Source organism: Stigmatopora argus, chromosome 19 (assembly GCF_051989625.1).
Source record: "Stigmatopora argus isolate UIUO_Sarg chromosome 19, RoL_Sarg_1.0, whole genome shotgun sequence".
In the NCBI taxonomy this organism is placed as follows: Eukaryota; Metazoa; Chordata; class Actinopteri; order Syngnathiformes; family Syngnathidae; genus Stigmatopora; species Stigmatopora argus.
The window spans coordinates 8,021,658-8,293,784 of record NC_135405.1 but is presented as its reverse complement, the minus strand read 5'-3'; the positions used below and the strand labels follow the sequence as shown (position 1 = coordinate 8,293,784).

General features: G+C 38.8%; 21 protein-coding genes and 1 long non-coding RNA gene across 32 annotated transcripts; 9 read left to right on the top strand and 13 right to left on the bottom strand.

The window, feature by feature from the left end:
- Positions 1–4,825: 4,825 nt before the first annotated feature.
- Positions 4,826–12,696, top strand: dusp10 (dual specificity phosphatase 10). The gene is made up of 4 exons (XM_077587823.1): positions 4,826–5,029; positions 5,851–6,686; positions 10,787–11,155; positions 12,122–12,696. The coding sequence occupies exons 2-4, from the start codon at positions 5,903–5,905 to the stop codon at positions 12,385–12,387; spliced, it is 1,419 nt and encodes a 472-aa protein (XP_077443949.1). The 5' UTR covers positions 4,826–5,029; positions 5,851–5,902; the 3' UTR covers positions 12,388–12,696.
- A 52,654-nt stretch (positions 12,697–65,350) lies between these two features.
- On the bottom strand, positions 65,351–68,985 carry hlx1 (H2.0-like homeo box 1 (Drosophila)). 3 transcript variants are annotated; one of them, XM_077587441.1, is made up of 4 exons: positions 68,439–68,985; positions 67,651–67,830; positions 67,374–67,564; positions 65,351–65,958 (listed from the first exon to the last, which is right to left on the bottom strand). In XM_077587441.1, the coding sequence occupies exons 1-4, from the start codon at positions 68,872–68,874 to the stop codon at positions 65,635–65,637; spliced, it is 1,131 nt and encodes a 376-aa protein (XP_077443567.1). In that variant the 5' UTR covers positions 68,875–68,985; the 3' UTR covers positions 65,351–65,634. The 3 variants fall into 3 exon arrangements, with proteins under 3 accessions (XP_077443567.1, XP_077443569.1, XP_077443570.1); XM_077587443.1 differs by having other exon boundaries at positions 67,380–67,564; XM_077587444.1 differs by lacking the exon at positions 67,651–67,830 and having other exon boundaries at positions 67,380–67,564.
- Positions 68,986–75,641: 6,656 nt separating this feature from the next.
- On the bottom strand, positions 75,642–86,440 carry slc35f6 (solute carrier family 35 member F6). 2 transcript variants are annotated; one of them, XM_077587315.1, is made up of 6 exons: positions 86,171–86,440; positions 78,877–78,911; positions 78,544–78,715; positions 77,602–77,817; positions 77,279–77,389; positions 75,642–76,668 (listed from the first exon to the last, which is right to left on the bottom strand). In XM_077587315.1, the coding sequence occupies exons 2-6, from the start codon at positions 78,877–78,879 to the stop codon at positions 76,178–76,180; spliced, it is 993 nt and encodes a 330-aa protein (XP_077443441.1). In that variant the 5' UTR covers positions 78,880–78,911; positions 86,171–86,440; the 3' UTR covers positions 75,642–76,177. The 2 variants fall into 2 exon arrangements, with proteins under 2 accessions (XP_077443441.1, XP_077443440.1); XM_077587314.1 differs by having other exon boundaries at positions 78,839–78,911; positions 86,171–86,439.
- Positions 86,441–91,589: 5,149 nt separating this feature from the next.
- kcnk3a (potassium channel, subfamily K, member 3a) lies at positions 91,590–104,520 on the bottom strand. The gene is made up of 2 exons (XM_077587924.1): positions 104,114–104,520; positions 91,590–94,170 (listed from the first exon to the last, which is right to left on the bottom strand). The coding sequence occupies exons 1-2, from the start codon at positions 104,394–104,396 to the stop codon at positions 93,257–93,259; spliced, it is 1,197 nt and encodes a 398-aa protein (XP_077444050.1). The 5' UTR covers positions 104,397–104,520; the 3' UTR covers positions 91,590–93,256.
- Positions 104,521–109,476: 4,956 nt separating this feature from the next.
- On the top strand, positions 109,477–126,210 carry enpp1 (ectonucleotide pyrophosphatase/phosphodiesterase 1). The gene is made up of 23 exons (XM_077587181.1): positions 109,477–109,802; positions 113,274–113,340; positions 114,586–114,652; positions 115,760–115,857; positions 115,925–116,004; positions 116,143–116,262; positions 116,640–116,749; positions 116,844–116,909; positions 116,987–117,059; positions 118,151–118,259; positions 119,126–119,257; positions 119,363–119,394; positions 119,520–119,647; positions 120,227–120,296; positions 120,546–120,633; positions 121,265–121,437; positions 121,553–121,592; positions 122,269–122,429; positions 123,488–123,608; positions 124,027–124,101; positions 124,681–124,813; positions 125,313–125,457; positions 125,523–126,210. Exons 1-23 carry the CDS (start codon positions 109,689–109,691, stop codon positions 125,673–125,675), a joined length of 2,355 nt encoding a protein of 784 aa, XP_077443307.1. The 5' UTR covers positions 109,477–109,688; the 3' UTR covers positions 125,676–126,210.
- Positions 126,211–126,331: 121 nt separating this feature from the next.
- Positions 126,332–132,316, top strand: sytl3 (synaptotagmin-like 3). 5 transcript variants are annotated; one of them, XM_077587188.1, is made up of 13 exons: positions 126,332–126,632; positions 127,997–128,094; positions 128,503–128,718; positions 128,988–129,055; positions 129,142–129,193; positions 129,279–129,345; positions 129,421–129,481; positions 129,708–129,826; positions 130,403–130,525; positions 130,615–130,784; positions 130,864–130,960; positions 131,078–131,248; positions 131,319–132,316. In XM_077587188.1, exons 2-13 carry the CDS (start codon positions 127,997–127,999, stop codon positions 131,352–131,354), a joined length of 1,278 nt encoding a protein of 425 aa, XP_077443314.1. In that variant the 5' UTR covers positions 126,332–126,632; the 3' UTR covers positions 131,355–132,316. The 5 variants fall into 5 exon arrangements, with proteins under 5 accessions (XP_077443314.1, XP_077443309.1, XP_077443310.1 ...); XM_077587183.1 differs by lacking the exon at positions 126,332–126,632 and adding an exon at positions 127,563–127,671 and having other exon boundaries at positions 127,922–128,094; XM_077587184.1 differs by lacking the exon at positions 126,332–126,632 and adding an exon at positions 127,581–127,671.
- ezrb (ezrin b) lies at positions 131,657–143,795 on the bottom strand. The gene is made up of 13 exons (XM_077587182.1): positions 143,609–143,795; positions 140,666–140,749; positions 139,132–139,227; positions 137,963–138,237; positions 136,965–137,048; positions 136,743–136,889; positions 135,589–135,685; positions 135,137–135,300; positions 134,140–134,270; positions 133,584–133,744; positions 133,275–133,367; positions 132,832–133,179; positions 131,657–132,636 (listed from the first exon to the last, which is right to left on the bottom strand). Exons 1-13 carry the CDS (start codon positions 143,618–143,620, stop codon positions 132,472–132,474), a joined length of 1,857 nt encoding a protein of 618 aa, XP_077443308.1. The 5' UTR covers positions 143,621–143,795; the 3' UTR covers positions 131,657–132,471.
- A 902-nt stretch (positions 143,796–144,697) lies between these two features.
- rsph3 (radial spoke head 3) lies at positions 144,698–147,909 on the bottom strand. Its single transcript, XM_077587725.1, has 8 exons — positions 147,745–147,909; positions 147,209–147,290; positions 146,991–147,135; positions 146,759–146,904; positions 145,345–145,548; positions 145,102–145,264; positions 144,938–145,024; positions 144,698–144,831 (listed from the first exon to the last, which is right to left on the bottom strand). Exons 1-8 carry the CDS (start codon positions 147,861–147,863, stop codon positions 144,761–144,763), a joined length of 1,017 nt encoding a protein of 338 aa, XP_077443851.1. The 5' UTR covers positions 147,864–147,909; the 3' UTR covers positions 144,698–144,760.
- Positions 147,910–149,572: 1,663 nt separating this feature from the next.
- Positions 149,573–160,259, bottom strand: tagapb (T cell activation RhoGTPase activating protein b). The gene is made up of 14 exons (XM_077587998.1): positions 160,072–160,259; positions 159,899–159,984; positions 158,089–158,259; positions 156,332–156,496; positions 155,091–155,132; positions 154,240–154,324; positions 154,116–154,166; positions 153,867–153,930; positions 153,463–153,608; positions 153,007–153,168; positions 152,244–152,353; positions 151,915–152,101; positions 151,751–151,832; positions 149,573–151,479 (listed from the first exon to the last, which is right to left on the bottom strand). The coding sequence occupies exons 1-14, from the start codon at positions 160,222–160,224 to the stop codon at positions 150,380–150,382; spliced, it is 2,604 nt and encodes an 867-aa protein (XP_077444124.1). The 5' UTR covers positions 160,225–160,259; the 3' UTR covers positions 149,573–150,379.
- Positions 160,260–161,308: 1,049 nt separating this feature from the next.
- Positions 161,309–164,984, bottom strand: opn8c (opsin 8, group member c). Its single transcript, XM_077587001.1, has 4 exons — positions 164,584–164,984; positions 163,339–163,632; positions 162,154–162,485; positions 161,309–162,033 (listed from the first exon to the last, which is right to left on the bottom strand). Exons 1-4 carry the CDS (start codon positions 164,696–164,698, stop codon positions 161,518–161,520), a joined length of 1,257 nt encoding a protein of 418 aa, XP_077443127.1. The 5' UTR covers positions 164,699–164,984; the 3' UTR covers positions 161,309–161,517.
- Positions 164,985–165,120: 136 nt separating this feature from the next.
- ppp2r5a (protein phosphatase 2, regulatory subunit B', alpha isoform) lies at positions 165,121–178,829 on the bottom strand. The gene is made up of 13 exons (XM_077587000.1): positions 177,703–178,829; positions 172,247–172,443; positions 171,627–171,728; positions 171,316–171,408; positions 170,544–170,674; positions 169,854–169,913; positions 169,535–169,643; positions 169,361–169,414; positions 169,136–169,186; positions 168,925–169,044; positions 168,670–168,797; positions 168,297–168,398; positions 165,121–167,505 (listed from the first exon to the last, which is right to left on the bottom strand). The coding sequence occupies exons 1-13, from the start codon at positions 177,848–177,850 to the stop codon at positions 167,361–167,363; spliced, it is 1,440 nt and encodes a 479-aa protein (XP_077443126.1). The 5' UTR covers positions 177,851–178,829; the 3' UTR covers positions 165,121–167,360.
- Positions 178,830–179,875: 1,046 nt separating this feature from the next.
- dtl (denticleless E3 ubiquitin protein ligase adapter) lies at positions 179,876–185,043 on the bottom strand. The gene is made up of 15 exons (XM_077587577.1): positions 184,795–185,043; positions 184,243–184,377; positions 184,086–184,178; positions 183,949–184,010; positions 183,710–183,830; positions 183,404–183,469; positions 183,196–183,311; positions 183,043–183,116; positions 182,854–182,960; positions 182,643–182,747; positions 182,382–182,494; positions 182,219–182,308; positions 182,009–182,126; positions 181,188–181,822; positions 179,876–180,440 (listed from the first exon to the last, which is right to left on the bottom strand). The coding sequence occupies exons 1-15, from the start codon at positions 184,844–184,846 to the stop codon at positions 180,375–180,377; spliced, it is 1,953 nt and encodes a 650-aa protein (XP_077443703.1). The 5' UTR covers positions 184,847–185,043; the 3' UTR covers positions 179,876–180,374.
- Positions 185,044–185,241: 198 nt separating this feature from the next.
- ints7 (integrator complex subunit 7) lies at positions 185,242–193,121 on the top strand. The gene is made up of 20 exons (XM_077587576.1): positions 185,242–185,441; positions 185,585–185,714; positions 185,800–185,946; positions 186,349–186,486; positions 186,786–186,832; positions 186,971–187,170; positions 187,248–187,370; positions 187,619–187,736; positions 187,831–187,959; positions 188,076–188,173; positions 188,314–188,553; positions 189,106–189,243; positions 189,503–189,709; positions 189,942–190,136; positions 190,594–190,697; positions 190,827–190,895; positions 191,238–191,370; positions 191,440–191,538; positions 191,875–192,063; positions 192,276–193,121. Exons 1-20 carry the CDS (start codon positions 185,348–185,350, stop codon positions 192,555–192,557), a joined length of 2,880 nt encoding a protein of 959 aa, XP_077443702.1. The 5' UTR covers positions 185,242–185,347; the 3' UTR covers positions 192,558–193,121.
- On the bottom strand, positions 186,733–193,162 carry LOC144064778 (uncharacterized). The gene is made up of 3 exons (XR_013296891.1): positions 193,023–193,162; positions 188,325–188,530; positions 186,733–187,412 (listed from the first exon to the last, which is right to left on the bottom strand). It is a non-coding gene; the product is annotated as an uncharacterized LOC144064778 (long non-coding RNA).
- Positions 193,163–193,400: 238 nt separating this feature from the next.
- On the top strand, positions 193,401–212,414 carry lpgat1 (lysophosphatidylglycerol acyltransferase 1). The gene is made up of 8 exons (XM_077586431.1): positions 193,401–193,970; positions 195,002–195,254; positions 200,021–200,139; positions 200,329–200,424; positions 202,648–202,927; positions 205,570–205,696; positions 209,846–209,952; positions 210,395–212,414. The coding sequence occupies exons 1-8, from the start codon at positions 193,938–193,940 to the stop codon at positions 210,544–210,546; spliced, it is 1,167 nt and encodes a 388-aa protein (XP_077442557.1). The 5' UTR covers positions 193,401–193,937; the 3' UTR covers positions 210,547–212,414.
- A 1,768-nt stretch (positions 212,415–214,182) lies between these two features.
- On the top strand, positions 214,183–217,558 carry nek2 (NIMA-related kinase 2). The gene is made up of 9 exons (XM_077587253.1): positions 214,183–214,491; positions 214,730–214,947; positions 215,041–215,281; positions 215,352–215,434; positions 215,507–215,633; positions 215,737–215,965; positions 216,206–216,260; positions 216,352–216,425; positions 216,607–217,558. Exons 1-9 carry the CDS (start codon positions 214,396–214,398, stop codon positions 216,771–216,773), a joined length of 1,290 nt encoding a protein of 429 aa, XP_077443379.1. The 5' UTR covers positions 214,183–214,395; the 3' UTR covers positions 216,774–217,558.
- Positions 217,559–217,771: 213 nt separating this feature from the next.
- slc30a1a (solute carrier family 30 member 1a) lies at positions 217,772–222,660 on the top strand. Of its 2 annotated transcripts, XM_077587587.1 has the most exons (3): positions 217,772–218,624; positions 220,041–220,112; positions 220,246–222,660. In XM_077587587.1, exons 1-3 carry the CDS (start codon positions 218,075–218,077, stop codon positions 221,106–221,108), a joined length of 1,485 nt encoding a protein of 494 aa, XP_077443713.1. In that variant the 5' UTR covers positions 217,772–218,074; the 3' UTR covers positions 221,109–222,660. The 2 variants fall into 2 exon arrangements, with proteins under 2 accessions (XP_077443713.1, XP_077443714.1); XM_077587588.1 differs by lacking the exon at positions 220,041–220,112.
- Positions 222,661–229,120: 6,460 nt separating this feature from the next.
- Positions 229,121–232,265, top strand: rd3 (retinal degeneration 3, GUCY2D regulator). 2 transcript variants are annotated; one of them, XM_077586433.1, is made up of 3 exons: positions 229,121–229,407; positions 231,014–231,320; positions 231,701–232,265. In XM_077586433.1, the coding sequence occupies exons 2-3, from the start codon at positions 231,031–231,033 to the stop codon at positions 232,050–232,052; spliced, it is 642 nt and encodes a 213-aa protein (XP_077442559.1). In that variant the 5' UTR covers positions 229,121–229,407; positions 231,014–231,030; the 3' UTR covers positions 232,053–232,265. The 2 variants fall into 2 exon arrangements, with proteins under 2 accessions (XP_077442559.1, XP_077442558.1); XM_077586432.1 differs by having other exon boundaries at positions 229,127–229,407; positions 231,010–231,320.
- Positions 232,266–233,233: 968 nt separating this feature from the next.
- Positions 233,234–235,973, bottom strand: LOC144064169 (uncharacterized). Its single transcript, XM_077586434.1, has 7 exons — positions 235,804–235,973; positions 235,107–235,167; positions 234,742–234,918; positions 234,606–234,664; positions 234,443–234,535; positions 234,129–234,221; positions 233,234–234,044 (listed from the first exon to the last, which is right to left on the bottom strand). Exons 1-7 carry the CDS (start codon positions 235,804–235,806, stop codon positions 233,994–233,996), a joined length of 537 nt encoding a protein of 178 aa, XP_077442560.1. The 5' UTR covers positions 235,807–235,973; the 3' UTR covers positions 233,234–233,993.
- Positions 235,974–238,013: 2,040 nt separating this feature from the next.
- rhag (Rh associated glycoprotein) lies at positions 238,014–244,847 on the bottom strand. The gene is made up of 10 exons (XM_077586430.1): positions 244,569–244,847; positions 241,800–241,983; positions 241,566–241,716; positions 241,294–241,441; positions 240,632–240,798; positions 240,403–240,540; positions 240,197–240,315; positions 240,044–240,117; positions 239,402–239,475; positions 238,014–239,208 (listed from the first exon to the last, which is right to left on the bottom strand). The coding sequence occupies exons 1-10, from the start codon at positions 244,744–244,746 to the stop codon at positions 239,134–239,136; spliced, it is 1,308 nt and encodes a 435-aa protein (XP_077442556.1). The 5' UTR covers positions 244,747–244,847; the 3' UTR covers positions 238,014–239,133.
- Positions 244,848–257,233: 12,386 nt separating this feature from the next.
- Positions 257,234–259,677, bottom strand: LOC144064171 (cysteine-rich venom protein). Its single transcript, XM_077586435.1, has 7 exons — positions 259,578–259,677; positions 259,311–259,411; positions 259,126–259,216; positions 258,354–258,496; positions 257,866–257,960; positions 257,653–257,735; positions 257,234–257,394 (listed from the first exon to the last, which is right to left on the bottom strand). Exons 1-7 carry the CDS (start codon positions 259,675–259,677, stop codon positions 257,267–257,269), a joined length of 741 nt encoding a protein of 246 aa, XP_077442561.1. The 3' UTR covers positions 257,234–257,266.
- On the top strand, positions 259,098–269,459 carry LOC144064165 (macoilin-1). Of its 2 annotated transcripts, none has more exons than XM_077586429.1 (12): positions 259,098–259,239; positions 261,952–262,202; positions 263,400–263,541; positions 263,720–263,846; positions 263,941–264,064; positions 264,133–264,308; positions 264,548–265,016; positions 265,720–265,878; positions 266,726–266,896; positions 267,394–267,520; positions 267,810–267,984; positions 269,103–269,459. In XM_077586429.1, exons 2-12 carry the CDS (start codon positions 262,126–262,128, stop codon positions 269,291–269,293), a joined length of 1,938 nt encoding a protein of 645 aa, XP_077442555.1. In that variant the 5' UTR covers positions 259,098–259,239; positions 261,952–262,125; the 3' UTR covers positions 269,294–269,459. The 2 variants fall into 2 exon arrangements, with proteins under 2 accessions (XP_077442555.1, XP_077442554.1); XM_077586428.1 differs by having other exon boundaries at positions 267,391–267,520.
- Positions 269,460–272,127: the final 2,668 nt, after the last annotated feature.

The following is a 272,127-nucleotide window of genomic DNA, read 5'->3' as shown; positions in this document are numbered from 1 at the left end:
GGAATTTTAGACGAGAAAGATGAATTTATCATGCACGTATCCATTTAAAAAAATAATTATCCTGCTTATTTAGTTTGGTTAAAAGGTGACTAATATACACAGCATGCACACTCAGCCTCTTTTTGGAGAACTAACTGCCAATGACCAATTTGAAAATAAGTCATATAGTTTCATTTTTCACTCTGAGGTATCTTGAGTCCATTTCTAGTGCACTGCAACCCTAACGTGCTTACTGTGAGAGTATAAATATCATGAGACATTATCCGCTCAAATTCATTTGTGTGAGATTTGCTTCCATTCTAGGGGAAGGTCACAATTAAATTGGTCTCCCCACCCCAGGCAGAATGACAATATTTGCTATTCTTGAGATTATTATCTCACATTTCACTGAAGATGCGGAGACGCATTAAATATAAAATATCGAATGCCAGATCAATGGAGGTCGCCTAATGCATAGCAATTGTACATGTGCACATTTAAATGCTATGATCGTTAACTATATAATATTTACTAGTTGCTAGGTTACCACATGGATGATTCAGCCCTCTGCTTCGGGGAAGGGACATGCCAACGTGATTGAATAATACTGAGCAGGCCAGCTGAGCTCAGGGCAAATATGTTTGTTATTAATTCGAAGATGGAGATGTTATGCTAAGATGTCTTAGCGGATGTGTCACCTTTCCTGTACGGGCCAGGCTGAAAGTTTATATTTAAAAACTCAACAATATATGGCATGCTTCTAGTCCAGAATGCTCGTCTGCCTCACATATTTTAACCACCGTCAAGGGGATTGCCAAAGGAACAGTGTTGAGACATGGAAGGTTTGAGGTTGAAGACAAACAGATAAATGCACTCAGGTTGTTATGTAACAAATGAAAGCCAGTTAATAATGAAGCAAGAAAAATGTGAATCTGTTCGGTGTAACTACTTGAAACAATTAATAAATGTTGAGAAAGTTTGAGGTCGTTATGGGAAAAAGCTGAAATGTTATGCAATTATTTTGACACATTTTTTCAAATGGGTGGTTACAATTGCTTTTTAACTACAGTGGAATACAATTTTGCTTAGTTTGGATTTGGAGGAGTGGGTCAAACTACCACTTTTAATCTTTGTATTAAAATATTTTTGGGGAAAAACAAGTTAACCAATTTTGATAAAGCAGTAACATTTGGAGACTTGCTTCATTTTCATGTTTAAAAAGGCTGTTAAAGATGTATGATGTATGGGTAAGTGGAGAAAGAAGTTAGCTGCCAAGATGAGTTATCATTACCCATGTTATTTTCACCAATATGTATTGTTGTTACACTGCCACCTTTTTTGTCTTGATTGCCACCAATGTTGCGGTCACTTTCAAATCATAATCTCACCCCCCAAAAAGTAAAAAAAAAAGAAAAACAAACTAGAGGAGCTAATTCTTTATTCAGTGAGCTGAAAAAATTGTTCCATTTACATGCTCATTACCCTTTTCTTCGTCATCTAACAGATGCGGTTGCATCGCGCGTGTAGATATATATGTCAATGTTCCTTGGTTCAGATTAACAATAATTGTGCAACCAGTTAGATGTTTTGGCCTGGCTCATCAGGAATTTCCTATTCAAAACAAAGTTTTTCCCACTATAGAAAAACTTGCGAGGCGTCTAGTTTCCAAATGTCAATTGACTTTCAAGTCCAAAGACCAGTTTCACAGGCTCAACAACCTGTGATGGCAAATTGAGACAATCTACGACAGAATACATTGACAGCCTGTCGAAATTTTGGCAGTGTCTCGGCCTTGATTTTTGGTGAACATGTTGCTTTTCAGGCTGTTGCAATTTCACTAAGCCCATCTGTGCCTCATATGTCTCACATAATCTCATGCATTGAAGCAGGGGCCCGTTGATATCGTCAAATACATTTTTAAGGCTAAAAAACAAATTAGTCATCGTATTCTTCCGTAATTCAAGCCGATTTCATATGGCATTGTTCTCAATGGCATTTCCTGAAATCTATCTATAATTAGTCTCCCATGCCTATTATATGTCACATAATACAGCTTTAAATGTGACAGTTAGTCTGCACCTTGTCAAAGACAGGAAGTGGTTTGTGTCTTCTGGGCCAGCATATAACACATCGCATTGGTCACATTTTCCACGCCTAGAAAAAACTAACCACTTGACAGTATTTTACTTTATTTGTCATGATCTCATAATGGTGTGAAGTCAAAACTGATATAGAACGATACATTCACTCATGGTTTCCACTGGATGACATTTTTGTGAGCTCAATGTGGTTTTAAGTTTTTCCAAAAGGAAGAAGAAAATAACTGTGACACAAAATCTCACTGAAAATGAATCATGAATGAATTGCAACCGCTCACTTTTTAACCATCATTCATTGTCAAGTTGTAGTTCCAAATTGAATTAAGTTGAACTATAATCTACATTCCAGTTTTTATCAATAGATCTTGTCAGTGTAGTATACAATTATGGAATACGAGATTGGCAGGACTTTTGTTCATCTGTTATGTTAGATAAAATGACTTCATTGCAATTAGAAATAAAAAAAAAACAGTTTGCACTAGAAGGCAATTATTGCACTACCTGAACGCGATCAACCTTCACGAAACAATATTTTTGCATGTTGAATCATAAATGCCTCCACGAACTAGTGGCAGTTCCAGGAAACTGATTAAATGGAGAATGACACTATTGTTGTAGTTTTCCTAGCTATAAACACATCTTCTGTAACCCAGCACCATTAAAAGTTTTTCACCTCTACTTCCGTAGCTGGATACCATAATAACAACAAATTCAGTGTTATCATTCGGGTTACCGTAAGCCTAACAAAACCAGTTGTACAAGCAGGTAAAATTAACATAACTGCTTGGCCCTCGAATGTACACACCCAGACATTTTGTTAAGACAACATCCGATATATAGTAATCAATAAATGATCTGTTTAAGAAAGGCATTGTTGTTTGATAATCAATATCAGTGCGTAAAGCATTTCACTTTTGGGAAAAGGTCGTCTTACATAATTGAAGTGGTCTGTTGGAAAATAAAGCAATCAGGGAGAGCCTTGCTACTATGTAGACATTCAATCATACATTTGGATTCATTCCAGACAAGTCAAATTAGAATTGGATTCAAATAAGAAAATTTAATCCAATTTACTTACTTTCATTGTCATTTATATTCACTGATAAAATAAAAGAGTGCCTAATAACCTGAAGACTAAAAATATGTTTTTTTGGGGGTAATATACTGTATATTTTCTGACAGCTCATTTTTACAGTATATTATCATACACCTGGCCTTGTTTAAAAGCAATGCCAAACAAGTGTTGCCCCAGACACACACACATACACACACCCCATCACAAAGTGAAACAAGAGGAGCGGGCAATCCAATCCAAATAGTCTTGCATCCATTTATAAATAAGTTCACTAATAATAGCAGCAATCATAAATGCCCTGCATTTTTTTCAGGTTGCAGCTGAGGATAAAAAGAGAACTCTGTTTATATTTAGTGTAAAAAGTCAGAAAGACCCACGTGGCCTTTTGTATCCAACAATAAACAATTGCAAGTGGGCTTTTGCTTGCATTTCTTGCTAACACAAACAAAAGAACTCTCCATTTAATCAGTAACATCGTTACTCTAATTATCACTTCCAATTCTGTTTGGTCCTTTAAGTCACATATTATAAATTCACTCTAACCATAAAGAGATTTTTGAATGGGGTTGACATACAACCTAGTATTCTTTCCACTATTCTTGTGATGTAAAACATGGAAAAGGAAAATTTGTTTGAAAAAAGTAGGACATTTCATATATCTGAAATGACAGATATGAGACATGAAAAGTGGAATAAACAATACTGGTCTTTCTTAAAATAGAAGCATATCATGTTTATTCCTTCAATCCACATTCCTTTCACATGACTATAGGTTTTAAAAGTACAAGGGGAAAACCATGAAGGAATCAGATGTTAATGAAAACCATGAATTAATAATATTTCATATTACCTCCTGTGAGACTATAGTTGGACTGATTTTTTTTTATGTAGTTTGATGTTTTATCGGATATTACAATTTGATGCGATTGTATCTTACTAGGCAGAGGGGTTATTGCTTCGGCCTCACCGTTCTGGGGTCGAGGGTTCGATTCCAGATCGGTACCCACTGTGTGGAGTTTGCATGTTCTTCCTTGGCATGCATGGGTTTTCTCTGGGTACTCCAGTTGCCTCCCACATCCCCAAAACACACTTGCCTAGGTATGAGTGTGAGCGTGACCATCTGTCTTCTTGTGCCCTGCAAATGTCTGGCCACTGATTCAGGGTGTAGTTAGATAGGCTCCAGCACCCCCACGACCTTTGTGATATAAATTAATGTATCTTACCAAAGGCACCTACAGTAATGGTGCCTATTTTGTACTTTTTATATTAAATGCGATTTTTTTGCCTGCCTCCTGCCTATTGTTACTGGGATATACACCAGTACCCTAGCGATCCTACTGATGATAAGCGGTTCAGAAGATTCGAATGAATATTATACGTTTTGGCATATCGGGTTGACCTAATGTCCAATTTGGTGAGGAGTACCTGAACGCACCGCGCCTTTTTTCCTGGAGTCTCACATGATCGTTGATTGGCTGGGCGTGACATCATCGCTTTTCTACATGCGGCTGAAGGCAGTTTGAAGCTGCGGTTTTAAAGAGACAGTCTCCTAACCGCGTTTCTCCCTCCTCCCTTGTGGCACCGAACCAGACGTCCCGGCTAAAAATCCCTCCCACTGCAGGGCGGGACCTAACTGTACCCAAAAGACACATTTAATATTAATGATGTCGAGAATTGGCTCCGACTCGCGTCAGTCCCGCTGCGCGACTTGAGGAGGCTGGCGGACTTCCTTTCAACATTATTTCTGGGTAACTGGGTACAAGTCGCCCCAAAAATGTTGCCCAGTTTCTGCGCGGGGACTGGATGAATGGAGGCAGCCCTGTCATTGTGCAGAGATCGTGAATTACTGGCCCATAAGACAGCAACACACACACCGGTAAGCAAAAAAATCCAATGCAAGTTTGACAATTATGCAAGTTGATGGTATTATTACACTATGATGATGATTTCATGTCTCTTTTGTAAGTCATGAAACACCCCCTTGCATGTTGCTTGAAATATTTTTATGATCTTAACATGCTGATTTTTAATGGGATGAAGTTTCCAATGCATTCATTGCGGACATTGCTTGAATTAATTTGATTTAATACTATATTGGATGATGCTTACGTGCTTGGCTCTTGTGTGCACTCGGGTTATATTCACAGCACGTCCTTATGGCGAGTTTCTTGAATGAAATTGCCCATGAATGATTTCTCTTTGCTGTGTTAGAGGATGACCACGGCAGGCAGAGTGCATCAGTGCAAGCATGAATGCATGCAAGCAAGCAAGCATGCATGCATGCATGCATGCATGCATGGCGGTGGTCCTTACATAACATCCTGGGAGGACATGCTTTTAAAACGCTTGCATTTGCCGTCCATCTTCACATCTCTTCACTTGTGTGAGAGATTAAACTGCAGTGTTGCAGTCTTTCCTGGTGTTATCTCTCCAAGTCAAAGCTTGGGATAAGACAACATAATTGGTTACATTCAAAAGCGAGTGTAATTCAAATAGAATTAACCTTGAAGTGACTCACTTTTAAGACTCCCTGTTGTTTGTTATTGTGATTAGTGTGGGTGTTGCCATGTCTAATATTTGGCTTCAGCGCATGCGACTAATTAAACAGACGTGCGTTGATCCAGTCTACATAGATCTCCCACTGCGATTGTACGATTCTTTGAAGAGAGCGAGGTCTTGAAAATCTTTCCCTTCCAGTGTCAGAGCGGCGTGTTGAGTTCTCCGTAGACGTCCAGCCCTCGGCCTCCCCATGCCTCCATCTCCCCTCGACGACAGAATTGTGGTGGCGCTGCCAAGGCCGATCCGACCTCAGGAACTCCAATTGCGACTGGACACCAGCTACCTGGACTCCATCGCCTCCACCACCAGCGACGAGACGGTCCTCAGCGCCACCGTGGTGAAGATTCGGGCGACGGCCAATCTTGTGACGTATATGCCCTCATCCAAGGGTTCCACGCGCACCTTGTCGTGTGGATGTAGCAGTGCCAGCTGCTGCTCGGTCACCACCTATGAGAAGGACAGCCCTAGCCTGAACCAGAGTCAGGTGAGCGCCAGCAGTCCCAACCTCAGCTATGCCGGACCCTCTATGTTCAGCAACCACGATACGTTAAGCGCCCCCAGCCTCGCCCAGGCCGCAGCCAAGGGGCACCCGTCCACCACTGTGAGAGTCATCCACCCCAATGAGCTGGCAAAGCGGATGACCTGCTGCCCCATGGGTCACCCCATCGGGCCCACGCCGGTCATCATCGACTGCCGGGCCTTCACGGAGTACAATAAAAGCCACATCCGGGGGGCTGTGCACATCAACTGCTCTGACAAGATCAGCCGGCGAAGGCTTCAGCAGGGAAAGATCACTGTGCTGGACCTCATCTCTTGCCGGGAGGGCAAGGACTCATATAAGGGCATCTTCTCCAAAGAAATTGTGGTCTACGACGATACCACGGCCGATCCCCACAGGCTGGCGCCCTCGCAGCCTCTCAACGTGGTCCTGGACTCCCTGAGGAGGGAGGGCAAAGACCCCATCATTCTCAAAGGTGAGTGAATTTGTCAAGGCGCGGCAAATACAAACGCATGATGGGCTGGAAATGGAAAGAGGGGCTTTCCAGCATATTAAGGGATAGAAAGTGCAATTTCATGGGCTTTAGTTTGACTCTGGAGGCACTAAATCATTCTAGACGTCTGAGAGCAATGAGCGGTTTAGCAGCTCTAGGGGCTTTAGCACCAATATAAACTGATATGAAGCGGTGACTGGTTGCATAATAGTGTGCAGTGTTTGTGTAAAGCCCGTTAAACTTTGACCTTTATTGTTGTGATCAGCTGACCTGGCCTGTCGGCAAATTGCTTGTTCAATCGCTTGAAACTGCCCATCGCGAAACGACCTTGTTAATGTACCACCGCACGTATTGTATGATATTACCTTTTATCTTGTGTTGACGTAAATGCATAGTACTACGCAGGATGGGACAAGCAGCTGTTAGTCAAGGCAGTATTTTCAGTGGCTGCCATGTTTTTCACCATCGGTGCATGTGTGTGTTTGTGTGTTTGTGTGTTGGGGGCCAGGCTTGTAAATGTTGCATGCTGACTCGATACTCACTGACTAGATGGATACAGTACAATCTGTGAATTCTAAGCCGTGAGCATTTTTACTGAGTTTGTGGATGGTAACCATAATTATTTTTTCATATACAGTCGCCAGATCACAAACATAGATCATTTAAAAAATGTAAACATTTACAGAGATTGAGTGTTGCATATGATATCTGTTTCCTTATGTGTGAAATCATGGCTTATTATTATTGTGCAAACGCTTTAATTACCTGTGTCTTCACTATGTATATATGCCTGGATGTACATATATAAATACCCAAATACAGCTTTCTTGTGAAATGTTATTGACCTTATAAGCCCAAAAATTACGACAGTTGTGTCACATTGCTGGAAGTTTCACCAAATGGTTTTTGGGTGGATGCATCAACAGCATAGTCTCTATTTAATGATGGTCAAATGTTCTCTATCACTGGCGACCAGTGAAGGGTGATGCTTGTCTTTTTATGGGTTTATGGAGTGCTCCCATCATTAAAAAGCATAAAACGAATCAAATTGACTTTTGTAAAGATCAATGACAAAGACATAATACAATGTTCATTTTGCTATAAATGTCCCGTCTTAACATCTAGTCATACTTTATCAATATACAATACTGTCACGAGTTTGCTGACACCTTTCCTAGCGCGTTTTTTTTATGAGAGATGGGCGTTAGATTGGTCGCCAGCCAAATCTGGGTCACATTAAGGAAAACCATTAGCACTACCATTCAAGTCTCATGGATAATTTAGTCCTCAATTAACTTTGGCATGCATGTTCTTCAAATGTGGAAAAAAAACGTGAGTACCCAAAGAATTGTGAGACAGGTTTTCTAACCAGTTATCCACCATACTGCCTATGCTATTAACATTCTTGTTAAAATTCTCACACAATTGAAAAGAAATGGATGCCACACTTGTGCCTTACTGCTTAATAAATATGAGTGTATGTGTCTTTTAATGTACATGTTCTTCATTTAACAGCAAAACATAAAGCCAACAGCTGATTGTGTTACATAAATATAATATATGCTTTGAATTATGTTTTATTGTCATGAACTATTTGCACATGCCTCTATGTCATTATATTTCACGGAAATGCAAATATCTTGTTTAGCTACACTGACTGCTTTCACTGGCTATACTTGAGGCAACGAAATTACATCCTGGTTGACCGATTTTGAACCTAGCCTTCAACTAATCAACTATTCTCTATCAAAGACCCAACCGACATGGAGCATAGAACACTTGGCTGCCTCCGTTTTGGATTTTTCTCTCAGGCAAAAGAGCTTCATCCATCATTGGTTGTCCAAATTTCAGCAATGAAGTTCACACGAAGCTAAAATTAAACATGAACGCTTAGTTTTTTAAACATGCCCTTAAAATATTTGTTGGAGATTGATGCATTGCCCACCCTTCAAAAATAAAATACATCGACTGTGTTCTCCCAATCCAGCGATAAAAGGGGATTTGGATTTGACCTTCAGTAAAATGCTAATCTGTTGTCTAAAGAAAGCAAACAACAGTTGACTTAAGTCTACAAAAAACGTGACAAGATGGGAAGGGACGCAAACCTGTGTGTTAAGAAAGATGTTGTTGCAGTTAAAGCACCGTTCAAAAACACACCATTTCCCCCTATTTAGCCTATTGGTATCCATTTAACATATTAAATAATCATTATGATTTAATTTTTAGTGTAGAGTTGCTTTGAATTATTTATTACGCTCGAGAAAATACATCCATACAGCAACGTATCGTATGGCTTTCTTCTATACACGATCGTCAAAAATCCATACTTTGGACACTCACTGTACAAAAACCTAATAACGATTTGATGACACTTTATGTTTTACTACAATGGATGTATCAGTATTTTCCTCCACATTCTGTCATTACTAAACAATCAAGGGATAAATGGAAAGTTCTGTATTTTAACATCTTACATTTTATCTTGTATGTTATAAGTAGTGTTGAGTGACAGCGACTTTTGTAAGAAACTGAATTTTTGTACTCGTGTGTGGCTTTTTGAGTGGTGAGTGAATGAGTGACTTGTATGACAACCATAAAACAACTCCCCACCTGCCCAGGCACCAAAAGGGGAAGCTGCAAGGCTGTGCAATGACCTCACATTGAATCATGCATCAACTTCTGCACTGTGAACAATATGTGCTCTAACAATGTATGTGTGTGTGTTTCCATCCTACTCAACAGTGTTTCGACTGACAGGTGCAAACCGGTTTTATGGGGGGCAAAAGTTCAGTGAGAAACCTAATAACAAATGAGTCCGGGTACTGTTTCATAGCTATTGTGTTACATTTTTTCGCAACGCAAAGTATTCATATTCATGCTAAAATGTGTTTTGACGAACAATAATTCAGATAGTGATCAATTTTTTTGACTCACTTCTTAATTTGAAGTCATACAACAAAAATACAAACAAGATTACTGAAAGTACACTAAAATGCAAAAATCTCAAGTCACACACAGACATTAAAATGCTATGTAATACATATTCATCTGTAGTTATTTGTTTAACTTGATATTCTCATTCAAGAATCTATTTTTGAGATACACTGAGTCTCTGGTTATTTTTAAAGTGCTATATAAATAGAATTGAGTTTATCTTAGTTGCAATATTGTTCTGTGTTATATCATGTAAACCATGTCTAGTATGTCTGCATCTTTAAAACTGACTGGTTGTGAGCACAAAGCCTGAACTTCCACTTGGTGGGGTGTTACAATTCATTGAATTAATGGTTGGATTTGTAAGGAAGAAATTGAAAATAAGTTTTGTCATAATAGTGGATGTCTGCTATTTGAGAGGGCAGTGCAATAATTGATTATCCCCTATAATTATAATTGCTCATTATAATGGTTTTAAACTGAAATTCCACACTATTTGATCTCATGTTTGACCAAGAGGTCAACTTCTTCAAAAATTCTTTCCACAAGCAGACGGATTCTGGGAAATTATACCGATACTTGTCTGTATTTTTAAAAAACAGGATAAATTTTATTGTTTTATGGGAAGCTTTACCAGTATTACACTTAATTTCCATGAAGAAAACAGATTTTATTGAGTTTATCCAGGCTCTTCCGTCCGGGGGGCTTGGATCAGGGAATTTTGTCTTTTTTTTCTTCCAAATGTGAGCCTGTGAAGCCTTTGAGACTGTTGTGATAAAGGAGTATACAAATAGATGTTACTTGACTTGACATTTATTTATTTAAAATAAAATAACATGTAATACAAAAACGATAACTATATTTTCACTAATACATTCTGGTTTTAATCATTGTTGTCATTATGTATTATGTAATATCCATATCACTAACGTTGACTGTCCTGGCAGTGTTTAAATCCAAATCCGTGATGGTTTAAATCTGCATGTAAATGGTTGTCTGTCTCTTTATATATGCTCATGGGCAGGTCGTAGCGACCTTGAACCTTGAACAGAATAAAAAATATAGAAGATGTCAACAGAAAAGATGTATGTCCAGCATTGAGAAGTTTAGCGCTGAATGTTTATTTTTATTTTTTATTTTTTAAACAGGTGGCCTTAGCTGTTTCAGGCACAGCCACGAGAACCTGTGCGAACACTCGCTGCACCTTCACGAAGGTCTGGAATCGGGCGCAGCTGCCGGCCTCTCGGGGGCGCTACCTCACACCCTGCCCTCCACTCCGGACATCGAGAATGCAGACGTGGCGCCCGTTCTGCCCTTCCTTTACCTGGGCAACGAGCGCGACGCTCAGGACATCAACTTGCTGCAACACTTGAACATCGGCTACATCCTAAATGTGACCACCCACTTGCCACTTTTTCATTACGACACAGGCCTGTTCATCTACAAGCGTCTGCCCGCCACCGACAGCAACAAGCAGAACCTTCGCCAGTACTTTGAGGAAGCATTTGAATTTATTGGTAAGAAAACTGTTTTTTTAATGTTTTTTTGTTGTGTTAATATCCATCTGTAGTGATTGTCCTAATTGGGGGCAACAATTGGGCTGCACTGTCAGTCTTTAGTTATAAAAATGGTCATGATTTTGCTTTGCAGAACAACGATCAAAGTTATTGTATTTTCTTCACTAGAAATTGCATTTTTTTTCATAGTGTGACCCCTCATCTAATAAGTTACATTAGATGCTCAGTTTGCATGATGTGGTCTCCATTTTATTATTATACTGAAATATATGTTTATTTAGGTTTCTAATAATATAAACTTCCCATAAAAATGTGACTTATTCTCCAGTGGGACCGATATTTTATTTTTTATTCTCCAATTTTGGGGCTGGTATATGCTCAGGTGCGATTTATAGTCCAGAAAATACAGTACTTTGTCCGCTATGGCATCACGGCAGATTAGTGGTGAGCATATCTCCCCCATAATCACTGGGGGTCCTTCAAGGTGCCAGTACTCTCCCTATTTATGAGTATAATATACAACATGGAAAATTGATCCCCAAGTTTGCTGGCAACTAAGACGATGCAATGGAAGCTTTGAGCTAAGTCACATCATTGGCTCAGAAAGACTGGCCAACCTCCATTTCACATTCTGTTCCATATTGAAAAGTCAAAATTTGAACGTTGTTATCATAAGGCTAACCTAAGTCACTGGCGGTGTTGTATACTTGCTTGACTTTGGTTTGCCACTGGGAGTCTGGTTACAGTTTTCATTCAGAGAGTAATGTGAATGTCACTGGTTGTCTATCTTTTCCATATGAGTGATTGATGATCAATCTATGGCGTAGCCTGCCTTTCACCCTAAGTCAACTGGAAGAGGCCCCAGTTTTCTGCAAGCGTGAACTGGAAAATTGCAATAAAACAGGATGTGATGGAAAACAGGCTGTTTTCTGTGCTGACATTGAAGTTCATTGCGCTTTATTACAGAGGAAGCACACCAAGCTGGTATGGGCCTTCTGATCCACTGCCAGGCCGGCGTGTCTCGCTCCGCCACCATCGTCATCGCTTACTTGATGAAGCACACCTGGATGACCATGACGGATGCCTACAAGTTTGTCAAAACCAGGAGGCCCATCATCTCCCCAAACCTCAACTTCATGGGCCAGCTGCTGGAGTTTGAGGAAGACCTCAACAATGGAATCACGCCACGGATCCTCACGCCAAAGCTCATGGGTGTGGAGACCATTGTCTAAACCGCTCGCGTAACCCACTCGATATTGAGTTTGGAATGCGAGTAAGCCACTCTTTTTATTTTTTGAATCTCCCCGCTTGTGGTCCTCCTTGACTTTGCGGAGTGCCGAAGCTGTGTGGGTCAGCAAAGCTGTGGGTCAGAACTGATGAGAAATGCCAAAATATCCCCGCTGTTTGGACCTGGCCGACATCCCGGAGGAGAGCACGAGTTGAGATGTTGAGACAGAGGGAGAGAGAATGTGCTCACTTGGAAGAGTTCCATGTGGGACTGCAGAGGAGCAAGCGTGAGACAGAAGTTCATACTTCACATTGTGACACACAATGATGGGGGTGGTGGATGGTGGTACCAGTTAGAAAAAAAAACAAGAAAATAAACAGTTGAAGACATGTCTGGTGTGTTAATGTTCTATTTTTATACAGGCGTGTCAATTACAAGCCCAATATGGCTTACTGTGCAATAATTTCTGAATGGAATGCAACATTGAGCTTATGTGTATATATAGAAAATATTTCCAGCTCTCTGCTGAATATTGGTGTAATATAATTCATTCTGTGTGCAGTGCATTTATGCTCCACTATGGGGAAATCATCGTCATAATAAATGTTTTTAGTTGGATGGTAGAATTCCTGAGAGCTCATTCAATGCCAAAATTGCTTGTATTGCTAGTATCATACTTTTGTTATCAAATGATTTAAAACGGCTTCATTATTATGGCTGTCCCTAATAGTTCAGGAACATGCGGTATGTATGTACAGTTTAAGAGCGGTGGGTTTCAACTTTTGTCATCCTGGTTTCTGCATTGTTCCAAAGTGGGAACTATCATTTTGAGAAATTAATAATATGTTTAGAAAAAGCCTCTAAAACCCTTCTTTGCTTTGTATATTTGGAGAATTTGAAATGGACCTGGAAGTGTTTGAGCTACCACCAAAGCATAACATTGGTCATATATTGTTATTTTTGAAATTCTGGAAGGATATATGCAAATGAAGTTGACAACTTGGTCCTGGAACATTGTAAGCTTTTAAGTCAAGATACCACTTAGTATACAGTATTTGTGGTATTTAATGTACCCACCGAATTCTTGGGTTCCGATTCACGTTAATATTTTTGCCAAAATCCCCCATACTTAAGATAAAACACTGAGCAGCAACAACACAAAACAGAGCTGCCGGTGATATTTTTGACGTATTTATCCCTTTTTTTGCCCCTCTTCATCTTTGTGCATGCTGAATTTTAATAAATCCGAAGAAGCGTGTGGCAACATATAAGGCTATTAAATGTCGAGTAATCCTTGTCATGTTGAGCTTTGGTCATACATGGTAGCAAAGTCGCACACCTCAAATGAAGGCACTCTTCCCCATCGAGTGTTGTGTGACCTTTCAACTATTGACACTAAGTACAGCCAAGTGAGCATTTCTGCTTCGTGTAGGCAAAGTGTCGCTTTCACGTGCTGTTTCTAGTGCCTCGTTCAATGCCTTAACTCTCACGTCACCAACCAGGCCTGCACACGGCATCGTTACCCGCAGACAAATGCAACGCTGTGAAGTCGTACCAGGGCCTCGGTTAAAAGCACCCGCTGGCTTGCTCTCCGTGACACGGGAAATGATATGTATACGCATAAATCATGTATTCCTATTATGCAGGTTATGAAAACAGCATTTAAACAGAGCCTGATGAGAATTTGATTTCATAAAAAAAGGAGTGCTGTACAATTGGTAGGGTAGGGTTACTTGAATACACTTTATTTTTAAAGTATGAAAATGAAACTGAACCACTTTCACCACAAATTATAGGGAGAGGTTTTGTTGGAATTATGACCATTTTGGCAGCTGTCTGCCTTTGCGAGGGCACTTTTGCTGTTCTTGTGGTCATTTTATTTTGGAATTCTATTTGTAAATATGTTGGGAATTAAGAAAAAAAATGACAGGAATTAAAAGCAAGTTAGTTATACGACTGGATTTAACAAAACTACTCCTCAGTCTTTTGTCATTAATAGTCAGAAGAATAATTACCCATTTTCTAACTTACAAGTCACCAGGGCATGAATCATCTATTGTGAGTCACTGTAAGATTAAAAAAAGATGCCCTATAAATGTAATGCTATGCTAAATAGTTAAAAAAAGAATACTGTAAAAATGCCCACATACAAAGTTTACCCTCTGCCTAGGTTTATATTTTCACAGCCGTTGACTCATTGTGCATAATCTTTTACTTACTTCCTGTTTGGTTAGATAATTACTGGAAATGATGCTAAAATTGAGTTTTAAAGTTCAGACTGCTAAAGTAAAAATACTGAATCCTCACAAGGGTTGATTTTTTTGTGTTCTGTTCCCATCCTTCTCCATTCTGTGTAATGTCATTTGCATGAAAACTGATGCATAAATAAAGCACCGTGCAGTACAGTGCTTTAAGAAATGGATTAGACCAGCTGTCACATAAAATAGATATCTTTGCTTTTTAGTGCTTTAATGGGGATTCTTTCTATTTCACTTTACTATTTCAAAATTGAATGAGGACGTTCAAACAGAATTCCCCTTGTTATACCAAAAACTGTTCTCTCCTAGTGGTCAGTCATAATTTATTAGAAATGTTACATAATGATAAAAAATACAGACTAGCTTTAAAACCTATTGCGGTTTCTTTTAGTTTTCGTAGCATAAAAGAAAAGTAACTTAATTTTGGGCTAAAACAGGAATCAGTTGCAAAAAATCAGTCAGATGATGTTGAAGAAGAGTCACAGTAAGTTTCATATTTCCCCAGTAAAAACAAAAAAATCATGCTATGCAAATGAAAGTGTTGCAGGTTGTTTCTACAAACCCGTCATTGTTTTCGGGGGATGTTTCTGCAACTCTTTGCAGCATGAATGGGAGTTTGCAACGTGTGGGTGTATTATTATATTTTTTTTATTATTATTATTGAAGTGTGCTGACGTCCACACGTGTACCAATGTGTCTGTGTCAACTGGTGCTGTGTAACTTGTAACCATTTAGCACGTTTGTAGCTATGCATTTATATTCAGCAATTAGCCTTGGGTAAAAAAAAAACAACAGAAAACAAAATCAGGGCTTTGCCACCTGAGTCAATGTTATTATTATTATTATAATTTCTTTTGCTACACATGCTTTTTCTGTATGCACTGATCTACAGTTGAAGATAATGTAAACAGTGTAGTGTAGTGTATTGCTCTTTGCTTGAGGAAATGAAGCATGCCATTCGCTCCTGGTGCGTGAAGGACTCTTGCAGTCCATCTGGTGCTGTCTTTTTCCCACAATGCTTTTTATTTGTTGTTGTTGTTTTTTTTATATATATTTTTTTAGTGTCCTTAGGTTGAGCTGTTTCTTCTTCCTGAATTCTAACACCATAAACAGACTCTGCTTTGGGCTCAGAGGCTTTGTTAGAATGATATATAATTCTATACAGTTTATTTTTTGTCTTATATCCATTGTCAAGTATATACAGTACCTTGTTAATATTATATATTTTTTCTTTGTATGCATACATTATATTACGACTATTTTTGCACTGACCTATGGACAGATGGATTTATTTTTCTCCACAAAGGGTGCTATTATAATGGAGGCCTTCTCCCTCACCTTTTCGCATGACTTGCTCTAAATTCTTTACCTAGTCAGACATCCCTCTACTTCAACTACCGCTACCCCTTGAACGGTTACCACTGAAGCACTGTAATTTTGTAATCTCTACGTGTGTGCTTTCAAAATAAACAGGGAGGCTTCGATTCTGGTTTCTGTTTCTTATTTTTTTTCAAATGGTTAAAAAATGTAGAACACTCAGTGGTCTATACATTGTTTAGTATCATGTATGAAAGCTTAGTAACATTCGTTTGTGGACTTTTTATGCTGTAGAAAAAGACAATGGCAAAGGCAAAATAATTGAAAGAATGAATGTTGTCAGGATTCAACCCCTAATCTAATGTAAATCATTAGCTGAGAAGTGCTATGTAGGCTAAATTTAAGCTTCTTGTGTGGGCCTTATTCAGTGATATTTTCATCATTTGCTGCAAGCCCCCCAAAAAACTAAGCAATGGCTCAGTTTGGACACCCTTGTTCTATTCTATACAGGCTCTTTTACTTATTAGTACTGTAATTATATACATAACTTGCATTTAAATCTGAAATACCTCGTCTTAGGTTTTGTAAAATTCAATTTTTATTTATTTAAATTTGACTCCACAGCTGCTATAGTACGAAAAATACAGTACTACTTCACTGAGATCCTACTCATAGTTTCCACTCTTTATTCACTAGGCTACCCGAGACTATTTAACCCACATTGTACTTATTTAGCCATAACACATTTTTCTCCCTTCCTTTAAGCTCCCCTGACATGAATCTATCATCTATGTGTACTTGCCTGTTCCAAGATGCGAACCATTCCCAAATGTTGTAAGCCTCAATAACAACAAACAAATGTGACAGCATGTATTTTAAGAGAAAGCCATATCATCCTCGTGAAATGTGAGCGTCGAACAGCAAGACGTGACTCTTTTTGGAACATGTGTCACGAAGCTGCAGGGCCTATATTTATTCAGGCGGGAAGGGGGCACGGGGGTCAAGATCCCAGCATAGGAACAGGCACAAAAATAGTGGTTAACGTTGTTTCTAATTACGAGTTGATGAGAGCCCCGCCTCATTAATCCTTCCCTATCAGCACTGCGCAGGCTGGCAGCACCAGAATAGCACTGATCTTTCCAGCGAGCCCCACATGGACGTATTAGGCAAAATGGGTCTGAGAGGAGGGCTCACCTTTTTCTAAACACACACACACGTGCACAGTTTTGGCGTACACATACGCACAAACAACCCACAGCATGTGGATGACCTCACAACAACAGAGGAGGCGGTGAAATGAAACAGAGGAGCTGTGAGAGCCCGAGGACGGCCGCACCGGTTATCATCAAAGCAGACCCCTTGTCACACACGGGAAGGCTCACTCGCACGGCATCGCACACAAAATGCCGCTGCAGCTTCACTTTGCACTTTAATGGGAGGGAAAGTTCAAGATAACTCCCTCAATATACTACTGTAGGTTACAGGTACTGCACTTTTACTACAAATCTACACGGAGGAGGGCATTTTTTAATACTATTTGAATGTGTAGTTTGTATCTCTTTGGTAGCAGCCTCAATGTATTTTTTGAGTATATGGACACAAAAAATAGAAGAAATTGAACATTTCTAACCAACCACTACCAACTAACAAAGATAAAATCCATAAATGCCATGTTATTCAAGTCATTTTCTTTTGTATTCTTCTTCATACTCTTTAGAATGCTACAGATTATGATACGGTATATAAATGAATTGTGTTTCTGCTTTGCTGCCTATAAGACTCTTAAGGCGAGAATAACGAAAACCAAACTGTGTTTTCCGCCCTCACTGTCACATCGCTGGGCTTTTTTGTTTTGTTTTTACCAACACATTTTATTTTATGGACACACATGCATCTAAATAAAGAATTAAGAAGTGCACATGTGTATATGAAGATCAGTGACTCAAATTGACTGCAAGAAGAGAAAGATCATTTCATGTATTCAAGGTCAGATTGTTGAATACGATTCTAGTTACCATGGAAAAAGTATCATATCACAGAATGCAGACTGCAGCTCAATACACCAGCAAAATATGAACTATGAATATATTTCATAGTTTAGTTTTAGATTTGACTTTTTTCCGCTCTTAACTGAGCATGCAGGTCAAAGGTTTGTGATATCATTTCTAAATTTCAAGGGGTATTGTTCTACATTCTTGCGCTCCAAAATGAGGGTTTTAACTGAAATGATGGTATCTTCAATTGCATATCAGAGGAATCAAAACACTTGGTCACTCATCTCATATTCATCTTTTGACATCATACCCAAACGTGTTCAGTCTGCTGCAAAAATAAAAAGAATTGGCCTCACTGCTCCACTTGTTTTGGAAGTGTCCCTAGAAGACAGTTAATGCGCAGCTGTTGTTTATGAGGTCACCAAGGAAACAGAGGTAATTAATGGTCCTATTGAGTTACATGACGCTACATATGAAACCTCCGTGTCTGGGAAAATCCGAGACACTAATATAGGCTTGACTTTGCACTCTAGCTCACTGTCAATACACTATGACACTGTGCCCTACGGTGAATCATTTGGATTTATTTTATGTGGGTTGCATGTATGCATTGATAGTTACATGCTCTGCTAAAAGGTCAGAATCTGTTGAGGAAAAATTATGAGCTGCATTCATCCTAATATGGCCGTAATGGGGGGAAAAAGACACGCAGGAGGTGTTTAGCCAAGGTTAGAGTCAAGAGTATACTTTAAGTGCAGTATTGTCTCCGCAATGTTATGCAGCAAATGTTTTAAGATGAATAAATATGATTTCCCCCGTTCTAGTGAGTAGTGGGGTAAAATGATGCAACATAAGTACTCCTGGTGATTCCCTTCAGGTTTGAGCCTGAACCAACGCTGGTAGCGTGTACAAACGCATTTGAGTGTGATTTGAGGCGTTAAAGCAAAATGAGGTCAGTAGTTAAAAAAATGTATCTGGAGCAGAAGAAGAGAGTAACAATGTGCTGTGTTATTCTTCATAGATTTTTTTCTCTTTATGTTTTTTGTTTTTAGAAATGACATTTTCAGATGATAGATTTTTCTGTCAAATGATGACATCTTGGATTGGATGCCTGTCAATTAAAAGGCACCGCACCCCTACAAAAAATCATGAGATTTCTCCATGTTTGTTTGTGATGTGTACAAATTGGCAAGGCAAATTTATTTGTATATTGCAATTCAACACAAAGCAATTCAGTGTTTTACACAGATATAAAGAAAATGTAAAAATGCATAGAAAAGAGATAAAAAGCAAAAGCCATGCTTTGTGTACATGAACAGAGAGGACATTTAAGAAAATTGTGTATATTGAATGTTAATGTATTTAGCCCTTATTTAAAGGAACTGGTTGAATATCACAGCTCTTCAGGTAATGTGTTGTACAGGTGACGAGCATAATAACAAAATACTGCATTATCTTGCTTGACTCTTGTTCTTGGAACACACAACAAACCAATGATAGGTGCAAGTCATTTTATCTAATCAACACAAAATAAAGACTTAACAAGAAGCTGTGACTGGTTGTTCATGTTCTAGCCTAGTAAGTGGTCAGATTTAGCTCATAACTTCATAAAGTTATTTTACTCATGATTCACGAGGCAAATTAAAGGTCATGTATGAGCCATGTGAAACATTGCGATAAAGTCATTCAAGAAAGCCAGAAGAGCTTTACCTCCTGCCACCTAATCCTAAACATGGCAGCGCGGCGAGTCTATGTGACATATGGTCGGGCGTCACCACACTGAGTTGTCTTCTGCGTGTAGTGCAGTAGTGACTCATATTCAAAACAAAAGCCTCGGCGCACCACAAATGTGCGACAGCGAGCCTTCTTTCTACTCAGCACTTGTGGATTTGATCTAGTGCGGAGCTTGCAGTTTGAAATCATTCCGATCCTGCAATGGTTCGCTCCGTCTCAGTCGTCAGCTTCGCTATATGTCATGTCTACATATTTACAAAGACATCGCCATGGTGTCATGCCATCTGTAATCTTTTTACACAGCGTGAAATAGGCCAGGACCGCCTGTCTCGCTCTCTCTCATCTGCTCGTCTTACTCTTGCCATCTCATGCTGACCTGCTTGTATCACCTGACAGATTTGAATAAAAGGACAGTGATTCATAAAGTTGACTAACACCATGATTCTCAACTGGTGGACCCAAAACGGGGTCACGGACCCATTATCTTGGCACTATGTTAAATTTATTTGAATAATTATAGTATTGAGGAAGCTAACTTGCAGCAACAATTAAGCAACAATTCAAACATGGTAACATTTCTTCATTCAGGCTAAAAACCCATTTTTGTGAACAACGGCTTCCAGATGAAAGACACAAAACTTCATTTCAATGCAACTTTTTGAGACACATTTGATCAGTTTCCTACAATAAAGGGCAAATGGTATCATACCGTCTGTCTATTTTTATAGTCTTACATCATAGTAAGTTTGGAAGGTCGCCCAAATGAAAACGGGTACGGCCTTGTCATCTTTTGTCATCATCTTCGTGCAATTTGTTGTCTTATTGTTAGCGTTAGTGTCATTCCAGACATGACATGATTCTATGTATGCTTCGATCACAGTCTTTTGCCTTTTTGTGTGGCTTCACCATTAAAGCAAATAATTGCATTTATCTATTGCATTCACCTCGTTTGAGTGAACAGTGCAGATTGAGAAAATTGCAGTAGCTACAAAACCGTAAGATAACATTTGTCCTCATTAGACTTATCTGGAGCCAACTCCAGCTGACTTTGGTTCAGTTGAGGTTTTTACTTACATACAACACAACATATATGTTTTTGTAATAAAAAAACAATACTAAAGTGAATAATTTTAAACTTTTTAACACCTTTAATATAATCTTTATACCAAATTTCAAGCATGTCTTGAGTAATGGCCCTGTGTTGCACAATTTTCTTCACTTGATGATGATTGTCCTCAATTTGTTTCATGATGATTTGAATGCCTTTTTATTTTATAGCTGTGACTGACACATTTGAACAATAAGGTCTTCTGTTAGGATGCAGCTCAGTGCTGCAAGATGTGACTTCAAAGGTTTTAAGGGATCCTGTGCTAAAACTGAACTTTACGTGACTCCTATTTAACATTAATTTGAATGTTGCTTATTTTGAACAAAGCTACTTCTTATAGGATTTGCAACCCATTATCTCAATTGTTTATTTTTACTTTCTCTACTGTAAAGAAAAAAAACAAAATGTGTGCAGGTTAACCTTCAATAAGTGGAGAAAATTATTTTATTGTTTTTACATTACAAAGAAAAAACCCTACAAAACAACATTCAATCTATGGCCAGTAGACTTTTTATTTGCTATGGAAAAGATTTACTGAAACTAAAAGCCATACTTTGCTGAATGAGTGTGATAGCTTGAATTTAAAAAAAAATCCAAATTCCACACAGAAAGGCAGTACTGACCTCTGCTACATCAGGCTGCCATATTACATATTCAATGATTAAAATTGTATGCTCTACAGTCATTGCACAATTTAAGCACTGGTGAAAATATGAAAGATACTTGTGTAAAAAAAAAAGGAAATGAAAACCAGAAGAAAACAACACATGCAACTATTATAATTTGGCAAAAGGCAAACACATGTGTACACACGCGATCCAATCCACTACAATATTATATCGATGTATTTTTTATAGTGTCTCAACCCCAATGTGTGTTCCAGAGTAAAAGAAAGTGACAGATAATAAAGAATACATCACAGAAGAGGTCCAAATGGCATTCCACAAGAAATGTTGAGAGGAAATTATGATCCTTTAGTTTGTTTTTTTGGATGGCATGCTTTTTCCTAATTACCAGAGAGTCCTGAGTGGAGCTGATTGAGTTTTTTTTGGAAGACAATAACTCAAACTGGGCGTGATGACACATCAGTGTAGCTCTGTGGTGCAGATGAAACTTCCCCAATACCTCATGTTGGAAGCTGCTGCCCTCTTGTGGACAACATAGTTATATACTGTAATGCACTGTGTTTATCCAAAATCCAGTTGAAAAAAAATCCAGCAACAATGAAACACTATTATAACATTGACTAGTCCTAAAAGATAGTTTTTACTACAATTTTATTTTTATTTTGCGTTCTATAAAATGCAAAGTTACTTCACCATGTTTAGGACTATTTTGACCACATAGAGGCGATGAGTAAACTATCCTTATAAATTAAAATGGTAGAAAGTTAGATGTTTTTTTTCTAGGAAGTTGAGTTTTTCCTCCACAGTTCAAATTCTTATTGGGTTATTGCTACCCGCACACTATTACAATTACAGTACCCAAATTCTTTGTAAAATTGTAATACTGTTGATTAAACAATGCAGTCATGCCTTTCATTTGCTTATTGTCTCCATATTTTATTTATTCATTCATTATCTGCTTATCCTTACAAATTCGTTGTATCAAATCAGGCTCCCAATAATTTTTGGGGGGGATGTGGGAGAAAACCAGAGTACCCAGAGAAAACCCATGCAGGCATTTTATTCATTCATCCAATTTCTATGGGGATTATTCCTTTTTAGACCTTTTAGTAGATGGCTTTGAGAAAAAAGCAGGCACCCTTGACTAGTTGGTAGCCATTTACAGGGGCGTTAGAGACAAACTATAATTCTAGCCCATGTTCAAAAAATACTCTTATACTCAATTGATGACTAGCATATGCTCTCAGCTTGGAATCTTAATAGAAATAGTAACTGTTTTTATTGAAGATGCCTATCGGACACAATAAGGTCGTCGTTGCTATTGCGGAAAAAGTTCTTTAGGCAATCTTTCCACTCCACCTTAATTTCCATGCTGAACAAGTGAAGCTGCGCATGTTTAGTATACATCATCTAGTCACAGTACATTTTAACTAATATGACGGGAAAAGATATGGCAGGGTGCTGGGGCGCAGCAGGACAGAGGGATGCTGCAATGTGCAATAAAAGTGTCATTTTTCACCTCCTCTATAAACAGCTCGTAATGTTGAGATGAGCCATTGCCTATTATGGCCTCCATTCAGCCAGTGACATCAGTAAACAGAGCAGGAGAGCTCTACATGAGCGCTGAGTCTGGATTAGCTCGGGCCTTCGTAACCCAGGTAGACGTGGGGCTTGTTATGGTTGAGCCTGGGAACAACGGCGCTCCAACACTTATCAAGCTGCCTTGTGAGGCACAAATCTGGGAAACTTGGATCATGAATATTACAGAGGTTATGGGACAGCTTTATTACTTTGACGGACACCATTTCTCCGTGGGGGTTGAGGTGGGAGGACAAAACGGCGTTGATTGCTGCACAAAGAGAGGACGCTGAACTCTTAACTCTGCCGCGGGAATTTTGGGTCAACCTTCGGAGTGTACATCTTCACCAAATGAGTGTTCATCTTAGGAGCCCGCGGTTCAGCCGGCAGTCCGAGGCCTTGACTGGTGCAGTGGTGAAAGGAGGCAGGAAGTTGCGTGGAAATATCATGACCAAGCTGACATATTTTAGAGCCTTTTTCAGCCATTCGTTGACATTTATATATTTTGGATGAGTCAGACCAAAATATAAAATGGGACATGAAAAAACAAAACACCAATGACACCAACACATCTAAACTAAAGCTAATTTTTGCACAAATTAAAACACTCTCAGGACAGGCCCAAATAGCAAAAATGCACCTTTGTACTCAAGTGTGGTGAAGGAAATATGATAAATAGACCCAATCGGTTCAGTTAGAAAAAAACATAACCACTCATATATACTTTATTTTAATTTCAAAAGTCACTTTATTGATAAGAAATACCTCTTTTAAAGAGCTTGCCTAATTTTCCATGCAGAGGAAGGGTATGTAATTACTGTACCTTCTTTAGCATGCATGTAGTTGAACTTTGAGACATTTTTATTTACTTTCTCAACCTTGAAGTAAATGCTGACTATTTTGGCTCAAATAGAATCTGCCACACTTATTTATTATAATATTTCTTTTATGATAAAAACCCCCAGAAAAACAATACCTTATAAATTATGAAAACAAACAAGCAAAAGACACCATCTCCACTCTCCATGAAGTTAAATTACTGCAGGTTTATTTCGCTTTAATTCAAAATCAAAATCATTAACAACTAAATTATTTCGGTAGTGTGTGGGGTGGCACTGCAACATGTCTAAGAATGAAACCCACTTTTTTTCAAGTGTTAAAACAACAGACCAACTTTACTGGCTGCAGAAGTGATTGCCACTAATGTCCTCTATCCTGCTGTTAGGGGAGAAGAATGATGGATTCAATTGACCCGGTTGCCAAAATGACAATTCTGTTCCACATTGCCAAGTGCATCAAAGCTGTCATATCATTTTAAATGCCTTTCAACAGATTTTTATTTTCCCCCATTGTGCCTCAAAGTTGGATCCACCTTGTTCCATTCCTTAACCCTGTGCTCATTTGAGACTAAAACTGACATCATGCCCAACGTAATGGATCTGAGGACAATGAAATATTTCTTTTTATTTATTTATTATTTTTAAAAAGGAGCCTTTTGGGAGAAGGATGAATTCAATGACGATGACATCTAATAAAATGCATTCTTCTCTGTTTCTGAGTGTGAGGAAGATTGTTTACTGTAATAATATCCTCTCTGATGATTTTGGGGATTATTCTGTCATGTGTGTATTGTTCCTTCTCTGTCATTTCTATCTCATTGAAGTAAATAGTAATTAAAACTTTAGTTTGAAAGTGTGTACTGTAATTAAATAGTTGGGTAAGAAGTGCCTGCCTTCTCATCAAATGAGTAATGACACAAAGAAATAAATCTTTTATTTCTGCCTTTTTCTGAATATGCATATGTGAGCGAGGCGTTTTGAAATCATGCCCCGCTGTTACGTAACGGCGTCCAAGCCAAATGTATGAAGTGCTGTCTTTTAATCTTTGTACTAACGTTGCCGTTAAGTGAGGGGATAAAAGTGAGCTAAATGGTAATGACACCTATTTAGGTTGTTTATTGCAGATGTTCTTGCGAGCAGATGTTGGGAAACGTTGACCCACCCAGCAGACTTACAGGGGCTCACCCGCATGATCACACTGGGTGGCAAGGCTTTGGCACGCCACTGGAAAGCATTACTTCTTCATAGTGTTAATGGACTTACTTAACTGCCGGGCCTTGACTGCTGTTTTCCACTGAATTAAAGTGTCAGGGACCACAAATCAGCGGGGATGACTGTAGGCTCTTGTTGGTTACATTTTTTTTCTCCACTGGACACGTGAAAGTAGAGCCTTTAAATTGACCTAGTGCTAGAGAGCCACTGTTTGTACCTTCGTTTATTTCGACATGGAAGCCGTCACTGGCTCATACAGAATCTCAACACAGGCATTTTCCAACAAGGCTAGATATTAGTATTTTATGCACATGTTATACTTATTTCCTTTCTCCATATTAGTTATACTCTTGTGTACACTATACAATATCTACTTTGTGGCCACAAGTGAGTATTTTATGGTAATAAATGTATCTACTCTGTGGTCACATTTTTTTTGTGTGTGTTTTCTTTTGTGTTTGTTTTTCAGTTTGAATATGAAATGCCCAATTGTGGAATTTTGTGCTTCTTTAACACAGGACTGAATTCAATGTTTACTTTTGTCTTCTTCCGACACAGATTATTGGTTTACAGTATAAATTTAAGTTTGTGATTGTTAGTGGATGTCAAAGTGTGAGTATGTTTAATTATTCTGATTCTAGTAAGTCTATATTTTACAGTTTAGCAGGTGTCTGCTCATGTCTATTGTGACAACACTTTTTACTTGTATGCTTTTTAGTTGGATGCGAATTGATCACCCTTTTTTGGGGACATTCAATGAGTGAACACACTTGTTGCTGAGGCATAAAAGAAGCAATAGAATGTAAAATTTTAATTCTCCATAAATACAAAACAAAACAACTGACCACATCAAAAGTGTACCTTACTTATCTGAAATATTTTATTGGTCACACAAGTAGAAAAGTACACACCTCCCTCTCATCTATTCAACATTGTACAATTTTGGCAAAACAGCCACATTTATTAAATGAATCGTGCAATTGTAAAATACCTCGGCCTCTGCATTACAGAAGAATTTCCATATTATATTTTGGTGATACTCCCTGTTCACAGCACTCCTACGTAGCAGAGAAAGCCCCGTAACCGGATAGCCGGAGGGATTCGACTGCCGCAGATGCAGCTCAGGGAAGGAAGAGTGCTGGAAGATGTGATCACCGTTGAATGTCTCCGACTAGCTAGCGCTCATTATTGTGGTCATATACATAACTGAATTTCATTGAATCACTGATCTCTTCAAAGAGCAAATATAATATATATACCTGCTAGTATTGCATTTTGCTTGCTTTTTATTAAACTATCAGATGATTTTTTTTCTAGGTCCAAAAAACAAGTGAATTGGTGTCATAAACATACCATGAGTATAAATCAACAATGTTATGGCAATAGGAGATCAATTCTATGGATAATAATTGAATATTTACTGATATTACAATTAGTGCCATGATTTGATTCAAGGGACTATATTTGATATCATATGGACACTAGCATTTATATTTTACCACATTTTAAAGGTGCAAAGTCATTTTGATGTGTTTATAAATTTTGTTACAAAACATTTTAAGACATTTGAGTAAAATATCTAAAAAACATGATATCAATGCTTAGTCATTTGTCCTAGCTAGTTTTTAGTTTTAGTGGATTTTTAGGGTGTTGTCATTTATTTTACTTTTAATCATGCATAGCTATTAAATAAAGAAGTGCATTATATGTTTCTTTTAAGGAATATGTTTCAATGTGTCATGGAAATTACTTTGCCATTAACAAAACCAAATTAAATGAGTATCCCAGTTAACACACTTGAAAGCATTCAGACCCCCCAAAAATAATAATTTTTGGTTGTTAATTCAAACTTTCATTTAATTCCACCCAGCAATTTATAGACATCCTTTTGGGGTTTACTAGAAATGATCATTAAATCAGTAAATATTGCCAGTAAACAACAAGCCAGACAACCGAATAACAAAGTAAATATTAGACATTTCATCATTTTGCATGCGAGTAGTGTATGATGGTGAAGTTTAATGACTGGTTATAAAACATAAAACTTCAATAACTCAACACTTGTGCCAAACATATTGCGTCTGATGAAGGTCCCACAGATGTGGTCAATTTGCTTATTGCTTCAAAAACAATGATGCAAATAAAAGTCTGAAGTTGATTTCGCGGATTCACTTGACATTTGCGTCATTTTTCGTTACACCTACTCATACGAAGGTCAATGATATCGTAATAAAAATGAGATCCTAAGCTGAAAAGACACCCAGAAAAGAGAAAGAATAGTGTACACTGCAATCAAACAATAGGCACATCATATATTATCAGTTATGGCTTAGGTTTAAAAAAAAAATCCAGGTTGTAGTGGGACCTAGTCTGGTTAGGTGAACCAGAACTGGAATAAGGTGGGGAGCATCTTCCTGTCAACATCTAAAAAACAGAAGAGTTGTGAGATCTCAAAGGAGCTGAAGTTGATCCTAACTGTGCAAACCAATGTTTAATGATGGGAAATGTTCCAGAAATTCCAGAGTTTCCATAAATCTACCATCAGGAGATCATCGAACTGCAGTATTGTGGAGGTTTGCACAAAGAAAGCTTTTGTCATTTCTTAAATTGCATACAGTATGTCCCAAGGATGTTACCTTGTTGTTTCCATGCAATTGACTGAGGCCGCCATCCACCCACTAAAAAGTCATTTCCCAGATTTTAGTAGTGGTTTCATTTCCCATTCTTTAGGTTTTCCCCTTATAGCCCATGAGTTTGTGGTGAGTGAGGAATTTTCACAGTTGGAGACATCATTGGCAGAGAATGGCAGATTATCTTGAATTTGACCAACGTGATTGACACCTAGAGTTTGAGATGATGATGATGATGATGATAGGCTTCCTGGTTGCTCCAGTGAGACTTTAAAGAACTGGCCAGGTTTGGGTTTCACTATGCAAGATAGGAAACTTGCTTTAAAATGGAATCAAACCAACAGTTTTGGGCATTTCGTAGGTTTGTGTTTAGCATTTTTTGTTCAATTGAGGGGAGTACAGCTTGTTTGCACATTTCCTGTGCAAATTTCTGTCTCATCTTTCCTTTTTTTCATATAAAGTTTCAAACTGCAAAGGGAGCAGATTGTGTTTGACTATGGTGGTTTCCCTTTAGTTTTCTTTTTTATTAATTTTTCAATTTCAAAAGACTTAGGCCAATACAAAAGTATGTGAAAATAATAATAAAAAACAAAATGTAGGAAATAATGATTTTGTTATTTTACAATTTTGATGGTATTTTTCAATGTACTATTTTTTTAATTAATTGAATTTGTAGTTACAGTACATATGCCTCTAATGTTTTATATACTACGTACATTTGTTCAATATAAATTCAGGCATTGTGGGGTAATTAAAAAAATAAATATTGATAAAAAAATAGAATATATCATCTCATAATATTAAAGTTAAGGGCACAAATGAGTAAAATAGTCACTTGCCTGCTTGGAAATGATAAAAAAGAGTACAATTTATACACCCCAGTTGTGTTATTGTTCACTATGTGTCAGTTAATAGCCATGTGAGAAAATGAGAGGCCTTTCCCAACACAACTACAGGCTATTTTAGTCCACTTGAATGAAAGGGAAGGCAATAGACTACATAAGCACAGGTTGCACGCACATCGAAGCATGAACTCAAACAACACAGACAAAGGCCGCCGGATTATTTTGGCAAACGGTGAGTTTATTATTTCGTTTTATGGGGCTGGGAGGTGGAAGGGGGCTTGTTTTGTGATACGGCGGCTCTGTTTGTGACTTTGTGAGAAAGGAAGCGTGAGCAAGATCAATACATCCTCTTCGTAGATTTCCAGCGGCGTGTGACGTGCGTGCGGGGAAATGAGCCGGGCCGAGGATACTTTGCTTGTTATGGATTTGACATGAACTTGGCCCTCTGCCCCTCACAATGTGATGAATGCATTATTTAATCTTCCTGTCTTTGTTAACCTCCTTTTGGCAAGCAGGCGCAGCGATTCTCTGGCTGTGAGTGGATGAAACAACATCTCCAGTTTGACCTTTGGAGTCTAATGAAGCATAATATTAGCCCTTAGATAAAATAGAACATCTCCGCACGGATCCTTGTCACTACTGGAAATGGTGTTTGTATTTTAGGCGCACGTGGTTCACCTGGACAACGCTGATTTAAATGAACACATGGGGTACGTTCATACTTGGACAGCTGCTATTATAATGGTGGCAGGAAGTATGTGTTCCTGCAGTTCTGCTTTTTATGCAATGTGTTCTCATGAGAAATTAAAATGTTGCAATCAGGTGCAAAAACTCTTTATTCTTAGTAAAAAAAAACAATGTTATTGTGTCACTTGCCAGCCTTGAACAACAACTCAAACAAAATCAAAGACGGCTGGAAATTGCACTACAGAAGGTCAATCAAATTAGACAATGAGTGGGACGAGGCAGAATCAGGAAATAAAATAAAAACACAATAAACAATTTGAGAGATTAACCCTGTCAGAGCAGTCTTCACTACAGTGGGCAGCTATTCAACATTTTCACCATTTATGAGGCAAGTGACTCTTTTTGGTCATTAAAAAAGTTAAATAATAGGAATTATTAACTGATTTGATACATTGTTGTGTATTTTTTGTAATAAAAATACAAGTATAAATTGAGACAATGTTAAAAAAAATTATGACATTAAAATGAATAAAAACAGAAACAGTCTGGTTACAGCTCCAAATAAGACTTTAAAGTTTATTTTTAAAACAAATAGAAATGACCACATTGCATGCCATTGACGGCGATAGCCATCCAATTTAATCTGGGAAGAGTGTCTGTTAATGTTCATCTAAATGTACAAAAAACAACAACATTTTGCATGAAAATGACAAAATCACCGTGCTGTAGACAACATTTCAAAAATTAAAAAAAACATCTTTTCTATGCAGCTGGAGGGCAGACATATTCTTTGGGCAATTTATTCATGAGACCACTTTCATTCTTTAAAATAACCACTAACAAGCAGTGCCGTTTTGTTTAACAATCCAAGAAAAATCTACGGAAAACAGACGTCAAGTGATGTGTTTCTGATTACATTTTCCATTTCAGTCAAGTAAATGCAACATATCATATCATTTGTCTTCATCTCTGTAATTTTCCCTGATTATCTTTTGGTTATTCACTTATATTAATGTACTTCTAAGGAATTCTATTGATTCTGCAACGCCTCAATCCAGTGTGAATAGCTCATCTGTGACGAGAATTCTTTGGTTGATTCATAATTGTAGGTTGAAGCCACAACAAGGCAATGACAAAACCAGTACCAAGTTGAATATATTGCTCATAATTATACTTCTTTAAAAAATATTTATTTTTAATATATGTATTTATTTGTCTTTTTCCCCCACCACCTGATGTTTACATTTTAAAAAATCAAATGACTTAACATAAATGGTTTCCATTGGAAAGCCATATTATGTATAATTTTAAGAATGGAGATGACATTGAGAAACTGTGGGTTAAAGCGTGGTCACTTCAAACTTTGTATATGTTTGTTATAGTGTTGAGGGTGCATGCGGGAAGAAGTCCATCTAAAAATAAATATCTTGCCAGCAGCAGAAGACAATGACAATATTCTGTGCAGTTTAGAGACGTCAGCGTTTTTGGGTAGGTGCCAACTTTACATCCTTTAATGGAAACCATCTCGGTCACCTTTGGGTCAGAGGCATTTTATTGGACATGGAATGGAATTTATAACTTTTCAGTCAACATATGTGCAAATAAATATTTCAGAAACCTAACTCCACCAGACATTAACCCCTCGATCACAGAACTACAAGCCGAACGTGCTAACCACTCTTCTACCATCCTGCAATTGATTGTAAAAATGGAGTAATAAGATTAATCAATGACATTTAAATACAAAAAGAAATATATCCTGACACATTTGGTAAAAGTCATATGATAGATGTTTCCATTTTTTTTCCTCGTCCTCAAGCACCAAAAGCTTTTCTATCTACAATGAATACTTCAAACAAATATGTTGGTTATTTCCATTGCCTGCATAAATAATCTTCCGAGTTGAAACCTCCCTTTTTGTTGGTAAAATGAGAAAGTGAGGTAGTGTCTGTATGTAAGCTATGTAAAACTGATCCAAAGACTTTCCTTTACTAAAAGGGCAACTTATTGGCCTGACATGAGTAAAAGTCTTACTGTAAGAGAAAACTGAAGGTTACTGTTAGCTTTCAAAACATAACAAACTACATCTGCCTGATCATTGCGTATCAAGCTCACAAACTGCTAGTGCTCCCACGTCAGTGCAGACAATGGACTACAAACCGAGCCAGGAAGCGCCGGCCCACCTATGATTTACTGCTTAACCCCCTCGCTTACAGAATAGACCTTTGACAAATCCACTTAACCGACCTAAATCGGAATAATGACACAATTCTTTCTTTCGCGAGGCTGTCTAAATTAAAAAACATTTGGAGGGGAAATTGAGCAATAGGAGCCAAGATGTGTTCTACACATTTCTGGGAAGGATGTGGATGTCAATACATGTGTTTCTGGTTCTTTCTGCCCTTAATGATCCATTATATGACAGTGGATCTGGAAGCTGTAGTTGAGCGGTCTCCAATGTCCCATCACGAGCAGCATGCCCCCATCTGGCTGGGATACCGGAGGTTTGGGGTTATGCTCAGACTCAATGTTGGAGATGACTTAATAAAGAAGCTTTGAATGCCCAATAACTGATCCTGGACCTCCAAAGACTACCCACAATCGAAAAAGTTCCAATTACACTTTGCCTGTATTTAACAACACCAACATTTTCCCTACTTGTGAATATTTTAGGTCGTTTCAGAGTATCCTCTGCTGGGCTGGTGCTTGGAATCTCCCCAGGGGAGTTTGAGATTAGCTAGAATGTGATGAGATGGTGACAAATATCCAACACTCCCTCACAATGACGATCCGGTACGCAAACCACAACGGATAAGAGGAAGACTCCGATTGGGCCGGAAAACCAAACAAAACAAAAAAAAGGAGGCTCCGTCAGGAAGCAAGATATCCATTTCATGGCCCGTCTGTTTAGCTGCCACCTGTTAGACATGATCATTACCACGTTGCAAGGGGCACGGGGGCTCAGCCGGCCACATTTATATCAACAAGCCAGGATAAAACTGTCTAATTATCCCCCACGGCCCCCCTGGTTTGGCCCCCTCAAGTCTTCTGGTGAGCGTGGTACCATTTGGCTGCCGGGCTTGTGGCCAATTTGTGCAGGCCGACATGTTAAAGCCCATCCTAATGACAGCTCTCTTTCAATGTCAGATTGTTGTAAAATGCTTTGGGCAGCTTATTCACATTATGACCAACGAGTCCAACTCAAGGGAAAATCAAGAATTTTCAGTAGCAATCACAAATACAACAAAAGAGCTCTTCACACTGAAGGGCTGAAATAATATAATTAACTTACCGTATTTTTCGGACTATAAATCGCACCTGAGTATAGGTAGCATTAGTCAGAGAATGCAAATTGAAAGAGGAAAAAAATATAGAAGTCGAATTTTGGGGGGACATTTTTTAAAAATTAATCAGAAACCAAGAACAAACATTAAAATGACTATAAAATAGGGAACAACAGAACAATAAGGACCTCTTCATGTAGAATATAAAACATTTTTTGATAACTATAGCTTAAAAAACACAACATAAGCTGTTGGTATAGGGTGAAAAAAAGCCATATAAGTCATAAGAGTTGAAACATACACACCGCAACTTGCAGTAAAAGCATACTTTTGATCAATTAAAACAATCAAATTATAAATAATCACCAAAATGTATTAAATTAGCAACCAAAACTGCTTGAGATTTTTATTACTTTAGTTAAAATGTAACTGATTCTGTGAAATGTGTACTTGTATTAACGGCCCTTGAATCCTATCTTTCGATATCGATGGCACATCCTTACAACGTTGATGACTTAATTAACGTCCACCATTTTGTAAGACCTGATCTTGCGAAAAACTGAATACCAACATTTCAGCAAGGATCAAATTCATTCTCTTGCTGGCAGTTGACATATTTTAGTCGGAAAGGCCGCAATATCATTAAAGCCAAGTGAATGTGACGCTAATGACCAAAAGTCAAGAATCTTTGATGCTCCCTTGCAAATTGAGAGAAGACCAAACATAAACACTTTGCACCTGTGCCAAGCTGACAATGATCATAACAGTTTTGATCGGCACAGATGGAATGTGGCGGGTAGCAGCGGGCAATCCGCATTCTCGTGGGAGGTAGCATTAAGGTCTTAATTAGGACGCAGGGGGGAGACCATTCAGAGTACTCGGGCATGACGAGGGACGCAGCAATGGGAAAGTGGAGCGGATCGTCTTTCCTAGTTCAAGGCTAATTGCTGAAAAGAGATCTGACACAAATGTGAAGGGGAACACAGGCGGTATGTGGGATGATTACGTGAGGTCATCGTCACTGCTCGTTGGACTAAGCTTTGTGTCTTTGTAGATGCTTGTCGTTAAGTCGCCAAAGATAAGCGAGGTCAGATATGTATTTCTAAAGCATTTATTCCAAAGAGAAGTTTGAGCGGATTTCTAATGACAGAATTGTCACTCAGCAAAAGCTGCCGCAGTGGCGTGTTTGCTTGCCGGAATCCAGTCATCTCAGGATCTCTGATGACGCGGCAGCTGTGGCAGATATGATTACGACTGTTAGCAAACTGGACCCGGGTCTCTTGAGTTGCAAGTACCTTAGAATTTGTAGAGCGTCAAAACAAAGCGAAACAAATATGATACGAACGATGCTGGATTTTTGGTTACCATGACAATTTTGTAGAAAATTCTTGCTCAAATGATCTAAAATCTGATCAGAAATATTTGGACGCACTTAAAATGCTTAAAGAACCATTCATGTGAATTAAACAATCACAAATAAAAATAAATTTTCATTACTGTTCATTATTGTGATTATCAACAATTGGGAATCTTTGCCTGCCAATTTGTCTCATGGTCTCCCTACGAATAATATTCGTTGCAACCCCCCCTTCCCTCTGGTTTTTTTTTTATATTATCTCAAACAGCTGAAGCAATTGTTATGGTTATCCAAAAGCCCTCTTGGGGATATTTCTATGAAATGATTTTTACAGATTGTCAGAACCCAAAAAGGCTTTTCCAATTGATCTTTTCATCGACTTCATTTCAAATTTTTTTGCTTCTCATTCCAAATTTACGATGGCAGCTTTAGACGTGCGCAGATAATTCAGTCGGCAAGTCCACTCTAATGAAAACACAAGTGCTCGTCTTTCTCTTTTACTGACCTCACCATTAAATCAAATTATTTCTCTTAATGCCAATGTGTGCGTTATTTATCTTTTTGGCTGATTTGACAGACATTCCTATTACAGTGCAGCTTTCTTTTGCATCTAGAAATAAAAACATTACCTTCTACTTACTGTTTCCCCAGTAGAAATCAAAATATCCCCTACTTTGAAGCAGTGAGTGCATAGAGATAAAAATTTATCTGAAATAGGAAGACAGGAGTCCTCTGAGAGACACTAAATTGAATCTAAGGCTGTGCCCGGCAGACCACAGGATGTGCCTGCAAAACGTCGAAATATCAGAATGGTGAAAAAGTCTGTTAGTGCCCATTCATATAAACTGTCTTGTAATGTTCTTTGGCCCTCGCAGGATTACTCGAGGGGGAAAAAAACTACAGGAAGGGAAGAATGGTTTTAACATAACTTCTTTTTTTTGAACGCGCACTACAGCTTTTCTCTCCTCCCTGCAGTTAAACGTTGTATTCCACCGGGTCCCGGAAGGAAGCAGCCTAGTAAATCCCTGCTGCAAGACTTAAAACGGAAACAGTATCTTAGAACAGGTGAAAAACTTAAAGAGAAGTATGTCCAGGCCTCTTGCCTTTTGTCTCCTGGGGGTAATTTCACCAGCCACACAATGTAAAAAAGCCCAAGCTTTTAGTTTAAATTTAGCCAGGCAGGAAGCTATAATGATGAAATAACACTTGCTGGCTTTAGGAAACGGAAAACGTCCTCATGTAAGAAATTGCTTTTAGTAGTTTAAAAGCTGACAACTGTTTTTTTTTTATTTTAGGGCCAATTTTCAGCCTTTAACAGTATATGTGTAAAAAAATCAACTGGAATTTCTCCTGAGGTGAATTAGGAAGTGTTCACTTATTTAGCTCTAATGGACTAAGCCGATGTGTGCGCTTGTATGGTTTTATTTGGAGGAAGGAGGTTCAAAAGTAAACAATGAGAAGTCCTTCAAAAGGCTAACCATATGGTTTTATGATTTCCATTCAAATATTACTCTTTTAGAAGGGGGGGACTTGTACACTCATTTGTTTTGACCTTAAAGTATCCCGAGGAAGTGGCCCTGGGGGTTCCTCTCAGGACATGGCATTAAAAAAAGATTTGCGAATAAAATGAATGCTCGCTCCATGACAGGCTGAAATGATGTGCCTCGAATTTAAACGATCTCGTGGGTTTTCCCTTCTTCGCCCCGTGTGACTGCCATGCTGTAGTTTAGTCATGACTGGCGGTCCGGGTGTGTCTGTTGAAGGGGATGAAACATCCACCATCTGCTGCTCACTAAGCGCTTGTCATGGCATGAGAAATATGAATGTCATCAATTGTCGGTGGTATTCGACGCTAAGCCAATGGCAAAAGTAGGCGGTAAAACGCGGGTAAAAGTTTCTAATCAACAGTTTCCGCAAAGTGTCAACAAGCAAAATGGGAAAACCTCAATAGCTTTGGCTTCATTATTTTGTAGTTAAAGAAAATCACACGCTCTCCTTGAGCTGATAAACACGTGTTTCACAATATTTACACATCTGCTTTAATCGGAGCAGTCAATTTATTTTAACTTTATTAGAATAAACACACTTGAGTGTTGGCAGCTGGCTAACAGGATGGAAAATAAAATAAAAGCGCGGCATCAACCCCTACAGTCAATTGCTTCAGGATGAGGAATCTCAAAAGCTTGAGGCGCAAAGTAGGAAAATGAAGTTGAGGGCGTACATTTTCTCTCAATTGCATGTTGTTGGTTAAGCAAATAACTGACACTCATTTCATCTGAGATGAATGAAAACAAACACAACTACAATAATGACCAAACAAGCGTTCAACCAAATGTTCTAAAAAAAGATTTGTTCAATGCCATAACATGCTAAGACCATCTGTTATTTCTTCCCTTCTTTGGGGAGGATACAAGAGGTTTGCAGTGATGCACAACCACAATAAAATAGTCCCCATCCAGAGAGACAGCCTTCTATTTGTCCACTTGTAATTCATTTGGGAACTAATAGTGAAAGACAGTGAAAGGGGTCATCTGAAAGACATTTGTAAACATGTCAGTAAATCACCCTCAGCGATGGCAGGGAAATTCCCCCCCCCCACTCCACAAAATCATCTTGTGGCTGTATGACAACTTGGTCAGCGGAGGACATTAAGATTATTCCCAGATTGTTCTCTTACTCCCAATAAATGATGGGAACCTTTTAAAAGTTGCAAGCAAGTTATTTCACAAACAAACTGCTTTATGATTTGCTTTATTTTGGACATTTGCTCTGCTTAAACTTGAGGCTGGACTGGCTTCAGATGTAAGTGACTTGAAAAAAGGGTGTTTTTTATTCTATATAGTCATAAATAATAAACAGATAATCCTGCGCTTTCTGCATTTTTATTCTCCTTCGATGGAATATCCTAACCTTGGGTGTTTAAATTATTTACCGAACATTGGATATCCATTTTAGGGTAACCCAACAAAGGTTTAATTAACAACTCTAATGGATTGGAATGGAAGTCATATCTAACTGCCAAATAGTGTTTTATACTGACAATTTAGCCTTTTACGTAGCCACAAGTTTTTATTATGTGTGATCTTAATAGCATTTTGTTCATCATCTTAAACAATATCTCATTTGATGTCAGATTTGGGCCATTTAATCTGACATAGAGAATTTCTACTACTGGAGCAAATGTTTATTTGTATTCTCCATGTTAACCATTGCTACTTTGGCATTATTTTTTGTATTACATTTCATAATATGTGCACCTTTAAAAGTTGAGCCCTTGCTTTTATTAAGCTGCCAAACAATGACAATTGCTGACATGCCTGGTTAATGTTGAAAAAGCATGACAGACTCCTGAGTTTGTGAAAGCTTTCAACAAATGGTTAGTTTGTATACTCAAACTTCATTCCACAGGTCAGCTAGCAGGTGTTTATCTGTATTTTAATAATATTTCAGTCAATATTTACGCAAATGCTGTCTGTTTTGCTGCTCAGACATGGTGCTTCAGCAGCAGACATAAACACACTTATGAAAAAGACTAAATTATATATCAACATCCAGCTAATCCATATGCACTGACAACTTTATCGACTCATAAAATAATCGCAACTGCCTTCAAGCACATTGTATTTTTAGTTGATTTTAAAAAAAAATTGCACTCCAACGGGAACAGGATGAATTTGTTGGCGGTACTAATGTGAGTCCTTTTTATTTTCTTCTTGTTGAAGAAAGGGAATTTTCCTTTGCGCGTCCGTGCCAAGAGCAGGAGGGGGAAATCAATTCCATTCAACTATTCGTCAACTCCCTTTAGAAACATTTAATCGTGATAAAATTTATGGCGCTAGTTTCCAGAGGATATTGCCAATGAAGTTCATCTGTACCAAAACGCTTGTAAATGCTACCATTGTCTCACATTTTGGGTGATAGTTTAAATCTTGAAACGAGAAAAGAGTCATGATCAGAGTATAAATGCCAAGATAGACGTGCGTGTGTATTTTTCGGCACACGTTATATATAAAGTAAACGCAACGCTCTCCACATGGAAGAGAAGAAAGATTCGCAATGACAGAAACAGATTACTCTTAGGAATCCACTAAAGTAAAGTGTATCCAAAATGGAGTTTCCATATGGCTTTAATGCTTGTTGTCCCTAGTTCGATTAAAGCATCAAAACACTCTTGTATCTTATTCGTTAGCAATTAAGAAATATATCAAACATGAACAATTGAAGACCGAAAAATTCAGTCTTATAACTTTGCAGTTATCAGCCCACTATTTGAATTTCTTCACATTTATCTTTGTTTTTATACCTTGATTCCATGACACTATTTAACACAGATATTACAAAATCTGCGAGTCATCACATGGTTATGAGTGAAAGTATTTTTTTTATTTTTTATTAGAGAGCCTAGAGTCGCCTGTAATAAAGACATTAAAACGTGAAGCAGGATTACAGATCCAAAATGGAAGGGGACCAGGGAGTTCTGGTCGGAGTGAGTTATGGATCATCTCTTGGGCCGTTAAGGCCAGCAATGAATTAACATGTACTTAAGTTTTTTTTTTCCCCCTTTCCTTTTAACGTTCTGACACAAGGAAGGAAATGTTCCTGCTTTTCTTCAGGATGTGCCATTTTCTTCTCTTCATCTCTGTCGAACTCTCCCGCTGATGCGTCAAGCCGTCAAATTGAGCGTTTAAAGGCCTTTACGACTCCCTGCAGAGGCTTTCTCATGATGCCCAGGGCAGCTTTGCGGGGTCAGAGAGGAATACCGATCCATAGGGAAGAGAGAAAAAATTGTAAAAAAAGAAAAAAATGTTGGCAAAGCTACTGAAATTTACTTTCATATGGCTCATCAATCAAGAACGTTGTTCGCTTTTTGCTGTAATTGCTGCGAAGTGGTGTAAATCATGTAGATAATCTAAAATGAGTATTGAAAGGAAGGAGAGAGTGAGTCAAAAAGTAGGATCTAATTCATGTATACACTGTTTTAACTATTATCCAGATTAAATAAGGAACACATCAAAATAAAATGTGACAAGAGCTAATTAAACCTTGCACATCCATTATGGTAACTGCCATTATAATTTATTAGAAATGATTTTATTTAGTTATTTATGACAGAAATATCCATATTCTTTGCTAATACTTCCTTTTTGATACATAGTATTTTCTTACATCTGGTTTTCTTGTTTTCTATTAATTGCAGTGATGAGAATCTAATGTTGGCGGCCCGGTGGATGAGCGGTTAGAGCGTCGGCCTCACATTTTTTAGTTCTGGGGTCGTGGGTTTGATCCAAGGTCGGTCCTCATTGTGTGGAGTTTGCATGTTCTCCTTGGGCTTCCGTGGGTTTTCTCCGGGTACTCCGGTTTCCTCCCATATCCCAAAAACATACATAGTAGGCTGGTTGGACTCTGTAAATTGGTCCCAAAATATAAATGGTTAGTTGTCCGTCTCATTGTTGCCTGCGATTGGCTGGCCACCCATTCAGGGTATCCCATAGTTTGCTGGGTTAGGCTCCAGCACTCCCTGTGACCCTTCTGAGAATAAGCGGCTCAGAAAATGAATCCAATTTCAGCCATACCCTACTAAGAGCACATTTGTAAATTGGGTTTATTGTGGAAGTTCAATGCATTCTAGTGGTGTCAATTGACAACAGATTGTCTCTGAATTCTCAGCCTGTTCTCAGATTGGAAACATGTCTGTGTGGGACAACGTGACCAACATTAAAGCATGCATCTGTCATATCCCAAGTGACTAGGAAGAGCCTCAGCTGACAGGTGGCGACAGGGAGGATGGAAGTGTGGAAAACCAAAAGTAAGCAACAAAAAATGTTTTCTCTTTTGTTTAACCCACTGGGGGCCAGTGGACAGAGATTCAAAAGTGATCGTGATCTTAATATATTCACTGGCAGCTCATGTCACAGAGTTGTTGTGGTAGTCCGTAAAGGAGGGAAATCCATATTGTGTATTGACGGCAATAGGTGTCCAAGCCATTTCACATCTGATATTTGTAGTGATATATTACACAGTAGATGAAGTTAAACATATACGGTGTGCATGTAAATATTTAGATTCTGAGAATGTTCTAAACCAGGTGCATTTCTTCCAGCTGTAAGCAGTTGGCTATATTACATTTGATCCTCCCCTCTGTAGTCTGAGAGGACATTAGGTTAAGTGTCATAAGGTGTGACTGACTGCCTGCAAGCCAAATGGAGAAGGTTGTGCTCCAAATGGGGTTCACTACTGTGAATTATGGGAGGGGAGAGTAATTTTCTATTCCCACACTGCAAGCATTCCAAGAAGGCTCAATAATTATGAGTTTTGCCGTCTTAACGGACTGTATTTCCTGAAATTAAATCATTAAATCAAGTAGAAACGATGAGGTCACACGAGACAGGAAAACCTGAGCTAACGAAAGTTTTGTCAGACACAGAAAATGTTGTGGTGTAAAATGAGTAAAAGTGGACTTGTTACACATTGCACGTTGTTTAACAGTGAATTTCGTGACAGCTTTTCAGTGTGTTCAAAGTGATTTGTTTCATCAACAGTAAGTTGGATATCAGTAAGATTTCCAGAACTACGGCATAAAAATATCGAATGGCCTTGAATCCCTTAAAAATCGAATAAAGAAGAATGGCTCCGTTTAAACATCAAACCTGTGAAGTGAGAGCTTTTTTAGCCACAGAGATTATTGTTTTTTTGGCTCAAAAAGCCGGAGCACTTCTTCAAGCTGGAGACAAGGTCAGAGAAATAATGTCTGATCTGTTATGGCACGCTTGTAATTATTTAGACCCTGGAGGAGGAACTTTTCTTTGGCTTGGCTACTGCTATCTAATATTCTACTTGGAAGTTGTGTAAACCTGCAGTCTCATAGTGGCTGATCATATAAATTTTCTATATCATCAAATGGATTCCTATTTTTTAATTTGGGTAGGGAATATGTATAAAGTACAACATATAAATCCCACTCAGATTCAAATCAAGTAAACTGATCAATAAAATAGAACAAAAAAGTCCAGTAAAATGTTCGCCCGCACTCGTCTTTTGTTTACTTTCAAACAGCTGTTTTGCAGAGGGTGATATTTCTTCAAACTGCTGACTCTAAACAGTTTTTTTCCGTTTCGACAGGGTTGCATGGTGCTAACTTCAAAACAATTTTGGCATCTGGTTCATTTTTGCTATTTAGGCCTGTTATGAGACTGTTTTAATTTTCGCAAAAATGTGCTTTAGGCCAGCGGTCCCCAATCACCGGTCCGCGAGCCACGTGGTGCCCGTCTGTCAGAGAAAAAAATGTTAACGTTTTCAAACTCACCCTCCTACCTGAAATGAGAAAACAATTAGGTTCGGGATTTGTTTTATTGGCTTCTTTTATTACTGCTTTAGGCAGTCAAATGGTTAAAGAGTGAACTTGTACATACTGCGTTGGGTCGTCAGCAAAGTGAGAGCCGAGCAATGACCCTAACATGAGTGTAGAAGAAAACTGCAAAGTACTGTTAAAACAATATACGCTATTTCCTAAAAGCCAGGCTAAGAGTCAAGCCAGTGTTATTTCATTCAATAAATCTCCCATAAGAGGAAGATATGGAGGGAAACGTGCATGTCTCATAATCCACTGAACCCAGAGTATTTCTTTACACGCCATGGCTTATAAGAAAGTTCAGCTGCTCTGTAAAATGTCCCTCACCCATGGGTCCACTTGACTTGGTGGAGAAGTGGGGGTCTACCGCAGGTATTGCGCTCCGAGGTGGGTGACCTCTTCCATTGAGACGGAATTGTTGTGAATGCAGCTGGTGATGACTTATTGCATTCACCAACAGCAGAATGACAGCATGGTAGTTTTATAGGGAGGAAGAAATGATAGTAAAAATATATATGCTTGTCCAAAATGAGAGGGAAAAATGAAATCATTGGCGGGGACGCTGTGAAATGTTTTAAAAAGCTGCCCTGGGTGTCTGTTTTTGCAGCACTTACGAGCTTCGCATGGGATTTGACAACAAAAAAAGGAGAGCGAAGACAACAGACCATTTATCTTTTTATGCGCATTCACAGATGGAAAGTTCATCCTTGGAAATGCTCCCATAAATTTTTTTGTAGTATGAATGAAATTACTAGTTTTAATAATTGACCTTGAAACTGAACCAAACGAGTGTTCATAGTCATATAGTTGTTTTTCGTCAAAGGTAGCTAAATTTGGATACTAATGAAATATTATTAACTGGACAAATTGTAATTTAAAACAGTATATGATGTGAAGTGTCAAAAATTATTACACTTTAATTTTTTGATTCCAAGGCGCACCTTCCAAATTTTAAAGAAAACAATGTACCGTAGAATAACGTATGTTTGCCGACCTTTTTCCCACAATCCTATTAACATTGACGCCATTTGCATTTTTCCTGCCAAGTAGCGTCGAATGTCGTTGCATGGAAGAAATTATCCGTCGACACAAGTGACCCGCGAGAGTCGAACTGCACGTTTCTATCCATCAACTGCAGCTTGGAAAAGTCCAGCAGAGAGATTTAGGAAAAGTTCAAGCGATCGACCGTACAATAAGCAATCACTCATTACAAATGGAGCCCATTTGCTTCTCCCCGTCTCTCTTTCTCTCTCCAATCGGATGCCTCGCATTCTTCATTGTTTGCTCATATTCGCTCCTCCCTGCGGATCGCCGGCCTGACTTTCCCAAAGCCGATATTAATATCACAGGCCATTGTGATGGAGTTATTTTCATGGAAGCCACGGAGGAAGTCACGTGGCTGTGATTAGCCCCGCGAGGCCCCGGAGTCTCCATTAAGCTGGTTGTTTTAACTCCCATAACTATCAATGAAGTGGAAAAGCTGAGGAAGTAGCGATTGCCCCGGCCGGCCTGGGTGTTTTCTAAGCACCTATTTTGTTAATGGGGCCAGAATACACCCCCGCCCCGCTTCTTTCTCCAACTGCGGCTTGCAGAAAGCGCATGCACATGTGTGCGTTTTACGTTGACCCACCTCCATTAAGATTGATAGCAATGGGATCTGGTGGTTAACACACTGTTTAAGCTTAAGGGAGGCGGGGGGAAAAACAACATGAGGAAAAGCACAAGGACTCACACACACTCAGCAACTACACGCAAGGCTGAGCTCCAATGCATCTGCCATCAGGAAGACAACTTGAGTTAAGATGGAAAAAAAGAAAGGCTCTCTGGGATGCGTTTGCTCTGTCAGGTTAACGCTTAAACACACATGAGTGAGAAAAGCAGACACTGCCACATGCACGCTTCCCCTCATAATTCTGTTCACCTTCTTCTTGACCCAAAAGCCACTAGGCCACTTTGGCCCCGAGCCGCTTCCAAGGAAACAGGAAGAACAGGGCGGTTGACAGCTTTCAGATGGACTATTGCTGATATCTGCCATGTACACAGAGGAAGTGAGGCTCGCGCCCACTCTTAGCCTCATAATTGTCGGGACGCCAGCTAATTGTAACAGTCATATGGCATCATAAATTGTGCGTGTATTTGGATAGGGCAAAACTATAAATCAATTATAATGGGAAAAGAATGGGGAAATCGTAAAATGCAAGATGGTGTTAAACATTGTGTTTTATTTTCATTAAAAGAACATTTTTGGTTTTATGTATTTTTTAAAGCTTTGAAGATTTTGTTTAATTATTCATAGCACTTTTAAACAGTCTCTTTCCATTTTCGCTGATTGTAAGTTAACTGTCAAATATTTCTAATATTGGAACAGACATGGTAGTAATGAAAATGACCTTTATGCACTTCATTGTGTCGATGTTGCTTAATGCACGCGCATAAAAGACAGCTCTGTTTAAAAGAGATTAAAAGCAATCCTCCCACATGACGAATAACCAAAAACAAAACAAAAAAAACTGCCTTCATTGTCATGTACGCGTTGATGCATTAGTTATGTTATGATTTCCCTGAGTCACACAGTTCCAGCCTCTCCAAAATACGCTTACTTTGGCAATAAATAAATCTGACAATACGTTCCGCCTACTTTGGCAAAGATGAGCAGCAAAGTCTTCATCAAGCAAATAAAATATGGCTTGGACCTTGCATTCATATTCACGCACATCTGTATGTCATCTTAAATGACATAAGTTCGCATCACTTTTCCTTATTAATGTCAGCTTTGTGTTAGGCTCTGAACTCCATAAACACCCACACACATGTTCATTAGACACGCGCAGCAACAACTTGATGTGGGCCCCATTTGACCTGTGTGTGTCAAACACACACACATGCACAATACACCATTTATACCCTTTGGTTTTCCTGAGGAAAATGGAAGATCCACATGGAGCATGTGACAAGGCGGCTCTTTGCATTTCCCCAGTCGCCAAGACCTGAGGAGGCCTCGCATTAACCGGAGCAGGTGCAGCGAGTGCGGGCTTGTTTTTCTTCATTGGCTCCTCAGGAAATCATAAAGCAAATATATTGCTGGAGGACGGTTTCGGGGTGCCCTGTGAGCAAACTGAGAGGGGAAATGGATCAGAGAGTGGTCACCGGGGACAGTAAATCAACAGACTAAAAGGAGGGCTGAATGTACTGTGGAGGTCCCGGGAGCCTAGCTCAGGGCCAGGGCCCCTGTCAGTCAGATACTGGTGTTAATTTCAAAGCCAGCTGGCCCAGGACGCGCACGCCAATGAGGAAATCATTGTCCTGCCAGGGTCAATTGCTGATGCATCTATTCAAGTCACTGGGTCAATAACCTTCTTTTATACAACTTTTTGGGGGCTACCAGACCTACCCACAGTAGGCGCTCAACCAGCCTACCCTGTATGTTTTTGGAATGTGGGGGGAAACCGGAGAACTCAGAGAAAACCCACGCAAGCTCGGGAGAACATGCAAACTTCATACATGGAAGACGCACCTGAGAATGAACCCTTGACCCCAGAAATGTGAGGCCAATGCGCTAACCACTTTTCCGCCCATATATACAATATACGTATATTTCTATGTCTTACTGGCTGGTTCACTTCCTTCTATTTGCTCAATTCACAGCCAAATTGGATGGAAACTGTTTATTGCACTTTTTTTTCTTAAATGAAAAGGATTATAAATTGTGTCTCGGTCCAATCTATCAATTTCAGGAAAGTACCCCCTGAGGGTATAGGGCTTTGAAATGATTTTATTTAAAAAAAAAAATCAAACAAACACATTTTTCCCGCAAATGTAGCAGGAGCGCAAATGCTGAGGCTTGTTTTACACTGGGAGAACTATTACTTTTAAACGTTCCATTTCAAATCTTTCCATTCGTGGGACGATGCCGTCTTTTCTGACAGTTCAAAGTAAGCCAAAGTAAGCTGTATTTTTCACAAACCGCAAGTACAAACAACACTCAAGGAGATGGTCATGCGTGTTCATTCTAAATGGATTTCCAAGACAGTTTCATTTTCCAAGAGGGCAGTTGAAAATGTGCTCTTTGGTGTAACGAGTCGTCACTAATTGATACGTGCTGACGGTCGGAGCTCCAGTGAGGTTTTCCTCGTCACTGTCAAAGACAGACATTGACTTTTTGCTACTGCATTTAATTCAGTCATCATCAGTTGGGAACATGTGGCCTTCTCTGGCCTTCCTCCCTGCCATTTGCGCTGCCCGCACACTTTATTCTTGGCCAGTTTACAAATTAGAGCAGCTGAGGTTTACAGCTACTTCATGCGGAGGGGGGCTGAAGGGGCTCGGGTTTGGGGCTCAGGCTGGATACCTTCTCAATGGGGCATTCTTATGAGGCGGAGACACGAGTCGGTCCAGCACAATTTTTCTGATTGAGTGTTTCAACACATCATCGAAGGAAACAGCTGTGTTACAAATTAGCATGTCATCGGTGACATTGACTAATGGGCTGCGTTGATGCAGTGAGAAGCTCTTGTGCTTTCCGAAACGTGCTCCAAACCACCATGCTCACGCTTTCATTTACGCACACACACTTCCAAATGATGCACTTGTCAGATGAGTGGGGGTTCCGTGTGGGTCCATTCCAATTAATTATCTGTCATCTGGCCAAGACACTTATTGGGGAAAAACAAATTTTTAATAAAGTGGCGAAATATTATCCTTTAGCTGTACAAATGGTGTTTTTGGACGTTTTTTTTTCAAAATCTATACTTTAGTTTGTCTACAAAATTTTCACAATTGGCCTAAATGTGGTGGAAATACAAAGTTAAACTTTAAATTTAAAAAAATATATATATTATTTTTTTAGATTACATTTTGTGTGTTAAGTCAAATGCATTCAGGAATGCATATACTCCATTTAAAAAATAAAACAATAAAGTAGATTTTGCCATAACTTAAAGACTTTTCTGCATATTCTTCAACTTTTTAATGCTGTGTTTTAAGGCAGTTGTATGGCAATTTTTCTTCTTGTCATGTTTATTATTAATACTCTAAGGTTACTGAGAACAAGTTTTGCAACTGTTTAAGGCCAAATGGGGTTTGCGGCCGTTGAAACTCCAATGTGAGTCATCATTTTAGAGAAGTGTGCAATGCAATAATAAATTTAGTGTAGATATTGTTGCTTAACTCCAAAGTGGGTGTCTTGAAACACTTTTTTAACGAGTCCTTTATATTCATTTTGTAGTTGTTGAAACAGTACAAACACAATCTGGTAAATGATACATTTAGGTTCAAATACTTTCATACAAATTCATTAGTAAGTAAATGCTTGCGCTATATGAGAACGTACACACAAGCGCACACACTCAACATAAGGTTGGGAGTAGGAGTAAATGTACAGAACTCACCAGTTGTTTTGCAACTTAAACAAAAACATGGAGCCTTAGAGAAGTGAAACCATTTTAGCTACTGGAATAGCTAGATGGCACAGGTCCTAAGGTTCATGTAACGGGGAAATAATAAAATGATACTTCCCTTTTGGTCCTGTGCAGTATCTGCAATTATTATTATCACTAAATAAAAATCATTATGTGTTGCAATCATGTAGAGTGGTGGGGTCATTGGAGGGAAACTGCCACGAAAGAAGAAATGCAATGAAACTCTTTGCTATCTGCCTGACTGCCTGTTTGGATCATTTAACTGGTGGTTGGCCGCTCATAATTTCATCAGAAAGCTATAATGATACCGCAGCATCTTTAGTTCCTCATTCGAACAATGACACATTGTGACCATTTCCTGTTTTAATATTACCAGTAGAATAACCCACCAAAGACAAAATAGTCTGTTGCACTGGATTTTTATTGGTGCATTTTGGGACGAATATTAAATATTGGAAATAGATCAATATTGCGGCGGCACAGCTATAGCGTGTTTAGCACGTCAACCTCACGGTTCTTCAGAATGCTTCAATCCCTGTGTGGAGTTTGCTTAAGGATAGAGAGTGAGGAAAGTGAATAAATATTATAATAATAATAATTTGTACATAACAAGTCATCAAAAGAGATTGCACGTACTGTATTTGTACATTTTTGGAAATTCAGAAACCTGTACAAAAAGGATATATATTAGTGCAAAGCTATCACAGTTATAGTATCAATATATACTACCATATGTAGCATTTTGTACTCTATTTCTTCCCACCGGTGCCATGTCAGCATACTTTGCTGCATGTTTCTCCAATAAGAAATGTCAATTCTATGAGCAACCATCCACGGGGTCTGATGTTATTCTTTCTGGTTCTCAGAGGCCCACTGACAGCCTGAGCAGGTAGTAGTCATATATTTGACCCTGTGTGTTTTCAACTTCATCTTATGCTTATTCCTCAACAAAGCCGACGTTATGTAAAGTCACGGCATCCTTAAAATGAACATATGTAGTGTGTTTTCAGGTCGTCAAAACAAAAAAATGCAATTGCAGTGTTGAAAGCATCACATTTCCAAGCAGTTGTGTTATGATACATTGCCCACATTGACTAAAAGCAGACCATGTTGCGTGTGCTCTGGCCAAGCGAAATAAAGCTTTGATGGATTGACTGCAACTTCTGCACAGCAACTGACAGAAATAACCATTATTGACCACAACTCCTGAGCTGTTCAAATCTTAAGAGGGAAAATGGTGATGAATAAAGGTTTATTTATATTCTAACAATTTGATAGTTTAGTCCAGAGTAGGGTTTTTTTTTCAAAACGGAGGTTGCTGAGCCTCCTTTTTAGGGAACCTAACACCACAAGGGCATTTTGCCTTAACTACGTGTTTAGCTTTGAATATAAGTTATTTTCATTATTTTTCACAAGCTGCTTTGTCACCACTGAGTTACTTGCATGTTACAAGATTACATTTTTGTGGATTGACTTTAGTAACACTTACGGTATTATACGTTTACACTATATCACTATATGTATATTTTATTAGTTTTAAGTAATATTATAATATTTTATTGCCAGTGGAGTTTGACGATATGACTATACCTGTGATTATTTTTCAAAATATGAACAGTCATTTCATTAAGTCTGCTCTTTATTGTTTACGTTAATAGAAGTATTAATATAAAGGGTCATTGGGTCCATTTTGTTTTAGCTCTAAACTAAAATATGCTTATTTAGCTTGTTAATTGTGTCTTTTTCTATATACACAATCAACAGGAGAATTGAATTTAGAACATTTTGAGCGTTTTCCCTTCCATCACTTGTCCAACACTTGCAGTCAAGCATGTAAGGGTGCAAAACTCCATCTGGTTAATGTAAAACCACATACAGTATTTCACCCACTCCTCTGCCAAGACTGTAACACAATATCACACTCCACTCCAAAAAACGTATGTTTATATGTGTTTAAATGGACAGCCTCAGTCTAAGTTTAGAATTGTGTCGCTGCTACCAAAAAGATTTGAGCGCCATAAGTGATAGACTGTATGTTATTTTCCACCTGCGCTGTTAGTAAGTCATATAAATTATAGCCCTGATGAATGATTTTCTTTTCTGGTTTTGGGGTTTTTGTTTAGTTTTCTGACTGTGAGACTTCTTGATTTAAGTTAGCAATTTGGAGTTGATTGTCCAGTGATTGATTGGCGATCAGGCTACTGTGCCTCTTGCCCTGAAGTTGGCGAAGAAATGCGTCCATTCAGCTCGGAATGTCAAACAGGATTCTGGAGGTTTTTCCTTCTTTCTATTTTTCTTGCAGCTCCTTTATACTGTATATTAGTTTCACCTGGCCTGGTAAACTCTATAAATCTGTAAAGTCACTTATTCCAGAGTCTGCCTGGAGAAATGAGCGGCATAGTAGCCAGGAACATGATTACACAAGGATGGATGTATGTGAATATGTTCAAAATAGTTTCTCTTGTATGTAAAATCAGTTTTAAAAAGTGAATGTTTGGGAAAGCCAACTGTGATTTGACCAGAGGTAAGGACCACTACATTTTTTACATAATTTTAGAGGTAAAATTGACACTTTAGAGGTAAAATTTGTTCTTGTGAATCTTCATGCTGTCTGTCTATATTGTCACCCAGAATTCAATTGTTATTGTTCTTTTTTAGTAATTTCTAAATGACCAAATACTAAATATTAAATTTGAATGGAGTACATCTGCTATAGTCCAGCCCTGTGAGAGTTCCTAGGAGTACTTTATCACCTTTCTGAGCTGTTGAGCAAAAATAATGCACCCTATGTTATTCTCATCAGCCATGCAATGAGCAAAGTCTGAGGGGATATCCTGTTGGCCACTGAAATACATTCATCCTGCATGCCGTGGTTTTAGTGACACAAGATTTACAAAAGGCCCCGTTTGCCTCCACAATACTCTGTATTTAGAGCAATGGACCTTGAATCTTGTGTTATTAGAGAAAACAAATAACGGAGGATCCACGCTGTCTACTTGAGCGCAAGGAATCGCCTGAACCATCCATTCTGTTCACACCTACTTTAACAGCCTAGGTTTGTTTATCTCTTTTAGCACGTGCCTACACTAAAATTATATGAAATAGTGGCTGCATTTTTATTCTGTTTTTGGACTCTCATCCACAAAGAAATTTGGTATTTATATGCTTATTAAAAAGATAATTACCTATGTGTTTTTGGAATGTTGAGATAACAAATACCAGGCAGTTTTAAATCAAGAAAATTTGACCATGAAACAAACTTGAGTTTAAGGCTTTTCTAGAAAATCTACATTTTTTTGATGCCATTATTAGTCTTTCCCCAAGTGCAGTTCATTCAATGGTCAAAATATACGCAGAAAAGTTTCAGTTTGACTCAGGCTTTGCTGACTTCTCATTTATGAGCTCCCCATCTCTTACACAATGATAGTTAGTCATATTTTGCGTTGGATACATCATGTATTGTATATAAAAAATTGAGAGAAAATTAATTTCCTTTCAATCTTGCCCACACATCATTGGCCCAACTTGCATAAAAGATGGACTTGCAAAGGAAGATTTATCTAATACATTTACAGGATTTTTTTTCAAACCTCGAATGTAATATAATTTTTTTTTCATCTGAGAAATAAACTTAACAATTCACTTAGCGGAGCAAAGTGTTCAAACCACTATGAAACATGTCTGTGGGCTACGTAGAGGAACAATCCTATTCAAGTGGAGCAGCTCACCAAATCCACTAACCATTATTCATAGTGTGGTTTCTAATTTCTGGAAGAGTGAAACAGCCGAATACAAGTGGAGTGTTAAAGTGTACCCAGATTAGTCTTATATTTTGAAATATAAGGCCATATCCTGCGATCACGGTCTGTTTGACCCAAAGCATGCTTGTGGTAAACTCATGTCAAAGCTTCAAAGCAATGCCATTAACATTAGAAACCAGAGGACACCCTGTTCAGGCCACCCAGGTTAAGTTGGATAAAAATACCTTCCTTTTCCCCATTTTGATTTTACACAGGCGGGCTTCCCTGCACTCTAAATCATTCACGTGGTTTTCAAACGGAATGATCAGTCTCATCTATAATGATTTCTGCCTCTTTCTTCCAACTTATGCAAAGATTTCCCGTTTTATCCCCCGCCACATATAACGTAACGGACTCTCATATCGGCCCTGTAGAGATTCTGGCTATGGGCAGCTGTCTCACAATAGAGATTTTTATTTTGACAACCGACCTTCAACGGTAGCTTGGCTCAAATAACTAATCCCTCTTCACTACTAAATATTTTTTTATATCCTCCATTCGAGGCGTCTCCAGGCCGACCACCATTTATAGGAATATGTGGAGCAAGAACCGCACAGGGACTATCTGCTACACATTTTTTTGTTTAGCACAGTAAGCCCATTCATTCCTCTACTTATTATTGTATGTGCCGTGATCCCCATTTTCAAAAATGTGATTTTTATCTCACTTGGATGATGAATCTTACAGGTCAGAGGTCGAGAGAATCTTGCAATATTGTTGATGTGGGTGTGACTCACTTAACTGCAACCTGGTGCAATAGAAGAAGTCTCGATGACATCCCCAAAACACTTTGGGATTGTGTTCTTGGTACTATATGGGAGGCTAACACGGTCAATTGTGCCATAGTACTTTTGGTTTAAAAAAATGATTTGACTTTACTTACAGCTACGTGTTTCTTTCAAGACATTTTTTTGTATAATATGTGAGAACATATTTCTCCCAAGTGTGTTTTTGTTCAACATTGTGTTAAATACTTCAGGGTAAATTGTGCCAACTTCAATTCCAGTCCATATAATCCATCTGTTCCTCTATTATTCGAATTAACTGAAATTTACGGTGTGGGCCAATAGTAGGGTTTCAGGTAACACTTAGACATTTAACATTTCTTACACATTTAGTTCTGTTAATAAAACATAATTTATTACATTTGACATTTTTAAGGCAGGAGCCAATAACATAGGAAAAAGGTTCAGTATCATAATTTATATTTAAAACGTGAAATGGATATAGATACAAATAGATAAAAAACTAACTTTGTTTAATATGACAGCATAACACAGCCACTAAACAATGAAAACTACAAAATGCAGTACCATAGCAATTGTATATTGTTTAAAGGATATTCAATGGTAATTCCTCACAGGAATTAAGTTCAAGGAATCGTTCTCTTTGTCGCCATGACAGTGACTGAATAGGTTAGGTGGAGAATGATGTCAGTGAAACTTATGGGGCCCTTGTCCTTGTGTCTGGAAAAAAAAGATGGAACCTTGACCTTCCTCGTGATCTAAATTGGTAGTTGGCGTCATTGAGTTCGCCAACATATTTTAGAACATGTTTTCCTGCTTTTTTTAATCACTTCTGAAATGTGTAACTCCCAGCCCTTGCAAGTTCAAATTGAATGTCTATTGTTGTCAATATAAGTGAATGAAATCATCAGGAGAACACACATAATTAATAACATTTTACTCTTTCAATAACCTGAATAAAATAAAAAATATAATATATTGTGACATTGTGAGTTCTTTGTGATCCTCGGTCTCCATAGATCTTCATAGCGATCTGTCAAATCTAATAGTTCAACCACTATTTCCCCTTACGTTTTCCATGTATGCCTGGGTGATATTTTGGAATGAGACGATAAAGTGGAGTGGAATGTAACATTTGTGTGAATGTGTTTAGATCCGGGGCCTTGTGAGAGCATTAAGCGCAGGATAAACATGCAGAGCTCAGCAGACATTCAACATAAGCAGTCCAGTTGAATGAAGAATCTAAATGAAGACATTGGAAAACGTGTCCATCCAGAATGATGAGAAGATTACAAAGCTGAAGGGTTAAGAGGACCGACTTTAGTGCTCTGATAATCATTTCTCTCAATGGACAAGTCGAGCAATCTGTAAACAAACTTGAAATCTATCTTATCGGAACCATTTTAGGTTTTATTTGGACCTCTGGTATCTCTCATCTCCTCCGGAACGTGACAGTAATTACGGCCATCGAGGTGCTCGTCTGAGAAAAGAGACTGCTTCTTGTCTGCTATGACATGGACTTCTGACATCATAACACGGTTGTTTGGACAAAACTTGAAGTATGTAATAGCCGTAATCGCCGACAAGGCAGATTTATTTGAGGCTGTCGTCGGCCAGTCCAATTCATACGTTAACTTAACTGTTACGGGGAAGATAATCCTATAAACAAGGTAACACTAGATGGAAGGAATCTGTTGTTAAAGCAAGATGAAGATCCTGCTCTATATTTGTCTTCAATCATCTCCATGATTCAGTGTATGTTAGTTTTATTAAGGAGCAGCAGGAGAATGATTCCTCAATTCATTCTGGGTTCCTAAAAGGAGTTCCAAAAAAACATTAACAAGAAAGTCACGTGCATCCAAGTGGATGTAATCATGTTTAATAAAGGGAAAAACACAGTGTTTGATTTTTCTGAAATGTAATAGTGAAGAAAAATGTCAATCAAAGGCAATATTTCCCCGAGGTAGACAAACTAGCTGGTAAATATTTTTAACCGCAAGTACTATTGTGCATATATTGAGTCTGTGTTCCACCCATTACCTCAAGAAGTGGACTGCTCTCCAATTTCACGGTCGTATAAAAATGTTGTCACTTTTTTAAACTTGCACGTATGAAACACTAAACACGTGCATGAAACCTGCGGTGATTTAATAGCTATCGAATGAAAAGACAAATTATTTTCCCTCATAAAAAAGAGTTGACTGATTTGCAGGGCTCATTACTTGGGTGTTACTCTCTTCGGTTACACCGTGTTATGCCTTATGATGTCATCCTTACCCACGTGTGTAAGTGCTTCGACATTTATTCTTTCAAAAGGAAAATGGGACTGCTAAATCAAATCGAAGCTCTTCATAACGTCCCAATAAAGCCAAGGTGCAATAGAGGGGCGATAGTTCTCTGGAGAGAGAAATGTAATAACGTCAACAACCATGTCTGTGAAATGTAAAATGAAGAAATTGACCTCTTGTACCATTGCTTTTGCCCCACTTCTATCCATCAGCTCGCGGTCTGCACTAAAAGCAGTCGTTACAGCCGCTTGCCTTTTAAAATATGTCTGACTGGATGGACGTAAGTGTCGATGAGGTGGTATTTCTCAGGCCTTGTCTTTGCCTTATCACAGGATATGGGCTTTGGGAAAGAGAGAGAGAGAGAGAGAGAGAGGGAACAGAGAATAGGGAGGGCTGAAGTCCTAAACTATGATTTACTTGACCTTGCTGGTGCTGGAACTCACAGCCAGAGGCTCATTAATTCCCAGGGTCATTCCGTTTGGACATAAATTGGTTGAAAATCGCAATGCGTGGACGACTTCCAGACACACACAAAGAGTTATGAAATCATTGGCCCCACCTTATCCGACACTCCTCATAGCGGCACTTCTCCGCTGATTTCCTGAGAACGGTCGAGTAAATCACTCGCCTCTGCACGAAGGAGTTACTAACTTCTGATCAGAGGGAGGAGGCGTGGTGGAACGTTTTGTGGTTATTAGGCAGCAAATGCACTGCACTGAAGAAGAAAAAAAAAGTCATGTGTCATGAAACTAAAACTGTGAGGCAGACAATCCACTGATCTATTGTGCCAAATAACATTGTAAATGGGAGTTAATACAAAATATTGTACTAAATAAATGTAGTAATGCATAATGCATGTCATTGTTAAGATGAGAAATCTTGAGGAGCTTTTAGAATTGCACTTAAGTTTGATGAAATGTGATATAATATCATTGATCTATGTAATTAATTAATATGTTTGATACTTTATGGTACAAAAATCATTTGGTTTACAAGTTTAATTTATTCTTAGAGCAATTTGGCATGCCAGAAATGCTACTGTTCTCAAACAGTTAAATGAAATGAAGGTTGGAAATTTAAAACCCTACTTTACTGATGGATTTTTCTTTAACTATGACACACGTGATATTGACCATTACTCCCAAATACTCCTTCGTAGTTTTATGAGATAATCAAGAGTGGTTAGTCATTCTCTCCTTAGCTGAAACTTGGCCTGTATTTTGGTGCAACAAGAGGAGAGCAGCAAGAGCCCAATAAATTACACTAATGCACATATTTAAAGACGTTCATATTGCCTCTGGCCTGTTATCAAGACAACTCCACAGAGAATGTAAACTACCACCTCCCTCTGGCCAATATTTAATGTTATCAGCCTTTTAAACAACTCTCATGTTTATGTTACCACAAATAAAGGGCAGATTATTTCAGCCTGTTTCACACAGCTCCCACAAAACCCCTTGCTGAATAGTGCTATTCCCCTCGTTAATTCCAGCAAAGATAGACCTAGATTAGCGTAAACACAGCGAGGTCAGAGACTGGTGTATCACACCTCAGGTTTATAGAAAGCCATCGAGGGGGAGGATGCTCCACACGAGCCCACACAAGTGTAGCCGCCCAAAGGAAAACAAGCCTAATCCTGCTGATAAAAGCCGGGTTGTTGCTGCGTTTATTTGGATACTTGGTGCCTGGCTTCGGCCAGAGTCTAATGAGACAGCAGCTCGTCCCGACTCCCGAGTGGATTCATCACCAGTGAATGGGGGTTATCACCTACTGCCGTGCTTCACTACTTTTAATCAAACTGGGCTCTGGTCACTCCCTATCTGAAATGGTCCATCTCAGGACCTGTCAACATCCATCAGGAGCAGGAGACAACCTTGGAGAGGATGACCAGGGGTGTCAAACTTAGTTTGTTTCGTGGGCCACATTCATGCTAACTAGATCTCATGTCTTTTTGGCTTTAAAAAGGTAACTTCATGGCACTGAAAGATGAGCATCCAAAGCCAGTTTAACGGATTGGACTTCTATCGTTGTCAATGGCAGGCAGTGAGTCAATTTTGTGCCAATTCTTTGTCATTTTTTACTTTACTTACTGTTCACTTCATGTCAATTTTGGATCATTTCCTATTGATTTTGGGAGGAATTTCTGGGCTTTGTATTGTATATTGGTCACTTTCTGCTGATTTTTGGCCATTTCCAGGTTATTTCATTTTAAGGTTCCTTGTTAAGTTATAGGCTGCCATTGACTGCAGGGAATGAACGAATGAATATGACTGCAAATAAGAAATTGAGCAAAGTGCAATAGTGTTCGCAATTAATCACCGAACTAATGAAATTCTAGTTCTATAGCGCTCGTGTCGAAAAAAAAACGAAAGCATTTAATTCTGCTTGTACAATATGAATGCGCTTCAAAGTCAGAAAGAACAGCCCAACGGGCCGGATCGGACCCCTGAGGCCGTATCTTTGACACAACTGGGGTAGACAAATAATTGTCTTGTGTGGTTTTGTTTTCAGACCTTTATGAACGTCAATGTACAAAGGTATTTGACGATGCAGTACATGTTGCCTTGGTAACAGCCAGCTTTGTGTTGTGCACTCACAGCCTTGATATACGTGTGTGTGCATTTAATGTCTGATTGGTTAAACTCCAGAGGTGATTTAGCACTGTTAGTGTTACTCACCAGTGTGAGATGAGTAGACGCGCCCCCACTACTACAAACAATCACATTGAAGTCACAACACTGTTTTGTCCTGTTGTCTCACATGTATGAGAGCATAAATAAGCAGTCGTCTCATAACAGACCAGGTTAAGCTAAATAAGCACACCTGACAGGAGCCTTTAATCACTTGATGTTAACATTGAGAGCAGTTTAGTTGATAAGCGGTGTTGCATAGGGACTCTTTATTGAGCCACCAGACAGAAAGTTCACTTGGGGAAAATAAATGACTTGGTCCCTTGACGGAGACAATGTCAGCATTATCAAATTGAATGAGTGGTCTGCCAGGATTCTCTTGCCAAAATTAAAGCAAAGGAGTTTCAGTATTTCATATTTCTTTATATATATAATTCAGCCCGAGGGAAGGGGCCACAACAGATGAGTTAAAAAGCCACATGTGGCTCTGGAGCCACTAGATTCTGCACTTTGGCTATACTGTACTTACTGCGCAGTTCAGCAGCGAGAGTGCATGCCAGCTTTCACTCAAAGTCAGGTAGGCTCAACGTCAACTCGTGACACTATATTGGAGTTAAGTGTTAGAGAAAATTGATGGATGGATGCCATGCCTCATTGTTTATATTGAGTTTTGTGTCTTTCATTTTTTATTTGCTTCAGACTTTTACCACTGGCAAGAAGTTACCAATAGAATTTAACATTTAGCCAGAGCATGAATGCATTCAAGGCTTAGTGGTATATTGGATGTCTGCTTGGATACAATGTGGTCATCGACAATCCATCATGCATTTTGATACGTTTTCTATTTTAGCATGAAGAACTCCGTCTGGAAGTTATTTGGTGTTCTTCAAATGCCTCTGTTGGAGCTGCAGCTGTTTTTGTTTACCGAGTCGAATAATAAAAGAGCTTCCCTGCCGAATGTTGTCCATCATTTTTCAACTTCTAATCCACCGTGAAACCATTGAAAAGAGAAACGTCATCAGCTTCTCGCAAATAGTTTTTATTGACCCAGGCCAACTCTCTTTAGTGTCGCCTGTAAGCTCGGTGGTAAGGCCCGCAGAAGCAAAAGTTTGTTTGGACTCTAAAGCAGACGACTTGAACCAAGAAGGCGTTGTACAAGTTTGATTCAAATTAAAATATACATGAAACACAAGAAGGAAGTAACAAAAAGTGTCTGTGACAAAATGTCAACAGGGATCTAATAAAAAGCTGAGGGTAATTAATGTAATGAGCAAGGTGTTATGAAAATAGGGTGCAACTACAACAAAAAAACACTAAGTACCTACACAAGGAAACAATCACTAAATAAAAAACAAGAAAAAATAAAAAAATGCAATTAAATAAAGTTTAAAAATAAAAAAATCTCGGCAGGCCTGAGTTTAAATGCTGTTCTGACGAGTTGGAACACAGGTGTGATGCAGGGAGCTCTGCCCACCACCACACACCTGGGCTCTGCAATGGAAAAATACAAGCAGGCCAGCAGCGGAACATGACACTCGGCATGTCTATATGGTGACCTAATGAAGTGGTTGGACAGTTTAAGATGATTTCGTGGACAGTTGACAAATTCAAAATCCACCGAAAAAAATGGTTTCCGTCTTAAAAGGGAAGCAATAACTTTCTTTCGCTCTCCTCTGAGCATCCTCTTGACCGGCTGGATCGCAGGCCGCTTAACGTGTGTCTGCGCATGGCGGCAGCTGTAAAGCGCTGCTTCCCGTCACAGGCCCTAATGGAAGCCAGATGTCTTGCTGTCTGTTTAAGGCTCATAATCAATAGACTCACTCGTGAGTCTCTCTTCCTCTCCTGTCGGACAGCTTGTTAGAGGAGAAGCTGTGAGGGAGTGGTGCGTCTGTGTTGCAAACAATTCAAAGTGTGTCAAGAGTGAGATGAACTAATCAGATGTCCCACGTGGCTTGTTGGAGAAGGAGGAGGTTGGGTGGGGTGAGCTCAACGTGCAGCCTCAACAAGCTAAATGACTCTCCAGGCATGTTCAGGGGGATCAAGGTTTGATGGAGGAAGGGGATTCCCATGAAGAAAAGAAAAATCATCCAAATAATTAACCTGAAGTTGCAATTTAAATGATTGCATTGGCTGTAGTTGTTTCTTACAGTCCGATAGGGTCGCGTTACATCCTAATTCTTAAGCAATGTGAAAATTATGGTTTGAGTGTTAAAGGAATGAAGGAGGTTGGATGCATATTTAAATCAAGGAAAGGTTGGAGTTTGTGGATTGTCAGTTTTTATTCGAAGCCTGTGAGGTCAACTGGGGGTCAGCTGAGAGTTATGAAAGAATGAGGCAGGGTGGCTTGCTAGCTTAGTGGAGAAATTGGTATAACTCTGTTTGAAGTACAGCCCAGTTCAGGGTAGACCCTTTCCCAGTCGAATTTGCATATTCTTCCCATGCCTGTGTTGGTTTCTAGGTTTGAATCAACAGTGCGTATGCCCTCTATTGTGGAGATTATTTGCTTAACAACTTCCTTCTCCATAAGTGTAAGTAATTGTCAGGATTGAGGATATTGCATCTATTTTTACACTGCTTTCACTTTCAGCCAAGCCAAAGACATCCCAGACAAAATACAAAGTTGACACTTTACTCTGAGATCATGAATATTTACGAAAACAGGAAGAGAAATCTAAGACATTTGCCTGTTTTAGTTGATAATAATGTTTAAATTCCACGCAACACTTCCAAATGACAAAACACACACCTGTTGTGAGAATTCTCGAGCAGAAAGTGTTTGACTTAAAAGTGAGATGTCTGCAAAACCTGAAAAGAAATCCAGTTGCCTCCTCCTCACTTTCATTTGCTTGCATGGCCTGGATGACTGAAAAAATATTGTATACCACCCCACCATGCTTCTGTGTTGTTACAGGTGATTTTTACAGGTGTTTACAGTACAGTGAATTAGCGCCTTATTTAAACCAGTACCATAAACAGCTTAGCATGCTGAGATGCTGAGAATACTCTGGGCTTTAAACACTGTCATAAAGTGTAACAGCCTGTATGCATTAAAGCACAAACGGACTAAATATTCTTTGCAGTAGAACAAGTAAAGCAGTTCCCAACACTAGTGGGAATAAGTTCATTTCCATGGCAAAAGCAGCTGGATCTTTGGACGCTCTGTAAAGTTTAATAGTCAAATATGCACGGATGATAGTCCAGCTGTGCAGTGTCATGTATTCCTAAACAAACCCCAGTGAGACCTGAACTCTCACCCTTTGCACATGTCGGTTACAGAGCTCTCAGACATTCTACACAGCAGGCATTTTTACAGACATGGCAAATCCCAAGCGCTACCATTATGGTCTCAGGGTAACCACACTGATGCAAATAAGGACAGTAATTATGATCTTCCATCCGTGTCCGAAACTGTCGGCTATATCAGTTCTAAGGAAGTTGACTTTAAGGATGTGAAACTTTTTAAAATCACCTGCTTACTCTCACTTGGGGACTGTGGCAATGGGCGCAAAGCACGCCGGCGTTCCCGATTGTTTTTGGTGTCGCGCTTGCGTCGCAAGGTCTCCCGGAGTTTCCTGCTCTGTTTATTTTGGAACAAGAACAAGACAAACGCAAGTGACGTCTTATTTATTTTCCAACTCTTGCCCTCTCCTCCCCTAACAAGCAGAGCTGTGAAGAAGAATTTCCTGATAATCTGTCAGTATCAGTTTAAAGTGTGTGTTCTTTAGGGTGTTGACACCATGCACATTCTACAAAATGAAGACTGACCAGGTTGAAGACAATAACACAGAGGCTGATTTAAAAAAAAGTGGGTGGGGGCATCAGATAACAGGGCAGGGGGTATTTGGTGGGGTTCATGAGCGATGAGCCAAGTGACATGCTTGATTGTATTAGTTGTCCTCAGGGTGGTCCAAATACTTCAGGTTGTGAAAAAAAGCATGACTTTAATAATACCTTCAAGGGAAACAAAATGTGCAAAAAACAAGAAAACATCTATTTTTACTCATTCTGACACTACTAGTTCCTAATCAACAACCATTGGTATGAATATAGATTTTTTTTTATTTAAAAGTTTGACTGAGCCTAAGACAACGTCGCTGAAGAAATTATCGGACAAAAAAATATTTCAGTCGTCTGTCACTTTGCACATTTTAGGCTGTTTTCTTTGGTGTTCAGTTTTAGCGAGCATCTGTCAGCCTTGATAAGCCCCAAAAAGGGGAAATATGTAAACCTCAGACTAAGCCTAGCAGTCTTGACCTTTTCTTTTAATGCAGGTGATTGTGGCTTTCATAAAACATCGTTGGTAAAAGAGTGCACTCATTTTAATGTTGATTCTAAACCGCTGCTAATGATTTTCATGGCACAGTTGCATATGTATATATATATATACAAAATATATATATATATATATATATATATATATATATATATATATATATATATATATATATATATATATATATATATATATATATATATATATATATATATATATATATATATATATATATATATATATATATATATACGTTTTTCCATTGCTTTGTCATTATTTTTGTACTTTTTCCAGAAATGACTGCGGTGAAGCATATGGACGGTTGTATGCACTTTCTTCGCTTATAATCACCTTATGATTTGGGGGTTACACTACCCCCTGTTGCTTTGGCATGCCCTTTACAGGCTGCAAATGTGTTTTCATGTGGTCAGAGATGTCTTTAAAAAGTAATTGAGTTGGAAAATATTCATTTATAAAAAATAAAATACGTTGAGCATGTGGACTGCACATCACCCTGCAGGCAGTCCACCAGCTCACAAAGCAGAGTGCAAACATACTTCTGAGTACAGGTCACGTTAAATTAAAGGACTGTTTTACATTCACTCTTTTGCGTTTGCCTTCTGTGGGCAGCCAGAAGGCGACCATAATCCCCATCTAAGTATGCTCATCACCAAGTAAAAGAAAGTGGGTGTTTGGCCCTGATTAATACCAAACCAATCCACAAATGACAACTTTCACCTTGCAGAGTTGGCCTAAGTCAATAGTCTGCAGGCAGCAATAAAATAGTTCCTTCAGGCACGCCACATTAAACCACTGGGCGGTAGGTCAGACGATTTGTAGCATTTCATTGATCGTTGCTGGCCGTCCGCTCTCAGCTCGTGCGTGTGTGTGTGTGTAGGCCGTGGAATATTTGAGAAGTGTGCTGAAAGAGCGCTTAAGTAGCGCTATCCAGGTGGCGGCTTCTCCCAGGGATTCTCCTCCTGTGAGAGCTTTCCAAAGAAAACCAGAAGCATCTGGAGTCGGCCACCCCACAGCGCCCCACTGCGCTTCGCTGGCCGGGCCCGCGCAGCCGGTGCAGCAGCAGTAGGTGAGTCCCCAGCCAAGGTGGAGTGGGGAGAGAGGAAGGGAGGAAACTCGGAGGGAAACCATGAAAAATGTGGAGCATGAAAATGTCTCCCTTGGTTTATAGCTGTGCAGCCGGGGTTCCAAGAGCAACACATCTTTAAATTTAACTTGAGATGCATTTGCTTTTTTTTGGTGTGTGTGTTCCACTCCCGGCTTTTTTCGTTGAGCGTATCGCCAAAATGCTTGGCAACTGCAGCCATGTTAAGAAAGCACTCCATAATGTGGCTTTTTTGCAAATGCGGTCACAGTTTCTGTTCGAGGAGCTCAGCTTTCGGCGTCGCTGAACACGCGTTGTGCGGGTTGTTAATCAAAGTTATATTTAACAAAAGGTAGAGTATAAGAAGAAGGAGTATTTTCGTCTTTCCCATGGGAAGTCGAGAAAAGCCGGAGACCTAAAAGAGGGTTCCTCCGGTGAACTGGATATAAATGTGACTGGGTGACTGGAAACCTCTTGGCCTGATAGCAAATTAAAGGTTCTGACCATGTAATGATATTTTGTGGCTCTCTAGAGGAAGTCATCCCTCGTGCGGATGATTGAGAGCTCATTTTAGACAGTTGAAGTCATAAATCAACGTTTGATGGAACAAACATACTTGAGAAGGAAAAAAAGCGTCGCTTTCCAGAGAGCCCACGTTCAATGGAACTGACGGGGAGGAATAAATAAAATGCTCCGTCGATGACGAAGACATTTCACAATAAAATGTACGCACACTTGATCCTGAAATTGACACACCGGAATGTCGCGCAATCCTTTTGATGTCGTTTTATTTCGGAAATAACAAGATTGGTTAAAGACCTAGAGTTTTGTACTTTAATGTTTATGTGACTGAAAAGTAGCACAATCAAATGGGGCAAAATTTGTTATGGCATATCCTCACTTGACATTACTTAAGCAAAAAAATAACATTTTAAATCTATTAGTTGCATTTTAAACAAATGACTTTATTTTCCATATGAGTATAAAGTTTTGTTGTCCTGATTTCATTTATCGTGAAGGTCTTCCACACATGAAATCCAACTGGGCTGGCTATATATTTATTATATTTTCAGTAAAGGGTTCAATTACACTCGTGGTAATTAAATTCCTTTCTTCATTGGTATATGTGGAAATGTTAAAGTATTCTGTATGACTTGGCTGTACATGTCAGATCTTGGGTATCCACTTTATGTGTTGGCTAATGAAAAATAGAGTAAACTTACCAGAGATTTTGTTTATGGAAGCATTTACCAGAAAGTTGCCATTGAAATTAGGAACATTAGAAACACTAAACATTCAACTAAAAGACCACCAAAGTGCTTCTCCATTACAAGACCTCTATAGTCAAGCATTGTCTACTACTTTGCAAAAGACAATGTCAAGAACAAAAGTCTCTGGTGAACAACACATACTGAAGGAGTTTGTACACTGTTGCCATGCCAACGGGACCCAACTGGCCTCAGAGAGTACAAAAGTGACTCAATTTACGGAACATGCCCCCCAAAAGCGAATATTTCAAATGGATTATGACAAGTGCATGTTAATATGCTGTACACTTTGCATATTTTGACTGGAAAGTCTCAAGGTTTCTTTATTTAGTTGATTAAAAAACACTTTCTATTCATGAACAAAAGCCCAATGTGATTCTTTAAAGGACACAGCAACAAGTAGTGGATATTTAATTGAATATTCTGAATTGTAAATTAAATTTTAAAAAGCAATCTCCTGATTCTATGCTAGTATAAGATTTGGCTGAACACATGGTGCCACAATTGTTGCTCATTTTCTCATATCTTTCACGTTGTTGACCTTTTTTTAAGACAGCTAACAAGTTAGTTATAGTACATGTTCTTCAGTCTTCCATTTCTCACTTGCTGGCTTTAGATGATGTCTTTAACTCTCTGACACTATAGGTCCTCCACGGATACTTGACGGCAATGGAAATGTCTTCATCGGCCCATCCAGCCAGTTCTTCAAAAAGCCTTGAAGTGCTGGAGACGTTTCGGCTTTTAGTCACGTTAATCCCTTCGCCGAGACAGAACCCTGCACCCCCTACTCCATTTGACTCAAGCAAAGGTCATTTGTTTTTACACTTTGTGTCTCTTTCGTGTCAAATATTGGTGGATCTGCAAAGCCGGTTTGCTTTACGGTATGCCGAGTCCTGTTTGCCAAGAGGGACGTATAGGACAGATTTTAGAGGCTGACATTGAATACTCACCAGATGGACTTTCTCCTATCCTGCTCATAAAAGTTCTTAAGACAGTTCACAAATCAAGGCCTCGCGCTATTATGTTAAGCGTTTCGGTTGTTATTGTTATAGTACATTTGCAAATACTCCTGTAATTTATTACTTTTCGAGGAGAGGTATAGCCCCAACCCACCCAGACGTTTTACACATAGATATCTATATATGTTTCGGATAATATTAAACCATTTTTCACCCAGCACAAATGAACCGCAACGATGATGACCCAACTTCACCAGCATCACATGACTCATCACTGATAGCTTCCAGTGCAGAATATCACGAAACAAAAAAGCTGAAAGGCAGGAAAGGAAAAATGAAAAGTGAAATTCAAGATGCGAAAGGAAAAACTGCATCTTTCCTGGGGGTCTATGTCCTCTTTTTTTCCAGAGGGGTGGAACGTGGACCCTGTGGTAGTGAAAGTTTGCGGTGGTCCGGGCTTTGGGGGTCACTCACGATAGATGCCGCTGTTTTTAGCCAGCCTCGTCACGCCACACGCTATCATGTTTTTTTCCATAGCATAGCTTTAACAGAGGCGATGACAAAAAAATAGGGCCTGCTGAAAATTGGTGGGAGGACGGGGATGCTGGATTTCAGTCAAATGTAATTTTCATTTTAGTGTGTAGGATTTTTTTCCATACCATATATAGAATCAAATTTGATTCAAATTAAATATAAACACTTACAATCATTTTATGTTTAATTGCTCTTCTGAAAATGAATGTTTTTGGGAGGATGTTTTTAGTTAGATATGTTCATTTTCAATCTATCTTATAAAAATCACATTCACTTTCTCTCAGACTGCTGAAAATTGTATATTTAAAGATATTCATGTACTTGCACAATGCTATTCTATTGCAGAATCGCACAAGTCCTTATTACTTATTTCTCCCATCAATGATATACAGTCTGTTTGCAAAGTGCAAACAGATAAACTACTACGAACTTTATACTTTCACACAAAAAATGCATTTCCAGAATAGCAGATTTATGAAGACCTTGAAATGGAAATGAGTCTCAAAGGTGATATTAACATGAGGGAAGGATGCTTCACTTTGCACAGGTTTATTGCACTGACAGCAACAGCAAAATGTTTTTTTTTTTTGGCGTTTGTCACTTAAGTACATGTAAGAGGCCGCATATAGTGTGAGAGCAGCACTTTAAATGGACGAGCTGGAATGTAGGCTTGTACGGCTTGGGTCTGGATAAATAAAATATATATACTCATTGAGGTCACTGCTGATATCTGGAGCTGTTTCACATATACAACCTATAAATTCACTCTTTTTTTAAACTCTCTGTGTCTGTCTCTCTTGATTTATGAAGGAGTTAAAGCTTGCACTCACATTTTGCTTCCAAAAGATTGAACCAGATGCCGCGTTTCTATTTGCATTCATATTATCTATTAACATTAGAAGCAATTCAAAAAGTAGTATCTATCCATGTACTCTATACTAAATCTCCTATGAATTTGCATGAATTTGCATGGAAAACAGTCAGTCATTCCTAAAAATCGAGGTGTAAAATGATTGTTTTGCTGTATTTTGAAAGGAAAGAATTTAAACTGAGTATGAATATTAATAATTATCATAAAAACTTGGGCAGAAAGACAAGATCGGGAAAAAACTTTTATTTACAATGTTCTCAGTGCAAATTATATTCACAAAATGACAACACAAAAAAACATGTACACTGTGTGTGTGTATGTGTGTGTGTGTGTGTGTGTGTGTGTGTGTGTGTGTGTGTGTGTGTGTGTGTGTGTGTGTGTGTGTAAAGAACTTTGATTTATACAACGTGAAGGAAAAGAGTGTTTTACCATCACTTTTCTACTTATTTGACTTTTTAACCCTCCGAGGAAAGTAAATGCAAGCTGAAGTCGAATGAAAATAAAAGCAACTTGCTTTCATCGTGTCCGTCAAAAATGGAAATGCGTTCATATTAGTAACTGGGGGGCCGGCGGAGAAGGAGAGTCCGAGTGTGGGGCTTCCACGCCGGCGTTGATGATCACACTGCTTTTGTTGCGTTCGCCGAGGAGGTCCGAGTCGTCGAGCGCGACTTGCGGCTTGTCGTCCTCCGCGACGTCGTCGGAGTCGCACTCGCTTCTCTCCTCGCTTTCGCAATCCGACTCGGCCGTCTCTTTGGGGTCTCTGCCGGATTCGGCCGTTCCGTCCGGCTCTTCTTTGTCTTTGTCCTTTTGCGCCTGGGCCTCCTTGGAATGTCGCCATTTCATCCGCCGGTTTTGGAACCACACTTTGACCTGTGCGCGCACAGGAAAACGCGCAACAACATTGTCACCGTGTTGCTCCTGAGTTTTAATATCAGCTAAATTTAAAAAAAAATACATACAAACATGAATTAACATTCTAATATTGTGGAAACACCAAATTTAAATTACAGATCGAGACTTAAGACTATTCAGACTTAAGACTTTCACGCAGTGAAAATCGTCGTTTTAATATCATGTCATATTATTATTAGTGTTTTAATGCTGTTCTTGTTTTTCTTTCGGTGTGTTTGTACTGTTTTCTTTAAACAGAATACATTGATAACAGATTTTTATGTCATCTCTCCTTTTTTTCGTTGTTTTATCATTATTTGATCATATTTGAATTGTTGTTTCAGAATGTTTTGCTTTTAATATTGCAGAATAACAAATGTCAGTCAAATGTACAGTAGAAAATCTCACATTGAAAGCCCATTATTTATTGTAGTCGTTAGTCCATTGGTTTTATGTATTTATTTCATTTCAGATGCAATATTTAAATCCTTGTTAAGAAAAGGGATATATGCTCGTGAAATGTATTTTAATTTTTGTTGCGTTTGTGGCTTTTTCTAGATCCAAATCTCAAAAAGGAAATGCAAGCGTGTGTACTATGTACATTAAAAACACACATTAAAGAATTAATGCATCATTTTATCCCTTTTCTGTGAAAATGGATTGACTTGTTTATATCTTTGTTTAAGGGACATTTCACTAGGTATGTTTGTCTTTTTGTGCATTATGTTGTGTGTTTGCTGTTTTACACCATTTTAGTTGCTCCTCAGAAATTGAATACTTATGGTGTCCACTTATTCATTATAAATTGTGTTTTTCCATCTTTTAGTTTTCTCCATTTTTGCCATGGAATTTGTTTTATCAAATACATTTTGTACCTGATTCAGAAATTAGATGCACTTCTCAGACAACAGCCATTAACAGGATTCACTACACGTTTTGCACCTCAAGAGAATTTAGCATCCACCATAGTTTGATTATATATCAATACACTATAAGATGGCATCAAAATAAAACATAACAAGGGATTTTTATATATTATATTAGTATGCTAATAATCCCATTTAAGAACCTATGTTATATCCACTAATAATAAAGGCTAATGACAATTATGGGCAAACAAATGTATTGGGTATAAGAAATGTAATGAAATCAATGACACTCGCGGAAGTTTGATTGGAAAAAGAATCATCTATGTATATATATATATATATATATATATATATATATATATATTTGAATGGATGTAAAATGGCATTTGTCGTAAGGAGGAATGCTAGACACATTTCATCTGCAGATTTCCATCAATTAACCCAACCACCAAAGTGTCATTGCCTGTATATATATTTTTTTTTTTGCCAACAGCAAAAAAAGGTAACGTGGTTGCAAGAGCCAACTTTTACCTGCGCATCAGTCAAGCCAAGCATGGCTGCCAGTTGCTTTCTGTCTGGCTTGGTGACGTATTTCTGGATCTCGAACCTTTTCTCCAGGCCTTTCCTCTGCAGGTTGGAGAAGACCGCCCTGGACCATGACCTTTTCCTCTTGTATGTCTGCGGCATCGTGTCTTTAGTGAGGACAGCGTACGGACCTGTTGATGGACCAAACATGAATAGAATCCTCAGAAAAAGCACAGCAGACATTTTTTTCCAATGCATATCCTTTCTTGGTGACTACCTGGGAAGGTGTCCTGAAACTGATGCTGGCCCGATTGTCTGCCACCGCTACCTAGTGAATTCATCATGGCGGCGGCGTCGCTCATCCCGGGCTCGATGGAAGCAAAGTAATGGCTGGCGGCAGGCTGAATGGGCATGTGGACACCTGACTGGCGGTGTGGGCTAATTATGGACACGAAATCTGTTTTGGAGGATGGACAAATGGACTTAAGTTGTGAAAAATATGTGGAAACGACACGTTAATGCTCGGGTGCTTTTGCGATGCTCAAGTATACTTTATGTCAATTGTGTTTCTGCAAACTGTCAGTTTGGAATGTGGCCCTCCCCAGGTGCCAGATTTTCACATCGTGTTTCATCCATAAAAGTTCAAACGAGGCAGGTGGGTCAACTTTTGGATCTGATTTAAAATCAACAACAATGTGGCCGGTTGCCTCGATTCAACTTTTGTGGATTACCTCAACTTGAATAACTGCATGGGAATAGACGTACTGTACATGAATAAAGATCACAACAGCTGTCAAAATTGGGTAAGGCTGGAGTTTGAAGTTTAAATTCTTGACCTATATTTCAAATATAAATAATACACATGTAGTGCTGTCAAAGGTAACGCATTCAAGCTTATCACTGACATCTTATATACCAATAATATATTTATGCAGGTAGTCTAATATTTGCTATAAAATATGGACTAAATATAAACCAGAATTCCTTTAAAGTGTCTCATTTGCATTATTCTGATCTGTTTTGTGTTATGTTTCCGTGAAGTCCAAAACATACATCTGTCCTCACCTCTTAACTTCTCCTTGCCTTTGGTGTCAAAATCCGTCGACAATATCCGATCGATTCCAAATTTGAGATCTTTGCTCGAAGGTGGGGGGCCCTGCGATGAATTCAGAGCCCCCCTGGATACAGAGGTGAGCTGTAGTCCTTGCCTGTGGTACGGAGACGCGGGGCTCAGCCTCGCCCCGTACACCGACGCGTGCGCCTCCCCCGGCCCGACTGGCGAGGGTCGCAACGGAGATCCCCCGGAGGACGCCCGCTGTTGACCCACGTGCACCATGAGGGCAGAGGAACCGGGCAAATTGTCCGCCTCACCGGCCTGGAGGAGTTCCGCGATGCAAAACGACGGTTTCTTGCCAGTGTCCACGGCAAAGCCTCCTGCGCAGTACGCGGACCAAAGGCTGAAATTGGAGGCGTAGAACGGGTTGAGCCCGGCGGTGTACATCCCGGAGGGTCCTAGTGGGTGTCAGGAAGGCTCAATGGAAAGGCATACGAGCGGCGACTAGTTTTTTTTGGACCAGCGGCTGTCAGAACAGAAGGAAGCACTCTTGCGCGACTCCCCAAAGTAAAACTGCAGAGTTGCGCTCTGCAAGTTCCACGCGCACTTTTGATTGGTTCCAGATTTAGCCAATGGGCTTTCGGCAGTTCACAGCATCATTTTTTTCCAGAGATGGATAGATGACTTTTAGGATACTTTAACCCTTTCAGAGACGTTGGAAACCTCATCAAAAGTTGACACCTTAAGAGCAAGTGATTCGTTTTGCTCATTTAGAATAGAAAACTTTTTTTCCTTTGACACATGGATTGAAAGAGTCAGAATTCATGATAATTTGAAGAAACTTAAATAATAGTTGGGATTAGACATTAACCATATAATTATAGTTATAGATAAGTTCATAAATTAATGTGATTAAAACGGACATTCATGAACTCAAAATGAACACAATCAGAAATACGCACCGAAACACACTTGATTTCTTTTCATTTATTTTTGAGTCATTGGATGCCTGATGGCCAAAACAGGAAGACTGAGAAGGAATGCTCACCTTTCAGTATAATTGATGGCAATAGACGTCAAATTAATGTTGACGGGGAGAGGGGGCTAAACGAGCTTCGTCGTCAATGGTAGACCAAGAAATAAAAATTATAATTCGAGCGTGAATGGCTTAAATATTAAACTTTATTTACTATATCTACTTAGTGTATTTTAGCACAACAAAAATTGATTCAATCATGAACAGTCATTTGAATTCCATTTAATGTTTATTGCAGATATAAAAAAGCAAGAAAGTGTTTCTTTATTGCCTTTTTGTAGGTTTGCTTTTTTGTTGATGTTTAAGACTTATTGTAAACAATTGTTTTATTTTTGTCATGCAGTTTGTGTAACTACCATAAGTGGACTTGGAGTATTTATGTCATCTGCATTCATCCTGTTTTGATGAGCTGTGATTGCTGTTAGATGAACGGAAACAACCCCTCAATTCGCTTCCAAAATAGAAGCTACTTTAGTATTTTAGGATACAACAGAAATCCTTATTTCTTCCGGAGCAGTAGAAGGAGGGGGCTGGGTGGTGATCCAAGGAAGAGGGGGTTGTGAGTTCATAATGACTGTTAGAACTTCCCTTTTTCAATATTTGTGCAAGTTTATCTCGACGCGCAAGTTGCACACTGACGCAAATCCGTCCCCATGCTCATAATAAACAGAGGAAATCTATTCCCCGTGAAAACGAAAACACAATTAACTTCAGAGGCCACGCTCCATCCGCAAAGACCCTCAAGATTCACACGCTGTGAGCCGGCCAGGGAAACCTTCAAATAAAATGAAAAAGTAATGGGAATGGGTCATTTTTTTCATTCACGCTCAGCAATTATCCGCAATCTACTTTGGCGACCAAAGTACTATAGGTATAATTGAACAAATTATTATTAATAATATCAGACTCCCCTGGGACATGTTTTGTGAAAACAATGGCTTGTGAAGGCCGCATTCATTAGTCTCATGGTCCATGTTGCCGGAAGCGCAGATGACCCTTGCTGCCTCCTATCATGATGTTTTCGAGTGACACTTTTCCCGGGTTAATTTTAGAAATGACATGTAACGTTTGCCCTCCATCGCGTAGTCAAAACAATCCAGGGAAGAGGATGTAGTTATTTCAGGTACTGATGAGCTTTGCAGTGGGAAGAATATACTAAGAAAACCTCAAGTGTTCCTTCATCAGTCTCACTACATTGGAAACAATAAATAATGATAAAAATAAGTGAGTCAGATTAAGTTCGATTTTCCTGATGATTAAAAGTAGAGTGGCAGCAAAATCCCCAAATTGCATGTTTTTTTTCTCCAATAAGTCAGGTTTTCTCCTCCAGTTTCCCAGTACTATGTTATTCCTTTTTGAAAATTATGACTTTCATACCATTCTTGCATTAGGTAAAAATTGTAGACACATCTGTTTCTTCCATCTTACATTGAATGTCACTATCCATGTTGTAAACCAGGCACATATCAGTCAAGTATAGTATATTTATGACAATTTAAATAAGCTGTGATCAGTTATGAATCCTACACCAAAAGTTAATTAAAACACTGGGAGACCTACAGAAAAAAGAAAAAACAGTGTTCTTTAGTGTTCTTGGTGTTGCTTTTATTATTGTGCTAATGCCAATTTTAAAAAAAGTCTACAGAAAAAAATCCATTATCATGTAAAAATAAAACTACAAAGAAATATGTTATGTTTTATCTCTAATGTAGTATTATTGTGTTGAGTGCAAAATTTGCAGTGAGTTCATAATGTTCTAGCACAATGGACAGTGACTTTAAAAAATATTTTTTTTCTCTCTCCAAATCTACAACCAAATTCAATTAAATTCAACATTTTTACTCACCCTTATACTCAGCTGCCAGTACAGTCACAAATTAACAGTACGATAAAATGCCTGAACTTTGCCATCTCATATCCGCAATATTTCCTTTTCAACATCTGGAAAAACGGCTTTAGACCTTTTATAACGTCATTTTTTTTACCATCGGGGATGCTGGCAGCCTGGTTTCTCATGCACTTTTTATTCATCTTTACATGTCATTGTGCGTACTTTTATACATAAAAATAACATTTTAGTGCATATGTACAAATGATTACAAAAGCCACACTTAAGGGACGGAGACAATGACTCATTTTTTCAGTCGATATGAGGAAAAATGGCTTTTCATGCTGGAGTCCAGCTGGATAGTTCACCTTTATTTCCCTTCCTCTGTGGAACTGTTAGATGAGCTCAGGTTACTGCCAGAATCAAATGCGCCTGCCTGCTTTAATAAGTGTACTTGAGTCTGTCTTGAACAATCAGCATTGAACAATAGGTGATGTTTTTACTTCTTTTTGTGTGGAAATGGATGCAAGATTTTACTTGGCCCTGTAGACTAAGAAACAAAAGATTAACTGAGTGCCAGAAGTTTTAATGGATTTTGACTGATCTTTCAAGACCGACAAAATATTGATATAGGATGTTTTATTTAAAAACATTGACTCTATTAAGTAAAGGAATATAGTCTCCATTTTTCAAAAGGAAAAAAGGGATGGGGTGGGGATAATTTAGTATTATTTGAGAATAGATTTTGAGAAAATGGGCCAGATGATCTTTTAACAAAGAGGCAGAACAGTGATTTATTTAAGGTGTGCGTTTTATTTGTATTTAGTCATAGTGACTGCAACATGTGACAACGTGACATTTTGTGAATACCTAGATGTACTTTGAATATTTATAGTTTTCATAGTTTGGCTCGGCCTGCGATGTATGTTTTTTTTCTCTCTGACACCACCGACAGCCTGTTATATTGTTTCATGGGCTATAGTTTTGTTAACAGATGCCTATTTACATGTTGTTCAACATTTTGCTATTGTTACTTTAACGTATGTTTGTTCTTGGTTTTTGATAAAATTAAAAATTGTGCCCACAAAATTGCAACTCATAGTCCAATGTGATTTAGACCATTTTCCCCTCTTCATTATATATTTTTATAGCTGGGGAAACTTATACTCGGGTGCGACTTATAGTCCGAAAAATTTGTGTTTTCATTCGTCTAAATGCATTTGACGCGTGCAGGACTAGGGTAGAAAAAAACACATTAAAACATTTTACATACTTTCTGTTTTCATCTATAGCAGTTGTTGTGGAAGGTGTGAACCTAAAAAAATGGGAGTTCAGTAAATGAACAACATGTCAATAAACCACACGTGTACCCAGGGCGGCCGCAGTCTCGACTACACTTGACGTCCACATTCGGGGGCCTATTGTTGTGGCCTGATTGTGTGTTTTTCAGGAAGTCTTATATCGGGCATAGGAAAAACTGGATGAGACGCGCCACACCGCAGCTCTTGCAGGATCAGAGGCTGAGCAAAATCAAATGAGTTCCATTATTACTAGGAGAATTATTGCTCCCCTCTGTACAGCTGCTGCTTGAGCCAAGATTACTATTTCTGGCAATGTTTGCCTTAGGAAGGAACTTTCGCAGATTTAATGGGACCTGGGCCATTGTGCAGAGCCTTCTGTATGGCACGCTGCCATTTTTACACACAGGCAGGGAAGAAAGAACTGAAGGGTACTAAAGATCATTCAAGACAAGGCACTCTCTTTTATTTTTGGGACAGTGAGCCTGAATGAACACAAAGCATGTCAAGGTCTCTCAGGTCGACGTGAACTCAAATGTTCTTCATATGATCTTTTCTACAAGGTTAAATGTCAGGCCCGGACTGAACATATGTCATGATGTGGATCGAGAGTGACTGTGTTGCATTTGGCAAGAAAACGGACAAGAAACTACAAAGAATTCTGCTAGGTTATTTCTTTTGAACTTCAATTATTCCGCAAGGGCCGACGCTCCTATAAAGAAGTCATTCCAGCCTGTAAAAATCAAATTAAATGTAATAGCAAGAGAAGTAATATGACAAGTTACATTTTCTATATAATTGTTATAGAGGACTTTTTCAGAAAGAGCTGGTGTAAATTGTCAAAGACGAGATAACCGTTCAATTTTGAGTAAAGGGGACATTTTAAGTACTTTGTCGTTCCTATTGTGCAAAACTAGCTTCTATACAGCATATCCTAGTCTATTGTATTTGGTAAAGTCTCACATACAGTCAACATTAAGTAACTGAAACAACTATATTTGTGTTGAATATACCCTTCAGTCATTTGAGTGAGATATTGGTCAACTGGCATGGTCTTTGTTACACAAGATCTAAAATCCACCACTGTTATTCCGTTACAAGCACATCGTTTTGGTGAATGACTTCATTTTGTGCTCTTTTGACCTTCTGCTGTCCTCATTCAAAGACACAAAGTGGTCATTAGCTTGACATTGGAGTGGTGCAGACTAATCACACTCACATTGACCTGCCCTGTGCTGTAAAGAAGCCAAGATTGCTGTAATGGGTGCTTTTAAGTTAGATGACGATGTGGCGACTTCGAAGGAAGCCATCTGTTTACATTGAAACAGATTTGAAATTATCTCAAAGGGGGCAGTTCATGCTTTTTTCTCATGTGCAAATGCACACGTGGCTAAATCATGCAAAACGGCAAACTAAATAAGAGAAAAGACTTATGGAATAGCTTATGATAACAAAACCACTACTGTTTTCTTCCATGGCAGGAATAACAGCAGCCTCTATATTACAACATTAAAAGTGATCGACTCTGGTTTGTAATATGGAGAATAGCCTCTCTATCATTCCCTTGGCAGTGTTGTATTACTTCAGTTGGTTTACCCAATACTTATTGTGGCCCAAATAAATAGTTGTCAAAGATTTGAAAATTATTCCTTGAATTTTTATGGATTTAAAAAATAAATAAACAGGTGTGTAGACTGTAGCCTTCACACACACAAAACTAGTATATTTATACTACCCATACAAATGAACTTATAATTGTTTTAAATGTAAATCTAGATTGCTCATAAATAGTAACACACTCGTATTTCCTTTCAAGGATGTGAAATGCTCTTTTAAAAAACGGTCTGATAGGATAAAATGTCTACTTTTTCATTTTATTTAGTGCATTGGGAAAAAAGGCTTCTTTTGTATATGTTCAAAAGGGAAATAATTGGATGTAAGGTGTTGATATGTTAATAAATAAAATAAGTTGAACACTAAACACTTTCCACAACTACATAATCACTGAATAAACAGAAGATATTTGTTGCGATGCAACATTTAATCCCAAAATAAATCATGCTATCTATCATCTGCTCAAACCGTTCACATACTTATTTTGTGCTGAGGGTCTGTATGTACAGTATAGAAGGGGAACATGGGCCTCCAAGGGACAATTTGCCCAGAAAACAGCTACTAGAAATTTGTTTGCACAAGGTCTCCAGAGCAGCTTCAGTTTTATTTATTGATTGATTTATTTTTTTAACTGTATTTTAATCCAGCATGTTGCATTCCAACAGGCCACAACATAAATCCCCACATCCAATTGCTTCTCTTGCTCTGTACTTAATCTCAATATCGTATTTATTTGTGATTATATTCACAAACCCTCATTTAGGCGTTGAGCTGACATTGATATAAAAAGGCATCATGTTTTACTGTGTAATATCTTTGAATTATTGTACTTTTCTGACTTCCTTCAAGCTGTGGAGTCATTCTGTTTAATGACCTGGATAAATGTGGACAGCATGTTTTCACCCATAACCAAAAAAGTATGTATCAGAAAGTAGAGTGACTTTAACTTGCTAACGTTGCACTGCTATCTAGAGGCAATACACAGTATTGTTGCGAATTAATACATTTTTAAGACGGAGCAGACATGCTTTTATGGAGTATTACGATTAACTAATTTGCTACAAAAAATGATCCAAAACATAGAGCAACCAAAAAAACCCAACATAAAATACTACTAATTCCAATGCTGGACACATTTGCCTTGTTGTTGTGGTCTACTATCTTAGGTCTATAGTACATATGTCACATAAATCATTGTGTCTATATGGCCGATTAACACATTTTCCTTCATCCTGTTTGAGGGCCATGTGTACAAATCTCAAGGGATCATTTGGTTTAACCTTTGGCCACCATTAAAGCATTACAAGGGTCCTCGGGGAGGATGTTGGGCTGACTCAGGATGTGCAAGCCAGGCAGGTGTCAGCTGCTGCTGGAGTGGTAATTGGCCCCTTTTTTACATTAAATTTAAAATATTAAAACACTATATTCTTCACCCGGGTATGCTTGAAAATATTGTGATTTAATGACAGTCCCTTTTTTCATTTACAGCAAAGTGAAATGATGTGGACGAACGATCTCAGTCATTGAGTCTCATTCCAAAACAAACATTGAGTCGTACCGTTGTATTAGAAGAGTATTTCCATAATAAAAAACATTTCAACATTTAATGCTATGGTGACAACGTTCAACATGTAGTGCCTCAGGCTGATAAAGTTCTGTTTTTTTTTTCTTGTAGGGGAAGGGGCATTTGGCAGTCTATTTAATCAGTCAGCATCATTAAAAAGCAATTGTAAAAAAATAAAATGAACTTAATTATCATATTAAAAAACTCTTTAAGAATTAAGAAACAGCCAGGCTGTAACTCACAAGTACAAACCATAAAACATCCTAGTGATTTTTAAAATGGTTTCTATTTTTCCCCATGTTATTTGCAAAACAACAGAAAGTACCTTGTTTAAAAGTCCATCTCTTACTAAAAAAGGCATAAAAAGGTACAGTGTTTTAACTTGAGGATGTGCAAAGCATATGATTGACTTAGCTTTCGTCAGATGTCGCCACCCTGCCATCTCCCAGGAGTCTTTCCCTTTCTTCTTCCACGCTGCTGTCCTCCTCTACGGCGGCCAGTCCAGCGCAGCACGGTATTCTAGCCAGGAGGGGGCGATGCAGTCCATTGTACAGGGCCGTTCCGACCAGCAGAACCAAAAATCCCAGCACCTGCAGTCCGAGGAACTTCTCCCAGCCCAGTGCCAGGCTCACCGCCCAGATGACCAGCGTTCGCAGGCTGTCCAGCACCATGCGGGTGGTGGCGCTGATCTCCTTGGTGACGCTGATGCCGGCGAAGTTGAAGAAGGCGATGCTCACTGTGTTGCCCAGCAGGGCCATCAAGATAAGAGGACGATATCCGATTTGACAGAAGGCATCCAGTGCGTCCTCTAGAACTTGTCGGGGGGTATTGCTGAGTTGGCCAACGTGGATGAAATACATGGGGATGAGCAGCAGTGACAGAACGAAAAAGCCAAAAAAACCTGGGTGAGAAAAGAGTGGTCAATCCATCATCTGTTTCTGTGTCTGTGTTTTTTTTTATTTTTTTTTTTATTTATTTATTTCATCGCAAGCAATGGAGTACTAAGTACTGAATTTCTCGGACTTGAAATGAAGAGGAAAAAAGGTTATATGCGTCACATTTTGGGGAGGGCAGTTTTTGATTTGATCAAGAACAAACATTAAAGTAAAAATAGTTAAATCAAGAACAACATGCAAAATAGGCCCAAGTTAATGTAAAATCTAGTTGGAAAACAACAACAGACTTTTTGTAACTTGATGTGTTGAAGTATTTAAAATATAAGAGTTATATACAAGTTAACAACTACGTGTAAACATCCACTGGCAATCTAATTATATTTTTTTATAGGTTACTTTTTTTTCTCTAGAATTACAAATGTCCCACATTTAGAAATTTAAAATCTAAACAATGAGACAAAAAGTTAATCTTACACTTTCCTGAGCTTGTATGATGTTTGTACTTTGATTTATAGGCAATGCCAGCATGTACTGTTGTTGTTGCCCTTTGAATTCTGCGTATTTAATTCCTTTTTCTGGTTATCTAACAGTGACACTCTTAAAACATTGCTTTACCCTCAATCCCAACGGCCCGCAGAGGATGGACGTCATGTTTGTAGACAAACTTTTCCTCTAGGACCATCTGCACAGCCACAACCACTTGAGCCATAATGATCAGGAGGTCGCCTGAGGGTCACAACAAAAGAGTTAAATATGAATGTCTGCAAATTTGCCCTCCTTACAACATATACGTTTACTTGATATTTTGTTAGGCAGCCAGCAGATGAAGCTGGTCACTTCTAATATGTACAATTACTACAGTAAAATTAAGATACCATACCATATTACTACTTTCAGTTATTCCAGCCCAAAAAGATAGCAGTGAACTAACTCCTCACCAGTGATGACATCACTGAGTTTGTGGGTATCATCATGATGTCCGCTGGTGAAGTCGGCGAGGCCCACTATGATCAGTCCAAGGATGGTGACGAGGATTCCGATCCACTGACTAAGCTTCAGCCGACGTCCGAGAAACGCCACCGACAGTAGACCCGTAAAGATGATGACGGCTCCTCGCAACATTTGGAAGCTGGACGCACTGGTCATGTTGAGAGCTATACACCAACACAGGGAATATATAAGGTGGTCAATGGGTTCTCTTAAAATAGTTCTAGACAATTTCTTAGGGGGGAAGAATTGACCTTATTTATGATATTTAAAATCATTTTGGTTATCTTTTTATTCCTTACATGTGTTTTTATTTTTGTTTTAGATTAAGTGACAATAATGAAGAAAATTAGAATTTTTCATAGTTCACAAATTTCACATTTTTATACTGATTTTACCTATTGTTATTCTCTTGACTACAAGGCAAAAATAAAAGACTTCAATTTTCTCAAAATCCAGCAGTGGGTCTAATAAACCAATCCCCTACTACTAGTAATTCTACTATCACTACTACTACCGCGACTACTGTGTTTTATAATCCGGTTAGCCTTCTTTTTGAAACACATTTTAAGATAGGTCTTTCATTAAAGGTTCACCTTAAAGTGCAGAAAATATGATGAGGATGCTGTCTCATTTTACTTTGTAGGACTACATTTTATTTGTTCTCGAGGCATTGTTTTCTTAAGTAACATCACTTACTGGAGTAAATTTTTTCTCTCGTTCAACTCGTTCCATCTCGTTACTTGAGTCTTATTTGTACATCCTACTGTGCTGCAACATTTAGTTTTGACAGTTGCCCTTTGTTTAAATGTTAATCATGAAACAAAAAAGAGAACTTAAAGTGGACTCATTAGGGAACCAAAAGAGCTAGTGTTACATCTGGGACAACTTACCGACATACATAGTTGAAGTGGCCAACATGTCACACATGGCGGGGGGGAAGAAGAGAAAAGGGCTGAAACTCTCCCCAGTGCTCATGTTGGGCTCCGGTCTGCGTCGGTCATGGCAAAGGAGGATGTAGAACACACCCAAACAGCTGAATTCTCCCAAAAACATTGCCACTGCCTGGTAAAGAGTCCCACACAAAAACAGGAAAGTAATTGGAATAACATTTTTTTTCTTGTTGTTCATTAACTCAACATGAGTATGTAATAATATTACTTTAAAACTATAAACCAAAGCAGTCACCTGGACAAATGGATGAGAGAAAGCATGTTCAGGCTCACCATTGCAACCTCGTGCACTAAACGTGTCTGCCCATCTGTCAAAAAAATGATCAGTTAAGTATATTTGCTCAATGTTCAAAAAAAATTGCTTTTATTTAATTAATGACACCCAAGGGAATGTTTGGTGCGGCTAAATTGTCAGAACTTAAGGAAATCAGTAACATCCATTCATAAATGGTAAGTCCTGCTTATCATCCAAATAAGGGTTTTAATTAAAGCATAGCCTATTAGTTCAAAAATATTTTGATGTCACTGTGCATAATAGCACAAAGTGTTAATCACACCATAAGCGGAAGTAGGTCTAAGACAAGACAGCAAAAAGGCGGACATAGCACTTCGCTCAAGCTCGCCCATCACGACAGGAATTGCAAAATAGACTTTTGACATCCAATATCTTGTATTTAAAAAGGTACAGTAAAATTACAGCAAAAAAGGCACAACGAAGGTTGCATGCTCTATCCGTCTCATGTGACTGTTGTGAAACTTAAGCTATTAGTAGCTTTAAGCATGTCCCCGCCTGCAATCTGGACCACCTTGTAAAAGCTGCACTAGATAATTTGAACTTTAAACGGCAAGGTTTCTCAGCTGACTCGCTAACAATGAGATCAAGACATCGAGTCAGACAGCAGAATGCTGACACAACACAATTGTCAGGGAAGTCAAGCATTAAGAAATATTACTGACTCGTCAACAGCCAATCATAAATACATTTAAAAAATGTACTTTACTTTAAATGCATTTTAGAATAGTGTGTCAAAATATATTTGGTTGAAGAATCATAACTAAATTGGCTGAAAACCAATTCAGGGTTTATCCCACCTACTGCTTGTTTTTGCCTGGGATAGGCTCACATGATTGAATGGAATTAAATATTTCATATTTCAAGCATGTTTTATCAAGCTTTATTGAGATCATTACAATATTACCATGTCACTACTTTGGATGAAGCTTGGTTTCCTCATGGCAAAGAATGATTATCTTACTTTGCAAACCACAACAATGTCTACTAAATGGGTCAGTGTTGTTTTGAAAATAAAAATTATCAGGCTGCAGTTGTCTACATGAAATAACGATCGTCTACAAAATACATCACATAAATCCACTTTCTTTTCAAGATTAGCTGTAGCGTTAGCTCTATGGTTAGATTTAGCGCGGTAAAGACACCATAAGGTTTAGGGTTGGAGATATGTTTAAACATAACCCTAAACCTAAGCCTATCCCAGCGCAAATTCTAACCATAGAGCTAACCCCGACGCTAATCCCGACGCTAACCCCAACACTAACCTCGACGCTAACCCCAACGCTAACCACGATGCTAACCCCGACGCTAACCCAGACGCTAACCCCGACGCTAACCCTAATTCAAACCATAACCCTAACGCTGACCCTACCGCGAACCCTACCGCGAACCCTAACGCGAACCCCAACGCGAACCCTAACGCTAACCCCAACGCGAACCCTAACGCTAACCCCAACGCTAACCCCAACGCTAACCCCAACGCTAACCCCAACGCTAACCCCAACGCTAACCCCAACGCTAACCCCAACGCTAACCCCAAGGCTAACCCCAACGCTAACCCCAACGCTAACCCCAACGCTAACCCCAACGCTAACACCAACGCTAACACCAACGCTAACACCAACGCTAACACCAACGCTAACACCAACGCTAACCCCAACGCTAACCCCAACGCTAACCCCAACGCTAACCCCAACGCTAACCCCAACGCTAACCCCAACGCTAACCCCAACGCTAACCCCAACGCTAACCCCAACGCTAACCCCAACGCTAACCCCAACGCTAACCCTAACGCAAACCCTAACGCAAACCCTAACCCTAACGCAAACCCAAACCCTAACGCAAACCCTAACGCAAACCCTAACGCAAACCCAAACCCTAACGCAAACCCAAACCCTAACGCAAACCCAAACCCTAACGCAAACCCAAACCCTAACGCAAACCCAAACCCTAACGCAAACCCTAACGCAAACCCTAACGCAAACCCTAACGCAAACCCTAACGCAAACCCGAACGCAAACCCGAACGCAAACCCGAACGCTAACCCTAACGCAAACCCGAACGCTAACCCTAACGCTAACCCTAACGCTAACCCTAACGCTAACCCTAACGCTAACCCTAACGCTAACCCTAACGCTAACCCTAACGCTAACCCTAACGCTAACCCTAACGCTAACCCTAACGCTAACCCTAACGCTAACCCTAACGCTAACCCTAACGCTAACCCTAACGCTAACCCTAACCCTAACCCTAACGCTAACCCTAACGCTAACCCTAACGCAAACCCTAACGCAAACCCTAACGCAAACCCTAACGCAAACCCTAACGCAAACCCCCACGCAAACCCTAACCCTAACCCTAACCCTAACGCTAACCCTAACGCTAACCCTAACGCTAACCCTAACGCTAACCCTAACGCTAACCCTAACGCTAACCCTAACGCTAACCCTAACGCTAACCCTAACGCTAACCCTAACGCTAACCCTAACGCTAACCCTAACGCTAACCCTAACGCTAACCCTAACGCTAACCCTAACGCTAACCCTAACGCTAACCCTAACGCTAACCCTAACGCTAACCCTAACGCTAACCCTAACGCTAACCCTAACGCTAACCCTAACGCTAACCCTAACGCTAACCCTAACGCTAACCCTAACGCTAGCCCTAACGCTAGCCCTAACGCTAACCCTAACGCTAACCCTAACGCTAACCCTAACGCAAACCCTAACGCAAACCCTAACGCTAACCCTAACGCTAACCCTAACGCTAACCCTAACGCTAACGCTAACCCTAACCCTAACGCAAACCCTAACGCAAACCCTAATGCAAACCCTAACCCTAACGCAAACCCTAGCCCTAACGCAAACCCTAGCCCTAACCCTAACGCTAACCCTAACGCTAACCCTAACGCTAACCCTAACGCTAACCCTAACGCAAACCCTAACGCAAACCCTAACGCAAACCCTAACGCTAACCCTAACGCTAACCCTAACGCTAACCCGAACGCTAACCCGAACGCTAACCCGAACGCTAACCCGAACGCTAACCCTAACGCTAACCCTAACGCTAACCCTAACCCTAACGCTAACCCTAACGCTAACCCTAACGCAAACCCTAACGCAAACCCTAACGCTAACCCTAACGCAAACCCTAACGCTAACCCTAAGGCTAACCCTAAGGCTAACCCTAAGGCTAACCCTAAGGCTAACCCTAAGGCTAACCCTAAGGCTAACCCTAAGGCTAACCCTAACGCTAACCCTAAGGCTAACCCTAACGCAAACCCTAACGCAAACCCTAACGCAAACCCTAACGCAAACCCTAACGCAAACCCTAACGCTAACCCTACGCTAACCCTACGCTAACCCTAACGCTAACCCTAACGCAAACCCTAACGCAAACCCTAACGCTAACCCTAACGCAAACCCTAACGCAAACCCTAACGCTAACCCTAACGCTAACCCTAACGCTAACCCTAACGCTAACGCTAACCCTAACGCTAACCCTAACGCTAACCCTAACGCTAACGCTAACCCTAACGCTAACCCTAACGCTAACCCTAACGCTAACCCTAACGCTAACCCTAACGCTAACCCTAACGCTAACCCTAACGCTAACCCTAACGCTAACCCTAACGCTAACCCTAACGCTAACCCTAACGCTAACCCTAACGCTAACCCTAACGCTAACCCTAACGCTAACGCTAACCCTAACGCTAACCCTAACGCTAACCCTAACGCTAACCCTAACGCTAACCCTAACGCTAACCCTAACGCTAACCCTAACGCTAACCCTAACGCTAACCCTAACGCTAACCCTAACGCTAACCCTAACGCTAACCCTAACGCTAACCCTAACGCTAACCCTAACGCAAACCCTAACGCAAACCCTAACGCAAACCCTAACGCAAACCCTAACGCAAACCCTAACGCAAACCCTAACGCAAACCCTAACCCTAACGCAAACCCTAACCCTAACGCAAACCCTAACCCTAACGCAAACCCTAACCCTAACGCAAACCCTAACGCAAACCCTAACGCAAACCCTTACCCTAACCCTAACGCAAACCCTAACGCAAACCCTAACCCTAACCCTAACGCAAACCCTAACCCTAACGCAAACCCTAACGCAAACCCTAACGCAAACCCTTACGCAAACCCTAACGCAAACCCTAACGCAAACCCTAACGCAAACCCTAACGCAAACCCTAACGCTAACCCTAACGCTAACCCTAACGCTAACCCTAACGCTAACCCTAACGCTAACCCTAACGCTTACCCTAACGCTAACCCTAACGCTAACCCTAACGCAAACCCTAACGCTAACCCTAACGCTAACCCTAACGCTAACCCTAACGCTAACCCTAACGCTAACCCTAACGCTAACCCTAACGCTAACCCTAACGCTAACCCTAACGCTAACCCTAACGCTAACCCTAACGCTAACGCTAACCCTAACGCAAACCCTAACGCAAACCCTAACGCAAACCCTAACGCAAACCCTAACGCAAACCCTAACGCAAACCCTAACCCTAACGCAAACCCTAACCCTAACGCAAACCCTAACGCAAACCCTAACGCAAACCCAAACCCTAACCCTAACGCTAACCCTAACGCTAACCCTAACGCTAACCCTAACGCTAACCCTAACGCTAACCCTAACGCTAACCCTAACGCTAACCCTAACGCTAACCCTAACGCTAACCCTAACGCTAACCCTAACGCTAACCCTAACGCTAACCCTAACGCTAACCCTAACGCTAACCCTAACGCTAACCCTAACGCTAACCCTAACGCTAACCCTAACGCTAACCCTAACGCTAACCCTAACGCTAACCCTAACGCTAACCCTAACGCTAACCCTAACGCTAACCCTAACGCTAACCCTAACGCTAACCCTAACGCTAACCCTAACGCTAACCCTAACGCTAACCCTAACGCTAACCCTAACGCTAACCCTAACGCTAACCCTAACGCTAACCCTAACGCAAACCCTAACGCAAACCCTAACGCAAACCCTAACCCTAACGCAAACCCTAACCCTAACGCAAACCCTAACGCAAACCCTAACGCAAACCCAAACCCTAACCCTAACGCTAACCCTAACGCTAACCCTAACGCTAACCCTAACGCTAACCCTAACGCTAACCCTAACGCTAACCCTAACGCTAACCCTAACGCTAACCCTAACGCTAACCCTAACGCTAACCCTAACGCTAACCCTAACGCTAACCCTAACGCTAACCCTAACGCTAACCCTAACGCTAACCCTAACGCTAACCCTAACGCTAACCCTAACGCTAACCCTAACGCTAACCCTAACGCTAACCCTAACGCTAACCCTAACGCTAACCCTAACGCTAACCCTAACGCTAACCCTAACGCTAACCCTAACGCTAACCCTAACGCTAACCCTAACGCTAACCCTAACGCTAACCCTAACGCTAACCCTAACGCTAACCCTAACGCTAACCCTAACGCAAACCCTAACGCAAACCCTAACGCAAACCCTAACGCAAACCCTAACCCTAACGCAAACCCTAACCCTAACGCAAACCCTAACCCTAACGCAAACCCTAACGCAAACCCTAACGCAAACCCTAACGCAAACCCTAACGCAAACCCTAACGCAAACCCTAACGCAAACCCTAACGCAAACCCTAACGCAAACCCTAACGCAAACCCTAACGCAAACCCTAACGCAAACCCTTACCCTAACCCTAACGCAAACCCTAACGCAAACCCTAACCCTAACGCAAACCCTAACCCTAACGCAAACCCTAACCCTAACGCAAACCCTAACGCAAACCCTAACGCAAACCCTTACGCAAACCCTAACGCAAACCCTAACGCAAACCCTAACGCAAACCCTAACGCAAACCCTAACGCTAACCCTAACGCTAACCCTAACGCTAACCCTAACGCTAACCCTAACGCTAACCCTAACGCTTACCCTAACGCTAACCCTAACGCTAACCCTAACGCAAACCCTAACGCTAACCCTAACGCTAACCCTAACGCTAACCCTAACGCTAACCCTAACGCTAACCCTAACGCTAACCCTAACGCTAACCCTAACGCTAACCCTAACGCTAACCCTAACGCTAACCCTAACGCTAACCCTAACGCTAACGCTAACCCTAACGCTAACCCTAACGCAAACCCTAACGCTAACCCTAACGCAAACCCTAACGCAAACCCTAACGCAAACCCTAACGCAAACCCTAACGCAAACCCTAACGCAAACCCTAACGCAAACCCTAACCCTAACGCAAACCCTAACGCAAACCCTAACCCTAACGCAAACCCTAACCCTAACGCAAACCCTAACCCTAACGCAAACCCTAACGCAAACCCTAACCCTAACGCAAACCCTAACCCTAACGCAAACCCTAACGCAAACCCTAACCCTAACGCAAACCCTAACCCTAACGCAAACCCTAACCCTAACGCAAACCCTAACCCTAACGCAAACCCTAACCCTAACGCAAACCCTAACCCTAACGCAAACCCTAACCCTAACGCAAACCCTAACCCTAACGCAAACCCTAACCCTAACCCTAACGCAAACCCTAACCCTAACGCAAACCCTAACCCTAACGCAAACCCTAACCCTAACGCAAACCCTAACCCTAACGCAAACCCTAACGCAAACCCTAACCCTAACGCAAACCCTAACCCTAACGCAAACCCTAACCCTAACGCAAACCCTAACGCATTCCTAACGCAAACCTCATTCTAAACATAACCCTTATTCGAAACGTAACCCTAACCCTATCTCAGCCAGCGCGGTATAGAAACCCTAACTGTTAGGTTTCTATACCGCGCTGGAAAGATAGGGGTAGGGTTACGTTTCGAATAAGGGTTATGTTTAGAATCAGGGTTAGCGTTAAGGTTAGGTTTGCGCAGGAAAGAAACCCTGACCGTTAGGGTTTCTATACCGCGCTGGGATAGGGTTAGGGTTACGTTTAGAATTAGGGTTATGTTTAGAATCAGGGTTAGGCGCAGGGGTTGCCAAGTTGAGTCATCGAGAGACCCTATCCAGTTTTTTCCATATCTCCCACCTCTACCTCTCCTGAATGAAATCATCAACTAATCAGCCATCTGTCCAGAAGCTCCATACCGATTATTTGATTCAGGTGTTTTGGTGGAGGGAGACATGTAAAACAGACTTAATAGGGGCTCTCCAGGAGCGGACTTGGCCACCCCTGCTGTAGACTTAGCCTAGCATCACAACACAAAATGAGGTTAAAAATCAATGAATAAAAAGTGCACTTACTTTGCCGACAGGGTGTTAATAGAGCCTGTTATTAACATGAGTCCCGCGAGGAACAGTTGGTATTTTGTCCACGCCATGCTAAGTATAATGAATGAGACAAATGAAGTGGCGACAAGAGAAACCACCGAGTAGTCTCTTCTCTCCGTGGTATCCTAGCAGACTCTGAACGCCACATGACGAAGCAGTCAGCTGACCACCCCGACCCAACAATATGCTACCATCATCGTCTGTAGGAATTTTAACCACATTTTAAAGTACAGAGTTTGTGTACACAATCCAAGTTATCACATGTCGAGTAATGACAGGGATAAACATGTTCTATCGCGTCAAATAAATGACACATCATCAGGTATTTGGAGAGCACGCCAACTACTATTTTAAAGAATAGCAGTTTTTAACATAAAACTGGGTGGTTACTGCCATATTGAAACACTTAACCCATAACTAATTCATCTCATTCTTTTTAATATCTGAAAAGATATTAATAGAATATTAACAACGCTAGCATGATACAGATTTTTTTTTAAACAGTAATACAAATTTAGCGAGATGTGCCTGCTGTCGAACACTAGAGGGGGACAAATACCAGCAACAGTAGATAGAAAATACTAAATACAAAAAATATTTCTAAAAAAGACTTGTTCAAATGAATAAATGATTGACTATAACATTTGGAATTCAAGTATTTTGACCTTTATATTTGAATGGAGTAAAGTCGTTGTGAACCAGAGTTACAGGTACTGTGTGCGTGTTAACTATGTAGTAAAAATAAATAATATTATATATATATATCATCATTTTTTTTCAAGAAATGTAACGACAACATTGTGTTCTCTGCAGAAGCAGCACGTTTTTACTTCCACTCGAGAATCAACTGCTGACACGGAGGAAGTAAGCATCATAGTCAGACCTCTGAAATGTCACATGACAGCTTCGTGCGACTGCTCCTCAAAACCTTCCCGCACTGTGGCTCAAGCAAACCTGACCTTTGTTTTGCACAAACACTTATGCATTGCTCACTTATGCATACTTTACACACGTCACTGATGAATCTCTGCAATTATTTAAAATGCTTATTCAGCCTCGTCTTCTCATGCATGTCATGCACTCTGTACTTTTCTCATCATCTGTTTTCTTCAGATGCAGTGTATTCTTCAAACCAAATGGAAATATATGACTTGACAATAGGGCGGCCATATGGGTTGAGTGGTTAGCGTGTCGGCCTCACTCACATTCACACGTCCTGGCTTGATAAGATGTATATTTAGCCAGTCAAGGATGTGTTCATCTTTAAGCCCCCTTTCAGAGCTTTGAAAATCAAATTTCACGCATTTAACAAACTTGAATATGAGGTGTTGTTATCACTCTGATCACTGAAATGTGAAAACTTGTGAGACGGTGGAAGTTTCTGTTATTGGATAATGTTCGCCCTGTCAGCATCAGCTAATATTTCTCACATCTGTTTATAGAATTGTATGTTTGATCAGTTAAATTAGTATGTTTAAATGTCCTAGCAATGAGTTTTGATTGTATGTGCTTAAATAAGCATAGCAGAGAGACTAAAGTGAGACCTCTATTCACTTTATATGATTTAATTGCGCAATATTTCTCTTAGGTTTTCCGTATAATGCAACAAAATGTTTATTTGTATTAGTATTACAAAGTACTAAAATGTTAAAATGCACGACAAGCCATTAAAATTTAGTCGCTTTACTACAATGTGTGAACCATTTCTTTATACCTATCATGACTTTATAGTACTGAAAGGCATTTATTAGCCTTGTGTTTTATAATGCACTAAATTGTGGATCTAATCACTGATTAATAACATGATTGTTAATGATGACCATGGGTCTTAAATGACTGTTGAAGCGATAGCGATAAATTAGGGTAACTTTTATTGCGTATCCATAGATACCACTATTTGAAATAAAATCTTGCTTGTGCAAACATAAATACAGATTTTTATCGAAACATTCTCTCTCACCATAGGAACTATGGTTCACTTCTCTTTTGTGAATTTCCTGAGTGGGCATCCTAGAGAGGTCGACCTCAAACTAAAAAAAGCAATGTCAACATCAATACTCAATAATATATACAGTCAAGAAAATATATTCTATTTGTTTTGATGGCATGAGTGTAGGCTGTAGAAGACATTCTATCTAAATTTCTTTGCTTGCTGTTTTATTTTTCAATGTGACTTCTAATCTCACACATCAAGTTCACTTTAAGCAGGAAGTTAACTAAATGCTTCATAACCCTGAGTGTGCATTTTAGGAGATGACCAATTCCCGCAGTGACGCGGCCACGCCTGACCTGTGGCCTGCTGTCCAGTCTGTCCGCGCCTGCTCTGAGATCAGTAGCTACTGTATCAGCAACACGCTAGGGCAGTTGTTGTGACTGCGTGCAAGCCACCGAGGGGCTGTCATTGGTTATGCAAGCCGGAATCCAGCGGGTCTAATAGCCATAACTGGTCTTTGCACGGTCACAAGAGGCCATTAAAACATGTCGCTTTTAGAAAAAGTCTGATTCCTTTGAGAATTTCAAAGGCAGATTGAAATGTAAATGTTTAATTCATCCTGGCACAGTTACTTTATATGGTGCTTTTGCATCAAAACCAAGACCACAAAGAATTTTGAAAAGTCACTTTATGGCTTTGAAAGGATAGTCATTGAATTCAGGGACAGTTTAGTTCCAACTTTTTTAAAAGCATAGATAAATCAGGGTCATTTATCTGCACTTTTTAGACTTTGGTAGACATTTTACTTTGATTATAAAGGTTCTGTTGTGTAGAGTGTAACTGCAGCCTAATGCACAATGTTTACTGGCCAAATTATGAAAATATCACTGAATTAAGTCAGCACAAGAAGCTTAAATTCAACTTACATTACTACCTGTTTCATATCTTGCTTTTAACACTAGGTGGAGGCATTCACTTAAATAGTGCTTCTTCATTAGCTGAGGAGTTAAAGCCTGAGAACATGTTGAAATCATTATAAGATGCTGCATTGAATGTCAGTTGTTTTACATAAATAAACTTCTTTTAAAAAAATATCCCATTCAAGACCTGTTGAATTCAATGTCATTAGAAACCAAAGTACTTATACGTGCAAAACTATTACCTCAATTGTATCATTCTTGCAAACAATATTTGAGTATGGATTACTTCTGTAATCACTACAGCGCCAATCTGGCCTGGCCAAACTGGTAATGATCTTTTCCACAAGGTCTAGCAGATTTTACTGCAAATCTTCTGGAAGGACACTTAATCATAAGTGACACTAGAACAGCAGTGCGTACTATATGACGCTAATCTCAGTGGAAGTCAGAAACATTTCTCAGCCTCTCAGCGTTTTTCAGCTTTCAAGAAATAAACAGTACAGTAAAATCTGCCGGGAAAGCCGAATTTGATACCTGTTACAGTGCCTTGTATATTGATTTAGTAGTACAGATGATATTTCAAAATATGAACAATTCACTGATATTCATTTCTGAAACAAGATTTCCATTAAGTGTTCATATTTACATGCACATAATTAGAGCCTGATCTGTAAAACATATTTTTTTGTCTGTTCAAAGAAGCTTGAGGGCTTAAGGACAGCACTGTGACACATCATTCCTGCAGCACTACAACAAGAGGGTGTTGCCTTTTTTGTTTTTGAACCAAATGTAATGTGACAACAGGGATGGGCATGTTTCAAAAAATTAGATGACAAGATTACATTGAGTGACGTCATAAAATGTAACATTGGTGACATTCAGCCGCCCATTAATGTACACAAAAACTGATATTGCATCTTTGCTAACAGCTTCAGCTGATGGAATGGATGGATTGAGCAAGTGGCAACAGTTTGGCAAAACAACATAGCTGTGAGAAGCTATGTCACTGAAATAATTACAGAGGATATGTATGGGAGATGGGGGGGTCGGTACCCGAGTCAACGGCTGGAGGTCACAGTTATGCAACAGCAGTGATGTCGCAGCATCACATAAAATGATAACCTCTGCAGTATCTGCTTTGCTGCGTGCCCTTTTCTTAGATTTAAAAACATATATCAGCCATTTAATTCACTGCGATTAACTCTATTCTAATTTTTTACCCATGTGCACACATTCAAGTGCATCACACTGAACAAATGATTCTACTTTAAATGTTTTTAATGGTAATAATAATAACCTTTGAGGCATACTCCAAACCTCTTGAAAATAAAAAAGTGTTTTTTTTCTTACCTAAATTACAGAAAGATGGCTTGTATAGCAGGTCAGTTTTGGAAAGGTTTGTAATTTGGTGAATGGTGGATGTACTGTACTGTACATTGTACTGCATCATGTTACATTGTGGGCTTAACGTTACATAGCCAGATTAACAAAAACTAGAACCAATTTGTACAGAATGATGTCACGCTTTTAGTGAATCAATTCATTACTATGTCTATTTTAGTTTTATTAACTCATTGCCTACCATTAACAACAATAGATATCCAATTTGATTAAATTGGAAGGAAGGCTGCTAATGCTTATGTTTCAGTGCGATTGAAGGCACAATCCATTTTAGATGGGGAAGTAGTACAGCCAAGTAAAATTTCAAAATCTTCCATACAATATCTTAGAGTTGAATAATAGAACAACCCTCAATTTGAAATGTAAAGAAATTTTCAAAATGATACAAGCTCTTTTTCATGTATATGCAATGTAATAGAAAATACTGAAACATGAAGCTGAAGTACAATTTGTTATTCTCCCAAATGTGCGCATGAAAAACAAACAACTCAACACATTGCTGCGATACTCAAGAGACTGCTTTCAGCACATGAGGTGACATTTTCTGTCCATGTGATCAAAAGACTGGAGCCGGCCATTAATGGCATTCACCACTTTGATAGATAAAGGTCCCACTAGCCAGGCTTTTCCCTTACGTTTCTTGTCATTTATTGTACAAGCAAATGGAGGAATGCAGAGGTAGAGGAAAGCCATCACACATCAAATCAACTGCTGGTTATTTACTAGTCTGCTGCATCTAACTCTTCATTCTGATACTGCATTTATTGAGGCAAGAATGTCACGTGATTGCCCAGTGTTCATTGCAAGACTGACCCAAAAGTACTTTAAATGCAAGCTTGATTAGTGAGCTCTTTCCCTTTGCATGATTATAAAAATGAGCCGGATGCAGACTTTGCTTTTGTTAAATAACAAAAATACCCGTTGTCTTTTCTCTATAATAATTTGTTGTTTATGAAGTGTTAACCTTTGGAAAATGCAATGCTTATATGGCTGCTACATCATACAGACAATACTAATCCAAAGAAGTATTCAACAGTATTGACTCCTGTCTGATGTCATTTGTGAATGTAAATCATTCTTTCGTCACGACCATTAATTGAAACAAACACAACTGAATAAACCACCTGCACACATTCACTTTTGTTTCAAACCAAATGATGTTTTATTAAGAATAAAGGAAACCCATTATGCCAATAGCCGCACACATTGTTGACTACAGTCCTTCTATTAGGTTCAACAATATTTTACAGTTAATCTGTACCTGCATGTAGAAAATAGATTTGTCAGAAATCAATGTTTCCACAATTTATCTAATGAAACAAAACAAAACTAAAGGAGAAAAAAAACTTCACAGAGCAGATGAGGGAAAGACATGTACGAAAACCTGAATTAGTCTGATGTATGTTATTTGAGCAAAGTGCATTCGATTAAAACTCCGAGGCCATTTATTTGTGAAGTGTACAGTACTGTCAATAATCTCAGTCATCAAAACATCAGTAACACATGTTGCAAATGACAAAAAAAAAAATAGTTTCCATACAATGACAAAAAAGTGCACTGACATCCAGTGTCCTAAATATACAGCAATCATCTAAGGTGCAGTAGTGAATTAGATATGCTTTCTACTATGTACATACAACGTGAGCATACATGCAAGAATGAACAGGCAACAAGGAAACACAAGTCAGATATGGAAGAAGAAATAAACATAGAACCTGTTCATCTGTATAAAACAGCGAGGTCTGATTGGAGTCATAAATGGGCTCAGTGGTTGAAACAATCACTGGTATCCCCCCAAATCCCTCCAGATTGATTCTGAACAATCATTTTTAACTTTAACATAAAGTATCTCAAGGAGAAAAGGCAAAGCTCATTAAAACATTTGGCTTGAACACGACACAAAGGAGAAGACACTCAGATCTGCTTAATATGGATATACTGAAACAAATGTCAGTAAAGTCCAAATATATTCCGTTTTCAATATTTTATTCTTTGTAAAACATATACAACACAGTCGTGTTGGGAAACAATGAAGAATAGTCATAAAAAATATTTTATCAAAAAAATATGAATATGTGATAACTCAGTTCTTTATCCCTTTTTGACCTGTTACAGTATGCATTAAAGCAATACCAGGGAATCACAATATCCCACCTCAGGGGTGTAAAACTTTCCTTTAAAACCTTCATTTCTGAAAATTGTGGATGTAAAGAATACATTTTTTTCAATCAATGTTTAAATCATCCCCGTGACCATTGTGTGGATAAGCGGTTCAGAAAATGAATGAACGTTTAAATCATAGTTGTCAAAATTGTGTAAAAAGACTCATTAAAGATTCACAAACCTTATCGGTTTAGTGGGATACGGGTCAATGACCTCCAATGCAAAAATTTAATGATTTATATGACCCACTTTTCCCTGAGGAAAAATCCTATTGAGAAAAGAGAAAAGCCACCTAAAACTAATTAGAACATGAAAACTTCACAAACACAGATTCAAACCACCAACATCAGAAATGTTGGGCTAAGCTTCTGCCTGTCCATTTTAGTGGATAGTTGGACTCTAATTTTACATGCTTTTGTTTCCCTGCTTGATGAGTGGTCTACTTAAAAAAAAAAAAAACGTCCAAACCTAGTTCGGTACTGCACTCCCGTTTAGTGTTGTGCTTAAAGACCACAACCAACAATTTCCCAAAACCATGAATCACCAAAAAGAAGTCACAATCAAGACTTTAGGGGTTTAAGACCAAGTCTCGAGTGTTCAACACTACCCCGTGGTCTTAAAATTGCACCTTCCTCCGGCTGTCTAGATGGAGCTCCTTCGTTTATTGAATCTCCTGGACATGCTGATGCTGTGTAGACCGGTGGACACTGAACTGATGCCTGAGTGAGGATGCAAACTGCACATACAACCATTGGAATGAAGGGGGTTGAAGAATGCTTCTCCCTGCTCCATGTAGCTGTCAGAGTTAGATAGGTCACGTGGAATTATCATAGGGATGGAGTATTGCAGCTTCTCCCTGCTCTTGTACCAAAGACAAGAGCACATGGACTGGAAATGAAGGACCTCAGCGTAAACATTTCGCAGTCCCCTGCTTGCCGCTCCTCCTCCCACGATGGGGCTTCCGCCACCATACCCTGACGCCGTGGAGGAAGGGGACGCCTGGTCCATGGCGCAATGCGCACGTCTGCCAGCCTGGCCGTTATGGGCGAGCAGAGCCCTCTGCTCCGCGTCCCTTTTCTCGTCCTCGGCGTTCATGGTCATGAAGCGGAGGACGACTAAGTTGAGGAAGGCTCCGATAACAGCCAGGCCGGTCAAGATATAGATGAAGCTGAAGGCCACGTAGTCCGGCTTGGTTTGCAGGGCTTCGTCGTTTTGTAATGCCACGTAGTCGCCGAAGCCGATGGTGGTGAGCGTGATGAAGCAGTAGTAGTAGGCGTGAAAGATGCTCCATCCCTCGAAGTAGGAAAAAGCCAATGCTCCTGCAAAAAGGGTGCTGATGCACGAGACAAAGCCCACCGTCACCATGTTGACCATGGAGACCTCAGTTCGCCTCATGCCGAGGCACTTCTTCAGGCGATGGAGAAGAAATCTCACAAAGGTGTTGATGCGTTCGCCCACACTCTGGAACATGACCAAGGTGAGCGGTATGCCTAGCAGGGCATACATCATGCAGAACACCTTCCCTCCATCTGTGCTGGGGGCTGCATGGCCGTATCCTGTGGGACCAAAGGACAAAAACAGTCGGTTACTAGGGCGGAATTAATCAAATCTACAATCAATGGTGAGGAGTCATGAGAGAAACAGTACATTAAACCTTCAGTTTATATATAAACAAATTTCCACACGTTAAAAAGAGCAAAAATGACAGTAAAAATCAACAAGAATATGCCTATCAAAGCCTCAACGTTTTCCATCCGTTTCAATACAGTAACAAGCAACAATAGTAACTCAGTAATGCACCTGATGCATCATAATTTCATAAATTCATTAAATAATGCTTTTGTAGTTGGTGAAAGGATTCAAGGGAAATGGGACAAATTTAATTGCTGACCACTGCCTCCAATACTCCAACACAATGTTATGTTCAGTGAATTTTCTAAATTGCCATGATTTGTATTTCACAAGATAAAACCTTCAAGCCACACCACCCACATAAAAGAAAAACGTTAAGTTCTAAAGATGCATTTGTCTTCTTTGGTTGTGATTATCGTCTCAAGGCTGATGACATAATTAAGGAGTGAGCTGGGTGGCCGTAGTTCGTTTTGAAGTTGTAGGCAATACAGGTACTGTATCTACTACATGTTAAAAAAAAATGTATAGATGGCTCCCTCGAGCTAAAATACACTATAAATCTGTATATTTTCAAATGCTGGCTCTAACGCTGTGAAAAGAACAGTGTGGTAAAGGTGGATCTCTCCTGTCAGAAGGTATTAGTACCACTGTGTCACCTGATTGACAGTGCTCTTCAACAACAGACGCAAGAGCTAGAGGCGACAAGTCCCACTGCTGTGTGTCAAATTGAAGAGGTCCGAATGGGCCTTTCTCATCTCTTCCTATAGCCTTTCTGTCAACAGTTTGAAATGTGACGAATCTCTTTAAGTCACTAAAATTGCAGTTCTTTATTCGTGGAAGAATGAAAGAAAGTGGATGATTGGATCAATATTTGGCACCTTCTGAATATGCATGCGTATCAACAGTCAAGTTGGATTTCAAACTTCTGATGTTGTGGGCTACCATCAAGCTTTTCCTTTTTCTGTGAAAAATCTGACTGTTGATTTTTTTAAAATTCCAATTTACATATTTAGTCATACATACACAGTTTTACTCAGCACTGTGTCATATAATACCTCACTCAGAGTTCTAATTTAATATATAATCAAGGACACTGAGTTAATCTTTCTTGTTTTGTCATTGTCTATAACACATTAGCATGCGTACTTCAAGACAAAACATCACCCAGCGCAATCCGTTTCTTCATTAAATTGATTAATTCCACGCCTCTGATTGTGTGCTTTCAAAGGACATCAAAAGAATGGCATCAAATCAATTGATGTGGTTTGTCTCAAGTGCGCATATAATTATATTTTTCATCGAGGATCATGGGTCTGCTTTTTGTTGTCGACATAAAATATGGCCTGGAAACTGTGAGGACAATCGGTTTTCCTTAAAAATGATGTTGCAGAAATTGAACTGTCTTAGAGTAATGATACAGTAAAAAAAGACATTAAAAATACTAATTTGACAAACCTAAAGCTAAATATTAATACAGAATGAACATTTTTCATGTAACTTTTGAAAGGGCTTTATTATTTATTTTCTTTAATGCAAAATATATGCTCTAGTTCAATGATAGTTGACCATTAATACACCAGATGAAAAAATGTCAAACCATAAAGTGTGTGTACACCATTTCTAATGTGATTAATTGCAATATGTTGGGGAGCAAAGTTAGCAAATATGATCCTCTTTGGTTTAGCAGTTTTTAATAATGTCTCCAGTTTCCACAGGTAGGCAACAGTGGAAACTGGATCCCCCTGGATATTGTTGTGTGTGTACAATTGCACCTGAGTAATTAAAGGATAAAGTATATCGAATGACTCATTGGGTAAAATGCAGTGTTTACTAGTAAAGAAAGCCTATTTAGCAGGGAGTTTGAAAACGTTGAATCATAAGGATCATTTCAAGTACTGTTTAGAAATCCAGATAATACCAAAAAGTGCATTAGTAACTGAAGTCAGATGGTAACAATCTGGAGCGATCCTAAGCCAAGAAATGCAATAATATTAATAACTATAACACTATACAACAACAACAATCACTACTAATGTTTCTGTTCATCCTCATTTCAACAATTATAGAATGTAAATGTTATTCATGACATGCGGTCATTTGTATTTATGACTGGCTCTTGAACATACAGATGGTCTGAATATGACTCCACTCTTATCTACGTTTACGCCGCTCTTCAAAAGGCCGCACATATCAGGGAATGTTCCGTACAACTGCAAATAAACACGGCTCGTATTCATATCATCGGAACAGACTGTCTTTGAGTGGGGGCTCGCTCTGTTTCCGGGGAAACTTTTTTTTTTCAATGGTTTGGTTTCATCTCCAGCTGCGGCGAGCAAAAGACGTCAGCGTCTGACCCTTCAGAGTGCAACTGTGACCACATAATGACTTGAGTGCAAAAAATATAGACAATGATAGCAGATTTTCCCCACATTTAGATCCACAGACAGACTTAGTCTCTTTAATCACAGACACCTCAAACTCCAAATGACCCCGTCATATGTTTACTCTGGCACTTAAACACAGCATTGGTCTCTTAAATCTCACTCCATTACTTTACTGACTTTTGACCCTGGACCTTTTTGCCGTTCTCTGTGAAAGGAGCATGTGACCAAACAGTGGATTCTAGGAATTTAAGAAAAAGAATAATAACAGCGACTTTATTTTTAGTGAGTTATATCACAAAAAAACAAACTCTATTTAGTTTGGAAAGGCTTAACGTGCTTTCAGCACAGAACCTGATCAGCAGCACTTATGCTGGGCGAGAAAACATGATCCGGTTCCCTCTCAAAAGTTTTCATATAGTTTGTTTTCTCTTTTTATTTATTTTATTATTGCTCTTGACGCATCTTTCTCTAAAAAAGAAAATGTTTAGGAGTCGTAGCATACAAAATTAGTATAACTTATTATTGGGAAGGTTCCAATAAAGAATTTTTCAACGTATTAATATTGTGGTTTTTATACACAAAAAGTCTGATTTAACAACTTGGCAAATCTGCTGCATTCAAGAGTTCATTCTAACTCAGTTATAGTGAAAAGAACAAAACAATAAAATACTGCATGACTAGTTTATGGCAGGATCTTTTCCTTTACCAATATTTACAGGAATATTCATTGATTCATATTCACATTTCACCCATTTGGCTTCTGTTTTGCTTAGCCCGTAAAAATAAAACCAGGTCCCAATTCGCGTGTACTCCTCAGGTTCCTTTTTAGGGGATATGAGAGGAAAACTTGGCAGGCGTGAAGTTTTCCATGAGCTCAGTAAGCAAGCTATTCCAAGTAGAGTGTGAGATCGCGACGAGGCGCTGACTAATTAAATAAATCACGTGATTTACGGCGTGGATGGACGCTGGATGCAAACTTGTTTTAAAAGTCACAACACAGCTGGTCTGAACGGCCGTTTGGATCAACATCGCGGATTGGGGTGAACACGTGGGAGAGTGAAGGTTCATTGAGGACAGGAAAGATCAAGGGAAGTATTTGGAAGGACTAACTTTGGTTTCCACCAAACATGGAAAAGTTGCCAACTTGCTAAATTACGAATGAGTAACGGGGGTTCATTTGTCAATGTCCTCCAATACGCAACTATTTATTGCACACTATCTTGATCGTATTGATGCCATGTTAAAATAAAGATTGTTAACAATAGCACAACAAACTAAAGGCCATTTAGGCAAAAGCAAATATTTAAATCCTGGGCTTTTATAGAACTGGCTGATGTGTTTCAAGTGCCCCATTTGGGCTTTGTAAGTACACCCGTGTGGGCAGGCTTGAGTGGAAAAAGCAAAATGAAATAGGAAGAAAGCATGCTGTGTAATGCCATAGTGGAATTTCAAATAGTCGCACAGCCATTGTTGTGCCTGAGAAAAAAAATAGGGACTCCTTATTTAAAGTCTAAGACCAATATATAAATCAAAGAAAAAATGACTAAAGAGTAAGACTAGACCTAACCATTGCTTCCTTGATATTACCAATGTAAGATAACACTGTTATTTCAAGCTTTTTGGGTTTTATAAATTTAGTAAGCAGATATATTTGCCGCTTTGGTGTCGCTTTTATTCCTATTTATGTTTCTCACCTCCATCATCTTTTCTATGTTACAGTGACCTTCACCTGCAACGGCCACCTGATTCTAACGATAAGTGCTGACACCCTGCCCCGTATTTCAAGTGGTTCGTTCAGTGGCTTTTAGGAAGCAGATGCTGTCCTCAAGTGACATGTAACCCAGCACATAACACAACGATCAGTTTACTCAGTCAAAGCGTTAATGCAATATGGAAAAAGGCTGGATTAAATAGGGACACCGAGAGGCCCTCTGATAAACATCAAAACCCGGTGGCGCAAATGACATGGCGTTCATTAAAGGAGAATTGGACCCACCATATGAGTTTTTATCACAAGCACTCACTGAGTTCATAATTATTGATCTAAATATCCAGAATGAATAAAATCAATAGTAATAATCTGGATCGTTGGCAGGCTTCTGGACAGCTTGCTGATGGTTTATTAATTTAATTCGGGTGTGATAAAGGAGGGAAATATGGAAAATAGACTGGATAGGGGTCCTTGAGGACTGGAGTTGGTGACCCCTGATCCAGATGACAAACCAGATGATATTTAAGGAAATGGAAAACATGACTCCTTATGGGGGAAAAATGGTAACAAGTGAATGAATACATCTAGTTTAAACCGATAGATTTTTGTGGGACGACCACTGCCTTGGGCAGACCAGATGGTGAGTTTTGGCAGGCAGGTTGTGGAACAATTCCACCTTCACCAATTTGAAGTATCATTTTAGTCCTAAAATAGGGTAGTTGTTTTTGGTGTAATTCTGCAAAATATAAAAATAAACATTAATCTAATTTTTAGCATGAGTAATTAACTCACTATCATAAAATCCCTTTGTTTTAAATGCCATGTACAACACTCCATTACCGTTACCCCTTTAGCCAGTGGGCATTAAACCGAGGATCCATTCCTTGTGATGGTTATGCTATTAGCGTTACGGAGGAAAGAAAAGCTCACAGTCTGTTGTTTTAGCCCGAGGTTGTCAAACTGTTAGTATTTGGATTTTACCGCCCACTAAACGAGTTCTCATAAGCTTGCACTAGAAAGGCGGCCCTCAAGGGTAAACACAACTCACCTGTGACTGTTATTGTTATTATCATTGGGTGCCTCTGTGTAGTGGACCGGTTCATTCAGGTTGGCTTGTTGAGATATTAAACAGATGCGGAAAACAAATTGGAAAACAAATTGGAAAACAAATTCCCCTCGGAGACCGTCTTTGAGCAGGCGGGTTGCTGTTGGACCAAATGACTCCTGTGCTGTGGGCAACTTAGAATAGACGTTATGTAGTCTTTTCCAATTCTTATCTATTCGGATGAGTCAGAGAAATTGCCGTTTATCTTAATGCAAGGAAGAGTAACTATATTACTGTATAAATAACAATTTATACCAGTTCTTCAGCACTGTTTAGGAGTTTGTTTCTCTCCGGATTGCACCACATCAACACTTAGAAACCCACTCACTTGATCACAATAGTAATGTTTCAAAAGGCTGTGGGAGTTTCCGTGTACAGTAACTGGAGTCCATTAAGAAGCCAGATGTGAAAGCCAAGAGTTTTTCTGGGCAAGGGGGAGGTCATTAAATGCCATTATCGTTATATCGCAATTTCGAGAACCCTCATCAAGACCTCCCATTTGAGATATGACTAAACGTGGTCCTGACAAAAGGCTAGATGATAAAACAAAAATCAATTTAAAGAATAGTACATGCCTTCTGTTTCACCTTCAACACTACTTTTATGGTTAAGTGTGGAAATATATAGGTCTTATATTTGGAAGGGAACCATAAATTCAACACTCTGTAGTTCCCCCATCATTGAAATGCTTGGGAGACAGAGCTCAGTGCCTCGGGCGACATATCAAAACACACTCAGATGATATGAAAACCCCAAGCTACCCCACTACTCTGTAAGAAATGTGAGTGAGAGCTCCATTTCATGATACTGCGAGATCCCCCGGGAGGAATTCTCTATGGTGGTCGTGGACTGTGTATTTGCTTTTTAGATTACGCAGAGACTAGGTTTATTTGTCCTAAGCTACCAATTGTATAGGAGCCCGTGTACAAAGAGAAGAATGTAATTCTGGTTTTATTGGAAGTTAATATGATAATATTGATTCCATCACAATTTCCATATTTCACGCTTTTGAATGGAAAGATTTGCACATTGCTGCTCATAAAATAGATATTTTTAATGATAGTTTAGCCCATTGAAGCACTGAAAAATGTATTAGTCATGAGAGTTGAAAGCACACTCCTTTGTTAAATGCATTGACTGGTGTGTTTATTTTATGGCATTAATAATACATACAATGTTTCTTATTGTTTTATTAAAGCACCTATTTTGTATGCTATACTTTCAAGGCCGTTTAAAACAGATCCATGAAGACTTCCTATATCGTTTAATGACTCTGGTCCACCTTTCAATTTGCTCCAAATATTCCACCATGTCAAAAGTGTTTCTATGAACCTTGAACTTCTCTTGTAAACATTCTCTTACTGCAACCAGCAACTGCAGCTTCAATCCAATCATTGTTCTGGGAATCATAACCAAAGTGTCTACACACAACTCACGTTCCCAATACCTTTCCTTTTCGGGCCACGAGAGGAGGAACGAGGAGACAGACAGCCGTGTGAACACAGAGAGAGCTTTTTAACCACCAAGCTTCATGTTACATCCCTGGAGTGATGAACTTATCCTTGAAAGTGATGAGGGAAATCGTGAATGCTAATGTTTTTTTTATTTTTCTCGAGGCATATTGAAGAAAGTCCCTCCCCAGCAATATTATTAAGAATAAAGAAATTTGTGAACTGCATCAAACATCAGACGTGTGTATTTTTAGCCTCTAGAAGGTTGGCATTTTCTTAGGGCACAATGACCTGTCTTTGTAATTCATTAAACATTTCCACAGGCGGGATTAAGGACATTAAAGCTAAAAGCCTTTAGTTGTGTGGCAGCACGACTCATATTTCAGGGCATGAGATTTGAGGTACCCTCCCTTTCACATAAAAAAGGGAGTTCAAGAAGACCCAGTTAGTCAGAGTAAAGCTGATTTTTCATGTCCGTCATGAGGTGTATATTTATAACCCAGAACAAGGTCAGAAGGGAGCCACAAGTTCAACACACTCAGCTCTCACTCCCATATACTATTTACTTTGGTTAAACTCCAATCACGACGATCCGGCTAGACTGCACAGTCTAATAAATACAAATGTTTTGTTTAGCAAGTCGTGTAACTTTCCATTGAGGCTGCAGAGCATAAAGCAGACATGCACAGGGTAAACAATGGCCACTCATGTGAGTCACGTGAAGAGAGCAGCGTCAGTAAGAAGCGTCATTGCCGTGAACATTATCGCCTTTGATATACAGCACCTATAATTCACAACACAAGTAAGAATTTCCATTGCGTCACATTTTCCGAGTGAGGTTAAAAATGCACGTGGAAGTTTCATGTGTAGTGATGTTTTTGGAGAAACATTAAAGCAGGACCACAAGTTGAAATCAACTATAGTGAAATGCATCAGATTTATGAACTTCATTGGAGTTGATTTACAAAGTACTATGGGCTGCTACAAAATAACTCAGAAATGGATTTTAGGGGGAAAATAAAGAGTTTTGAGTCTAAAAAAAGCTTTAGATGTTCTGTACTGAAAATGTTTCATTGTACTCTGTTGTAAAATAGAGTCATTTTATTTGATATTTTTAAATGCTACATGACAACAAATATATCCTAATAAATCAAATTTAATCTGCTATTTTATGCCACTATTGTTCATAAATAAATAAAAATCATCTGCGCAAACACAAATCAATGCCATGTGAATCTCATAAACCAATGGACATGTGCACTTTTATTCTCCAAAAGTATTGAAATAAAATGTGTACTTTATTTAATAAAATAAAACATTTTGTTTGCCTGCTGTTTGTATTATCAAAGCATTTATAGCAATTATATATAAGCAGTGGTTAAAAGTACAAATGTTTTGTGTTGTTTTTTCAGGTTCCTTCACGAACTATTTTATTGGTACTAACTGAAGATTCATTTTTACTTTTGTAGTCTTAGCTGGGATAGGCTCCAGCACCCCTGCAACGCTTGTGAAGATAAGCAGTACGAATAATGAATGAATATAACATGTCAGTTTTCATCAGGAAAAAAAGTTTAACTCATTCATTCATTTTCTGAGCTGCTCACCCTCAATAGGATCACATTGCTCAAAGTTTCTGTAGCAAATATGATACATTTGGCCATATCAGGTTAATTCATAATACTAAAAAATCAGACGAACCAGGGGGACAATAAGAAACTGATCCTTTTACACAGTGAAAAGCATATTTGTGAAAAGCTGTTGGTATAAGGCTTTAATGGCTTATCTGTGCAGCTGCCTGTTTAGTTTGCTCTCCTTGCTCGGAAGCTGTTACTTGCTTCAATGGAAATGGTTTTACACATGAGCTAATTGCTATTCCGCCCAATAAATCTCACGGTGCTTCCTTTTCCCACTTCATTTGCCAACAGGTTCCTAAGCTATCACCATAGAAACTTTCCCTATTGACCAACAATCTCAACTCATGCTGCATTTTTGTTGCTGGAAAGAGTTCCATTCCAAAGTCACAAAAAATATTTTTAGATAAATATATTTTTAATACATGCTACAATATATTTCTTGAAACAATTGCAGAATTTTGGCAATTAAGTTGAAGTTCACTCAGCTTTTTATTTTCCTAATGTGGTTCCAGCTGCTTTCCAAAGCTTCCAAATAAATGATAAGCACACCAATAAATCAAAATAAACATTATTCCACTGGTCATTTGAAGACGTCTGCTTTTTGTACTGCATTAAAGGTCAAAGAAAAAGACTGTCAGTCATTTAGTATCTTTAATTGGATCCCCAAGACAAGTCACTCAATAACGCTGATGTTATCTATTCATTAACTGTGCAGTTAAAAAGCAAAACATTGCTTTTTCAAGGTCTGGTGTGTCAGTCCAAGGGTAGATAATCTTTTTTTAAATACTTTATTATTGCAGCTAAACTTGGACAGCCTGTGTATTTTTTCTCAACAATCACAATTACCACTTCTGAGAATCTTTCTTGTAAGCACCAGAGAGCCTGTAGCCAGTTTAATATCTGATATCCATCAAAGCCATCACAAATAACTGACGTGGAAAAATTATAGTCTCCCGGCACTCAACCACTTGCTGCAATAATCAGCAGTGCTGAGTGAATAACTATAATGCTTATGTAAGTAATTACCATTAAAAATGCATAACTGTCCCCACTAAATATGCAAACTCTAGCAGTGTTTTTTTGCGCCTGAATCCCCGCATTTGTGTGTAAAAACATTCGACGACACGACCAAGAAACCCCCAAAAAACCTTACAAACATCGTGTGTTTGTAAGGTTTTTGGGGGGTTTGTAAGGAGAATCATAATCATTTATAAGGGCAGTTATCGGCAGAGGTTGACAGGTATGTATGACTAACAAGTGAAAGAAAAAAATAATTTTATAGAGCCATGCTTCAAAAACACTAACTGGAAGAAATGATATATTCATGTATTCATTTTTCCATTTTAATGTTACATTTATATCAAATTACATGTTGTTTTTCTATTTACAATATTGTATTTACCCTATTCTTTTCTGCTCTCAAGCATCGAATCACTGTGGCCATGGTCACATGATGTACTGCAAGAGGACACCTGTAGTGCATAATAACCATCCTCATAGTTTTCAAGCTTAAAGCTCTCATATTGAGGAATTATCATAATCATATACTTTTCTCCCTCAACAAGTTTCCCCCTGGACTCACCTATAGTGGTGATCACAGTGATGGCGAAATAAAAGGAGCCGGCGAATTCCCACTGCACGCCGGCTTTATGCGGCTTGAGCTGCAGGATCACTCTCTCCAGTTTCTCAAAGTCCCTGGTGGACAAGTTGAAGGTGCGGAGCAACTCGCTCCGGCGTAGGAACAGCTCTAGCCTCTGGCTCGTCTCCTCCTTCGACTCCAGCGCGTCAAAAATCGCCGCACCCACAAATAGGTAGGTGAGGGTGCAGACGATGAGGGCCAAGGTCCTCACGTTTTGCCTCTTCATAGCTGCTGCAGCGTGTCAGGGGGACGGGCAAAGAACGAGCACGGGTCTGGACGCCGGGGAGCTGGGCTGGTTCATGGCTATGCTGGTCTTGTGCGGGAGGGAGCTGCGTGTGTACTTTATGAGGCGGGAGCTGTCCGTTCAGCACCGCTCATTTTCCCCCCCTCCCGCCTCCAAAGACTCCCGATGACCCCACCCTCAATGGCACATGTGACCAGAAAGTGAAATGTGTGGTTTCATCATTTTAGTGTCGCCCCCTTTGTATGTAATGCAGATTTAGAATAGGATAACATAAATAAAGTTTATCATGTGATAGTAATGTTGTGTCAGTTGGAGAAGCCTTATAGTCTGTATTGAACTAATTTTCAACATGTTGTATATTGGTCAGGCAAAAATATGGGAATTGCTGTTTATATTGTGGTATTTGTATTATTATTTTTAAATCCACACTACGAGACATGCCAGAAATAGCTCTTGCTTCAGCAACCAGGTCAGTCAAGTCAACTGTGACTGAGCCTGCCTAAATCCTCCAATCAAATCCTGGACTTCTACAGGCACCCACCCAATCAATACATTGATTAATCCATGACACTTTGATCAGTAAATCCGTTTTAAAAGCACCTCTGCGGCAAACAAAGGTTGAAGGAAGGAAATTACTTCAATATACTCTTACTTTAATCTTGATCTATATAAATCACCCCCCCCAAAAAGCTTTGAATGTATGTAAGGTAGAGAAACAGCCATAATGTAATCACCAATCAATATATATCAGTACAATTGCTTCAAAAACATCTGTTTCTTCCAGGTTACATCCAGAGAAACTACAAAAAAACAGGAGCTGAATGTGCATATCATGCCCACCTGCAGGACATAAGCTGCAGGCCAGCAGTCCCTCTCTATCCTCCACTGCATAATCACCAGTTGACTTTCATGAACCAAAGTACTTTTCCGCAGTCACTGAACCATCAGAAACTGAATTTTCCAGTGGAAGGTTCTGACTACAGGCTGTTTGAGAATCGGGAATAACCCTTATTATGTACTGCGATTTTGGCAAAGTCTCAGCACTTAGATATTCTTTAGAACCTGTTGGTGTTCACAACAGAACGTTAATTAAGATTAAATTAAGGATACTAGATTTTGCATGAGAATAAAAAAAAGCATATTTAAAGCATCTTGAGCACAAGTAACACGAAAACGAATGGAAGAGGTTTGCCATCATGTCGTGCTGATGTCTTGGTGCCTGTCATCTATCATATTTCTGACATAGCATATCAGAGCCAAAATGATGTCACCATGATGAACTGTCTGAAGACCCCAGTGATTGGATTGGGGCAAGGACACAAAGATCTTCTTAATTTAGTATGTGTAAATCAGTTCAAGGCGGTTTTATTCATCATTAAATGAGACGTCTGGGACAAGAAAGGTTCGTTCTAGAGGTGGTTTTCCCAACAGAGTGAGCACCCAAGTGTTATTGATGAGAGAGGTGACCACAAAACTCCAGCTATGAAGAAATTGAATGATTCCGAGAGGCAGATTATTGAAATACGTCACATTCTGCAAAATTGGAATGGGCAGATACACACAGACTTTACAACATTGAACCTATTGGTCTCAATTTTATGTGTTGTGGAGAGTGGTAGGACACAGGTGTCAAACTCAAAAGTCCTTCAAACATTTGCTAATAATAGACTAAAAGTAATTAAAAAGTCTCAAAATGAATCGTCTATCAAAACAGTTTTTAATTACCATTATAGTTTTTGTACCATTGTACAACAGAATTTAGGAGGTCTTTACAGTGGAAAATAACAAACATAGAAAAGAATACTGAAACCTCACTCCTATTTTTTGTACTTTTCTGTATTCCATGTAGAAAAACTAAGAAGATTGCTTTATTTAAACCTACAGTCCACGCTATACTGCTTTTTCCAATCATCATCAAAGCCTGAGGTATATGAGGGTGACTGGAATATGTCTGGAGCGGACATTATATAATGACATAATACGAGGACATCCTTAAGGCAAAGCCACTGAGACAGGAACCATCAAAGTTCCTCGCTCCATCCGTCCATGAGTCCTAACTCCGCCTACTTCAAAGGAGCAAAGCATCCTGGGAGGCGTGCCCTTGAGCTTCTCACATCTCATTATTGTAGCGCCGCCATTGCTCGCAGCATCCATCTGACATTCAATTAAAGTCTCGCATTTGCGCTGCCTGTATGGTTTCGCCGCAGCTGCTGTTGTCAGTTGATAATTCTTTTTTGCATGCATCCAATTCCAATTAGTAATTATAGTTATTAGCCTCGTTTATTGGCACTCCAATGGGCCCGCTACACCTGTGCTTCCAATCTGAATAAAAAGAAGTGGCAGATTAATAACTGATCTCCATTTGAATCTCTGACCCTTAGCCATCCCCCAAAATTAATGATCCAGGAAATGGATTCATTTGTGAATTAATTGCTTTATCTGTGATGTCACTGGGGATTTATTATTCTTAAATGCAGCAATTAAAACCGGATTTCTAATTGACATTCGACATGCAGGCTCCACGGGAAAAGTTGTGAGTTATCTAAGCAGCCGAACAAAAAAAGCTTAACAAAAAATAACAAAAATTTGGTGAAATATGTCTACTTATTTTCCAACAACGCTGTCAAATAAAAGGATCAGGTATATGTGAATAAAATGGAAAAAAAAACAGTGCAATAGATATGTGAACAATAAATATTAAGGAAAAAATATCCCTGCATTGTGTCTGACAATATATAAGACTTTTGATATGATTTTTGCAGGAGAGACAATCTCTTGGGATCACTTTCCAAATGTTTACATTACATTTCCTTGTAAACTATACTGCAGTATTGAATGTGAGCAATCACATATTCAAGAAAACTGCACTAAAAAAACAAATGGTATTGATTGTGACATTTTTACCTACAAATGGAAAGTTGTTTTTCAAAAACTCAGTGGAATGTAACTATAAAATAAACAACCATAAAAATCCACCAGTAAATATTTGATGTTATTCTTTCAAGCAATAAAACATGACTTATTCCCATAACAGGTAGCAATTCTGAATCCAAAACACAGTGCAGCGGTGTCAAACTAAATCTATTTGGTCAAATGGGCCGTAACAGCATATTTGGGGCCCAATAGGCTAAAAAATAACTTTATGATTTTATTAATATAGGTATGTGCGACTTACAGATGTCGGTGAATCGGTTATAATACAAATTTCTCTGTCCATCCATAATTACATCATATTTTTAATAAAGTGAAGGAGAAACAATTTGGAATTGACATGTAAAGTAGTACACTTTTACTTGACTACTTGGCCAATTAGACTGGGAACTTTCACCCCCAAAAAGTGCAATTGTCCCTTTGTTTTGTAATTTTAGGCCGAATTGGACCCCCATGTGTGCCGCTTCTGGCCCACGAGCTGTAAGTTTGATAACCCAGCTCTAGGGTAACAGGAAAGTTGCAACATCTGCCCTGTTTGAATCTCAAGCAGCATGTGTCAGAAAGTGTTTCAATGATTCGGTGACGAGAATCGAAGCAAACAGCAGAACCAAAACATCCAGCATGTCTGTGAATCTGAAGCTGACGGGAGCTTTCAATAGAGCATGCTGAGGATCGTGACAAGTCGACTGAATAATTCATGGCAGATTTACAAGTGACTAGACATAGTTTCAGGGGGAAGATGTGACTATAACTGTCAGCAGATGAATTCTTTAAGCATACCTTTCGCTTTTGCTCTTGGAGCTACATTATTTAAAAGTCCGGGCACAGTCAGGGTCAAAGCACCTTTACGTCGCTCTCTGAAAAAGCTACTAAACAAGTTTACAATTTTAGCTCTCGTTGTTGCTTTCACGTGTTGTGGGGAAGAGTTCAAATATTTTAAGCTTCTGAAACTAAATGTTGAGTCTCACCAAGTGAGACGTTTATTTTATTTCATTTTATTTTTTACCTGTGTGATCAATTTAGGCTTTGCGTTTCAAAATTTACACTGTCCAGGGTGATTTTCTATTTTAAAAGGCTGGTTATAATGAAGTGGAAAGAGCATGTGGTGAGAAGAGTAAGTGCTACATGAAATATCCACATGGAATGTATCCACATATGCTGCTTTGCTACACAGCTGTGAGAAGAACACTGTGTATCTGGTGGGTCACCCACCCACATTGTACAACTATACCCCTGAATATCCTCATACAACCTTACACAGTGTAACACATAACAACACACATTCTGTTGCACAATATGGCCTTTAAAAACACACTGACACACAAAGACAAATACACATTTCCAGCAGGGAAAAGATAAACATCCAGTGAGAGCAGATGACCAGGGGATGTTTGTGTCAAGTCAAAAAAAAGGCAAGGGTCAGAGGTCTGGAGTTCCAGCAAATTATCACGTTATCATGTGACAAGACTGGATGTGAAGGGAACCTGGCTGAAATGTATCTGATAGAGACTTCCTTAAAGATTCTCCTCACTAAGCTGCTTCTATCACACAAGCACAATCATGAATTGAATTCAAATAGACCGCTATTAGCAGTGAGGGAATATTGCCCTCTTGTGGGTGTTTGCATACCTGTTATATATATGCAATGTAACAGTAAGGAATTTTGATAATACATTGTTGTTGTTGTTTATTTTCCCCTCTTTTTATTAAAATTTTCTGCTATTTCACCTTGGTTTTCTCTGTGGCAAGAGGTTCAGCTAAACAAAATGAAATCTGAAAAAAAAATTAAAGAACAAGAAAAAGTTACAAAACTCCAATGCAGGCAAATAAACACTTAAGCATGATGAAGCCAGTTTAGACATCCATTGACAGGTATTAGAAAATTCCCCCCAAAAATATTAAAATCAGGTAAAACTCATCCATTGCTCTTAGCTCCTGAAATATAAAACGGATCATTTCTAAGCACTGACGAGAGGGAGCGCCCTATTCTCATTCCATTTTTACAAGCGTCACTTTGCAATGGAATGCAACACAATTGACTTGACAACTTCCAAAAGTACCTTGGCAAGGGTGTTTCCCATAGAAAAGTCATTGTAAATGACTCTTTCCAATGAAGGAAAGAAACATTTTTGTTTGCAGTCGTAATAGAACTCTGCAAACGTTGAAGACGTCAGTGAAAAAAAGGCGGATCTTTCGAGCAAACTGCCACATCCTGACGACCCCCTCCTTTATTTTTTTTCTTTTTCTTTCCTTTTTTTTTAAACTCAAACAGGGAACACACTGGCTGTCTTTCTGCCTCTCTGTAAGGAGCGTGTGTCTGTGTACCGGGAACATCCGAGTGCCATGGAAGGAGCATCCAAGCAGAGAGAGGAGTATACGGTGACCCCGTTTGGCACGTCGGAACCGGAGAGTCAAATGGCCCAGAAGAAGAGCAATCGTTGTAAAATAATCTCTGCGGTATGTTTTTCTAGCCAACTGCACGAAACTGATTACCACAAACTAGTTGCACATTTCGATTTCCTAACTTTGAGTGCGCGTTTTTTGTACATCGACTGCCATTGACGATTATAGACGTCCAATCCATTTGAACCTATTTATCTATCCACCCAGATCAAATGCATTGGACATTTACTAAATGCACAGCTGGATTAACGGGGGCCACATGATTTAATGTCGTGAATGGTACTGAAAGAGTTAACTGGTTGACTGCCATTGACATTGATGGATGTCCAATCTATTTTAACGGTGTTCCCCCACAGCTCTAATGAATTTGACATCTATGGCCGTCAATGGTACTGAAACACGGCAATTCCCTACCATAACTGCCAGATTAAATGGCAGTCAATGAGTTAAACCGCATGTCCAAGTACAATGGTGGAAAGTTAAACTACTTTGGCCTACTTTTATTTCCTGACAACCTAATGAGATGGAAAAACAGCAACAATGAATATATAGGCCACATTAATGAGCATTAAGTAAAATATAAACGGATGGAATATGATGGCTATTAACATATTTCAAATGCAATTTTTTGGTTGATGTTATACTCTTTTTGGGGAAAAAATCTACCTGTTAAAAACATTTATTTTCCAATTATTGCAAAACTCCAATGGGGGATGAATAATGGACTACTTTATTCTTTAATCTATTGGTGGTGGCTATTGCGAGTGTCTACTCTATTTACTTGTATAGTGTAAACTAGGTTTGATCTATTCTGAAAACCAGATTGGTGTCTTCTTCTGTAACGTTAAAACTAGTGATCCTATCATTTGCTGCTCAATGGTGAGAAGAAGTGAATGTGTCATGATGTGCAGATGTTGAAGAGCTAATGAATTTATTTGGTTTGACAATTATTTAAGCATGTATCCAAAAAGTTTGACGCGCTTAGTTTAAACTTTTGTGTGTGGGTCCAAAGGTTGCATACGTTAGTGTGTGTAAACATGGAAACAAAATGTTTTCACTCCAATGCCAAGACACATAATTCAGCAGACAGGAGTTACCCACCCACCCTCAGTAAAACAGTTCAGAGGGGGTTAGTATGTGGGAGTGTTTAGGGTCCCTTTTCCAGCTGCTTTGAATAGCATGTGACGATAGTAAAGAGTAAAGTTTTAAGTAAAAAGTGTCTTTTAAAAAAAGGACTATTTGTGTGTGTTTGCTTGCCACAAAAATAAATAAATATATAACCATGCAGCATAATTTAGTCACAAGTTCATCCCACCAAAATGGATAAACATGATGTATCTGACCTTTCAGTGCTGCACCTTTGTGCACCTTTACAATGGTTTCAGCACTAAATGCCACCGGACCACTTTGATTGGAGACATATGTGGGCAAACTGGAGGCTCCAATCTATTACTCCCTGGAGTACAAAGCTAGTTTATCTCCGTCTGTTAATAATTGTAACATTGGTCAATGTTAAACTGCACTAAAAGAGCTTGCTTAAACATAGGGTAACCTATTTTCTTCAAACATACACTTTAATGCTCCTCTCACAGTTGTGAAGAGGATATTTTTCTCATTGGAAAACAGGGATTAATACACAATTTTAATTGAGGGATAAGCAAATATCACCATAATAAAGCAAATGTATCTGCAGCAAAGATTGTACAATTGTTGCAGACAATATTCCAAACATATCAAGTTTCTAGGTACATTACATATGTTTGAAAATAACAGCGGTAAGCAAAGACTGTCAAAAATGTAGAACTTAGGTGTTAAGATTGTAACAGTTTTCCACCATACAATTTTCCTGATTGACGCACTGACATGATAGACTAAAATATCATGGACTAAAATGTGCTGATATTGGTAATTGATCAAATCAATTTGTTTTCAAATGTGGTTCCCACTTTGACATATAATTTCCACAAAATGCATGAAAGACCTGAAAAATGTTGTCACTAGTTTAAAGAGTAAATTTTTTTGCAGACAGTTTGTATACTTTCACCAACCACAAAGACAATAAAGGTAATTCCAGAGAAGTCATCTTACTCTCTTCATTATACATCTGTAAAGCTGTAAAACTCAAATCCCAGACAGGCAACGTGACCTCAGCATATTTTCATACCTGTAAAAGAATTCCAGCTGTCTCTCGTGTTAGATTATTCCAAACAACGATCAACTGAACACTATCAGAAGAGCTTATTTGTGTAAGGAAATGGAGGACATAACAGTTTAGAGAGCACTCCAATATCTGCCAAGTCAATGGCATTAACTATGAGATACAATCTTAAATCTATATTTGTTTGAAGTAGTGTAAATATTAATATACAACACAATACTGAGTCCCGATCGGATAGCTCGGAAATGTATTAAGAATTGCAAAATAGTTACTGTAAATATCTTTTTCCCCTCAATTTGGACAAATCTAAAGATGTGCAGCCCAACATAAGGTTGCAAAGAAATTACATTTAAATACATAGTTGGTTTTCATGAATATGACGTGTATAAAAAAGTCCAACGTGATAAATTGAGCTGTCTTGTTTGTGCATGTCTTGACCTATATGCACTTGTTTTGTTTGTTTAACCAGTGTTATTATGATTTTATACGAGTCATTCCAGATGAGTCCAAACTTAACTTAACTGTAACCCGGATATTTTGACTAGAATACTTTTGCTTCTATTTGTTCTTTCTTTTCCACGATAAACAAGCGCTGTAAATCTGATGTGATGTGGTGACGAAACAGACCCTCCCTAAACAATATAAACCGAACCATCAAAAATCCCCTCTAATTATATAGCCCCACTCCCACTCCCAACAAGGCAGCCAAGAAAGATGCAGCTTACCAATTACAGACCATAAGGACCATTGGAAAATCATTTGTGGCAAAAGAGGAGACAGATTACATACTATAGGTTCGGAACGCAAAATTAATGATTGGGTTTTTTTTAGGGTTATTTTATTTGAGTTATTTCCTAACTCGTTTGCTTACTTTGACGGCAATAGACGTGAAATACATTTAAAATGGGAGGGCTGGCAAAATCCGTCTAAAATTCTTAAAGTATTTTAAACCAGTTCTCAAAGAGACAAGAATGAAGGCACAATACTACTGTATTTTTTTGTACTATAAATCAAACTAGCCCAAAAATTATTAGGACTTTTGGGAAGCCCTTCTCAGTTGCTTCTATGAGTTACAGTTTGCCATGACGACCCCTGAGAGGATAAGCCAAAAGTCCGCCCACCGCCAATGTAAAATTATCAACACAAGCCTAGAGCGGTACAATAACAAATAACATGAGAAATTATATAATAATGTGCCAATAATTGCACACATTAGTCGCACTGGAGTGTATAACGCATCGCCAACCAAACCATTTAAAAACTCAGACTTATAGTCCTGAAAAGATATCAAGTGATGTTTTAAGAGTTTACGATTAAATTGATTAATTTCAACTTTGTGATGAAACCCAACATCTTTTCTATTCCAGGTTGTATTTGTCTGCTTACTCATTCTCATCCTTGCACTGGCCTTGTCATACCAACCTCCCAAAAATGGTAGGTTTCCTTCTGAATTGGAACATTATTCTGCATTTGTGACCTCTTTTGACAGATTTTCTCTGCATGTGTGCCAACCAACGTATGGAATTCAAAGCATGTGCTCCAAACGGAGCAAACTCTTTTAGTTTTTTTGTCTTTTCGGTCTTCTAGAAAGTCCCCCTATTCAAGATAAAACCCACTGTGAGTAATTCAAGCGCCGCAAAAGGGAGGGTCAAATTACCATAGCAGACAGTTCGTCGACAGTGTGGTAACACCCACCATTTGTCAGTTGGAGTCACGGCTGGCACAGGGTGCCGTGAATGCATTTTCAAATAAGACGGCGGCAGGTTAGCCATGTCTGGCGCAGGCAGCCGAGGCCTTACTGAGCCCAGTTGTGTGCAGCTGTCGCCTTCCTGGGTGGGGTGTTTTCTCTCCTGCGCCACCGCCCATACATATTTACTTACCGTATATTTCCAATTTAGCATGACATGGGAAAAAATAGACTTGACCGCAGCCTTGTCATGAGAGACATGAGTGCATCGTTCTTTGCTGTTGTACATCGCTCATAAAATATGTTGAAAGATATTGAAAACATTGGAAAGAAAGCTTTCATTGAGTTTGGGGCTTTTCCTTCACCTACTCTTCACCACAGGAACGCGCCTCCACACAGTAGCCTATTTTAAATCCAGGCCGCACTTGGGTTTGGTGAGGCAGAGAATTTCTCAGAGGTTTGGCCATATGTGCAGTCAGAAGTTGACCTGCTGTGAGGTGATTGGCAGGCTCTCCACAGTTGGAGTTATTTTGCCAATGAGAAAAACAGGGAGTACGGTTCAAAGAAAAGATCTGTAAAGACATGACCGGAAATGAGAGAAATTTAGTCCATGACAGTTTTTCTTAACTCAAAATACTTGTATTGTATCTCAAATCATCTTTACCATCAATTTATAACGTAATGTCAGTATCTCTTGAGCGTTCATTGATTGTATTTTTATATAAATGTTGTTGTTGCTAACTATCACAACACGTACTCTTTGAATACCATATCTAGCAAATGTGTTCATCCTTTAAAGCCGCTACTGCAAACTATTAAAAAAAACATTAAACTCTATAAAATTGTACCCCACGAGTAGCACAAATGTTACCAACTAATCAGCTAATAATATAAGGAATATTGCCAAAGGAATAATATATAAACAGTAATAAATTAAGGCTCCAATTTGCTCTGATACTGTACATAAGTGTGACTTAGCCTCATTTCCTCAGATAATGGTGAGAACTGGCTACATCTAGATGAATCAACGGCAAGAAATCTGGCACAGTGTCCACCAAGGTAACACCTTTACTTCTTTGTGATTTGACATTTAGCTTTTCTACTCTAATAGCCAATTCATCTCAATTTACCAGGCCATTCCCTTAATTCTTTATGTAACCAGTTTATCCTGCTGTGCTTCTGTAAATAACACCATTCACTAGTGACACCCACATTGGTGGTAAGTGGAGACCATTGTTCCCAGCAATCTGGTCTCAGCTTGTGGCTGCGGACAACAAAAAGAATTGTTCCTCACTGCCTGGATGTTCCATCTTTTTGCCCCTTTAAAACATATGTATATTTTTTAACAGTTTTTATGTTGGAGTGGGATAAAAACAGTATGTGGTAATCCCATCTAATGACTCAGCTATGAATTTGTATGTGTATAGGGTGTGTCTGTTTTTTGTTATGGAAAAAAGCTGCTCAAACTTCCTGAAAATATTTTGGGTTGTTAATGCACCATCTGACTATTTTCCGTACTTTTTTTAAAGTTGCACATGTTCAACCTTTTGGGTGGTTTTGTGTTTTTGTGTTTTTCTGCAATTACAAGACATAAAGACATAAACATTCTTTGTCACTTCCAGTTCCAATTTGATTAAATTATCAGGACAAATAGATGCTCAATTTGGAAATATCCTTCCTTTTTTATTCTAGTGTCCCAAGGAAGAGGGGGCTGAAAAGGCATTTTAATGATTAAAAGAAACTACTTAAAACTGTTGACATTTTCTTTCAAAAGTTCACTGGCAGTGCTGTCATCGTAGATAATTTAATTAGCAGAAAAATTCCGACCCTGTCGACACAGACACAATTGAGTTCAACATGCTTTATACTCAAACCCTAATCGACATAGCATTGAGCAGAGATTCTAAAATAATATGACAAGAAGAATGTGTGACTGTCTTGGAGAAACAAAGACAACAACTGGGCCTTATAGAAATCTTTCGGTCATGAAGTTCTCATCAGTAGACCCATTTGTCATTCTGATCGTCTCCTTTTGTTCTCGGTATGGCTTTTGCATCTCCTTATAGCGCCTAAGGACCAACTTTTGTTTGCCCCAGTCAGCGGGACTCCCGCTCAGTTTATGTCCATCCTTGTAAGGGTGTCACATATCTTTCCAATTTTACCCAGTTTCTCCCGGTCGCCCCTCATCCTGATTTCCTTGGACGGTTTTCGGGCGGATTATCTGAAAAATCATGGCAGCCACTTACCCGTCATCAACAAGTTACGTAAGTAGCCAAAAGGGGCAGTTCTATGGCAGGAAACATCTTGTGTTGTTAAAACACTGTTTTATAGGAGCTTTGGGGACATCTACTCCACATATGAGACCAATGTATCCTACAAAAACATTCCCCAACCACTACTCTATTGTCACGGTGAGTCATGGCTGCAGAGTTTCATTAAATGTTCCATTTATTTTTGAGTAATTATTGGGTAATTATGAATAGAAAAATCATATTTGGCTTAAATTGGAGATTAGCAGTAATGCTGACCTTTTTTTCACACCGCTACAGGGTCTTTACCCAGAGTCCCATGGGATAGTTGACAACAAGATGTATGACGTAACCCAGGATGCATTTTTCTCCTTAAAAACTCTAGAAAAATTCAACCCGAAATGGTACCAGGGAGAGCCGGTAAGTCAATGTGTGCAGACAACAGGCTTTGTACATTTTAGGGTATGTACAGAAGAAGGTTTCACATTTATTGTATTGTTAATTGTGAGAACCTTTTTAACGTGTGGGAAGTACACTGCATTTTGTAGTTTTGAATAAAGAATTTTGCCCTTGTTTGCAAATGGAGCAAAATAGCCTTGTCAACTGTAAAATGACTGCGATTGGCTGGCCACCAATAGAACATTTCACACAAACTGACTGATGAGATGTTTTATTCCAGGCGACTAAAGATGCAGTCAACATGCGTCAGTCCTTTTGATTTAATAGCCACACTCCCCATTCCTCGCCTTCTTTGTCTTCGATGTCCTCCATTTTCTCATCTCCTCAATTATCTTCAGGTCTGGATCACTGCCATGCGGCACAAATTAAAAACCGGAACCTCCTTCTGGCCTGGCTCGGACGTGGCCATCAATGGTAGCTACCCAGATTTCTACAAAGTTTACGATAGGTAAGAGCGGCATTGATCACACTACTACACACAACCACGTTATCATCCCAGGTCATACTGTAACAAATTTTTTCACGCCGCTGTCTCTGTGTAGGAGCATCAGTTTCGAAAGTAGAGTCTCGACGCTTTTTGAGTGGCTGGATTTGGGACAAGGAGAACGGTATCACGTTCTTCATAGTTTCCAACAAATCCACCTGACTGCAATGTTGTCAAAAAGCTGACTGTGTGATTTTCCAGACCTGACTTTTACACGTTGTACCTGGAGGAGCCCGACGCATCAGGACATCGTTATGGCCCAGAGAGCAGCCAGGTAAGGCAAGGTCTCAACACAAGCATAAAAACAGAGTAGAGTATTTTCCGCACAATAGGGCGCACCTATAAATGGCCTGTTTTAAAATTTCTTTCCTAAAAAAATTAAATCACACAGGATTATATGATGCAGTAGTAGGGATGGTGGTAGTGATAGTAGTAGTAGTAGTAGTACTATGGGATTGTGTTGTATATACAGTAACAGTAGTAGCGGTTAGGAGTTGTGTTATACAAATAGATAGCTGTACTAAAGGGAATTTCACATAAGGTTTAACCAATATATACATATATATATTTTAGTTGTGCCTTATAGTGGGAAAAATGTGGTACTCCGAAAGAGGTTCAGTGCCCCTCCCGAACTCTATCTTTGTCTTTATATTAGATTTTAGAACCTATTGTGTTCATAAATGCACCCTTCCTGCCCAAGACATTTTAACTTTCATGATTTGGTTTTAAAAGGGTGTTGCCAAAATGTTGGAATTTTGTTGTATAGTAATTGCTTAACCGCAATCCCTGAAATTTGAAAGGCTGTGTAAAAAAGTCTAATGTTAAACTTATAAGGACTTGCATACGTGTTAATGGTTTACTTTGTGAAGAATGGCATTTTCTTGAACCAGAATCCATTCACCTACAGAGAGACATAAAGTTCAAACTGCAGTGACCTCCCTGTTAACGTTTTACCCTGGTAAACATCCAATTTATGAAGGAGTGTTACGCCACTGCTAGTTTTGGCAGTTTAATGTTTATTGTTTTCTGAGGGTGTATTGCTGTGCCAATAAACATGCCCACAAAGGCACTACAAATTATTGGCACTTCTTAAATCACATCTGTCCTTTGGTGTCTTGGATATCAAATCAGAGGCCAATCAGACCAATCATGGAGATTGTATTATATTAGTTTTCATTTACTGTGATCAACTTATGAAGACTGTTTGCATCAACTATAGGTAATAATTTTTTCATTGAAAAACGAATATTCTTTCCATTTCACTCATATATAGATTAGGCATCAACCAAGTCAAGTTCATGAGGATCACTGATTACTCTTATTTTTTTATGAATAAATTTCATTCATGTTCACTTGTTTCTCCAGGTCGCCGAGGCCTTAAAAAATGTGGACCACATTATAAGCCTTTTAATGAATGGTCTGATGGACAGGGACTTGCATCGTTGTGTCAACCTACTCATTGTGTCGGATCACGGTGAGTTGCGAAGACTTTGCCCGCCTCTGTGGGAAAACATTACAGCAAAAATGAATAAATGACTAAAATCAACGAACTGCATACGAAAAGTGATCGAAAATGCGATGTTGCAACACTAGCATGGTGTCAATGGAGTTCCTCTGAAGTTTCAGTGGTTTTAGAGTTGAACAACATCCAGCAGGCCCAGATGGCCCTGAGGCTTCCATTTGCCAACCAAATGTTTAACTTGGTTGAGTCACTGTACTCGTCACAGAAGAACTAAAGATACGTGCCAAAGAGAGCTCCGGAAATGCGTGTGTGGACTAAGTGCTAGCAGATGTACGTTTAGTAAGATGATATACAAATTACTAGAGATGGGTATAATAAATATTGGTTGAGCAGCCCTTGCTAAAAGATAGCTTTGTTCTCCAAATTCATTAATGAATTTACAATATTTACAATGGAATGTTATTTGTTACAGAAATAATTGGAGCAATACAAAACATTCTCCATTTGAAATTGATCTTTTTCGTGTTGACTCCCACATCTGTTTCAAATGGGTATAACTAGTTTTGGCTTTTCGCAATGAAGCGCGCTGACACATCTACAATGACAAATGCATATATCAATATATAGGGCAATACTTTTCAAATACTTTTAAATAAAAGAGAACCGAAAACGATGTTACTTTAAACCAACAACTACAACAAAGAAAAAAATCTAGTAGTGGTCATTATTATTAACACACACAAAACGAAAACTAGCAAGTGATAAAAAACATCTATTATCGTCCATGGCAGCAATTCTCCTTTGTAGACCAAACGTGTTCCATTTAGGGTAACTTCCAAGAAAAAAAAAACAATGACATTTGATACATATTTTCACAGGTATGGAAGAAGCAACATGTGAAAGGGCAGAGTTTGTGTCTACGTACCAGAGCAACATTGAGAACTTCACTGTCATCCAAGGCCCGGCCGCTCGTATCAGGCCCAGCCGCTTGCCAGACGACTTCTTTTCCTGTGAGTTAGTTCCCCACACCCAACTTCCTGCCCTCCCAGTCGCCCTCAGAACCAGGCCCCTGACCTTTTCCTCACTGTGAACACCCTTTTGTTTCTCTTCCCTAGTCGACTACGAGGGATTGGTGAAGAACCTGTCGGTATGCAGAGAATTCCCAGCCTGACTCGTTGGATTTATACACATGCATGAAAGATTATGTGCCCGCTCCTCTCTTGTGTCAAACATCTCACCATGTGTTGCTGCCTGCTCTTGTCTGTTCTGAAGTGCAGGACCCCTGAGCAGCCAATGAAGGCGTACCTTAAAGAGAATCTCCCTAAACGCTTTCATTTTGCCAACAATGTAAGGATAGAGAGAGGACACCTCTACATGAAAGAAGGTTGGCAAGCAGCACTGTAAGTCCTTATTTTTCATTTTTTGAAAGTTATTTTTTTTAAATAAAAACAATACTGTCCCAGTTTTCACAAATCCACCATATGTATTCAACAACCATGCATTACCAGCAAGGCAACGTCAGGAATTCACGTAAAAGAGAAAGAAACAACCCCAGATTTTCTGGCGGAAAACCTCACTAAAAATCGAGACAGTAGCTTAAAGAAACAACACGGTTGTCTAGTAGTTAGTACGTCCGGTTTAGAAATTCCACTCATGCCCTCATGTGTTTAGTCTGTGGGGGGAAAAATGTGCATTATTAGATTCATTCAAGGGTTTCAAGTTTTCCGTGAATGCCGAGAAAGACTGCAGATAAGTACGACAGAAAAAGTGGTAAATGAAATTAAGTTTAATAAAACACTGCATGAAATAACCTAAAGTAAAAAAAGTTGTATTTTTTTTTAAAAGAATATATATAGTAATTGGTTAAAAGCTTGACAGTCATTCTAGGCAGATTTAAATGATCGGACTTTGAAAACAATACGGTCTTGAATTAAATATTATATAATAAAAGTGTGTTTTTGTTTTTTTAATGTGTGCAGAGAGCGCAAGGAAGTTAAGTACTGTGCAGGTGGTTTCCATGGCTCCGATAACGTTTTTACCAACATGCAGGTGAGACAATGGCCACATGTTAGTCAGTCTTATTTAAAGGAAGTGAACGACGCTTGTAAAGTTTACAGAAAATGTACTAATGTTGACAAATGAGCAGCCATCACTTAGCTAGGATTTAAGAAAGACATATTTACACATTCCTCATATTTTCCTTTTCTTTATTCTCTAATGAAGTAACGACCACATAGATTACATACAGTACTTATTTGTTATTAAGACTAAATTAGGATCTATGTTTTTTTTTTCCAGGCAATCTTCATCGGTTATGGTCCTGGATTTAAAAGTAACATGACTGTGTCCCCTTTTGAGAACATTGAATTATATAACCTCATGTGTGGTAAGTGATAGCTATGACTTCATCTGCTCATGTATAATAAGTAAGAATTTTTCTACAGTTAAATAGTACAAATGTTTTGGTCATAAATAGTGTTGAAATGCAGTTTTATTTTATATTGCAAAATACATGATACGGAAGATTAGCAAAGCAACAAGGGTCGTGAAAACGCTTAGATGAGGCCCAAAAATAAATATTGGCCTAACCATAATTAGAACCAACCAAGTAAAAAATATGATAATAATGAGAAAACTCTGTCTCAAAACTGTGTATCGGAAGGTGACCTAAATTTCAAACCCATATTTAGGCAATTGAACTACATTTACGTTTACAAAATGGACCAATAGAAGCAATACAGTGACTTTAATTTTCTTACTCTAGAATAAATCTTTGAATTACTAATCAGTTCCTCTTTTGAATTGGAATAATTCACATGTACATTTCAAGGGGAAGGCTTGACATGACCACAAAGAAAGCCTTTTCTCTGCATTATTTTGGATCATCACTGGACGGCATAACACTGTGTTGACTTTGTTTGGATATTTGGCCCAAGGCTCTTTTGACAAGGCTGCATAATAAAAATAAGGCAAACACATGAAGCTTTGTTAAGTCATTTGAAATGTCTTAACTTCAGATCTTCTTGGCATCCCTCCTGCTCCAAACAACGGTACACACGGGAGCCTGAACCACCTCCTGACTCATCCTGTCCACCTCCCTGTTCACCCTGCTCAGCTCTCCCACGACACCCCATGTGAGGCAGGTGACTCCCACGCTACTCTCGACCTAAACTGCACTTGCGGCGCAAAGGTAAACTTTCATTCCCTACGATCAACAGAGAATTGCAACTGTGATATCTATACATACCCCAAGTACAAAATCAATTACAGTATCATTTGCAGTATGCAATATTTCCTCCTTATAGGATAAAGACATGGACACGACAAGCTTGATTTCAAATGCCAGTGAGTGTCTTATTTTTCTGTTTTTACATTCATGCTGCTGTTTGGTGGGAGCCTTAAGGGGAACTCATTTATGTGGTTTCAGCGCTGTGAGTGTATTCGCAATCCGCAGTGCCAGAATGCGTTGTATTTTTAGACTTTTTTCTTCCAGCAGTTCAGCAGTGCGGTAGACGTTTGGTCCTTGTTTATTTTCCACAGGCTAAAGTTCCCTTGTACTCGATGAAGTCAGTATAATATCGCCTTTTTCCAAATGAATGAAAGCCAAACCTTGCTGTGTTTTTCTCTGTTTTGTGTAAATCAAATTCTATTCATTCTTGTATTATACAGTTCAAGATCCATGCGTGCGTGTGCCTGTTCGCTCACGCCTGTTGAATAACGTGTCCGGAAAATTCCACCACAAAATGTCGTAATAGAATTCTTGGAGTAATGTATGACTCCATGATCAAACACAATACAAAGAAATCCAAATTGGCTGCCATTCAAATAAAACTCGAAATTCTGAAAATCCCAATTGGTGGCGACTGACATAATTCTATGACCTGAAAAATAGTGTTATCTCTACTTACAACATGAGTTGGTTTCAGAAATGGTTTACCTAATTTTAATTTTCCGTAATGTGTTTGTACTAGTATAAGTAGAGTAATACAGGTTCCACTGTACATGTTCTTTTCTATTATAGACGTCAAATCTAGTTTACGTCGCCTCCACCATCCTTTCGGCGTTCCCATCGTCGTCCAGCCAGACGCAACCTTTTGCCTACTTCACCAGTCCAACTACATCACAGGTTACAGTCAAGATCGGCACATGGCTCTGTGGGTGTCGTATACCATCCCCAATCCGGTGAGTCTTTCACTCTTAAACATAGCCTTAAACTTGCAGTAAAGGATGGAGAGTCAATGAGGGTTTTACCTTTTAACATCCCTGCTAAAATGCTCTAAGTAATATTAATGATTGTATCTTTTCAACGGACCTGGTTATGGATGAGCCAATGAGATAAGAATGGTGATTTACCATTCATTCACTACATAGAATTTACAAGACCATCATAGTGAGTTAGAAACGTTGTTTTTGCAATTACAAAAGTTGTCTTAGGAACCCCATTGATTGGGACTCTTAATGAATACAGGAATCAGGTTTAAGACTGAGGACATTTTACACATACCGCCCATGTCATAGTAATGACAGTAAACTTTGGCCTCCTTCAATGTGTGTCCTCAGCTATGTTGTCACTCATTCCATGGGTTATTTTGAGCTACCTTCCTCTTGTTTATTTCCAAAGTCCAACGAAATGCCAACTTGCAGTTGATTCTATTCTGAGAGACAGACAATTTGAGTGCTTGGTAATGTTATACCTGCTGCCTAGGTCATGATGAATTGCCTTTTGACACCTCAAAGTCCAGTTGTGCTAAAATAAGATTGGAACCATTTTGAATGCATGCTAGAGCTCAGCAGGAAACAAATTCTGTCACTGTCTTAGTGACACACATTTTAATAGACCTTTTTCCCTCTTTCCAATTATCTGAAAGACACACTTATGTTGTTAAAATTAGTATAAAATCTTATAAGACTGTTTACAATCTTGGATCTGGTTCTTAAATTTCTCAGCTGTAAGAGAATGCACTTATGTGCACCTAGCAAGTAGAACGGGTTCGACCAGGTAAAGTTTTTGTCTACTACTCCCTTTTGAGATATCTATAAGGGACTAAATGTGCAAAACCTTGTTTTACTATGGATTGAAATGAGAAATAAAATAAATCTTAATGGAGCAAACAAAAACAGTGCAATGCCCTCACTGACACGTAGTCAGTGCCAATCCAAGCAACCTCACGCAACACCTGCAGGCTGGAGACTGTTTTCCCAACACTGCACCTTGACCTTTGACCAATGGACTCTTTCAGGCCATACCGGAACCCGTAGATCCATCTACTGGCTCGTGTCTTCGCGCTGATGCCCGCATACCACCGGCCACCAGCCAGATGTGCAGCAATGACAACACCCACGGCCTGCTGCATCCCCTCAGTGAGTGTTCGTGCACAGCTGCTCATCCACTAAATCAAAGCTGACATGCTTGAGAACAGCATTGTCATGCAAAAAAAGAGGAATACAGTAACTTTCAGAGCTGGAATGTCCTTGCTGAATTGCTATGTAGCTCCAAGTACAGTGCAAATTATTTTCTTGTGAACATATAACACTGTATTTACTGGACTATAAGTCACGGTTTTTCATAGTTTGCCTGGGCCCACATGGTATGTATTGTTATTTAACCTGTTGTTACCAAAAAGGTAACTTATACTCCAGTGCGATGTCTATTTTTTTACTCTTCATTGTGTATTCTTTGACTGGTGCGACTTTTTTCCAAGAAATGCAGTGCACAGCTCTCTAAAACTGTAGCATGTATAAGTAATACTAATTTGTTCTTTTTTTTTTCTTCCAAAAGACCTGAGCGGCAAAAAAGAGAGTGCAGACTCACTCATCACAAGCAACACGGTGCCAATGTTCTCTGCATTTAAAGGTGAGAGGGTTTCTACATCTGAAAAATTAGAAAATACGTTGTCGTTATAGTCATAAAAATATTAATTATACCCCAAAGTATACATTTATCCATAATACCACAGTACAACAGGCTAAAGAGTAATGTTATGAACCGATAGCTCTGGAAATACATCTGCATTTTTGTAAAAAAAAAAACCTCATACATTCATTCACTATCTGTCCCTATCCCAGCCAACAGTTGTTTTTTTTCCAATACTCATAGATGCTTTGGTTGAATACAGAAGAAAATGTTTTCACTGGGACCACCCAGAACAATGGAAACCAAACTCCTTTGCAATTGGTGTCTATACTTGGATGCTTATCCTTAAAATAGTTTGCAGATGCTTCTCCCTAGTGGCTAAAACAAAAACAGGCTTCTATGGCATGTCAATTCTGCACAAAGTTCAGCCCAAACAAAAACAAACAAAGAAGTGTTACCAGTCAAATAACTAGTGTTAGGTCCAAAAGTACCATACTTTATCTGCATCATTTTTTTCAGATATTTGGTGTTATGTGAGCATATCAAATGAATAGAAAATGTTTTTCCTCTTCGAAACAGCTTTTTGGCACCATTTCCATGGGTTCATCCTTCCAAAATACTCAGAGGAGCTGAATGGACTCAACGTCATGAGCGGTCCAATATTTGATGAGGATTACAATGGAAAAGTTGATGCCCTCAAGAACCTTGCGCCGTAAGACATTCACACATTATTTTTCATCTACCTGCTAAACTTGGATCACAAATTCTTTCTTGCATCGGGTTTTCTGTTGGTTATAAAATTCCTGTCTGAGTATAAGTTGCATTTTTTTCATAGTGGGCCCACGACTAATACTCAAGTTTGTTAGGGTATAGTTATCTTAAAATCTGCTGTTTTTATATTTAGCCTGTTGTTCTCCATTTTACTATTTCTACTTTTAATTATGTTTGTGCTTGGTTTCTTATCAAATAAAATTGCCCTCCCTAAAATCCGACTTATACTCCAGTGCAACTTATATCTACTTTTTTGTTCTTTGTTGCGCATTATTTGATTGGTGTGATATATAGTCTGAAAAATACGATAATAATCAATGTCCCTTCAAGTGGACATCTCGTTCATTTCAACGTTCTTTCAATTTTTCCAAGGAATAAATGTAGTGGGAAGAGTACACGTTCAAATGTGATGACAAGATTTCAAAAAATTCTCTCCCCAGGAATGAGGCTGCCACACCGACGCATTTTTTCATCATCCTGACCAGTTGTGAAAATCAGACTTTCGGACCGACAAACTGTCAGGGTCCTCTCCGGGTCAAGTCTTTCATTCTTCCACACAGAGCCGAGTACACAGAGCAATGCACGGTGAGTAACGCCACGCTGTACTACGAAACTTCTCTAGCTTCTCTAAATGTCTCTTTCCTCCGTAGAGTGACTCCGATTTCACGTGGACGCAAGACTGGATGAAGCTCCACAAAGCCCGCGTGCGTGACATCGAACTCCTGACCGGATTGAGTTTCTACCACGACAGGTTGTCAGTGGGTGAGACGATACAGCTCAAGACGTTTTTACATCGTGACTGAAAGTTGGAGCTTGAAAAAAAAGGACATTTTGGTAAATAATGGTATAATTGGTGCCTTATCTTTTTTACAATAAGCCGGCAAAGAAATCCCAATGTCCAGGTTTATATATTTTTACCGGGATGAAAAAAAAGGTTGTACATACAAACACCATACATTGGTTGTATATTTTGTTAATTGTGTCATTGAATGATTTAATTTCTTTTGAAGACCAAATGAACACAATGTTAACGAAATTGAGACTCGAAGGCTCAGAGGGAAAATTACCAGTGTATCTCATTGTATTAGAATATCATTAAAATATTCTAGTTATTGAGTTGAGCTGAGGAAAATGACTTACATTGCCTTTTATATCAATGTTTTTATTTTTGTTTTTCCTCCACTTGTGAATCTTTGTATGAGAGTTTGAGTGGGTAGACCTTGGAATGTAAAGCGCATGAGCGTGTACAGTATTTTTGGACTTGGAATTGAAGGATTTAATTTCCCTATTCATGAGACTGAGCATTTGGTCTATACAGTAAAAAACCAATACCATGAATAGTTTCTGGACTTTATTTAAAAATCATATCTCTTTGCAATTTCATGGAGGATCATTATTTTTTAAAACTGAAGAATGATCACCTTCCCTAAAAGGATTAATATTCATTTCTATAGAATATATGGCATATGTTAATTTTCCAGTTTTGGGGCGTGGTGGCGATTGCTACTACAATGAAACTGCACACACACTCATGCACAAATTATGATAACTTAAATCAAGGGTTTTTATAACTATATATATTCACATTCACTTAGCTGTATATTTAGTAACCAGTGTCCCAGAATGGGTTAAATTGGTTCAGAGAAAACACACCCAGGAAGCATCACAGATTGCAGTAGTTTGAGAAAAAAAAGGAAGGGAAACGTCACTTTCTTTATGTGAATGAAAACAGTAATAGTGGAGGTGCATTGAGCCAAAGGGTAAGCAATATTTTATTTTTCTATTCAGAGGGGATTTAAAAAGGATGCTTTGTGGTTTTGACTCGGTTTTTATATTCTTTTTCTGTGTTTGTGGTTGTTTTTCTGGCCTTTCATCCTGATATAATTTTCTTCACTTAGACATTTGGCACGACTGTCACTGTCTCTTTGCATTTATTATATTAAGCAATGTGGTGTTTTAAAGCATTTCATCATAAATCTCATGCTATTCTTCAGTGCAGCTGTACCTGAGAAGAAAACCGTGAGAATATTCTTTTATTTGGTTTGCGGTGGTCAATGTGGTTTCTTTTTAGAGCTGACAGGGGGGGGGGTTCAGGAAACTCAGCTGATACTGAGGAAATACATGTGCTATACCTCATTTCAAAAGTCCCTTTGTATTTTAACGTAAGTCATTTTTCTGTTATATCTGCAGTCGGAGAGTCTAACCGTCCACCACAGATGCAAGGACCCTGATAAGCACGAAGCATCTGATACATTAAAGTCCTTTTAATACAGTGACTGTTTAAATAGAAAAGATTTAATAACCAATTTTTCCCAAGGGAACATACTGTAGGCCTAGTTTAAATTGCATTTGGTATTTGTTATAGACACTAATTTTCCAGAACCATGTATCAAGATTAAAAACTCACAGTACACAACCAAACATAAATGACACAAAGTACCATACCAAAATAAACACTGCCTGTCACAACATTTAGATGACTGGCCTAGATGAAGTTATATTAATTTGTGTAAATAGAAATATCCAGAATGAAGTGGAAAATGTATCATCTCATGGAAATGAAAACTTGTACTCGTACTGTTCAATATGGAGCCTACACCATCATTTATGGTAAAAGATATTTTCCGTTAAAGAGGTGTACTCATTTACAGTAAAAAAAAAAGATGAGTAGGCACCCGCCTCTCTATTGTCATTGAACAAAATCTGAAAGTAGAGCTGGGTTTCAGCCCACACAAGCATGAGCATGCAAAGAACAGAAGTGGAAAACCAAGATAGGTGATCAGCTATCAATAATGCAAGGTTTGGGATTTGCTTTTGTCTGCAGACCTGTTCAATAGATGTCAATGTGAATTAAAGAAAAGTGAGTTTTATATTGAGAGGGGAATATGTTGTTTAATCATTTTAGTGCTCAAAATAGTTGCAGGTGGTGATATCTGTTCAGGAAGCCTGTCAATATAAAGTTCTGATGCCGTGTCTACCACATGAGATAACATTTATAGTTCGTTCGTGTTTTTTTCTTCTTTTTTTTCTCTTTCCGGATGATGAACAGGTTTTAGATGTGGTGAGGATCCAGTGCAGGGCAGTAAACGTAACACCAACAAATGAGCTGTTTCTTTTATTGAAGATGGACTTAGTTTTGCTGGAATCTCTGGAGAGGGAGAGGATCTTGGAAGTCCTTCGGAGAGACAAACAACTGCGTACTGTCGAAGAACACAGGATCAGGTGAATGACTTAAGTAATTGATATTTTTATTCTGTTTTGTCATCTTTTGTAACATAGTTAACCTTAATAACTCACTTACTAATAACTCACTTAATAACCCTCACTCTACCTCATTCATATAATCAGAATAATACATTTTTGTTATCATTTTTACATTTGATTTATATTTTATTACATAACTCAGTTGTTTTGGTCAGCAGTAACAGCTGCTAATCACACATATTTTTCATACTTAATGACCTATTTTTGATGAATCTCTCATAGCAATTCTGAGAAGCCTCAATGAGCCATATTCCTAAAACTGAATAAAAGTGCCAATCCTGTTTTGATCATCATATCGTGTTCCTCCTCACAATGAACAATCAATGCCAGTTCATTTATCCTAACGTATTTACCCTCACATCACAGGAGAATGAAATTCCAGCTCCAGGAACTTCGGAGGAGATGTGTCAAGAGTTGCTCCAAAGAGTATGGCAAGCGGACATGTGCTCGCTGCCAAAGACCACTCGGAAAGTTATGTAACACGGGCGCCGTTTGCCACGGATGCAGTCACCGAATCTGCAGCAAGTGCCGCGTATTTGTGGGAGACGCGGCATGGAAGTGCACGGTCTGCTACGCTTACAGGTAGACTTTCTGATGCATAAGTTGGTCAACTCATACATGAAAAAAATGACTTCAGTCAACAGTGAGGTCACCTGAATGATTTACTTTTCTAAATTTTTATTCCTGAAACCAACTAAAATGATGGATCCATTGGGACCTTGGATTGTAAAGAAATATCTTTATAATCAAGACATTTGTTTCGCAATAGTTCTAGGAACCCTGCATTTTAAATCACCTATTAATTCCTTATTTCTCAAAGTTCATTGTGTGTGCTTGTTCCGTATTCCTAGAGAAGTAAAGATCCAGTCTGGAGATTGGTTTTTAGATGAAAAAATGAAGAAATTCCATGCTCAAACAGGTTTGCAAATCAACATTTGAGTGCCATACATGGTTAAACATACAATAGAGTTAGTTTTTGATTGCCTATTGTTGTTTGCATTACAGATAAATATGAGCCAGTCGGGGAGGAGTTATTAAAGACCTACAATGTACACAGGTATTTTTCAAAATTGTTCTTATGTGAATGTATTCCCAATATTTTAATGTTATAATCTGGTACTATTTCTTTATTAAAATTTCAGTTTCATAGCAATTGTACCACCAACTCCACCTGCCAAATCAGAATTTGACTTTCTGAGCAGATCCGGGGTAACAATATCCTCAATAACTATTAAAATGATAAATATAGCAAGAGTGTCGCTAACTTTGTGTTCTTTTCCACAGGATGCCAAAAAATCCAATGATCTCCTCCAATCAGTGGGGGATCTTCTCTTCTCATTCACTAGTAAGTTATAAATTGACCACATTGATAAGTAGTCAAATCATTATTTCTGCTTGGTGAAAATTCAGTTTCAGATGTGTTACTTCCTCATGATACTAATCAGCTAAACACTTCTAACTGCTAAAAGAAATGTGTACCAGCATAGGATAAGAAGCCAAAATTGCATCAGGTTGTGCAAATTCCTGTGACACCACCGTTATGTTCTGATAGCTGATCTTCTCGTTTGTAGAAATGTCCTCATCTCAGAATGATGTGACAGCAACCTTGCTGGACGTTGACTGCAGTAAACATTTGTACTCCAGGACAGAGAAGAGTCTCTCTGATACAGACATTAGCAAATCTGGTAGAGTAAGTAGCAATGTAAAAATTTATGAGTACCGTATTTTCTGCATAATAAGTCACACTTTTTTCATAGTTTGGGTAGACCTCTGACTTATATATGTATTTTATTTTATTTTGCTCTATCAACATCTTATATTGTTTTTTAGTCTATAATTATCAAACAAACTTTATATGTTACACTAACAGGTGCATATTTTGTCTCTTTTTCTCTATTTTACTATTATACATTCATGTTCGTTCTTGGTTTCTGATAAATAAATAAAAAACTGCCTCCCCAAAAATGCAATTTATATATATTTATGAGAGCGATTTATATTTTTTCCCCTTTTTTTGTGCATTTTTTGGCTTGTGCGAGTATATTCATGCGCAACTATGGCAAGTATGAATGATGATAAACTAGGTAAAAATAGTTTAGTTCGTATCACATAGCTAGGAGAAATAATACAGTTATTATGAAAAACTGAGGGTGGAGTTGTCAATGTTTTAATGAATGTTTAATCTAACAAAGAATGGTCATGTTTGTCTTTCCACCCATTTGGTTTAAATGAACAATACTACATTTAAAATGTTTTTTTTTTTCAGCTCTACCAACGGAGCAGCCTCCCAAACATATTCAGGAAAACCAAAGACAGCGATCACGATGGATACTCCACCGGAGCCGAAGAGGACACCTCCAATAGTTCGGAAAACTCTGATAGAAGACGAGTACGCAATAGCACCTATTATATAACATCACATCTTGACTTGATATTTTGGGGTTTTAATCTTTAGGAGAATTTTTATTCCTCCCTCAGGGTAGTTTTAGCAGCATCAGCACCGAGTCCAGCCTGCTCGAGAGCATCAGTGCGAGTGGAGACATGGAGCTGGCTGTGGGTTACAACACCAAAAAATCCTGTCTGGAGATCACAGTGGGAACGTGTCGAAACCTCCCTCATGGCGACCCCAGGAAAAAGATGTGTCACCCGTGAGGATAAATCACGTGACCTGTGAATTTGTCCATTTTGGTCAAATTTTGAAAAAATTGTTCCAATGTTCACAAACAGGTACGTCACACTCCACATGATGCCACCCAAAAGCCACAAAAGGAAGACCACAGTCAAGAAAAACACCACCAATCCAGTTTATAATGAACTTTTTCAAGTAAGATACTGGCTGTAAATGTAGTTATCATGGTTATACAACCTTAACTTTTTCTTTTTTAAGTGGAAAAATCACAACTTTATTTTTGTTGGATAACCTCATTATGATTTTCAATAGTTTCACATAGTCCGCCACCTCCTGATTGGAAAGAGACTGCAAGCCTCTGTGTGGCATTCAAGATCTTTGCACAAGGAAGTTTTTTTGGGTGAGGTCCTGATCCCTTTGGATGGCTTCCAATATGAAGACAAAGACTTCCAGTGTTTCAACTGGTACCCGCTTTGTCCACAGGTAAATTAGTAATAGCACAATCCATGCATTAAAAACTGTGCGTTGACTTCTGTCTTCCTTTCTCATTAAGCATCCAGAAGGGGACGCTATGGAGCTGCATGGATGATAGCAGCTGATCAGATTTCAGTCTGGTTTCAACAGTCAGAGAAAATACACTGCCAGTATTGTTTTATTGTGTTTGCATACTTTACAAGCTGGTGTGCTTTAAAGTTCCACTCTCACCTTATGGTGTAATGCAATAATTTGATTGGATCTGAGCCACAACCTTAAGTCCTTTTTTAATTAAATTAAGAAATGCCACATGCAGTTTTAATTGACAAGATTCAATCAGTTAATTAATGTGGCGAAAATTGTAACTTTGATAACTTTTAATGAATAAAAAAACAAACAAAAAACACCCAGTATGTGTTCATATTTGTTTTTTTTATTGACATTGTCTGTTAAACATGTTGGTTGTTCATTGGCGACTGCCAAAGTCAAACCCCAAGTTCCTACTACATTCACCTCATTCTCAGAGGTTATGTACAAAATAGGAATTATGCTTTTTAAGAATTACATTCATATTTTCTCTACTATTTTGAGGCTTTATCCTGCTTGGGCATCAGCTTGCAAAGGCACACACACCAAAGATACCTAAAGACACACGAAGTGTCAACGCTGCTCTGAAGACAAAGATATCACGTCCTATTTTCAGCAGTATGGCAATGTAAACCAGAAAAGAACTGATTTAACGGCATGGCGCTGTAAATACATATCACATTAAAAAGACAAGATTTTACAATAATATCTCTGATCGACTGATCCGAAACTAAAAGCAGGGAACATCAGATAATAAAATTATTTTGGTCAATATATAAATGTTTCATTTCTATTGTTAGCAAAAATATACAAACCAAAATAAAACACCCTTTTTAATGTCCCATATACTTATAAATATTAACCTAGCATGAATTTAAACAAGCGTAGAGTCATCTAGTGAGAGAAGACATCACATAAACCTTCAACCCCTTTCTGAATTGTCACTGCAAGTTTTTTTTTACTTTCCATGATAACAAATGCATTTTGGAACAGCAGATGTCTGTTGCATTGATTAATTACAGCGATAGTACAAATACGATTAAAAACTGTGTGGTGCTGCGTATCTGCTGTGCTCACGACTCTCTACTTTGAATATCGAGTGACCACTCAGAAAGGGTTTTTCTCAACTAGCAGAGGCTCCTTCCTTATAAGGCCTCAAACTCGTCAATCCTCTGCTTTGTGTTCCCTTGTCTGATCTGTCGCAGAGTTTTGTATTTGTCTCGGCCTTCCCGCACGTTCGTCGAGTGCAGGATGTCATTCTTGGTGTTCTTGGACTCGTCACGTAAGTGGGCCAGCTCGGCCGTTAGATCCTGACGAAGAGAAACGGTATTAGTTTGGCTATGTTTACGCAAAAGCCCCAAGTGGCCCAATTCAAATCCGATTTATAAAATGAATGAATGCTTTTCTTATTAAGACAAATACAAAAAAATAATGCAACAAACTATCCCATGTCTCATTTTTATCAACAAGTAAAGCTCTTGGGCAGCAAAGTTTGCTGTGCGTACCTTGAGCTGCCTCTGTACTCGTTCGTTCTTCTCTGCCTCTGTCTGGCGATTCTCTTCCAGAGTGATGCCGTTGTACTGGAAGGAATGAAGTTCGGCGCTGTGTTGACTGTTGCTCTCGTCGTTGTCACTGTTGTCCTCGAGGTGATCGTACATGACGAAAGGGGGAGGCGGTGGAAGAGGCATCTCTGTTTGCACCGGCATTGGCCTCATGGTTGGCGGCGTTGGCGGTATGTGTGTCGGCATCCACGTCGGGGTCGACGTCGGCTTTGGGTACACAGGCGGGGCCGCCAGCATCACCATATGCAGTTCCTGCTTGGTCTTGATCAGATCATCCTGAGCCTCCTTAGCCTAGAATGTAACAAATGTTGAACAAAGAGCTTCTTAGAAATATATTGATTCTCTGGCAGTCCGTTAAATCTTTCATCTCAAGTCCAAGTTCTCACCCTGAGCTGCCATGTGTCTGCCTCGTTCTCCTTGGATCTCTTGGCCTCCTCCAGCAGACCGATCCTCGATGTGTGCTCCTTCAGCTCTAAAGCCTGACACAAAAATAACCGAGTAGATTTTAAAAAGGTGAACACAACAGTCTTTTGAAAAATACCAGACACAATTATTTTATCAAATGTAGAAGTGGTTTCAATGTCCAGAATGTGAACAGTAGCCTTCTTAAAAAATGCAATGTAACTTAATTACGTTGAAGTTGGTGGTTTTTCTTTTGAAAAAATAAAAAAATAAAACTTAAATAGAAGACTGACCAGCTGTTCATGACTAATCATTTGAGTCGCTGCTTGGCGAGCAAACGCTTCTTTAGCCAGCAGCGCAGCTTGACGCTCTGCCTCCAGACGAGCGGCTTCCGCCTCTGCTTTATAACGCTCTTGCTCCAAAATCATGGCCCTCTGCGTCTGTTCCTCCAAATCTAAAATATGCGATATGCGGTGAGGGTTAATAGGGATCCCAACCATATTCTTTTAACAAAAGGTTTCTCTTCTGCTTCTTAAATGACTCCAACATGAATTGCTAGATAATATGCAGTGGTAATTTTCATATATCAATGGCATGGCCAATTTTAAAAGAGGCACAAAGGTTTGGCGCGGCGGCCTCTTATTTAAAGTTTTACCGCAATATTATGCTTATCAGATGCTTGGCTACACAGATTGGTACAGATAAAAAGAGTTAGTTTAAGACTGAAACATTTTGTGCTAAAAATGGGTACATTCCCTTTTTGTTTGTTTATATTGTGTCGATTATTTGCTGGTTTCAAGCACCCTAACACCTCAACACATTCATCTAAGTCCTTTTTTTCCATGGCACCTTGTTCTGCCTTCCTGGTCTTCTCTTGGAACTGGTACAGCCGGGACATAATTTCTTTCTTATCCTGCTCCATCTGCTCCTTCTCCCTTTCAATGGTCTCTCTCTTCCTCTTCTCCTTTTCCAGTTGGGCCCTACCGATAAAAAATAGCTATTAGCTGAGATGGACGACAGGTTTCATGTCATGTTTAATGACGCCGAGTGAACACGTGCACAGAGGTGTGTATTCTGCAAAACACTTACAAAGCTGTTGATCACTGTAAATATCGGCAAATGCACACATCTGTCTCTCCATATTCGATTGAAACTAACATATATGTTTTTTAAGATTATGGGAGAAAGATGGTGTTTTCTCAGAATAATTCTTTTAAGGTAAACACAAGCAAAACCATTAAATATGGTCATGCATGGGCTGTGTAGAATAAAAGATTGTATTGACATTGAATAAAAGGCACTTTGGTACAATGCACGTTTGCTTTTGTGGCCTTAAATTGATGTGTTTAAACAGCTGAAATAGAGCGACGACCGCTGAATGACAGCCATACCTAGGAGTACAGTGTTGATTGTACAATGTGTGCATGTTGCTTTGCCTTTTGTACATTATGAAGTGTGCTGAGTTTGACATTAGGATCAGCTTGTGGTAAACCAGCTTAGCGGTCTCATGGCTTTAATCTGCTACATGGAAAGAATGCTTGGGAATTGCTGCTATATAATACCCAAGTACATTAAAAAATACCCCGTTGTTACGTTTGGGGTGATAATGGAAACTTATTCACCGTGCAATTATTATATTCAATAAGTGAGCAGATTCTAATCACCTAGTAGTATTGACTTTTTTTTTTTACAATTTGAAAATACAACAATACACTCATGAATGGATGTTTGCATTGATCTAGCATAATTTGCTATGGATGTTTGCTAAAGTCCCATGATTAAAAAACAACAAAAACTACTGTATAGGTATGCTATAGGGTATGCTTTTTTCCAAATGTCAACATACTTCTCCTTCTGTCTCTGTAGTTTCTCCTCCCTTGCCTGCATCTTCATTTGCTGCACCTCAATGGAATCCGGCCTGCGCCGGTTCATGTAAAGCTCGTGGTTGCCCATGCACAGCTGGAGAATACGCTTATTCAAACGCAGTCTCGGGGAAAAGAAGATAAAGTCCTGAAAGATTTGTGATCGGAAACAAATTCAAATTAGAAAATATTCGATCATCATGCCTTTTTTCCAAGGCGTTACAAATACTATGCAAAGGCAGTCTTGCATGGGTAAATTGGAGGGTAAATTAAAAATTGGGGATGAAATCATTTTGACTTTTTCACTGAATGCATTTCCACATGTGCATTAGTTCTAAAATGACCAGATAATGACCTGATTTTTTATTTATTTATTGATGATTATTTAAAGTGTCAAGTTGTCAAAAATCATTCCAAGAAAAGAGCAACTACTCACTGGTGATTTTTTGTCGATGGGCTTGATGGTGAACTTTTTGTCATTGAAGGAAATGTTTTTAATTTCACTCCAGGGGAAGCCGATTTTTGGGGAGAGTCTAATGGAATAAAACACATGATAAAAGAAAAGCCACTTAGTACCAGCTATCAATTCAGGACATAATGTTCTCTGCATGATTTTTTTTTTTTTTAAATTTGTGAATCATTGATTCACCCTTCAAAGAACCAAAAAATAGCTTATTTCAAGGTGTGACTCCTTCAAATGTTCTCTTGTCTCACTTGGCAGCACACAGAGGGGCCACAACAAACACTGTGATGTAAAAAGACCGCCTTGTGCCTTGTGCTGAAACTCACATTTGAAAGTGCACTGCCTAAACTGGAATTTCACTCAATTATACTGTCACTGACACACGCTTGTGGAATTGCAACAGCAATGTGGATGTTATTTCAGCGCACTGCGGCATATTTTTGAAGGGAATACTTGCAACAGGCAATAAATGAATAGATGTGCACGAACATATTTTCAATTGATTGGCATAATCACACCAAATGAGTGTATTTGCTAGCAATGCCAAGATTCAAGATAAACCCATGTATTTTCATCAACTCTAAACAACCGGTATGGTTAATCCAGCATTTCATTAGACGTGGGCCGTACCAACGCAAAGCTTGGCAAAGACTTCAAATAAGAATCAAATACCCTGCTTTGACTCTGTTTTGTATGGCAGCCCATCTCATTGGTAAGGCACAATCATAGCCTAGCCTCGTATCTCTAAGTGCTGCTCAGCTTGAAAAACCTGTTATCGACACAACCATGTTTATGGTAAAGGTCAGCGCAGAGGAGAAGCATGTCTTGAATATAAAATACATTCATGACTGCTTTGTCAATATTTGTTAGTGTCCATATGCAGATTGACTTATGTGAAGTAAATGAATTTGAAACTAAATGAAAAGAAATGTTTCAACGATACTGTACAAGATTAATATTGAATTGAAGAATGGGAGTGAAGTGTCCCTCCTATAAACAAACATGAGGACAGTTGACACAAAACATCTCTATTTGCCCTAACTTAGTCACCAAGAATACAAAGGAAACTGGTGCAGTGGCTAAACATGCTTACTTTATGGAAGCCCATATTAGAAATTTCTTCTTACTTGTCTTCTAGCTCATAAATGTTAAGTCCCAACGCATCCACTCCGAGCCACAGCAGCGTTCCCTTCTTATTCTTGATGTCAAAATAGTTGACGCCGTACATCTCCAAGTCTTGCGCGATCTTCAGGTACTCCATCATGGCATCCTCTCTGGAACATCCCTCTCGAGTTTAGCACATGTGGCAACGATATGATTGCTCACCAATCACCGTGGCAAGGACTCACTTAAGCATTCCGCGATGCTCCTCATGCCATACCTGGATCCGCTCCTCCCACTGTTCTTCTGATAACTTGTGCTGATCTAAGACTCTGTGAAAAGATAAAAATGAATGAAAGATGGTACTATTAAAACTAAAGGAGACTATTGGGGATAGTCTAATGGAATAAAACAACAAATAAAAAACTAAGGAGCTATATGACCACGACAATTGCATACCTGTCCCAATTGCATACCGATAACTGCCCTTATAAATGATTATTGATTCCCCTTACAAACCCCCAAAAAACCTTACAAACACCGTACGAGTCGTACAGTACATTTGCTACGTAAATTGTCTCCACGCACATAAAGACCGACGGACTCGAACAAGGAACTATGACAGGAATATTTGTTATAGTATACTTGAATTTGATTGTCTAAAATAGCACAAAATGAATTAAATATCTGTCCACACTAAAGCAGGCCAATTCCTGGAAAATCGACTTTTCTCTTGACTATTTTATTTAATATCAATTTCAATGTATTGAAAATTTATGATAACGTTCCATCTCTGTCCCTTTAAGGTCCCCTCACATTTTACCCCATTATCAAACATTAAAGTAATCCATAATGATCAAATTTTTCATGAGCTGAAATGCAGCAAAATGGAAAAATCTATTCATAAGCATGACTACTATCCGAGTGTTAATGTCTTGATGATTCAAACCCATCCAACATCCATATATATCACTCAGAAACCGAGATAACAGCATACCATGATGCATTCCTAACTTTCCTTCTCTTTTGTTATGGTTTGGTGTAATGACTTCCTCAAGGGCAGTTTCAACTCCACTTTTTATCAAGTATACAGTCTATAAATAACTGTCACATCACCTGGCAAAGCGAACGGCAAACCTCATCTCATCTCATTTTCTGAACTACTTTATCCTCATTAAGGTCGCGGGGGTGCTGGAGCCTATCCCAGCTGTGGAAACCTATTAACCGACTTTTTTTTATGACTCACCTGCGGGGCAGCAGGCGTTCAGAAAGGAGGTAACCCGGGTAGTGGGTTTCTTTGTCAAAGTCTCCATACTTGGCTTGAACAGAGTAGGACGCCAGTAGCACTGCGGTTTCTGGCGGGCAGTAAACCTGGTCGTTCAAGATGTTATCTTTCACCTGCAAGAAGAAGAGCTTCTGCGTAATGTCCTGGATGAGCTCCTCGTTTACATCCTCGGGGAAGTACTTGGCTCGAAACTTGAATTGCAGTGGGTTATTTTTCTTTACATCCTGTGATAACACCTGTGGAGAAAAAATAAACACATAAAACTGAACTTTTCCTTTCTAGAGTGAGCCGCTTATTTGTTATTTTTCCTGATTAAGTAAGTACCCTTAATATAGAGGTGGAAAATGTTTGGGAAAGGAACTCCAAAATGCAATATTATCACACAGTAAGATTTGGTGGAAGAAAAACACATGCTCTAATACTGTAAATAAAAATATATGCATAGTTTACAGGTAAAGGCATACAAATAGGTTTTCACACTTCAGATAATAAATCAATAAATAATAATGACTTTGAATTCTGGTACATATATCATTACCACACCCAAAGATATAATTATAGATAACAATATCAATACTTATTCTGCCAATAGCTTTCCAAACAATGACACATTTCCTTTTCCTGATTTTTTTCTCATATTCCAGAAATTGAATATGTTTGATAGAGGATTACTGTATCCTGCGTCAAGTTGTTGACAACTGAAGTATAGAATTAATTAACAAAAATAACTTGGGAGCAATTCTATCATATGCCTGACTTCATTCATCTGATTTACAGATTAGGATGGATTATTAGCATTTCAAGGAATCCAGTGGCATGGAATTTAACACTGTGGAGTTAATAGTCTATCTGACCACATCCTGACTATTACGCAAAACAAGCATACATAGAGGACAAATACATTCTCTAATAGAGCTTTGGACTTTTGTGAACACAGAGTATAAAAGGGAGGGGAGAAGATACAATAACTAAAGGAAACAATACATCATTACTATCATTAAGGAATGTACTGTATTCTTGCTTGACTGAATTTGACCCACTGTATTGCAAAATCATAACTGAGATACAAAGATAAAGTGGTACGTGCGCTAAATGTGTGTTAACATGTCATTGTTTGAAACCCATCTCACCTTTTTTTCCATTTTGAGCCATGTTAAATAGTCTTTCCCGTCGCTATATTGAAGTCCAAAGTACCACACCTCACGTAAACCAGTTGTTTTCACAACCTACGGATAGACAAGAAAAATGACTCAAAATAGGGTTCATATTTTCAACATAGCGATGCCATAATTTATTTTTTTCACATTGTGAAACAAATGCAGTGAAAAACCTCCTTGCTTTGGACCAAATCGAATGTGTTGTTCCTTAATTGCATTCCTTAATCCTCCACCTTTTTGTGGGACAAGCAGGTTAAGGAGTTTTTGCATAATCCTGCTGACAAACAAATAGTACTGACTAAAATCCTCATACCAGACTAATGACCATTGTGGAATTACACAACCTAGGGCAATTGGATAGCCACAAAGAAAATGCTATTTGATAAGATTCACATCAGTTTTAAATCTGATTCAGATTTTACACGGATTTGAAACACATTGGCCCAAAATACTGACAGATAGAAGGGGGGAATAAAGAAAAAAACACTCATTAATGGACTTAAAGGGAATCTTCTGGGAATTCATGTTTTGTTTGTTTCTGCATACTGGGAAATTGGTTCATTTCTGTGTTCGCTTATTTATTCTTAGAAATTTGACTTGATCCCCATCAGGATGTCAATTTGCAAATAATTGCACTGTGTTGTTATCCATGTTTAACTGAATCGTTAACCCAGAATCTGTTTGTCAGCCAATCGCAGGGTTCCTAGGCTTAGTTATTGCTGAATTTTATTTTATCTGCTGGAGTTGCGTACTTTCCCAATACATATTTGGGACACACCCTTCCAACTATTCCCACCCTCAAATGTTATGCCATCTCTATTAACCGCTAATATAAACTAAACAAACAGCATCCTCAAACTAAATTTGAGAATTTCCGCAGCTCGCATTGGACCGAGTATGATTTGATGGGGTTTGATTTAATTGAATCAAGATATTCTAAACTGAGTGGAGATAAAGGGCTGGTCTCCTGACATGAAACCACAACATATATAGAAATGTTCTACCCTAGTAGTAATTGAAAAACAAGTTTAACAGGAAGTGACTAAAACAATGTCTTTCTTCCCTCGATGCTGCCACAAAGCGCCAAACGAGTTCACGTTGATGACATGTCAGCTGGGTTCTAAACTTTAAAATGGCAGTCTTTGGGTGTGACAATTTGCCTTTCATATCTCTTTCAAATTATATTCAAGATGAAAATGAACCAATATTTTACGCCCACACAAGTCATATTTCTATTTAAGGTCCTAGCATATAATTACATACTTTTCCATTTAATACACGTCAATTGCGGCTTTGATTTTTACTTGAATTGGGAGTTCTCATTTGTTTTGTGGTTGACTCCACATATAAAAAGAATATTGCAATATTGTGCACTGCAGATTCATATCTGATGAGTTAATATTGAAAGATAAACAGTGTACAGGTGAAAATTTCTTACATAAATTCAGTATGATCTTTCACAGTAAATTCATTTAACACTAAGTAGAAATAGTAAACAGAACAGCACCTGGTCAAACACAACTTTCCCAGTAGCGTTTGGCATTACAGCAAACTCCAACTCTGAATCCAAGGCGCTGACATTAATATTCACCTGTGGGGACAAAAACATATGATGAGAAATCAGCTTTTTTAAAATTTGTGCTAAAATGGCAGCATATCTTAAATTGGAACCATAATTGACTAAACAAATATATTTCAGTTAATTAGACTTTTTTATAATAACAATTCAAGAAAAAATCCTAATTTGTTGATGAAAGAATGACAACAATGTGATCAGTAGAAATGGGCAAAACCAAAAATTGATTTAGAAAAAAAACAAATGAATAAATTAAGGGTCTCAATGGATTTCTAAATTACCATGGGCTATTATTATTTGTACTTTCTCCCATAGGTCACTTAAGAAAGTTGAATCAAATCCCCATCCTGAATGCCTAATGCAGAAAGAGGATGAAAATATTATTGACAAAGCTTATTACAACCTACTGAAATGGATACAAAAGCACGACAGCTTCTAACAGAACCTTTGGGAGGAACATTTCATCTCCAGTCCATTGTGGGAGGTGAAACTAGACAACTAGGCCAAAGCGATGACCCGCCTGCTGACAATCAACTAACTGGCTTACAGGACAGGCCAATCCAATCGCAGTGTCTCACTCCTCATGGTTTTATCCAGTCGGTTTAAGTGTGATGCCACCCGCGATAATTAGAGGGGACTTCGGATTGCACGATTCAACTCAAAGGAGTAGTAATTCAAACTACTTTCAATGCACACATTCCTTGGAAAACTTAGTGAGCCTGAACTTTTTATACTGGTTTTGAGTCATAGCTCAAAGGCACAAGGGTGGTGAAATACAGCTTTGACTCAACAGACAAAGAAGCCTTTGAGCTCCAGTCTGTTGCTGCAGCAAAGTACCAAAACTGCTCAAATTCGAGAAGCTGTCACGGGGAAAAATGGTTCATAAAGGGAGGCTTCACCTAACTGCTCTATTTTACAGGATTTAATAAGGGGAGCATTCATAAAAATACACCCACTGTGTCTAATTGAACATGTAAATGTGTGTACTACCCGCCAAGAGAGTGCAAACCACAGGGTGATAAGTGCTACCCGAGAAAATTTCTTCAAATGGTGAGGCCAGATGAATTGCGGCCATTCAGAAAAGAAAAGAATGACAGCTCAAAATATGTTTTCAAGTCCACATTTGGGAAAAGTTGGACATTTTAATAATTTGATATTCACTATCAGCCACCGAGGTCAGTAAATACTTTTTAGACTCATAGAATAGTTTGCAATTCAATATTTAAATTATTTAGTTGGACTTTCAAACTTGGCCAACATTCCTCAAAAAATTATAGTAAAAGGTAAATAAATATAGTAATAAATTGATGAATAATTTCCATGTATTTCTTCACCAATCATTATATTGGAAACCATGTTGTCTGCAGTTCTTAAACGTTAAATTGATTTAGTAGTAACAATACTAGTGAAATGCAATTCTTAAAACTCAACTTATAAAACAACGGATCACACAAACAACAAATATTGGATCCATGTCTCCTGTATTGACCAGTAATATAGGGACAGAAAACAATATAATATGTGTATCTATCCATCAAATATACACTGTACATTTGTTAAAATGTCTTTGTTTAATGTTGTGATTTTTCAAATGTAAATAAAATATGAACTTTAACCAAAGTCATTTGTTATTTCTAGTGTTTAGTCAATCACAATGCTTTATCTTGCGGCCCTGTATTGCCTTATTACTTCAGCCCTCAATAAGATTAGCATCACGGTATTGGCATTGCTTCAGCTTCCAAAGTAAACAATGTGAGTATCATAGTTGTGAATTCACTTCCACAGAAACACCCACACAAATCTGCAGGTCATATATATATATATATATATATATATATATATATATATATATATATATATATATATATATATATATATATATATATATATATAACAGTTTCATTGAGAAAGGAAATTGTCAATGTATGTCCTATATACGTAGATTTTCTCATGGAAATGCTACCTATGAATATCCCATTTTCCATGTAGAAATATAAACAAACTATTTGCCAGGAAGTTTCCGTTTCCAAACTGATGTTGGAGTGTGCAGAGCGTAATAGCAAGGCAGGGTGGGGCAAGCTAGTCGGGAGTAAAACCTGATTTGTGACAGAACATGGGAGAACTTTATCTACTTTTGCCTTGACTAGTTGAAAATTATACATTTGAAATGCAGCACTATGTGAGAAACTATGGATGTATGTATGGAAAGCAATACATTTGTACTTGTACAAACTGTCAAATACTTGAGAAAAATATATTTTCAAGCAGCTGCCCTGCATTTAAAAAATGGAGAGAAAAATGTCCTGTCAATTATTTTCTTTAATTGGTAATTGCACACAGATTTTGGTTGGCTAGACTATACCTTCATAGCTGTTAATTACTTTGACATAATTACTATTGAAGAAAACTTTTGTAATTAAAACAGACTGAGTATATGGTGAAAAGTTTTTAACCCTATTTGTCAAGCCTTTTTTCAGTATGCTGAAAATGTTGTGTTCTATATTCAGGTCAAAAGCCTGAGATTCAATAAATTTCTGAACTGCATAAAATCATACACTGCCATTGACGGCAATATGCGTCCAATTGTGCGATTCTTTTCATCATTTTGCTGTGGATTTAAATGCGTATATCACTAGCAGAGCTCGAAACCATTCGAACAACCTTCCCAATTCAAACAGATTGGACGTCCACCAAAGAGTTTATTTGATATTGTAAAAACATATTAAATTAGTTCTCATATATTGATTATATTTCCAAAAGCAGTAAAACTCAAAACTTTTTTTTGTATTCTTTACTCAAGTATAAGGGATGATACCTCAAATAAATGCCAGATCTTTTTCATCCATTATAAATACTATTTAAGTTACTACTTACCGGTTTCGGCATTTTGCGTCCTGTTTCAGCGTTTACACCAGAAGGAAATGCAAATCAGTCAGACCAGGTGTAGACAAAGAACCTTCGTGGGGATCGAACAGGGCAAGGAACAACTTTGAGTCACTTGGGTGTTACTTAAAAAGCTTTCTTGACAACCCACTTGGCACTCCTGCAGGTGACCGTCATCATAAGCGCTCAATAAGTTTCCCGACAGACAAGTTAGCAGGAGTCAAGCAAAAGAAGCGCAGGAAACGACAACCTTTGCCTTTCAAAGTAAAATAAACACGTTCACGTTATCTGGAAATATTGACTAAGTTTTCACAATACTAATTTAGAGAATTTATGTATTTTTAGTGATATCAATGTTGATTATCCAAATTATATGCATATTTTGGTCATCTTCAGGTGATTTTAGAAGGTTTTGAAGGCCCAACTCGAAGGAAAAAGGGTCATTCTTGAGTGTACATAGTTCAAATTGTCGTGAAAGTGCCTGTTGCCTCACCCATTGGGGAGGGTGAAAACAGCCAAGCCTTGGTTCCCTCCTTTCATTCTTCTTTTCACCTTTCTTACGAACAATACTTGGCAAAAGAACTCCCTTTACTCAAATTTCATTTTGTGTCAATTTATATAATCTTATTTCTATTGTTCATCTGCATAAATTGGGTATTGTTCACATCATCGGTATGTATCGAGATGTTTTTTTATATAACAAGGGTATTTAGTGAGATTGCGGTCCTAATTTGGGAATTTTTAGAGTATTCATAATGAAATGGGCACATTGTAAACAATGAATCAAACTATATTTGGAGTTGTTAAGGTGACAAAATATGCTGCGTGTCATCCACTCTTCACAGTTACAGGTTCAAACTTAGTTTCGCCTATCCTTGTCATGGCTTTAGAATTTTAATCATTGTATCTGTAGTATCTGGTAGTACTTACCAGATAAATATTAGCAGCGACGCAAGAATTTGAAATGAAACGAGCCTATGAATGAAAAACACTGAGAGTGAGATTTTGAGATTGAAGTGTCGGTACTGAAATAAGTGCAATGATGAGGGGGGAAATCAATGTATATTTGCATCAAAAACAGCCTGTATCACTGACACAAAATATTGTAAATGTCAAGTTTTTAATTTGTTTTGTTTGTTGTGTCTACTTGTCTGGCTTCAAATCAAAATCTGTGTAGAATGAGAGTTTTTTCTTAGCCACATCGTAGATGAGTCCTGAAAAAGACAAGAAAGGTCCCAATTCATCCCTCACATTTAAAAAAGATCCACTAGAGAGCAGTGTATCTCCTAACAGGTTTAGAGATGCTACTTTCAAATTTACCATCCAAAAGCTGCCTTGCTGCAGTTCTCTTTTCTAATTTGCTGTTCACCTCAGCCATCAGCCACGGGAAGAAGTTTGTTTCAATATCTGAAAGTTAAATGCAGACAGAAACCTTTGAGGAAGCTACCCTAAAGTACAACTTTATCCCAGACGGTGTTCTGCACCTTTTTCCACAGAGTCGAAGAAGAAGCCTTGGATCTTGAGAGATTTAAAGACTTTTGGTGCAAGGTCAGACAAGTACTGCTCGGTGTAGGCCCGTGCTCCTATTTTTTCCAGAGTCTCTTTTTCTTTCATAAGTGCCTCCCTCTGCTGGGCAATACGATGCTCCTGGAAGAAGTTTCACTTATAATACTACCATTCCTGGATTCAGATCCAAAAAATGACCCAAAAAATCTTCTTTCGTGTACTTTTTCCTCTCTGCGACGCCTCTCCTGCTCCTGCAAGCGCTGTAGCTCAGCCAGCTCGGCATTGCGGAGCTCCTGGAAGACCCTCTGCTGGGCTCTTAGGCTGGCCAGCTCTTCCTCCTCCATCACCTCCAGCAAAGACTGCTCGATAGTCTTCCCAACCAGGACCTCCAGCAAGGGCTGTACCTCTCTGTCAAAGTCAAACAACTCCAAAAGACAATTACAGAGAATGTCATTCATACAACATTGACAAATATTCATTCATCTTTCATACTGCATATCCACACAAAAGTGTGCTGGTGCCTATCCCAGGTGGTGTACTCCCTGATTGCCATCTGATTGAAGGGCACTTTAGGGCTGAGGTTTCTCTCCAAACTGGTTATTAAGGTTGGTTGTGGTTTTGTTCCAAACGACCCTTTACACACAATGAGACCCCTGATTTACAGTGTTCAATCAGCCTGATAGCAATGTTTGTGGGATGATGATTTCTGTATTTTCTGCACTATAAGGAGCAGTGGATTCTAAATCGCACACGGCCTATCTAAAAATGTGTTCCCTATATAAGGCGCACTGGATTATAAAACACAGCGATAGTAGTGGTGGTAGTAGTAGTGGTTGGGGATGGTGTTATAATCCACTGGATGGAGCTGTAATAGTAGTAGTAGTTAGAAAGTGTTTTTATACATCAACTAAATGGAGCTGTGTTATAGGGAAGTTCATACAATGATTAACCAATATTGATCCATATATAGTAAAGTGCATTGGGTTATATAGTGCATTGGGTTATATAGTGCACTGGCGGCTTTTGAGAACATTGAAGTCTTTTAGTTGTGCCCTATAGTGTGGAAAATATGGTAAATTGAACCCTCGATCTCAGAACTATGAGGCGGACATGCTCATCACTAAGCTACCTTGCCATCATCGACAAACTCTCACTGGATATCAAGGCTCTGACATCACCTGGCGCAGAATACTTTTAATTTGGAGTACAAGCAAGATGTGAAAAGGGTTATTATCAAAACTCTTAACAGAACTCTTTATATATTTTTGCAGAAACAATTTTCTGGAAAAAGAATATTTGTCCATCTTTATTTTTATCCCCAATTTCTATCTTGTTCATAGTATTAAATATAAGGTTGGAACCTAGAACATCTTTCTCAAATGGGGTGTTAACACCATTGGATGATTTTGGGTTTGTTCATGAGTGCTTTTGAAAATTGTGCAAAGGAGATTTCAGACCTTTAAAAGGTAAAGCAGACATTTGTCATTCCACTTCCCCCATTAAGTACTTTTCATCGCAATTTGAACACCAATGCAGGGTGTCATAAAGTGGTTTATGTACTAATGTTAGGTTATTTTAAGAGTAGAGATAATTGCATCACGTGTACAGAGACATTATAAATGCTAGGAGACATACCTCACCCTCCTCTATTTGTGTTGCAATATCCTTGCCTAACTTGGATGGTATGAAAAGCGGTGTTGCTGGTCTGTCCAAAAGAGGGTCGGTCTGACACTCAATATGTGAAACTTCTACATTGTAGCTCAACTCCTCCAGATAGATCTCTGAAAACAAAATAGAAATGCCTACTCATACAATAAACTGAATACTGACAAAAACATACCTAGAAGTTAAAAGAAAAATAATTTACCGGTTTGGACAACGTTATGTTTTCTGCCTTGTATAGCCTCCGGAGTAGAAGTTCTTGGCATTTCTTTGTTCTTTTTTTTATTAGCCAAGGCCCTTTTATGCATTTCTTGCTGTCTTTGTATTTCAGCAAAGTTTTCCTGCACCATCTGGTCATTTCAACATGTTTACATAAAATAGTAATGAATAAAAACAAAATAACCACATAATTCATATACCTACAGATGATAAAAAGCGTTGGGCATAAGTATTTCCTCTGATGACCCGGCGATCGTACATGATGTTTCCGTAAGTACTGTGTGCTCTGTAGACAAAAGAAAAAGCATGTAAATTAAATAGTGGCAGATGAAATTTTGTAAACTACGTTGATGTAACATCAGAAAATTAAAACATTGAAATATATAAGGCCATTTTTCTATTGATTAGCACAGATCCAAAGCTATATAGTTTTTAGTACTTCCATTAATGAACTACTATTACTATAAAATTATTATTCGAAGCACACAAAATGAAATGTGGAGAATAATAAGCTGTACCATTAAATGTCAGTTAGTCTATAGGGAGCGTGTTAACATAAAATTAACACTATTCATCAAGATTATCATTTATATTATTCTTGAATGAATGTGATGTATTTTTTTACCAGAAAAAAATTAAGAATCGACTTTGATGACAATATCTCTTTTTATACACCCGATATCAAAATGTAAAAGTTTTTTCCATCTTTTTTTTCTTTCTTTTTTTGAGACGAAACATACTTTTCTGTCTTTTCCGTCGGCTGTTCTCTGTATTTAGAGCGGTTTTCAACTGGCCTTGGGCGGCTGGAGAATGTGTACGTTCCGTTTGCGTTTCTCTGGCCGTGCGAAACAAAAGACATGGTTTAATTGTTGAAAAAAACTGGTAAAGTTCAATAAATGCGCTCGTTGTGCTACGTTTTGCTCGTGTGCGGTTTCGGGAGAAAGGCTGTAACGTTACCGTAGCAACCGTAACCAGGAAGTAAAACATAGCAACCGTAACCCTGAAGTAAAACATAGCAACCGTAACCAGAAAGTAATACAAGTGTCGCATTGGTAAATGTGTTAGAAACTATGGAAATCGGGAAGGCTATTCCATCAGAATTATTTTCTGCAAAAAATCTAGTCTGCCAGTCTTTCTACCTTCTCTTGTACATCACATATGTTCAAAATGAAGAAAAAAAAACACACATTCAAAATTTGAGCCTAAAACTAACTAACTTATTTGTTTGGCACCCACCTATTTGACTTTTTTTTTAACTGTATAGATATTTTTTTAAATATAACATATTTTTAATTACTATTTAAAAATAAAAACAATTCAACTCTGATTTTTTTTTAAACTGCCAAAACAATTCTCATTATCAAAAAAAAAAAGACAACCAAATAGGGAGGTCTCTTGGAACCATTGTTCAGGTAGAACCCTTACGAGGATGCCCGGTACGCAATATGAATGAATGATGAATGCTCAGTGCTAGTTTTATTTCTCCTTTGATTGATTGTTGTTTACCTCTTACATAAGTCGTTTCAAAAAGGCCAGTTGTTACACAACACGTCCGGCAAGGCTTGCACGATAATCACACAATTTGGAAAACACAAATAGTCAAACACTGAGGGTAATGTCCTTGTCCTTTCTATGGCCTGTGTTTTGATTAATTCAAAGAAATAATGCATTTCTGCTCAGATGATTGCATTCACTTCTGTCACCATTATTTATGCTTCACTTGTCATTTAGTGTGAGAGGCATTGAAAGCTAAATGGTACCAAGCCTGCTTTGGTCTCATCTCATTCAACTATTGAGGTTATGCAATAGCATTCATACCCACATCCCAAAAACAAGCATGCTAGGCTGGTTGAACACTAAATTTTGTCTTGGTATGAGTGTGAGCGTGCATGGTTGTTCGTCCCCTTGTGCTCTAAGAATTGTGGGTGTCCCCCGCCTAGTTAGCTGGGATAGGCTGCAGCACCCCCCGCGACCCTTGTGAGAATAGACAGTTCGAAAAATGAATGAATTAACACATTTTGATATGTATACATATGCATAAATGCAACATATTTTTGTGATAGAAGACTTCAAACTAAACTTTTAAGTACTTATTCACATAATTTGTTTCATTAGTTCCATTGCTCATTTTTTAAAGTTTGACTTATATCTGTGACTCTAATCTCCAGCCATAAAATCTGTTTTTGCATCAAAACCTAACAACTTCATGCGCTTATCTTGAATGAAAGCAACTTGTTAATATCAAACATGTAAGAAAGACTACTTCCTGTTACGAGAGGGAACAACAATTCAGAGAAAAACCATAACAGTCCATGTGATTGTATCTGGCTTCCGCTTTTTGAGTATGTGTCAGAACGTCACATTCTCTGAATAACGGTCACTTTATTGCATAACAAGCATATCAACTAAGATGATCTTAGCATTTTCTTTTCAGTTCGAAAATTAAGGAGTATTTTGATGTCTTGCTCCACTCATAGGTAACAAGTGAAAAAATCTTACCATCGCCAAAGTGATTTAATGTAGTGAAATAAGGTCACTCATTACAAAAAGCGATCAAAACACACAGTATGAGAATCAAATTACTTTTGTATTTCTATCTGTTGAAGTTGTGTGCAAAAGTCCAAGGCAATATTTATAGTGTTCCTTAGCACTGTGAAAATGATCATACCATTAAGTTCCTATTAGACTTCACTACTACATTCAAGCAGATGATACAAACAATGAAGTGACCCCTGTGTAGTACCCTTATTTGTCAAAAACATGAAAATACTCAGATACCTTCAAAGAAGATGGCCTAACTGACAGCTATTTGCTAAAAGCATGCACATAATAAAGTGCTATAGTATTGCAATATAAAAATACCACTAATTCAAACACCACAGCTTGAGGTAGCCAAAAACCTTTTGTACTATCCTGCATTAAATACAACATACTCATATAGCTTGATTTGACAGTGTACACTAAATTTATCTACACATATACATGTACTCTATAATGGTACTACTCTGGAATGGTATGTAAGTATACATACTATACATACGTGATATACAGCACGGAAATCTGAGGGCAATCAAAATTGTATTATATGAACATCAATTTCTCCAACAGAGCTTAAGCGGAGGCACAATAACTTTTTTCAACATTTCAAAGTTAATTTTTAATGACTGCACCCTAGGAACACAGTCTTTTTGTGATGAGGCTTTCCAAGTTACGTCTCATTGTGAAGTGATTGAACCATGAGAGAATAATTAGGGGCAAATTATCCTTCTCCTGCACAATAATTGGAAGGAAATCGTAGTCCGGCCAAAAGTAGAACACACCGTGAGTGGTGGCCCTAAAACCATGTGGTATGAGGACATAGAATGATACTGTCATTCAAACATAGGATTCTTTAGCATAGGGAAATTCCTCAAATACAGGCTGGCTGCATCTCCGTGATCGCGCCTCCTGATAACCCGCCGTGAACGCGGACTCGGACGTGGCCCTGTGCCGGAAGTTGAGTGCCTCACGTTTGTTTTGCGCCTCTCGTGCCCAACTTTCAAGGCAATTGTCATCGGCGTGGCTCGGCGGTAAGGAGTAAATCAAAGATGAAGGGCGGGATTTTCTCTCGAGAGCTATGGCATCGTATACAGTCATAGAAGTGTAATGTGGGCCAAGAGGCACGGTGTGCACCGCTTGTTGGTACGGAGGCGGATTGCAGGGAAGCCTGCTGTCTACTTCCCGGAACACTTCAATGGCAGACAGCGGCCGTCGCTTGGGTTCAGCAGGAGAGAGCACTTGGCTTCGAGAGTCCTCCCGGAGCGTTTTGCAAGCCGATGAATTGCCATTTCGGCGCTCTTTCTTCAGGCTCGTCCGACCAAAGCCTCCTAAGCTCCGTGTACGCATTAGGACCTTACAAGCTGCCTTTAACGAGTGGGAACGCTTCATCTCATCCAAAATCAACACAAGTGAATCGTCGTGAGCTCTCGGAGGAGCAAAGATGTCATGGCCTGTTTTCTTGGAGCATTGTGGCGAGCCTGCCGGGGAGTTGGTAAAGACCGAGTCCTCGGATGGGTTGGAGGCGGTGCTCTCGATTGAAGAAGTAGAGCAGCCTGTGACTTCATTCGGGGTGTAGCTAAGACGGGGAATGTTAGAGCACAAACCAAAAGGCTGGACTTCCCGTCGCCTGGTCTGCCAGAAGGAATCTTCCGAGATCGGCTTTTTCAATGGTCGCGCTGCAAAGTTCTCAACGGAGCAGTCTTCGTGGCTTCTCGAATAGCCGCGGAGGTGGAACAAATCCACCGAGGGCAGGATGATGGGTTCGGAGCAGCGACGGTTGAAGGCGGGCTTGACGTTGAAGATGGCATCGGAGGAGCCTGTCGAAACGGTGAGGCTGAGATTGAGGGATGGAGACGACCCGCTTCCCCCGGCCTCGCCATCTCCTTCTGGATCGGTGCTGTCGTACGCTGAGTCGTGCAGATGAGAGGACACGGAATCTGTAAAGAGAGACTCCATTAACTTTATGTACAAAGTAACGGGCAAATTGCAGACTTCTCATTATTTTGTCAAAGCTGGCTCCTTAAAATCGGCTCCGCAGACAACAACAGAACGTAAAAAAAGACTGAAATTATTTGTTTGAGCTCTTGGGAACTAGTAAAGTTTGGATATAAACAAATCAAAAAGCAAAAATTGACTAGATTAGCATGTTATTCACAAGTTTACAAAATCTATGCTGGGATCTTCATCCAGAAATGATGATTAACACACCTTCATCTGTATCCAGAAGATGTGGGATATTCTCTCCAAGAATGTCGTAGTGTTCAATCAGGAATTGTGTAAGCTCGGTGACCTGGACCATTCAATATAGTATATTAGAAGATTCAAGGTTTTCAGTAACACGTGGCTCAATGTTACAAACATTATGTACCTACCCTTTTCATCGTTTCCCTCTGCTCGTCAAGTGGCGTGGCCTCCATCTGCAGCAAGGTTGGGGCGGTACACACCGCCAAGTTGTAGGAATCCATCTTGTTTTGGTGGGATTTCTTAAGTACATGATAGAGGACGCAGATAAAGTGTTGCAGGAGGAGTTTGTTGTGCCCAGGGAGCTTGTCCAGAACTCTAACAAGAGGAAAAAACAACAAATGTTTTGCCTTGGTACCTTTTTTGCAGAAAATGGTAAATTGAATTGAATGCTTTTTTTAAACCAGGAAATGTGAACTTAAGTAATACATTCACGGAAAAGAGTATAAGTATTGCGGACCTTCTGAGGTCATGTTCTCTCTGCTGGGTTTCTTCCCTCTTGAGGGCGATTATCCACTCGTTGTAAAGTTCATTAATCAGGAGACTCTCAGGAAGTTCTTTGAGAAAACTCTAAATAATAACAAGCAGAATTTAGACATGGGGGTTCATATGGTGTTCACAGCTAACAACAAGCTACTATGGAAAAGAGATTTCCAGTAAAGAAAAATAACTGTTATGAAGGTGGTGCTGGAGCCCATTGCAGCCAACTAGGGGCACCATTCACACCCACACCCATACCTAGGGGCAATTTAAAGTGTCCAACCCTGCATGTTTTCTGTATGTGAGAAGAAACCGTAGTGCACGGAGAAAAACTACAACCCTTGACCCCTTAAATGTGAGGCCAACGCGCTTACCACTGGGCTGCCAGGCCACTTATAATAGCCCAATTAGATTATTAAAACACATTGATGAGATAAAAACAGTATGAAATCGATTGTAATTGAACAAATAAACTCGTTTCACAGTGCATTACATCCACTTCACACGCACAGCAGCACATTGCCAACATGTCGACGGAATAAATATATTATATAGATGGAAATGCATGCTGCCAATTTCAAATCACCCAAAATTGAATTGACACCTTCTAAGTCTAACAACAAGACACTATCATTTCTCTTCTCTGCAGGTTCTCTAGGTGTTATATCTAGTTAAAGCACATGGGGTGTTTCATTACTTTTACAACATCACATTAATTTAGTGATATCAGAAGAGAGCCATACTTTGAGCAGTCCAACCAATAAAGAGACAGGCTGCGCCTCCAATTCCACTTCTAGGCCGCTGTTAAGCCGCTCCCTGACGTCCCTCATGTTCTTGTTGTTACAGGGCTTCCGAAACACTCCCTCTGTGGACGGCCCCCTTTTCCTCAGCAACACCAATATCTCCTGGCAAAAAGAATCAAAATTAGATTGTGTGAGTCTGTGTCCGAAACAATGTGTGTTCAGATGCTTCCTGTGCAAATCAAGAGACCCAGACAACAGATTAACATGATTAAAGTGATAGTCATCTGCTACTTCTGGCTACCACAAGATATTTGAAACCCTTTTCTGATATTACAATTATCTTAGAAACTGATCATTCTCTCAAGAATCCCACAGACTCAAATACCAAGAAAGTTCAAACCTAGAAACATCAATGTGAACAAAATAAAGCAGGTAATGCTCAAAAGAACAACTTACCATGATGGGTTTAGGGAGCGTTTTGTCATCTGGGCACACTTGGCAAAGGGGCCGTCCAAAAAGCTGAGTTTTTGCGTCGGATGAAGCTGCTTTGCTGATAAAACTCGAGCCCTTCTTCAGCTTCCTCACCAAGTTCCACTTACTTGCTGCCGGGATTGAAAATATTCCATCCATCAAGCGTGATAACATGCATTCAAACTAGTATAGGTAAAAGTCATTCTAAATGGCACCGTCTGCCATCTTATTCTAGTCTTTGCACTTAGTTTATTTCCTCGCTCAGTAAATGCGGTTTTAAACTTTGCTTTCAGGCCACCGCACATTTGGCGCATTTTGAGGGGCCCCTCCCTGATGCAAACTTGCCATTGAGGAACATCTGCAAAAAAGGAAGTTGCTTGTCAACTTACCCTGCATAAGCTTTTCCTCTTGGTTATATGACAAGTGGGACATAGCAGAACCATTCACGTCTCCCTGGTGGCAAAATGAAACGGTTATGAATATTAAAGAGCAATCACATTTTTTTAACTTCTCGCTTTTGTTCAATGTTAACTGTCTACCATTTCAGATAAAAAAGGGAAAAATCAAGATCTTATACAAAAATAGTTTTATCCCCAATAATCACACATCTTATTTACAAAAAGCAATTGCATACTTACATCAAGGTTAACAAAGACCTCCTCCATTCCACCTCCAAGGAGATTTTTAGACTAGAGGATGCAAAGACATGATTGGTTGGGGTCAAAGTGAAGCTTTCCTATTTTATTGCATTAAACTACTTACAGCAGTCATGCCACCTAACATCTTCATGAGGATGTCTGGACAAGAAGAAACACAACCAGCCCTGGCTCTTGCCTCTTGGGTTTTACTGGAAGGATAAAATGTCATTTTAAATGTCAAAATAAATAAAAAATAAAGAAAGAAATAAACATTTGTCAAATTTGGGAGTTGAATTCTGACAAGTAGTGGTTTTCTTGCAGTAAAAGGAAAGGAAAGTCATGTTCATTTTTTAAATGCTACTGCTGGGATATTATAATTTTATTCAAGTCAAGGTCGAATCTTAAAAATAAAAAGGCTATTTTGGAGGATTACAGAGAAGAGAATATTCACGTACCACAGTCCTGCTCTTTTGGTAAAAAATGGAGCTCAATTGGCCTCAAGGGTGTTTAATATTTGTGAAAACAATAACAATAAAGAACTAGGACGAGATATACATCAATGTTTTCACTAAGGACAGCACAACATCTAATAGTGTGACTGACACTTGAGAAAATATCATATATCCTGAAATTACTGTGGCTATGCGTGCATATGTGATAGTGTGAAATTTATGCAGATATATTTGAGAGATACAAATCATTACTATTTCAGTGTCGATGTCGATAATGTAATTTTGTCTAGTGATTTGCATGACCCTTATCTCTTTGAATGGAACTTTTGCACATTTTTCTTAATCTTACCAGCCATAGAGACAATTTAAGTACCATATTTTTTGGACTGACTATAAATACATTCAAGATACAATGCATAAGTCTTCTGATTTGCGACTAGTATATTTTCATTGCGTTACAATACAATTATGTGAATCAGGTTCTGCAGTGAAAGCATTGAAATACCATCAAAAATTCTCCTACCTGTGGAGTATTTCAAACCAGCGTGCCTTGACCTCAGGAGAACTGCAAGGCAAACGACAGCATGAGCTGACCTTCTAGTCCACACCGCAAAAATTGTATGAGGAATGAGACCACGCGAGCTGTCATGGGACTCTTAACTATAGATGGAAAGTGTAACTCAGTCATGGGAGCAGGAAGCTGCGTCACGGCGTCCCCCAACCAACCACAACTTCCCCCATTGTTACTCTTTGCAGTGGAAAGTGAGAGGGGCCTACACATTTGGCCCAAACAGGGCTTGAACCCACCTTGGTTTCAGAGTTAACTTACTTAAGCAGTATCTATAGTTTGAGTATAATGCTGAAAATGATCATAATATTGGTTTCATCATTCAAACGGCTACATTTAAACAGAACTCCAGTGTCAGTATGGATTAGTATGATTAAATTTAAAGTTTAACTACAGTTAGTTTCTGATAATTGGCACATACGTAAATGTTTAGCTGCTGTAAAAATGCATCATATTGGGGGTTGTATTCTTCCAATGCTAAAGCTTAAGCATAGCTTTAGGGTTAGGTGAATCAATTTATCAACATAGGTCTGTTGGTATGAATATTTTGTCAAATAATCCACCGAACATGAGTAGAATTCATTTTCAACGCGTTTTACCATTTCAGTGACGAATTGCCGAAAATGAGAGAAAGATGTGGTATGAGTTTTATGAATTTTACCAATTATGATTCGGAAAGTGTAACATTTAAAAACAGATATTGATCGAATGCTTTCATCTGATGAAATACTGTAATATGTTACAAAAGCCACTATTTTTTGTTTTGACCGACAAACATACTATTGTGCAACATCTTATCTTGTGATGCTGCCGAGTGAACTTTCTCTTTCAATTTCCCTTTTCCATGACATTTACTCTGCTCCTCTGCTTTAGATGCATATATGGCCTTCACGGACGCAGGGAAATGTTGTCAACGGTTTAGATGTCAATAGACGTGGTACTATAAAAGTACTTTATTAATGTCAAGAGATTTCTCCTCAGTACTCCTCAAGCAAGGACATCTATTCAAATAGAAAGAGAACAAATTAGATGCACTTACGTTTACATGTTGGAGGATATCTGCATTTGTATACATCAAAACAATGTGGCTGAATGAATAGATTAGTGGGTTGCTGGATGGAAGAATAGATGGAGCGATATATACTGGTGTGTGTTTTGGGTGGGTGGCAGGATAGTCATGTTGACTGTTGACTTACCAAAAACACACCAAGCAGAAAGTAAAGCCCCAGGCCAAGGCAAGGGTCAGATTAAGATCCTCGTCTATTGTTGTTCCATTGTTGTGCTGGTTCTCATCAGGGAAAACGTGAAGCCAAAGATCCTCCAGTTTCACTCGGTACTTCAGACGGTAGCTGAAAGATGACCTGTCAGAAAGCCGAACCATGAGCTCTTAAACGCAATGACAAACTATCTCAATATTATTATTCTGTTTACAATAATTACTGTACGTCTTGAGTCCCTACTGGAAGAGTGGGCGGGCTGTAGTAGAAAAATGAGTGTGACTTAAGTGCCTGTTATTGAGGAACTTCAAAACCTCCATCCACTCTGAAAAATACATGAAACTAATGTTGCTGAGTATCAGTCTATATTTATTTAGAAGTACAAGTTTTTGTCAAAATATAGAAGGCAGGATGTTTGAAAATTAACTCATGGAAGTCAGAAATCAGAAATTAATTCGAGAATGGATCATAAAACGATTACCATTTTTGGTTTTATAATTGTTACCTTGTTCTTTTAGTTATTATTCTTACTAAAAAGTTCCTCTAATGCAAGGAATTTTGCTTTGGCTGAATTCACGGTGACTAAGTAAAGGCAGTTGGTCTTTGGAGAATCCCCAGTCTGCATGTGGAGTCTAAAAATGTACTTCCCTATTTCGGTCATGAAAATTCCCAAGCCAATATTCTTATGCTATTATATTGTATATTCATTGAATTTGTGGCTACCCTTTTTGAGCGGTTTGCCCCATTTCTGTGGGATACAAATGTCCATAACCTGATTGACATATTACATAATGAAATGTGAGTAGTTTTTTTTTAAATATGAGGGATCTATATTCATTAACAATAATGGCAAATGTATTATTAAGCTTAATATAGCTATATATATATATATATATCATTTTTCTTAGAGATTTTGATGAAAAATATACATTATGATACATACTGATTTTTGTCTTTACTTTTTGAAATGATTGATTCCTGCTGATCCTATGAAATACATTTTGAGGAAATATCATTACAGAGTGGAAACCTCTATATGAATAGCCCACATTTAGTCAAACACAAGTTATGAAATTTTGATGTGAATGCATTCAGATTCAGAGAATGAATCACTTGGGAAAATATGTAGTGAGGATTAGTTTAATTTGGTGGTTTAAGTGGTTTAGTTCTACTTATGTAAGCTCCCCTGTCAGTGCCAAGCAGAATTTCCTTTCCTGGTTTTTGGAGTGTATTTGAGTGAAGGGAACAATAAACATGATGTGAGTTGTTACTAAGGCCCAATTTAGACAACAAATTGACAGCGTTTTGGTTTAAATTATGCATTACTGTACCATAAAGAGACAAAAGAAGCATTGAAACCTCTTGCAAATGTGGATTCAATTGTGATTCATATTGAATTTGAGCCAGCACCATCAAGACACAATTGTGATATATACATCATAGGTATACTACTGAAACCTGATCGGTCATAATTGTATATTGTGTCGCAGTCATAATGATATAGGCATTCAATTTGGACTGTGCTTGCATGTGTTCTGTAGTGGATTCAGGGGGTGGAAAAAAAGGCTCACTTCTGGCCTCGCAGTGTTGAAGGGGAGCCTTGAGAGCCTTTTGAGTTTTAATAGTGCATTGTTGTACTTTGCATTCACTGCTTGTCAAGTAGTTTGTGTAAGCAGAACAACAATGGGAATTTCCCTTTCAGCAGAAAGTATTTTGTTCATATGTGCGCCTCTCACTTGAGTTTAGCAAAGACGACGATGTCCCTGAAGAGAAACAGGTGTCGGTTTTTCGTTTTCGAGCCCTCGATCACATGAACGCTTTCGTCCAGTAGCAGTTGTCCATTTTCGCTGGTGAGTCCATGAACGAATGGACTGTGTTCCACTGAAACCCAGCAGGAAGTCTCCTCCCTGAGAGAGATCACATGTGCAATAATAATACATTATAATCTTCTGTAGGGCTTGTAGTCAAATGCCTTGTTTGCCCTGATACTCCCAAAAAGATTTGGCAAAAATCTTCCATAAGATTCTATGAGTAACTTAAACTGCAGCTGTTCTTTCATGTTTACACACAGTTGACACCAGTTTTTCTCTAAAATGGTCATTTGTAACTTGCGCGAAGGGACATGCCATGGCTGTAAGGTACAATGTTAAAAATTACTGGTATTTTTCACTTAATTCATTTCTAATCAGCCGCAGCATGGTGACAAAATAATTATAACTATGCATTAACCTTGAAAGAATTTATATGTGTAAATAAACAGAGCTGCCTTAACATATACTATTGAATTCCACTAATGAAGTAGAGTAGAGCTCAGCTTGGACACACTTTTAATATCAAAAGGACTATCGTTGTTATCTTTTACATCCTTTGACATTTTATCCAGATTATTTATGGAATAAATGTTTTCCTAACCTTTAGAGAAATGTTGTTATCGAAGACAATAATCAATATGAAAATCCCCCACAAAAAGGAACCCATCTTTAACTATGTCACGATGACGCAGAACTTTGGTTGTCACTTCCTTTGTGTCATATTGGCAGAACTAATGTTTAATAGTGATTGGTTTGATACAAAATTGCCATCTGTTTTCTATCATACTTAATTTTCATGATGGTCCCAAACACTTCTGGTAAGAAAGGTATGATAATAAAAATGCCAATGGTTCTATATGGAATTTAATGAGAACAGCGTCATTAAAAATATTCAAATAGGCTTGTATAAAAATGGTTCCTAATAACTAGTATGCTTTATGTGAATAATTGGCCTCTTTCAATATATTTTTTTTTAACTCTGAGTAACATCACTTGGCATTGCTAATGCATTGTCTGTGTCCATCAAAATGTAATGAACATTTACAATAATCATGCGTTTCCATTGAAGATACATTATCTTGCGTGGTAAGAGCCACTTATGAAATGACATGCTATGTTAACTAATGTCTGGGGAAAAATTTCTTTTCATAAAGAATGGCCTTTTAAATATCAATTCATTCTCCGTCAGAATCGCTTATCCTCACAAGGGCCGCGGGGGTGCTGGTGCCTCTCTCAGTTTATTACAGGCAAAAGGCAGCATACACACCCCGAGTTGGTTCCAGCCAATCGCAAGGCAGATGGAGACTAACAACTCAGAGCTGGAATGGGAAGCTCAAACCACAAAATTTTAGAATAGCGAGAATTCAATCTTTTGAGCCTTTTGAGTGTAGGAGGATTGGAATTGAAAGATGTTTAAAAGGAATAGCAAACCTTTGTGCTCAAGGTCTGCAAGTATTATATTTTTAATGGGCAGGAAAGTTAAAGTGCTGTTTTAGATCATTAAATAATAAAACTATTCCTCTGAATATTGTCCATTCAACATAATTTCACTTTTCTATTTTTTGAAATGATTGAATATAAAATAATTCTTATATCAGTTAAATCATTTCAGGTTGACATGATATATACAGTACATCGCAATATTAGAATATCTTTAGTTGGCAAACTTAAGGAGACTACATACTTACTCTCACATTTAAGTATTATTTCTGGATTTTGATTTTGTTTTCATTACCTGATTGGAGACCAAGGGATGCCTAAAGCCTTCCCCAAAACCAAAGACGGGGCAGAGCGACGTCTTTGGGCCATATTTCGTATGTTCTGCAAGAAAATCAAGAATTTTTAAAACACTATTAGTAGTTTTTGGCACATCTTTGTTCTATAACATCAGCTCTGAACACTACTCACAGGTCGCAGTGAGGCTGCAGCATCATCATAGCTTCCTCTCCTCATTGTGTTTCCTCCAAAAAGTAAAGAGTCCATGTTGGCAATTTGTGAGGGGCTCCCACCTCGTAGTGTGCCGTGTGGTTGCAAGTAAAAGGCAAAAAAGAGTGTTATCATCAAGGTGTGGATTGAAAGTGGGGAATCACAGAACAGATTCCCAAACTACCCCTGAACAGTGCTAATGAGGGTCAGGACAGTAACAATGGAGGTTCGACTGGCACAAAAAAAGAGGGCAGTGGGGGGCTGTGCTTGGCCCGCTGCCATGTTGTCAGTCTGTCTCCCCTCTCACCATCCATTCATTTCTCCCAACTAGTACCCTTCCCCATTGATATACGGATGTACATTTCTGTACTAATAGTGCAACTTCCTCAGAATGAATAAAATCTAACAAGGTCAGGACTGTATATAGATTTTCTAGGCTGTACATTTTATTGAGAGCTTCGTAAATGATGAGGACGATCTTGTAGTGGATGCTGCTTTATTGGGGGGTGAAGTAAAGGTATCGGCGGATAGGTGTAAATTGAGCAACTGATTTTTAAACTTTTTAAATGCCTTCCTTCTTTAAAGACACCTCTCTGCTATTTACCACATGCATACAGACACAGTAGCATTCCGCACGCACACATGAGATTCACAAAATACTTATAGACATAATAAACCTCCAACATGATGTTCAAAAATTAAGTCCGCAGGCAGCTCAAGTCAGGAATTTCTGTCACCTGGGCAACCAAATTAGCAGACTGGCTTCCAAAACCTGGCCAATGACGGCCTGATTGACTGACATGGGGACATAAACTGCAGAACCAATCAATGTGTGTGTGAAGTCCACAAAGGGTTCAGAGTTAGTGGCCGTTTTCCTGTGGTCTTCATACAAAAGAACTGATTCTACACAGTTTCAGAAGAAAAGGGAACGAAAACTATGCTTCATTCTGTCTCTCGTTACATATGTGGTCACGTTGTGGTCAATTGTTTCTCAAGTACAAGAAAATGTGTGTAAACTATCAAACTGTAATAGATATATAAAATATATTGAAATATCTGCACTTTTTCACTCACAGCAAAGCAGTAACACACATGAAGGGAAATCCAAAACTCAACAAAGATACATGCGGGATATTTTCCCTTTCAGGATTGATGTTGAGCAATACGTACATTTATTGAATTCACAGTTAAATGCATCATCCATACAAATAATGGCAGCATATATATTCGGATGAGTAGAAGAAATAATAGCACATTTACCACATCATTACTGCTAGTTATCTTTTAATGCTACAAAGCAGCTATTCAGTTAAATAAATGACTCAAGTATAGATTGCAAAACAGCAGCATTCTTGAGTCCACAATCACAACAGTTGAATCGTGATTTTTATTGGTTTAAATTCAAAACAACAAGGCTGTAGCTTTTGTCTAAACAGACGTGACAGACAGAGGCAAAGAATTATTGACCGCTTTCTTTTCTAAAAAAACTGGGCCTTTTTTTGGCGTGGACCCCCAACAGATTTTTACTGCTCTTTTGCGGCCGTGGTTACTGCTGGTATTTTTAGCATCAGTGTCTGTTGTCTTGCTTTTGCTCCGAGGTTGACTCCTAGTAGATAAAGACTTGTGGTCTCTGGGCCTCTCCTGGAGTTGGATGAAGATGGGGTCGGGAGCCTGCTCCATCAAAGCGTTGTCAGCTCCGACACGATTCCTTCCCATATTTGGACAGAAAATGCCCAACAGGGATCGGAGGTCCTTCTGGAAGGTTTTGTTGAAGTAGAAATAAATAAATGGGTTGTAGACATGGGAACTTTTGGCAAAGAGAGCAGGGAAAACAAAACCCTCGGGGGACATATAATGGTTTTCCTTGTGGAATATGAAGAGAAACGACACAATGGTGTACGGCATCCAGGCGATGACAAAGCCGAGACTAATGCAGAAAAACATCTGAGGGAAGAAATGGCAGACAATTTGACCTTAGGGGGGAAACAACATGTAGCTGTAAATGAGGACTATTATAGAAATACAACATGGCGAATTTCTTTTTAACAATAACCTGCACCTCACCATGGAAAGTCGTTTCTCAGAACATCGCAGGTTGTTGTGGATGCCTCGTGCAGATAGCGAAGAAGAAAAGTGGGAGATCTTGTAGAGTATCTGACAATGTGACATTACGATGAACAGGATGGGGATCAGAATAAAGCACACAAAGGAGCAAATGACGTAGAAGGCATCCTTGGCTGAGGTGTGGTAGCCTCGCCAGGCAATGGTGCAGGACAGTCCGTAGGGCTCGGGGACATATTCGCCCCAGCCAAAGAGGGGGAAGCTGGACCACACTGTAGCCACCAGCCAGATGACACAGCACAGGAGCCTGATGTTGGCCTTGTCCAGCCAAAATTCTGCAGGAGGAAACATGACTCCTGTTAAAAGCATTTTCTAGGGTTGTTAAAAATTAGGGTCTACCTGGACATGGTGGGCCAGGAAAATCACATTAATTATAGCTTCTTCAAATTTCACCTTTGCGTGTTCAGTAGTCTCCGTGATAGGAAGTTAAATAAGCAATAAAGAAGAACTCACACACAGATTGCAATTTCTTTCTAATATTTTAGATTGATATTGAAAGTCCAATAGAGGATTCCGGCTGGTATTACCAGTGTGAAGTGCAGGTACAGTAAAATATCACAACTGTCACTCAGCCAGGCTAAGATATATTGCAAAGGTGTTGCATCTGTGTCAAAGTCCGAAGTCAGCTGGGATAGGCTCCAGCACCCCCCGCAACTCTACTGAGGTTTAGAAAAGGAATGAATGAATGAATGAATGAACAAGCCCTTAATATTTTGCTTATAGTATTTAACTCAACTATTCGTTCATACATTCATTCATTTTCCGCACCATTTATTCTCACAAGTGTCGCAGGGGGTTGCTGGAGCCTATCGGAGGGAAATATGGGGCGATACCCCAGATTGCTGGCCAGCCAATTGCAGGGCACAAGGACACAAACAACCAGTGACTCTCAAACTCATTCCTAGAGGTAATTTAGAAATTTCAACCAGTCTAGCATGCATGTTTATGGGATGTGGGAGGAAGCCAGAGTACCCGAAGAAAACATGAAAACTCCACACAGGAAGGTCCAAACCTGGGATTGAACCCGTGATCTCACATATGTGATATTACCTTTAAAGATTTAAATTACCAGATGAAAGACCGTGTATAACAGTGAAGGTATTTAATTCGACCGTTGCCAAAACTCACCCGAAACCAAGCTGCAGCATACTTTAAGGTAGCGGATGATGCTGATTGCGGCGATGGTGAACATGCCGCACAGGCCAAAGATGTAGCAGCCAAGGCCATAGTAGATGCAGGTGACCTTTTCCCCTAGCCACGCATGGTGGAAGGATGAAATGATGGAGAGTGGGTAGAAACAGATGCAGGACAGGAAATCAACCACAGCCAGGTTGACGCACAGTAGCTCAGATCCCACCATCTTTTTGCGGCGGTGGTAACATATGACCAGAACAATTCCATTGCCCATGACTGAAAGAAGCACTAGGAAAAAGAAAAGAAAAAAGACAATAACGTTTTTTTTATTTTACAGGAACAATCTGTCCCCCCATTTTCTTAACAGCAGGATTAAAATATCCCAAGATTTGACAATAGAAAAATGAAACTGTCATTGAGTTACTCAGTGGGAGCACTGCACCTGCTTCTTTTCAATAAAGCAACTTCTGTTTAGCATTCCATTCATGTTTGTTTTTTAACTGTACTGGAACATTGAATTTCGCAGAAAATAAAACAGCCACCTGATGGTGTAGTGGTTCATTCTCCTGAATTTGGTGCATACAAGTGATTACCGAGTATGATGAATACCCAATGGAATTAAGACAGAGTGCTGAAATTAATTATTGTCTTTGTCACATTCAATCAAATATTCATTAATTCATTTTCACGAACCACTTGTCGCGGGGATCATAGGATATCCTTAGCCTTACAACAAAAATGTGTATAGTTATTACGAAAGGTTTAATTTAAAGGTGTAAAATTGCTTGGGGACTGTGGTTGCAATAATCTCTCCTAGAAGGCGAATGATGGATATTTATGTCCAACCAATTTATTGTGTTTAGTTGTCATTTTTAGGAGCTGTGGTTGTGGGAAAAAATATATGTCAGAATGTGAATTGTACAATTTGAGCATGCCATTTGAGAAAAAAAAGAAAGTAATTAGGTAACATTTGTTCTGTATAATTACTGTCAGATGAGACATTTAAGTCTCTCATTATAGAAAGGACTAACTTTATTTAGCAATAATAATACAAGTAATATACCATTGTTAGTAAGATGATAAAAAACAACTTTTAAAATGTTGGGTTTAGTCATATTTGAGATCATAATTAGCTTAAAAAAGTAACTTTTTAGGTGTGATTGCATTCAGGAACATTTAATTTGAAATAGTACTACTAGTAATATTGAAAACAACCAAATAAAGAAGTGGTGCACATACCCACTAAAAGGATGGCAAGTCCCACACAAATGTCAGCAGAAAAGCTCAGCTTGGAGATGAACAAAGACCTTGTCTGGTTATCCTTTGTGGAATTCTGGCCAATGTGCTCCAACATCGCTTATCAGTAGATGAATGGCAAGAGAAGAAAAAAATCCATATGTCACCTTTTTTTTCCCCTCATTGCAGTAACACTATATTTCGTCTGGAGCGCAAGATTTATTACTATGGCAACGAGACTGCTAAGTAATTGACAATTGTAAAGGTAACAACCCATGTGATACTTCTGAAGGTAAACATCTGTGAACAATGCAAAAATAAACAAATTGTACACTGCACTCTAACGGAAGGAAATATGCACACAGATAGAAAGCACAAATTATTTTTTTCAAATAAAATTGTAGAAAAATAATAAAGTAGGGACAAATACTGCAAAGTAGAAGCTGTTATCATATCACCATCGTGTGGCCACCAACGTGTACTGCTTGGGGGTAGGGGGGTATAGTATTGGTTTATAAAAAAAACAAGTTTTCTCTATGCTTGGAGTACAAAGAGAGAGTGGACTTTATTTAATGAAACTATATGAGATAGTGAGATTACAAATCAGGTTTCATCCGTTCCCCCCATGAAAGTTACTTTAAACATGACTGATGTTGGAATGCTGTGATGACAGAAAGGCATCTGAGAACCCAGAAATATGTGAGGTTTAAAAGAAACACCAGGTGAAGAAAATCCATTAAAAACAACAACAACAAAAAAGAGCATCCCGGGTGTGGTTCCTATGTTGTAGGTGTGTACGCTTAATGATTATTGCCCAACATCAAAAAAATCTACTTAAGGAGATAGGCATGAGCAAAACCTGGTGGTAAAATTGGCTTCTCAAAACAACAAAGTGTTTATTTTCTTGCTTGACTACTTCATAACATCTCAATGCGAGGAGATCTGGATAACTTTTTTTTTTGTTTCAGGGGACCCTTTCATGTTCCTCTGCACAATGACAGCACGACAGTGAAGATTTCACAATGCCAGCAGTTTGGTACTATTGAAATCGTACAGCTTGATTTTATAGCTCATCTGGACGTGACAGTAGAAAGGCAAGCCCAATATTTTGTTATGCTACTGTACAATTACATCAATACTTTGAAACTACATTTAGAACTGAATTAACAATGTCATAATCTGTAGGTCCCCTTTCAACAGAGTGGCGTTTTCCTTTATATCCTCTATACGATATCATACAAATTAGGGATGCACCATTACAGGACTAATGAACTTAAAACAGGTAAAAATGTTCTGATACCAAGAAATCCATAGCTCTTAACCAGCCCGAAAAACCTTCAAGGTAGGTAAAGCAAGGCCCATTACAGGTGCACTAATGCTAATAATAATAATTTTAAAAAAACCGTACATTTCCTGAAAGTACAGAATACCTGGAGCCCGACTTTCACACCATATTGCTCGGGTCCGGCCGAGCTCGCCGGGCTCCCGCCACAGAATTTCTTGCATTTGGCATGCAATATGTCAGCCCTTCTTAAAATATAAACCACTGAGAATACACAGTAAGGGTTACTAAAATGTTTTGTTTCAAATCTACCTGTATGTATTTGCATTGGTGCATCCCTAAAACAAATATAATCACTTGACAAATATATTGTACAATCAAGCCTGCCTGGCATCCAAGCTTAGTCCATTTGTAAAACAGCCAAAACAAAAACTTTGGAAAAATATAGTACTATATGTCTTATATTTGCTTCTCTTATTTTTACAGACAAAATTCAAAATGAAAACAAAAAAAAATACTTTGCTTACCTGCCCAGAGTTAGACATGACAGATATACATCCCATTACTATGCTGTCTTTACATAAAGACTGGAAACATGGAAAAACATCTACTAGGGCACAGACAATAGGGTTCCAAACAAAACCGATGCATTGTGGATTTTGTATTGGTTTCCAGGCTTTAGACAAAAGACGGCAGCTATTTGAAGAATATTATATTTAACTGAAATACATGACAGCAGCATGACGCTATTTCCTAGCAAAATCAAGCAAATATCACTTGAATTCTTAACCCAGGCTACAACGTGTAAATTGAAATCCCTGTGTCAATACTTCAGTGTTAATACTCAAAAGCTGCTGTGCTGCTCGGTTTTCTCCCAGATTAAAAAACAAAAACAAAAAAATAAAACATTTGCCGGAAATGTAAAACAGTGAAGAGCAATATTTAACTCGAAACACCCCCACTAAACCAAGTCACAGACATACCAGATTGGCAAATGGATCAGGAGTATTCCATTTACTACTAATAGAGGCTCTTTAGTATAGATTTCAGCATGTCTCAGAGTCGGTGCGGTCCCATCTGCCTCCATTTTCCCATAATACACTTCCCTGTACCACTAAGGTAATCACAAGTGTTGGCAGCGAAGACAGTACAAAATAGACATCTTTGTTGAGCGATTCAGTTGGTCGTGGAAACAATTCGATTTGCTGAGTTCAAGTCAGCATTTTTTCTTTCCCTCCCCAACCAAAGAACATGTACACCAAATACATACGACAAGAGCAGACAAGTCAACAAGATACTGCCGTGAACATCAACTCTTCTGCGAGGCGTTTTTAGTCTCTCAAGCAGTTTTATCAAACACTGAGGTGTTGTTTGTCCTTTTTCCGTCTTTGTTTAGCCTTTCTCGACGGATGCAGAGATGACGCCAATCCATTTGAGCCGAGTGTAATTTGGCACGTGGGTCGCTCTCGCTGGATGCCATGGCCCAGTCTGCGGCACGCTAATTATTATTATTGCTATTCTTGTTGTTGTTTTGGACACTTATGAGCTTGTGGCTATTGTTGTGTTCTAGCATGCTGTTGCTGATTTTCAGCTCATCCAACTTCTTCCAAAGCTCATCACGCTCCTGCTCCTTTTTCTTCTCCCTGAAAACAACATTTATCAAAATTACATCTCTAGAACTTGACACAGTCCATTTTGGGGTTAAGGTTAATAAAAAAAAAATTCTTCACTTTCAAAAATTGTAATATGTTTTCATACGAAAGCATATAGGGTTACTCCTGGATTCACGGTAAGTGTAATCAGCCCAGATAAAATGATGCAAATTGTCATTTCCGTGTGTGGTGGAGTATAACAGTCCACTGCTTTTGCCATCATTACATACAAACTACTACAACCCCATTTCAATTAAAGTTGGAACATTGTGTTCAACATAAAAAGAGAATGTAATCGGGAATGATTTGCAAATGATGTTCAAATTATATTTATTAGAGTACATGACAAAGACAAATATATTGAATGGTCAAACTGATATACACTGTACTTTGTTTTTAGCACATAATCATGTTGTGTTCACTGACAATAGTTTCTGGAAATAATGCTGAGTTTATTCTGTGATTTTCTTTGCTGTAGCATTCCTGTTTTAGTGCGGCACCATTTAAGGATGCAAAGATCACGAGAATCCAGTCTGTTCTGCCTTGCATCTTACATGCAACGGTTTCTTCAGATTCTCTGAACCACACGCACGTGTTCACAAAGAAGTAAACCTTATGCTTTAGTTGTATGTCACTGACTGAGCAATTCATCTTTTTGTTCCCAATCATGGCAACCCCTGTTCCCTATTATCCTGTTCACAGGTAGGAAGTTCCTAACAGGTGTTTGATGAGCAATTTTAATTTCAATAGACCAAAATTCCTTAGTTTCAGCTTTAGCTCACCTTTGCCGGTCTGATTTATAGGAAGAGGTCAACTCGTCAAAGAGTGTACAGTTCATCTCCATAAGTGTCTTCAGCACATTGTAGACCAGAGCTACGATGGTCCTAAAACATGACAATTGTCAGTTCAGTCAAGGCCAGAATCCCATCTTGACTGTAGTTATATTCAGAAGGATTTGTACATAAGAGCAAAAATCACATGCATTGTGAAACCAAATTTCCAAAGGTAGGAAGTAGGAAGGATTCAATATCAAGAATTTTACAGACACTGCAGGCATTGTTTGCATGCTTCATTTCAAGATAATGCCTCACATTGCCTCATTGTAGAGGCTGATTTTGAAATTTCCTTAGCACATATATGTTACGAGATACGTACGGATTCCAGTGCTCTTTGGAGATTTTATAGAGGCTACAGAACATGATGGGCAGGACCTTGTCGATGTTCTCTTCAATGAGACTGAGAATGTACTCGTTATTCCAAAAGTACAGTGCTCGCTCTGCTACCTATCAAGGTCAACAACAAAAAACATCAGCAACTAGTCACATAGACATAATAGAATCTATTAATTATCGTCTATATTTTTTTTTTAAAATGACCACCCAAAAAGTAATTCATTGGATCAAAATGCACCTGAAAGTGAGGATTGGCCACACATTTGGAGATCTGCTTAAACAACGGCTCCTGGATTTTCTTGAACTGGGTAGGTTCAATGACATCCAAAATCTCCTCAATTTCACCCAGGAACATCACCTAGTAAGAAACAAAATGACCAAACAAAAGTGTCAAAGGGAAACCAAGCAGATGGACAGTAATTGGGCACCATGTTTTTTTTTTGTTTTACCTCTTTCTGGCTGCAGGTCTTGGGCCAAAACTTCAGCAAACCTCGGATTACCTAAATATGAAAACCAAACAATTGACTAGTGCCTCCTTTAATGTGAATAATGTATCACTCTCTCTGTTAAGTGGGTGGTTTGCAGCAACAGATTTTTATGCAGCTTGACTAATTTTAAGACCCCAGGATAGTGTGTAGAGTGGGAGGAATGTCTTATTTTAATTATTTTCTTACCGGTTCAGTTAGTGTTGGATCCTTTTCTAGAAACTGGACCACACAATACGCCAGCTGAAAAACAAGATAAGTGGCTCAGCATGATGCCTTATTCTCTAATTTATCTGGGATTTATTTGTTTTTTTCTGAACGCGTTTTGATAACCACCAGATGGCGCGGTAGAAATATTCCTACCTGTGCGTGAAAGAGGGCCAGTCCCTTTGCTGTATGTAATGGGATTAGCACCTTCATCAGGAACTGTTTGTGTTCCGACTTTAAAGGCAGTGCAAAGCCGTTTATGATACTGAAACACATACAGTACAGTCCTCATCATAATGACTGAATACAGGTCAGGAGCATGATAAATTAGTACACTGTAAAGGAAATATTACTTAGCTGAGAACACTTGCATAACTATAAGTAAAATTCAAACCAAAATAAATGTGTGAAATTAATTTCTAAAAAAAAAACGACTTGAAGGATAATATATAGATTGTTCCTATCTTTCACTGACCTTCCCAAAATTTCTAGGAGCTCAGCAACTCCATTGAAATGCTCAGTCTCATAGATGAACCTAGAAATGCAAAAAGAAAAATTACCTACACAGCTAATAACACACAAACATGATAATTTTACTCAAATTTGTGGGTAAAATAAAGGTGCATGGCCTTTGGTTGAAACAAAACGGCGTTTAACAAATATAGCCACTTCCAGAAGGGCACACAGAATAAAATGTTTCGCCTCATGTGTTCAGTAACCCACGTCAATGCACTTTTGGTATGTACATACAGCACCTTACAACGACGGCACTATTTTTATCCTCCATGGCAGATGGTCAAAGTGGGTGCATCCCTTTTCCCACCCTTGCCTGTTGGAAATGACATCAAGGGCCCCCTGTTTCAATCGTCTAAATCCCACTGTCACTCGGCAACAAGAGCTGTAAAGAATCAACACTTTGTCGGGAATGTTTGTTGCCACCATGTGCACTTTGTACTCCTCAGTGTTGGAAAAGCAAGATTACTGGATTCAGATGCTATGTTGCAAAGACAGTGACAAAAACATGTATTTTGTCCTTTACACAAAACGCTACTGTCACGACATACTTTGAACTTGCTCGCTTTCCCACGTTTCAGCGTTATTTTTACAGTTTGAGTTTCTTTTAGAGTCGCCAATAGGAAACCCATAACAAAATAAGGTTCGTCACCGCAAAAAGATGTTGTTAATCTGCTTCCTGATGAAGGCTCGTAACCCAAGGAACTTTCCATAAATGCGATGCAGGATGGTCTTGAGGAAGTCTCTTTCTCTTGGATCTTCACTGTCAAACAGTTCCAGAAGCTTAGAAAAAAAATAGACATATTCAGTGTTTTAATTTTGTAAGGCTGCACGTTTGTATGTTTTCAGCGTAAGTGACATTCTCCTAGTTGGACAGAAGTAATTTTTTTTTTTTTTTTAAGAACCGAAGTTCAATTGACCAAACTGCTGGACGGGTGCATTTTTCTAAATTCCACTTGCCACCCAAAACCTCCATGTATCCATTCTGTCAAATCACTCCCAACCACAGCCCTCTCATCTCATCCTAAAGAGCAAAACAACAGGCAGCTATTTAAAGCTCCCCACGACACGCTCACATCATGGAAAATCAGTCTCGGCACCTCTGATGCATCCAAGCCAACATTCCAGGCCTTTTGGTTCTTCTGGAGTGAGGGACTCCTGTGCAATAACTAAAAGTTCAGATAGGGTGGGACACTATTTATGTGTACTTTGCCCTCTACTCAGAACACAATTGCTTCATTCCAAATTGTTTCACGCTAAATATAATACACAAAATCGTGATTAGTACAAATCCAATCATAGAGAATTAAAAAAAAATGTATAGATATAAAAAAGGACACAGAATTTACCACATTCTTAATGATGAAAAAAATATATATTATGAATGTTTTCTAAATTAACTGATGGAAGAAAAAAAAGCTTACCTGCAGTACAAATTTCTGATCGATGTATCGTTTCGCAATACTGGGTTGGAAGTCTGGATTCTCAAGAAAACGCAGCAGAAACTCATAGACAAGCTACAAGACACACAAGAGAGAACGAATGAAGACAATATTATATTTTGGCTGATTTCTGCAGCTGTTCCACTTATTACAACACAATGTCAGGGAAGAGAAATGGCATGCTAAAGATTTTTTGGTGAATGCCAGAATGTCTCTCTCTAACTCCAGCTCAGCCTCTCTCAACAGGATTGAACTCTATAAGGAACATGCAAGCAGCAAAATCACATCCTTACTTGGATATGAGGCCATGCAGCTTCGAGTGTGGGTTCATCCTCCTCTGGGTCAAAATCTGGGTTGTCACTTGGTGCAAGTGTACGGAATATGTTTGTGCAAATCTGTGGGGAAAAAAATGAATGTTACTTTAACATACTACACTATCTAGCACCTTGAACGTCAATGTATCACTTGGATTTTTTTGTAGCTGTAGTAACTTATTTGGGTGACTGCCTGCAATTTGCAAACTTTACCAAATATGGCTAATATATGCTTTTCTTGATGCCCGTGTTGAGGGAGTTTTCTTTTTAGAGTCACGGCAATGTACAGTAACCCATATACAGCTGACACAGCAGAATCTGTCTAGACAGTAGCGATGATCAGCCTCTATTTTGTAATCTTCTTGAGTGCATAGGATGTTTCACGGAGCATATGGAGAGGATATCTCTCTGCTAGATCAAAATGCATACATACCTGAAACATAAATGTAAATCTTGGGGCATAAATTAGTTTGACTTATTTTTTTACTATTGCTATTTCAAAGTGGACAATGCATGATGCAATTGGCATGAATTACTCTCTGACCAACTATTGTGCCACATCGATTTGTTTTATATTTTAAATGTACATCTCTACTGACCATTGTGGTGATCTCGGGGTATGCCGATTCAACCAGTACGCCTCTGTTAGTGGAGACATAGTCAACCAACTCATTCAGTGTGGCCCTTTTTATCTCCTTGCTCTTCAGATCAGTCACAGAATCAAGGAAGTCAAAGAGCATGCAGCACTGCTGGAGTTTCTGGGTGAAAAGTTCTTGCTGCTCTGTGGAGGGGGCATCTGGAATCAGACAAGGGGAAAATACAGAAATTGAGAGCGTGCATGCCACCACCAAAACTCAAGTATATATTGGTGGAATGCTGTTCTACAGACAAAGCCAATATATGAATGCATAAAAGTATAACAGCAAAGTACTGATTTTGCCTGGAATGTTCACATCCATGGCAAAACATATATACCAAGCATAGTAATGTTAAGACATTAAGCTACAAAGAGGGCAGTCTAGTCATTCCCAGCTTTGACTGTAAAGCCTTTTGTGGATTAGACTGTAAGGATGTCCATGGTTATTAAAGCTGTCCCACCCAGTCATTCTATCAACAGCATTTGGAAGCTACCCAGGCTGGCGCACTGATGTTATGTTTGAGCACAGAATAGGTAATCACTGTGGCCACAAAACAGCATCCTTGCTGAGACCAGCAGGGTTCAGTCACTTTGTGCTGGGTCAAAGTCAAACACTTGTAAGATGTATTTTGTCACAATTATTGTGCATGCAGGCTACAACAGCTGGAAACAATGGTCAATATTCAAGAATGCGTCCTATAACAGGTCTTATTTAAGAACAAGATAAAATGGGCAAAGGTGAATATTCACATTCTGCAGTTTTCCCCAAAAGAGAAATGCTATTCCTCTTTGGGGCGAGTATAGTTTGTTTCCACAACAACATGCTAGAACTATTCCATCTAGCCCAAGTCTATGCCCTGAAAATCAATAGTTCAAGTTGGAAAAACCTAATTAGCCCTTGGGCAAAAATCATGGGTTAAGTTATTTTGGTAAATAATGGAAATAATGCAAACTAGTGCAGAAGATATTCAACTTTGGATGGCAAAAAATACATTTAAAAATACTATCTTATGTATCAAGCTACAACATGTATTCTGGTACAGAGTGATGCAACTAAACAAGCATTACATAGTGTTTCAGGCCACAAAGCAGTAAGAGACTTGCTTAAATTTAAAAAAAACATCAGCGGATGGTTTTGACATCCGACAAAGCACTTACGAAACTGTAAGGGTCACAGTGTTGATGACACCTTGACATGAAGTCAATGCGAGAAGTAGAGCTAACATGGGGGAAAAGACAAGTTGGCATTCAGTAAATATAAAAATTTCATTTGATGAACATGTCCTCTATAATCTTAGGTCAATGTCACCATTTATTTCTAGTTTTAATATAATTTGCTGTTTACTATGCTCTCAAATACGCAGCATGATCATTTACAATTATTAGATGACATGGTTATGAATGAGATGACATTTTCAGCCTGCTGTTTTTCTGCACACAATTGCCACATCCTATCTTGGATTAGACATACTGTAGACCACCAGTGTTTGAAATCCATGTGTTTGAAATGCATGTGATGCTATTTTTGCCTTTCTGATAAAGATACATAGGTAAAAAAAACTCAGTGGTGGACCAGAAAGAAAAGCGATTTCCATTGAAATTATATAGCTGTACGTGTAATGAGAAAAGCCAAAATAGCCGAATTAATCCAGCTGGAATGTGTCTGGAAGTTATTTACACAGACAATAAACCAAGGATACAATATAATAAAATCACATGGCCTTTAACCTAAAATAATCCAGTCACACAAACAAAATAAGGCAGTGGTATGTCCTAACCATTTGGTTGCACATCTAAATTGCAAAACCGAGTCTTTAAAACACAGACAACTTTACACTATATCATAGGCACAAAGTTTACTGTCTAGATGTTAAAAATATATATTTATATTGTATAGGGCAAACATCAGTCATGTACAATGTAAAAGTTGAAAATGTATAGTATACTCTAAGGTGAGTTATAAGAATATTGCAAAAAAAAATTCAGTCAAGTTGTCAAGATCCCACAGGCCCAATGATGTGTTGTGTGACGCCCCACTGTCACCCTCTTACCAGTGTATCACTGTTTTGTGTACAATGGTGAATTCTCTGAATATGTATGCAATTTACAAGAGAAAAAAAATCTTGCAAAAAAGTTTTACCACTTACCTGTGACAATATTACTGTAGAAACACATTGCATGTTAGCAGAAGTACTGCATTAGACTACAGCTGTGTTATGCAACAATTTTCCATTTTAGCACCCCATGTTTCAGTTACCCGGTGCAGCAGAGGTCAACAACCCCCACGGAAACAGATATTCAATACTCAGATGGTGGGTGCATTTGTATGCTGCTGCAGTTACAACATCTATAGTGCAAAAGCTAAATGGCAATTTTTCAATTGAGTATTATTTTATGGCGGCAAAAGTTATCTATCCTCTTACGTCAGTGATTCTAAATGTGTGATACATAGGGTCTCTCTTGTAGTACGAGAAGACTGTATTAAATGTTCAAACTGTTAATATTAAAGTGGTGTTCAACTTTTTCAGTGCTTTGTGGGAACATTGTATAAAGGCTTTTCTGGGATGTATTTGAAACTATAATAACCATAGTTTGTACTGAGGACACAGAATAAGTAGTCAGCATTTTTGGAAAAACAGTATTCACAGTTAACATACAACAAACATCCGTTATCTTCATGAGGGTCTTGGACGAGCTGGAGCCTGTATGAGGCAAGGTCCACCCTTAAATGGTTGCCAGCCAACATATTTACCAGTGCATCACACAAAATAAAAATGCTATAAAAATTATTTGACAGTAATGGCTTCCCCATTATTTATCTGAGTAAAACCAAAACAAAGTGAATATGCTGGTGACCGCTGAACTAACAGTTTTGGTCTTGCACTAAGACTGTAATGCCACAATATGATGTTCCGTGTTTTTGGTATGTAACTTGCTCTACGGTTACAAACTACTGAATGCATGTCAGTCCACAATCAGCTTTCACACGTGAATTTGGAAAGCTATACGATACTGGTAGACATCAAAGCGTTGCCATAAAAGTCCAGCAAGATGTTTGCAGTTGATAACTTTTTTTTCACGTGCACATTATACACCTTGTAAGTAAGACCACTCAGTGAATACAAAATTGTTAACAACTGAGTGAGACAAAAAGCATGAAAAAATGAATAGCTTTCTCGATAGAATATGCAATTTCAGATGCTTTCACATCATCTACCAAGGAAATCCAAAATACAATAATCACTGGCAATGCTGTCAGGCTGTTTGTAGGTCAATAAAATATATTAAAGTATGCATATCTTAAAATATTGTAATCCTACAAGTATAGCATGACCCCCCCCCCCCCCCCCCCCCCCCCCCCCCCCCCCCCGGAATTTTCTGTTGCACCAAGTAGATATGTGTGCCAGGTTCAATAGGTAGGGTGCTCAGGTGTGACTCGCTAACAGTTGTGGGTGGAATTTTCTGTTCTTTGCAGTGGTAAACGCAAACATGAGCAAATCCAAACCAATCAGATTGTTTATTCAAAGCAAATCTATCAGTGGGTGTGTGAGAGGAAGGAAAGCTTCACAAATGCATCCATTTACATCTTCCCACTACACATATTCTACCAACACAGTTAAAGCTGCAATTCTATTCAAAAAAATGGTTGTGAGCACAGCTAAGCCTGCCAAAAGTCATCATTATGACTTTCATTATAGAACATTCATTCTGTTGCTCAGCAATGGAGTTTGCGTGATAGCATTTATTGACTTATCATCTGCTGACAGACATGATATAAATAGAATAATTGATACAGACTTGCACAACACAGTAAAATATGTTTATTGAAATGTTAGAACAAATGTATTTTCACTGTTATCTGCCAACCTCATGGTAAATAGTATTTCCCCATTTCAAGTATTGATTCACGTTATTACACGATGTTATAGAATTAATATTATAACACTGCCAGGGTGTTAGTCACCGCATTCTGTTGTAAGATGCAGTTGAGTTTGAAATCACAGCTTGGCTAAAAACGGCCCAGCGACAGAAATATCAACCTAGATTGAGATAGCTGTATTTAGAATATAAACCTTTCCTTAGTCTGCATTCAAGGCTTCAGGTTACCACGGCAACTATGATGGTCTCTAAGTGACTCATCTTTTTGGTGTCTATCACACAGCGGGAGTCCAACGAACCCTAAGCGCAGGGCGTTTAAGCATCTTTACATCATAACAGCCCCAAACATGAAGAAATATTCTTGTCATGTAGTGAAACGACAAAGACAAGACAGCAAACTACATCCAGTGGGATTCCACAAAAATAGCATTTTGGTTATTCAAGCTGAAAAGTAATGCAGGACTTTATTGACAGATCCTCACCATCAAGTGAGTAACTAAAGTGTAAAAAAAAAAGTGTGATCGGGCCATTCTTAGTCAATGACACCTCTTTGCTGCTCACGGCTGGAGGGTTTAGCTTGTCTCCTCTACATTTAATTTCTCGTTAATTCCAGTTATTTATATAGAAGATTTTTTTAATATTATACTGCAATATTTAATAATAAAAATACAATATAATATTATTATAGTATAATAACAAAAATTGTCTCATCCTTTTAAGAGTTAAACGTTATGCTCTGCTGACTGACCCGTATTGTCACTGATCAGTCAGGACTTGCTTACTGCCAACTACTTTTAGAGGACTGGAAAACTACAAAACATACAGTATGAGGGCCTTTCCTGGGAAAAAAAATCCACAATTGAAGTCAGCATGTACATAACACAGAAGAGTAATAAGCAATATAGAATTGGAATATTTGGTTCCATATAAACCCAGTTAACGACAGTGAATTGGAACTATTGTTTCAAGTAAATTTGTCCAAATCCGATTTCAGCCTCTCAACAGTAAATATGTTATAATTGCTAAATTTTCTTATTGAAAGCAGTCTGATTATCTTTTTTTAATATTTTTTTTTTTTAATTGCAAACATCTGCTTCTATACTACGAAAAAAAATGATCACAATTTTCCTCTCTTTCACTCTCGAGCAATATAAAGTGACGACAGCAATTAAATCCTCATCCATCCTATGGGAGAAGATGACATTTTTGTTATGCATGAGGATTTTTCCAACATTAATGCTGTTGTCTCTGGTCATTAAAGGTTAGGAAAAAAACACAAGAACCCATATATCCAAGGCACCAACCTGGTGGTCAGTGGTCATTGTTTTCATTACAAGGATTACCATCTAAATACAGTATTTGGCCAAAATGCACTTTTGAAATGACAAGTTCAAGTTTTATACACTTGATTTGAATAAATACGGGAAGTCAGATCTCAAAGTGAAATTCTCAGCAGTGGACAGAACAGAAGTAAGTGTCAGAGTGATGGCCTATTTAAAACTGCCTGCTGAGTGCAGACCCCCATCATGATTCCCTTACCCTTGAGCTGAGGCAGCGTCGAAAGCTCCACTGGGGCGATCTGAGTTCTGTATTGAGACGAGCTGGGGGATTTTCTCTGTTTCTGGGCCTTCCTCACAGACTTTCTCGTAAATCCGTCCACTTTCTCGGAAGCAGAGATGGCCGACATTTTGATGAGCCCGAGGACGATCGGCTGTAGCCCTCCTCGTCAGAATCACAAAAACAAGGTCTCCTCGGTGTGTTCCCACCCCCCCGAGCTTTCGCATCCGCGCAAAAATGTGGAGCAACCTGCGCAACTTGACGCTCGCCTCCTTGACAAAAAAAATTGCGACGTTACTCAGCGTGATCCGACATTGTTTGTCGGTGTTAGGCTATTTGAAGACGTTGCATTTTATTTACGGCTAGTTGTTTTAAGGCAATGATCTTCGATAAGGATATTAAATTAGCCAAACTAGAATTCGACATAGCCTTTTGAATACAACAACCAACAAGTCAGGCGAGTACCGGGAAAAAATAGGAGTAGACTTTCTGACAGCCCGATCTTGGTTAAAATATGATAAAATGTTAAAATGTTCACTGATAATCTAATTCGGTTTGCGCGATAAAGTTGTCGAGATGTATGAATATACGAACTACCGTACTGTTCTCTGTCAGCTAACATGCAACTAGCTTGTTAGCATACCTGACTTGCTGATCATGGATTGGGATCTACACATTGCTCCACCGTCGTGAACAGAGGCAAAAAAAGTAGTATTTTCACGTAAAGCTATTTGATCCTAAGCATTAGCACATCAATAATAAATAAGATCAAAACAAATCCAAATTCACAGGCCGCTGGTTTGACGGCCGATGAGTATTTTCACTCGCGGTCGATGAAGTTCAAATTCCCTCTACGCCTTGAACGCCTAAAAGTTAGCTGCAAACCCAGTCGTCTCACGAGGTATTCGTTAAGTCTCCAACCAAAAGGACGATCGTCGCTACCTTCCTGCACCCCCGTTGATGAAAATGTTATTTTCGATGTGTCACATTACCAAACATGCGCAGCAAGACGGCAGCCATAAACAAACCCAACAGCACCGATGTGTCGTTGTGCTTCGAGTCGACCTACAGTACAGTTAGGTAGACTGCATTGCCTGTGACGGCTTCACAACTGACGTCTACAGAAACCAATCACGGAAGAGATTTTACTAAACAGGAAACTTTTGAACCAATAGGATAGCAGGGACAAGCAGGCCTTTACACGTGACACGCGAAAACAAATACAGGATGCACTAGTTTTTGCTGGGCGGGTCGGTGACGCAAGTGGTTAGCGCGACGGCCTCACAGCTCTGGGGTCCTGGGTTCGAATCCAGGTCACGTCCACCTGTGTGGAGTTTGCATGTTCTCCCAGGGGTGGATTTCATCTGGGTACTACAGTTTCCTCCTACATTCCAAAAACATCCATAGTAGGGTGATTGGACACTAAATTGCCCCTAGGTATGGGTATGAGTGTGCTTGATGTTCCGTCTCCTTGTGCCCTGCGATTGGCTGGCCACCGATACAGGGTGTCCCCCACCTCTGGCCCGGAGTCAGCTGGGATAGGCCCCAGTAACCCCCGTGACCCTAATGAGGTGTGTGAAGCGGTTCAGAAAATGAGATGAGACTAGTTTTTGCTAGAGTAGCACCAAGACAAATAATTCAAACCATCTTAAAATGTGTGCTGTACGATTACCGTCATATTTACATTAAAATGTTATACTAAAATAAATTCTCAAATGTTTTTGACCTGTTACGCAGCCTGCATTGCCTGACAGATTATTGATGGGCGACTTTAGTAACCAATCGTGGAAGAGAAAGTCGATCCAGGGAAACTTTTTAAAATTAATCGAACTAGTTGACCTTACACGTGAATAGGAATAAAGTAGCAATTAGTCTGTTCATTTACTGTAGTTATACTGTTGCTATGGTCTTGAATTTGTTGTGGTACTGCATTATAAGTCTATTTTTTAAAATTAATCGTGCACATTCAATGCTTGAACTAGTCGCATTTAATACATTTTTAATGATCAATTTAACCTCATTAAAATATTTCCCACAATAGATTTATTTAAAATTATGATTCATTGAACAGTGATTGTACTTAACATGAGGAAGAAAAAATGTCAGCAACTGTCATTAGAAGTTGGAATCTAAAACCCATTGAAAACACAGCAAACACTTTTTAAAATATTTTCATTTTGATAATAAAAAAATCTGCCCAGTTAGCTGCGTTGCAAAGACAGTAAAATCACACAACAATTGCTCGTTATTTTCTACATATTAACAAATGGAGCATTGAATTAAGAAGAAAAACCGATACACAAAAAGAATTTGGTGAAGAGAAGAACAACATGAATTAATTACAAGTGTTCATAAATGGGCTCCAAGATAGAAAAAAATATCAATTTACTGCAATGTTTATGCTTCGGGGGACTAGAGACAGTGTTACAGTAGCACAACATTGCACAGCACTTTGCGCAGAATTCTAAATGTTTAGGAGACAAAATATGCCTCAATAAATATGAAACAGTTAAAGGTGGTGTATTTGTTTGCGTGTGCGTCAAAGTTTAAATGAATTTGTTTTTAAATATTCATTTCAGTTTTAATACTCAGTAAAAAATAATAATAATAAACTATGCATTTCAAATAAAATCAAATAGGGGGAAATCTGTAGGTCACTCAGTACATCTTCTAATGAAGTAAGAGAAAATTTTCTTCATCTTCGGTGGTGAGTTTAAAGTCTGAAATAACAAAGATTAGAGAAATGGTCAAACAACACTTTTTAGTAGGGATATTCTTTCAGTATATGGTTTGCAAATTTCCTTTTAGTAAATGATGGTGTCTTTGAATGAAGTGGCAAGATACATAACTGAGCATGATTTTCTTGACTGGCAACATATTCAGAATACCTGTGATGACCTGTGTTAATAGGAGGAAATACCGAAAATGAGTGGTTCTCTTTTGTCTCTTATACAGTGTAATGTCCAAGGTAAGCTACTGTGTCAATTTGTAGGTTTTCAATGGGCGGTATCCAGTCCGGACCATGGAGTTTCTATACAAACTCCAATTTAGAATCAGCTTATTCAGACAAATGCTTAAAATGTAGTCAATGAAACTTGGCAGGAAATTACAGTATGAATTGCTAAGATTCAGGAAATGCACATATGCCTTTCAACTCCTCCCTTGTGCAGCGACCAATCAGTTTATCAAGTTCAAAATGAAACCCTAGAAATAAATATTCCAGCATGTTACAATATTATGTAACTGTATTTTGCCCCTCAGGAAGTAATGAGAACATAGAGGTGTCAAATTCCTCCTATGCTGACAATGAGCGGAAGCAGTATAGAAAAAGGACGGCTGCTATATTATTATTTTCTAGGCAAAACCTTTTGCTTAACTGGATCTCTTTAGAATTTAATGAGAACACTCCAGTGTGGCCTTTGGGAATGAGCAGAATTTAAAAAGCACATTTTCACGAGTGTGCTTACCGGTGACGATGGTCCTTTGCCAGCTTGTTTCTTTGGCGCACTAGGGCTTCGTGGACGACTTGGGCTACCTCTCATCTTTTGGCCCATCACTGAGAGCCAGTCTGTCACACCAGGGCTGCAGTTCTCCTTGCCATTCTGTCTCGATTTTGCTGGCCCTTCCTCATTATTATTGTCTGCTTGGAGCAGACCCTCCTGAGCTTGGCAACACATACCATACTGCACGCGGCTTCTTTTAGCAACCAAGTAGAGTTTTGAGACACAATCACACTGCTTTGCGTTATCACTTTCATCAGATAAGCCATCGTCAGTCTCCAGCCTGCGTTTAGCCCGTGGTGCCTTAGAAGACTCATTGCCCGGTGGGCTCTGAGGACACGGACTCAGAACTTGATGCAGGTGTGGGCTCTCCTGGCTTGGAGATCCTTGTCTTGGGGATAACCATGATTTGATAGAACCTGGGGTTCTCTGGCTATTTGTAGATTTGGCTTGCTGTGACTGAACAGAGGACGTGGTGCTGGAGGGTAGAGGCAAGGCGGCCCCACTTGGAGCACAGGCAGCAAGACGCGGCGAGGAAAGCACTCCGATGCTCTCAGCCCTCTGGTCCTTAGCAGGGGTTGTTTCAGTGGGGTTTGATGGTTCTAAGAATATGGTAAAAATATTTGTTATAAATGTTACAAATATTTGTAACCAATAATCACTTTTTTTCAGTTTTTGATGGACAAAACTGACACCATGGAACATTTTTATATCAGTTAGACCAATATATAAACGAAAATATGGCGTATTATGATGTTACTGGACTTGTTTACAATGCTTGTCCTTACTGCATGGACTCTTTGCAGATGCCCATCCAACAAGATTGGCCTCTCCTACTGATGCCCCATCAATTTCACGATGAAGGCGCCAGATACGTATAGTGTGGTCATCAGAGCAGGAAGCAATCTGCCAAAAGAGAGAATTTTGAATAAGAACAATGTACGTCACATGTATGTACTTCACTGTAAATGCATGTACACGTAAACCTAAAATCGCACTTTTGTGAAGTCTGCTGGGCTCCATGCAACAGATGTCACTTCTTCACTATGGCCTTGAAGTGTCATTGGTGGATGCATGGGATCAGAAATCTGGAATAGAGTTATTTATGAAGATATGTGTTGCTTAAAATCATGGCAAAAAATGAGTGAAATGATCACTTACCTTCCAGATATATGTGTGGTTATCACTTGAACCACTGGCCAAGAACTGGTCATCTGGGCTAATTGTGGACTTGATGTAAAATGATGAGTTTTGGTGGCCACTGAACACTGCCTCTGTGGAAAAAAACATAGTATCATAAACAATATTTTATTATTTCAAAGCGCCATTTAGTGATACCTACTGGGTAAAAATATTCACTTACATCCTTGTGACCATCATCTACACAATACGTAAACAGTGTGAGTTAAATTGAGCGTTTACCTGGTGTAGTTTTTATTCCACTGATATTAAACATGTAAATGTTGTCATCAGTACAGTTGCACATGATATTAGACCTTGTGGAGTCCAGGACAAGTCCAGAATAACCTGTAACATAAGTAAAATAATATTTATAACATGCACTGCTTGTTTGTAATGTGCTTTCATTTCAGCATATATTTGCATGTGCTGTAGTCAAAGATTCAAGACTAACCAAGTCGCATCCGCATGGAAGAACCGGGATAGGGGTACGTCTGCAGGGCAATGGGATCGTGATGGTGTGCAGTGTAGTTCTTCCTCAAGTCCCAAATTTTAATTACCCTTGAAGGATTAATAAAAAAATCTATGAATAAATAGTTTGCAATGTAAATGTCATGGAAGCATATGAGGGGCTGTGTCTCACCCATCAACTGCCCCTGAGGAGATGAGAGTGTGCTGATCTTGGAATAAAACCACTGTTACACTCTGCTGAGTGTCCTGTAAAACACAGGAAGCTCAGATTTCCCACCGTACAAGCCTGTATTTGCTTGGATGGAGCCTTTTCAATTACACCCACCACACTCGGAGCCATGCCACGGGTGCTGAGTCGTCTCTTCTTTGTTTTAGATGGGTGGTTTGACTCTGCTTTGTTATGAGCACCCTGAATTTGTTTGACTGGTTTGTAGCAACCATCTGGGAAAATAAGCAAGCGATGCCACATTCTGATTACTCAGATCTTGTTTTTTTTTTAAATAGAATAAGAAAATAAATGATGCACGTTGTACCTTTTTTGCTGCACCTGATATCCCACACCAAAATATTTCCATCTCTTGCACCAGTACAGAATACAGCTGTAAGATGACAAACACTCCCATTAATAGGTTAATAAATCTAAATAGCAATGGGCAAATAAGTGAATTTGCAAACATTTTCAACAATAAAAATGCTGTCAATTGAAGTTTGTTTACGTAACAATGGAGATCAAAATATTGCATGTATCCAACCTGGCATGAATGATTTTGGATTGTCAGAAACGCGTACTGTACACAATACATAAGCTAACAATAAAACAGAACTTCAAAACAAAGCACCTTTTTCTTCAGGAGCAAATGAAACTGATTTGAGGCTACAGAGGTGGCCCTTGAAGCTTCCCAAAAGTTCACTTGACTTAACATCCCACAACCTGGCCGTCTGGTCACCTGCAGCTGTTACCTAAAGTGGATACATTTGTTGATTTTGACAAAAAGGGTAAAAAAACTGTATAATAACACATTCTGAGTATCAATGAGGTACACCATCCCATTAATTATTACTAAGGATAATGCCTTACCAATTGAGACTCCCCTGGCACCCATGCCAAGTCAAAGACAGCATTCTCATGTGCCAGCCATTCTGCAAGAATACATATTTAGACCCTTTTGAAGTTAAAAAAAACCACAAGGCTGCAAAAAAGATGTCAATGGATACCTTTCAGAAGTCGGCTTCCTCGCCCCTCTGTGTTGTAAATCCTAACAATGCCTTCTTCATTTGTCACTGCCAGAACATCTCGAAACTCTTGTACTGTTAGATATGGATACAAAATTATGGATCAAACCTTTTGTCACGTGATGGAAAATTGCTCTACCTGAGGAGAACGATAATCCAAATGGAGGCACAGAATCACCGAGGTTCCCATAGGAGATGTGTTCATCATGGCGAACACACTGGTAGCCTTCCAGAAGCGAACTCAAAGGGTACTTGGCCCAAGGTGCAGGTAATGCTGGAAACATTAATGCATTTAATATACAGTAAATATTATAATTTGAGCAACTTTGGTATCATCTTGACAACTGCTACATTGTCATTTTCTGTGGTAAATTCTTAAATGCTCTGTATCTGATATCTCAGTTTACTGTTCTACAGTTAAAACCCAATCATTTAGGTGTTGTGTAATTTTAACCAAATGTTATACACAAGTAAGCAATTCTAAAGATAATTTAAAACGGCTCAGCGATCCTGGATTCAGTTGCAAATCAACTGAAGATAAAATGCTTATTATGATAAATCAAAATAGAACAATTTAGAAATACCAAAAAAACAAGCACAAGATCAAAGAACTAAAGAACGTGAATTTTTTGAATGGTAACCTTCTACTGAGTGGTACTCTTATTGAAAGATAGAAATAGTATTGTCTTACCATTTTGCCGTTGTCTACCGAGACGATTGCCAACAATTGAACGGAAAAGCATCCCTATGCCTCTGTGGTGGTTACCTCTAAAATATGGCTATGTATATTTATTGTAGCAAATTGGAATAGCACTTTATTTGCTGGTTATTCTCTGCGTTAGGGCGCCTGTTCTTTCCCGCGAACAGACGTCTGAACACAGCGACTAAATTACGCGCTAGATCAACGTTATGGGCTACGATTGGTCCAAAGTTCAACTTCCGATCTTTGTCGTCTTCCTTTTCCGATCTCTTTGCGCCGCTTGACGTTAAATATAAATTAAATAAATTACACTTTAAAATACAAATTACTTTTTTGTTTTTTTCAATAGAGTTAAACACCGACTTTATTTACAGTCGACGATTAAAACCGTATAATACAGGGTTGGGAACAGTCATGTATACCTTATTGTGAAAACCTGTCAGTATAAAAAAACAGTCACTTCCATGTCCGGTTTGAATGTAACAATGTCAGAAAACATGAGAGAGTATTTCTTGTAATGTAAATAATCAATAAACGTTCGGAAATGTCTCTTTCAACTGCGCGTTCCTTCTTATCGGAGGCGTGTTATGGCGAGCAAGAACTTGATGCCAATTCCGCACTGTTGGAGCTCGACAAAGGTACCCATATGCTAGCCTGCTTACTCGTTAGCATTGTTTCAGATGCAAATTGAGTGTAGCCAATTAAACAGAACATGTCTTAAGGACACTAATGTGTCTTATTTTACCTTTAAAGGAATGTGTGTGTATGTTTTTGTTCCCAGGACTGCGATCGGGAAAGCCTGGAGAGCAGTGTGAAGCTGTGGTCCTCTTCCCCAAACTCTTCCTGAAATACCCCTTTCCCATCCTCATTAACTCAGCCTTTCTAAAACTTGCTGATATATTCAGACTTGGGTATGTCTCAGTTGGCATTATATTGTACTAAACAACATAAAATGAATGTACCCTCCTAACGAATGTATTTTTTAATTTATTGCAGGAATAACTTCCTTCGCTTCTGTGTGCTAAAAGTAACGCAACAGAGTGAAAAACATCTAGAAAAAATCCTCAATGTGGACGAATTTGTCAAAAGGGTGTTTTCTGTCATTCACAGCAACGATCCTGTGGCCCGAGCCATTACCCTCAGGTAATCTATTGAAAGTTTGTTCCCATGGAATAATCTACACAGTTTCCAATTTACATACTCACTATATAAAATGCATAACATGGAAGTGAAACACAGTTTTAAATTAGTCAATGAAAATTTCATTTCCTAGTGAAAAGAAATCAATGACAAAGTTTTACAACTTATTTATGTTCTGTAGTTAGTTCAAAATGAACATTTGATTTGCATGACTTGGTTCAGCTGGGCATCATGTCTATTGTAACGTGTTTGTGACACTTGACTTCATAATTTTGAGGTTTATCAAGGAACAAAACAAAAACAGAATCATAGAAATATCTTCCATTCAGAACTACTTGTTCAGTGTGCCTGACTCAATTGACTTAGAAACACTTAGTTTATTAATTGTTTTTCCATTTTCATCAGGATGCTTGGCAGTTTGGCCTCCATCATCCCAGAGAGGAAGAACGCACACCACAACATTCGCCAAAGTCTAGACTCTCATGACAATGTGGAAGTAGAAGCTGCAATATTTGCTGCAGCCAGCTTTTCCGCCCAATCAAAGTAAATATATGTTGTAAACAGTATATATTTCATAATGTTTCCACATTTTATTAAGAGACTACTGTGTAGATTGAAATACAGTAATGCAACCATCTAATTTCTTCCGTTTTATCTATGGTTGGTACAAAAAGGGAGTAGTTAGTACTTTTCAATGTTTATGCAGATTACATACTGAAAAACATCCCAAATTCTTCAAATATTTTGTATAAATTAAGAAATTCTGCATCAATTGCTCGAATTAAAAAAAGATTTGTTGTGATGATTTCTCTTTCTTATTTAACTGTTGTGTATGCTTTTAGGGTCTTTGCTGCTGGGATTTGTAACAAAGTCAGTGAAATGATTCAAGGTAATACCTTAAATTATTTTTGCATTTTTTTCTTAGCTTCTCCAATACTTTTATTTCTTAAAAAAACAGAAGGATCTGTGATGCACAATTTACACACTGTTGTTTATAAACATGTCTCCTGTTTTAACTTTGCCCCAGGTTTGGAGACTCCCGTTGACCTGAAGCTGAAATTGATCCCCATGCTGCAGCATATGCACCACGACGCTAGTTTGGCATCCAGTAGTCGAGAACTTTTGCAAAACTTAGTCACGTCTTATCCCTCGACGCCCATGGTCATTGTGACCCTGCATACCTTCACCCAGCTTGCTGCCTCTTCCCTGATTGACATACCCAAGCAGGTAGTTCCTTTTGGATAAATAATACCACTTCTATTGTAAGGGTCCTTTTGATAATATTTTATTTGTGTATTTAATAGTTGCAGCTTCTCCTCCAATACCTGAAGGATGACCCACGCAAAGCAGTCAAGAGGCTGGCGATAAATGACCTAAAGCTCCTTGCAAAAAAGGCTCCTCATCTTTGGATAAGGGAGAACACACAGGTCAGGGTCAGCTGTCGATGAGGTTCTTCATTTCGTTATGAGCTGTTAAAAGGGAAAACTTTATGTATTTATCTCACAAGAAGATTTAGTAATACACGTGTACACTTTGCCAAAAGTATTGTTTCCCCTGATTTGGTGAGATCCAATGAATATGCAAAATTATTGTTTAAACTGCTAGGATTGAAACTGGATGGAATAAATCCATCACATAGTCTTAACATTAGACCCATTTTCTTCTTTACTTGCAGACCCTTTGTGAGTGTGCACTGAGTAGTCCTAATGTTAGTTTGAAGCTGGGCATGTTGGCTGTTCTCTCCACTCTGTCTGAAACAATTGCAATTAAGCAGTACTTCAGTCAAACAACAGGTGAGGTTCATATTCTGTAATTTATTTGGACATAATTTCGAGGCTTTGTCATTTGCATTTAAATTGCTAATTTCATTTAAAACATTTTCTTCAGTCTCTTCCCCCCTTCAGATCACTGACCTGGTGAAATTGGCACAGGAGTGCTGTTACCATAGCAACTTGGCTGTTGCTGCCCATGGGGTTGTAGTGCTGTCGAATATTGTAATTTCCTGTCCAGAAAAGGGTACTTTAACTCTCCACTGATATATTATCTAATGCCACCTTTTCCTACAGCTCAGTATAAGCAATTGCTTCTGAAATTACACTAATTCATATTTGTCTCCATGTGTATATCCACAGATATTACCCATCTAGAGCAGGATACAGTATTAGGGTTGGAGTCGCTGCTGATGCTTTGCAGTCAAGATAGCAGCCCAGGGGCCCAGTCTACTCTTAAAGTGAGACAATATGTTCTCTGCCTTCATTTCTCTAGATAAAAATAACTATCCACAGTTTCTTAATTATAGCTGAGCAATTTTTCTGACATGCCTGAATTAGTTTTTGCTCACTCACAAATTTCAAATCTTCTGAATTTCAGACCACTCTTACCTCATTAGTAAAGCTGCTGAAGAATCGACCGCACCTCAGCCAATCTGCAGTGGAATTCTTGCTAGGTCAACTCCACTTGTCCTGTGATTCCTCTCGCGTTCTCATGTGCAACACACTCTCAGCCATTGCCTCTCATCTGCCGGTGCTGGGAGAGAGCATGCTGGGAGATCTGGTGGACCTCTACCAAGTGGCCAGTCAGTCGTCCACTGAAAAACAGCAAGAGCATCTGGTGAGAAAAGTGCACTGTGCCCATCGTTAACATTTAATCATTCTGTAATTCCTCGAGTATAGCAAATCATCACAAATTTTCCCTTGGGATTGACCATTCAAATAATCCTAGCTACTCTTCACTAGCATCTTGCTTTAGGAATACTGTATTTTTCCGACTATAAGTCGCACCATCCAAAGAAAATAAAATAAAGAGGAGGAAATGTATAAGTATAATGCATTTTTGGAGGGCAAGTTATTCAGCAACAAAGAACAAACATACGTTAAAGTAACAACAGTCCAATGGAGAAAAGGTTAAATAAACATCTGTAAACCTAAGAACAAAAATAAATATAGCTTTAAAAAAAACATAACGGGCACATACTCAGAGAAAAAAAACACAAGTCGCACTTGAGTATTAGTCGTAGGCCCAGCCAAACTCTGAAAAAAGTGTGATTTATAATCCGGAAAAGACAGTGGTAAAATTGTAGAATCAACAGAGCTACTTTTTAACTATAGCTTCACTGTTTTTCCTCCTCTCTTTTCCCCTTTACATCTTTATAATCTCTCTCAGGTTTCTTTGGCGACTGTAATTTTTGTTGCTAGCCAGTCATCACTGTCAGCAGAAGTAAAGACAGTCATCAAACAGCAACTGGAGAATGTCGCCAATGGCTGGACCGTCTACCGGATTGCACGCCAGGCGTCTCGCATGGTAATCATATGCCTTGTTAATGGTTAAAGGTGTAGAAATAAGTGCAGTTTTATCTTAGGAAACTGAGAAGAGTCACTGAATATTCTACTACAATTGGGATACTAACGTTTTTGGGTTTTTTTTAAGTCTGAAAATTATATTTGTACCTGCTTGTAAAGGAAATAATGGTCATCACTATGGGTACATTGTTGAAGTAGAACTTTTTTTACTGCTACGTAGAGCTTTGTGTGGTTGCAGTAAACTGTTCCTGAATTAACAGGGGTGCCACGAGCTCTCCAGTGAGCTCTACCAGAGTCTGCGAACCCGCGTGGCATCAGAGCATTTCTACTTCTGGCTCAACAGCCTGAAGGAATTCTCCCAGGCCGAGCAGTGCCTGACAGACATGGAGGACGGCAACTACAGCGGAGCCATGAGTGCCATTGCCGAGGCCCTACGCTCCTACCAAAAGGGCATCGCCTCCCTCACAGTAAGTTAACTGCCAGGCATCTGGCTGCCATTAAACATTTCAATAACTCCATCACTAGTGACAGATGCTCCTAGTTGATGAACCTCTTGATAGTCTTGGTGTTGGATCAGATCCCTCGCTGCCTCTTAGCGAATTAATGTGCATAATACCTGCCTGTATCTTTTCAATTTATCTTGAGACGTGCACAACTGTGACATTAATGTAAGGTTATGTGATTAATCCTTCCCTCCAGGCAGCAAGCACTCCTCTAAATCCACTTACTTTCCAGTGCGAGTTCATTAAACTGCGCATCGACAACTTGCAAGCTCTGTCCCAGCTTATTTGCACCTGCAACAGTCTCAAGACAAGCCCTCCTCCCGCTGTGGCCACCTCTCTTGCCTTGAGCACAGGTCACGACCTTCAGAGCTGTGGCCGCATCTCACAACAGGTAAAAAAAAAACTTTGTGTACAATTGAACAAATGATCAATTGATTCCTCTCTTTTGATTCCCTTATTTTTTTTTACTTCAGGGCGTTTGGATTTTAAGGCACACCATCGAGTATATTTCCACACATAAGCATCACCAGATTATTATGAGACACATAAGTGCATCAGTGCATTTGTTCTTTATCTTTTAATATTGTTACTTATTGTTTTGTTTATTTGTGGGTTTTGTTTGTTTAAAAACAAATATCTCCAACCATACATAAAATCCACAAAATTTAAAGTGTATTGTTAGGTTTTGGGGAAAATATAATATTGTAAGTAAGGATGTCCCCCCTGATCCCCGTAGTTGGCTGGGATAGGCTCCAGCACCCCTGCAAACCTTGTTCTGATAAGCGGTATGGAAAACGAATGAATACTTGATATTTTAACTAAAACCGATCTACTCTTTTCTTTTTCAGATGAAAGTATGCAAGGAAGAGTTCACAAGTCTCGCTGCCCGCTATGCTGAATTACACCAATCATCTTTTGATGCCGACTACGCTACCTTGCGGAATGTAGAGTTGTATCCTATTTCTAGTAATGCACTAAAGTATTTTTCCTTCTGAAAAAAGTGCATGTCTTCTCGACCACGATCTCTACATTGCAACTGACACGTTCTGCTACATTTGTATTATCTTAATGACCTGACTAGACAACAGCAGAGCTGTCTGCTCGTCTCTCACGTGATTGAGGCTCTGATATTGGACCCGCAAGCTGTCAGGTATGCCTAGCCTACGAGAGGTATAGACTACATTGGTATACATTTTTGACAGAATCCACATTGGAATCAAAAACAGCATATTACCAAATGCTGGTTAGTCATACATCTTTTGCTTTCATTATGTTCTGACCTACACTACTCTGGCATTTGAGTGGATTAGTCATTTCCATGTGGTGCCTTGTTGGAGATCTATCAGGGAAATGTCAACTTAGTTAAACGCATGCTAATGAGTTCACTGTGGACAGTTTCTGTGTTCGGCCTGGCACGGTCACACTAAAGCATTGCGTGCATTGCATTGCATTTAAATTAGAACTGATCCATTTTTGTGTATGCATCATGCAGCTATCAGGAGTATGCTCCCCTTGGCTCAGTTCAGTCAGAGAGCGAATATGAACGGAGGATGATGTCAGTCTTTACCCGTGTCCTTGAGGAAGTGGAGACCCTCGGCAAGAAGCATCCGCCGGTGTCTTACCTGGTAAGATATGAATATATGTCTACTGTAATTCAGATTTTCTGACATTATTTTTGTTTTTATGTTGGTCAGCATACGGGCTGTCTTTGTGATGCCATTATAGCCCTGCTGAAGGTCCCGCTGTCTTTCCAGAGGTACTTCTTCCAAAAGCTTCAATCGACAAGCATCAAGGTAACAGAATGAGTTTACCCTGCTAAATCCTAAAATCCTGACATATGAAGTTGCACAGCATTACATGAAATTGATCTAATTGGTCTTCAAGAGTCTTAAATGTCACTTGACCAAACACATACAAACCTTGATTAAAAACAGAAGGCCAATCCTTCCCAAATTTCTTTTATTAAAGTAATCTTATTTATTTTCTTATGTAATATTTTAATTTCCTGCAATATATTATTTTATTATGATGTATCATCAAAAGGAATGCAATGCTGTTTAGCAAATCTATGGTGTTTTGAATGAAGATATGCTCTCATCACTGACATGTTTTTGTGCTCATTTATCCAGCTTGCACTCTCGCCCTCCCCACGAACACCCAACGAACCCATCCCAGTACAACATAACCAGCAGTTGACTCTCAAGGTTGAGGGAGTTGTTCAACACGGATCCAGCCCAGGTCTCTTCAGGAAGATCCAGTCGGTGTGTCTCAATGTCACGTCCACTCTCCAGAGCAAGGGTCCAGGGGCGGACTTCAAGGTATTCATCCAGTGCAAATGTACTGAATTTCCCACTAAGAAGCCTCTGCTCTGACAGACAGCGATAGGATGTCGACTGCTTTTTCAGTTTAAATAATTGCCACACTATAAATGAATGGCCCTCTTCCTCTTCAGGAAACATGTGATGAATAATGTCATGGTCATATTATATTTATGGACTATTTCAAAATGTATCATTTGTTGACCTTTCAGATCATGCTGGACAGTACAACCAATGAGATTGAGCAACGGGTAGAACCCCACAATGATTACTTCAGCACCCAGTTCCTACTCAATTTTTCCATTTTGGGCACTCACGCTGTCACAGTTGAGGCCTCTGTGGTGGACGAGTGTGGCATCGGGTGGAAGACTGGTCCCAAAACCACCTTGGCGGTCAAGTCCATGGAGGATCCGTACTCCCAGCAGCTCCGCCACCAAATGCAGCAAAGTGCCGCTCAGCCTGCCCCTCAGAGGAGTGCTTACAGTCGCTTCTAGTCAGTATTTTTAGTTACAAATACTCGCTTGTCCCAATGTATATAATTGTTCCAGGGATTAAAAGACTAGATTTTATTTCTGATGATCTTTTTGACTCACAGTAAAAGACACTGGGTGAATTCTACACAGTCTTGTATGCCGTACAGGTAAAGATTTTCTCCATGGAAGCCATTTAACAGATCATGCAAAATTTCAGTGAAATCCAAGACTTTTTCATAATGCACTAATCTCTTGGACATTTAAATGGATGCCTTTGGATGACCGAATTGTTTTTCACAAAATGTGCCCTTAGGGGGCAGACTAATCATGATCATCCTCTGCACGAGACTACAATTTTTTTTACTAAACAATACTATTGCATTAATTGTCTCACATTTAGCAATTATATATTTTTTCATTTTGATGCAAATTTTGAAACCCACTGTCCATATCTTTTTCAAGATGGAAATATGAATTTGTACTTACCTTTCAACATTAAGATCGCATCCCTTCGCTGTGATCTCTGTAGAGTGGGATGTAATTACGATCGATTTGGTAATAAGATAATAAAATCATCATTTTGCATCAGAGTGCGCACTTGGGGGTGGAAGAGACACTGGTGCCAGGTGAGCGCAGTAGGAAGAGTAAAATAAGTGACTTCTGCTATTGGCTTTCAGAATAAAGGCATTTTTATAACCAGCTTGGAACATCAGCCCAGTGTAATTGAGAAGAAAACTATTTAATTTGGGATTGATGCAACTTTAAAATGTATGAAATGAAAATGTTACGATTTAATCTTGAAACATTATGGTGGGTATTTATTTGTTGTTTATTGTGAAGGCGATTCATTTCCGTCTCCATCTACATATACACAGTAAACTCACAGCTGTGAGAATCCTGATTAAAAGCAGATAACGGGTCCGGCCAACCTGCAAGCATCGCTGTTTAGTCTATTTACATTCTCTTGTCTTTATCAATTGATGCTTGCCGTCGCGGCGCCGACGTCACGATTGGGGGTCCTCATGTTCTCAGAAGTGCAATTTTAACCCCGACAACCATGATGGGAATGATGCATCAATGGAATTATCCCGGTGTCTGACTGCGATGGAACCGACCGCGCTCAAGTGGAGCTCCTTGCTCGCAAGCTAGCGAGCTAGCTGGCTAACGTTGCCCGCCGGGATTCACTCGAGCAGCCCCGGATAACGACGCATGGATGGGTGTGATTTATCTTACTACACCGGGATTGTTGCGACGACACAAGGCAAATTGAGCCATGTCCCTCATTTTGATCCAAAACCGGACCGTATCTGCTCGAAAATGTGCTAACTTATTGGGTTAGGTTGTTCCTGCACATGACTGCGTTCGCCTGGCTTCAATACATTGTTTTTTTCTCCATCTTTAATGCTCCTTGGATGCTTCCGTGACATTAATTTGGTAAGTAACGAGATAAAGCACAATTATTTCAAATAGGGTCGATCTATATTTTTGGAAGTGATGTACAGATATAGTATATAGCGCATTGGATTTGCCTAGGCGCGTACGTTTTCATGACCAGTCAAGTACATGCGCGTTCCCTGATAAGCTTACAAGGCGAGTATTCGCATGCATTTTACACGATCGTAAGTAAGGCGTTTTGCTAGAAAATGCATGCTTAAATCAGACCACGTTGTGCTTTTCATACATTACAGTGCCGCCAAGGCAAGCTAGCTTGAAGAAACAAGCGGACGCAGTTTTCAGTCATTCTCAGCCAGAATGGCTTCACTCCCAATTGGTCATTACTACGGAAGTTTATCCATCACTGTCACGGAAAAAGTGTTACAGTTTCACGCAATTGCCCTAAAATAGTCTAAATTACGTTAAATGTTTATCATTAAAATTTCATCCGATTATTTGATGAATCAAAAAAAAATGATTCATAGATTCTCCAGAGTGCCAGTGTCAGATATGATTCGGTGTAAATGTGCCGGCTTGAGACATGGTTAAATAGTACGTTTTAGAGCACCTCCCACCTGGGTTGGCAACTGTTATCAGTTTATGACTATGCATTCTTTAGAAAAATGATTTTGAATTTTATTGGGTCCACTCGACTCCTGAAGAAAGGACGCATTCTCATATTGTGGCAGTTTCAAACTTCCATGCTATTTATCAAATTGAATCTACCGAAATTGCCTGTTGGATGTGGGTGGCCTGCTAACCCGGAGTTTGGCACGTAAGATCTTCAGGTAGCCTTGTTTCTTGTTCATCAACTGGAGTGGCTAAAAAAAACTGTATTATAATGTGATAGGTCTTTAAGACCAAATAGAAAAATAAAAATAATTTGGCGGCAATATGATTGTAGGTTAGGTTAGAACTTTATTTCATCCCGTATTCAGATTTACAGTTCCTGTACTTTTGACTTCTCGTGTAAGTAGTGCTTTGTACTTGTGCAAACTTATAAAGATATCACACATCTCTTCTGTTTCCAGACGGTGTGGATCACGATGGCCCAGCTGTTGGACGGGGCCGGCAAACTGGGCTGGACTCTGCTCAAAGCTGTGTTCCGTTTCGTGTTTATGTTCATCAACAACTGTGTAGCCATCCCGTCCTACTGCCTATACCTGCTCGTGCTGCAGCCCTTGAGAATATGGCACAGCTCAACATTCTGGCACCTTGAGGGAGTCATGTTTAAATGGCTGCTGGCCATGGTGTCGTCGTGGGGCTGGCTTGCAGGCTACACAGGTAAATTGCTTAGATTCTCATTCAAATGTTACTACCATGCCAATAAGCTTCCCGGCCATAGGAACTCTTCATTTCATCAATCCTTTTCTACTGTGAGAGGAAATCACAAGGGTCAGTCTGTATTATTTCCCACATTTACTGGGTCGACGGTAAGTGATTCATGCAGTCAGTGGTGTTTGGTTGCACGGTGGTGGTGGTGGTGGGCAAAATGCTTACTAATTGTAACTGTTGTTCATAGGGTGTAACAAGGTGTACTAATCAATAATGCAAACGTGTTATCCAGTAGAACATTGAGCATTGTCTTATGTAACATTTGTAGTACATGCAATTTGTCAAGCAGTGGATGATAAACAGCAGAAGGTCACAGTCCACATTTGGAGGGCACACCTAGTGTATTTAAAAAAAAAAGTGATATATGTACACCATTGTAATTTGAAGACAAATTTACTATTGGTATTAATTACTACACAGTATAGTACAATGCCACCTCCAATGTCAAACACAATGAAGTAGAACATGAGTGAAACTCTCAATTTCTTTAGGTCTGAATTTATAAGGGGCTATGCTCCAAATTCATTTTGTAGATCTTTTAACAATATAAAACAAAACTACTTAACTTATGGTTGCCGCTGTTTAAGTGGAGACGATTTGACACAACTGCATACATTTTGACGTTCAAACGGTCTCAAAAGTACAGATTAAAGTCGAAACACAAAAAGGCAACTTCTCTATCGTTAATCTTGCACAATAAATTGTGTACTATCTTATCTCTCACTATAGGTGAAGAAAGTACATGTGATTTGCACATCTTTCACTATAGGTGAAGTAAGTACATGTGATCTGCACAGGGAAGATTACTGCGTTTGTCCTGGTGTTGAGTCTCTTTATACAATGCCATTATATATTTCATGGAAATTATTGAGGTTTGCTCAATAAAATTGAAATGTAGTCATAGTGTAATAAGGACCTTCACCAGCGATATGTAATAATGCCATACATTACAATAGGAAATGTGTGGTTTCACAAAAAAAGAACAAAAACTGCTAGTCATTTAGGTCTGTTACATACTTGAAGTTCAACGTGATTGGTACACCATAAAATCCTCATGCAGTTTGACTGTCAAACCTACATCTTTTGTGTGACATTTTGGGAATATTTTGCTAAAATGATCTAGGCATGTTTACCTTATTAAGTCACCAGTAATCCCTATAGTATAAAGTACAGTGCATCACATTAGACACATTTCAATAAAGGAGGGAATTGTTTTCCAGACATTTGCAGGGTTGTGAATTAGACTGTTTAGTTTTGCACTGTAGAAATTAGGTTAGATTCAGATGGGTGTTGATTTCAGTCATCAAATATCATGTCTATGTCTGGTCAGTGGAAAGGTTTAGTCTTTTGCAAACAGTGTTACTTATAAAGATCCGTTCGAAAAAATGTTGATTCTACGTTTGTGCAAGGAGCAGCCAAAGAGGTAAACATTGCTCTTCACGCCCTGCAAACATAGTTGTCAGAGAAGTGGATGTCCTAGTTGGTAAAAACATTCAAATGAAATGAATGTTTAGTCAGGGCCCAGAAACTACATTTTGACTTATTCTACAGACTTTTTTAAAAACTGTTTGTAGTAGGCTTAATTGCCTCTATCTGAGTCATTAGCCCTATTATTGATAAAGCAGAAAAGCCTCTTTAGTCTTACTGGGGTGCCCCACGCGTGCGATGAGTTTAGTCACAGTACATATTACAGTATAATACAATTATTGAGCAAAAGTACACATTTTACCTATACGTTTGAAAAATCTCCCAATAATTACATATACATGTACTCTATGAACATAAATGCCCCAAAAAATGATGTTTATTGAATTATTGATGACCTCTCAATTTTCTCTGTATTAATTACACTGACATGATTTCCCACAGCAAATGAACATGGTGTAGCACTGCAGTGGTTGGGAATAACTGTAGTAAAGGACATCATCTGTACCCTCAATCTGACCATTATGATAGATCACACTTCTACTGTGTGTCATATTCTATATACTTGCAGGGAGGCAAAGACAAACCTCTTCAAGCATGCTATGTTTGGCACGCACGATGATACGGATAATAGAGTTCACACTTAACCATATCAAAACACATAAGACTTTGCCAAATGTATCGTATTTGATGCATGAATTTTGAGCAATGTTATTATTTTTTTTCACCTGATGAAAATGGATGTATTATAAAAATATGCTACAAATTATATTTGAAATTGTATAGCCTTTGTTCCGGGGGACCATTAAAGGCACAAAGTTGAAAGAATTTATTTTTTTTCTCTAATATTTTGTAATTTGGGCTCTAAATGGGTTAAGTTACCACTCCACCATAGTTAGAGATGAGCTGGTCTGTACAGATTTGTTTTGTGATAGAATTCAAAGTATAGTTGTGTCACCTTTATAGTCTTCAAAAAAATAGTAACCATGAATAGGATCATCAACAGGGACATTGCACTTGGCCTGGCAAAAATGTGCGTGTGAACAAAACAACGTGGGTAAACTCGACCACTCGTCATTTGTTAATGCCTCTGTGCAGTCATGCAACACCCACACGCGTGTTGTCAGTTACTTGGCTCAGACCTATTCTTTGGACTGTGTGGGTGCATGCAGAACGTACTTGATTGATGCCGTTTTGCTCAGCTGATTGATAGATAAACACAATACTGGTAGTGTAGTATACTGTACCTGTGTATAGAGGACTGTTTAGGAACTCTATTTTTAACACCCTTTTATGAACTCATGGGTTGGCACATGAAAACCATCAATATGAACACTTTTAAAGTGATGTCGGTAGTGGTCCCTAAGAAAAAAAACAGCCAGTGCACCATTTAAGTTTCTGTAAAAGGGAAGGTTGATTTTATTACTACTAGATTTGAGGCTCCAATGATTTGAATATCAATGACAGTTCGGTCCTCTTTTCCTGGCTAGCCCAGATGTGTTACAATTAGGGTGGCAAAGGATTAATTATAAGGGTCAGTGGCCAAATTCTTATTTGCCTCTAGAGAGGGAGGAATGACAGCATGTGTAGGTTTAACTGACCACCACTACTGGATTTGAAATTGTGCCTGTAGCATGGTTGTCACCCTGCTACACTAACTGTGTCATCTCTCAAAGACAATTTCCCTAATGTATTCTATCTGACAGATGACCCATCTCTGTGATATCGTTAATGCTCGTCTCCGGCGACAATGGGGACATCAGCGAGCGGGGGGAGCACGCTCCTTATGAATTGACGTCCCCTTCACGCCATACACACACATCCTAACGCCGGGTGTCACAAGTGTGTCCTTTATTTCCTCAAGGGAGAGCTCAATTTCATTTTCTCAGAAGAATTCAAAAAGCACAAAATGGAAACTGTTCCCCATCCCATTTTTAAATTACGTGTTAACCACGCAGTCACTTGAACCCCCAAGACACAATTTCCATGTTTCTTTGACTGGTATCTATAAATTGTTATGGTTAGAACAGCATTTTTCCTATTCATAATATATATATAGTCACTACTCACTGTTTTTACGAGCAAATGGTTTGCAAAAGCCTGGCTGCTGCAACTCTTGCATCACACAACTTGAGTTGACCCTCCCATGACTGGGGATTCCCTGCACATGACTGCAGCTCAGCTGAATCATTTCACTCTGTGCTTTTAGTAGATCTTTGTGTTTCTCCTTTAATATGCAGACCTGCTGAAGTGTACTTTAAATTTCAAATGCCTTCTCGTGGTCTTCGTCAGACACGAACCCAACTCCCTTTTGATTAAGCTCCTTTGTGTATGTTAACAATCACACACTGGCAATTTGCTTGTAAAAAGCTGTATGTTTTGAATAGATGCTGGACAATTTGAATCAGGAAAAGAGTACCAAAGCCCACTTCAGATTTACTCCCATACTGCTGATTTGTGCTAGTTATTGTCATGTTGAAAGAGCAGTGTCTGTCACAAGAAAGCACTGTTGCAAGTTAATGATGGTTGCGTTTTGTTCTTTTGGTAGCTAAGGCTCTGTGTAGTGTATCATTTGGCCTAAAGGAAAGAACCTTGCAACGATATTTTTCTTATTATTATTTTTATGACTCTGAAAACAAGATGAGGTGCTGATTCTGTATTCTGCTTTAATTGAGTATCCAGTGTGGTAAAGTCTTAATACATTGTTTTACACTTTTGGACCACACTTTGTAGTTGTTGTAAATTTTTAATAAATAGAAACTTAATTTTACATTTTCAATTAATGAAAACCAGTAGATTAACCTTAACTAAATAGAGCACATCCAATACAACTTTGGTAAACGTCTCGGCAATGTTAAAAAAAAGAAAAAACAACTTTCAGTCAAATGATTTGTTTCCTCACTTTAATCTGTGATTGCGTCATGTCCTCAAACATTTCCTTGTTGACATGAACATTTCAATTGCATTATGCAAGCTTAAGCAATATTACAGTAAAAGAATGATACATCATTTCTTGGAACATGAATCTAGAAATGTGGTTAAGATCTTTGGAACAATGATACACATTTAAAAATTGCAGCTGAAAACATAAATAGAAAAATGCGTTTCCAAGATGTTTGTGGGCAAAAAGAAGTAGAATTGCCTCAAGACCATGAATATAATTCAGTAATTACCAGCAAGCTAATGGATTGCGATCAATATAAAGAGTTGCATTTTATATTTGAAACAGAGTCCATTTGTCACATAAAAAGAAAATCAAATAAACAGTTTGTATCTCATTTGTTTTGCAGTAACGGAGTGGGGTGATGATGTGCGGCCCATCTCTGAAGATGAAGCCATGGTCATTGTCAATCATCAATCCACGGGAGACGTGTGCACCCTCATGATGTGCCTGCAAGACAAGGGCATGGTAAATAGACGCGCACTCAAATATAACCCTAAAAATATTATCTTTATAGCCTAAATACACAGTTTTTCCTAAGAACACTGTTTTATCATGACGTTCATGGTTTCATTTAATGTCAAAGAAAATCACATCAAAAATTGTGACAAAATATTTTTTCCTGTTCCCTTTCACTGATTTCTTTTTTTTTTCCAGGTGGTACAAAAAATGATGTGGCTGATGGACCATGTGTTCAAATATACAAACTTTGGACTAGTGTCTCTTATACACGGTGACTTCTTCATAAGACAGGTAAGTTCTAATAGCACTGTGTTATACATTAGGTAGGTTTGTTATAATCAGTCCTCGTTGTTTACCCTACGAACACCGATTAACACCCTTGTCGTTGCTTTTCGTTCCTCTTATTAAGGATTTAACTCTCCTCCAGCGAAGACTTTTTCTCACCTGCCTACAGGCCAATTGTCCCAGAAGGCCTGAAGATTAAAAACATAGCCCATAAAACCATTACCAAACTTCTTTTAACCTCCCGTCTGCTGTGAGTTAGTATTTTTTTATCACACTCCACAAAAGTATAGTCACCACCCATCTGCTAGCCCCAGCTGGAATGTTTGCACGGATAGGCTTCTGAGGTCTGTGGCGTCCTCTGCGAAGGTCAGCCACTGTCGACAGTAATGCGTGGAGTCTACAGTAGTGGGTTGCTCAGCCCTGCTAGGTCAGACTAACCCTTTGTTGTGGTGGCATTGAAACCGAGCAGGTCACTTTGACCAGCTAACACGCAGGCACCCACTGGAAATATACAGCAATGTAGTACACCATCTGCACTGAATTCTTTGGAGTATCACACGTCTTTTAAGGCTTTGTTGATTGATTTTCTGGCTACATCAGGTTTTATTTATTCATTTGACCGTTAGAGCAGTGACTTGCAAAAATCCCCTGCAAAGCCCTGTGACAAGGCTGAAGCACCCTGTGCCCACTACTACAGGAAAGCCTGACTGGGCTTGCTCATTTCAGCAATCGCTTATGGCATCCTGGTGTGCATTGTTGACATCTTTCCTCAAATACCTCACACAGCAAGGCAGGCATCTGCTGCCCATGGGGTATGACTGACTTGTCTCTCCACCATGTGCAGAGCAGCAATGGCTGCATACTTGCACATGGGATAGGATCCTATTTTAAACACTTGCATAGTGGTAATGAATGTCACATACTGGACACTGGGTTTGCTTTGATATCCCAGTGCTTAAAACTTTTTAAATATCATTAACCTTCTTTCTGAAAATAGCTTTCATTTTGAGATAAAAACTGAACTTCTGCTAAGAATCACAAAGTATTCTTTATTTTGAAATGTACATTTAGGTATAACTTATTCACTGATACATTGTTATAAGCAAGCAAGTCAATTTTCAAAATTTAAATTGTAAAATGTTGTATAACATATAAGCCGCACGCCCACTGGGTTTTTGTCAGTGTCACCTAATGCTGAACAGTTTGTGGACTTTGTAGTTGCCCTAGCCTTGACACGTAAATGATGCAGTGATATCCTCCGTGAATGGTGTGCCAAGCAAGTTGATAAACCGACCGAAAGACTGTATGCTGATGCATTTATATTGGCCTTTGACCAAGTGAACTTTGCCGAAGAGCAATCCTTCTTCCTCTTCTCACTGCTAATGTCCTTAATGTCATTTTTCACATTAACGGTTTGACATTATTGCTGATGAAAGTGTTACACGGTAGTGCTGTCACTCTTTAGTAGTGTTTGCCTATTGGTATGCGCACAAAAATCTGTTTCATATGCGTGCATTCACTAACAAGCTTAATTCTGTCAATTACTCATAGTTTTTCCACTATTCACTGTGCAACTAAAGTGAAATTGATCATGATATATACTACTTTTAACTTTAGAAGGCCAATTTTTGTATGAATTCAAACCTGGGGAAAATACAGTTTAGGCCCATGAAATCAAACTATACACTCAATGGCCATTTTATTAGGTACACTTAACTCGTACTAGGTTGGAGCCCACTTTGCCTTTAAAACTTTAATCATTCAACAAGGTTCTAGAGAGTTTGGTCCATATTCACTTAAAATCTTTATACAGTTTTAGTACATTTGTTAGCTGTTCATCTGTGATGCAAATCTCCCTCTCACTCGCAACCCAAAGATGCTCTGTTGGATTGATATCTGGTTACCGTGAAGGCCATTTGAGTACAGTCCATGAAACCAGTTTTTTTTTTTCAACTCAATTGGTACAAAAGGGCAAAAGGGCCCCAAAACCTGTTGGAGCTGATTTTCTTAACTTTAGGTGCAAAATTCATTGTCAAATGGTGATGATTTGAGTAGCTTCAGATATCTGTCCATCAATGTCAACACAATTCTGGATCTATCCACTTGCCTTTGTCCATTGGTAAGTTTAATGGGGAAGCCAAATACTGTAAATATATGTATTTATGAACATAGATGAAATGACTACAGAAATCATTCTTGCATGTCAAGCCATATGTTTGTTGTTTTTAGGGTAAAGCCCACCGAGACAAGCAGCTGGTCTATCTGAAGGATCACCTTGACAAATATTACCATAGCCGCGACAGGAAATGGATAGTGCTGTTCCCCGAAGGAGGCTTTCTCCGCAAACGGAGGGAGACCAGCCAGACATTTGCCAAAAAGCATTCTTTACCCCACTTGACCCATGTCACGCTGCCTCGCCTTGGTGCCACTCAAGTCATCCTGAAAACTCTATCAGGCCAACACGAGAATGGAAGTGTGGGGAATGACAGCGGAACCCCCAACCAGACAGGTAACTGACACGGATACGTGCAGATAAAATACCACGCTGGAGATAAAATACCATGCTGGTTTTTATTTAGGATTGAGTTTGTGTAAACAGTTTTATTTGTTGGTTGTGCATGACGTTTTATCCGTCCTGTGAGAAGTATAGTGACACATACAGCAGTGCCAGAAATTACATCAAGGTCTCCGAAACCTTTGTGGTGATTTGCTATTCATTCTTTCTGTCAAGAAATCAGCCCAGGCAGCGGGAAAAATGACATGGAAGGTCGCTTCTGCAGTTAATCGTATTTTCTTTGGGTGGGGTGGGGTAGGTTGCATTTGTAGTTGAAAAGCATTTGCATTCTTGTGTTTTAATGTTATTTTAAAGGTGTGTTGTGTGGACATCAAAATGGGCAACCTTTAGTAAGTCTACCTCACAGTAGAGGCTCTGGATAAGCATTGTCCACCTTTCAACGAACATGCATGTCAGGGTCATTCAAGACTCACAATTAGAGGTCTCTCAATCAGTTAATTGTTAATGTGTCAATTTGATATCACCAAAAAAAAGAACTGTATACTCTTACGGGACTACATCTCAAGTGTCCCATATAAACAGTTCTTTCCAGCAGCACTTGGATCCAACATTGAAAACCCATGTAATCATAGTAGCCATGCATGAATTTAATATAAAACAGCCAAGAATAACTTTTACTAGAGATAAACCAATATATAGTAAATATTGTGACAGGCTCAGATATGTCTTCTACATGGAACAAGTTTGAAAATAAAAACATGTCCACAAAAATATCGTTGAACCGCAGTGACCCAAAAAAAGATGTATTTAATTATTGAGTTTCTTTGGGCCAGCATTGTTGAAACTGTGGCTCAGCTGTTAGCCCTTTAGGCCTGGCTGTTGATACAAACCACTGTCAGTTCATCTCTCTTTAGAAAGTAAGTGTCAAAACAAAGCCGATGTAGCGTTTAATTGGCTGCATGTGCTGTATGTGCACATCCTTGTTTTAGCTGATTTCTATGGAAAAGGCCAGCATGGTGGCCGTAGAAGCTTTGTCCTTCCACTTGAATCTAGCTAATGGCATTTAAACAAGCAATAAAAATATGCACATGCCCTGAAGAGTACTATGTCCCTATGTCCTCTGTGTCTCTCAGTTTGTGCAACCATCGTCTCACCCTGACCCTCCTTGATACTCTGAGAGGTGCCCACATTTTGCTGACTCACTTGGAGACAAATGGGCCACTGGCAGAAAATAGGATTTCATGTACATATGTGTGCCGCTGTGTAACAGCCATTCACTGACTCGTGTGCTTTAACACTGATAAGGCTGCTGTGTTGGAAAAAAGATAATGTGCACTCAGGCAAAGTTCATGGCATGCATCAGGTCTCGATAAACCAGATGACTCACGTGCATGCTTATGGCGAGTGTCATCTTCTGGCGTAGTGTAAATCCTACCAAGGTACCTTCCACTGCGTTAGTCTCCCTAGCAGTGTTTGCTGAAGGGCACACCTTTGTCGTTTATTACGTTCTGGCTTGTCACAGTAGCGACTCTTTGGCATAGAGCCTCATACTTTGGCTCGTTGCACACAGAAGACCGTGGCTGTCTCTTCAAGCACTAGGACAGAACTCGGAATCCAATTACCCATACTGTGATGTCTGTGGCCTTTCCAATCAATACAAAGAATGCCCGTCAAGTTACTTTATCTCTAACATAAATGAGCCTGCAACAATTGCCCTGGAGCTAAGTGAACAGAGGTTTGTATACAGCAAGTCCATAAATACCAGGTGTTTCAAAAAGAATTGACCATTTCCAGTTGTTGTTTTCTTCTTCTTTTTTAATACTACGCTGCTGTAATCGGACTCAATGAAATATTTCACACAACAAAATCAAAGTTACTGATAATGTTTTAACATTCGTATCTGTTGCAATGGTTAAACTATTTCACCAGTGTCTTATTTGTTCTCATTATTATTTTAACACCACACATTCCTTTGAACAAGTGAATAAACAGAAAGGAAAACGGCGACCAGACACTAGTACTATTCATGTTTCATTCCTTTGCGTCAACTGTCAAGACAGCTCTGCAACATGTTTTGGAATGCTTCTGTTTAGTCTGTGACATCAGAGGGGAACCTTGTTGCCACTGCCAAAAGTAAAGGAATATGCCCTGAAACAAAACCACCTGAACTCTGCCTAGTGAGATGCTGTTTTCTGTTTTTATCTCAATTATTTTTATTTACATTCGAACAGTTTGTGATGAATGGTGTTACACTCTTGAACAAACAGTGACATATTTTCTCTTTCAAACAGGTCATTCAGTATTCTTGGTGTGGTTTGTTTCTCTTACGTATTTGGACAGCCATTCAAACTTTCAAGCTTTTTTTTTCAAAACTAATATGGCATTTCCTTCTCAATCATACCGCATCTACACTGGATTCTCATCATAAAACAGATTTTACACAATCTAGTTATATATAATATTTATAGATTTATATATAAATAGAAATGAATGATAATGTTTTAATTAGGAGCACAAGTTAAGTTTAAGTGAGGACCTTACTACCATTTCATGTTATGTTGGCAGTTTCACAGCCAAACACTTTTTAAATGACCTCATAATCATCTTCAGATTCTTTGTGTCTTTCTCTATTCCAGGTAAAAAGCGCAAAGGCCTGCAGTGGGTGATAGACGTGACAATTGCTTATCCCAAAGCACGGCCCATGGACATCCAGACCTGGATTTTTGGATATAGGTCGGCGACAGTCACACACGTTCACTACAGGTAAGGCAAAAAGAAAAAATGAAACTTTGATACTCGTGGCACTGTCCTTTGTTTTTAACTTTTAATGAATAAGAAATTGAGAGTCTAACTACCAAAAGTTGGGGATTACAAAAAGGAAGATCACATCAACTTCCTTTCACATTTAGTAGGCTACCAATAAGTCATCAGACCACTTAATGCATTACTGTCTTCAGTCCTGTCACTTTGATGACCTTGTTTTCCATCCTGTAAAATCCATCCTGTTTATGTGGAAAGGAGTCGAGGGAACGTGTTGAATTTCAAGTTAACTGTAGCACCTCTTATGCTTTTGCCTTGTGTGTGTAGGGGGTATGTGTTTTAAACGTTGTTTTCCAGCAAATATGTTGTCGTTTGTAGCGAAAAAAAGAAAGAAAATATGTATTCTTTGTTGTTGGAAAAAGATACAAATGCTGCTATATTTTTACTTCACACTATGGAGTTAAGTGTAGATTGAGTGTGTGTAAAAAGGTGAGTGTTATTGTCCTCAAGGTCTCATTCTATAGTATCAATTCAATTAAGAATATGAACAAAGTGTACCATATTTAGCTGTATTGCATTGTATCCATGTGGTAGATTGAAGGAGATGCATTCAGGGTCAGGGGGCAGCTGGTAAGAGTCGGGTGGACCCACAGAATCCTGTGAACACATTAATGTGCCAGAGTATTATTGGACAAAGCAAAAAATGATTTCTGGACCTTGGCAATCTTATCCTTATCTAAAGTTTTTTTTCCACCAACTTCAACTAAAACTAAGGGAATAAGTGGCTCAGAGTCTGAGATTTTAGAAGTCCCACCACTATACACGAGACCCTCTCTCTAATCAGTCCACTTCCATTGCATGGTCAGCGGCTCCACAGACAGACAGAGTCACTCTACCAAGTAAGCGCCACAGCTGTTAAACCTGCATTAACACACACAGACACACACACACAGACACACACAATTCCAGCCATAGCAGTGATCATAAACTATTTAGACCCATGCTGGTACAGTTGCAGTGACAAGAGGATTAATGTGCCTGCTGATCAACTGAAGACAGTGGGGGAGTAAGTAGTATGATGCCCTTTACAGCACTATAAAAGTCTATATCATATCAAGTGTAAATACGTATTCACATTTGTCCAATAGTCAACAGCGCAGGTGAAAATAACATAGATAACTTCGATAAAATATTTAATACAGGAATTAATTAGGTCGTGCCACTGGCTGGATTGTTTTGCTGGTAAATATATATTTTTATATTTGAGAAGTCTGTTAACTTTTTTTTTGATGGGAGGATGGTATTAAGCTTTTATCATCAATAAAATGTAATGCAATCCTTTTCTTAAGGTTTAACAAAAAAAGGTCAAATATTAGATTTAAAGCAAAAGTAATGAATATTACAATTTGATGTGAACCATGTTTCATATTTTAGTGGTTCATTAAAATATAACATTTTTGAGTGGAGAAAAACTTGTTGCAATCATAAAACGCCTTAGGAAAGACCTCACTCACTGTCTGTTCTTAGTGTTTGCCCTGCCAAGTAAATCACCCACTTGCTGTGGGGGCTCCTTATTTTATGTATCCGAGCATGTGGGTTTAAACACATTTAGAGTAGGATTTGTCTTCCCATCATAAACATTGCACTCCTGTTAGAAGTGGGTGGAACATTTGTTCGTTTTTGACAAGCCTCCATTTTACAGCTTCCCTTATTACATTGTTACATCAACACTCTTTCGCCACAATTACAGAGTGCTTTAGTATATCAGTTACCTTCATGACTGGCAAGCATCAATGGATCATAATTAATGTTGTCTAGTGTAATCATTCAAGCATGGTTGTGGTGAGTCAAGGGCCTCGAATCCACCTGACCCAGCCTGATTCTTTCTACGTGAGAGGTTTTTCTCAGATATCAGATTACTCTGGCTGAGTCTCAAAACAGGCAGCTGAGCATTGTGTAATATTCTAAATGAATCTGTGCGCCGCACTTTTTTTTAATCCCTCTCGCTCCCTTTTCCTGTCTCTGATGCCAGGCATCACCCTTCTTTTGTCTTGTGCCCTTTCGCCATATAATCTCAGTTTCAAAGATACCTCAACCTTATGAATGTCACCAGGGAGAGTTGGGTGGGTGGACAGAGGCATAGCAAGGGCAGTGGTAGGTGTTGAAGAAGCTGGATTTTATGTAAAGGCTCCTTCTGTGTTCAATGCGTGCTGATTTTCTGAAAGCTGTTCTTTGAAAATAGCTGCAAGGTGATGTGATTTATAGACTTTGTCTTGCTGGGTCATCATATAGCTTAAAGCTGCTCACCTGGCTGTCTGTTTATGACGAGGCCCTGGTCGCACAAAAAATTGTTGAGGTTGCATTCAGAGTGCTTTTGAAGCGTCTTAATAAACACCACCACCGTGCTAGAGACTGAGCTGCTCTCTGTGGGGTTTATACCGTATGTTGAATACTACATTTCCCACGCGGATTGGCTTGTCTTTATTTCTCCTCCGATCAATACATTACCTATGAGTATGGTGAAGTCTTTTGTTGTTTGTTTTTCCCCTTTTCTATCCAAGCACAAAAGCATTCACTTTGTCTCTACCAAGTATAAAGATGGTCATGAGTCTAATGCCTAGAAGCAAATCATCAGAACTAAACACTGTAGGGAAAAGCACTTGATTTTTTTATCTCACCGCCATTAGAACACCTCATTAGCTATATGTTTCTGTCCTGGCACCTTGGTATATACTATGGTTTAGTTGGCAACGATTGAAGTGATGTAATCTGTGAGCTGAATATAACCTTTGAGTGACACGGCCTTACATTTGTATAGCAGCAGTTTTAGTTGCAAGGGTGCAGCCTACTCTAATTTGTGTGTTTGTAAAAGTATCTTGGTCAAAAACTTTTGCATTAATATCCTGCAACTTATATTTACAGCTCGTCCAACAAGTGTTTACGTAGCAAAAAGTTCATGACCACCTATGACAATGACTTTAAAGTTCTTTCCTCATGACCTCTCCATTGATAAGAGGCACCCAGCCTAGGTAGTCATTAACCTCATCCCCAGCATCACGTCAGAGACCACGGTACATTTGGTCCCAGTGACAAAGTGCTCTTGTTCCCTAGTTAAACACATTGGAGTACCTTAAGTTCGGTGTCAATGTGCTCTTGTGGCCAGAAAAAGGATCCGAATATGAACTTTGTCCCCATGATTGCTGCTCTGGTGGGATTTTGGCCTTTAATTGCAAACATAAGGGAGTGAGAAACTAATCTCTGTTCATCTTTATTTATTTCATTTTTACATTGTACCCCAAAACTTATCGTACAGGACAGCCCCTTTTCCTCTCAATTTCTCCACCATAGAGACTTGATACGAAACAGAGTCGATAAATAATGATTGCCTCTTTCCTGTAAAAGTTGGATAATTTGCTCAACATAGTGCAAATTGAATTAGCTTCCTAACCTAGTTGGGAAGGAAAGCAATATTTTGAGAGTAAGAAATATAAAGAAGCAGAATGGCAAAAAAAAAAATGATGACGAGTTACCGCTTATGATGATGGATGGTTCAGAAAATGAGATGAGATGAGACACAATCTTTGCTGTTTTATAAAGTGAAAACAATATTTCGTTTTCAAAAAATATTTCTTGAGAATAATGTTTAACGCTACATGTACAATTGTGACATGTCTAATAGGAATAAGATTGTTACATCTGGTTTATCTGCATTCAACAATAATTTTGCAGTAATTCCAGATGGCAATATTTTGAGTCAACAATTATAATTTACTCTTGACTCGACACAGGGCATAAATGGTTTGACCAATCAATAAATAATAACAAGGATCAATACCGTATCACCCATTGCCTTCGTCTTTCAGATCCTCAACACGGATGTCCTTTTTAGAGTGGCAGGTAAATGGAAAGGAATATTAAAGTAACGCTGAGTGCAAAGCAAAAGCTCTCTGAAGGGGGAGACTGTAACCTCTATTTGAAGGTGACCAGAGGGTTGTGTGTGTGTGTCTGTGTGTGCAGCCTACTGAGGACCCCGTGTGGCTAGATTTTCAATGCAAACGCATATTTAAATGTTTTTGACCTTTTTCATTTGTTGCTTATGCCCTAGTTCTAAACCAGATCTACACATAGTTTTTTATGTGTTTCTTTTGTCAGGATGTATCCTATCAAAGAGGTTCCTGTAGAGGAGCAGGCTCTGACGGACTGGCTATATCAGAGGTTTGTGGAGAAAGAAGACTTGCTGGCCCACTTCTATGACACAGGTTTGTTTAGTTTGTTGCACTCCGACTTCAGTAAGAAAATAAACATTAGGTACACTTACAGTCTTAAAAACACTGCACACAGAGCAAAACGGCCAAACACAACTTAACTGGACGTTGGCTTGAAGAAAATACAGGCAAAAACTCACATATACACTATTTGTAAGGCTTTGTGGCTGAAAATTAAGTGTTGGTTTATTAAATGTAATGTAATTAAACATAGCATTCTGCGACTGTGCGTTTTGGCAGTTTTGTGTGATTTTAGAAGTATATTTAGCCAACAAATGTTAAATGCAGAAGTAAAAATACTGTAGCAGAGAAAGAGAAACTAACTTCATCTTTTAGCTTTAGCAATTTTTTTCAAAGTTATTGAAAGCAGTTTATCCTCTTACCAATGTTAGACTGCATAAGTCATTGTCACATCACCTTGCATCCTTCTCAACAGGGGCGTTCCCACCTCCCGAAGGCCAGAAGGAAGCAGTTTCGCGGCAAATGACGCTGGATCCCGTGTGGCTGTGCATCATCCAGTTGATCGCTTTCGTCTCCGGCTACATGTGGTACAGCCTTTTGCGGCACCTCTACTGCGTTATGTTTTGAGTACGCGTCAACGCAAGCAGGAAAGAAGCCCCTCGGGATCCGCCGGTGTCGTGCGTTGGATGAATGTACATTTTCGAATAGTGCGGCGAGATTAGAGATGGGGGGCGAGGGACACAAAAAATAATGTATACGACGTGTAGAAAAACAGAAGTACAGCCCTGACACTACACATGATCTCTCACATCACAACTCTCATGTTGATGTTTACACATAGGCCGTCACGCAGTCATGCATTCAAGAGGCTCAGGACTAAGGACTGCTATAGTTTCACGGTGTGTGTATGGACATGTGAGAGAGTAGAAGCATCGAGTCCACCCGTTAGCCTTTTTCGGACGCACAGTGGACGTTTGGAGGCAGCTGTGTGGATGCTCTCTTCCCTTTTCCCCTAGGCCCACATTGCACTAAGGATCCAAACTGCTCCCTGTCCCAGGATTTATTCCTGAACGGTAGCTGCCTAAATATGTTTTTTGTTGTTGTTTTTTTTGTTGTTTTTTCCCCCTTTCAGCCTGCGCATCTCCACAACGACAGCCAGCACATTTGCTATTTTTTCATTGTCGTCCGGACCGTTTACACTAGCGAACCTGCGCTATGTCCTATGCCGTCATACTTGTGCATTCAAAAAGAAAATAAGACCGTTCACTTTGGCTTTAAAAAGTGTAGGCTTTGATAGAGTAAGATGAAGTGATAAAATGTGGGTGCCCCAGATCCCAACTCCTTTTTTTTAAATGAACCCCCGTCCTCCCCAGATTAATGTGCTTTGTGTTGTTACTGTGTGACGTCAAATGGTGGAGACAATTCATGAAACATAATTTCATTTTTAATGACAGAATATCCTCTGTACATAACAAACCTCAAAAAGCAATTGTCCGTCACCTACCTGTGAATAATTCAGATGTATTTTCTTTCTTTTTAAGAAGAAAATCATATTTTGTTTACTTCTTGCTGATACACTGTTGTTGTTTTTATTTTTATTTTCCGAAGCAGGAAATTCTTTGTAATGCCGCCCAAGCTTAGTATCATGCCAAACATGTTGCGTTGTGACGATGCACCGTTTTTGTTCAAAGCTTTGGTTGATACCTAAGGACAGGGTTTATTTAATCATTGTCAGCTCAACTCCTGAATTCAGTTTGTTGGGTACTACATGGACTACAAATCGATCCTACATTGTCATATTATGCACATAACACACATGATTTTTTATTTTTCATAGTGTGACACTCAACTACCCAAACAAAATAAACATCGACACAATTTTTGGAAAACCCTGCCAGATAAGATCACATTTACTTGTGATTCTGTTTTCCTAAGGAAAAAAAAGCATTTGGAATTGGAATAAATAGCTAGGAAGGGGTTGAGTTAAAATTAGGACAGGAGGCACACAAAGCAGGTATTTGCGTTTTGTTTTGAAATTAAGTGCTTCATTTATTTTTTGTTTTTGGCTTTTGGTTTTTAAAAAAATTCTGCTTAGATGTGCAGCATTTATCATTGCAATTTAAAAAAAAAATCTGCATTTTTCTTTTCGCCAGCCCCTCTTTCTGTTGTTTTCGGCAGAAATTGTACAAAAAAAATCAAGAAAATAAATTGCAAAAGAAGAAGCACTAACTTAGATGGTAAAACATTTAAAATCTGTGTCATTCTCTTGGTTTTATCAGCCTCTACCCCAGCACCAACTGTGTTTCCAAAGAAGGCAGAGAAAGTGATGTTTTCCTAAATGTGGTTTTAGGAGATACTAAACACAATAGGGTTGAAAACAAATGATACTAGAACTGTCTGTAAATTCCCATTTTGTACTTCTCCTTTAAATTCCTAGTTACACAGCCATTTTACAACACAAACTTGTGCTGGAATAAAACATCAAAGATCGTAAACCCTTTGTTTTGATTCTCCTTAATTAACTTCAACCAAGTCGAGCAATTTAAAACCAAGGAAAATTAATACTGTTCATTTTCCATACAAGTTACATAACATAGTGGTGTGGGTGAATGGTGGGATAATGAACATCAACTTTAATTTCAATTTCACTCCATTTTTTCTATTCTTTTTGATGGCGAGTAGGAATAACAAATTCTCTCAAGAGCATCCCAGGAGCTGGTGACATTTACAGACGCTCGATTGCAAGAAGCTTCATGCCTCAAGCAGTCATTGCAATTCAAAGGCTCATTCTGTAGAAATGACGCTGCCCAATGGACAATGTATTGGCACCAAAAAAAAATATATATATATAGTATATATTGCAGACTAAGTTGTCACCAGAGGAAAAAGGTCCACTCTGTGTTCTGCAGTTTGACTACTGAACCATTTCGTGGCCAAGGGCACCCAAGGTGCTCAATATCACGGTTTGGTGGATCCTCCAACTATGACGGAGAGCACTAAAACCTCATTTAACGTTCTCACAGGATTAACAAAGTAACCATCTATCTAGCCACTGTGTCAAAATGCCGCAGTGAAGAAGACGAGCAGAAAGAATGCTGCAGACACGCCAGCCTGCCTCCAGCCTTTATAGTGTCGGGAGAAGAGAATGGCTCGGTGTCATTAAAAACCTTAGGGTTGTTTTGGGTCTCATGTCGTTCCATTTTTTCTTATGTTCCACAGGTTTAGAAAAAAGGATAAACACCATTTGTTTCACGTGAAATGGCCATAGAACTGTGTTTAAAAAAAAACGATTATTGAGGGGGAAAATGAACTCAAGCACTTGTATTGATACAGTTCTGGAGTTTTTAGTTTGCATGTTTTTCCTATGGTGTTGTTTGTTTTGAGGGTGCGGTGGAACTCCTTTTACTTAATAACCAGCAGCAATTTGGCTGATGGATAACAATTCTTAAAAGAAAAGACTGTTTCATGTCAAACTACTGTTATTCCGCAAACAAAGACAAAGTGCTGTTCTGTCTATTTCGCACGATCTCCTCTCCTCCGTCAGTGTGACGTCTCAGTTTGATGTTATTTTTTTTAGCTGCTTGTTTTCTTGACCTGTAAATCTGTATTCACTCAGCTCCAACTATGGAATAAGATCCAATAGTCCTCCAGCTGTCTGCAGGAGTGACCTTTCCAGAGCCAGACTGTCAGATGAGGCCCTCAATGGTTTCCTCCCTGCTGTGTGAGGAGTGTCAGTTTTGGGCTGTTGCAATTCGCCACGGGGGGAGACTGGTGAATCATTTCTGTGTAAGTTTAGCGACAAAGTGATCTGACTGGGTGACTGTCACTCAAATGGGGATTAGAGAAAAAGTGATTTGGATAATTGTTTATTTTAAGATTACTCATGTACAGAAAGTACTTGATTAGAGTAGCAGGGTATCAGCTATAAACAAATATATACATATTTTTACATATAACTTTTTCATTCTTACACCAACAAAAATTTTAAACAAAATGTATCTATATATTGCACTACAATTCAGCAAAAAGTGCTATGCGTTTAATAACTTTTATTTTGAACAACATAAATGTAACTGTTGGTTACATTTCCCTATATGTATTAAAATGACATTGATGCAGTCTAAATTTGGTTGGCTTTGTCGCCCTCTAGCGGAGAGATACAGCGTTTAGCGCCTTCTTTCGCGGTGTCTCCGGTGCTTGGCAACGTTACCACGCCCATCTAAAGTCTGACCATTTAGGACCGTTCATGCTAGTGCATCTACCAATAACAATGGAGAAGGATTTACGGCAGTCAATTTAAACGGAAAACTGTCTTTTTTGTTGCACAACAAATGAATGCGCTCGAAAACCGGCGAACCACAGGCATTTGTTCAAAGGGCAACCAGAAAGATGTGGTAATGTGAGCGTTTAGTAAGGTAATATTTTAAAAGAACGTTTTCTAGCACAGTTTGTTAGTAGATAATAGACAAAAACAAGATGCCTTCACATGCTGGTGACTACGAGGTTCTGCACACTATTGGGTCCGGTTCTTTCGGAAGATGTCAGAAAATACGGAGGAAATGGGACGGCAAAGTGAGTAAACATTTTATTTTTGTATGCTTTAACTACACTGAAACAACGATAGCGAGTCATTACCGGGTCCTTTTATGTCACTTCAAGGCCATGCCACCCAAGTCAACACTTCCGTGTCCATTTGACATTGAAAAGTTTTGTTACAACAAATAAACATGAGGAGATAATATTTTGGTTGCGGTAAGCCCATTTTGTGCCACTCTTAGTCTTACTACTGACTTTACTTGTTTTGACAAAGGTTCTGGTGTGGAAGGAGCTGGATTATGGCATGATGGCTGAGAGTGAAAAACAAATGCTGGTGTCTGAGGTGAACCTCCTCAGGGAGCTCAGGCATCCCAACATAGTGCGATACTATGACCGCATCATCGACCGCTCCAAGACCACCCTGTACATCGTCATGGAGTATTGCGAAGGTGGCGACCTGGCCAGCCTCATCGCTCGATGCATAAAGGAAAGGTGGGTGGCCCATTATTCTTTTAAATTTTGCTTGGTAACAATGTCTACGAATGTTATTACAATACCTATTTTTGACTGATTTTGTTTGCTCAGGCGCTTTTTGGATGAGGATTTCATCCTGCGCGTCACCGCACAGCTCACGTTGGCACTGAAGGAGTGCCACAGGCGGAGTGACGGCAGGCCCACCGTCCTTCATCGGGACTTGAAACCGGCCAATATTTTCCTTGATGTCAAGCAGAATGTGAAACTGGGAGACTTCGGCCTGGCTCGGATCCTCAACCATGACACCAGCTTTGCCAAGACATTTGTTGGGACGCCATACTACATGTCGCCCGTGGGTCCTCATAAATCTTGAGTGGGATTTGTTTCCAAAGGTTCCAATTGATGGTATATTTTTCTTTCAGGAGCAAATGAACCAGATGTCATACAATGAAAAGTCTGATATCTGGTCACTGGGCTGTTTGCTGTACGAACTGTGTGCCCTAGTGTAAGTTAGTACTACCTTGAACACATTCCTGCACGGGCTGTTTTGTATACTTTAAAGCACATTCTTTCACAGGCCACCCTTTACTGCCTACAACCAGAAAGAGTTAACCGTCAAAATCCGGGAGGGAAAATTCAACAGAATCCCGTATCGCTATTCAGAAGAGCTAAACAGCTTGCTGAAAAAAATGCTCAACTTGAAGGTTTGAAACATTAGCATTCTGCCTCCATTTTATAATTCTAGAATAAAGGGATCTTTTTCCTGCTGTATAGTTTAATGGTGTTTTGGGTTCTTGCCGCCATTAGGACTATATGAGGCCATCTGTGGAAGCCATCCTCCAGAGCAGCCTTTTAGCCGAAGCAGTCCTCGAAGAGACCAGGAAGGTGCAGCAGCTTCGGAGGCGGTCAGCAGGATCTGACGTCGTTCCCGAAAAGCCAATGGAGACTTCACCTTCTCTAGCAGAGCTCAGGCTCCGAGAGCAGGCACTCAAGGAGCGGGAAAAGGCGCTACGAGAACGTGAGGAGATGCTGGAGAGTGAGTTAGGTTTTCACTTGCAGGTTCGGTGGGGTTTCGGCCATTATAAAAATGCCAGAATCAAGGTAGATTTGCGAGGGCTGAATTATAAATATGCTGGCAATACAGCAGAGTTCTGTGTGGTACATTGTTTGTGAGTCATCGCATGTATTTTATGGATCTTCTTAGATGAGCATTACTTGTGAATGCAAATTTGATTTGAGATTTTGACAACAATTTTTCCATGTTTTTGTTTTTTAGAACGGGAGCGTGAGATGTGTGTTCGTGAACGGCTGGCAACTGCGAAACTATTTAGGTACTTTATTGGATAGGACCAATAGCATTGATTTGTGTTGTGATGGTACATTTATAGATGGATGGATTTAAGTGATCTACCCTTTTTTCAGAGTGGAGAATTTAATGAAGAATTTCCATGTGGACCACCAGAAAGAGCAGACCCCCCTCTGTGATGACGATATAGGTATGCGTGTCCGTTGAACACCTCTGGACACCCACAACCAGGCTTTGAAATTTCTAAATTATATTATGTTAATTTTAATAAAGTTTTAAATCATTTTTTTAAAGCTGCCAGTCCCACTTACTGTGTGTACCTGCTTGTTTTGTCAAGTTAAAATATAAATGGTGTTTTTTTTGTGCCTTAGATTTCTGGCAGAACCCAAAGTGGGTCCAATTTTTCAGCGCCAACAAGGAGAACCATCGGATAAATGACTCTGGGACAGTGACGCCGCGAGACGATGTCATCTGTCAATGCACTCAAAGTATGAACGATGTAGAGAAAGCATGTCAGATCCTCGGTATCCGCATCTGATAGCTGTGTTGTGATGCAGTGTAAATATTTGAAGTGTTGAGACTACTGAATTTAATTTAAACTTGTGGGTGGGTTATTTATTAAGATGGATGTTTATCATAATATAATGATCACATCAGACAGCTGAAATGGCTGGATGTCTGAAAGAGACTCAAAACTATAAAACATGGCTGTTACGTTACTATTACGTTAACCCTGCAACTCTTCTTATCTTTTGATTTCGGTATTATCCACCCAACACGTCACAGTGTTATATTACATACATTTTGTATGTGCAAAACCATTATCTGCCACAAGAGGGCATTCGTTTTCCACAATTGTCTGTAAGGCAAGTGCCTAAATGTGCCGCAAAGTGCCGCCAGTTGACCACTCGAGTCAACAATTCACACAACCATCATTTGTGATTTAATTAAAAAAAACCTTTAAATGATAGTAGTGCATCAGAATTCGAGCTGGGCTGAGATATGAGTTGTAATGAAAGTTAGTCCAAGTTACCGTTTGACCTGTCAATGAATCATTCTGTAGTTGTGTTGAATGAAAAATAAATACAAATAAGTCGTATATAGATGGTAATACAGGATGTTGCAAACGAGACAATTTGTGCGTGTCCGTCATCATGAAACCAAGAACTCACGTTGCCCACGTCAGAGTGACATACATTCATTTACGTATTCTAATGAACAGGGTAGGAGGGGGCGTATTTACGTTTTATCTTTTTTTTTCTTGGGGGAATGTTTATTCAAGTTTTCATTAGTCATATCACAGCTACTAAATATAAATATACTGAATGACAATAGTATTTTAAAAGAAAAAGCGGCGTTTATGAGTTTGCATGTCAATCATCGCGAGACTATGCTCGTAGGCGTGCGTAGCAACCATCGTTGTCTGGGTTCTTTGTCCCGCCTGCTTACGAGCGTAACGACATTCAACCAATCGACTTTGACTTTTTGTTCGTTCATCCAATAGGAACCCTTGACAGGGCGTGTATTTTTCCCCGTCCTTGTGTGTTCCGTGTGGAAAGTTTACCGGCTCGGGTGCAAAGTTTCAGCCCGTCTGCAAACTGGAGCTCGGGCGAGCGTTGGAACATGGTGTCGGCCTAATTCCTTTATTAATTGTCTTTTGATCGGCGTGCAGATACCATTACTTGTTAACCGTAGTGTCTTTTTATTGTGGGTGGGGGATCGCATCGTCTCTCGGGGAGTTATTTGGCGCGCGTCGTTAGCTCGGAATTCGGTCAAGCTAGCTAGCTCGGGCACGCCAATTTTTTTTTTTTTCGTCTCTTCATTAAGATCGAGAGCAAAATGGCTTGCGAGCCGAATCGAGCCCGGTTGCTATGCATGCTCTCGCTGACGTTTATCTTCTTCATCGTGGAGGTGGTGGTCAGCCGTCTCACCGCATCCCTCTCGATGCTGTCGGACTCGTTTCACATGTTGTCGGACGTCATCGCCTTGATCGTGGCGTTAGTCGCGGTGCGCTTCGCCGAGAAGACCCAAGCGACCGACAAGAACACGTTCGGCTGGATCCGGGCCGAGGTGATGGGGGCGCTGGTCAACGCCGTCTTCCTCACGGCGCTTTGCTGCACCATCGTGCTGGAGGCGATCGAGCGCTACACCGTGCCCCACCAGATCGAGCGACCCCAGATGCTGGCCGCCGTCGGCTTCCTGGGACTGCTCGTCAACCTGCTCGGCTTGTGCTTGTTCCACGGCCACGCCGGTGGGGGACACGGGCACTCCCACGGGGGGAAGAGGGGGAAAGGCTCCAGGTCTCACCGGGCCGGCAACGGAACTTCGGCGGAGACCAACAATTTGGTGGGCAACCACAGCGGCTGCGGGGATTCGTCTCAAACCACTGGTGAGCAAAATTCCTTTGCCCAAATAAAATACATTTTATAAATCGTTACCTAAGCGCTTATTAACTGATTGTCTCTTTTTGACGGCGATAGACGTCCCATAAAAAACGCTCACTTAAAAAAATCAATGAAGCATTTTATTTTCTGTCTATTAATGTTACTAAAATATTTTACTACATTTCATTGTTTAAATGCTTTTCCAATCAGTATTTCAAAAATAAATTGCAATGCTGTGCAGAAATGAATGGTGGCATAAGGCAAGTTAAGTAATTATTTTTTTCTTCACCATTTCATAAGATTTAAAAGTGGTTATTTATAATATTAAATTGTATATTTAATTACAGTAGTGCATGTCTTGATAATTTTTTATTTCATTTTTTTCCAATTGAATCCTATTCCCTAAATTAAATGATTCAAATTCAGTTAACAGTTAGGCAATCAAATAAATGTTTTAATTCATTTATGAACTTTTTGAATTTCCCGATTATAGTGGAAAAATGGCCCAATGCTGTTCAAATAAATAACTTGTTTGATGATCTCCTGAGCGACTTTATAAACCGCACATAAATTCCTTGTGTTTCTACCTTACTATAAATTAAGATGATTTTATTCTGATTCTGAAAACAATGTTGCAATCAACACTTAAGTACTTCTCATTAGAATTACTTGTCTTTGATGTAAAAAAAAATGCATAAAATATGATTTAATTATATTTTCAGGCTTAATGTTTCATTGCTATCTTTAATATGTTTTGTAGAGTTTTAGAATTTCTTGCTCGTCCGGATCCGGTGAGCCATATTTCACCCACGAGCCTTATGTTCCCCAGCCCTGCTAAAGAGCATACTGGACAGTCAAGTAGGCTGTGCCTCCTCTCCCCTGTGGCAGCCAGCTCCACACAATCTTCTTAGTCAGCAGTCAACATTGCACAATAGTGGAACCATTTCCTATTAGCCTATTTAGTAACAAGTGGTCATGTGAATATTAGACATCTAGTTTCTTTTAAGCATGCCTTTTTTTCTACCATAATGGGTTAAGCCTTTCCAAAAGCCCGGGTTTCTTACTCTCACACTGTTTGGGCTTGACAGCGTTGATAAACTGAAATCGGCCACACCCCTCCTTTATACCCTCTGTAATAGTTAGCGGACCATCCATCAGGGTGATAGTGGCGTCAATGGCCAAAAGCACATCATTAGCCGTTGATGAACGAGCTGCATTGTCTCAGCGTTTGAATTAAATAGCTTTTTGCCCTTAAATACATACCCATGATTATTGATTGGGTGCTGCCCAAAATAAATTGAGAGATGGTGAGATTAATTAAAACACACTGATTCACTACAATCGCAAGTCCAAAAAAATTGTTTGGGAACTAAAATTAACTAAATCGTGACTGTTTTCGCTGATTTCTGTTCTGTGCCAAGGTCAGGAGAGCTCAGATTCCTGTGTCCAAGTTCAGAATGAGGAGAATCTGATGGTGCTCAGCAGTGGGGAAGGTCTGTCCTATGGCCTCGCCAAATCACTGAAAAAAAATCTCGACTTTTTTTGTTTGTTCTGTGGCCCCCGAGAGAAAAACGTTTCCCAGCCTTGAACTATTGACCTAAATGATAATCCCGTTTTTGTCCGCAGACATCAGCCCGAAGGAAAGCTCGGAGGTTCAGATCAACGGCGGCACCAGCTTTGAGGAAATGGAGCACGAGCACCAGTCGTCCGCACAGCTCAACATGCGCGGCGTCTTCCTCCACGTGCTGGGCGACGCACTGGGCTCCGTCATCGTGGTCATCAACGCGCTAATCTTCATCTTCGTCTGGAAGCCCTGCGACCAAGACACGGAGTGCATCAACCCCTGTATAAAAGACCACGGCTCGGACCACTATCACAGGAACCACACTCTGCTAGATCTGGCAGACCCCGCAGTGGCCAGCATCAAGATGGCCGGCCCCTGCTGGGCACTTTATCTGGACCCCACGCTTTGCCTCATCATGGTCTGCATCATGCTGTACACCACATATCCGTTGCTGAAGGAGTCGGCCCTCATCCTTCTCCAGAGGGTCCCCAAGCAGATCAATATACACCGGCTGAACGAGCGTCTGCTGAAGCTGGACGGGGTCCTGGCCATCCACGAGCTGCACGTGTGGCAACTGGCGGGCAGCCGCATCATCGCCACGGCACACATCAAGTGTCACGACCCCACGTCCTACATGGAGGTGGCCAAGGGCATCAAGGACTTTTTCCACAACGAAGGCATCCACGCAACAACTATCCAGCCCGAGTTTGTCACCTTCAGTTCCGCGTCCCAGGACAGCCTGTGCGAGCTCTCCTGCCGAACTCAGTGCGCTCCCAAGCTGTGCTGCGGCTCCGGCGACAAGTCCGCCAGCGAAAGGAAAACGGGCAGCGAGTCCAGGTCCACCGACGACAGCCCGGAGATCCTCGCTTTGTCTCAGATTCAGCCCCAGGCGATCGTCACTTCGGAGGTGGAGTCGTCTCTGTGAGAAAAGTGACAAGTGCTGTTGGTCCTTATTGACAAAATGGTTCAGGCGTTGCTCCCCAGTAAGCAATTGTTCAACCTCAGTCGCTCTCAGTAAAAAGTGACTCATTGTTTAGTTTTAAATCGCCCGATTTGCCATATTTCATTTTCTCCCCGATCCACAAGACGACATGAGGTCTGAGTGTGATTTTATTATTAAACGTTCCTCTTCAGATGACCAATGAGCTTGGTAGCAAACCTCCGTAATAATAATTAGTCACAAACCAGACCTCTCTCCATCGAATGTACTAATAACAAAATAATAATTAACAGATGTGCATTACAATTTGCTTGTAGCAGTGTTTTCCAACCTTCTTTAAGCTAAGGCAACTTAGAAAAAAAATTAAAATATCGAAACCACCTGCTTGGTAAACATTGCTTGAGAGGCGGTGTTCACACTAATTTGAAAAACATATAAATTATGGCATCGCCTTGTATTAATGTATAGAATCTGTCCGATGGCCATAACCAAATTTCCAGGTCATGTAAACAGTCAATTTAAAAAAAAAAATTGGGATCTAAACCAAATATAGTAGTGAGTCACTTTATAGTTGCCAATTAAAAATGGAAAGAATGAACAGTAAGCAACGCGGATTCTCCACAGATTCTTATTGACGATGACTGCCTTCGTAACTTTTTTCCACGGTGTTCCTCAGCCAAAGCTTATGTTGATAACGACAAAAATGTCCTCCCTCACGGCAGCTTCACTTCAGCCTGTGGACCTTTTTGTGTGTATCCTCTTCCTCCTGAGCCCTAAAAATTGAGTATTGTATTGCTTAATTAAATATTTAAGTTATTAGAAATAATCTATTTCTGTAGATGCTGCTTCTTTTTTCTCTTTAGCCCACCATCTATGCGGGTAGGTAGATTTTTGGGCTTTTTGAATTAAGACGCTGGATAAACAACGTCCCTTAGCCTGCCTTGCGCTCACTGACAATAGCACCGTGTGTGATCAACGTAAACTGTGCAATGACTTGGCCACATTCGTTAAAGATTGAATGCATCCTGTTGCTGAGAAATACATCCTGCAATGTTGTTAGAAGGCTCCATTTTTGGGGGGCATTCTGCTGTCAAATGAGACCCGGTGCTTCGTTTCAACAATTCCGAGGTGCATTGTGCCAGAACTCTCTTCCACACATACAAACCACTGTCAGAGTCACACATTGTACAGTTTGTCTGTCCACTGTTTTGGACAAACGAGTACTGAAGTCCTTTATAGTGGCCTTGAATTTTGTCTTTCCATGCGTTCTTCAGTTGTCACTTAAAAAGTGTGCAATTAAGAATTCCACTCCTGATTGATGTTTATGCAATGTTGGCAAATGTGTTCCTTCATTTTTATAATGTTTAGTCACTTCTACACGGTGTCGTTGGGCACGTTTACGTGGCTTTATGTGAAAAATAAAGGTGTTTATTCTTTTAGATATGACATGTCAGCTGATGTTTTTTTATTCTGTTATCTACAGTTGCTGTCTGCTATGCCATCGTGAAATAAAAAATATATATGGCTGTTTGGTACAGTTGATGACTACAAACGTGTGCTTTTTTTTGCATTTTCAACATGTATGTAGATGAGAAAATGTTGAAAATAGACTTTTCTATCCACTGTACCCCTACACAAGTTCAGATGAAACTTGCTAGACATACTAACTACCAGTTTTCACCAGACAGACAACCATTCACGCTCACACTCATACCTAGGGGCACTTCAGAGTGTTCAACCATCCTACCATGCACGTTTTAGGGATGTGGGAGGAAACCGGAATACCCGGAGAGCATACAAAATCCACACAGTGAAGTCCGTCCTGGGATCGAACCCTCGACCGCAGAACTGTGAGGCACTAGGCCTCCATTCACATCTCTAAAAAATCTAAAGTCACTTTCAGGGTGTCCCCCGCCTGGTGCTTCTAGTTATCCGTTTATAGAAATAAAGATATATCAAATCACTTAAATCAGCTGGAATAGGCTCCAGTGCCCCCCACGACCTTTGTGAAGATAAGCGGTTCATAAAATGAATCTTTTGGGGAAAATGGGAGGGAGCTTGAATACCCCGAGAAACCCACACACAAAAAGCAACTTGTGATGTCACTGTACTAAATTCAGCTAACTCCCCTGATATTTATGTGCTTGAATAGGAACACAACACCCGTTAGAGATGAGGCCCATGCCAGAAACAGCCGTGATTCCAGCTCTCGTTTATCATCTGCTATGGTATGCATAGCTTCTGAACATACGACGGACAGCTAAGGGGGTCTTACATAACAGACCGTTGCAGAGGGAGGGCCTTGTAAAGCCAACATGCACACAGGGCTTTACCCTGCATTCCTGTGTACTGCTGGGATGCAGTTGTTGGAGCACAGTTCGCTGATTTCTGTGAACTCATGTTCATGCCAGGTGTTCTTTGAATGGATTTAACCTCAGAGCTAAAAGTCAGCAACAGACAAATGAGTTCATGGTGAATTTAGTGAACCCTCATTTAGGCCATGTTAACAGAAAATGTAAAACTGAAATTCTTGTTGATGTTTCAAATATTTCATCATCTGTCCATTCTCAACACTATAATAATCAAAAAAGTTATGAATAGCCTGACGCTGACATAAATTAGTTAAGGTAATTTGAAAAAAAACTTTTAACAGGATGGTTTGGCTGACAGCGTAATAAAATGTAACCAAAAGTTTTAACTGCAACAAAATTGCAAATGATTCACCCCAAAATATTTACAATAGATATATATTTTTTCTTTTCTAATGAGTGGATTCAACCGAAAATGTAACAGTTATTCTTCTACAGACAAAATGTGTTCATTATATTTTTTTAAGGTTTTCAAATGGAAGCCGACCGATCCATTTGATGTTTAAATGTAAAGATGAATGAATCCTGACTGACAAACTGTAAGAGCAGTAACCCTAAATGTTTCTGCGAACTTCGAGACTCTACTGGTTGCCGAGCAACGCCACAAGGCTTCCAATGAATAATTAACCATTTAGATAATAATGTATGTCATTTTGCCACCTTGATATCAATGAAGGCAATTGCCTTTTTTGTTTCCAGTACTACTGTACAAATTAGACCCATCAATTTACCACCAGGAATGATCTTTGAGTGATGACATTTGGTTTTGTTTTAGGTTTTTTTCAGTTTTTAATTGTATTTTTAAAAAAACTTAATTTCCTCTTTGATTATGTCTCTTGAGGGCAGTCTGGAATGGATGTATTTAAAGTGAAAACCTTTGGAAAGTAGGATTATGGATTAAAAACTCCGGAGACGACAACCCTGTCCTCTCCCACAGTCAAGGAGTTTTTTATTTATTTAATTTTATTATTTTTTTAATCTGACCTTATAGCAGCTCAGCGGCCTCCAACAAAGAGTTATCAGGTAATGGGGATTTTAAGCCGGTTGGAATGTTAACTCCACCAGCGCCATCATTACAATTATGATGATGGAGATGACTAATCATTTAATGAACAGAAAGTGTGAGATGCTTTATACACTCATTGTCTAATTTGTAATATCAAACCAGTTTGGTTGGAAACAGAAAATATGGCAAAAGATTTGGAGATTCTCAGACTAAATAGTGTATTTTAAGCATAAGACAACGCTTAGTTTAAATCACATTCATAAAAAGACAGTTGCTTAAAGTATTTAAATATGGATATAGCACATTTTTCACAGTTTATGCACGCAGCCTTTATGTCAATTATACTACCAGCATGCACGCACAGCCTTTAGCCTGTAGTATACTATAGCACACTCCAGTTTGTTAATATATATACTATATTTATTATAAATGATGAATTCAACATCAGATAATGCAGCTGGGAGTTGCTAAGCTAAAACGTGTTAGTTCAGTATTAATTACGAAAGCACCTTCCATATCTGGTTTCAATTCCTCTCCCAAAAATCTAATGTTTAAACAACAAAAGAGCCATCTAATTTCAATCTGAATGGGCTAAAAATCAGATTTTGTCCCATAGAAGGTCTAGTTTCCAGATGCACTGCCTATCACTGTGTAAAAATCCAATAACAAGCTTTGCGTGTGGAACTTGACCCCTGTACACAAACGAAAACATTTTAAAAGCCCATGAAAGGGGAAAAAAAAGATAAAACGCCGATGTGTCACAGCATGCATAGATATACTAAGACCGACGACCTAAGCAAAGTTTGAACCAAGGGGTGCCATGACCATATCTGCAACTGCCCCTCACAATATCTACAGTGTATGAATAAAGTATCAAATATTTGAGACTTTACTTTTAAAAGTGATAAAGTAAAATGTGATAAAACTTTGTGCATGTTGGAAAAGTGACTATCACTATGATGAGAATGTATCATTTTATTTAGAATTAGTTTTTGCTGAGAGTAGGATTATAGAGACAAGCAACAGTGTATAAACTGTAGGAGATGCATTCAATTAAAATTGATTTTGTAAAACTAATGAATTACCCACCATTGATGCCAATTAAGCAAACGTATGTATACATATACACACGTAACCTGTCATAATTTTGAATAAAATAGGGTGTGGGTTAATGTATCACTTTTTATGCTTAGACTTTGATCACAAGGGTATGTGTGTGCAACCAGCAATAATTAATACCCCAATCGCCATAAAAGCCTCGTCAAAGACAACAGATGGTCAAAAACGATGGTAGACACAAACCGCACCTCCCTTTGACCACTCGGGATATTATCTGCATTCAGAGAAGATAAAAAGTTGTCTTTTTGTGCACATGGAAACACCGTGGGAGTTGTTATCAGGCAGCTACGAAGCAGCAGCACAAAGGATAAGTTAAATATTGTCAGCGTTGATCACATTAAAAAGTGATATACCTGTCTGCGCCTACCTGATGACAATTGTTGGATGTGATTGTGATGCTTATCTATGTATTTTTACATACAGTTACATGGTTACACTGCCAATGAGTGTTAAACCTAGAATGGATTATACGTATGATAAAAATTTGCGCAATATTCTAAATGAAAACAGATTTTATCATTGGAAAAAAAATAAATGTGGTAAGGGTTGGACACAAAATTAGCCGGACCACCTCTCATTACAAGTATAAATTCAAAATGATCTACGACTGCCCAGAGCCCCCTTCTAATTAACTCGGAACGCACAGCCAGCAAAAAAATCCTGAATTAATAAATACAATTAATCAGCCCTGAGACAAAAACATCCAAAATTTCATCCACAAATAATGGGGGATAATCAATTTCAGTTAGCGTCCTCCCTGAGAATGAAAAACAACGAGAAAGTAAGTTTGAGAACTCCCTCTGGGCGGCCTATAAATACATGCTCAGGCATTCGGTGGTAGTCACATTATGTTTATGTACATACAGTTAGAGGATATGGCCTCAAGGCTTTCTGACACGTGGTCATCATCTGTATTCACCCCAAAATCTTTCCTTTTCTTCTTCAAAAACAGACTGTATAATTTTACGGGTGAGATTATTAAGACGTGCCATCTCATTTTTAAGGGTGCTGGAACATTTAAGTCAGTTGATGCAAGGGTTGTTGTGTATTGGATAACAAAGGGCTGATACACAACAAGTAGCTGACTGACATTGCAACAGGATTGAAACATAGAATCTAATCTACTCCATGAGTATTGCCATTGATTGAAATCAATCACACAGACACATTGGAGCTATTTAGATTTAGATTAACTCCCTCTCAAATCTCCCAATTCGAATTGGACACATGATCTCATCGTTTTTTAATGATGTGAAACAAAGAAATTGTTACACGTGTAAACAGCATCTGAGCATTTTTGCTATTCTGAAGTGACAATTGAGTTGTGGCTTGAGTACACATTGCTTATAGGGCTTTTCTATTGTCGGGGCAAAACTGGACAAAGGCCAATGAAAAGTGGATGTCAGCAGATCAGGGATTTTTCCCCCCCTCGCTCTGTCTTTCTGTGCTCATGTGATCAGCCAGAATTTCATTCTGCATCAGCCCAGGCATGTTCTGCAAAATGTACCGTGTCATGAAAATTGCGGAGGAGATTATGCAATAACATGTGAGCAGCGTTGAATTGAAGTTTGGAATCTTTTGATGCAGTCAGACCTAATTTCACATTTTACTGTTGATCTATTTTTATTTCTTTTCATGTTACTACAATACAGTAGGAAATTAACTTGTGTGTATATTTGTCCATGTATAGTGCCATTAAAAATAATGTAGACACAGATTTTTGTATATACTATTATGTATTTTTCCTTTTCTTGCCCTGCCCAATGAACCTCAGTGAAGAATGTGTGTTTCTGAGAATACCATTTGGTTTCTTAGGTGAGGACCAATGTTTATTTGAGGAAACAAGCAATGTTTGTTTTCAAATGTTGACTTCCTCCCCGAGAAAACTCCTTTGTTCTCCACTTGTGTCCATAAAAACAACCTCAGGTTGTTCTAAAAATTCTAAAAATAAATAATGAATAAAACAACCAATACCATGTCATGGATAGTACCTCTTAACAAAGATGAGGAAACACTACTCTCTAGTGGAAGTCTTGAGTTATTATACACTTAAGTGTCTTAACAAAGTAGTAAAAATCTACAGGGAGCTCATTAATAATATCTGAATGCTTTCTCATTTATTTATGAACATTTTGTTTAATTTATGGGGTCCATGAACGGGTAATTTGTTCCTCTTTATTCAACTCTTTATATATTCAAAGTTTGACAAGTGAATATTTTGCAAATTTAAATGAATAATCCTGTGAGGGTGAGCAGCCCAGATGAAGCAAATCATAATCACTATGGTTAATTTAACTATTATTTATTTATTTTTACAACAAAAAAAAACATTAAGCATTAGTTATGAATAAAAAACACTTGACTGTTGATTGACTCTGGAAAAGAAAAAAAGAAACAGATACCTGAGATGGCACAATATATTTTTGAGACATTTATGGATCTAGTTGAACCAAATAAGTAATTAAACAAAACAAAAGCAAAACATTACCAGCCATATTTTCTGGAGGCAAAATGGAATGGTTTCGTTTAATATCTCGTAGATACAGAAATGACTATTTCTGTACGATTTTAATGACCTTGACTCTCCACCTGGTTAGCTTCTCTTCTTTTAATAAAATCTGGTACAAGTACGTCCATAATAACTGCTGATCATACCAAGTGGCGCATATTCTAAATGACTGGGGAAGGGAATCACTTTAAAGGATTATGGCTGCTCAATTGAGGTTTCCAGTGAACAGCTTACCTTCCCATCTGTTACCTCCAAATGCAACCAAACATCCTCTCAGGCTGTGAGAATTGGTCTTAAACTTCAAGATGGCCACCTCAGCAACCATCAAATTCAAATTTTAATATGCTTGTCCCAATTTACCATATTGTCCAGACTATCAGTCACCCACCTGTTATGTTGTTCTCCATTTCACTACATTGACATATGTCTGTTCTTGATTTCTGATAAAATATAAAATTACCATCCTAAAAACAAGACTTACACTCCAGTACAATATATATATAGTATTTTTTCCCTCTTCATTGGGCATTGGTTGGCTGGTCAGAAAAATGTGGTACTTAAATACTTATACAAGGCATAGAATTGATTGAATGGTGTGTACAATATCTGATTTTGAAGAAAAAAAGACCTTGCCTAAGCATGGATAACCATTTCCAGTTATAGCCTGTTTTTTCAACCGTCTACTGCAGAATCCGATGTGATTCACCCGAGTTCACAGTTCATGCTGCAATGATGGGCTTCCAGCTCACACCTACACACCAATCTAGTAAATCTTAATGTTCCTCCACATCGTGGCATTTCATAACACAGGAGTCTGAAACTGATTAGCTGCAGGAAATTCATTTGCATACATGCACGTGACCTCGTCATGCATGATCAAGCCCTACAGCTTCCTTTGAATTTGATTCCCCTCTTTTTAAATCTGTCCCTTTTATCTGCCTCTTCATCACCCCCCTCTCATCGGATGAAGCTTATTGTGGACAAACAGGCTTAGGCTGGTCACTATAGCAACAGCAGATGGCAAACACAAAAATATAAAAGGACATAAGCACTTGTTCGACCTCCCGCTGGAGATGATGGAGCCCCCAACCTGACGCAACAAGTAAAGGCAGGCCAGGGGGGCTCAAGGGAAGAGGAGGCGGGGGAGGCGGAGGAAAGAAGCAGAAAGGTCGAGATAATGGAGAGAGATAGCTGGCTTGTCACAACCGCATCGGACTAAAGACTTGATCTTTTTGTTGTTGTGTGTGGAACAGGCTCGAAACTTTTCAAGGAAATATAAAGGTAAGGAAATGTTGTCTTTTTTATTTAGCATTCAAGGAAATACAAATTCAAACCAATTGTGAAGCTGTAAATAATGCTTTAGGATGTCATCATTTACATCGTGGGAATAACTCACAATCAGTTAAATCAGAATTTGGCACTTATATTTCAACATTAAAAGAAAAGAAAATGTAACCTCTTCAACAAATGGAGTGTATTAGATAAACAAATACAACATTGTATGAGGTATGCGATTGGGCTATATTCATCGGATGAAAGGATTAAATCCAGATTAATGCAAGGACAGTTACAAAACAATATATGTGTGTGCGTGGACAGATGCAGTAACCAAAAATTAGGAGCACTACCTGTTATGTGATTATGACAGAAAGTAAAGCTCCATCAATTCTACAAGAAATCTACACAGTACCATTTTCAATAGCAACATGTATAATAGTCTCAATGTGTGCTGGTATATTCCTAATATTTTGGGAAAGAACGCTTGATGTGTGCAGTGAGAAATTATAATGAACAAAATAATAAAAAGATATAGAAGTATTCAATGTAATTTTGACAGACCAGTTCACATGCCTAAGTTTCAAGATGAACCTAAAATGAACAATAAGTGCAGTTTTCTAATAAGGAGCTCAATGTCCTGTCACATAATGTATTTCCAAGGACATCCACTTCCTTTTCTGTAAGTCTTCCTGACTCACGGTATCTCTGTGGCAACAACTAATGAGCTCAGTAAGCTCAGTAGCCACTTCTCTTTGAAAACAACCTGTTTGAAACCTGGCAATGCTAAAGTACTGTGGATCATTTGTTGGATGTCACATCTGGACCACATGTGGTTAAAATGTGAAAAGAATGATGAAGAGGGATGTTTGAAATTTTTTAATTGAATTAGGAAATGTATTGGTTGCGATATACAAACCGTTTTTTTAAGTACTACAAGGTAGCAATCACATTAGTTTACTTCACAGTAAGCAACAATTTTTTTCTTTAAAAAAAACTGTGTTTAATACCATTCCCAGTTAATGTCAATGGTCAAATGAATGAAAGACAAAAGCATGTGTATTTGAGACAAATGTAAATAGAGCTCGCTGATGAACCAAATCAGTGTCATGGTCTTATTGCACTTCAAGCAGTAACAAAATAATAGTACTCAGGGGCATATATTCTTTATCCTCTGTTAAAAACATAGAATTGCTGCAGATGGCAGTCACTTTCTTTTTCGTCTGTCTGGATGACTGTAATGTACTGCTGCCCTAAATTGTATTCGCAATATGTTTTAATGAACTATCATACAATATAAATCTATCTTAAAAAGAAAAAAAAAGCACATTAGAATCGCTGTTAGTTTTTTGGATGCAACAAATACTGCCATTTGTATTCAGGGTTAGATAATTTGAGGTGCGTACTAGTGATTTGCATTAAGATCATTGTCATACAAATTAAGCTTGTATCTTAACTTTGAAGGACAACTACAGCCATAATTTTATGTGTATCGCATCATAAATTGAATTTTATTGCATATTTGTCCCCTAATAGACAAGTGTGCACTTGCATTTAGTATTGTAATTTGTTGCAAGTGATATCCTTTTCTGACTCTCTTTCTGTCAGTAAGGTGGCAGGGGCCACGGCATGGCGTCCTGGTTCGGCTGGAGCGAGCCTCACCAGCGCATCCCACACAGGGAGCCGGCCGACGTGGTCACCGACACGCTGATGGTAGAGCTGAGCTGGCAAATGAAGGAGGCGGAGAGGTTGCAGAGAGAGCGGGAGAGCGAGTACCGGCGCCTCAAGACAGGGGCGGACTACAGCTGGCTCGCCAGCGTGCCTCGTTCGTCCTACAGTATCAGCACAGGGGAGAGGCTTGGCCTGGAGGACCTCTGCGCAAAGGTGCCGCCGTCCTGCTGTGGGCTGGTCATACTCAAGTAAGAGTAGCCCAAAAATGCAAACTTGTAATAAAAAAAAAATCTATTAAAAAAATTGTATGCATTATTATTTGGTCATCCATGATGTCAGGTTGTTGTCCATTATTTTCATGACAAGCGACGGTACCTTGACCACTGAGATTAGTGATTAGAAACCAAAATCTCATCAGACTTGCTCAATAAAGAACAGCAAAATGGATGTTAAATCTCATGAAATGTTATTGAACACACTGATCTTGTTTTAGATCAAGTCTCAGGTGGCTTGTTAGCACCAGTGAGAGCAAGGTGCTAAAAATGGTACTACTTATTTTTGCAGAACATGGTTATAAAAAATAAAAAAAATCACCCATCTTCTGGAATAACACTTGGATTTTGCGCAGGTTCCGCGATGCAATCCGAGCCAGCGAGCCGGAAGTTCATGAGGTATCGGGCCTCTTCCGTTCCATCCTCGTGGAGACTGCGGAGCAACTGAAGGAGGAGGAAGAGGCCCAGCGTCTCGCTCGCCAGTGGAGCAACAAACGTGCCAAAAGCGTGTCCCTGGTGAACTTCAGATCCCGTATTAAGATCAACCCTTTCGGGAGCGCGGTTGGCCTGGTGTCCACCGACGGCGAGCGCCTGAGCGACCTGAAGACAGTGTCCGAAGATGTGGAAAGAGGGACAGACAGAGAAGAGAGAGTGTGGAGCATGCCGGACTTTAGATACAAAGGAACTAGTAGTGATAAACTTGTGTGATGTATGTACACTCAAGTACAGGGAATTTACATTGAATTGACTGGGAGTTGCTAAGCTAAAACATATAAAATACTTGATATTCATGTGACTTGACTCTTTGTAGTATTAAACGGAACAAGAGTTTGAGTGGTTATTTAGGAAAAAAGTTGTTTTTGAATTATTTTAGATCAAAAACTCAAGCGAGCATAAGCATGATTGTATTACACACTTGAATTGCTTGAAATTTAGGGGGCACTTGATTTTGTGATTTGCTTGTAATCAAGTTTTCTCTGGAACTAATCTGCAGTGAGATCAAAGATTAATGTCCACCAAACTGGTTATTTACATGATGCAGTTTTTATTTATCAGGACATGTAAGTATTGGATGAAATATTGTGTACTTCAATTAAGTGTGTCTAAGTCGTCCACTATTTTCCGGTTATTTTACTGCAATATTTCTGGCAATTGCCCCACATCATTAGAGAAATGTGGGGTTTGATTACTGCAATTTACAGTATAAAAATGACAACTACAATCTGTTCAGTCATAGGCTTTATTATCATCATCGAATCATCAAAAAAGCCAATGATGACAATAGGCTTTTTTGATGATGTTGATAAAGCGTACGTATTTCTGAACAGATTGTAGTTGTCATTTTTATACTGTAAATTAAGGAATTATGTATGCATTTAGTTTTGAACTGCACTTAACAAATTGAAACCGTGCAACCCTTCCACAACATTCAAGTTTACTGAGACGAACCCATTTGGAAATTCACGAAGATGAAATTTGAATAGCTTATAATGGTTTTCAGTGATTAAACTTCATTGGAGAAATGACTCCACTTTACTAAAATCTCTTCAATGTTCAGTTTGAATATTCATAATCTATCACTAAATGTAATACACAAGCGAACGACACCAAAACCTTTTCCCAAATAAGAGCCGAATGCCTAAGCATTTCAAACTCGGCACATCATTATGTAGTACTAGTTTTCATGTTCAAGTATGAAATGATTTCCCACCCCCATCACTTTGACCATGAGTCACCCTTTGCATTTGCTCTCACAGCACACAATAAGCCTACACAAAGTTCCTGCATTCAAGGTCATCCCACTTAAAGCTTTACATCCACTTTTCTACAGTTTATATACAAGATCACATCTGCTGCAAATGAATACTAATAAAGTATTGACAAAACCATTAAACATTGGATTGGTTTATTTTCATTTTGTCCCACAGCTCCATAAACGCGTTGACATAAGAAGCAGCTATTTTGTTTTACAGACATTAACGGACCACTGCTGAAATTGAGAGGGTGTTACAAAGGGGCTTTCAAGTATAAGTAAAATATTGATGGTCACATTAATTATATAACATAAACTGTTCAACTGGTCAATACACACAGATGACAATTCTCAACTTGAGTCCAAAAGTAGTGATACGAGAATAAACTTGCTACAGAAATGTACATATGAACACTCAACATTTCTTTAGGTGCAATCGCACTGAAAAGAAATGCGATTTTGAACATGAATGGTGCATTTTTTCTATATTGGACCTTATGGTGTTATTATCAGTTTGCGTAATGGCCATAAGTAGCAACATTAAGGCTACCTCTCAATGTCTGGCACATTTATTCTCTAAAACCAGGGTATAAATATATATACTGATAATTGGGAGAAATGGAACCAATTTGACTTTCTGCATATGGGGGATGAGAATCAAGATTGTCGTTGGAGATCGGGTTATATGTGTGCAGTGTTGACCATTTGGAGTACACCACACACAATTCACATTTAAATAAAAATACATGTTTAAAAAAATGGTTACGATGTTAAAACTTGGCATGCGAGTCCAGGTGTGCCACGCCTTGATTCAACATCGAACTCTATTTACATTTCTTCTCTCGGGCAGCCCGCTTGCAGTTTCCTGAGGTTGTCTCCCGTGTCCATTCGGGGAATCACAAGGTAGAATTAAGGAACTCCAAAAGTTCGGCTCGATTTTTGTCCCGCTGTGGTAAAAACACATCTGTGTGAGCCAAGGTGAATGACAATAATTAAATAATAAAGTTGCTTCTAAAAGAGACTGAAATGACCTGTTTATCTTTCTTGGACTTCTTTACTTTCATCTTTATTTTCTTGCCTGAAATCATGCTGTACTTGCTCCCTTTCGTCTTTTCCTTCAAGTACTGCGTAGAAAAAAGAAAGTAATCTGTTACCATGAGCAAGGATACTAAAAATGTCAGGGATTCACCCACAAAAAAGCGGGTACAATTTCCAGGTGAACCTTAAATACATGGTTTGACTATGGTAAAATGGAATATTTCTAATAGTCACAATTTTAAGTCAATATTCCTAAACTTAACTTAACAAGGGTTTAACAATCACAAGCAAAAAGTGCATTGCCAACCTTGGATATCTGAACAGGCCCAGCATTTTCTTCCCCGCCTTTGGATTTCTTCTCCTTTTTCCGTTTATGTCTCTTCTCTTTCTTCACCTTTTGCTGGGCATGGAAAATGACAATGATAGTGGACTTTTGGAATAGATGTGATCGAGGCATCCCTAACAAATACCTTTTTAGCTTTGTCCCTCTTCCCTTTCTTAGACCGCTTTCTGGACTTACTTCGGGAGTCTAGGGGGAAAAAATAATCAGTGAATGTGATTAATAACAGAGAGAACAATCAAAAACAAGCTTTTATTTTCACTCACCGCTACTCCTGGAGCTACTTCGACTGCTGCTGGATGAGTGCGACGAGCCCGATGAAGAAGACGACGACGACGACGAGGATGAAGCAGACGATGAACTGGAGGACGAGGAGGAGGACGAAGAGGAGGAGGAAGAAGATCTGCTGCGGCTGCGTTTACGCTTCTTTTTTTCTCTACCTCCTTAAGCACAATTTTGGGGTCATTTTGTCAACAGATGGGGTGACATATTTAGATAATATTTTTGCATGCAACTTAGTGCAACTTCTACAAGATAAAATGGACTGAACAAAAATCACTATCAAAGACAGTGCTTTTGTTTTGGCTAATTCATGTATTCCTTTTAGTTAGAAAAAGAAAAAAAGCATCACCTCTGCTTTTGTCATCTGTCCGAGAGCTGGAACTGGACACTCTGCACTCCGCTTTTGTTGACTGGAAAGAATGACGATGGACATTATTTTGAAAAAGCTAACAAAATAACCTGATAAAGAGATGTTATTTTGAAGTATCATGTTTTTCTTATATACTCTATTTTCTGAGTGGGAACGTCTTTGAGATAGGGAAAAAATTGCTGATTTTTGTAACATTGTATGTTATTATTTAGGGACCAGCCAAGTATTAATACAAAAGTCACAACAATAACGATTTTAATTAGTTTAATGCATGCATACAACTTAATTTCTACCAGATCAGCATTGCTAATGAGAAACAGTTGTCGATGACATTTTTTGAAGCAATGAAGTTTAAACACCCCCAACATTAAACATGAAAATAAATCATAAATAGCATTTCATTATTTGTAGTCATCAAGTTACGTAGTCTAAACTTAACGGGGGAGATCCGTACAAAAACATACTGATCATACCAATTTCTGTAAATTATTGGACTAGGTATGATCTCGGATGGCACGCAAAATAACAAATTAATATGAAAACCATAAACTATTACGATTAGCTGCTTCTATTTCAATGGTGTGAGCCAGACTGCATATCTAGGCTAACACAACACTCCTTTTACAAACACTACGTGCGTCTTGATCTTGAGAAATCAAAAGTGATCAGTACTTACCATGGCAACAGTGCAGTATGGTTATTATAAAACAATGCTTGACAACAACGAGACGTGCATATGTCTACATTAAATAGTAGGGATGATCCGAAAATTAGCATTGACTGGCAACCACAGGCGACATGTTGTATCCCAGAATGCATTGGTGCTAGCTTCCCGTGCAAAGAGGAAATGGATTTTTTTTTAATCCACTGATCATGTTGGCGTTTATTCCTTTTCGATCTCGTACCCACAACGCCATCTGCGCTTTTTTTCTCCTGGAGGATTTATTTTAATAAACACACGGAAAATACACAGATATGGGATCCCAGGTCAGTGCTTAATATATTGTTCATTTGCAAGAGAAAGGACAATTTATAATTTGTAACTTTTTCCAGCAGATCAAAATTGGCGTTAATTCGAATCTTAGTGGGTGTGTTTCAGTACCAATTTGATCCACCGGAGGGCAGCGATGAACAATAATCTGTTTCGAGAGAAGTGTGGAGCGTGTAACAAAAGACTTGATAATATACTATAAACAAAGTGATAATATAAACAAAATATATGATTACTTTGAATAATGTCAATAGGGTTATAGGAAGGTGAGAATATACTTTGAGTATAGAACAATTACAAACTTTGAAAACTAAAACAGGGCAATAAAAATGAAAACAATTATTGAGTACTAATAAGAAACTGTGATAAGAAAGGAAATGTTTGTTTTATTTTATTTTTTTTACACCTCCTAGGTTCTCTCATTAATGTATTTTGGGGTGGGCGAGAACTAGGATCATTTATATAAAAGTAGTGCCAAATCTGTCATGCAGGATTGTGTTGCTGTGGCGACTGTGATAAAATAAGACAAAAACTCAATCTACTAAACTCAAATTTCAATATTTTGGAACTCCTGTTTATTTAATTCTGAATTATTTGGATTAATGTAGGTGACAAAATTGTTGCCTGTTTTATTGTGTTTTTTATAGTGTTGATAGTTTCTATAATTGCCACAGATTTGCAGTGATAATAAAGTGGATTAAATATTCACAAAAGGCAAATTTGTGTAAATAATGTACAAAACATATTTATTATGGCAGTGTTAGTTCATTATACAAATACATGTTGCACTGTATAAAAATACAAAATGTTGATGCTTTTCAATGATTTCGCATCACTCATAAATTGATAAACAAAATGATTACTAACTGAAGTAGTCAGTTTGAGCTCACCCGCAGTCTTTTTTTAGGTATGCAACATTTTAGACACATATGGCATTATTTGTGTCAATTAATGGTGGCAGGATACTATTAAAAAACGTCTTTAGTAATGTAACGATTTCCTGATTTTTGTAAAAATCAAAGTTGTGTACCGGTTTCTTTTTACACTACAGGGCTACGACCAAACTGACCATGTCGATCCACTTGTGAACTTGTATGTACATCGAAGAATACATTTGACATAATATAAAATAGTTTTAAAAAATGTGCCCTACTGTGGACACACACACACACACACACATGCACTCACTTTTTCCAGCAGATCAAAATTGGCCTTAATTCGAATATTAGTGGGTGTGTTTCAGTACCTATTTGAACCACCGGAGGGCAGCGATGAACAATAATCTGTTTCGAGAGAAGTGTGGAGCGTGTAACAAAAGACTTGATAATATTCTATAAACAAAGTGATAATATAAACAAAATATATGATTACTTTGAATAATGTCAATAGGGTTATAGGATGGTGAGAATATACTTTGAGTATAGAACAATTACAAACTTTGAAAACTAAAACAGGGCAATAAAAATGAAAACAAAATTATTAAGTACTAATAAGAAATTGTGATATGAAAGGAAATGTTTGTTATATTTTTTTACACCTCCAAGGTTCTCTCATTAATGTATTTTGGGGTGGACGAGAACTAGGATCATTTATATAAAACTAGTGCCAAATCTGTCATGCAGGATTGTTTTGCTGTGGCGACTCTGATAAAATAAGACAAAAACTCAATCTACTAAACTCAAATTTCAATATTTTGTAACTCCTGTTTATTTAATTCTGAATTATTTGAATTAATGTGGGTGACAAAGTTGTTGCCTGTTTTCTTGTGTTTTTTATAGTGTTGATGGTTTCTACGACAGGGCCTATGTCCGATTATTATTATTATTATTAATTGCCACAGATTTGCAGTGATAATAAAGTGGATTAAATATTCACAAAAGGCAAATTTGTGTAAATAATGTACAAAACATATTTATTATGGCAGTGTTAGTTCATTATACAAATACATGTTGCACTGTATAAAAATACAAAGGGTTGATGCTTTTCAATGATTTCGCATCACTCATAAGTTGATAAACAAAATGATTACTAACTGAAGTAGTCAGTTTGATCTCACCCGCAGTCTTTTTTTTTAGGTATGCAACATTACAGACACATATGGCATTATTTCTGTCAATTAATGGTGGCAGGATGCACTATATATATTAAAAAAACGTCTTTAGTAATGTAACGATATCCTGATTTTTGTAAAAATCAAAGTTGTGTACCGGTTTCTTTTTACACTACAGGGCTACGACCAAACTGACCATGTCGATCCACTTGTGAACTTGTATGTACATCGAAGAATACATTTGACATAATATAAAATAGTAAAAAAAAATTTGCCTTACTGTGGACACACACGCCCACATGCACTCACTTATACACACACGTTGGTTCATCAAAGGAACATTTTTCGTTGAAAATAAGGGTGAGGTCACTTAAAGCCTTGATCCGTCCCTGTCTTTCACCAAGGTGTTATTCATATATAGGTGGATAAAATAATGATTGGGAGCAAAAATAAAAAAACACAAAAACACACTGTACTAATATGTTCAAAGGTAAATAAAGAAAAAGCTTACAAGTGTTGCTGTTTTCCAGCATTGAGTGTGAACTGTTGATTTCAGTGTAAATAGTAACTATGAGGGTAACGTGATAAAACCAAACAAAAAATGTCACTTACTGTCACTCCTTTAAAAAAAAATTGAATCAAAATCTGAATAAATTTTCTGTCTTAATACTCCATTCTGAATCAATATTATAATTGTCTCCATGTATGTTGCTAGATTTTTTTTCTGGGCATTTTTGACTGTAAACTACTGTGATTAAAAATCAATCAGTAGTGCCATCACAATATTCTTTCGTTTTAATATTCAATTACCAAACTGATTAAGCCTCTCCTCGGTTTTTAAAATGACAACCTTGTGCTATGCAGGGAGCTGTACTGCTTTTTAATGTCTCAATTCAAACTAAACTGTCATGCAGAGCATCGTAGAGCAATATTCTCAGCTGCCTTTTTTCCATTTTTCCATATTCTTAGACATCTGCTTTGTTCTTTGAATGATCAGCATGGGCCAAGCTCTCTTCATTCTCCTCTTCCTCTGCAGGGACCTAATACAACAGGAAAAAAAGTCCATTTATAACCGTCTTTGCCAACGCAAAGTATGTATTAGAAAGAATCCACAGACTGTGATATTAATATTCAGCCATTGCCTGGGAAATATGATCCTGAATTTCAAGTTTAATAATGTGGAATATTACTTTCTTACATCTACCGCCTCGGAGATAAGGTAGGATTTCTTACCTCCCAGTAAATAGAGTCATCAAAGCAGTTTTGGTCAGGAGGTTGTCCCCAGATAGGCAGCTTCATTATTAAACCTGGGAAATGAGCAAAGCACATTTTTTAGTCATGCTGCATTGTATTCTTTTCATTTGGCTTATAATATAAATTTACCACACCAAACCATGTAGTGTAGCTAAATACTATGAAAACTGCTGATACTTTCCAAGTTGTGTTATAGTATTGTAGCGTATGAAGTATTGCATCAAATGCAATTTTTAAGTTTGTAAATATAACACAGTATTGTCTACACAAACACAACCCCACTTATAGTACTGTTGCAATAGGTTTTTTTTTCAATATTATTGGCATATATATTTTTTCAACCGCTGTGCAGGTGTTTATTTCACAAAGTGTGGATTAATTTGCCACCTATTGATTATTAGCGCAACATTATTTGAGATCTACACATCTTCAATTTTGACAATTTTAGACAAAGTTTTTTTTCCAGGTTTTATTTGTGTTAACCCTGAGTGCAAATTCATATATTTATCCATTCCAATGCTTGAGAAATATTCCTGCAGATGGATCTGTTGTGTTTGTGAGTGAATGTTTGTTTGGATCATATTATTATATTTTATTTATTATTATCATTTCTCCACCCACCTGTGATGAGCCCTCCGACCAAAGCGAATCCAAGGGATGAAGCTAAGGCAGCGGCTTGCATGGTAGCTGTACCACTAAAGATAAACAATAGGGATTTAAAAAACTACCAAAGAAACAGATTTTTTTAAAATACCAGATGAAGCTTATTCTTACCTCTTTTTCCCTAAAGCCACAGCCACGATACCAGCCAAACCACCCAATATTCCCGGCATGCCGTGCAGATTGTGTACACCGCAGGTATCCTGGATGCCCAGATTAGATGCCAGAACAGGCTGCAGAAAACATAGTATTTCGAATTTAATATTCTAATAGAATAGAACACTTGTTTTACATGAATCTATTGTAATCTGCGAACCCACAGTCAGGAATTTGAAGCCCAGCGTGGAAATGATACCCGCCACTAATCCAATCAGCATCGCTCCAAAGGGCCCGATGTTCATGTCGGCGCACGTTCCCACAGCAACGCCGCCGGCCAAGGTGGCGTTCTGAATGTGCACCTTCACGTGAAAGTGCAATGTGATAGAACAGGTGAAATAGATGCCCTGTTCATGTTGAAGTCATATTTCAGAAGCGTAAATGTAGTCAGACCATGTCGAGTTTTCCTTTATGCTCCACCAAGCTAGAAATAGCGTAGGCTGAGAGAACGCAGGCGGCCAGGGAGAGATAGGTGTTGATTACTGCGGTGAGCTGGGTCAAACCTGGCTCTGCAATGGCTGAGTTAAAACTGGGCCAGAACATCCAGAGGAACACAGTCCCTGTTGAAGACAAGTGATTTCAGTTCATGTACTTTCTCATATTTCAAAGCAAATTCCAAATGTAAAGAGGCAGCAGAAACTAATGTAGCAAAATGATGCCTTAGTTTGAAGAAAAGAGAAAAAAAAGAAAACTGATTTGACACTATCAGTCAAGTTTTCAAATAGAAAGGCTATAACAAATGTATGTCCTCATTTCATTTTTTCATACTTAGTTAGCCCCCCAAAAATGTCTACCTCATGCTCAGAATAAGACACAAAGTTTTTTTTCCCTCTTAATCAGCTTCTACTTCTGTGATTAAGCTAACAGTATTGGAAACACTAAATAATTAAAATGATGCAAAATATGTAGCAGAAAATTCTGAAGCGTGGGTTTGTATTTAAAATATTTGGATGCCCAAATATGTTCTAATTCTGGTATGACCTATTTATTGTGCTGAAACTGCAATCCCATTTTTGTCCGCAAGACGGCGATATTTAACAATAAGTGAACTTTACCAATCATCGCAAATAGATCCGAGTGGTAAACGGATCCATCATTCTCGTGACCGGTCCTCAATCCAGGTCTGTAAAGAACTCGAGCTACAGCCAGACCAAAATAGGCTCCGAAGGCATGAATAATCATGGAAGCTCCCACATCATTAGCCTGAAAAGAAAAGTCAATTGTTACCCCAATATTTCCAATTTCTTGCACTGGGTCACACATTAAAGTGGGAGTGATATTCCTCTGGTGATTGTTTGCGGAATGTGAGCTTGCTTGAAAAACTCACCCCCATAATTTCTGCCACCAGATGCTCATTGATGGAAAAGATGGTGATCTCCAGGATGGTCATGATGAGCAACTGCACAGGGCTGGTCTTCCCAAGAACTGCGCCGAAGGAAATGAGGACTGTCGCTGTGCTGAAATCTGCGTTGATGATTCTACAAAAGCCACGTGAGTTGGGTTTCAAGGTCAAGAACATGATGTTGCCTTAAGTTTCCATTCATTTCTTTTTGAGACTTACTTAAAGATGTTGATCTTAATCTTGCCATCATCCAGGTGCCAGATGCCCTGCATGAGAAGGCCCCACTGCAGGCCAAAGGCGGCCAATAACAGGTTGACGCCCACGCTGCTGAAGCCGTATCTTTTCAGGAAGGTCATCAAGAATCCAAAGCCGATGAAGATCATCACGTGGACATCCTGGAACACTGGAGACACGCAGGAAGGGAGGCGGGTAAGTGCTTTGTCTGGCAATTCCCCATGTAGTCGCAGAGAACCGCACAACGGTAGATTAGATGCGAAGACTTTAGCATGCGATGCGTTCAATTTAAAAGAGATATTACAATATGAATTTCCTCCACGCTCGTTTGAGCTAATGGAATAATTTATTGCCCACTGGTAGGGTTCCCAGGAGTCATTTCCTTACACAGGAGCTGTTTTGTCGGCCGTGACGTGACCTGTTGGCTTGAAAAGCAATTCAATCACACTCTCAATGAGATACAAGAGGAAAAATATATTGCTGTTCCAGTTGAGTTAACGGCCTTGTTCAGCTTTTATGAAGAGCATATGACCTTAATAGGTTTAGATAGAGTTTGGGAGGGTGAGGAGAGTGAGGAGAGGGTGTTTTTGGATATGCCAATCATCTCCTTAAGCATGTGTGCTAACATTTTTTTTTCACTCTTGGAGAAAAACAATAACTACTTCAAACTTAAATAGGAAAGGTCATTGTTGATGGTGGCGATGACCTGTGCTCCTTCAAAGACAGGAAATTGGAACCTCCAACTTAATGTGATGAGCTCCATCCAAGGAAATAACATCAGAACACAAAGACAATGGGAGTAATTTCCTTATCCTTATACTATAACAAATTTAATGGCAGACAGAATTGTTTAAGGAGGACCCCAGCAGTGAAAGATTTAAACGATGATTACTTGTTCAAAGGCTGTTGAAAGGCGGCGATTATTTTAGACCTACGTGAATTATTATCATAACATTCATGCATATTTGCCTTAAGTTATATACTATGTATATAGTACTAAAAAAGTTTAACAATTTTACTCTGGAGGTTTAAGTTAGTGCTTTATTTTTGGCAGCCTTGGTTATGTACAGTATAAATATAATTTGTATACAATATATAGCTCCTGTACTGCTTATTATCAAAGTTGTTTACGTGCACTGTAACAAATCCAAGTAGATTTAGACTCTACAAAGTGGTCGATGGCATATTTGCGAACAACCAAGGCCAAATGTCGCCATTTTCAAACTATAAATATGAAATAGCAGCATATTTTACTACATATTTGTACCAATTATCACTGAAGATAAATGCATTCATTTGCAGAAACCACACTATATGTTGGTGTCAAATATATGCTTAGAAATTAAGTAATGCACCCAATGGCTCAGTTAGTTACAAAAATTGAAGTTTAAAAACATTTGATTACATAAAACAATGATAATTTCCACCTCTATTTGGTGACATGGTTCTTTAGAGCAGCTCACTGAATAGAAGGGACTAAATTTGGGAGGGAGCCACGGTGCCTGGCATCACGCCCAGAACTTGGCTAACACTCACCAGTTGAGATTCACCCCTCTGAAGATGAATATAGTGAAATATGAATTTTAGGGAGGATGCTTGAAATCATTTTTCATCATGAATGTCTCATTCATTTCCCTCATTTGAGTCTTATTTTTATTAGACTTGCGCAGAAATGTTAGTTAGCTCTTTATACAAATCATAGACACACATTTAAAATGTATCTTTTTTACGGTTGCAGTATTTACACAACGTCATGCACAATCTAAAGGCACTTAAATGTGGAAACCTGCCAATGATAATGGTGAGCTACTTGCTTATCATGTTATTACTTATTTCAACAGACATCCAATCCTTTTTGACTGACAGATAAAATGGATTGGACATCTAAGCATAGTCAATTACAGCCAATACGTTAAATAGGGAATTAAAAAAAATATTTGTGTCCCATTAAATATCCTAGTCTCAAAAATATCTTTAAAACTATCAAAAATAATATACTATATTTTCCTCCAGAGCCATAGCCACCAGTTTGAAGTAGGACATCTTATCTGTATGGGTCACACTTGCCACACCCAACTGTGATCATGCAGTCACTCCAACGTAAAGTTATGCAAGTAATGAACATGTGATGTGTGGCCTCATCATCAATTTTTATCTATTCTTTTCATAAAAAAAGCATTCTTCAACATTTCTCCATGACACCAATGACATTTAACCCTGCTCAAGTTGCATGGGAGTGACAGGACGACAGACAGTAAATGAAGCAGAGTGTGACCTTGTGACTTCTCTTATTGCACTCAGCAGATCTGTGCTGCAACAAACCGTAACTATTTCTGTTTTCATGTCATTGGTCAGTTACGCTAATTAATAGAATTCACATTACTCCAATTGAAACCCGACATTTAATTTGACAAACTGGATAATAATATCCAGATCTTGAACAGTTGGAAAGTGAGTGAATGACACAAAGGATCAAATTGTAATTCCAAACGTATTTTTAAGGTCACTTTTCTATGTTAAATACTAATTTAGTTAAGAAAAATCTGGAAAATATCGGGGATTTATTGCTTTGCAGCTAGTTTGATGTCATCCAATTCATCTTCAGCGTCAATATGATTCAAGCCACATGCTCAGAATGGAAAGCAATTTACTCCCCCCCTCACTTTGTTCACTTCTTGGCCCTCATCCGTCAAAGTGACACATACATCGCATTCGATCATCTCCCGGCGAACCAGTAACGCCAGTAAAACTTACTGGGATAGAGCTGCATAGGCGGGTCTTGGTGGTCCGTGCCGTTGCCGTGTGCATCGTGGCCGTGACCTTTGCCGTCATCGTAAACCACAAAGACTGCAAACAGGATGATGGTGATAACTTCCAAAGCCAAGGCTACGATGGGGAACTTGATTCTCATATTGGTGGCGTATGCAGGCATCCCGTATTGCTGTCTCTTTGTGAAGCTCACGCACACATAAACACACACAGGAAGACTTTCTCTCACACACGCGGGCGCAACGGGCCTCACTGTCAGACTGAGTGAAGGGAGGGAAGAAAGTGGCGTCTGCTTTTTAACTGATGCTAGAATTTGGTGGGACCAATAACGGAGCTGGCCTCCAGGCCTCCTGGATGATGAACAGCCCACCCTGATTCTTTACATCCCGCCTTGTTCATTTACTGGGATGGGTTTCCTCTCTAGATGACTGACACGGCAAAGCCCAGAAAACAAAGTGCAATCACTTCTGGTTTTGTAGTAGTTTGACTTTGAATTCAGTAGTTTTTTAACTTATAAAGTAATTCAGGAGGCAGTTATATGCTGTAGATTTGTAGCATTTGTAAAAAAGGGACTGTAGCACTACCGTATTTTCTGGAGTATAAGTCACAACTTTATTGTTTTGACTTAGTCTGCGATTTATACTGTAGTGTGACTTCTGTTTTTTGAGTTGAGGGAGTTGTTCAGAAATGATAATAAAGATTTGGAGTAAGATTGAGAGTTTGGTAAACAAGTGTTGTGTTATTTATGATTTAGTTGTCTGAATGACTGTTACATGTTATTTTAACAGATGCCTATTTACTAATGTATGTTTGTTATTAATGTGTGTCGAATATGTGACATACTCTAGTGACTAAGATATGTTTTTTTCCTCCTTATAGCTTTTTTTTGGCTGATGCAAGTTAAAATGTGCAAAATATAGTACCTTTGTCATTTTCTGCCTTTACTAAGAATGCAATCATTTATTGGGTCGGGTAGGAACATTGATACGTTAGAAGATTAATAAAGAAAATGTACATATTACGATGGCAGATTGAATTTACCGAAATACTAAGTGGATTTAAATACAAATATATATACAGTACACTCTTAGCAATGCTCCTCTCGGTGAATGTACATCTGAAGGTTTTGCAACCAAATAAACATGATAGGACTCTGTCACTATTGACCTTTTGCGCTCACTGATTAACCATTTCCCAAACAGACACTGATGAAAAGGTCATTAGTCCGCAATCCAACATCAACGTAAATCAATTGACAATAGACGACACATGGCATTCAATCATTGCAAGGCACGGTAACGGCAAACCGTGCCTTTTTTTGCACAATTACCTAAAAAAGGAGCCTAAATAGACATTGTTTTGTTTTTGAGTTATGTGGAATGGAATATATGTTAGCTGTGGCTGCTCTGATTGGGAGACCTTCATAGGCGCAGTTTTTTTTCTCATTACATGGCTGTGTTTACACTTTCCCAGGCTGACATTTGTGTTTGGACCCTCAGTTCCTGATCCACAGTGGGAAATAGTTAGCCAAATTAGCCCAAGTGCAAAAGTGTCTCTGTTTTTAAGGCTTAAAAACATTCATGTATGGGCAGGGTAGTTAATCAATGCCAATGACACATTTCTGTTTGTTTTGGAGCGATTTTCCAAGCGTATTTGGGAAATGACTTCCAAATGTTGAGAGATAGCAGAAACGCTTATTACGCCTTGAATGCACATTCAAAAGTTTTTCTCTTGAATTTGGCAGGGGTTGCATGCATTGTTTTGAAGACACGCTTGAACTGCAGGATTTATGGTCCACTTAATCGCAATCATTCATCCTTGGCGGTCCCACTTTCGTTTTTCAACACTTTTAATATGATCAAACTCTATTAAAGACTAAGTAAACAGTGCCCCTTCCTTATCTCATTTTAATGGCTATTATTCTTGGCCTTGTAAAACCTTTGAAGCTTTCATTGTGGAATTCTTTGACTAGTATTGTTAAACATTCTGTTTTCATGGTGGATTGGCGATGTTTTAGTTAACATTGAACAATGATGGTAGTATTATTTATTTGAAATAGTGTTTGCTATTTACATTGTGATTATTAGTTTTAACAATGATTTTTTTTAGGATTGTAGTTATTTAAAAAAGAGAATACATTTCAGGCGGTTGATGATTTTATCCTGTTAGCTGCCCGTTGTCTCTTCAGTTTTTTTTCTCCTCAAAATTGGTCCAATGCTTTCTTTTTAAGTTTTGTAAATTTGCTTGTTTCAAAGAGATTTCACCACTGTCAAAACGCAATCAAAAATAATAAAGACAGCAAAGGCTTTCCTCTGAATACAAATGAAAATTTACCACTCAGTTCTCTCAGGATCAAAACATTTGGACAATTATGTGCTATTTTCTCCCCGGCATTTTACATCAGCAGTGAAAGCTTGTTTGGATGAATTAAGATGATCCCAGCCTCTGCAGATCGCACCGTGTCAAAAATGTAATAATTTAAAGTGTGAGTCAGACTCATCGACCAAGTATCAGATCGGCTGGCAAATTAAACCAGAATGGAGTTTTTTTAACAACAATTATCAAAGCACTCTGTCGGTTTACCAAGAAAGGGACTTTTAACTGGATTCAGCAGATATTTGGTCACGTGTCGCCTTGTTGTTTATTCCTAAACACGCTGTCTTGCCAGCTGCTCAAACAGTCGCAGTGACGACCATTTCAGCTGCAGACTCAGTACTATTTCCCAGCAACGACAATACACCTAACATTGAACCGTACATGCCATTTAAAAAGGCCTCCAGCCCAAATTTGAAACATACAACCGATTAAAAACAGAAGTAAAAATGCATACAATTCCCACATTGGACTTCAAAAGAACTCTATACTGTCTAAGTCGGTGAAAAAAATGGTCTTCCGTTCAGCCATTCATCAAACTCCCGTACATAGTAGCGAAAACAGTTTGAGTACCGACTCAAGATGGCTTTATGTCGCTGATTAATGGTGAGTTTCCCTGGAATGTGCTTGCAACATGTATGTCACAACACCAGTCTCTGGATCGTATCCTAAACGTGCATACATATCCATATGTAGAAATCCCCCTAAGCGAGGAATGTTTTGTTGACCCCAAGAGGATCAATGTACACTGCTTCACATGCACACAGGGCAGCCTTATCTGGAGGAGGAACCCTCACGGGGTCGTGTGCTCCTCAGTGAGATCCCAACTAAGTACTTTACGGTTTGCAGAGAATGTTTTATGACTTATGACCACATCAAAGTGCCTTTTTTATTTTCCTGTTCCTAATCAAGAAGCAATTACTAAAGGCAAATAATGCAACCAACCTGTATTTGACCTGTACATCTGGTTGGTTAAAGCCATTCTGAGAATGTCCGCTTCAAGTGATAATTCATCTAAGGCAGGGATGGCCAAACCGGTCCTCGAGGGCCGCTGTGGGTGCAGGTTTTTGTTCCAACCGATCCAGCACAGACATTTTGACCAATGAGATTTCTGAAGAAAACAAGAAGCACCTGACTGCAATCCACTGATTGCACTTGTAGGACACCCGATTGGTGAAAAGGTGTCATCTTGATGGGTTGGAATGAAAACCCGCACCCACTGCGGCCCTTTGTGGAATAGTTTGGACACCCCTGATCTAAGGACTGCCACGCTGTTGAACCCTCGGAGTATCGGATACCGTACAGGAAGATTCATGTTTGCACCAGATGGTGTGAAGATCGTGCATGTTGCATAATGGCACACTGAGAGTAGAGACAATGGATCTGAATAGAATTGAGGAATGATTGATTAGTTGATGAGTTGTTTTGTACCTGTTTTTAATGAACGACAAAAATATGGAGCGTTGGCATGTCAGAAGATGGAAAGAGGGAAAAGTGAGATGAGAGTACTGTTAAAAAAAATCGAATTCACGGTTATATACTGGCAGGTATGGTTGTTAGAATACCATTAAAATAATGGGAAGACTATAAAATACACAATTTTTTACAATGTGGGAAACTTAATAGCAAGCTCCAATCTGGTTTACATAAGTGCAATAAACCGTTCTTACGGATTCCACCAAAATATCATTCAAGGCTACTTGCTACACGTAAAGTATACATTTTGGGATTCATTATCAACAATTACACACATTTGGAACCTGGATTTAAACATGTGTTTGTAATCATGTTTTTTTTGCCAGAAGATTTGGTTTACAATTGTCCTAAATATTTGGAGAAGGGAAGATAAACAATTAACATTCAAGACAAAATAAGTATTCTAATCCACACTAAAGTGTAAATTATTTAAGAGCTGTGTTCTTTCACTTAAATCTCTCTCACAACTTTGCCGTTAAGGTAGTAGGATATCTTATCAGACGTGCCATGACTCCACTTTTCGAATTCAAAGTAATGGAGCTTGTTGTAACCAGCCGTACAAGCAACTTCCTTCAATAACAGTCGATTGTTTTCTTTAGGGTCTAAACTTTAGTGTTGGAAATGTTGTCAGGAGTCATATCAGATATGGAAGCAGTCCAAGTTGCACGTTAGAGAAAACTAGAATTTGACATGCAGAAGTGAAATAATTCAAAACATACTACAAGATCTGATGTCTTGGTGATCACCTCCATCTTCTAAATAGCTATTTAAAATATACTCCATCCTATCACTTCCATCTGTCAATTGCCACTATAAAGCAGAAAATAAATCAGGGTCTAATTTTTAGCATTGTTGCAAAGTTGTCTAAAAAGGCTATAATATACAAGGGGGTCCTCATGAAAGTAGCGATGCATGACATTTTGAGGTTATGGTTGGTATGCAATTCCCTAGTTTTTCCAGTGGTCTAAGTATAGGATGCCATGTGTGCAAGTTGTTATTGCTATAATTAATGTGTTGTTTGGAGCTTTAAAGTGTTTTTCACACTATAATTATAACTCCACAGTTCTATATTGTGCATTGGAACTTGGACCAAGGAATCAGAGACCCCTATGTACATACCAGGGAGGTAGTTGCCAATATCACCTAGTTTAAAAAAATACAGCAAGCACATAAGACTGATAACCATTATACTGGACATGCAAACATCACCGGGGTCAACAGAACCGGTGTTCTATGTCCTGTTTTGGGTTTGATGTCAGGCCTGTTTGCAAATAACAGCAATGTATTGTTTTCCAAAACTTAATCTGAAGGCACCTTTGCTCTGTAGACTACTTAAGTATAGATACTTGTGAGTGATTGAAGTCATGTGAGTCAAATTATAGACTTAAAGATTTGTACTATTATTGAATACCAGAGCAATATGTTGTTTGTATGTGTGTGTGTTAACTGAAATGCAGAGGATGACTTTCCGGACCTCGTCCGACTGTGATCATGCTCCATACTATGTTTCCTGTGTCTGGAGCTGAGGGAACAGTTGTCCATTCTGATAAGCAAACTTGGAAGTTTAGAGGAAAGCCATCACTAGTGGCTAATCAGCATGTCAGTAATCAGGAACAATCACAAGGTCTCTTTATGTTGTATTTGCGATGGGCTCTTATGTCTTGTTTGATCATCGAACATAGTAGTTTGTTGCCTTGCGTCTCTTTTTTATTTTTATTTTTTTAAATACTACTTTACTACAAATACAACATAGAATGAGAACGGATAAAGCTGCAATGCTGCATTCCAGGAAACTCGCCAATTTCATCACTTGGACAATGCTGCACTTAAATTCAAAGGGTTACTACATTAGGTTTTGACTTCAAAGTGTTTCACATCAGAAACGTGTGTGAGAGTCCATTAGAGGAAACGCTACTCTTTTTTTGTGGCTGCCTTGAACAATTCCTTTGACATTTTTCCCAAAACGTAATAATAGAGAGGTCAGAGTGATGTAGCTGTGCAATTGTAAAAAGCATAACAGCAAAAGTAGCCTTAACTGCTCACATGTTGCGTGTTTCTCACATGCCTTTAGACTGCTGCTCGCTTTGAGAATTCAAAGCTTTGCACACATGTCCAGATGGAGTTTGAAGACCAGTAAGAGCACTGGGATGGTTAACAGGTGCGTGGGGAGAGATTGAGCGGCATGCCTCTCGTGTTGCCGTGGAACGTATAGAAAACATAAGTCAAAGCAGAGTTGACAGGACTCTGCATTTGCAAAAGATCATGCGGAGAAATTACAGCTATGTAGAACTTTCCGCAAAGTTGAAAGGAATCATATTCATCGGCACAGAAAATGGATAAATGGGTGTGCAGCATTTACTGGCCTTCGCTGTGTTCCAAAGAAATGGATGTCTTTCACCGTCAATGGCAAAGAATGAGTTAAAAAACATCCGTCTAATAGACCAAACTATTCTGAAAAAAGGCAGCGATTTTAGTTAATGAGCCTTGCACTTAAATTTGAGACCAAACTTAAATTACTTAAGAATACCGTTCCATGGTAGGACAACTACAAGTTGTTCCAAATTATTTAAAAAGAAATCTTGAAGATTAAATGTAAATATGTTAAAATAGTAAAACTGAAGTCAATCTTTTGCATACCACAAGAGGGAGCCTACAAAAAGAATTATCACCTCCATGTTATCTCATACACACAACAAATGATAGCTGATAATAAAGCATAAACTATAATGTTGGCACACATGATTTTTGTCTTCCTGAGTCGCGTAAATTGATTTGATGGGCCGGACAGCAGATATTATTGAACATATTTATAGTCATGTTAATGAACATGTATGTAAATATGCAATTGCTTATGCATTTTTGAAGGGAACTACACAGTCACCTCTAGAGCCAGCTCTTTTTGATGTGTTGGATTTTTTTTGTACAAAATCTTGTAGTGGAGGAGGAGCTTTGTGTTGGAAAATTTTGTCAACTAACACTATTGTTCCAGTTCAGGCGTTTGTGTTTTTTTAATATCTGACAGTGGTGTTGCATTTTTGGCTTTCTGTCCAATACTTTCAAAGCTTGCTTATAAATGGTTTCAGTGGGTTTTAGTGTTGTTTTGTAGGCCGATGACCAACTTGTTAGGCAGTAAATCATGTGATATGATCATTTTTGACAACTGGACATTGCATTTTTTTTAAATTTCACTTTCTTTTTTGCCAGTGAGTCTATTTGATGGCAACAGTTTCATCCATTCAAATGAATAGCGTTAGGAAAAATTCTGGACAAACTAACTGGCGGTGGTCCACAATCCAAACCCTTTCAAGTTCCTCCCTACTATGCTCTGATTAGAATTACATAATACCTTGATTGCAAGAGTCGGTTCCTGCCCGTTGGGTCATTGCAACCCTTACTTACTGTTTGTGGCCCATTTTGGGGTGTGTGTGTGCTTGTTTGTGTGTGCCAGCTGTGGAGGAGGCGGGCAGGATGAGGAGGTCTTAATTTGCACCGACGTGGGATTTCATCTGTTTGCTCACGCAGGCAGATAAGTCGCTGCTTTACTTTCTAGTTTCCTCAATTAGGAAGATAAAACAAGCCGAGCACTGGTCTCAGGCCATTGCAAGCCTGAAATGTACGATAAGATCCTCTCGTGTTTTAAATTTATTCGTTTGTAAGCCAAGACGAGGGGGGTGGTCATGAGCTTGTCATGCGTAAATGGCATTTTGATTGTTTTGAATGTTACAGTATCTAGAATTGTACTAGAAAAGCCTTGAAAGGACAGCATTTTTAGTTTCTATTCGCACAAGCGGTTCATCCTGACATTTAATACAGAGCTTCCTAGTCACAGCGACATGTAATTGCTTTATATCGCGTAACATTCTTTAGACGGCCCCTAATTGAGGCCCCCTTCGCCGCACCCTTTCCTCATTTGGCTCCATGTGGCAATCAACCTGCCATGTTATCACTGCATCCTATTAAAAACTAAAATGATTGGGCCCCAACCCTTCCCATAGAATAGTGACATGAAGAGGAGGGTTCTGTGGATGCGGGGGTAAAAAAAAACAAAAAAAAACATCCTGACTCCATTGGCGTGGGGAGCGCGCTTTCAATGCACAGGATGTGAAAAGATTGGTGGGCTGAGCGTTTTCTTGTCACGCAAACGTCAAGATACGCCATACCATTGGGAGAAGCTTTGTATATATGTTGTGATTAATGGCTCTTGTCAAACATACTGTAAAGCAATAGGAATGGTCTGTCCAAACATCGGGTCATGCAACTTTTGGCTTCTTGGGAAGATTTTGATGAATGTGGTTGACTAATTATGTGAACAAAAAGTGGATTATGTTGCTATTGGCTGTCAACACTTTTTTTTACGTGTTTGTTATTCATAGGGATTTCCATATTTTTGTGCAAGATTGTAGAGAAGTTCTCATGTGGGAAGCTTCTTGTTTTTTTTCCCCATCTTTTAGTTGAGCCAAATATATTTAGAAAGACAGTTTCTTTTAAACATAAAATTACTAATATACTAAGAGTTTCAAATTTTTTGCATCTTTTTTGTTGGTATTGAGTTTCATTGTGACTGTTACATAGCTGATATTGCAGTATGCACTATTGTCAACCATAGGAAAATGGCCATTGAAAAGTAATTAAAAGGTAGGCAGGGTTTCCTTCTTTTGCTTTTTATAAACTCCTATTGTTGTTTTTATTGCATGTTTATTGAATCAAGGACTAAACAATCATTTTCCTTGTTCAAAGTATAAGAAAGGCTAAATTCCCAATTGAAATTATTGTAGCAAAACCAAACTTTTCAAAGCAAAGAATTCTTTCTTCTCCATACAAGTTAGTAAAGTTGCCCCAAAATGAAACTTACTGTGCTACAGCCCACTTAAATGACCTGACTAGCAATCCAAGCACCACTTAGAGAGCTCAGAATCCCATTATGAATTAGATTATTTGAAACATTTCCAGATAATCCTCGCCAAGCATGTTATTTATGGTGAGACAATATCACAATACCTACATGATCCATTAATGTTTCAAACAACAGCAATGTTTACAATTCATTTCAGTGGGAAAAGATGATTTGCGATGTGTTTTTTGTGATGAGCATGTTTATGGAACATAACTTGTCAGTCAACTTGTGGATAGTATTTAAACCTTTAATCAACTTCCAACTCATTTTCTCACATCGTATATCTACAAACAAAGAATGTCTCTGAAATAATGAACCCTGAAAGATTGACCCTCCCGTGACCAATTTTGGAGTAGGGCTAATAGATTGGGTCCCGTCATGTGGCTGACACCAGCTAATGGCTACCAGATTCACCAGGATGAGAAGAAGGAATGCTATCCCTCCTCCACCACTCATAACAGCAGCAACCGCCCCCCTCGTGCGTGTGTGAATGTCAAACGTCCATCTCGGATTACTCTGCGGCAGCCGCGATAAGCAAATGTAAAGACCCGTGGGGGGTTATTTATTATTAAGTCAAGAGGTGCATAAAGTGTGGCAAGAAGATAGAATAAAAGAACAACAAGCTCGTACAATAGTTAAGAAAATGTTTGAAGACCTCCCAGGATCTTAGAATTTGGCCATTTATGAATTTAAAACACGAGACCTGGCATAGCAAAATGAATCAGATGTCGTTTGGAATTCACTTTTCTGTAAAAACCTCTTTTTTTGATTCAAAGTTCAAATTTCATGAAATAAATCGCAAAGCTTTCAAAAATCACCTTTTGTAAAAAGTACTCAAACTGGTTGTCAGAAATCTAATAATGTAAGATTAATATAATGTATTGTAGTGCAGTAATATCCATTGTAATAGGAAAACATGACAAGTAAAACAGTTTTATTTAATATTTTTTTACAAAATGAAATATGTACATAATTATTCTATCTCCATAACAGCACATCATATTTTACTATATTTATTTCACACAAGCATTACACTACAATTTCTGCAAGTTCTGAGAAAGTTATACAGTGGATATAAAAATTATACACATTGATATTGAAAAAAGTAGACCAAGGTAATCAATTAAAAAATTGTAATCCCCATCCATTAATGTTAATGAAATATTTCTTGATCTCTTTCAAGAAAGTAAAACCATTCAACTGCACCCCGTAATGTGGTTTTACAAGTATGCACACCCATTTCTACCTGCAACAGGATAACAAATTCATATTTATTTCCATTAAATTCTAGGGAGATCTGTTTCGTGTCAGCTTTATTGCTTCGTACCGTGAGCGGTGTTTGGGAGTTGTGATGTTTTAACACTCAACTTAAATCTTTTTGCCTCCCATTTGTGCCTTGAGTGGTCTAATCAGAGATAACATATGGTATGCCCAATTCCCTATACATCATTTCTTTTATGGGCGAAAATAAATCATACATAATCATTATTCTTTGCATTTTAAACTTTGACATCTACATTGTGTTTGCCCTTCACCCCCTTAAACCTCTTCCTGCGCTTTAGGCTCTGGGCCCTTTTGTACACGTTGTTTGTTTAAATGTACATTTGGCGTGGGGATAACACTGGCACGCAGAAAAAACAACACAGGCCAGGCCCAATGTTTGACATGAAGCAGGCGCTGAGCATGCTGGGAGAACGCCGCTCATAAAACAATAACATGACGTGGATTTAAGGAAGTACTCGGCGTACATATGGACTATGCAGCAACCCGAAGCCATCGCTTAAATGAATGTTAGGACAATATATGGAAGTATGTCTACCTTTCCATATGGGAGCGTGATGTGGTTACAGTGGTGTTTTTCGCCTTATCCATGAACTTGATCTGTCAATAGTGTGGCATGCTAAAGTGTTTGTCTAAGACTTTTGCCTTACATATGCCGTCCCAACATGTGATGAAAGCTGAAAAGATTGTCAGCGTGGAAGCCCCGCACCCGTCACGTTTTGCTTTCATCAGAATGTGCTAGAACGTGATGTAGTTGAGGATGCCAACAAACAGGTGGCTCCTGTTGCAAGAGCCCACTTATGGCCCAGGGACCAATTGACAGAATTTTATGGCCTCATATTTGACAACTACTGTATTTTTCGGACTACAATTAACACCTGAGTGTAAGTCGCACCAGGCAAACAATGCACAATGAAAAAGGGAAAAAAATGCAGTATAAGTCACATTTTTAAGTCGGCAAGTTTTTATGTTATGTCAGAAATCAAGAACAAAGTAACAATTGGCAAAACAATAACAATAGTAAAATAAAGAACAAGCTAAATAGGCATCAGTTAACATAACATTTTTTCAGCGAGAAAAAAACACATAAGTTGCACTTAAGTATTAGTCGCAGACTTATACATAAGTGCAAAAATACTGAATTACTTGTACTTTTTTCTTCAGTTAAAACATTTTTTGCAGGGAATAGTGGGTCTGTCCACACTCACTCTGACTTTATTTCCAATGGATTGTGGATAAATTGACTTTTTGACCTTTGCTAAAGGCCAAAGTTAGTTCAACTGGGGGCCTCTTCTTGGCAGCCCACTTGTTCCTTTCCAATATGCATTTTTATAGCCTATAGGGGAAGAAATATGGACGCCGTGAGGAAAGACATGAAAATAGCTGGGGTAGGGGAGGATGAAACAAAGGACAGGGTGAAATGGAAAAAGTTCAGCCCCTGTGGCGACCCCTCATGGGACAAGCTAAAACTATAATTGTAGCAGTAGTACATTTTATAGTCCAAATCGTGATAGTTAAATTGGTAAATGCATGGATAACAAGGCCTCAAATCCTTAATGTTTTTTTAATTAGGCTCAGATCTGCAATGCATTCATTTTTCTATATAGTAGATGTCTTTGCACTTGGATTGTTCTTTCAATTGAGGCTTCCCAATGGTATGGGAAATAACGGGTCTGCCTAATTAAGTGCTCTTTCTGACTGATTCTTGTGACCTCAAGAAGACGTATGTACTAGTTGGTTTTATATAATTCAGTAGAGATTGAATATTCTGTTAAATTAAGCATTCTTCTGCTCTGAGAATCACACTCTCTTTAACTGGAGTAAACTGTCATTTTTTTCCCCCACACCCGACATCCTGTTTCTGATCTAGAGGGAGATAAAGCGGCAGACTAAATGAACATGTCTTCAGTCTGGACGCACTGATGGTAAGAACTGATTTGCATCCGTTTTAGCAAATGTCATGTTTTTAGGAATAACAACTTTTTAAGATTCTTTTGTCTCAAAATGTCTTGAAGTCCAACAAATTTTATTACGTTTGACAATGCTCGGGTGTACTTTTTATACCAGATAGAAAAGATGGAGACTAGTACCAGAAGGACAGAGTGATGCCATAAAGTCCTGAACATCCTGTGGCCTTGGCACCAACAGTCATAGCTCACTGTTGAAGGCGATAAGGCACACAGAGTGGCACGATGGGCCTTATCGCACTCCGCCAAGCGGGAGGACATCCGCTATCACTGGACGCACTGGTAGAGGAAAGACTCACCCCCTTATCTCTCTTTCTGACTCCACCCATTTCAGGTAGGCTTCTCTTTTTTTAACTCCGCTGACCCAATGGGGATGTAATAGAAGTAAAACATCTCATATATTCTTTGTTTTCAGCAGAACTGACAAAAGTGTATAAATATACAGATTCACTTTTGTTTGAGGAAAAGATCCATGTTATGTGCTAAAAAGGGTTTTATTTTAGACAGAAGAAGTGAATGCAATAGGAAGTCTTAGACACTCAGGTTGATTCATGTTGACTAATGAAAGTGAAGTGCTTGAGGAAAAAAAATGACCAGCAGAACATGGTCATAAAAAGAAGCAAAGGATTAAGAACAATGATGGGACATGCAAGTTGTCAGATTTTCATTTATTCATTGCATATTTTTGGTATTTAGGAAATCTGAGAGCCACACTTGCAGGAAGCTGGGCACCAGGCGCCCACACTACTGTGGTTGCAGCCCCACTGCTCCTTCAGTTCAGGACAGTTGCTGTACTGGTCCGTGTAAGGACACGGGTTAGCTATGGAGGGAAGATATCATAAAGTGTTAATAGAGAGCACTGAAGGGCAAAAAGTTTATTTTATGGCATTCGATAACCTCCATTGGTTGGCTCAACACAAGACAATATTTCTCAAAATGGATACACTATTTGTACTCACATAAATACACTTGGACATTTTCAGAGAAATTTAGTAAAATGGGATCATGTTCCACAGCGCCCGTGATCTTTCACATCCTGGTTGTATTGACAATTATTGCAGATGATGATGCTACTTACTGCACAGTTTGTTCTCACAGTCGTTGGGGCAGTCACCACAGCTAGGTCCCGACTTGTAGGGGTGAGTGTACTGGTAATTTCCACTGAAGGGTATTTCACAAAATCACGTTTTACATAAACCTCTCAATCACTGGCAGGCTCCCCCAAAATGTAATGAATAAGCTGAAGTTGCTATTTGTGCAACTAAAGTGAAAATGTTTCATGTATACTTACGGTGAGCAGTATTGGCAGACGTAGAAGTACTTGAATCGAGAGTTGGGACAGTAGGCCATAGCACAGCCAATCTGGTTGGAGCTGTACCAAACAACCTGGGAAGGGACAATTTATTTATTTAGTTCATAATGCGCATCCTCGTACAGGTTGCGGGGGTTGCAGGTGCCTATCCCCGCTGACCTCAGGCGAAAGGCAGGACAAATTGTTTCTATGTATGTTAGTATAAATACACATACGTACAGTACATTAGTAAAAATATTCAACATGTACTGAATATTTCTCAATACAAATTCAACTATTCCATTTAAAAATAAAAAATGAACAAAACATCTACTAATGTGCTACTACGGGCTGAATGCTGCCTTCTACTATTTAGACTTTGGACTTAACAATACTTAAAAATTGACCAGCACTTTGGCCATTCAAACACACCCGCACGTTCTAGTGTCCCTCCCTGTTGTTCCTTATATAGATACAGTATACTTTACCTGTGTGAAATGTCCAACAACTCCTCCATTGACAGAGCCTACTCCGTAGCGCCAGTCCTTCACCTCATCGTACCACGCCTGGATGGCGTTACTCCAGCTGTTTTTGAAGCTTGACATGTACAAGTTCTCTCCACAGCCGCTAGCTGCAAAAAGAGGAGAGAGCCCGTTCTATTGGACAGTGCTCACACTTCAAAAAAGAACTCAAAAAGAATGGAATCTATTGTTTGGTGAGTCTGATGATGATGATGAATCAAACTTTGAACATTTTTAAATATTATGATGATGAATTAGACTTTAAGGATTTAAAATTGTTAATTCCATTTGAGAATTGTGTTCATACTGGTAGTTTGTTTTACCAGGATTCCATACCATATGTTGTGAAGAAATGTTTTGTCATGGCGACATGTGTTCAACATTTGCCAGTTATCAGTATTCTTTGTGTGAGGTGAGAAAAAGTGAAAAAAAATGTATGCCAATTTTTAGACACAAATTATGGGTGCGCGTCATACACGTGTGTGGGTTATAATCGAATAAATATGGTAAGTAAGGGTTGCTTAAAGGAACAATTCTGACATTATGGACCACAATTTCAATACATTCTATGTGATTAGGAAAAAGTATAAACCAATCAGCCTTCTTGTGGAAAATACAAGCATTTTGTAAGATGGAAAAATGCCAGTTCAGTTATAAATGGTTTCCTGATTGTCCAATTTTTACTCTGGCCTTTTCATTTTTGTCATTTTAGAAAATTCACTGTCCCGAAGCAACTTACTACTGATGACCCTATCGCTGCTGGGGCTGTGGCTCATGGAGCAGCGGTTGGCCCATCTTTGAGCATTGGCTGCAGCTTCTTTGTTCCAATTCTGAGGAGGAACAACACATACACGTAAGATCATTCCACTTGATTTCATTCACTCACATAACAGTTTGTCAAGACTTTGCCTCTGCGACATTTACCATTTTCAGCATGTTCCTAGCGCTCGGCCGCACGTTTCTTCTTAGATTGTTGTGCTTATTCACAATCTCATTCTGTTCCGAAGACGTAGCCAAGACGCTGACTAAGAGTCAAGCAACAAGAAAACAATCTTACTAAATGTCTGAAAATGAGCTTACTGGGCCGTCACATCATCAACTCACCATTTTTCTGGTTGGTCGATCAGAAATGGGAAAAGAGATATTTTAGAATGAAATTACACAAAATGACAATGCCAACTTTTAAGGGACTTACAGCCTCGGGGTCCACGTCATCCTCTGGGCTGGTTGACACTTCAAGGGAAGCGCAGAGGCACAAGGTGCACAGGAAAGTCAGAAGGAATAGCTTCATGGTGAAATCCTGGGCTGGTACCCACTAGGCACCACCGTTTGATTTTTATACACTTGGGAACATGCTGCCACGTCATCTTTAACACATGACCTTCAAGAACATGGCCATTCCAGTTGTTCCTGTTGTGTGTTCTTTGTAAAATGATCTGATTAATTTATTTTTTAAAGGTTTTATTGTTATTTCCTGGCACGTGATTTATGAATTACACTTTTTATTTTTCTATTTTTGTTTTCATTTTCCGCCACAGCCTTTCCCGGATTTAATTTTAGACAGTTGACCGGCTAACCGAATTGTAAGCTCACATATTTAGAATCTCATTTCTATTTCCACTAATGGTTGCGGCACTTCAAAAGAAATCAGGCTAATTATATACTTAATTAGTGGAATGGGTATTTCCATATTTGCAAAACACGAATAGCATTGTCCTCAGTTCGAACTTTCCCCAATATGCTAGTTTGTATAGCTTATCAGTAACTAATTCTGATAATGCTTCTAGCAGATGCTGATCTGTAAAAACTCTCACTGTTACATCACAAGGCAATTAAATTTAGGTTGGTTCTCAACCACATGTCCCGAATCGCCTATTGGCACCTTATTCTAAGTTGTGCCCTCAAAATGAAGTTTTATTCAGCAATCTTTTTCCAAACCCTAACCCCCTTGAATTCCATGGGTTTATTTTCACCTGCCCTCTGAAAACCACCTGGAGCATGAGCCAAAAGCTGCAGGTAGGGCTTCCTTCATCCATTGTTCCCCAAAGCAGGATGTCCTCAATATACTCCATCTGGGATGGGAAGCCTCGGTTCCTTTTCCTCATCCTTGACATCCCCATTAATCGATGTTGGTGTCACGTATATACTATAGAGATTTTTTAATGCCTTGCACACTATTGTAACTCACACTGTCCAAACAATACAGTGCAACAGTACAATATAGTATCCAAATTACCACAAAGCTGATTTTTGAAGGCTGCCAGTTTGGATCCTTAGAAATGTGTCACTCTTTGGATGCAATACATTATGATATGGTAATAAAAGTATAAAAAGATACTCTAGGTAATGTGTTCATCTAAAAATAAAATGTCAATTATTCGCTAGTACTTCAAAGTATATGAAACTAACATGGAAAGCTACAAACATGGTAAAAAATACATATGCATGTTAAACAAAACTATCTTTGTGAAGTAAAACTACAATTAAGATTTAAATAGTGCTTTTTAAGCATTCCAAAAAATAGGGAATTGCCATTATTAATGGGCAGGGCCTAGTTCATGCACTTAAAAAAAAGATAATTGTCACATTTGAATTATGCAAAACGATATCTTTATTACTGTCGGTCATTCTTACATATAGTTCAGGGTTCTTTTTGTATCTTCAGATTGTTTCTCATATTGCACATATTGAATACAAGGTCATTTTATGGTTTGTAGTTACCAGTGTTACCATATATGGATTTGCAGTGTTCAAAATATAATTCTATACAGCATTTGTGCAACAGATTATATATGCAAATGTAGCAGTACTTGCAGCCAAGTATGTTTTGCAATTTGTAAATGTCAAAAGTTTGCCACACCTGTGGGGTGTAGAAATAATGCAATGTTGTTATTGTACCTGGTGTGATTGTGAAACGATCCTTCCCCACATCACCATAATGATGCATGGAAGGTGAAAACCTGAATCTATTTGGAATGGAAAACATTGAGGACCTTGGAGTGATTTTATTTTAGTATTGCACTATTTAAAATCACAGTTGCAAATCAATGCTAATGTTGTTGCTGAAGAGTAATGTTGACCATGGTAGATTCTAGCCAATTGAAAAATGAGTATTCACAGCCTGTCTTTTCAGATCAAATTGTCTAGGGGGGGGTCATTTCAATCATGTAATTTTCAGTAACATTGCATTAAATCAAAGTTATTTTTTTATCAGGCCATAAAATAACAATAAGTAAAAAATACAAAAAAAATGTTTATATATATTTTTAAAGACAATTAAAATAGTGACTTGCCCTATTAAGAAAAATAACAACAACTTGAATTGCTGTCCACTGTAGTGATTGCTGTTTTTGTGAAAAAAAATCTGAAGGGTCACTTTATGGAATTAAACGTTTCTAAGAGTTAACTTTATTTCCCCAATTTTATAATAATAATAAATAAAACAGATCTGACACCCGTCGTGTTTCGAATAGGAGCTTTTTAGTCCTTGACTTAAACAATGCGCGCTGGCTTCTCACTGCGCATGCGCGCGGCCACTGACTGGTACCCCTATTTTCGTTCCCAGACATCAGGACCACCAGCACCCCCCATCACCAGCAGCATCCTCATCCTCGCCGTCATCGTCATCATACCAGGTTGAAGTGAAATCTCCTCCGAAAACGAGCCTTCCTCCTCTTCTTCGTCGCCCGTCGCGGTGGAAGACAAAGGGGCGGCGGGGAGAGGAAGAAAAGAAGACACCATGAAGAAACGTTACGTGGACGCGAGCAGGCTCCGAAAGATGAAGAAATTGAAAATAAGCGAAAGGCTATCTGAAAGGTAGACAGAGAGTCAGCCATGCTTTTGTTGTGCTGATGCCCGTCCGCGTCTTTGTGTGCATGCCAGACCCAGCCCTACTCACCTGTCTGCATCACGTCACCTCCACATTGCCTTGTTGTTGTTTTTATGCGCGCGGGCGCGCGTCTGTGTCCGTGTGTGTGTGTGTGCGTGTTCACATCATTTCCCCCCCACACGCGGACACACTAAAGACAAAAAAAAGATGCAATAAGTTACCATCGGCCTGCTTCTGTTGCTATTTTAATTTTTACTAGCAATTGAACACATCTTTTTCCGTGTGTGTGTGTGTGTGTGTCTGTGTCATTTATGTTGCAGTTATGCAAAGCTGTAGTGGGCTAATTATTTTCTTCTTTGTTTGAAACCTGCTGGAAATGTTGACTCATTTTGTTTTTAAATTTAAAAATACAATATAATGGAAAATAGTCATATGTTATCATATTTTAAACATTATCATAATGTTCAAAATGTGATAACGTATCCATAATTTATGGATATATATGTAATTAAGAACAAAAATACTATACATCGACATTTCTCGCCTGAATCAACAGAAATATTTATTTTTTATATTTAAGGTCCTCTATAGGAGTGTAAATTCCAATATTTTATCCACTCTTTCCACATTATTTTTTATAGTTTGAAAAAAAAATACTTTTTAAAAATCTATTAGTTACAAAAAAAATCGTATTTTGAACGTGGCAGTGTAATTGTTGCGATTGATTCTCACATGAATGACCAATTTAAACAAGAAAAATGAAGCGGTCGCATTCGAGAAGAATTGGGATTGAAAGTATGTGTCGGAGGATGCTGTTAAGACCGCCAACCCCCCCTCCCTCGCTGTCTCGCTCTCCTCCAGATGAAATATTGCCATGGTTACCAAACAAAGAAGGGCCGATGTGGCAACAGCAGCCTATGGATGAGCAGAACAAAGGAAGCAAACCACGACTCTTCTTGTGGGCCTTGTGGTGGTCTCGTTAAAAAAATGAAGACACTTATTGTCCATGAATTGGCTGTAATTAAAAGGATGTTGACGTGTTTCAGATGGAGTTCAACACTTTTCTGCGCTTTATTGTCCGCCCTGTATAGGCATGGAGCAGAATTGAAACAACTCGAGTATAGAATTAGACGGTTGTTTGTTCTTTTACATATTGATGTATTCATTTGGATCATTTTGTGCAGTGCATACACATTCCTGAAGTGTATGGCCATGTGGATGTTGGTGCTCCTGGCAGATTTTCTTCTGGAATTTCGACTGGAATACCTGTGGCCATGCTGGCTCTTTTTTGGGAGTGTCTACACAACGTTCCATTGCCATGGGCTGGTGAGCTCCCCTCAATTTTGACATATTATTTGGTGCACACTTTTTATAAAATGCAAAATTTGTTTGTATTTTAGGTTTATTTTATTGTGAAAATGCATCCTGTGTCTAGTATGCATGTTTTGTGCATTATAATTGATGATAACAATGGCATCCTAAGAACAACTTTGTGTGTTTGCAGGTCATTTGTGTGGTTTTTGTGTGTGCTGCCTTCACACTGGACATCTTTTGTTTGATTTTTGTTCCTTTGCACTGGCTTTTCTTTGTGGCCAGCACCTATGTGGTATTCAATTACATTTGGCACACAGGTAGGCATGTTGACTTTGTCCAAAATCTTGTGTGATGGACAAGCGTGTGAAAAATCTTTGATATAATATTCCTTTTTTTGTCTCTTCTTCTCAGAGAAGGGTATCTGTATCTCCACGGTTTCCCTGTGGATTCTTCTTGTGTACACAGAGGCTTCACTTCGTCTCAAAGACCTCAAGAGCTCCCATGCCAACCTTTCTCATCTTTTTGCAGCTCACTGGTAGGTTTAATTCCCACCAAATTGAATAAACTGTGTTGCATTTGTCTCACTGTGCTTCCTCGATTCAGCATCGGATACCCGGTGGTATATCTGGGCTTTGACGCCACCTGCTACTTTACCAACATCTTCAAGCTGCGCATCCAGAAAGCTGTACAGAGTGACAATGACTTCCACATGCACCTGCTGCAACATTCGCTTCCACCGGGTTTGTCACTTTACCCCAAGATGGCGCCTGACAATGGCCGTAAGTCATATCGGATATTAGTCGGTGGACATCATTTGAATGCATCTGACAGGGAAAATAGACAATAGTTTGCAAATGGCATGACTAAGAACAAATTGGTTGATTAGGATGTTAACTCGACAATATCATGTGAGGTTTTCAGCCCCCCTAAAATTCTAAAAAATCACCTATGGGACATCAAAAAGATGAGTTTCAACTTAATACTTGTGGCACGTGACAAATTGCTCTGATTTTTCCAGCCTCCAAATGGAAGTCAAAGACTGACTTGACTCAGTACCAGTGTCAAAACGGCACCGTACTCCCCCAAGACGAGTCCCACCCCGTAGACTGCCTCCAGATCCGTAGCGAGGAGCGAGCGCCCGAGAAGGCGACGCAAGAAGTCCGCTCGACCGAACCGAGCCGTAAGCCATTGTTGTCCAAAGGCAGCTCAAGTGACTCCAGAGTGTCCATCCACAACTGCTCTACGGAGCCGGAATCCTCCACGACCTCCGAAAAACTACCTCAAGAAGAGCAGGCCAGCAAGGCCGCACGTGTAGTGAAGAACTCCTCACCCAGAGTCCGGGTCACGAACGGCGCCACACCTTCGCCCCCTGCGAGCAGGACGGAGAAGAAACAACGATCCAGCGGAAAAACAGTCAGCCCGAACCGGGACGGTGCGGACAAAAGTTTGACAGTGGCTCAGAATCAGCACGCTGATCAGCTCAACAGGTAAAAAAAAATATATATATATATGTATAAATGCAATGATTATTCAAATTCAAAACCCTTGGTCTTCACATATACATACTTGCTTTACTTTATGACTATAATTAATTTGATCTTGATTCAGTTCAAAGGCCTCTGATTGTTTTTTTTAATTCATTAAACATGATCAGTAACATTTCAGCTAAAGCAAGAAAAATATAAAACAATTTTGAGGATTTTGACAGTTTTTCAGCTGAAAAAATTCAGACCTTTTACATGAAAAAACAACTTTATTCTACCAAAACGGCATATCCCAAAAGATGACATTATTTTCAATGTTTTGCATTTTGAATTAATTGATTGTCACTTTAAAAACATGGTAATGGTGCTTTCGTAAACTACTATGAAGCTTTAATTTCAAACCAGGTACTTGTGTCGTTGGATAGTTATAAAAAAAATATTATTTGAACAACAGCTTTTTTTTCAAGAATCAGGCAAAAAAACATATTATTTTGTCACTGTTCCAATATAATCACTCGTGACATGTCATATTTGGCTGTCTTCACATTTCCTCTTCTTTCTTACATTGACTTTTGGTCCTTATCGCGCAGCCCTCAACCGAACACCCCTAATATAGATAGTATTGAATTCTCCATACTTATATTTATAGAATTCTGGTGGTCTGATATTCTCCCTTTTCTGGCCCTGCTCTTGTTTCCGCGGCCAGGCTGGAGCAGGAGCTGCGGAAGCTGAGAGGTGATCTGCAGGTGAGCCGACACAGCGAGCAGGAGCTGAGGAGTCACATCTGCAACCTGACCAACAGCGAGAGGAGCATAAGGCCCGAAGTGGCCCTTCTGCGACACTCCAACATGCTGCTGCAGGGCAAGTGAGTGGGCTGCCAAATCAATGGCATTTTCTACAGCGCTGATGCTCACCGTTTGCCAGCCAATGAATATCTCATGCAGACTTACAATGCTCATTTATAAATGAGACTCGTGCCAGCTTAATCTATGCCAGCACGAAACGCATGAATTTTTTATTGTTATTTTTTGGAGTCATTTATGTCTTCCCATTCAAAGTAGAAAGATACTAATCATGCTTCATACTCTTCGGGAAAATCTGTTAAAATGCTACACAGCAGAAAAACAATAAGTTCCCAATGCTTTAGGTGTGGTGAACCATAATCTGCAGTCATTTTTTTCTATCTTGTCTGGAAATGTAGATATCTGCATATTATTCCACTTCAATTTCAGCACCTACTTTAAAACCCTTGCAACAATGACATTTTATTACAAACAATTGGAACTTATTAATTCACACTACTTTGTGGGTGCCCTGGCAGATGAGTGGTTACACAGTTCTAGGGGTCCTGACTTTGATCTCAGGTTGGTCCTCCTGTGTGGAATTTGCATGGTCTTCCCGGCTTGCGTGGGTTTTCTCCAGGTACCCTGGTTCCCTCCCACATTGCAAAAACGTGCATGGTAGCCTAGTTGAACACTCTAAATTGCTCCTAGGTATGCGTGTGAGCGTGAATGAATGTCTGTCTTCTCGTGCCTTGCCATTGGCTGGCCGCCAATTCAGGCCCGAAGTCAGCTGTGACCTATCCCATCCTCTCCAGCACCCCCCGCAACCCTTATGAAGATAAGCGGTTCAGAAGATGAAGGAATGAATAATGCCAGTGGTTCATTCTCTCAAATATTCCCTAGTATGACCTCCTTTTTTTCTCCTCATAGGATCATGTGCTTGAGCAAAACCAAACAGCGGGACAAGCAGACCAGCGCCATGTTGGAGAAGAAGACGCGAGCAGAGACTGAGGCGAGGCTCTCGCTGGAAAGGCAGGTGGTGGAGCTCCAAGCTCACAGACCCGATGAGGCGGCCAGCGTGGCGAGGACCATCAGTGCCAGGTACAGGACGCATCTACTGCCCTCTACCTTGTATAATAAACACACTCAATGTACTATTGTGGTACCCCCACTTACTATTTAACATTACAACGAATTGTGTTATCGTGTTTTCTGCACTATAAGACGCATTGAATATAAACCGGACCTTCGTTAAATGTCCGATTTTAACCCAGTTTTCATATATAGGACACGGTAGACGTAGTAGTTAGTACTAGTCGTAGTTGGGGGTTTGCGTTTAGCATCCACTAGATGGAAGTGTGGTAAAGGGAATGTCTTACCATGATTATTTCATGTACTGCATCGGATTGTAAGGCGCACCATGAGATTTCTGGTCTGCCTTGTACTGTGGAAATATGATTATTTAAAATACTGTGATTTGAATTATAACCCTGGCCACGAAACAAAGGGGATTCTTAAATCAAGACGTAACTGGCTGTACAACTAAGGTGAGATGGACCACTAAATATCATGCGCAATGTTTTTCTGTCTCACAGCAGGCAAGAAAACAGCGAAAGCCAAATGCTAAGGAAACGGGTTAAAGATCTTGAAGCGGACTACAAACATCTACAGCTGCAGAATCAAGTGAAAGAAAGCCATGTTCTCGATCTACAAAGTGAAGTAGAGGTAGTTATTGGTATATTCTTATATGTTCTACTAAAACAGTCGAGAAAGGCATTTTTTTCTTACCACTGGCACGGTAAGTCAAGCTCTGTGCTCAAAGGTTCGAACAACATCATTTTGTTAGGTCACATAATAGAGCAGGAACATTTGCAAAGAAGGATTATTAAGGAAATTGTATACCTAGATATTTAAATAAGATCAATAATATCATCCTAATGCTGCCTATATCAGTGCGCTCTTTTAAAAAAAAAAAAGATAATGTATTCTAATTTGTTTTTTTTCCCCTTTTCAGGGTCTAGGAAAGTACCGCGGAGTGGAAAAGGACACGGAAATGTTACTGTCCACTCTGTCGGTCCTTCAGGACAAGGCTCAGCATCTGGAGTACAACCTGAGCGCCGAGACACGCATCAAGCTCGACCTCTTCTCAGCGCTAGGTGACGCCCGAAGACAGCTGGAGATCGCTCAAGGTGCAACATTTTTGCTTTTTTTCTGCACATATCCATGCATGGCGTAAATCCTCATTAGGGTGGCTGCAAAGCAGGAACCTTTATCAAGCTGATTTGGGCTGAGACAAATTTGAACTCGATAGCAAGATTTAAATAAGCCTTAAGAGGTTAAAAAAAACAAATCCAGGACAGTAAAGTGGAGGAAATTGTAATGACTTCATTTATTTTCTTTCTTTATTAGCGACATGGGAGTTTTTCAAAGTATTGTAAAGGTAAATATAATTGTAGCAGTAAAATAACTATTCAATTAAATATCTTGCGGTTACTACAAGTGTAATAAATGAGTTCATGCTTAAGGAAACTTAACAGTGAAAAAAAATATTTGGGAAAATATTAATGTTAAATCAGCGCTCTCTTATCTATATGATGAATTGGTTATTGAAATAGCTGTTCATTAATGTGTTTATTAGTTGCCAATCAATCAAATGTTCCCTCTTAACTGCAGTTTTTCCACATTACCATTGCTCTTAAACATGAAAATATTAATGCATTCAACCATTTTTGCACACTTTAAAATCATTGAATTCATGACAGAAGCAACAATACGTATATATGAAAAAGCATGTTTTAGTTTATTAAACTATTTATTAAATGGGAATCAATATATTTTGGGAAAAAAACAGTATGTATCATATCTAAATAAAGTAATATTGAACTTAAATAGTTTTATATTTAACCTGTAAAAGTGTCCTTTCACTTAACAGAGCTATGATTTTCATTTTAATGTGTTCAATTTCATTTCATAATAATACTGTATTCACTGTGTTCATGTGAATCTTGAGCTGAGGAAGCCTATTTTTTCAGCAATTGGTCAAGAGATTGCCTAAGACTCAATAACTTATAGAAATCCGACATAAAAAAATAATTTCCCATCTCAACATTGCCAAGGAAACCGACCACTGAATGAAAATTCTATATTTTCCATCACCGTCGAGTTAAAATTAAATTATTGTTGGTATTTATTGGAGCAATTCATTTTTTTCCCACAAGAGGGAGCCTTTTAAATCAGTTTTCGAATAACTGACCTCAATGACATTATATGATGCATATTGATGGTGCTTTCCCATCTTGTTTGTCAGATAAGCTTCTGAGGCAGGACAAAGAAATCAGCGGCATGAAGCAGAAGATCGCCGAGGTCATGGCGGTCAGCCCCACCGTGTCCTACGTGGCCCCCCGGCCTCCCGTGCCTCAGTACCTCACCAAACTGCTCGGCTCGGAGCGCTACATGCTTAACCCGCGGGCCCTCATGTACCAGTGTCTGAAGAAATAGACTTCCATGGTGGGCTCGACATGAAGGAATGTTCTGCTGTTGTCTGTTTCGGGACACAAATCACTGGACGACCTTTGGACCCCGCTACCGGTAATAACTTAATCGACTACGATGATGCCATTTCCATAAGGTGGGATCTTGATTTTTAATTATTCCATGCATTTTTTTTAAATAACTAAAGTCATGTTTTGAATAATTTACTACTTTAATATTGTGGACATATAATACGAGAACAGCGATATTATCTGCTGTTTTTAGGAGCGGTAACTTTTGGCTTTTTCTTTTAAAAAAAAGAAGAAATTGGGCAAAAACTATTTTTAAAATAAGATAGAAATGTGAACTGGTTGTGGTGATGTGGGCTTTGTCGCCGTCTAGCGGCGAATTTTGTGAAGCGCACCCATAGGTCACATTTTGCTTGCATCACTAATTTGAGGGGAAAAAAGTTTAAGTAAAGGTGAGAAATTAACACACAAGTTTACAGAAAGAAAAGCACAACAATTTTTGCAAATGTTAAAATCATTCCAATTTATGATATGAAACAATACGTATATGAAGATTTTTAACAGATATAAAAAAAAATCCTTATTACATACAATACTATACAAACTAAGCACAGTGTGTATCTGGATTATTTTACAAATTTTATGGCTAAAGTTTTGAGTAATTTGGAAGTGTTTATTATAATAAAAGAAAAACTAAACTACTTTTTAAACAAAACAATTCAACTCCAAAATGTTTTATATCGCAATTCCTCCAAATCTAGTCATTTATTTATTTCCTAGAAATGAAAAAAATCTAATCTGTTTGCTTATTTTATATCTCCAAATTGTCCTTCTCATGAAAGCTTTTGAAAAATTAACATACATTATTGAGATTTATAAAATGGAAGTATTCATGGAGTTTTCGTAGTACTATTCAAGAATATAAAAGCTCTTGGAGATATGTTTTTTGAAATGAAAGGGCAGCTGAGATCACAAGCACATTTATTTTATATCGTGCTCTAATAAATAGGGGAATAATCACTATCTTTTCTGCACAAAATTTGAATGTTGCCAGAATACATATCAAATTTAAATGCATTTTCCATTCAAATTCATTTTTCTGCTGGAAAATACCTCACCCAACTTCATATTCAACAATTCCAGCTCAAACAATGTCTTATCACATATTTGCCCAATGCAAAAGCATGTCGTCAAAATTTTCATGAGCCTTTTATATTTAATGATAATGCTTTACTATCTCAATGCAGCTCTTAAGTGTTTTAAAATGAACTAAAGTATACTGTATATTGAGGGTTTCCAAAAGTCACAATACACTTTCTTCCTTAATTTCGACCATTTCAGTGTTGCAATTTTGCAAATCTAAGGCTGTCAAACTGCTGAAACAAAATGCAGTAAACAGGATGTTCCAATATGTTTGACCCCATTTTTTTGACTTTTTTTTTTTTTGAATGACCTCATATTTTCACAGTGTGTGTAGAAACGTTTCAAGTTTTTGTGTGTAACGTTTCACATTTCTCTTTTCAGGTTAAGAAATGCCATTCACTTCAAAAGAAAAGGCATTTTGTGTGTTAGAGTTTGCTCGGACTCAGTCACCCAAGACAGTGCAGCGTACCTACTTTACAAGTTTTGCAAAGAAGGACTACGCAGGTAGGCTTCATGAACTTGTTCCACTGTTTCTGCTGTCTCAAAATGATTGGCCTACGAAATGGGGTCAAACATTTTGGAACACCTTGTGTTTGCGGGCCAAACTCAATGAAAAATGTGCACTAAACAGGTAAACATTTCCTTTTGCTAAAATTATAGGTGTTACTCAAAATATCAGATCTTGTGTCCTAGTTGGGCTTATGGTGCACTACCCTGAAAACATGATCTTGGTTGTTAAGCAGGGTCAGGTGTGGTTAGTATTTGGGTGAGAGACAGACTGGGAATACCATGTGCTGTAAGATCCTATGTTACAAAGGAGAACTAGCTCAGTAGTTAGTGCATCAGCCTCACATTTCTGGTGTTCTGGGTTCAAATCCTGGTCAGTACACCACGAAATTAGGTTTTATCTGGTCCTATTTATTAGAGCACGAAATAAAATAAATGTACTCGTGATCTCAGCTGCCCTCTCATGTAAAAAAACATATCTCCAAAAGTTGGGAGCTTTTCTATTCTTGTATAGTACTAAGAAAACTCCATGAATAATTCCATTTTATAAATCTCAATAATGTATGTTAATTTTTCAAAAGCTTTTATGAAAAGGACAATTTTTAGATATAAAATAAGCAAAAAGATTAGATTTTTTTCATTTCTAGGAAATAAACAAATGACTAGATTTGGAGGAATGCGATATAAAACATTTTGGAGTTGGATTGTTTTGTTTAAACAATAGTTTAGTTTTTCTTTTAGTAGAAACACTTCCAATTTACTCAAAACTTTAGCCATAAAATTTGTAAAATAATCCAGATATACGCTGCGCTTAGTTTGTATAGTATTGTATGTAAAAAGGTTTTTTTATATCTTAAAAATCTTCATATACTTATTGTTGTTTCATATCATAAATTGGAAGGATTTTAACATTTGCAAAAATTTTTGTGCTCTTCTTTGTGTAAACTTGTGTTAATTTTTCACCTTTACTTTTTTTCCCCCTCAAATTAGTGATGCAAGCAAAATGTGACCTATGGGTGCGCTTCACACAATTCGCCGCTAGACGGCGACAAAGCCCACAACACCACAACCAGTTCACATTTCTATCTTATTTTACAATAGTTTTTGCCAAATTTCTTCTTTTTTTAAGAAAAAGCCAAAAGTGACCGCTCCTAAAAACAGCAGATAATATCGCTGTTCTCG

What these genes read in the sequence shown, in the direction of transcription:
- dusp10 (XM_077587823.1), top strand. Translation starts at nt 5,903, where the DNA reads ATGCCTCCATCTCCCCTCGACGACAGAATTGTGGTGGCGCTGCCAAGG. An exon ending in AGACCCCATCATTCTCAAAG is followed by an intron (nt 6,687 to 10,786) that starts GTGAGTGAATTT and finishes TTTTTTAAACAG; the next exon opens with GTGGCCTTAGCTGTTTCAGG. An exon ending in GGAAGCATTTGAATTTATTG is followed by an intron (nt 11,156 to 12,121) that starts GTAAGAAAACTG and finishes GCTTTATTACAG; the next exon opens with AGGAAGCACACCAAGCTGGT.
- hlx1 (XM_077587441.1), bottom strand. Translation starts at nt 68,874, where the DNA reads ATGTACACCGCCGGGCTCAACCCGTTCTACGCCTCCAATTTCAGCCTT. An exon ending in GTTTCAGGACACCTTCCCAG is followed by an intron (nt 67,565 to 67,650) that starts GTAGTCACCAAG and finishes GTCCATCAACAG; the next exon opens with GTCCGTACGCTGTCCTCACT. An exon ending in TGACTGATGCGCAGGTAAAA is followed by an intron (nt 65,959 to 67,373) that starts GTTGGCTCTTGC and finishes GTGCGCGCACAG; the next exon opens with GTCAAAGTGTGGTTCCAAAA.
- slc35f6 (XM_077587314.1), bottom strand. Translation starts at nt 86,247, where the DNA reads ATGGCGTGGACAAAATACCAACTGTTCCTCGCGGGACTCATGTTAATA. An exon ending in TCTCTCATCCATTTGTCCAG is followed by an intron (nt 78,716 to 78,838) that starts GTGACTGCTTTG and finishes ACTCTTTACCAG; the next exon opens with GCAGTGGCAATGTTTTTGGG. An exon ending in ACTCAGTGATGTCATCACTG is followed by an intron (nt 77,390 to 77,601) that starts GTGAGGAGTTAG and finishes TGTGACCCTCAG; the next exon opens with GCGACCTCCTGATCATTATG.
- kcnk3a (XM_077587924.1), bottom strand. Translation starts at nt 104,396, where the DNA reads ATGAAGAGGCAAAACGTGAGGACCTTGGCCCTCATCGTCTGCACCCTC. An exon ending in CACTGTGATCACCACTATAG is followed by an intron (nt 94,171 to 104,113) that starts GTGAGTCCAGGG and finishes TTGGTCCCACAG; the next exon opens with GATACGGCCATGCAGCCCCC.
- enpp1 (XM_077587181.1), top strand. Translation starts at nt 109,689, where the DNA reads ATGGAAGGAGCATCCAAGCAGAGAGAGGAGTATACGGTGACCCCGTTT. An exon ending in CTGGCACAGTGTCCACCAAG is followed by an intron (nt 114,653 to 115,759) that starts GTAACACCTTTA and finishes AATTTTACCCAG; the next exon opens with TTTCTCCCGGTCGCCCCTCA. An exon ending in GCCCTCAAGAACCTTGCGCC is followed by an intron (nt 124,814 to 125,312) that starts GTAAGACATTCA and finishes TTCTCTCCCCAG; the next exon opens with GAATGAGGCTGCCACACCGA.
- sytl3 (XM_077587188.1), top strand. Translation starts at nt 127,997, where the DNA reads ATGGACTTAGTTTTGCTGGAATCTCTGGAGAGGGAGAGGATCTTGGAA. An exon ending in TCTTCTCTTCTCATTCACTA is followed by an intron (nt 129,482 to 129,707) that starts GTAAGTTATAAA and finishes TCTCGTTTGTAG; the next exon opens with AAATGTCCTCATCTCAGAAT. An exon ending in ACATTAGCAAATCTGGTAGA is followed by an intron (nt 129,827 to 130,402) that starts GTAAGTAGCAAT and finishes TTTTTTTTTCAG; the next exon opens with CTCTACCAACGGAGCAGCCT.
- ezrb (XM_077587182.1), bottom strand. An exon ending in GGCTCAAAATGGAAAAAAAG is followed by an intron (nt 138,238 to 139,131) that starts GTGAGATGGGTT and finishes TTTTCTCCACAG; the next exon opens with GTGTTATCACAGGATGTAAA. An exon ending in CAGACACATGGCAGCTCAGG is followed by an intron (nt 133,180 to 133,274) that starts GTGAGAACTTGG and finishes GTTACATTCTAG; the next exon opens with GCTAAGGAGGCTCAGGATGA.
- rsph3 (XM_077587725.1), bottom strand. Translation starts at nt 147,863, where the DNA reads ATGTCTTTTGTTTCGCACGGCCAGAGAAACGCAAACGGAACGTACACA. An exon ending in CACAAATAGAGGAGGGTGAG is followed by an intron (nt 145,549 to 146,758) that starts GTATGTCTCCTA and finishes TGTCTTTTGGAG; the next exon opens with TTGTTTGACTTTGACAGAGA. An exon ending in AGCAAGGCAGCTTTTGGATG is followed by an intron (nt 144,832 to 144,937) that starts GTAAATTTGAAA and finishes TGTCTTTTTCAG; the next exon opens with GACTCATCTACGATGTGGCT.
- tagapb (XM_077587998.1), bottom strand. Translation starts at nt 160,224, where the DNA reads ATGATAACACTCTTTTTTGCCTTTTACTTGCAACCACACGGCACACTA. An exon ending in TGGTTTGAAATACTCCACAG is followed by an intron (nt 154,325 to 155,090) that starts GTAGGAGAATTT and finishes TTATCCTTCCAG; the next exon opens with TAAAACCCAAGAGGCAAGAG. An exon ending in AGAGGAAAAGCTTATGCAGG is followed by an intron (nt 153,609 to 153,866) that starts GTAAGTTGACAA and finishes CAATCCCGGCAG; the next exon opens with CAAGTAAGTGGAACTTGGTG.
- opn8c (XM_077587001.1), bottom strand. Translation starts at nt 164,698, where the DNA reads ATGTTGGAGCACATTGGCCAGAATTCCACAAAGGATAACCAGACAAGG. An exon ending in ATGCTGCAGCTTGGTTTCGG is followed by an intron (nt 162,486 to 163,338) that starts GTGAGTTTTGGC and finishes TTCCTCCTGCAG; the next exon opens with AATTTTGGCTGGACAAGGCC. An exon ending in CTGAGAAACGACTTTCCATG is followed by an intron (nt 162,034 to 162,153) that starts GTGAGGTGCAGG and finishes TTCTTCCCTCAG; the next exon opens with ATGTTTTTCTGCATTAGTCT.
- ppp2r5a (XM_077587000.1), bottom strand. Translation starts at nt 177,850, where the DNA reads ATGTCGGCCATCTCTGCTTCCGAGAAAGTGGACGGATTTACGAGAAAG. An exon ending in GACGCTGCCTCAGCTCAAGG is followed by an intron (nt 172,444 to 177,702) that starts GTAAGGGAATCA and finishes GTCTGATTCCAG; the next exon opens with ATGCCCCCTCCACAGAGCAG. An exon ending in CTCCTAGAAATTTTGGGAAG is followed by an intron (nt 169,644 to 169,853) that starts GTCAGTGAAAGA and finishes TATGTGTTTCAG; the next exon opens with TATCATAAACGGCTTTGCAC.
- dtl (XM_077587577.1), bottom strand. Translation starts at nt 184,846, where the DNA reads ATGCTTTTCCGTTCAATTGTTGGCAATCGTCTCGGTAGACAACGGCAA. An exon ending in CGGTAGACAACGGCAAAATG is followed by an intron (nt 184,378 to 184,794) that starts GTAAGACAATAC and finishes TAATGTTTCCAG; the next exon opens with CATTACCTGCACCTTGGGCC. An exon ending in TGGAATAAAAACTACACCAG is followed by an intron (nt 182,495 to 182,642) that starts GTAAACGCTCAA and finishes TTTTTTCCACAG; the next exon opens with AGGCAGTGTTCAGTGGCCAC.
- ints7 (XM_077587576.1), top strand. Translation starts at nt 185,348, where the DNA reads ATGTCTCTTTCAACTGCGCGTTCCTTCTTATCGGAGGCGTGTTATGGC. An exon ending in ACTGTTGGAGCTCGACAAAG is followed by an intron (nt 185,442 to 185,584) that starts GTACCCATATGC and finishes TTTTGTTCCCAG; the next exon opens with GACTGCGATCGGGAAAGCCT. An exon ending in AAAAACAGCAAGAGCATCTG is followed by an intron (nt 188,554 to 189,105) that starts GTGAGAAAAGTG and finishes AATCTCTCTCAG; the next exon opens with GTTTCTTTGGCGACTGTAAT.
- lpgat1 (XM_077586431.1), top strand. Translation starts at nt 193,938, where the DNA reads ATGCTCCTTGGATGCTTCCGTGACATTAATTTG. An exon ending in GCTTCCGTGACATTAATTTG is followed by an intron (nt 193,971 to 195,001) that starts GTAAGTAACGAG and finishes TTCTGTTTCCAG; the next exon opens with ACGGTGTGGATCACGATGGC. An exon ending in CTGGCTTGCAGGCTACACAG is followed by an intron (nt 195,255 to 200,020) that starts GTAAATTGCTTA and finishes TTTGTTTTGCAG; the next exon opens with TAACGGAGTGGGGTGATGAT.
- nek2 (XM_077587253.1), top strand. Translation starts at nt 214,396, where the DNA reads ATGCCTTCACATGCTGGTGACTACGAGGTTCTGCACACTATTGGGTCC. An exon ending in TACGAACTGTGTGCCCTAGT is followed by an intron (nt 215,435 to 215,506) that starts GTAAGTTAGTAC and finishes ATTCTTTCACAG; the next exon opens with GCCACCCTTTACTGCCTACA. An exon ending in AAAAAATGCTCAACTTGAAG is followed by an intron (nt 215,634 to 215,736) that starts GTTTGAAACATT and finishes TGCCGCCATTAG; the next exon opens with GACTATATGAGGCCATCTGT.
- slc30a1a (XM_077587587.1), top strand. Translation starts at nt 218,075, where the DNA reads ATGGCTTGCGAGCCGAATCGAGCCCGGTTGCTATGCATGCTCTCGCTG. An exon ending in GGATTCGTCTCAAACCACTG is followed by an intron (nt 218,625 to 220,040) that starts GTGAGCAAAATT and finishes TTCTGTGCCAAG; the next exon opens with GTCAGGAGAGCTCAGATTCC. An exon ending in GGTGCTCAGCAGTGGGGAAG is followed by an intron (nt 220,113 to 220,245) that starts GTCTGTCCTATG and finishes TTTTGTCCGCAG; the next exon opens with ACATCAGCCCGAAGGAAAGC.
- rd3 (XM_077586433.1), top strand. Translation starts at nt 231,031, where the DNA reads ATGGCGTCCTGGTTCGGCTGGAGCGAGCCTCACCAGCGCATCCCACAC. An exon ending in TGTGGGCTGGTCATACTCAA is followed by an intron (nt 231,321 to 231,700) that starts GTAAGAGTAGCC and finishes GATTTTGCGCAG; the next exon opens with GTTCCGCGATGCAATCCGAG.
- LOC144064169 (XM_077586434.1), bottom strand. An exon ending in GACAGATGACAAAAGCAGAG is followed by an intron (nt 234,919 to 235,106) that starts GTGATGCTTTTT and finishes ATTGTGCTTAAG; the next exon opens with GAGGTAGAGAAAAAAAGAAG. An exon ending in AGAGGGACAAAGCTAAAAAG is followed by an intron (nt 234,536 to 234,605) that starts GTATTTGTTAGG and finishes TTCCATGCCCAG; the next exon opens with CAAAAGGTGAAGAAAGAGAA.
- rhag (XM_077586430.1), bottom strand. Translation starts at nt 244,746, where the DNA reads ATGCCTGCATACGCCACCAATATGAGAATCAAGTTCCCCATCGTAGCC. An exon ending in ATTAAGATCAACATCTTTAA is followed by an intron (nt 241,717 to 241,799) that starts GTAAGTCTCAAA and finishes TGGCTTTTGTAG; the next exon opens with AATCATCAACGCAGATTTCA. An exon ending in TGGTGGCAGAAATTATGGGG is followed by an intron (nt 241,442 to 241,565) that starts GTGAGTTTTTCA and finishes TTTTCTTTTCAG; the next exon opens with GCTAATGATGTGGGAGCTTC.
- LOC144064171 (XM_077586435.1), bottom strand. Translation starts at nt 259,677, where the DNA reads ATGAAGCTATTCCTTCTGACTTTCCTGTGCACCTTGTGCCTCTGCGCT. An exon ending in CGTGGACCCCGAGGCTGTAA is followed by an intron (nt 259,412 to 259,577) that starts GTCCCTTAAAAG and finishes CTTGACTCTTAG; the next exon opens with TCAGCGTCTTGGCTACGTCT. An exon ending in GTCTGCCAATACTGCTCACC is followed by an intron (nt 257,736 to 257,865) that starts GTAAGTATACAT and finishes AATACCCTTCAG; the next exon opens with TGGAAATTACCAGTACACTC.
- LOC144064165 (XM_077586428.1), top strand. Translation starts at nt 262,126, where the DNA reads ATGAAGAAACGTTACGTGGACGCGAGCAGGCTCCGAAAGATGAAGAAA. An exon ending in AACATGCTGCTGCAGGGCAA is followed by an intron (nt 265,879 to 266,725) that starts GTGAGTGGGCTG and finishes TTCTCCTCATAG; the next exon opens with GATCATGTGCTTGAGCAAAA. An exon ending in ACAGCTGGAGATCGCTCAAG is followed by an intron (nt 267,985 to 269,102) that starts GTGCAACATTTT and finishes CTTGTTTGTCAG; the next exon opens with ATAAGCTTCTGAGGCAGGAC.